Here is a 288,358-nt window from a genome sequence, read left to right as displayed (position 1 = left end):
ATGAAAACCCGCTAACAAATATTCAGGCTTCTACTACAGAGGGTAAGCTAGTGGGCCACCACATGCAACTTAATTGGGCTGGGCCCCTTTACCAGTTGCCCCACTTTGGAGCACACCACCACCTCTCTTGTGTCCTGGTGAGTGGTCCTTGAAACCACCCTTAAACCCTCTGGTCTGCAGGCAGCTGTGGTTTCTGCCCCCCTCCCCCCCCCCCCCCCGCAGAAACCACAGTCATGCCTGAATCAACAAGGTGAGCAGGAGCACTTGCTGCTGCTATTAAATTCCCAGCAGGCAATTAGATAAATAACAGCAATAATAACCTCTGACAATGATAATCGCTGTGTATGGCAAGATTGAAAATGACTGGCTTCCATTTTAACAAGACCCAAACTCCATTTTAAGAGGTAGCCAGCAGAATGTACATCACTCGGTGTGTGACCTGAACAATAAAACTGGAGGGAACTTATCAGTCATCCTAAGAGAGGTGTCACATTGGCATTTTGTCCTTTCTGGATTTTGGAATTTAGATACTAGTATAGCTATTATTATCCACCTTAAATGTCGCAGCAGGAAAATGCTTGACTAACAAGCAGAAGGTTGCCGGTTTGAATCCCCACTGGTACTATATCGGGAAGCAGTGATATAGGAAGATGCTGTAAGGCATCATCTCATACTGCACAGGAGGAGGCAATGGTAAACCCCTTCTGTATTCTACCAAAGACAACCACGGGGCTCTGTGGGTGCCAGAAGTCAACACCGACTCGATGACACACTTTACCTTTACAATTATTATTAGGATGAAACAGAGTCACTCATCTCAGCCCACATTCACTTGAGGATGTGAACTGTATAGGCTTCCCTGATTGGTTTTTCACAATCACTGCTTTACACCGTCTTTAAGGTCATGTAAGATAGTCATTGGTCCACATTCTAAAGGTGGACAGCCGGGCTTCCATCACTTCCATTTGGACAGTAGCAGCACATCTTACAGATGCCCAGAAGAGCAGCCATTTGATGATTTTATGCTGGTGCAGTGAAAAGCACTATGTATACCATGTAGGCATCAAATAAGAATGAGAAACTATCTTTAGACTACACTGCTAGTTGGGAGCAACCTCAAAACTCAGTGGGATTTACTTGAGTAAAGTAAGATTGAGCTGCTAGTCTTCCTATAGAAAAGCTCTGGTATGTGCTAAATAGCATTATAATTTTTTTTTTAATTTCCCTGCCTTGAAGTTTCTTAGCGGACATGTTTTCAATCCATGCCTTTCTTCCTAGCAACTGGTCTTTCTCATTGATTTAGCTTTCCATAAATAGATCTAATGCAGAAAAAAACCACCAGAAAAAGAAAAAAAGAACCACTCTGTATTCACTAAAAAGATGTATCTAGGGTGCTACTGTTAAATCCTCATGGTAAATATTTAACAAACTAGCAACTTTTTCTTGAAGCCGTGAAAAACATTAGCATCGTCTTGGCCTCCACATTTTAAATCATCTAAAGATCACAAAGCAGATTTCAAATTACCATCTTCAGAGGATGCTGAGCATGGTTGTAAAATATGTTTTATTGGTTTTCAAAATTGCCGTGGGAAAGAGGATGACTTTGGAAATCCATCAGGCTTGTTTTAGACAAAATGTCAACATTGATAGCATCTGGAACACAATGGATGGCTATCAAAGGACTTTACTGAAGCTGAATAATGTTGTGCAGTTGTTCCTTCCGAGGCAGATCTTTCTTTTAAACAAATCCTTTGATACAGGATTTGTTCATTTCCACATAATAGTCTGGGTGACACAATTTTGTATCTTAAAAAAAAAAAAAAGTGGTGTTTTTGCCACGGGTTCATCTTATATAGTTTTCTCATCATACATGCATTTGCGATATGATCAAAAAGGAGTTCACCTTCATCACCTTTGTTATTTATTAATAGTTCCATGGAACAAAGCAGGAATTCTCATAGTATTATTTGATGCATTAGTGTATTTGTTAGAAACTGTTTGTTTTCCTCGGGCATATTGTTACTTTTACTTTCTTGTTAGAATATACCCATGGCTTTTGTTCCTACAGCTTTGCAGGGCGGGGGGGGGGTCATGTCTGATTTTTCATATGTTTTATGCAAGCCTGGAGTGTCTGCCTTGGGAAATCTTGAAAAGAAAGACTGGCAAAACCCTATAGTTCTGCTTTCCCTGCCCCCGCCTTTATCTGCTTAGTTTCCACTAGGTCTGGTTTCATGGTAAACACTACTAAATAGGGCAATGTTTTTTATTCTGTTTTACACATGAGAAGGCACAAACTAGTCAAGGTGAGGGTTGTTTGTTTTCTCCTAAACAGCTGAGTATAGTAACTTTTTCAATATAATCTGCTGATTCTTCATTAATTATAATCAGTTAACATATAATCAGTTAACCACTGCTAACGTGGCAAAGAGGCACCTTTTAATGTGATGATCCTTTTTATTTAGCAGGGAGAGAGTAACAGCCCTATCCACCCCCAGCACAGTACCTCCAGTGACTGTTGCTGGTGTCTATCTTAGGTTTCTTTTAGATTGTGAGCCCTCTGGGGACAGGGATCCAGCTTGCTTGCTTGCTTGCTTGCTTGCTTGCTTGCTTATCTATCACCCTGAGTCATTTATGAAAGGACAGTATAGAAATTGAATAAATAAAATAAATAATAAATATGCAGTGGTGGTGCTGAATTCCCTGAATGCTATCATCGGCAGAATTGTGTTGTCCTATTCAGACATTAGTGGTCTGTTCAGGGTTCTCAATCACAGGAGAGCTCTCCCCACATTCAGTGCCTGCCCTCTACAGACAAACCCTGTACATGATGGATAAGACCCAAGATAAGACTGATGGATAAGACCCTAGAATCACTGCAATCTGTGTAATTGTGCTTGGTTCATATGTTATTGTGCAAGAACAAATACAAGGACACTTGAGAGTGGAACCTCTAGATATGTGTTGTGGACCTCTTTCATTATTATTATTATTATTATTATTATTCATTCGATTTCAATACTGCCCTTCCAAAAATGGCTCAGGGTGGTTTACAAAGAGAAATAAACAAATAAGATGGCTCCCTGTCCCCAAAGGGCTCACATTCTAAAAAGAAACATAAGACACACACCAGCAACAGTCACTGGAAGTTACTCTCCCCCTGCTAAATAAAGAGAATCACCACGGTAAAAGGTGCCTCTTTTTTATCACAATGAAGCTTTCTTCAAGAGCGGTCGCACAACTTTTCCCATCAGGGTGGTTGTGCGACAGCACACTCTTTATACCATTGTACATAAGAACATAAGAACAGCCCTGCTGGATCAGGCACAAGGCCCATCTAGTCCAGCATCCCATTTCTCACAGTGGCCCACCAGATGCCGCTGGGAGCAAACAGGCAGGAGTTGAGGGCGTGCCCCCTCTCCTGCTGTTACTAACCCGCAACTGGTACCCAGAGGCACCCCGCCCCCGAGGCTGGAGATGGCCTACAGCCCTCCGACTAGTAGTCGTCAATAGACCTCTCCTCCATGAAGTTATCCAAACCCCTCTTAAAGCCATCCAGGTTGTTGGCTGTCACCACATCTTGTGGCAGAGAATTCTACAAGTTGATTATGTGTTGTGTGAAAAAGTACTTCCATTTGCTGGTCCTAGATTTCCTGGCAATCAATTTCATGGGATGACCCCTGGTTCTAGTGTTATGGGAGAGGGAAAAGAATTTCTCTCTATCCACTTTATCCACACCATGCATGATTTTATAGACCTCTATCATGTCTCCCTGCAGCCATCTTTTTGCTAAACTAAATAGCCCCAGGTGTTGTAGCCTAGCCTCATAAGAAAGATGCTCTAGGCTCTTGATCATCTTGGTTGCCCTCTTCTGCACCTTTTCCAGTTCTACAATGTCCTTTTTTAGATGTGGTGACCAGAATTGTATGCAGTACTCCAAGTGTGGTCGCACCATAGTTTTGTATAAGGGCATTTTAATATTAGCAGTTTTCTTTTCAGCCCCCTTCCTAATGATCCCTAGCATGGAATTGGCCTTTTTAACAGCTGCCGCACATTGAGTCGACACTTTCAACAATCTGTCCACCATGACCCCAAGATCCCTCTCCTGGTCAGTCACCACCAACTCAGATCCCATCAGCATATACTTGAAGTTGGGGTTCTTCATCCCAATGTGCATCACTTTACACTTGCCAACATTGAACCGCATTTGCCACTTTGTTGCCCACGCATCCAGTTTGGAGAGATCCTTTTGGAGCTCTTCATAATTAGTTATGGATTTCACTACCCTTGTAATGCCTTTATACATCTTCTGGTGCAGAAGTACATCAAGCTCATTGATAGGGCTCCATAAATTAGATAAATAAGAGCAATAATAACCTCTGTGAGTTGTGAGAAAGGCAATCAGTGTAGCATAAATAACAATGAACGCTGGCAACCATTTCTGAACCATAACATTTTTCAGCTTAATAAAAAGCAATAACTTCGGACCTGAAATAATACAATACAAAGCACACTTATCGGCAGGCATCTCTGCTTGATGCATAAATATTATGGTGACAAGAATCATACATCAAAATTGGTAATAGGCTGGCCAGTTTAAAAAGCTTCCTGCTACCCATAAGCATGAAATTTGGCTATATTTTTAAAGCACCTTTAAAATGTGATATTCTTTCTGAGATCTGGAGTTCCCTTTTCCTCAGTAAATATTTCATGTAATAGTTCAAGCCTCTTAAGAGTAATTTTGTCATTGAGAACCTAGAGCAACTAGCCCAGAAGCAGTAGGGAAGGCAATTTACTTTGGGGTGGGCGGGGGAAGTAATCAAAATTGAAGAATTTGTGCTTCAAACTGACAGGAAGCTTTGCCACCCAATCAAAATAGCTGTTAATGCTTCAAAAATCCATCACTTTTCTTTCATTATTCTCATTGATATTGTCTTTGCAAGCTGCTAATATGCAAGAATCTCACTCATTTTACCATTCTGAAAAGAAATTACTTCAGGAAAAGTCATATTACGCTACATTTAAACTCCAAGGCATTTTGTTATAATTATTTCTTCTTTGAAGTAAACTGGCATGCTGAGGCTATTTGGACATCCAGCTCTTTTCTTCATTATATCATTGCTACTGTGCCAATTCAAGCAGTTATCAAAAAACAGATCAGAAACTCAGGGGATACAGGACCAGTCATTAGGGAAAGAGTGACATATACAGAAAATGCTGCTACAGGAAGTACTGATATGATTCTGTAGATAAAAGAAATCACTTGACTGTGTGTGCATAGGAGAGGCCTATTTTCCTTGTGGTGTTTGTTTGTTACAGAGACAAATGGTGAAACCAGGTCTATTTTGTTGCAGAAAAATGACTTCTCCCCTGTAAGCAACTGAACAGAAGCAACTTTAACTGAGAAACAAAAGTTTGATTTTCATTACTTACTCAACATTGGCTAGGAAAACAATAAACAGACAGACTGTCTTTTATGAAGAGAGAGGGAAAACATCTCAGTTTGAATTTAAGTCAGCAAGTGAAGAACAGACAAACTTTGACTCCACCCCCATGTCTGTAATAGGTAGATTCAAATATAGACAAGCATATCTTAAATCAAGAACAGAGACAATGTGTATAACAAATCCCAACATTCCCCTTCTCGTTGTCTTGTTGTTTAGATCATGAGTCCCCATGCCTCTCTCAAACCCCTGCTAACAGGGCAAAGATGCACCTTTTACCGTGGTGATTCTCTTTATTTAGCAGGGTGAGAGTAACTGGCCCTATCCACCTCCAGCACAGTACTTCCAGTGACTGTTGCTGGTGTCTATCTTATGTTTCGTTTCAGAATGTGAGCCCTTTGGGGACAGGGAGCCATCTTATTTATTTATTGTTTCTCTTTGTAAACCACCCTGACCTATTTTTGGAAGGGCGGTGTAGAAATCGAAATAATAATAATAATAAATTCTGAAATTGTCCTCTGGCTATAGGCTTTGTAAGAATGTCTGCCACCATCTCGTCTGTGGCACAGTTGGATCAAACCTTTGTCTTGTAAGTCTCTCACAAAGATATATTTATTAGTGTCAATATGTTTGCTCCTTTGTGTAGTTTTGTCACTTTGTGAGAGGATAATGCATCTCTGGTTATCCTCACACATTGTAACTGGTGTTGGTTTAGTTATCTCAAAGTCAAGTAGGCATCTTGTCATACAACTTCTTGACAAGCTTGTGTTGCTGATAAATATTCTGCCTCCGTTGAAGAGAGGGTGTCAAGGGACTGTTTCTTACTCATCCAAGAAATCACTTCTCCTCCATAAAAGAATATATTCCCACTGTTTGATTTTCTATCCTCTTTGTCCTCAGCCCAGTTGGCATCCATATAACCTACTAGTCTGGGTTCTTTACTGGCAGGTAGCAGCAACTCTAAATCTGCTGTGCCTTTTAGATATTATCCAATCCTTTTAACTGCAGTCCAGTCTCTCTTTGTTGATGAGTTCACTTTTCTGCAAAATAGCTCAACTGCTGCTGCAATGTCTGATCATGAAACATTTGATATATATAGCAACTTTCCAATTCCCATTCTGTATTTATTCTTATTTTCTAGTGGTTCACTGCATTCTCTTTCACCCAGAAAACCCACTTCCTTTGGGGTGTTTACTTTATTTGCTTCTGTCAAGCCAAGACATTCAATTAAGTCTGCAATGTTTTTTATTTAGTGTAAAACTCCCATCTTCCTGCCTTTTTCCTTGAATTCTTAGATAACAGGAGATTTCTCCCAGATCTTTAATTTCCAGTTCTTTACTTAAAATTTTCATTAAGTCATCATGATCTGTCTTATCTTGATGGCACACTATCAGGTCATCCACAAATATGAGAATGTATGTTCACCTTCCATCTCTGAGCTTTGTATATAGGCAGGGATCAACTTTTCCTTGCTTGAATCCTTCCCTTAGAAGCAGTTGGTTTAATTTTTTGTTCCAAGCTTTGGCAGCTTGTTTTAGTCCATATGTACTTTTTGAAAGCTTACAGACCAGTACTTCTTTTTCTGCCTCCTCAAAACCCAGTGGTTGTTTCATGTATATATCCTCTTTGATGTCAACATAAAGAAATGTTGTCATAACAACCAAGTGATGTACTTCTATTTTCCTTGATGCAGCAATTGTAAGTAGCAGTCTAATGGATGTAATGTTACCAAACAACTTCTCTTCGGGCTGCAAACAGCACCCCTCTATGTGATTTGAAGTTGCAGACTTGTAACCTCGGTCTTGGATACCTGAACTCACAGGATCATGAACTCTGCACATGCCCATATTTGGCAAACTATGCAATTTGGTCTCTTGGCACAAGCAAACATGGGGCAACACTTCCCAAGGTCAGAAGAACAAATGACTGTAGGGAGACCACCCACCATGGCCTCTCTTGCAAAAGGGAGGAAGCTAGCAAGCAGACCAGGTCAAAGAGACCTTTGCAAGAAAAATAGCTTGCTCCCTTTGCAATAGGATTAGCCTTGCTAATCACACCTACAAGAACCCAGATAAGCATAGCACACCCCAAGTCTCCTATCACAACATTAATGAGCTGGCAAGGACCCAGAGATAGGATCATTAACAGAAAAGAAAACCTATATTTCTCCCAGGAAGAGATGTCCCAGTCTGAGATAAAACTTTTGAGTTCACCCATTCAGTACTCCACGCACAACTCTCAACCAGCCGTTCCACCTTCTGTTTCTTAAAGATCATACCTACTTGATTGTTTCATACAAACATGAACTTCTTTATTACACACAAGTTTCAGCCCATGCAGTCAGGGTTTGACTTTTGTATTGCCCCAAGGCATGATTTTGCTTATTTGTACTTCTGATTCCAACACCTGGTCAGAAGGAGGAGGAAGGAAAACACAACAGACAACTTAGAAAAGGACCCTGGACCTATCCTGGAACCAAACACTATCCTGATATCCTAGCCCATGAGTGGTCATGCTGCGCCACTTGCTTCTTCTCTTTCTTGCATTTATTGATTTGATTTGATTTGATTTGATTTTTATACCACACTTCCAAAATGGTTCAGGGCTGTTTACAATTAAAACAAAACCATTAAAATCAGTTAACAATTAAAACAAAAATGATAAAACAGTATAAAAAAATAACAATTAAAACATCATAAAACAGTAATTAAACAACACAACAATTTAAAAAAACACCCTGAAAAACAGGTTACAACTTTAAAACCAATTACAATTATTTAAAAACCCTGGAAGGCCAGGCTATTTCTGTTTCGCTCCTGCAAAGAAGTCTACCTGTGCACTCCAACATGCAAGTGCACCCAACCCACCAATGGATAGGGGATGGTAATACTTACCATCTATCCCTTTAAATCTCCTCACTCCCTTCTCTCTCCTCTTTAAGTCTATATCTGGGCCCTCTCTCAAGTAAAACCGTAAGTTGATTAATTGACAATTCATACCTTAAGCTAAAATGCCTTTATGTGAGACTCTAGTTAATACGGTCAGTTAAGATTTTACTGCCTCCCCACCATGCCTAATCAATCTTTTTTCTTTTCCTGTACCTTAATTATCCCTATTAAAATCAGATGGTACCATATTTCTGTCTTCTCATCATTTCCAGACAAAAACCTTGCACACATTGACACTGTAATGAATTGTTCCATACAGTCATGCTGATTATGCTGAAGCCTGTTTGGAGTGTTTAGCCAGTATCCTGGAACAGTTCCATTAACAGTATATTTGACCACAGGTGCAAAGGCTTCTTCATAATCTTTTCCATATTTTTTGTGCATAACCTTTGACAACCAATCTTGCTTTATATAGCTGGATATCCTCTTCTGCATCACATTTGGTTGTAAATACCCATTTGCATCCTTTGGCTTTTCTACCCTCAGGTAGCTCTACAAGAGTCCACCAAGGCCACATCCCAGCAACTCTGTAGCACTTGCGTTGCCAGACTGTGGACAAGGCATCAGCACATCACAAGAGTGTCAGCCATTGGCCATGATGTTGAAGGGGCATCCTGAGTGTGTTCGTGCCTTTTTGAAATGGTCCACCTACCCTTGGCAGGGAAAGGGCATTTAAATCCCTTTAAATGCCATGCCATGCAAGCCTTTCTTCTGACAGAGATTGCACCACTTCCCTCCTAAGAGCCCCAAAACACAAGCATAATTTTGGGGGGGGATCTTGGGGAGCACTATTTTCCTGTTACTCAGGAAATGAGGAAATCTTTATTGTGGAATTTCCTCTTCAAAAGCCTCACAACCCCTGGGCATACAGGAACCCTGTTCTTCCTCCATCTGCCAGGGAATGCCTTGCTCTCCCCAGGAGCCTACAGGCAGCCACCCCATCTCCACTGGACTCCTCATCACTGGCTTCAAGCCCATTATATATGTTCACAAGGTCAGCCACCACCCCTCTTAACCCCTCCCCTGCCTTCCATTCTCACTCTCCTGTATTCTGCCTGTTAACCCTTAAAGAGGCCGCCTTACAGGACAGACAACAGCTTGTTCGGCCATTCTGGTGCAGTCAAGGGCAGCAGTTCTCCCAGCTTCCTTGCCCTCCCCTGCTTCCTAGCATGGATGCCGTAGGCTTCATGCATGGCTGGGCAACCCCCAGCCATTGATCTGCTTGCCACCTGGTCGAGTGAGTGCCCCACCCCGCTGGGCATTGGGGGAGAGTCCCAACAATGACTTCCTAGGAGGGGATATGTATATGAGGGAGGGCATATACTTCTGGGGTCTGGCCCGCTGTGACCAAGGATGCTCTAGTGAGAGTTCATCCTGACAAAGCAGTCCATGGAGACCATACCACACCCCTGCCCCCATGGTGGCTTGCCGCTAACAGACTAGCACTCTCATAAGAAAGCCAGTCTACCTTTGGTCTTCTGTCAGACTGCATGCTCTTGAGTTAGGCCAACCCAACAAAGCCCCCCCCCCCCAGTTAATAGAACCTTTGTACAGTGACTCCCCTCCCAGGAAGCCTTTCATGCACCCAAAAGAGATTTTGACGCTCCATGTGTGTGGGTGTAGCCAGGTGGTCAGACTGGGGAAACACTCTAAAGGGATTTCCCTTCTGTGTTGGCATCTCACAGGGATGTGCTTATACAGGTGAAACTCGGAAAATTAGAATATTGTGCAAAAGTCCATTAATTTCAGTAATGCAAATTAAAAGATGAAACTGATATATGAGACAGACGCATTACATGCAAAGCGAGATAAGTCAAGCCTTAATTTGTTATAATTGTGATGATCATGGCGTACAGCTCATGAAAACCCCAAATCCACAATCTCAGAAAATTAGAATATTACATGGAACCAAGAAGACAAGGATTGAAGAATAGAACAATATCGGACCTCTGAAAAGTATACAGTGTACTGTGCTTGATTGGCCAGCAAACTCGCCTGACCTGACCCCATAGAGAATCTATGGGGCATTGCCAAGAGAAGGATGAGAGACATGAGACCAAACAATGCAGAATTGCTGAAGGCCGCTAATGAAGCATCCTGGTCTTCCATAATACCTCATCAGTGCCACAGGCTGATAGCATCCATGCCACGCCGCATTGAGGCAGTAATTGCTGCAAAAGGGGCCCAAACCAAGTACTGAATACATATGCATGCTTATACTTTTCAGAGGTCCGATATTGTTCTATTCTTCAATCCTTGTCTTCTTGGTTCCATGTAATATTCTAATTTTCTGGGATTGTGGATTTGGGGTTTTCATGAGCTGTACGCCATGATCATCACAATTATAACAAATTAAGGCTTGACTTATCTCGCTTTGCATGTAATGCGTCTGTCTCATATATCAGTTTCACCTTTTAATTTGCATTACTGAAATTAATGGACTTTTGCACGATATTCTAATTTTCCGAGTTTCACCTGTACGCATACATCTTTGTCACTTCATTTTCAGAGAGCAAAGCACTCAGTGCCCATCTTGCCATCCTGTCCCCTTTTTCTCTTGATTGCCAGGAGCGGGGAGCAAGGGACAGAATTGGAAGAGGGCATACCCCTGCATGACTTTGCCATTTGACAGGCTGCCAAGCTTGGGATGGTATGTCATGCCATCCCTGTTGCCAGGCAACTGCTTTTTTGGATCAGAGGCAGGACAGGGTGGGGTGAGTGCTTGTATTGGTGGGCAGTGAGAAGTGCCACAGGCATGGAGCAGGCGCAATCCTGGGTGGGTATATGCTGTCATCTCTAGGATTACAGATCCAAAAGAAGCATGAAACCATGGTTATGGCACCATCTGCATTTGGATGTAACACTGTCAGCGAAAAACCTCAGGTTACAGTGGCAGATCTCACTATGAACCAGAGGTTCAAATTGGAGTTTCGTGAGGAAGCCATAGGTTGCTTTAGCTGTGAGGCCATGGTTGTATGCATCTGGATGTAGCAGAGTTCCAACCTCTGCCTTGTTTACCTCATTACATGCAAATGCAGCCTTTTCCACTCCATTTTCCACTGGAGTATAAGATATTGTTCTCTCATGTTTATATCCTTGTTCTTTTAAGTATTGCTCAATAACCTTCCCAGTATATTCCCCACCATTATCAGTGTGCAAAGTCTAAGGTTTTCTTCAAACTTGTTGCTTACTCTAGCCACATATTCTTTTGACAATCCTTCATTTTTCACTTTGAGTAGCTAAGTGTAAGTAAAGCGAGAAAAATAATTGATGAAAGTCAGGAAACAGATATTCCTTCCTGGTATCTTTACTGGAAAGCGCCCACAAATATCACAGTGAATCAGTGATATGCATTCCATGGCTTGCTTGTTTGCAGATTCCCATTCTCATGGTTTCCCTTCATTGGTCTTTTTTCTTTCAGAACATAAGATAGTCCAAGAGTATTCAGCAACATCTTCACTCTGAAGGGCCATCTTCTTTTCTTTGTTTCATTGAGCAGTGGGTTAGGCTGCTCATGAAAATAGCCTCGTCATCTTGTCCAGGCTTTGTGCCTACAAATTCTTTGTTATCTCACAACATATTGCTTCTCAACTGGGCCCATAACCCAATGTTGCAGAGAAATTACTTATCCTCTATAAGTAATTGAACAGGAAGCAACTTCAACTGAGAAATAAGAGTTGATATTTATTACTTACTCTGCATAGGCTAAGTAAATAATAAACAGGCTAACAAACTCTTGTGCAGAAAGAGGGAGAACCTCTCAGTTTGAATTTAAGTCAGCAAGTGAAGAACAGACAAACTGTGACTCCACCCACCCCAAGCCTGTATATAGCCACATTCAAATTTAGACAAACATGTCTTAGATCAAGAACAGAGACAATGAGGCTGTTCTCATGTGCAGTGGAAACTAGGCTGGGCTCCCATATCCCAGTTTCCACTGCATGTGAGAACCACTGAGAGCCATGCAGCTCCTGGTGGATTCTGTAAATCCTGCTTTTTTAGTATCTTAGTGAAGGATGATATGTTGCACTGCCATGCAATGTTTTGTATTAAGTACTACAATGCAGAAGTTAGTTTTAGAGGACATTCATCTATGGCAGGTATTGGTTTTGGTCTATGGATACGTTAGTTACAAAGGCAAATGGAGAGAATTAAGAGAAGACACATGTGAGACTCCAATGAGATGGATGGAGGTTGTAAAACAGCATGGCTTGATCCTTGGCAGAACTGTTAGTAATTTCCTGAGGGTTCCCATAGGAGGATCCAAGGACTACTATGGAAAATAGGGAATGTCCTTCATATTCAGATGCCCCAACAATTATCAGCTAATTATCAATTATCAGACCTGCACTTGTTCTAAATTATGCTTAATGAAAATGTGGAGGATGAATGCTCAAGGATGACCCAACAGTTTAAAAATTTGTTTAACTTAGATTTTCAATCAGATTTGGGGAAACCCAGCATTCCTAATCATATTTTCTCAATTATTTGGTTATACAAAGCAGCTTGTTGATTAAGTATTTGGCAAATACCTCAACACATTGCTACTGGCATGGATGTTTATCTAGCAGATGTTAAAAATGAAAGGCTGATGGTTTCTATGGTATAATTAAATCTCTCTTTAGTTGTCAAGTACACTTTTATTCTAATAAAAATAATAACTCCTCCCATAACTGCTGTTACAGATGTTGCATTTTCATTCAGGAATAAGCCATCTTGCCTAAAGAGCATTCAAAAATTTCATATCTTAAGAGACACTATTGCTATACTATGTCATGTATACTTTCAAGGAACATGCAGAATTGCAAGTCTGTGATCACTATTGCGGTATAAGAGGTATAATTATTTAGTACAATTTTGGAAACAGATATAAAGCAGACACAGAGATCATTCTCACATTCGAAAACTGTGTTCTACCTAGGTTTGGGAGCTGTTTTTCTCCCAATTTCTTGTTATGTGGAAGCAAAGTAAGAGGAAAACCTGGGCAGAAGTGATTGCATGGAAGCAAGGTAGGAGGAAAAGCTACGCAAATTTCCCTCCTACCTTGCTTCTACACAATCACTTCTACCCAGGTTTTCATCTTACCTTGCTTCCACACAACCAAAAATTGGGAGAAAAACAGCTCCCAAACCTGGGTAAAACACGGTCTTTGATTGTGTGAATGACTTCACAGTGCCATTTATTACTTCCGTCATAAAAGAGGAAAGGGAAAATTTCAGACTGGCATTTTAAGAACTGTGGTTAAGTTTTGCTTTGCCTATTCTTCTGCTGAACGAATAATCACATTAAAATACATTTTTCTTAGAAAACTTCATTCTGCATTTGTTTCCCTCACTTTATTTTTGTATATTTACTTGTTAATACAGGCATCATACTTTTGGATGCGATATCAACATTCAGTGAGTTCACATCTTTCCAAGGGATAAAATGAATATGATCTGTTTTCATTTTCAGTCAACAAGGGTGTCCATAGAACTAATTCTTGAATGGGGGCGGGAGCACAATCTTAACTGTAATTTCCAGCCACTACCCTGCTGCTCTGCAGTCTTTATACCATTGATACTCCCACTCCCTACGTCAATACAAGAGCCATAGGGGTCTGGGTTGCACCTGTGTGGTGGTTTACAGCATTATTTTTTTTTAAATGTAACAAATCTATTTAATGTGTACATTTAGCTACAGTCTAGATTTTAGTTAAACAGCTTTAATTTGTTCAGTTTCACTTTACTCATCTTTTCGGTCAGATTTAATGCTAGCAAGACTATTTTTAAAAGAAAAACTTAAATCCCTCTTTTTGTGGGGGGGACCCCCTAATATGGTATTTTAATTCTTCTTCCCTTCTTCCACCTTTGTACACAGTATGAAGACAGAAGGCAACAACAGAGACCATAGATTTTGATAACGGGCCACAATTTATTAAATGCAAATATTAATGTTTACGCTAACTGCACTGCTCCACCTCAGTGCAGCACAGTATTAGATTACAGGCAGGGAGTTAGACACTCATGTCCTTCCCCAGACCAACTTAGGTGATCGCAGCCTGGCTCGGAGCAGCAGATATGGATGCATAAGATCCTGCTCCTCTTTGCCAACCCCATTAGGATCAGGATAGTCCAGCAGCTTCATGCCCACACAAGCCATTCAGCCTTTAAGGTGGGCAAAGCTGCCAAAGAAGGCAAGAGTCCCAATTCTAGCCCTCATGCTGCAAAGCCATTAAGGGATGGTTGACTGCTCCCCTTACTGATAAAATACTCAAAAGTACTCATGGAAATAAACCATATTGCTCTTCTCTGACCACCCAGAACATGCAACTATGATCAACTAACTAAAGAAGGGCAGCAGAATGAGGCAGGTGAAAAGGTCTCCTGACAAGGCCAATCAGTAGGAAGTAAACACTTCCTATCTGACCCCAAAAGGTGACCAGAAGAAGCCTATTCTGCCCTCTGGCAGTGCGAGAGAGATGCTGAAGCAGAGGTGCTCTTACCCCTGGACTTCGGGGCTAATGTCCAGGGCCTCCACACCCCCTGGGGGTCCCCAAATCCTCTTTAGTCTGTCCCAGGTGGTGTGGTCACCCAGCCGAGCATGATGATACTTAATTTGCAGGGGAGGGGGAGGGGCTCCAAAGGCTCTTCCTTCCTTCCTTCTTTACATTTATATCCCTCTCTTATTCCAAGGAGCTCAGAACAGTATACATGCTTATTTTTATCCTCACAACAACCCTGTGAGGTAGGTTAGGCTGAGATATACATGACTGGCCCAGAGTTACCCAGTGAGTTTCATGGTTGAATGCAGATTCAAACTCGGGTCTTTCCAGTCCTAGTCCATCACTCTAACCACTAGGTCCAGGCTCCAAAATCACCTAGGTGCACCTCTGATGCTGAGACAAGCGCCAAGTGAAGCAGTGAGCAGGGAGGCATGCTAGAAACAACAGCCTGGCCATACCTCTCTTACTCCTGGATGGTCCTCAAACCCAAAGCCTTTTGTTTTTTAAAAAATATTGTTGGGAAAAGACATCAGCCCAGCATAAGGCTGGGGGAGTTGCTGAATTTCCCACTTCTTCCATTTCTCCATTCTAGCTAAAATAGGAATTATGTGACCTACCTTTGCCGAAACTTCCACCTCTGTTTTCACTCTCATGCCTTTTCCTGAACTCACCTGAATACAATAACCATCAGCACCACCACTCTTTCCCTTCTCCTAGTTCCAGCATATACCAGGGCCCAGGGTACCTTCTAAACTGGAGATAAAAATGTATGGGTGGCTGCAATGCTCTTCTTCTTCTTAGTCTCTGCTTGGGAGGGAGGGAGGCCAGCTCAGCAGTTTCTGCTAGGTCTTGCATCATGTCCTAGGCTGGCAGTATAAAAGAGCATGCTGCCCTGGGCAGTGAGCAGGGGCGCTCTTACTCCTTGGACTTCCAGACTGAAGTCCAGGGCCTCCACAGCCTCTGGGCCCCCCAAATCCTCTTTAGTCTGTCTCGGGTGGTGTGGTCATCTAGCTGAGCATGATGATGCTTAATTTGCAGGGGAGGCCTTTAGGTCCAGGCTCCAAAATTACCTAGATGCAACTCTGGCAGCAAGCTGGCTGCTGGTGGGGTTGCCACCAAAGGAGCAACACTAAAGGGGGTCATCCCTTTGGGAGCCCCTTCAGGAACCGCAAGGGCTCTACTCTACTGGCTGGGAGTAATTTTTAGTTGTTTTAATTATGTGCCGGAGGGAGGATGTGAACCTGGAGAGAGCTGGGAGTGCTTCAATTAGAGTGATTACAAGTAGGGGGAGGTATGATGTGGTATCTTGCTGAGTCGTTCGGCATCCCCTTCTTCTAGTTGTTTCCATAATGGAAGGGTTCCTGGCTGCTTTACCAGCTTGTCCTCGGGACTACTGGTGCTGCTGTTTAATGCTAGGTCAGTTCAAAATAAGATCTCTATTATCCATAATTTGTCCCCCAATAAGAATTTTTATTGAGAAGTAAACCAAAGGAGACAGAGACAAATCAGCATAAAGACAGTATAAAACCAATCATTTTTCTTAATAAAAAAACCTCATTTTTCTAATTAATAAAGTAAAGGGAAAAATACCTAGAACAGGACAAAGCAAAAGAAATTCAGACTCTTTGAAAGTTAGAAAATCTAATCAACTTCTTGTAAATAACATATCGAAACACTATAAATCAATCCAGAAAATGGGAACAAAGTTTGACCATAACGGATATTATAATTTATAAAGGGTTCCCAGACAGATATGAATGATTCAGTAGAGATATACCATGTACATAAGCTGAGACATTCGAAATTGAAGCATAATCCCACACTTTCAAAAACCAATCATTTAAGGAGGGGATTTCTAAAATACGACAATTAGAAGCATATATAATCCTAGCCGCCGTAATCATATATAAACACAATTGGTTAAATTTGGCCGGAATATAAGGATTTATCATACTTAAAATTATCCATAATTTAATTGTGGAGGAAAGGGTTGATCTGGTTTGTATTACAGAGACCTGGGTTGGGGAGCTGGGAGAGATTAGTCTTTCCCAGCCGTGTCCATCTGGATATTTAGTGCAGTATCAACATATGACTGAAGGGCCAGGAAGGGTATGTGCACTGTAAAATGAGGTGAGGTGGATGACTATTAGGGGGAGGGCCTTTTCATTGGTTGCCTCTCCCTCCATTTATGGAATAGCCTCCCCAGTGAGGTTAACCTGGCTTCATCACTTTGTTCGTTTGGATACCAGGTACAGACCTTTTTGTTCACTCAGGCCTTTTAAAATTTTAAATTTTGATCTGATTTTAACTGTTTTTAAAAAAATGTCTTTTAAGGTGTTTGATATCTCCCCCCCCCCCCGTTTTTGGTCTGTTATGACTTAATGTGTCATATGTTGTCTCATGTTTTACTATTGTGTTGTAAGCCACCCAGAGAACCATTTGTTATGGGGTGGCTAACATATGGATGATGTTGTTGTCCTCCTCCTCCTCCTCCTCCTCCTCCTCCTCCTCCTCCTCCTCCAGGCTTTCTCCCCTCATGCCCTCAAGCCTTTTATCACTGATCATGAGAAAGCGCTCAGTGTGTGGCTTGTCATACACAAATGTATGGGCACATTCAATTTGATTTGTCTTTCTTTCCTGATACTCACAGTGCAGTTAATAGCCTTTTTTATCCGATGAACGTGTGGTTTACTAAACTCTAGTGTATGCTGTAATAAATGACTTCCTGAATTCCATCATTGCTTCCTCTCTAATGAATATTACATTCAATAATGTTGTTGGAGTATAAGCTTGCATTCACATTTTACGTAAGACTGCCTAGATTGCTTGGATACATACAGTATTAGCTACATACACAGAACAAGTTGTTCCAGTAAGCGCTAATCATCCTACTTTCCTTACACTGCCTCTACATCTGGACTAAATTCGGTGCAAATTGAGGTCCACAAGTTAGATCTCTTGCACCTCAAACATTTATGCATACACCACCTTGGATCAGGGTGGGTGACATTATCACAAACTACAACATCGGAGTATCCCTATGGGTCCATTCAGCTGCAGCAAATTTGGTTCAAATCAGTTAGGCAGTTCACAAGTTAGCCCACTTGTGCCTCAAAACTTTACGCGTCTGCCATCTTGGATCAGGGTGGATGACATAATCAGAAACTACGTCGTTGAGGTGTCCCTATGTGTCACTCCCTACATGTGTACCTAATTTGGTTTAAATTGGTTAGACATTCCACAAATTAGCTTGCTTGCGCCTCAGATGTTCACTCAGCCACCATCTGGAATTGGAGTGGATGACATCATCACACACCACACTATTTGGGCATCCCTATGTGTCCCTACAGCTGTAGCAAATTTTGTTCAAATTGGTTAGGCAGTTCACAAATTAGCCCACTTGCACCTCAAAAGGTTATGCATCCGCCATCTTGGATCTGAGTGGATGACATAATCACAAACTATGCCGTTGAGGTGTCCCTATATGTCCCTACAACTGTACCTGATTTGGTTCATATTGGTCCAGGCATTGTGAAGTTAATGGGGGGACACACGGACGGACACAAGGACACATGGACACACACACAGAATGCCAGGTGATCTCATAAGCCTACTGGAAAGTAGGCTAAAAATGTAGATCAGTCATGGGGAAGATAGAATTTGCTCACCTCCTATGGCTTAGGCTTGTTTCACAAGTCAACAACACATTTAAGACAGTTGCTCACAGCTGATGAGAAAAGGTTATTAAATGAACAGAGTAAAGCTAACAAATTTATCAGTATGCTTCTTTTTTAAAAAGAAAGCAAACAATTTTTAATTGTTTTGTTGCAGTAAGTTTCAGCAGAAATAATACTTTCTTTCCCTAAAATGAAACTTTATGTGCTGAAATCAGTGAGAGTCAAAGTGATACAGTCACTTTCCCTATCTTTTGATCTGAACCTTGCTGGGATGTTCAGCTTTTCATATTATCACAGCAGGAAGACCTTGGAAGGGACACAGTCGCTTGAACTTCAAAGTAAAATAAGAAGAAACTGCTGAAGATATGTCACAACATTTATTCCTAGCTGCTATCTATTTGTTTATGTTTATATTTAAAGGAATTATTAAGGTTTTTTCCTCCCCCCCCGCCCCATGTTGACTACCAAAAAAGAAGGATGAAGTAGAGGCCATATGGAGGATTTATTAAGAAGCAAAGGCAGGTGTCCTTAATAAATCAGCTCACTCAGTCCTTAATTTTTTTTAAAAGGAAAAGATGGTATAGGAAACAATAAAACATCTGTGTTTATAGCAGCATAGTGCTAATTATCTAATCTCAGACAATTATCTGTCAGATATTTTGCAAAGTACTTTGCAAAATTGATGTTTACCTTCATGAACCCTTTAAGATAGGTCAGTAATACCCACCTTTGATAAATAAGAAACTGAAACTGAGTGATGACGGTTTTTCCAATGATCAACACTAAGTTTGTAGTACATGAATGAACCTAAAACTACCAGATCCAAGTAATCCTAGCTATCAAAACAAGTGGGTTTAGCTTACTTCTGTTAAACTGACATTTTAAATCAAGCTGGATTCTCAGTAAAACCTTACTACTGAAAAGCTATTCATTTTAAGTTCAAGTCATATATTAAGTCTAGAAGAGACACATATTCTCTTTCTTGGTAATACGTTCTTACGAATATGATTTCATCCCAAGTAGCACACATTGTATCCTATTTTCAGATTGTGCCCATTAAATTAATTTATACTTTACCGTGTACATTTTATAACTAAAGGATTGGCTTTGCCAAGTTTACGGAGAATATTTGGAGATACTCCAGATAACAAAAAAACCTGTACTAAAATAAAGGTTATATTTTGAAATGTCCAGTTTGCTGTCTGATATGGTTTAAATTAAAAGTTTGGAAGGACGGGACAGCAAAACCCCTTAGCCAGCATCAGCCAATATTTGAAAAGCAGGGTCAGTTTTTCAAAGCTGGTGCTCCTGCTTGCTCCTTCTTCTCTAAGGATGTACAGTATCACTGTAATAGATCAACAGGGCTGCTTTTCTCTGATGTATTGTTGCAATATATCATAAGAGCCGTGTCTGGCAGGAACATGAATTTCAGACATAGGCCTATTTTCTGTGTTTTATTTGAGGACAATCTGAAGAAAATCAATGTGAGTTTCAGAAGCTGACAAGAAGAGCTTCAGACACTCAGTGAGAGTTCCAAAATGGTTAACTACAGAAGGGCTCACAAAAGTTTGAGAAACTCTGAATATAAGTGGGACATTATAAAGCTGCTATACAAATAATGACTGGCTTTAGGATTGGGGTTGGGTTTGCTCTGTAGTTCTTTGCTTGAGTGTCAGAAAATTTAGGAGGAAAAAATAAAATACATCCATTCTTACCTAGAACGTTTGCCTTTAGAATAATGAAATCACCTTTTCTCATGAAAATGCATGCACACAGATCAGCAGAGTAGGGACTCAGCTGTGTCTTCCTTTTGGAAGTAGGAACAGGTTTTGAGGATTTGGGTCACAATAACATCAAGATACCTTTTTGATTGTAATGAAGCACAAAATCGAACATTCTAAAGTTATAGTAATTAGTTCCTGTAGGTTAGGTAGTGCTATAATATGTGAATAGTCTGTCCAAGACCTCCAGAACATGAACAAAACTGTAAAATAGCCAACGTTGTGGGTTATTTTACCAGTGCTAAAACTTTGGGTCAATTTACACGCTGTCATCATCATGTGGACAAAGCTGGAAACAGGTAATAGATTCTCCATGCCAGTTCCATGGCATAGCCAATAGGTCCGGGGTTCTCAAACTCCATTATGTTATAATGGCTTGTTAATTCTTCGTCGGTTAGAAATCACAGGATTTCATTTTTTAAATTTATTTTAAATATTTATACCCTGCCCCTCCACTACACTACTGCTCAGGGCAGCTCACAACAATAAAATAAGATGCAATATACAATAAAAGTTATCAAATTAAGTAAACAAGTGAAAGTCAGTTTAAAAAACACAATCAGTATTAAGTTTCAAAATAAGAGTTATTTTATCCAAAAAGCTAAAAATTAAGAATTATGAAATTTGGAGATTTCAACAGAATTTTGAAACAGGATTTGAAATTTGACAGACTGTCCGGGATTGCCACTCTCATTTTAGATGTATATTTTCTAATTAAGATGTGTGTTTTTAATGTAAAATTTCATCTCCAAATTTAAAGTCCCGTGCACTTCATTTGTTTACTTTTGAAATAATCAAATATGAAATCTCATTGGCTGTCAGTTGTAAAACAAAAGATCTATGAAATATAAAACACCATTTCATACTGACAAACAAATACTAAATGCTAAGAACAAAAGAACATAAGAACAGCACTGCTGGATCAGGCCCAAGGCCTATCTAGTCCAGCATCCTGTTTCACACTGTGGCCCACCAAATGCCTCTGGGAAGCCCACAGGCAAGAGGTATGTGCATTCCTTCTCTCCTGTGGTTGCTCCCCTGCAATTGGTATTGAGAGGCATAGTGCCTTTGAGGCTGGAGGTGGCCTATGGCCACCAGACTAGTAGCCATTGATAGACCTGTCCTCCATGAATTTGCCTGGTACAAATTAATGAGTGCTCCATCTAGTATAGTCAAATGGGAAATGCCATCGAATGAGCTTCATTGATTGATAGACTGATTAAATGCCATCAAGTCGGTGTCGACTCTTAGTGACCACATAGATAGATTCTCTCCAAGATGATTTGTCTTCAACTTGGCCTTTAAGGTCTCTCAGTGGTGCATTCATTGCTGTTGTAATCAAGTCCATCCACCTTGCTGCTGGTCATCCTCTTCTTCACTTTCCTTCAACTTTTCCCAGCATTATAGACTTCTCAAGGGAGCTGGGTCTTCACATAATGTGACTGAAGTATGATAGTTTGAGCCTGGTCATTTATGACTTGAGTGAAAATTCTGGATTGATTTGTTCTATGATCCATTTGTTTGTTTTCCTGGCTATCCATGGTATCATCAAAAGTCTTCTTCAGCACCAAAGTTCAAAAGCGTCAATGCTTTTTGTATCTTGCTTCTTCAAAGTCCAGCTTTCACATTTATAGAGTGTCATGGAGAAAACTGTTGTGCGAATGATTCTAATCTTTGTAGGTGTAGACACCTCACGGAATCTAAATATCCTTTCAAAGGCCTTCATTTAAACCCTACCAAGTGCTAGTCTGTGGTGTATTTCTTGACTGCTGGATCCTTTACTGTTGATGGTCGATCCTAAAAGGCAGAAGCTATCTACAACTTCAGTGTCTTCATTATCAATTCTGAGGCTGGTTGCTGTACCCGTTGTCACTAGTTTAGTCTTCTTTACATTTAATTGTATTCCCATTTTTTCACTGTGCTCCTTGACTTTCATTACTAGAGCTTGCAGATCATCTGCATTCTCAGCTTTCAGAGTGGTGTCATCAGTGTAGCACAGGTTATTGATGTTCCTTCCTCCAACTTTAAAATCATGCTCATCTTCTTCCAATCCAGCTTCTCTCATTATATGTTAAGCAAATAAATTGAATAGAGAAGGAGAAAGTATACAGCCTTGCCTTACATTTTTGTCGATCTGGAGCCAGTCTGTTTCACCATGTTCTGTCTGGACTGTGGCTTCCTGTCCTGTGTATAGGTTTCTCATGAGAACTATAATATTTTCAGGGACGCCCATTTTCCTTAAGATATTCCAGAACTTGATATGGTCAGTGCCAACAGAATGGAAGAGGTCAGTCTACATACCCATACCAAAGGCAGGAGACTTAACAGATTGCACAAACCATCGCACACTATCCTTAATTTCACATGCTAGCAAAATAATGCTCAGGATCATCCAACACAGATTAGAGCCCTACGTGGAAAGGGAAATGCTGGATGTTCAAGCTGGTTACAGAAAAGGCAGTGGAACAAGAGACTGATGCATGCTGGATAATTGAAAAAGCCAAAGAATACCAGAAAGAAGTCAATGAGGCTATTCTCACAAGAGCCTAGCCCGATTTTTGCTGCTCGTATAAACCACCAGGCTGACAGGCGAGCCCGGTGGCTTACAAATGGCTAACCCATTTGAGAAGCCCTCCCCTGAGCCCAGGTTAGTGGAGCGAGGGAGCGGAGAGTTAACAAATCATGTGCTACTGCAGCGTGTCTCAGCGCTGTGGCAAATCATGAAGAGACCACCAACCGGGAGGCTAAAAAGCAGCCTCCCCACTTGGAGGTCTTTACAGCATGCTCTGCACACTCACACAGGGCATGCTGGCACTTCCGGAGGCAGCATGGCCCCCAAACTCCCAAGCATGGCCCCCAAACTCCCATGATGGAGCTGCAGTCATGTGGGTGGCCGATCCAGCTGCCCAGGCAGGGCTTGCTGATCATCTGTGGGGAGAGCGGGCTTAGCCCGCTCTCCTCACAAACCCTTGCAAAGCAGGTCTCACTGATCATGAGACCCACCTCAATATGTGCTTTATTGACTACAGAAAAGCCTTCAATTGCATTGACTGAATGAGCTACTAAGTACGAATTATATTATATGTCAACAATCGAATACTATCTGTATTACCTGTCAAATAACAGGTAATAACTGAATAAAATACTATTGTACGTCAAACATGGATGTGAAGTATTCAGTGAATAAACAGCAAATGTTTGAGTATTCAGAGAAATGTTTGGGTCCAGATACCTGCTTCCATCAGAAGGAACTCACCTTGGTGGAAGCAGTTTGGAATGTTTAATAATTATATTTTTAAAGTAAGTGTGCTGTACCAACTGGAATGAGTATGGGGTTATACACAGATACATAAGATGATGTCTTCTGGGGTCTTCCTTAGCATGAGGAACTTCTCTTTGAAAATGTTCAAAATATACAGCTAATTTCATAAAGTTTTGCTTTCAGCTCTGTTTCAAATTCCTATCATTAAGGAGTAACTTTAAATATAATCTTACAGCATGAGGCATTGGCCACTTTCACACGTAACACAAAACTGGAGTGAAAGGGGCCACTGGTTGAAATTTGTGTACGTCCAAATGTGTTCAACTGCATTGAGGAAGGAAAGCGAAGCCACAGTTTATCTCCCCAGACTGTGAGTTGTACATTCAGTTTGTAGTGAGTTTTGCTGCCACACCAAACAGGCAGCCACCAAACAGGCAGCCGCCACACCATCCATGCCAAACAGGCAGCCACCTGATAATGGACCAGACCTCTTATAATCCCTCAATGCCAGCAATTGATATAGAGTTGCATTGCTGGAGGATGTGGATAGGAACATAGGAATCTGCCAGATACCAAGTCAGACCATTGGTCTATCTAGCTCAGTATTGTCTTCACAGACTGACAGGTCCCTCCCCATTCCTTGGATCTGGGGACTGTGTCTTCTGGATGGTCTCCCAAGGCTTATCCAGCCTGGGTTGGAAGGAACTAAGGTATTTGCCTCCACACATGATATAGGCGTGGCGGAACTTGCAGGGGTTGCAGGAGCAGCTAGCACCGCTGTTAAACTCCCAACAGACCATGTGGGGTTGGACCCACTGCTGGCCCTCACCCACCATCCCAGAGGAACCCGCCAACCTGGAAAGCAAGTGCCTACTAGCTGCCCTATCACCCTGGACAGGACAGGAAGGGGACATGATGAGAATCTAAAGCTCCCAAAAGGGTGAATTCCAAGGAAGGAAGGGGTCCAATACTGACCTCATCCTAACATTTCCATCATAATTGGTCCATGAAGTGGTCACAAAATCCATAAAAGTGTGATGGATAAGATCCAAGTACTTGACTAAAGAAGGACCCTTTGAAGGCTGGACCTGCAATACCACCGCCATGTAAATATTGAACCCAGTGAACTGATTATTCCATGTTGGTTCCACTGGGTTGTGCTTAGTTGCCTCTTGCTTCTTACTTTGCTAGCCCACTTTGGAATTCAGCTCTGGCTCCCTAAAGAGCAGGTTGAACAGGTCCATGTATTCACCCCTCCACATTTTTTCCTTTGCTGCTGGGAGAAGGTGATACCCCAAGGACTAGGTTATGGCCCATATGGAGTATACTGAGACAAAGTAGTCACTCCCCTGGGGTATGCACTGGCTGCTCCAGCACCTTCACAGACCCTAGAGGGCATCATATTACCCTGCCACACTGGATGGCACACACCAAAAGTTGAGCACCCTACACCAGTCAGCTCAGGAGCACCCATACCCAGCCAGGCCATAGCCTTAGGAGGGGGCCAGTCTTGGTGCTTCTGGCCCAAGAATTATGGCACAAGAGCCCACAGCCAAGGAGCCCCAACCGGGCCTACAACTCACTCCCGCACCCCCTGCCGCCACCACAGGACACAAAAAGGGGGAAGCCTTCAACTCCTCCCCACCCCAGCAGGGGCCTGTGTACCAAGTGGATGTGGCGGCCACTAAAGTGGCATGCAGCCATTCTACTCTCCCCCCACTCCGGGTCATATGGTTGCCCATTGTGTACTGCAGTGAACACCACCATGCCAGTCACACGTGGGCTGACAGCCTTTTCCCTGCTGAACAGGAAGGGAACCACCCATCCTGGGAGGAGGAAAAGCTATCCCTATAGCCAAGGGGACCACCGCTGCCTCCCCATAATGGGAGGAGAAGCCACTGCCACTGAACGCTGAAACACCGCTGCACGTCCTTGCCAGACCCAAAGTCAGGAGCTCAAAGACAGAGCCCACCCATATGTGAATGATCCCAATAGGACGTGGGCCTGCTGTAATGTCCTGGCAGGTCCCGCCCCCTAGAAGCAACCAATCCCCAGGTCCTCACACCTTGCAGCCTGCGGGCGAGGCAAAACACCACCCACCAGCATGAAGCTGTTGGGTGGCATTATCCTGTCTGGACATGATTTTTTAGTCAGAATGTAGGATATCAGTCAAACAGAGATGGCTGGAGACTGTCTTAGTGAGGAGCTTCAGGTCTTCTCCCTTGCTGTAAGTTTGTCTCCATCTGACCTCCATTTATATTTCATTTCTTATCTTGTTCAGCCAAAGGTTTTCTTTCTGCTTGAAGCACCTTCATCTATTCAAAACTTTCTGTTAGAATACAAAAAGGGGGCCCTAAGCCTCTGAACCTTTGACTCTTTCCTGGCCTGATTGCAAAGAATAAGCCCTACACTGTCAGTAGAGACTTTCTATAGAACAGACTCTTGAAAGAAGCAGGGTAAGAATAATCAGGATAAAATAACTCCTGGCTTAGTTTGCCAGTCTGAACATTTCAGGTGGAAAAACACTCAATCACTCCCTGTTATCATTAAAGGTCTGTTCTGAGTCATATGTCAATCTGGGCATAGCTGCAAAGCATTTGCCTGGGAGGCTGTACATTACTTGCTGAACAAGACTATTTTCACAGAATCGTGCAAATTCATATGAAACTTCCTGACAATGCCAAGTGGTTCCATTTTCTCCCACTTTGCAAGAAACAAATTATCATTTTATACACTGAAGCTTAAACTGTTATGCTTGTTTTTCTATAACAGAAAAAGGTGACAAGTTTTTTTTTCTTATTCAGTGCTTGTTTCAGCTTCTCAGATATCTGTCATGAATATGAATATTCCAAAACATGACTTTTCCATAGAACCTTATGGATGATCCTTTTGCAGACCACATCTCCATCACATTCTATAGATATCACAACAGCTTTTTGGTGCCTCTTGTTTTGACATTTGTATTTTGCAAGCCTATTTATTGTTTTGTATTTTGTTGGCAGCCATTTCTCTGCTCCGAGATGGACTCAGCACAAGAAATGGAAGGAACTGGCCTAATAGCTGCACATTACAATTTAGGGGAAGGGGTCAAGGCACTGTCTAAGGTTAGATTAAGTTAATTTAATCATGTTAATTTAATCATGTTAACTTAATCATGTTAACAAACACTTGTTTGTTTTTTTCAAATATAAATTGCAGGTACCAAATGGAACTTTCTCCCTGGGGCAAATTGCAGCCACGATGGTCCTGATCCATATCAGAATGGTAGCAAACCCTTAAGACTGCCCAGTTAGTACATGGCTTATAGTTTATCTTGTAACGACTGAAAGACACAAAGGCCACATTCACATGTAACACGGAACCACAGGTCCATTGGACCCGCTGTTCCACATCCCCTCTCCCCGCTCTCCTGTCTGAAGCCAGACATTCAGGAAAGCTACCTCTCTGCAGTCTGCAGAGAGGGGGGGAACTGGTTATGTGGGCTTGACAGAAGGACAGCCCACACAGCCAATCAGCCAGAGTTAAGGGATGAGCTTCCTTCCTCAACTCCAGTTCCAGGGCCAACAGCTTGTGGTTCCAAGTTTGGATGTACCACAGGCTGCTTGGAACCTCGGGTTATGGTGACGATACGAAACGTAATTCAGCCTGAGGGTTCAGATTGGAGACCCAATCCTGAACCCTCGGTTTCATCGCCACACCCAATTGTGGTTAACCGCATTTGGACGCAATGTCTGCCGAACCGCAGACATATTAAACTGTAGTTACGTGTTATGTGTGAATGCAGCCTTGATGTTGAATGTGTCTTTAGAAGATGTGCTTAAACCAGACATTTGTTTAGATAATTTACATTGGGATGCTCTTTGATTGGATTGGATTTTGATTTGATTTATTTTGAGCTGCTCATTTAGTACTGCTGCTCTTAATAATCTGGTTCTTTTATTGATGTATGCCTAATGATTGTCTTATTGACATTTTATTATTTTATTATGGTTGTTAGCCAACCTGGACATTCCAGTTGGAGCATTAAGGGTTTAGTGTTACTACTTCTACTACAACTACTACTTTAAGAAGCACCTTTTTAATGTGGTGATTATCTTTATTTAGCAGGGGGAGAGAAACTGGCCCTATTCAGCCTTCCAGTGACTATTTCTGGTGTCTATCTTATATTTCTTTTTAAATTGTGAGCCCTTTGGGGAAAGGGATCCATCTTATCTATCTCTCTATCTCTCTGTCTCTCTATGTAGACCACTTTGGAAACCTTTTTGTTGAAAAGTGGTATATTAATATTTGTTGTTGTTGTCATTGTTGTGGAATACAGATATTTTAATAAATAAATGTGAGTGACTAATAGCTTTTTCTCAAAGATGGCATATGCAGAAGTAACCTGACCAAGAGCTTAGAAAAAGCTGTGTGTGGGATTAACCATCTTGAAAGACTTGTAGAACAAGAGCATGAGAGAGGATATGAAATGCTATCAAGCACATGGGGAGGGGAATACTGAGCAAAGTGAAGGAATGATAATCAGTGGAAATTAAAACTATGGGGTCTGTGTCTTTGTTTGCTTCTATCAGAGAATAGAAGCAAAATCCCCTTAAAGCAGTAGTGCAAATAGTTATATAGTTACCAGAATGTTGTTAATGCTGAAAGTACTCCAGTACGGTCCTAAATGTAAAAATTACAAAACAGGAAAGGTTGGGAAAAGGGAATTTACGTTCTCAAATTTATTCAAAGTTCAGATCCAAAATTAAACACTTTACCAATTAGGCAGTAGTATGATCACCACATTTGTTAAATATGGTATGTTGATAGGTGGAGTGAATTCTAACGCCATAGTCCAGAGGATATGCAACCTTTGGCATTCCAGCTGTTTTTGCCTACAATTCCCATCATCCCCATTTACAGTTTATTTTGGCTGGGGAAGATGGTAGTTGTAGGCAACAGCTGGAGTACCAAAGGTTGTCTACCCCTGGTCTAGTCCTTGGTGTTTCACCTTAATTCATGTTAGCTAACTCTTCATTTATTTATCCAGGTACTAACATATCCAACGGCAATACTTTGGAACAGGCTGTTATGTTGCTTTCAGGCTGCCTGCTATCTCAGCAATCACAGTTTCAGTCAAGAAGGAATTTGCTATAGACAATACGCAGCGTAGGTGTCAGGACATTTGAATTCATTTGCTTTTTACAGCCATTTCATTTTTAGATCATTTCATTATATATTGAGATCTGTTTTAAAAGAACCTGTACCTAAATTCACAGAAAAGGAAAACAATAAGGATGGAGCCACATTATATAAATTACATTACATAAATTACAGAGGAGAAACGTTGAGTACAACAGATAGGGCTGATAAGAGTTCACATTTTTAATCAGGCCAAGAAGAAAATGAATGACATTATCTGATTTCATGTTTAAGTTATCTTTTAGTTATTTACAATAGCCTCATGTGCCACCCACTGCAGGCATGTGCAACATGTTCAACAAAAACTAATCTGCCTACTTTCCTTGCACTATCGTTTTAATTGATAATTACCATCTTCACAATTTAGTCCACTTTCACACACCCACCATCTTGAATTGGGGTGGATGATATCACCACAAATGATGCAGGTGAGGTGTCCCTATGTGTCACTACAAGTGTGCTTAATTTGGCCCAAATCATTTAGGTGGTTCCCAAGTTGTGCCTCAAACGTTCACACTTCTGCCATCTTGAACTGTCATCATAAACTACAGCATTGAGGTGTCCCATTGTAGAATCCAGAAGAAAGAGTTGTGTCATACAAGGACCAGGCAGCGCAGTAAAATTAAGAAAATTAATAGTTTAATTAAATGAGTATTATTTACATAAAGGCCAGTGCAGACTGCTTTCTATGCTCTTGCTGCTTGTTGCTTGTCTGCTCCACCTCCAGTCTAGGACTGGACTAAATACCTAAAGCACTAATCAAGAGCTGGCCTGGATCAAGGAATGGATTATCCAGAAACACCACAACTATGTGTCCCTACAACTGTATTAAATCTGGTTCAAATTGGTTCCCACTTCCACCTCAAATGTTAATATGCCTGCCATCCTGAAATGGGGTAGATGACATAATCACAAACTACACCATCGAGGTGTCCCCATGTGTCCCTACAACTGTACCAAATTTGGTTCAAATCAGTCATGGCTTTTCAAATTTGATAGGGACACACCCACACACACACCCCTGGGTGATCTTATAAGTTAACATTCCTTAAGGAAAGCAGGCTAAAAACAATATCTGCAGTGTTGTGGGTTGGTGTGCTACCACTTAGAATTGCACAATCGTACTTCCGCAATACTGGGAAATGATGTATGTAGCATCACAGAAGTGCAATTTTAAATATAGTGCATCAGCCCTGTTTCACAACACTGCAGGTGCTGTTTTAGATGCCCACAGTGGTGCAGGCCGTCCAGGACAACCTATGTTACCCTGCACCACATGTCAGCCAAGAACTATCATTATTAAAGTTGCTTTGAACATTCCATGATGGCATTGGGCAGCCGGGTAAAGGGTTAGGATGAAACAATCCATCTATAGTTTCTTCAGCTTAACAAATCCTCAGCTTGCTAGTTTTGTGTTTGTGACATATTAAAATCATTTCTTTGATGGTTAGGAACATAGGATTCCAAAATATATGTATTAAAAATAATTAGTTATGGATATCAGCACTGGGATCAGTTATCAACATAAGGATTCTGCATACGGATGAATTTTGTATAGCAATAGAGAGAGAAAGAAGATATCACATTTGCTCATGTGTTAGTTGCTCGCTGAAGCTATATTTGGAATTTAATCTCTTGAACCCAAGGTTCTCTGATGTGTTCTTACACTGGCTTGTAAGAAAATGCCTAAAGCATGAAAATTGGTATACAGAGTTTATTGAATAAGACTCTGTATACATTTGGATAAGATCCAAACATGCCCGAACTTTTGGATAACAAGTATGAGATAACAGCCTGGGATTTTAAGTGAAAGCCTCCCACTGGCACGAAACACCAGCTGGTCTAGCAGATTTTATTAGGATTTTGTTAGAATTTTATCTAGGCCAGATAAGACACAGTATTTGCTTCCTTTGCACTTTTCCTTTTGAACAATATTTCAAATTTATCAGAAAAACATAGGACATCAAAGTTTGGAGAGCTAATTCACACATTTTTGTCATTAATAAACTGGAGGCATTTGGCTGTTTACAGGTGTCAAGACCTGTAGCTATAAAATATACCAGCTTGATTACTTTGAAATATTCTTGCTCCAAAGTCTCTTTGACTAGATGCTGTAAATCACTTTAAGAGCTTGTGTTATAGCTACAGAAAACTTGGCTTTTATATTTTTACTGTGGATGGAGATGAGATACCATGGAAATATATGAGGTAAACCAAAATAGTTAGAGCTAGCATAGCTGTGCATATCAGCATCACCAAGTAGTCCACATACTAGTGGCAAAATAAATACTTCAATCACACTACACAAGAGCTTGGGTATATCTTTGTTTTGTTTATTATGTTCCTGTGAATTGAGACCAACATAACCCAGAGCAAGGTAACCAAAATGATCGAGGATTAGGGCTTCTCTGTAAGGAAAGCCTTACAATATTTTGTTGGTTTTTAGTTTAAGAACAAAGGCAACTTAGGCTGCAATCCTATGCACACTTACCTGGGAGTAAGCCCCACTGAATTCAGTGAACTTACTTCTGAGTAGACAGGCATAGGATTATGTTGTAATGGGGTGGAGAACATCTTAAAGATTTTTAAAATCATGGTATAAAGAAAGTAAGTAGAGATGCATTGTCTCCATTTCTTTTCATTTCTCTGCATCCAGCATACTAGGGTATGAAGGATAACTAAAGAAACTCATTGGCAGTAGCACATACAACTGTCAAAACCGTTTGTTATTTCAGACATACATTTAGACATAACAAATTGAAATAGCTTAGACCAGGGATTCTCAACGTTGGGTCCTCAGATGTTATTGGACTTCAACTCCCATAATCCCCAGCTCCAGTGGCCTTTGGTTGGGGATTATGGGAGTTGAAGTTCAATAACATCTGGGGACCCAACATTGAGAATCCCTGGCTTAGACATAGCAAGAAGCCGTAGCCTGCCCCTCCAGCTTGCATTCTCCCTCACCTTTTGTGCAGCAAGATGGTTGGGAGGGCTGACATGACCACCCAAAACTGTCTGTGTCAGGTCACATGGGACCTGAAATTTTACTAACATTTTGTTATGTATAAAGCAGCACCCTCCTTCTGGTTATTTCCTCCACAAGTTCACTTTTCCACAAGCGTTGGCCCCCACCTCACCCTCCTTTCTCAGAACAGACTTCAATCTCAGTATTACAACCAAATTCTCAATGCCCATATGTGGTGTTGTGGAGGGGTGTGCAATTCGATTAATCATGGAATGAATTCAGGTCTAATTGGGAGTGAATCGCAAATTTGACCCCAAATCAAATCACCCTCAAAATAGAGGGTCCACCAGGATTTAGGAGAATCACCCCCGATTCAACCCAAATTGATCTGGGCACTTAGAATGCCACTTTTAGGCCCATTTTGCTGGGATAACAGGCCTCAAAATGGCACTTTTTTCTGGGGAGAGCTGCACTACCAATCAGTGGGTAGATCAGCCCTCTGCACCAGACTTGGCATGTCAGCCCGCCTTGGAGGACAAGCCTTCCTGGATAGATTTGGGTGATTTGGGGCTGAATCATCAAGGCAGCTGGCCAAACCAGCTGCTTTCGACGAATCCATTCAATGGGCCTGTGATTTTGTTCACCCTCAGATCAAATCACAGATTTTGATTCATGTGCACCCCTACCATTGTGCTGTCTTACAATAAACTGATTTTATTTATTTTGGAAATTCCTGAAATCTGGGGTAGTCTGAGGTGACCTTTGCTGGCTGACATCCTGATGTATGTATGTATGTATGTATGTATGTATGTATGTATGTATGTATGTATGTATTTATATGCCACCCTTCCAAAAATGGCTCAGATTAGAACTGCAGCATGCTTCAAACAACAGTGTGTACTCAAGGGTTAGCCCCATACTAGTCCCCATGCTAATGAAGCACAAACACTCTTGCATAAGAGCTCAACTATTGTCAGCACTCTCCTGTGCTCTGGATCTGGAAGCACTTTGTTATAACGGAAACACGTCCCTGTTTTTGCTGTGGCAGAGTACTTCAAGAGCATGAGGAAGTGAGCTGGAAATTGTCACACTCTTACACAAGATCACTCATGCTTCAGAAACATAGGGGCTAGCAATGCATGCGTGCTTATGGAAGCGTACCTGCAGCGTTAGTCAGGATGTCAGCCTCTGCCCTGCCTAGACAAAATTTGAAGTTGCAGTCTTGGTACTAATTAATCTGGGCTCAGTCTACCCAACTGATAGCTTTGTGCTTCCCTGACTAGTAGAATTGACTACTAGCCAGGGAAGGGAGTCAAAGGGAATGGTTTTCCCTAACATTAGAATATGCTCCAGCTGCAACAAAAAAGAATTACTCCAGAAAACTTGAGTTGGTGTACCAGTCAGGAGCATGCAACTACATACACTTAAAGATAAGGGTCCAAGCAAGCAGGTCAGCCATGGCTGCTGACCGTGCTCCTGTTTTGCAAATCTTGGACATTATTCTCCGTAACAAAAAGCAGAAGGCTACAGAAGTCACCAATGACTCTGCTTTTGACAAAAATACATTGACATGGATTTTATCTGAGCTTCATTCATCTTTAGAGGATACTACAGCTCACTTCTAACTCAGATAAATATGTGTAACCCCAGTGCTGTTTTTGTTTCTAGAAAAGCAGCTTTGTGAAGAGCCGAGAGTGGGAAAGTGTGTGTGTTGGGAGGAGGTTTCACTTAATACTTTCCGTATCAAACATTTCCTCATTCTAAATAATCTGAGAGCAGCTTTCCCTACTAGGCTTCAATTACATATTCGCACACCTGAACCCCCATGAAGTAGAAAAGCTGCTGAAGGGAAAGGTGGAATGAGAAAGTAAATCCATTCCCTGGATTTCTAAAACCAACCAACCAAACGAAACTATTGGTGATTAGTACAAACAGTAGATTCCATAACAGCCCCCAAAATGCTGGGGTCGAAGGAAAAGGACTGGGGGTGGGATGGGTGTTGAATTAGTGGGAAGTAGATGTATGAATTGCTTCAGATATGCCAAGCTAATACAGTCACCCTTTGCCAACCGTGAGGGTTCCATTCTGGAAAATCCTTGCAGTTGTTGAAGTCGTGTTTGATGAGCTATTGAAATCAATGGCAGGGGAATGGTTAGGGGAATCGCGGTTGCAAAAAGACTGAAAAATACAGTTGCAAATGGCTGGGGGGGGAATTCCCCGAAACCACCATGAGTCAGTAAGAGGGATGAAGGGGAACCCCCAAAATCACCCCTGACCCCCCAAAATCACTCCCAAACCCATGAGCCCTGGAAATCACCCTTGAGCCCCAGAAATCACGAGCCCTACCCAAAGTACCAAGAAATCTCACCAAACTGCAAATACTTGGTCGCAGTTGGCGAGATCAGTTTCCCAGCCACTGCGATTGGGAAACCCACGATTGGCGAGGGATAACTGTACCCAAATCCTACATCAAAAATAAGTCCTGCAAGTGTTAGAGAAAAATAAAAGAACTTGGGGAGGGGGTGGAGGACACTACAAAGATGAGCCTGTATGAAAGACGGTGACTGAGCAAAACATTGTTATGGATAAAAAAGCACATCAGAACTCAAGTTATGTATGTAGAGCATCAAGAACAATCTGCAACACTTACACTATTTATCTCCTTCTAGCCTGACCCAACCCAAACCAACCCAAACCAATTTTGGTTAACACCCCAGCTCTTGCCATTCTGTCATTTTGATGGGAGTTTCATTTTCTCAGAAGCCCTATCAGATTCTTGAGCATTTTAGAATGAGTCTAAGAGGGAAGATTTTCTGCTGCTTCTCTCTGTCCCTGTCCATTTGTGGCTGGGGAGTGGACCGAAATCAAAACTCAAGATGAGGTCACAAAGCAGACTGAATCAGGCCCACCTGCAACATGGATAGCTGTTCCCAGCAGAACTGATTTTTGACCACTTGTGGTTGGCTCGGCTCAGAGGGATACTAAACAGGAAAAAAAAAATCGGTCGTGCTCATTATGTTTTACTGTTCAGTCCCAAAAGAATGCAGACCCATACTTCAAATATATTTTCTCTCTGTTGATCCCAAGTGAGTTTCCTTGGGATTGGAGCCTTGCTGTGACTTTTAACTTTCCTTTGTCTTTTTCTTAGAAATTGGCATTATTGCTGGACCTATTTTTCTTCTTCTTAATATATCAAAAACCTGTCTCTATGTTTCTGTTTGCTCTGACAGCACATGTGTTAAGGCTTTGGTTGTTTCTCATTTGGATAACTGCAGTGTTCTGCTTTTCTGATCTTCCTTTCTCCTACCTTGAACCTCCATTTTTGTTCAGAATTCTGCTACCCACACAGTCCATTAACATGATGCTTTGATCATGCCATTACTCTTTACTGTTCACTCAGCTGGTGCTCTGCTCTCTTATTTATTTATTTATTTATTTATTTATTTATTTATTTATTTAAAATACTTATACCCCACTCCTCCAGTATACTACTGCTCGAGGCGGCTCACAACAATAAAACAGATACAATATACAATAAAAGTAATAAAATAAACCAAATTGAGTAAACAAGTTCAAAGTCAGGTTAAAAACCACAATCAGTATTAAGTTCAAATTAAACGTTATTTTAAAAGCTAAACACTTAAAATTATAAAAAATTAAAAACTAAAGAACCTACCAAGATATAACCAAAGGTGGAGCATTAAAAAGCCTCCTATAAAAGATGCGTCTTTAGTTGTTTTTTTAAAAAACACTGAGGGAGGGAGCATAGTGAAACTCTTTAGGGAGGGTATTCCAAAGCCGAGGGGCCACAACCAAAAAGGCCCTGTCTCTAGTCCCCGCCAACTAGATCTCTGTTAGTGATGGGACCATGAGCAGGACCTGAGATGATGAACAGAGGGCCCTGGCAGATTCAGATGGGCAAATGCAGTCTGGAAGGTACCCCAGCCCCAAGCCATTTTGTATCCTGTTTAAATCTTCACTTCTTACTCCAAAAACCTTCCATGGTCTGACTATTGCAGCTCAGGGCCAAATTACACATGATGCTAATTACACATGATGCTCCTGAAGGCTCATTTGTTTCCTTTCCTTTCTTTTCTTTTCTTTAATACAATGCAGTCATGGAGGCTGCAAATTAGTACTGATTTGAATTACTGAAAATGATGCTCCCCCATCACATTTGTGATAGGACTTTTTAAGGCAGGGTTCAGGGTGGAACAAATGTCATTACTTTTTGACAAAGGGGCAAGCTTCCCAACGTTTTGGTGGCATGCTTACCAGGGGCAGCAGAGGAGTCCTTTTATTTTATGTCGGGTTTTTTAAAAAAACAATGTGATGTCATGCTTGTGCAAGCAGCAGCAACAGCAGTGCTAGAAGCACTACAGTCTTTGCGGCAGCCAGATCACCCAGAATGAATGATGAGATGCCACAAGATTGCATGATTCCTGATGCAGTTCAAGTAAAAACAAATGGCAACCCCCCCTGTGCCATCAATCTGGCTGCAGATCAGAAGAACGCATAACAAAGAGTTTTCTGTCAATGCTGTGTCATGAAATCATTCCATTCAGGTAATTTGTGTGAGAAAAATGGGACTATAGCTGCTTGCATGGGCATGAAGGGGGGCAGTCCCCTCATTCAGTCAGTCAGTATTGTGAGGATGGGCTGCTCTTGATGTTGAATCATGGGGTGTGGTTAGGGCATGTCCATTTACAAAGAGGTAGAGGGACATCAGCAGGACCTTGCCCTCTCCCCCGGAAAAGGTCATGTGGACAGCCATGTCTGCTTGCTGCACCCATCAGCTAATAGTGCGACTTGCTGCACCCATCAACTTTTCTTATTCTTGTAATTGTATTTCTTGTGTTATATTCTAGTATAATGTTAACTGCTTTGAGTAAAGTGTTTTAGAAAAGTGGTATACGAATAAGTCAGTCAGTCAGTAATACTTACCCTGCTAACTTGGCAAAAAGGCACCTTGTAATGTGGTGATTCGGGGGAAAGTAACTGGCCCTATCCACCCCCAGCACAGTACCTCCAGTGACTGTTGCTGGTGTCTATCTTACGTTTCTTTTTAGATTGTGAGCACTTTGGGGACAGGGATCTATCTTTTTTGTTATTTCTCCATGTAAACCACCCTGAGCCATTTTTGGAAGGGCGGTATAGAAGTTGAATTAATAACAATACATGATTGTGTTTAGGAATTGAATACTTGCCCACAATTAATTAAAGGTTACAGCCTTACAGATATCTACCCAAACAGCTAATCCCATTCATAATCCTCAAAGCTAACTGCAAGCTGCATGCACTTCAGTGGGACTTTCACCAATGAAACAGCTTCCAGATGCCATTCACTAAATAATTGATTTCCGGGACTGTCAGTACATAACCAGCAGCACTGTTCTGGTGATGTGACATTTGAGCATTTATATAATCTAGCAAAGATTTGTACATTTCTTCAGTTTTCTTGGCCCGAGATCAAAATAGTACAAGCAACCAGAAGAATTCTAACATTCTTCAAGACATAGTAAATTGGGAGTCCATTGGATTTAGAGGTGGCCCTCGTTATCCATGGACTCTGTATCTGCGGTTTCACGCATCCGTGATTGAGTTTTAGAGACCCAGTTTCATTATCCATGGGTAGAAAAATAGGAAATACCTATCCATGGTTTTGAGCGGCCAGAAATGACCCGGAAATTACTTCCTGTGTCATTTCCTGTCAGGATTGAGGGCCACCTATATATTGTACAATTACAATCCAAAATGTCTTTTTTAGTTGGAAAAGGTTTGCCAGACAGTCTTGAACATGCCTGACAAAATATAAATGAGATAATTCACTAAATAAAAAATATTTTAAAACAAAAGATAAGATTGCTTAATGTGTAACATTTCCTAAAATATATACAGTACAACCTAACTTAACTGAATACCCTAGACAATGCTCCGTCAAGGATATCCAGTACAAATATACCACATAGTTAAGCAGAAGTTCAAACAAGAGGAAATGTAATGCATTAGAAAATGCATATGAAACCTGGGGAAAAAATGTTGCATCAGTTCTGAAATACCGTACTATAATAGTGAGAAGGGAAAGAACTGGGAATTGATGAGCAGCAGGAGCATGAAATGTAGGGTGGGAGGATCTTGTTAGAATTGTTTTATGTGCTTTCTTGTTTGGTATAGTATTTTGTTTCTTTCACAATATTTCCTCCTTTTTTGTTAAGGTTTGTTTCTTTTTGTTTTTAGGACATCCTCTGATTTTTGTGTTGTTTTATGTTTGTCATCTTCTCTCCATTTTTAATTTATATAGCCTCTATCTTGTGTAATGGTTAACCTGTGTCTCTTTTGTGGACAAAACAAATCACCCCTGTGCTAGCTGGCCAGATTCAGGTCCAAAACAAATCACCCAGATTTTGGACCTGAAAAATTTGTAGATTGAGACCTCAATTTTGTGGTGTCTTGCTGTCTCCATTTTGTGTCAGGATTTTTTATTTTTTTAAAAAAATCCCACCTTCTAAGCTTCAGATTGTCTACTTACAGTTTGCAAGGACTGGCTGGCGATTCCGCCTGGTTCCAGATTGGCTCATTTCTATTCAAATCTTGTGTTGCCAGGGGTGACTGACCCCACATTGGCTAGGGGAAGGGTCAAAGAAAGGACAAGGGTGGGAGGAGTTTGAAAGAGGGATTTTCAAATGTACTTAAGGAGGCAGCCAGTCACCATTCTGCCTTTCTGCCTCATGGGAGAAAGAGAAAGGGAGGGGGAGAGAGAGGGAGGGAGGGAAGGAGGAGCTTTTCTTTACTTTGCCTTGCCTCCCTGCTGCCTGGTGTGGATTCTCTGCTTTTTGTTCCTGCTTTCCTGATTGAGGAAAAGAGAAGATAATTGTTTCTACCCCCTTCCTGCTGCTGAAAGAATCACTTCCTGCGCCTGCTGTCTGTGTGAATCAATTTGGGTACAAACTGTTTTGTACCTGAATCTACCTGTTTCAGGAGATTTGTGGACAAAACAAATCACACCTGTGCTAGCTGGCCAGATTCGGACCCAAAACAAATCGGAGGTGATTGGATTTGGGTACAAATCGAATTTAAAAAATTGATTCGTGCACATCCCTAGATAACACCAATTGTTGCCCACTGTCAATAGCTTCCCTTGCTCACTCTCTCTTGCTCCTTTGGTCTATGTACTTGCCATTCCAGTGATCTGTTCTGAGTGTGGGACCTCAGTGCTAATACAAACGGAACAGGGAACAATTCCCTCTTTCATCTTAATGGAGAGAGCTTCTTTGTACATTCTTTTGCATATGTATATATCAGCTGCTGCCATTGAAATCGATAGGAACCTACAAGGAGAATCTAAGTATGTATCAGGAGATCTTAAACACAGGAACCAATATTCTGTGCAGTGAAACTTTAACATTAGCAAGTCACCAGGGCTGCTGTGCATGTTTCCAATGGAAACAGCGCTACAGAAGTGCCCACCCACTGTTTTAAGGAGTTTTGCGATGTCTCTAGGGTTACCTTTTATCTGCACAGCAGCCTTGGTGGCTTGCTCATGCTTATGTGTGCCATATGGAAAGGGGAGAGGTTTCCTATACAGTACCCTTAAGAGATGTATAGAAGAAGGAAATTCAACAGATGGAGTTTGTTATGCAGGTGGAAGAAAAGTTGCATCTGCTGAAATTCCTTCTCGTGTTTATTTAGTTACAGAAGACCTGTCCATTTTTCCATATGCAGCTTGATTAATGCTGAGGTTTAACAGCATAGAATGTTGGCCAAAGATATTTATGTATTAATCAGAGAGAATGCACAGCTCAAAGTATATGCTTTTCTTTTTTGAAAACTAATCTTTAACAATGAAAAAACTATCCTATTGTTTTTGATAACTATTAGAAATCAATTCTTTTTGTGAATCTCTGTTATTTTATTGACAGAGATGTATAACCTGTTACCTAGCCTCTGGTTTATCTCATGTTGAAATCAATATACTGTGGAGTTAATCACAGGGTTTTTTCATTAATAAATAAACTTAAAGGCATCCGGGGAGGTCAGACTGCTGAAGCATTTAGTACAAGTGCTACTTTGTCTTTTTAAGGAGTTATGTTCGCTATAAAGAAAGCAATTGATTCACCATGATTTGTTTTTCTTATAGTCACATTTTATCTTTATCATACTTGAATTTTATTTTGCCCTCTCTGCATTTGCTGTAGTTCCTGTAGCTTTTGGTGAAGGCTTTATGGGAAAATTCAGGAATAGGTTTCTTCAGTCAGTGACTGTATAAAAAAATGCTGGCTTTTTAGCTACATAAATGCTCTTATCATTTGATTCAATATAGAAGTTATATCGCAACATATAAATGTGTGACATCCTAGAGAAGAACTAGGCAGATTAATCAAGGTTGCTTTCCTTTACCAAGACTATTGGGTGTAAAAAGTATTGGAAATGACTATGACTATGTCCTTGGACTATGCGGCTATTCTGACGATAACTAGAAAATGGTGTAAGGGAGCCCGGCCTGGTTTCTAGTGATCGTTGGAACCACCGGGCTTGCCTGTGAGCCCAGTGGTTCCATGGTGGCTAGCCATGGAGCGCTCACTCCGTTAACTGCATTTTTGCAGTTGTGAGACGCCATAGCAGGGCTTTGCATCACAATGACACTCAAGGAAACCACTGCCGGGAGGTTCCAACAAGCCTCCTGGCTGCAGGGGTCTCTCCAAGATGCCCTGTGCACTCGCTGCCGCAGCCCTGGACCAATAGGAATGCTAGACATTGCCTGCCCAACCCCTCCAGGTGACTTGGCATGTGGGATCGGGGCAATGTGGTGATCTGAGGCCACAGATTTGGGGGCAATAGATTTGTCTTGATCCTTCCAATCTGTTTTCCCCTGCCTCCCGGCCTTCCCTTTCCAGCTTGCAGGAGGAGGGAGACAATAAGCTGATCTAAGTAGCTCCCTTGTGCTGCTGTGAGCACTACTGGCGTGGGTAGGTATGGAGCAGCAGAACAAGAGGAATACTCTTGTTCAGCTGCCTTCCACAACCTTGGTTTAGGTCTGCTCAGGGTGAGCACTCTTCCAGCTTCCTTTTCTACCCCTTCCCGTGTGGCTGGCAGGAGGACACCACACCACAGGATCACTTGGTCGTGTGTGTGTGTGTGTGTGTGTGTGTGTGTGTGTGTGTGTGTGTGTGTGTACAGCACACAGAGACCCATGTAGCACACAGAGACACACATACATATATAACATTTTTCAGCGGGAAAATCCCTGATGATTTATTTCTTTCAGACAGTGGAAAATAACATTGCTATGTCCTGACTGCCTTGCCTTCCACACTTTAAACCCACTTTAAGGGCTCCTGCAGTGATCTTCCTGTGGTTGTAAGAGCCCTTCCTATGAACCTATACTTACATGATGGCTTTTGCTTTTGTAGAAATCTATGGCCATTCTCCCACACAGATCTGGCTATGTGAAAAAACTGCTTATGTGTCTTCCTAGCATGTTGACATACCAGACAAGTTGGTGATGGGCCTTCATTGGTGCTGCAGCAATCATACCATTAAGGAACAATGGACATAGTACATAGGAATTACACAGGAAGATAAGAAGCTGCCTTATTCTGAATCAGAGCATTGGTCCCACTAACTCAGTATTGTCTATAGTGACTGCCGATGGCTCTCCAAAGTTTCAAGCTGGAGTCTTTCCCAGCCCTACATGGAAACAAGCAGATGCTCTGCCACTGAGTTATGGCCCATCATAACTTGAATGTGGAAGGGGGTGCTAGAATGAGACTTTTCTGTAGGAAACATGGAAGACATCCATTACATTCTAGAAAAAGGTATTGGTCAGAGTCCCATCTGACCTTGAAGTAAAATCTTTTAGGACACTAGAGTAGGACCTGCTGTGTATTGGTACCCAGGATTGCGGATTTTCCCCTTGAAAGAGATCCTTCTGAGCAACCACTTAGAGGGATTAAGAGTTGTTGTTGTTTTAACTGAGGCAGGGATTGGAGATATAGTCTATTCTTTGTCAGGAAGGTGGCTTGGCTGGGGTTATCTTACACATTCCTGAGTTTATATCTGACATGTGATGGCCTGGCTCCTCTGAATCTGTGTCCTCCTGCTGTTGTGCCCTTTCATTGTCATATGCAGGGGTGATTTTGTTATTGTTGACTCTGTGAGGTGCTTTGGGCCTGCAATGCAATTCAAAACAGAGCATCATGCTTCAAATAACAGTGTTGTCTACACAGTAGTCCAGTGATGGTACTCAAGTGGCAGCCCCCAGAAGTGTGCTTTTGTTCATGATAATGTTTTGAGCTGCCAAATCTGTAAGGCACCAGATGGAGCAGCTGCTGTGGTGCCAAACCTCTTTCTAATTCATCCGGGACTGATAAATCAGGGGAGGAAAAGTGCAGGGTTTACCATAGCAAGACCTTTAGGAGTTTCTGAGCATTCTGGTTTGTGGCATTTTCTTTCTTAGCATGTCAGACCTTTCTGAAACTGAGCATTGAAGCCCACTGACAGGCAAGACTTCCCATGATATGTAACACAAAGGGAGGAAAGTGTGATCTGGGATGTTAAAAAATGTATTTGTTTGGTAGCATTGCTTTTCTTTTCTTGCGGTACAGTGCAGCAGGAATGGCAGACTTAAATGGCAAATGGCAACACAGATCTGTCTTTCTCTTGGGGGAAAAAAACACCTTCTAACAGGCACAACACCAGGGAAACTTCTTAACCTTGTGTTAAGGATGCATCTATCTCCCAGCCTTAAATGATGCATGAAATGGAAACAAAAAAATCCCTCAAGATGTCACTGTGCAAATTTTGACATGCTTGGTTATTTGCTGAAGTAATAAGCACAAACAGTTCTGAAAAACTCCAAATGATAAGGCTGGAGAAGTAAAACATAAACATTTTCCCATTATTTTTTAATTTTATTTGCTAGTCAGGGATCCCTAGGCAATCCTTGAAGTAAACCATTTTTGATTCAGAGCAAATGGCTTCAGTCGGCTGCAGGCTGCAAAAGAATCCTTTAGAAATGAGCATGGCTGTTAATTCATGTTCCTTTCAGGCATTTTTAAAGCAACAACAAACAAAAAAATTCTAGCATTCTGAGCACTTATTTCTAATCTTTATGTATATTAATATATAGTGCTCCTGGTCTATAGTGCTTTAACCAAATCAAATTTCAGCCCTCATTTAGTGGACCTATGAATGTTTTGTTGACATGTGGATACCCAAATGCCCAATGCAGAAGTGATAACATTAATGTAGTCTATATTATTCAGATCCAGATTACTCTGAACTGTAGGTGCGTAAACAAATACAGCCTACAGCAATTCACATTTGCTGCTTATTTATAATTATCTCTTTTATCGTAGGGTGTGTTTCTCCAAGGGAAACACATTGAAACCATGAAGAGCAAAATGAAATATAACATGAAGAGCCATAAAGGCATTTAGATGAACTGTGCTCTAGAGAAAATGGGTGCCACATAATCGATGTTTTTGCTTTAAAATTATAGAAGTGGAAAGTAGCACTCTAGTCCATCTTTGCTTTGATGCAGTAAGTAACCTCTGTGCATCAGTCTCCAAATAAGCCAGATTCAGGATACATCAAAGACATAGGCGGCAACTGCATGTAACATGAAACCAGAGGATGCCGAACCTGCACTTAATTCTTCTAAATGTGAATCACATTGCAGACATCCATCCAACCGCAGTCCAGCAACTTCTGGCAGGGGAGAGGCAGGGGAGCCCCTCCCTTTTCCCAGTCCGCTGAGGCTGCATCCCAGCAAGCTCCATAGCGCTCACATCGTTAGACTGTGGGCAAGGCATCAGGATGTCTGTAGGATGCTCTGAGGGCAAGTGGACCATTCTAAAAAGGCATGCCGTCTTGGTTTGTGGCTGTAGCAGCTTAGCCACAAAGCAAGAGGGCATGCTAAGTGAGATTGTGCCTTTTTGGAATGATCTGTTTAAAAATGGTCCAATTAAAATCCCTTTAAATGCCATGCCACACAAGCCCTTCTTTTAACAGTAATTGTACCACCACCCTCATAAGAGCCCCACAACAAAACAGTCTCACACAAGGATAATTTTGGGCACTGGGAGGATGCTGAGGGGCAGTATTTTCCTGTTACTCAGGGAAGGGAAGGGAAGGGAAGGGAAGGGAACATGATGATTTCCTAGGAGGGAATATTTATTTGAGGGACTGCACAGGATTCCAGGGTCTGGCCCGCTGTGACCAAGAATGTTCTTGCGATGGCTGACCCTGGCAAAGCAGTTCATGGATACCAAACCACACTCCTCCCTTATGGCGGCTTGCCGCCAGGGAACTAGCACTCTCATGAAACGGCCAGTCTACTGGGGAGTACCGTAGGCTCAAATACCTTTGGTCTTCCATCAGATTGTGTGCTCAGGAGTTGAGCTATTCCAAAAAAGGGGGCCCTGCTTGCATGCCCTCCCCGCCAATTCTCTCTGAGTAATTATAGAACTTTTAAGATGGGCATGTTCAGATGGGCTGGCAGAGGGCACACTTTGGAAGCTCCTTCACAGCACTCACCAAGGGAGAGAGCTGTTGCTGAAGTACCCATCCCCACTGCTTGCTTATATAGAGCAACCAGGACGAGTGGCATCTCCGTCTGGCCTGCAAGCATGTCTCCATGGCCTGACACTCCTGTAAGAGAGCATTCCATGGGAGAAGGGATGTTGTCACAAATTATTAGTGATTCTGCCCAACACCCCTATTCCCACAGTTCTTTTCTTGAGCTGCAAAGGGCTATCCTCATGGCCTTACACTCTCATGGCCTTACACTCTCATGCCTTAGTCACGTCACGGCTGGATTACTGTAATGCGCTCTACGTGGGGCTGCCCTTGAAGAATATCCAGAAACTACAGCTAGTGCAAAATGTGGCAACGAGGGTTTTATCCGGAGCTGCCAGTTGGGAACATATCACCCCCATTTTGAAAGAGCTGCACTGGATGCCAATTTGTTTCCGGGTCCAATTCAAGGTGCTGGTTTTGACCTTTAAAGCCCTAAACGGTTTGGGCCCAGGGTATTTGAGGGACTGCCTGCTCCCAAGGGTTGCTGCCCGCTTGACTAGGACATCTGAGGGGGCCCTGCTCCGGGTGCCGACAATGAGGGAGGCCCGGCTGTCGTGCACTCGGGACAGGGCCTTCTCTGTTGCTGCCCCTAGACTCTGGAATGCTCTCCTGGTGGCCATTCGTTCCTCGGACTCCATCACAGTTTTTAGAAAGCTTTTAAAGACTTGGCTTTTTACTCAGGCTTTTACATAATCGTCTTTTACTGCTGTTCTTGTGTGTTTTTAATCTGTTCTCTTGTTTTTAGCTTGATGTTTTTACTGCTTTTTGCTGTATGTTTTTAATTTTTGTAAACCACCTTGGGGTTTTCTTTTAACAAAAGGCGGTAAAAAAATGTAAAAATAAATAAAATAAATAAAAATGAGTGAGCGGTCCACTCAGGAACAGCATCAGTCATCATCACATAAGTAAAATCATTCATTTTACTGGAGGCAATGCTGATCCTGCTGCCCAGCCCTTCTCAAGAGTAAGCCTTGGCACTGCATGGGTTAACTCGAGGGGAAGGGGCTGGGATCCCCTTCCCCAACATCACTGAACAAAAAATAGAACTGAGTCATTCAAGAATTCCCAGGTGGGGCTGCCTTTAAAACCTGACCCCAGGTCTCACCACCTTGCCATATGTTGCTGGCCCAGCGCTCTAATGGGGTTGCCCTGCTTATGTTGCCACCTCAAGTGCATGTGGACATACATAGGCCCATATTTGTCATGGCCGCTATGAACTCCTGAGCCACACCAGGAAAGTCAGCCTCACAATAGATATTGAAGTCCCCCAGCACTAAGAGCTTGGGTTTCCAACACCAGCTCAGTTAGGGAGTCAATTGGGCAGCGGGGTGGATGGGCCCTGGCAAGAGGGATGGTATTCCTATGGACCACAGCCACCCCCCACCCACTTCCCCTAGCCTGCTCCACAACCGAGTTACCTGGTGGAAGACATTGGGTCCCAACTGGACCACTAGCCTCCCCCATCCAGGTCTCAGTTATCAAGCCAGTCCTCAGTTATACAGGTCCCTCAGCCATGATCAAGTCATGGATAATTTCAGTCTTATTCTGAACCAACCTGCCATTGCAAAGGAGCAAAGCTGGGTTCTATGGGTAGTTGGAAATGCTCCCCGAAACCAGGGAGCTGACAGGGCAGCCAGAAGTGGAAACAGTGACTAAATTACATATGACAACAAAAGGCCTGGCACAACCCAATAAAAGGAGAACTAACAAACATTAACCAAAACCCCAACACCACCTTAATATAAATCCCCCCCCCATACACACACCCACACACCAGACAACAGTCCCACACCAAAGGCCCAGCATCCCACTTCATCAGCAGCCTGCAGACAGTCCACTGGCTCCAGCCCTGGCATACCTTCTTACTATTTATGCTCCCAAGGGCTCCAGAAATCTCCCTTCTCAAGAGAGTTCTCTGGTCTTCAGGGACAGGTGGAACAAGTCAAGCACTTAGGTAGAAGGTATAGATTGAACAGGAAAGCAATCAGGCTGCAAACAAGCCAATTCTTCAGAAGGTCTGGGGCTGCAAAACAAACCTCCTTGTTTGAGTCAGGAATGCACAGGCAGGGTGAGATGGCTGTTGTAGGTCAGGGGAGGTCAGGAAGGTGACAGAATCTACCACCCTCTCTTACCTCCCCTTTCTTTCATGATTGCCATGAGTGGGGCGCAAGGGACAGAGTGGGAAGAGGGCATGCCCCCATGTGATTTCTCCATTTGATGCGGGAGGTCAGAGAGGGTGAGGAGCTTGGGATGGGATGTACCAGTGTCCCTGCTGCCAGGCAAATGCTTTATTGGATCAGAGGTGTTGTGTGTGGGGGGGGGCGTGCAGATTAAATGTTCAGAGAGGAGGCCAGTGAGAAGCACGGCAGGCATAGAGTGGGTGTGATGCCAGGTAAGTCTGGGCCACCCTCTCTATAATTACAGTTTCAGACACTGCATGAAACCGGTGGTGTCAGCATTTGTACATAATGCTGCTGCTAAGATTTTGTGATCAAAAGAGTAGTAGTAAATACAAAAAAGGAGAAGAGTTAAGTTCTAAATTAAATCAAAGAGAAGCCTTTTGAATTTTTACTTTAAAATCCATGTCCCCTATGGGTCTCAATGAACATCTAGATTTATTTTCATATTTATAAAGAAAAGAAAACATTGTACTTCTTTTAAGACTGTTGCCTTGAATGTCAGTCAGTGGATGATCCTATTCCTTTAAGGGTTTTAAGCCTTATCAACAGATTTGACACAACTGGTATAAATGTAGTTTCACACTAGGTCTTCAGTCTGTTGGAAACCTTTGAGGAGACAGGTCAGAAATAACCCAGAGGGAATATTATTTATACACGAGAGCATTTTAATTGATTTTTAAAAAATCTTATTAGAACCTAGATGACTGGGGAGGAGTTTGCTTGAAATAGATTACAAGACTTTTGAATTTGAAGTATTAATGCCTTTTATAGGGGTAAATTCCTTATGTTTGTTTAAATTACAGAATTTTAGCTAATCGCAATGATTGAATAATATTAATTGTAAGACATATTCATAGTACTTAAAATTCCACTTATTATATTTATTGATGAGGCATAAAGGACATTGTTGAATGTCCTATTAGATAATATTTTAAAGAGCCATTTGGCTATTTACTTATTATGTTAGAAACAGAATGTTATCAATATATGGGTATCTTGTAGAATGGACAGATGACCAATGATGGGAAACAACTGATGAATTCCCTCTGAACTCATCTTCCAACAGAAAAACAATAGCAAGACACCATTGTTGATACGTATGAAAGATTAATTGAACTTATTGGACTCTTGAAAAAGACACATTGAAACAATGTATAATACCGGAAAGCTGTTGTGGTCTCATGGTTTTTGATAGTTTGTATATATGTATGGTTATAAATGCTTGGTCATTACATCATACATATATATCTCCAGATCATCATCAAATATACAGTATTGATCTACTTTCAATATAATTTATATTCACATATTTATTGGGGGTTTTTTTTGTTATATTATTAGCATCTCTTTTGTTTTTATGTACTACATTTCAGATCCTTCACGTTGTTGTTTTGGTGTCTGCATTTGGACATAATGCTGCTGCCAAAAATCCCTCCGGTTGCATAGGTGAAACTCACTATCAAACAAAGGTTCATATTGGAATTTGGTGAGGCATAGCACAGGTTGCTTTTGCCATGAAACCACAGTTGCATGCATTCAGATGTTCACAGATTCAAACCACCACCGCATTTTAACTGTGGTTTCGTGTTATGTGTGAATGTGGCCATAGAGGAGTTTGATAGACATTCCCTCTCCTCAAGGTGTTCATGGATCTGTAAATGTTAAGCATAGTGGAGTGGGGTACAAACCAGGACTTCCATCTTATTTCATGCCTCTTCAGCATTCTGATCTGATGTGGCACAATTAGCCAACTAAACTCTGTGGTTCAAGGGTTCCATCCAAGTGGCATTACTAGCCAATCTGAGTATTTCAGCTGACTCCAAAGACCAATCATAATCTATCAAGGCCTATAAAAACTTGGCGTCAAAGTTTGTTCCTTACTTGGAACAATTTTTCTCTGGTTTGTGGACTCTGCTTAGCTCTGACCCCTTTTTCCTGATTGTCTGCCTTGACTCCTGCCTTGACTATGTACCTGCTTATGACCTCAGGATCTTTTATTTCCTGGCTTGTACCATGACTTCTGCTTGATATTGACAACCTGCCTCTGATCCCTCTAAACCTTATTTTCTGGACTTTGACTTGACCTTGACCAGATGGATCCTATCTTACTCTGATCCTTGTTTCCCTGCCCTGGAATCTACCCCTGCCTGATTTGGATCATGCCCCTTGCCCTGGACTGCTTGTACTACTGGCCAGTCCACCCCTGAATCTGGAACCCAATAATCCACAGCTTGATCCCTGCTGTGGCCTGACAATAACATCAAATCATCAGGACACTCACTAATCTAATGTTCCCAGAATTATTTTAGAATAGCTGCCATGATGGTCAAGCTGATTTAAAACTGATATACCCATGCTAATTAAGCAGCACATTTTGGGTAGAGCCAACTGTAAACAAACTGCATGACATAGTTATTACAGAGTTGGAGTAGGACTAAGGAGACACAGAGGCTCTACACACGATCCGTGTGTAGCTCCTAACCAGGCTCCACAGGGAGAGCGGGCTTAGCCCCGCAGAAGAGCAGGGAGCTCACCCTTGGTGGCCTGATCGGCCGCTCACCTGACTACCAACGCCATCACGGAGCTGGTAAGGGCGGCAGGGATCGGGAGCCACCTGGCCCCTGGAAATCCCAGAATGCCCCATATGAGTGCATGGGGCATTTTGGGGAGACCCCTGAGGCCAGGAGGCTCCAAACCTACCAGTCAGGGGTCTCCTCATGAGTTGCCATGGCACGGAGCCACACCGTGATGACTCTCAATTGCCAAAATGGGGTTAGCAGAGTGCTCACTCTACTAACCTCATTTAAGTGGGGGGAATTAAGCAGCCTAACTACCAGGAACAGCATACTAGAAAGCGGGCTGGGCTCCCTTAGTCCTCTTTCTAGCGGTCATGTGAATAGCTTCACAGTTTAAATCACTGTTCAGCCACCAAAACATATTGGCTGATGTTTTAGAGTGAGGGACCCAGCTTACATACCCTTGTTATTAGGGTAAACTTGGCAGTGGGCAACAGGGGGAATCATGCATTCCCTTCTGAGCTCGTTTGAGGGAAGGCAGAATAAAAATTCAATACAATAATACATCCACCACTGGTTTGCAATGAAAACATCTAGAAACTGAGACATGTTGCCCTTCTCCACACATACTTAACTGTACTCCATACTTAACCATTGACTTGTGGGATCTGGACTGCTTCCTCATGGGCATCTGGTCAGCACGTAAAATCTGATTTTTATACCCAGTTGCATTCTATATTCTAGCTGGGAGGCAAGAAATCAATGAATCAGGTTATATTTTACGCCTCCAACAAGATGCAAAAGGTCAAAGCCAGACATACCTGTAAACTTTCAAACAATCCTTATTATCTTTCAATCAAGCCTTTAATAGTTCTCAAATATCTGTACTCCAGTTGGAAAACTTTAAAACTATTGTGTAAATATTCTTCCCATCAGACAACAAAGTTGGCTGCATAGTACTTGAAATTACTCTAGAGAGATGCCATAAAAAGTTATTAAAATGCTGCGACACATCAAAACACATCATAAGTTGAAAATAATTCTCTATCCCTAAAAAGAGTTGTGAAACATAATTTAAAAAAAAAACAGATATAATTTGAAGTTCATTTTAATTATTTAGTATTGCTAAAGCACATTTATTCTAGTTTGAACAGGAGGTCTGGCATATTGCAACTATATTTCTACTTTAAAGAGCATACTCAGTGCAAACATAAGTTTAAAGAAATTCCCTAGGAAGTGATATCTGATCATTTCCATATGAGGAGAATATTATAGTAAAGCACACATGTACTTCCCAGTTTACAGCAGGGGGACATGACTGTATATGTGTATATACATATGAGGCAGTCTCAGTGCGATCTCTGCCATCCCCGATAGTACTTGAATCTCTGCCATCCCCGATGGCGGAGACAGTGGTGGAAGAGCTCCTCACACAGGCCCACCTTCCTCCCAGATGACCCAGATCAGACCAATTTCAGGTCTCTGTGCAGGCGCATGCACAGAGGCCCCAAATGGGCTGAAAACAGCCCAATCTGGGTCATTTGGAAGGAAAGTGGGCTCATTTGCTGGTGGCACCTGACCTTAACTGTCATGGTTTGGGAGGCAGGCGGGCCCACTAAGAGCTCTCCCTGCTGTGCTGCTGCTGCTGCACAGCGGTGGTCTTAAACTTTTTAAAAAACAAGCTTAACTCCTCCCCGCCCCCCGAATCCCTTGTAAAAAGGAACTCTTGCCTCTGGTGTGGCAAATCTTTGGCTGCCTATGGGCATGTGTCTATGCCCTTGCATGTGTGTATGGGGTGGGGGGGAGACAACATTGCACTTCCGGAATGGTATTCTTTATTTCATTAGAGTGAATGAACAGTTTGACTGCGCCAGTCATTTATCTGGTTGTAGGAAGATTGACTTCAATAATTCAAAAAAACCGTCATTTGAGGATGACATTTAAGATGCTTTAAATTTTCACTCATGCTCTAAAATGTTTGGAAATTGCAAGTTAAAGGTGCCCATCTTAGCTTCTACATTATATCAGCTCTAAAAACTTTGTATTATTCTTGCTTTATTTTATTTATTTATTATTTTTTACATTTATATCTTGTTCTTCCTCCAAGGAGCCCAGAGCAGTGTACTACATACTTAAGTTTCTCCTCACAACAACCCTGGGAAGTAGGGTAGGCTGAGAGAGAAGTGACTGGCCCAGAGCCACCCAGAAAGTATCATGGCTGAATGGGGATTTGAACTCAGGTCTCCCCGGGCCTAGTCCAGCACTCTAACCACTATACTACACTTTACCAATGAGGTTGCCTTCAGCCACACATTGCCTTGGTCTTTCAGCTCAACCTTGAGTCCAGCAAGGATGCATCCACCAAGCAGAAATTCAAAGGCTACAGTTTCCCATTCACTTATTAGAGATGCCCCTGATAGTTCTCTGTCTGATGCATCTCAACAAGGCAAAGTGCATCCCCCAAATGCCACATATGCAGTAACTGGCCAGAAATTCATCAGGTCCTCAGTTCATGCACAGTCACTTTCTACAAATGGACCAGGTAGATTTCTGTCTGATGTATAACTACAAGGCATATTTCTTCTCCCAAATGCTATGTACTATGATAAATGACCAGGCAGAAATTAAAGACAGTTTCATATATAATCCTTCAAGGAGACCTTTCCCCCCCATTCATACTGCTAACAATACAAGGGTTTTCTTGGCCCTCAGTCCAAATGAAGGAGAGAGGAAAGATTGCCAGTTTGCAATTCTTCTTCTGGTTGCGATATTTGTCCTCTACCTCATCTCTGCAAATGCTCATGCAAATTGGAGAGATGATTTCAATTTTATGACAAACAGAATGTCCCCACCCCACCCCCAAGTGGGCTTATAATGGTAAAATGTTCAAACAACTCCTCTTCTTGACAGTACTGGCCCTACTGTGCCATATAATCTAGGTAGACAGTCTCGGAGAAACACACACACACACACACACTGCCAACAACTGTCCAAAGCTCCTACTGCTGACCATCTGTTCAGCGAAGAAATCCTCATGTATAACAATATATGTGCATTCTGTTTATGAGCAGCTATGCTTTATATAGAGTTCAATAGTAGAGTACATATATTATATGCAGAAGCTCAGTGGTAGAGTGCATATATTATATGGTAGAGCACATATATTCTTGTAGCTCAATGGTAGAGCACATATATTCTATGCAGAAGGGCCCAGGTACAATCCCTGGCATCTCTCCATGCAGGACTGAGGAAAATCTCAGTCTGAAACCTTGGAGAATTGCTGCTGCCAGCCTGTGTAGACAGTACTGAGTTAGATGGACCAGTCAATAGACTGACACAGTATAACGTAACATATGATTAAGGGTTAAATCTATAATTTACATTTTAGCCTACTCTCGTTAAGGAAATTAATCAATCTTGTGAGATCACCCAGGCCTCTATCAACTTTGCAGTGCCTGGACTGATTTGAACCAAACTGGGTACAGTTGTAAAGACATGTAGGGACACTACTCCAGTCCTATCCATTGCACGCATTGTGAGGTTGTGCTCAGGAGACTTCAAATTGAACCCTTGGTTTGTAGCGAGTTTCACTGCTCCAGTCCAAAGGTTCACAGAGCCTCCCTTCCATCCAAATGCAGCACTGGAAGTTGCATTTGGACAGACTGGAGTTGAGGGAGGAAGCTCCCCCCCCCATTGGCTGTGTAGTCTGTCCTTCAAGCAAGAAGGAAGCCCATGCTGTGAGTTCTCCTTCCTCTTTGCGGTCTTGCTAAGTGCAGAGAGGATGCTCTCCCTATCATTTGAATGCGTACAGGAGAGTGGGTGGGTGGGTGGGAGGAGAGCAGAACCCCGGGTTCATTGGACCTGTGATTCCACAGGACATGAGAATGGGGCCATTGGGACACCTCAACAGCATAGTTTGTGGTGATGTAACCCACCCCAATTCAAGATGGAGGACCTGTGAATGTTTTATAGGTGAAGAATGGCTGTTCAGTCCCCCAAATAGCAAGGCAAAACCAGTTTGGTGAGAGAGCAGCAAAGCAAGAGGTTTTGAGAAGGTTCTTTAGTATTGAAGAACTACAAGGAATTGTTTAAAGAAAATGTTACAAACAAAAGTGAAAAAGCCTGCAGTTTTATTTCAGCTGTAGCTCATGGCTGAAGAGAGAGCAAAACAAACAGCCATCTCTGGAGAGACAAAATGGAGACTAACACTGGAAGAACAAAAAGGGAAGGAATCCAGCATTTTTATCCACGACCCTAAAACCCTGCCAGTGGTCACTGTGAGACATTGCAGCTGATAGCTGGTGCTGCCAGGGTCCTATCTCCAACATGTTTGAGGGGCAAGTGGGAACTAATTTCAACCAAATTTAGTACAGTTCTATTGACACATAGGAACACCTCAATGGCGTAGTTTGTGATGATGTCTCCCACCCCAATTCAAGATGGTAGATGCATTATCATTTGAGGTAGTAGTGGGCTAAATTGTGAAGATGGTAATTCACAATTATTAATTGTGAAGATGATTAAGATTACAGTGGGAGGAAAGTAGGCAGATTAGTTTTTACCAGAACTTCATGTTTAAAGATGGGCATATGACTTTTGACATTATTATATTATATTAATTTAAATTCAGTTTTTAAAATATTTGTAAATATCCTCTACTCTACAAGGAACTGCCATTTGGCTCCAGAGCTTTCTCTTGTTAGCAGCCATTTCCCCTGGCTCCTGGAGAGAGAGAGAGAGAGAGAGAGAGAGCACTCCATTGGCTCAGCTGGAATGAACTGCCATTTGTCTCGCCCTCTTCCTCCTCCTCCAGAAGCCTTCCCACCTGCTTTCTGTCCTCTATGAAGAATTAGTACCTGAAGGGGTGTTTGTTTGTTTTTTACTGTTTACTCCACATCTTTTGTTCATTTTCTATTGTGTCTTTTAGACTGTAAGCCTGCAGGCAGGGCCTGTGTTCTTTAATTCTTGTTCACCACCAAGAAAACCCGAGGTGTGTTCTAGGTGAGAATTTTCTAGCATAGATAATACTATTCTGTGTTTGAATTAAACATTAAAGTTACTCAAATTTCATAGGCATTCTATCTATATAATATACACACACACACACCTAGAAAAAGTTGACTCGTTTAAAAAAAAAACCTGAAGAAATAATACAAGAAATATGATTGTTCTTCTTCACTGTTTTCCGTTCAGTGAAGATATAGAATCAGGTGGGAAAACTCTCTTTAATGGACCAATTAGTCACTGAAATAAAATGTAAGCTTTTGAGTTTGTGTTTTTTTAGTATCCTTTTAAAACTGCTGATAGGTCCATTAGAAGATACTGGGCCGATTCACATGATCATCCAGGGGCGGTGCAGGGGAAGGCTGCACTTAACCTAACGCCCCAACCCAGACAAACAAATTTTCCTTTCTCAGTGCACCACCCACATGGACAGCCCTGCTCTGGGCAGTTCTGTGAAGCATGGAGCAGGGTGGAAGGATCTGGGGCTGAAACTGGTTGTTCTGGCCTCCAGGCACTCCTCGATGCTCTGTGTGGCAAGCATGTTGCATTGGGGATTCCCCCGTCAGACAGGCATTCTATACACCTGGCTTTGATGCCTTGGGCTGCAAGTAGACTGAGGAATCACATGATACCTAGCAGCTGGGATAAGGATCTGAAAGCATCCTTAACGTCACCCAAAGTTGGGTTTGTTAAGGGTGTTAGGTGGGCAGGGAGCAGAGCAATCCATGAGGATCCCGCCACTTCTCACAACCAGCCTAACTCTGCCTGGGGCAGCCCAGGCAGGGTTAGGCTGGTCGTGAAAACAGCTTTACTCTCTCATTGACTCTAATAGCTCTATTTCTCTTGAATAATTGCTGCTACCACCATTTATATTTCCATTATATGCTATTCTAATGTTTGAATTAAATATTAGTTACTCACATTTTTCCTATGGTAAAAAATTAAGTGCATAATAAAAATAAAAATAAAATAATTAATAAAATTATTAAATAAATTAAGTAATAAAAAATTAAGAAGTGCATATGATACTTTTATAGGAACATCACATACCTCACTATGAGGTGAGTCTCATGATCATGAGCTGGTGGGGGCTTGGGAGTTTGGGGGCCTCGCGGCCCCCGGTAGTTCCAGTATGCCTTGTGCAAGCACACAGGGCATGCTGGAGAGACCCCCGACCTGGGAGGCTGCTTTTTACTCGCGAATTGCTGCAGCGCAGCAACACATGATCCAAAAGCTGCAGTTAGCAGAGCCCTCACTCAGCTAACCTCGGCTAAGGGGAGGGGGAATTAGTGGAGTTTGCTGCCGGGAGCTGCACGCCTTCTGTGGCAGCACATGACCCACTAAAAGCGGTCTAGGCTCCCTTGGCCTGCTTTTCGTGGATCGTGAGAATCTCCTCTACACCTTTTTGAGTGCTTCTTGGAACATATCTTTGGGTTCTTTGTCAGGTCCCCTATTTCAGACACTTTTCCTTTTGTTAGTAAAGACCACAGTTACTGTTTACAGTACAGTAAAAATCTACATGTGACTCCTTACTTATTTGTAAAATAGTACCACCATAAAAACCTGAAAAACTACCAAAGATTAAAAGGAAAATGTTGGACAATCGTAGCATAATTTACCATTAGCCTTCTTTTACAAGGCCAATGGCAGATTTACAACATATCCTTAGCATATTTGACATCATAACAGCCATCAGCAGCAGACACCATGCATGCTAGATTTGGGATGAGAGAGGAATAATTGAGTTCTTCCCGTGTGCCATCCACACATGTAACAATGGGATGGAACACTTGCTGGACACCCCTGATATTTGGCATGACATCTGAAAAGATGTGTAGAGTTGTAGGCTGCTCACAAAACCAGGGTTCCTGGTGGTGTGGGGAGGTGCATTTGGCCTTATGCATATAAGCACCCCTTTTCAGACCTGCTGCCAAATGCGTGGAGGCCAGAGGCAGAGTCAGGAGGCACAGCCCCACTGCTCCCTATTCATGTTTGTTCTGCATGTAGAGGAACATGCATGGAAGGGACTATACCCAGCAGACTCTCCAGTGGAGTTTCATGGCTAATAAGGATTTGCACTTCAATCTTCCATGCCTGCTGATGAGTGAACTTACCAATTTGCAATTTGTCAGTACACATTATTTGTAAGCTTAGGAAAACATAGGATAAAACTTCCCTGTACGCCAGGCTTTCAAAGCCTACTTGGTTTTCAGCATATAACACCTCTGGAAGAGGAGGAGATGTATTTGCCAACTGCCATTGCCAGGCACCATTTCTTAAGATGGGTAACTTTTCATGATCAGTCAATGTAAGCTATGCTGCTGAAAGTGGGGAGGCAAAGGTGCATGCACTCCTGTGAAAGCCTCTAAAGTGATTTTGTCTCGGCTCCAATGTCAGCTGGGCACCATGCCTCACTGGACTTCCAATCACAATAAGCAATCTAAGGTCCAGTCTACAGTACAGAGCACGGTTGAATATCCAGCAGATTGTGATGCCCCACCAACACTGGAACCAGCACACTATACCAGCTTTCATGGGAGTGAGTGTACTCCACTAGCCTGAATCCAAGAAACTACACTGCACTGCACAATGAGCATACCGTCTGAAAATAGTTGCAATCAGTTGGTAGGTTAAGCAGAACACATCCTTTGTTCTGCTTAAACACTTCAAATCACAAAAAGGAATGCAATTATTAATGTTACACAGAAAATAATTTTGTAATGTATACATATTAACAATGTTTTATTCTTCCAAATCTTTGCTAGAATAAACTGCTATGCATAACAATGGTATATAAATGCTTCAACCTTGCAAACCATCTGCATTATTTTTCATCAAAAGCAGTTCTTCGTGCCATTGTAATGAAGCTGAATGTCAAGGCTGGTAAATTTCCATGATAATCTGAGATGGTTGTTTTAAAGTATATAGAAAGATAATAGTGGTTAACGTGAAACACACACACACCCTTATTGATGGAGGACAGGAATTTTGTATGGTGTATTGGGATGCCACAGAACATGAAAGGAAAGCAACACTTTCATTTTGCAGATCTGTTTGTCAAAAGCTGTTTCCTCAAAGGCTGGTCACAGAAACACTGTGGAACAAATCACCAGCCATTACAGAATGAAAATAACAAACCCAAGAGTGATGGCTTCTAGGAAAGAATGTTTATTGTCCTAGTACAAAGATGAGTTAATCTATCACAGAGAGACCAAAATGGCAGGTGTGCCCACAAACTACCAGCAATTTCCAGACTGAAACTAATACAAATGTCCATGATAACCTATTGCTGCAACACATAACTTATGTGTTAAAGAAGATGGTTTTGATCTTGACCATAACATGATTAGCCATCAAAATTTCTCCTTTGAGTCTATCAATTTTACAGTGAGATATTTATAAAAATGTGCCCAATTATCAGTGGTGCATTCCTGAGCAGAGAATCTACTACATATACAGACTTATTGACAAATGCATAGAAAGTGAATGGATGGAGAATAAATCTATTTTTCTCATGCACACATGAATTAAACATGGCAGAACATAGCAGGAAGTGCAGAACAGCAATCTTCATTCATGATCAAGGCATGCAAGGGGGATCAGGACTAAAACAAACTCACATACACACAAGTGTGTGTGTAGACTACAATATATTTATTGCAACAAAATATTCTAAAGACATAAACAAATAATCACAGAATACAATTAATGCCATTTACTGAGGAACTTAGCAAGAGTTGCTGATACATCATTTCACTAAAATAATGAGACTTGATGATAAATCATGTTACAGAAAAAGATGAACTTGCCAAAAAATATAGTTCATTCCAGACTTGCTTCAACTGTAGCAATATAAAGTATATCTTAGGCTTGTTTCCTCCGTGTTCAACTTTAAATGAAAACTTGTGCCTATTTAAGGGTGGGGCAGAGGACAAGGCTGGAGGAGCCAGTGTGGGTGGGGTGGTTGGTGGTTTTCACAATGGAGCGAAGTAAGAAGTGAGGTCCCTCAGTGATCAGTACTGGGACCAGTGCTCTCTAACTTGTTCATAAATGACCTAGAAGTTGGGGTAACTAGCAAAGTGGCTAAATTTGCAGATGACACTAAACTATTTAGAGTAGTGAAATCCACAAAAGATTGTGTGGAGCTCCAAAAAGATCTCTCCAACTGCAGGAGTTAGTGACAAAATGGCAAATGTGGTTCATTGTAAGCATGTTTAAAGTGATGCATATTGGGGCAAACAACCCCAACTTCACATATACACTGATGGGATCTGAGCTGTCAGTGACTGACCAGGAGAGTCATGGGACTCAGATCCCATCAGTGTATATTATGATATTCCTGAAACAAGGCAAAAGGGGCTTGCTCAAGACCTAAATGAAGTAGGTAGGACTCTCAGCCACCATAGAATGTAGGTGTAATCAGTCACATTGCCAGAAAATACTGAGAGGCTCTTTCTAGCTTGAGGAGTGAAGTGCTGTTATTATTGTTGGCAGAAGAGGCTGATGAAGCTATCTCCACGAAATGGCTAATATCCGGAAGAGCCATACGACACATGAAGTTTTGATATATGAACTTAGCATTTCTATTATGGCATGTGGGGGCATAGCCTGTGATTGATTACACCTACATTCTACTGTGGCTACACTGAGGCTACACTTGGCTGGACTTATTTTTGGAATCTGAAACCTTTCAACTTCTGAACGGACTGATTTGAGACCACATCATCCATGATTTCTTTGGGCAGCCGTGTTTCAGACATCATCTTCCTGTGCCAGCTGAGAGTCCTACCTACTTCATTTAGGTCTTGAGCAAGCCCCTTTTGCCTTGTTTCAGGAATATCATAATCTCCTCCATCTCAGTCACGGGTGGGCTCTTTCCTCTTTATTTTGCTTGGTTGTATTCCTGTGATTGCCCTTGCTCTTGTTTTGGTCTCAATGCAGGGGAGCAACAGCAGGAGACTGGTCTTGCCCTCACCTCTTGCCCGTGGGCTCCCCAGAGGCATGTGGTGGGCCACTGTGTGAAACAAGATGCTGGACTAGATGGGCTTGGACCTGATCCAGTGGGGCTATTCTTATGTTCTTATGAGCCAGGAGTAACAACAGGCAAGTCCATAGAGATCTGTGGCTAAGAACTCAGAAACAAATACAAGTTCCCCATTATCATTATTACAGCAAAAACCTATGCATTTCAACTCAGAAGTAAGTTCCATTTAGTTCAATGAGTCCTACTTGCAGACAAGTGTGCATTGTACTGGAGCCTTTGTCCTCTCTTACAGAAACAGCGCACAGGCACATAGACTCTTTTCATTCACACACATGGTGGACACACAGCCTCATTGATGCACACAAGCAGTTCATATCCATCACCACCACCCTGCAAGAAAGAAAGGGGAGTCATGATGGCATGAAAGAGACAGGGAACACTTGGATGGTCAGAAGCCAATACCCCACTTGCCCTTAGTAAGGAGCCTTCCCTCATGCTGAGGACCTTTTTTTTTAATTTCAGCAGGCCTTCCCCTAACAATATGTATCTTATTTCTTATCTTACTTACCATATTTTCCTATGTAATCCGCTTTGAGCGCTTTTGGTGATAAATAGTATATCAATTTTCATACCAGCAGTAGTATATACTTTAATGACTGTGGCTACTTTGTTTAAATGATCATCTTTTACTGCTGTGCTTTAAAAAAAATGATTTTATGTGCTGCTGATTTTATCATGTTTTTACAGTATTTTATAATGAAGCTGGGAAGTGGGTGGGTGGAATAGACGATCCTTGAAGTCCATCCAAGACTATCCTTGAAGTCCAGAGCAGCGCAGATCTCTGGAGGCCAAGACTCATTGTCCCAGCCTCCAGGAATCCCACAATGCACACCTTATGTCCATAGTATGTACAGCTGTACACTTTGTAACTGTACCCTGTATTTGAAGGTACAGGGTACATTCATTCACCTTTAAAATGAATTCATGTACATACATGCAAAAACATTCACATGTCTACAGACAGCTGCATGCACATATAGTACAGTATAATGTCTGAACTGGCTTTCTGTGTTCAAAGTACAGAAGCCTGCATGCAACCAACCAACCATCTTGTGCTTCATTATACTATGATCAGAACTCAAACATGTTGTTCCTGTGCCCAGCAGAAAGCCTGCCAAATCTTAAGCCCCCAGAAGAAGAATCTTTCCAGGGTGGTCATTCTTTATCCAAACTGACTGGTTGAGCCAGTTACTCTATCAGTTTCAAGTCCCTTGAAAGGTACATTGGAATGGTCTTCTGCCATGGTAAATCTGTTAGCAAAGAAACCCCAGCAAGGCTTTTAATAGAGAGAGATTCCTGCAAGAGGTCTTCTCTTAATGATTCATCATCATGTAAGAGTTCCCACAGTTCCTTTTTCCAACACAGGATTGATAAAGTCTCTGCCAAATGCCTGTTTGGTCTGGAATTCCATCTGTTGGTGATTACTGTGATCAATTAGTCAGGTATGTGATTAAACAACCACACAAGCTGTTCACTATTTACCAGAATAACAACTGTTCCAACGAGCAATAACAAAAAGCCTTTATAAAGACTTTATAAATCCCATACATGCTTACAACATTTCCAATAAGAGGAAGCAATAGTTAAGGACTTGCCCTAATACATGCTTACTTTTTATTTGTTTGGTAAGGCTTGACTTACCAAATGACAATATTAGTAAAAATATTAAAGCTTGATAGATAGATAGAGCAAATCTATGAAACATATATGGTATATTAACCAATTTAAAACCATTGTTTGTCAAATACTATAATACATGGTTGGCTTTATTTTTTGAAAATGTAAAAAGAAAAATCTTAAGACGGTATTAATTTTGGTAAACCTTTTGATGATGTCCAATAAGATTTCTTTAAAAAACATATTTCATATGAACAACAGTAAGAAAAACTTTCCTTATAATTCTGTTTACCATCATAGGTTGGTTTTTTTAAGAACTCGCAAGTTCAAGTAAGTGAATTATTAAACTGAATTTGTGAATACATAAAGTGTACCAAGCTGAAGAACAGGAACATGCCTTGGGCAACAAATAGGGTTGGGCTTTTCAAAAAACAAAAACAAAAAAACCCTTCATCCCTCTAGGATTTGATATGAAGTTTTGGAATTCTAAAACAATTAACTCAACAGCAATTTGTGTACTGTTTATCCTTATGACAAGTTTTGTAATCTTCAGTATTTTCGTTTTTCCCAGGTCAATGTGGAAAAGTTTGAAAAGCAAACTCCAGAGGGTTCAGGATGACAGGACAAGCATCAATGGAGGTTTTTTTTAAGCTGTTCCTTCTCTTTCATTTCTGAGTTTATATTAATGCTCCTGCCAATAGACTGCAGAAACTACATGGGATAGTAATGCACAAGAACTCCATGTATTGGGGTTCAGAGATCAAAAAGGTTTTGGTACTAACACATGATTAGACACATGACTAGTGTTTGCCCTCACACATGTCCAGCTTGATGTGCTTAAGGACTGCAGCTTGGGTGGGTGGTACTCATCAGTGCCCTTCCCCTTATTAATAAGTAGCTTATAAAGTTCCATTATGGAGAAAAAAATTCAAATTTTCCCCGGATATGAACTGCTTGTGTGCATCAATGAGGCAGTGTGTCTATGGGTGTGAATTTGGATACAGATTCTGAATCGAACCCGATATTGGATGCCTCCAGAGCCCATAGTATCCAAATCCAACATTGTCAATGTCTGATCCAAAATCTAAATCTTCTGAATGCGCACAAGCCTAATCTTTTGCCACTTCCAACTGGATATAGTGGCCAACACACAGACTGCCATTGTGCATTTTGTGCCAGCAAGAAAGCGGGGGAGGGCAATTTTTGCCAATTCCCCTTGCCTTGGCAGCTGTCTGTTGAAAATTTATCACTCAAGGTCACCCAACACTATTCCACAAAGTTGGACTGGATGTCAGCCTCTGTCACAGCCAGTGAATATGTGAGATACAGGAAGTGTCTATGACTTTTCAGGACCAATTTTGTGGGCTACTATATACCATAAGTTAGTGAATGCACAAAAAGCTATCCAAAGCTCATCAAAGCCTAATGTCTACAATACAGATATGATACATCATAACATCAGTGTTAACAGAATGCACCATTTATCTTCCTGTACCCATCTCATGTTGCATCAGCCACGTGCACAAAACCTTCCATGATAACCTCTTTATGAGTGTATGGAGACAGCCATGAGATACGGTATTGCTCTTGGAGGAGTTGTAGATTACTTCCTGTCAATGTATTAATATTATCTGCTTCCCTTCCACCAGATGTTCACCAATAATCTTTGACAAGGAGGAGAATAATTCTGTTTTATTGTCATCAACATGCTGGTTACCAAGGATACATATACATACACTGACTCTTCTGCAAACTCCTTTGCACTTTTAGTCCTCACTATTCCTTTCAGTTGTCTTTCTTCTATGAATCACATACAACATCAATGCAATTCAATGAGTCTGCTGCACTTGTTTTACAAATGAAATATAACTGGAAAGACCTACTCTGCAAATGCTTTAGCCATACATGACTTGAGCATATTGTTGATTATGGCCAGTGGTGTAGTGCTGCAGGGACAGGCAGGGATTCAGTCCCAGTACTTTTTTCCCTCCAGGGTCTCAGCAGGGACTCAAAGCCTTTGTCTTTCTACATGGAAATAATGTGCTGCTCTTGCAATTCCACCCATTTATTACCATTCTTCCTGTCTTAGGAACATAGGAAGCTACCTTTATGCTGAGTCAAATCCTTGGTCCATCTAGCTCAATATTGCCTACACTGACACACAGAGTTGTATACAAAACTGGTTTGCCTGGTTCAGTTTGAGTCCAAACAAGACTTGAACAGAACTGGGCATGTTCAGTTTTGCCCCCTACCCGAAACAGACTCCCCGGCTCGCCTCAAATTTGAGCTGGTCTGGGGATTCTATCTATCTATCTATCACTGCCTCCCAGAGGCACCATGGCTGTGGGGGAGTCTCCAGTGGTTCCAGAGGGTCACACTGATAGCCAGTGCACATGTGTGGCGGCCTCTAAAATGGCCGCTGCCAGTGCAGAGAGGCCCAGAACAAACCAAAAATGGCCTGAACTACACCATTTTGAGACTGGGGGAGGCGGAACCACTGAAGACCACCCATAGCTGTGGCAGTGCCCCCTGGAGACAGTGAGTTTACACACACACACACACACACACACACACACACACACACGAACACCCGGACCAGCCCCAACCCGACTGGGGAGGCATGTTTCAGCTCGACCTCTAGCTGAACCAGGTCAGGGCTGGCACAAGGGCAAGCCCTCAAGCTGGACCATCTCTTTGGCAAACTGGCTCATGGTTGAGCTGGTTCTCACAACCCTACTGGTAGTGGCTCTCCATGGTTTCAGGCAGGAGTCTTTCACAGCCCTTCTTGGAGATTCTGCCAGGGATTGAACCTGGTACTATCAGCATGTAAATCCTATGGTGGACTAGTGTCAGGACATCCTAAAATGAATAACAAGGAATGTCCACTGAAATGCACTGATTCATTCTAGTACATTCCCTAGGGTTGACATGATCCTTGACTTCTTGCAACAGAATCCTCCCCATTATTGTATCTACAATATCTAAGTGAATAATGTGGCCATTGGGATGGGTGTGGCCATGGGACATTGCTGTCATCCAAGTGGGTGTGCCTATGGGTGCTGACACAGAGAGTGCCATAACATTTGCCACTACATCACTGACTGGCTATTCCATAAAATTCGTACCTCATGGCTGACTCTGTGAAGAAGAAATTGACACAAGGAAGAGGTGGGAGGCTGAGCAGTAACCATCAGGTTGGATTGCACTGAACATTTACCTGAACATTTGGGGTGGGGGAAAGCAAATGATTTCCTGTAAATCTCCTAAACGTTCACCATGTGTGTACTTGTTTGTGACTCCTTGACTTACTTCAGCATCATGCCTTAATTCAACTTCCTAGTGTTCCCAGTCAGTTGGAGAAGCATGTAGTGAACAGGATGGTGTCAAAATGCTATAGCCAATCAGATCTGGTTATGTGATAATATCACTTAGGACAAGAAAGTTGAAGAAATTCAGTTTTGAACGCTATAATATGGACCCACCTTCTTGGGGGTAAGTAGGGCCATTTGTATGTAGAAGCACAAAGAAAATCAGTTCTGAAAAAATAGATTTGCTGCAACCACTTCTTGTTTCACCCAAACATCCAGATCTGGTAAGGAGCACCCATTAAAGTGGATATCAGTGGTACCTGGATATAATTGGGTGGAAAACATAATGGGGAAGATACTTTGAAAGGAATTGTCAACAATTTGAGAAAGCAGGGTTTCCATAACACAGGATGTGGGTTTTATTCAGTTATTAAAGTGTAACAGAAGGCAGCTTCAGATGTATGGAATCTGGGTAGCAGCGGTATCTCCCTCAATCATGGGAGTGTGTCTCCCACCTCTAAAAACCGCATGAATGCCTAATTCCTTTCTCAGGATGTATCAAGATTGGTTGCAACATATGAACCCATCAGTTTCAGCATATTCTAATCTACTTGCTTCAGAAAATCCAAGCCCCAAAACTCACTTGAACTCTAATGGTTAGGGCTATACCCTCATGCAAAATATTTTAGAAATCCTGCATGCAATCTAATACTTACAAGTTTTAGGACTTCCTTCCATCCATTCCCCATTCTTTAGAAATAGCAAAAGGAAAAAATCCAGAAGATTGGGGGGGATTTATCTAAGGACAACAAGAGATGTTGCACGAAAACGTTCCAGTAATTTGGATGGGTATTGATGTATGTACTAACCATATGAGACAGAATCCTATTAAACTTCTCAATCATCCCATTGGTTTCAAGATGATATGGAGTAAAGCACAGATGTGTTACCCCTGTTTCAATTTGTTTTATGTTGATGTAAGCCACCTAGAGACACATGTTTAGGACAATGTACAAATATAATAAAGAAAAATAACATTTTCTTCATCAGAGCTGATCTGAAATTTGTCCTTCAGTCAGTCAGAATTTCCTGTGTAAACCCAAAATATGAAAATAAATTGGGTAGTGTTGCGGCCACCCTGGCGACCACATTAGACCCAGAGTTACCAATCCAAAATTATGTGAAATCCAGGCCTGTGTCTGATTCCACTTTATTAAGAAATCAATTAATGCCTCTACTCAGATGAACTGACCAGTATATGACAGCCAGGTCTCATGACTCGCCTTTGGGACAGATAGTAATTACTCTGTGAATGTAGGGACAATCCAGCATTGTTTCTCAATGTTTGTGAAATGTGTAATCAAGAGACACAATGACCAGGCTCATTTTCCTGTCTCACACAAATCCAAATGCTATCACTGTAGAATGCCTTTACAGATGCATGTTAGGAAGATTTACACACACTAGCAATTTGATATGTTGTTGACCAGCTCATTCATGTTGGACCAGAACTCATAGTCCAGTGGGCCGGGCTGAGATCCGTATCTTTGTCAGCACCACTGAACTCCTTGCAACAGGAATTCAATGGAGTGAAATGATTAAACTCCTAAAATTGTCTGGAACTTACTCTCAGGTAATGTTTCTGGGGGAAGCTAGGTGCTGAGCTCACATTTCCTCTTACAGAAAGTTTACAATAGTCATTGGTCCTAATTGCTATTCAGTGAATTGCCTTGAAAAGACAGGAGGTAATCCTGTCTTTCTCTGAGGAGATATTTGCAATGTGGAATTAGAAGCGTTGTTTATATCTTCTTGCTATTTTTAGAATTACACCCTAGGTAGATGTACACGAAATAAAATGTTTTAATTGCTCTTTCACACATATCCTTGCTTTTTCTTTCCTAACACCTTTGCCTTTTACCATTCTTGAAGACCAGGCATCAGAAAGTCTGGGGACAAGAGAAGATGTCCATTTGCAAGCTCAGAGATGCAGATTTGCTTTGGGAATGTCAATAGAACAATATTCTTCCCAACAACAGTCAATAGGAGATGGAGCCCAGATCCTGTTTACCCTGGACTGACCTAATATCCTGAACTGATCAATAATTAGGAGACAAGATCTAGAGAGCAACAGCAATTGACACCTTTTGTGATCTAGGAAGGATGGTGATATTTTGAATAAACTCTATGGAGATCAAATGATGGAGCAACTATAAGAAGTGAGCTCACCGGACAGAGAGTCAACAAGCTTTACCTAACCAGCATATCTTTGCTCATGTGCGCATCCCAAGTGCCTGCTGTTTAGCTGCAGAGTTAACAGAGGCCTGAAACCTGCAGACAAGAGACTGCTCAGTGATTCTTGCCACGGGGCGAAGAATCAAGGGCTAACTCTGCCTGTGAAATCCAGCGTCAGCTTTTTCCATCTGAAGCCTCATTGTTCCCAAGCCTTGTATCCAAGCTGTGTACACTTGCTGCCCACATCAGACCCTGGTAAATATGCTGCTTCTACAGCCTTGGTTTCCACTGCCCTTCCCCTTTCCCCCTTCCTCCACCCTCTACTAACTCCTGATTCCCAACCATCCCAGTCCTGCGTCTTCCTTACTTCCCCCCTCCCTCTTTCCATCTATATCTGAATTGTGTTAGGTTTTAGGAAGATTTAATACCGACCTTACATGCATCCACACACATATGATAGTTAGGAACACTGGGTTGATGTTATTACTAGCTATAATTGAAATATTATTATTAGCAGTTCTGATTGTTCTGTTTTCTGCTCAGTTAGGTTGATGCTGTTGCTCTTTTATACTCAATAAAGCCCATTGAATTATTTGAGTATTTTGGTCTTTCTACTTCTGTGCCCAGACTGTACATCACTGTACACTGTATAAAGAAAGACTGTACAGCACTGTATAAAGAACTGGTCACTTTGTGACACTGGTGAAAAAAGTCTAATTTCATATGCTAGCTCCGAAGCATATCTAGTGTACAAATCAGGCTTGGCTCACAACAGTGGGTCTTCTGCAACAATAGAAGTCTCAATGGATGCTAAGATTACAGCTTCTAGATACCATATAGCAAAATCCATGATGGTCAAAATACATTTCTTCCCTTCCTTAGTAGCCCTACTAAGGGCTACTAAGGACCTACCATATCTATTCCCAGTCTTTGAAAAGGAATACACAATCTCCCAGGGTTTCCTTGTAGTCACCTTCTAACAACACAGACAAGATGCACAGAAGTCTTTCACATTTCCCCCACCTGTGCCAAGAAAAAGGTTCCTGGGGAGTATTTTGTTGATTCTTTTTAACCCTTGGTGAACTGAAAAAGATGTTTTGTTGGCAAGTAATAGTAAATTACCCCTGTATTGTACAGGAACAACCAACTGACCATGTCAGTCCCAACCAGTTCTATTGGGTGGGTTTTTTTTTCCTTTTTCCTTTTTCCTTTTTTTTTTTTTTTTTGGTGTGTCTTTTCGAAAAGGAATATTGGTAGAGTAATCCTGCTTCCCACACAAACCTCTTCTTACAGTATTATGACAGTTCTGGGGACACCCTTAGATGCAAGAGTTCCCAACCCCTGAAGGGTTTTGCCTTCTTGTTGTGTTTGTTGAAATGCCAGAGATATTTTCATACCAAAAACTCAGTTCTTCAGTTCCCTGGGGATTCATTCCTCTCCTGAAACATCTGGTTCTCCCATGGGCAAACTTGATCTTTTAGATAACATTACTGAAGAAGTGATCTCAAGCTCTTTTGATTTAGTTCTGAAACAAGAATGCAGAGTTAAGGAGTATCTAGTGGGTTTGTAGTACATTGCTTTTGGCTTCTAGTGATTACAAGAATCCTGGCAATGTGATAATTCAAATCACTCCAATTAAAGCTGCAGTCTAACTTGGAGTGGACTCCAGCTTGCTACTGTCCTGCCAATTCCTTGTAGGAGATATGCACCAAAGTCTTAGGAATCTGAAGATGCTCTCATTCAGTCTGATGTATAATCAGAGATTTCTATGACAAAAACACATATAGAGACCGCATTCGCATGTAATGTGAACCTGCAGTTAAACAGGGCAGAGGTTGGAATTCCATGATGTCCGAATGTGCGAAACGGTATTGTCGTGGCAAGAGTGACCAGAGCTTTGCCTCACCAAGCTCCACTTTGACTCTTTGGTTGTAATGAGTTTTGCCATGGTAAACTAAGGTTTCTCAGCAGCAGAGTTACATCCAAATGTGGACAGTGCCATAACTCTGATTTCGTTCACTGTCTGGAACTGTAATCACAGAGACGGCAATGCAGACCCACTCAGGATTGTGCCCACTCCATGCCTGCGGTGCTTCTTGCTAGCTGCTTCTCCAAGCACTAGTCCCACCTGCTGTCTCCGATCCGAGAAAGCAGTTGCCTGGAAACTGATATGCCTCCATGTCCCATCCCTAGCTTGTCAGCCTGTCAAATGACAAAGTCACACAGGGGCATATGCCCTCCTTCCACTTTGTCCCTTGCTCCCCTCACCCAAGGCAATCAGGAGATGAAGAGAACAGGATGGCAAAATGGACACGATACGTTTCACTCTGTGAAAGTGAAGTGAAAAAGCACGTGCCCTTTCGGTGGCAACAGAAGCAGGGCAACCCTGTTAGTGTGCTGGGATGGCAACATATAGCAGGGTGATGATTTAAAAGGCAACCCCAACCAGGAATTTTTGAATAGGTAAGGTCTACTTTTTTTGTACGGTGATGTTGGAGAAGAGGCCCCTAGCACCTTCCCCTTGAAGGTATGCATGCAGTCCCTAGGCTTGCTTATGAGAAGAGCCAGGCAGCAGGATCAGCACTGCCAACCCTGAGAGGGGAGATTCCTCTTCTGTGATGACAATGGATACTGTTCCTGAGAGGACCACTCACTTATGGGCATGTAAGGCCATGGAGATACCTCTTCACCTGTTGCAGCACACGACTGCTGGAAAGCACATTGGGCTTCCTTTGCCCACTTTCTAGCAGTCACGAGAATAGCCTCATAGTCTTAGAAGTAATCATTACTCATATCGATTTAAATTTCTGTAATACACCTGAAATCTGTGACTGGATATCTCTTGTCCTCTCTACATTGGGAATATTATAAATTACACCAGTCCTCTCAAAAGCAATGACAAGGGTTTCTACATTCCTGTTTATCCCCAAGTTACAAGGTTCAGCATTAGAAGTTTGGAATGCTGGTGCCTCCTTTGCATAATGTCCCTGGAATGCTAGAATCTCTCTTCCATGCCACCTGGCCTTTGTAGCTTCTGTTTCCTGCTGCTCCAAAAAGCACCGCTGGTTCTCCGCTTGCCACTGGAGATGGAATTCTACTGGTCTGTGTTACCATTCCATATTATTCATCACCAGTCCACTTTTCTTTGAGTTGCAGGGATTTCTCAGCCCTTCTTCAGAGTCTACCATCTCCTCCCCTTCTGATTCATATTCTGACTTATGAGCCTCCTCTCCATCACTCTCCCAGACAGGGAAGGTACTTGGATAGGTGATTTCCCTCTGCTGTTTGGCATAGCCCTGTTTTGTCAGGCATCCTTGTTTCTTTAGTCCCTAAATTCCTAATTCTAAAAATTAAAATAATAACAATTCACCCTGGTATATACTGTATCTTTTCCTTTATCTCCTGACCCCACAACTGCCTCACAAAAATTTGCTCTCCAAAACAAAGCTCCCCACAAGTCCCACCAAATATGTAATGTGACCCACTTTCTGTGGGATAAGCAGGGAGCCGGGTCTCACGATCTGTGAGACCCGGTTTGGAGAGGTGAGCAGGAAGAGTGGGCTAAGCCCGCTCTCCCCACTCACGAGCGGGGAGGGATTGCTGGCTCCGAGACGGAGCCGGCGTGGACTGGGGAGCTCGGGGGCCACACAGGGCATACTGGGGAGACCCCCGAGCCGGGAGGCTGCTTTTAAGCCTTCCGGCCAGGGGTCTACTCGTGAGTAGCTGTGGCACGGAGCTGCACCGCGGCTACTCATGAGCAGATAGACCGGGTTTGCGGAGCACTCGCTCCACAAAAATGGGCTAAGGGGCGGGCTACAGGAGCAGGTTAGCCGCTCCAGAACCACCGGGCTCGGCTACAAGCCCGGTGGTTCTGACGACCCACAAAAATCGGGCTAGGCTTTCCTAGCCCAATTTTTGTGATCGTCAGAATAGCCCCAGCGTCTTTTATTGTAGAAATACAAGGAAGATCACTTTGGAATAGTACATTTGCTGCCACCACACCTTGTTTCACCCAGAGACCCAGATAGGGCAAGAAGCACCTGTTATGAATGGTACCTGGACATGTCAGGTCATGGGAAAGCTATCTTGAGAGGGATTATCAACAAGGCAAGGTTTCCAAAACACAGGGAGGCAATTATCATGATTGCCCAAAAGTGGGCTAAGGGAGCCTAGCCCGCTTTCTGGAGACCAGGAGAACCACCGGGCTCACAGGTGAGCTCGGTTGCTCTCAAGCGGGTAACCCACTTATGGAGCCTTCCCCTAAGCCCAGATTAGCAGAGCCAACGCTCTGCTAACCTGGGCTCTACGATCATGTGTTGCCACAGCAAAACATGAGGAGACCCCCACCGGGAGGCTAAAAGCAGCTTCCCGGGCTCAGGGGTCTCTCTAGCATGCTCCATGCACTCAGGGGTTTCTCCAGCATGCCCCACCCAAGGCTGCAGCCTGCTCGTGTGTGGGGAGAGTGGGCTAAGCCCGCTCTCCCCGCTAACCCTCTTGAGGTGTGTCTCACTGATCATGTGACTCACCTCAAGATGTGGTTATTATTCAGTTACTAATGTGTTACAGTGAAAACTAAAGGAACACATACACATAAAATCATTCTAAACCAAAATGCTAAAATCTTACTCTCTCTCTCTCTCTCTCTCTCTCTCTCTCTGAATGATATCTCCAGTCTCTCATAGGAATACATGCAAGAAATAGTAGACCCCAGGGGCCCATCTCAGGCACATCTGGCACCTCTCTACAAGGTTTTCTTCCTCAGAGATGAGTTTCAGAAACCTATCAGAAGACTACAAAATGTGTTCTTGTTTGTTTGTTTGTTCTCTCTCTCTCGCACACTCACACACACACTCTCACACAGGGTTCAGTTGTAGGAGGGACTTCTTTCCTAACTAATAGCTATTTGAGCCACTCTGCCAGCCATAACTCTTTCATTACAGAAGCACTGGCTCATTCTGTGCAGGTGTGAACTCTTTTGCCCCCTATCAACAGAGTGCCTGAAAATAAAATGTCAAAAGGAGGGCACTTTTCTAACTCCTGAAAACTTTCCTTTTGGCAGAGCAATAAATGATGATGAACATCATGCTAAGAAAAAATATATGACATTCTCTACTGCACAAGGCAGGTTAAATCCTTGATCCCTTCTGTGTTTCATGTCCTATTACTCCTAGTAACTGGCAGCAACTAGTGTTCCCAAATAGCAAAGGTACTTCTCCTGCTTGTAAAGAACATACACAAAGGTGAAGATTTGATCATTATCCCATCTTGACAAAATAACTCTTGGCTATGTCATTGTTTTGGTCAAGTCACCATTTTCTTCGCTCCGACAAAATGCCCTTGCTTGCTTGCCCTAGATCACATTGTTCAATAATATGATACCTGTGAAAACACTTCATCTATTTCTACTTGGTACAGCAATCTAAGGATTTCTGTGATCAAAATGGAGGCATCCTTGATTTAGATTTGCATAGCTAAAACTAGGCAGTTTCTCTTGGGCTACCTGAGCCACCTCATCTTCCTTTCAGGATCAGCTTTGGGTGCTAAAGACTGTGCAATAACCAATCAGCAGTCCTTAGGGTCTTCCATGAAAGCAATGCTGGATCCAGGGTTGTGGGGGTGGGGGCAGCTCAAGAGTGTGGTAAGACAGTAGTCTCTCACACTTCCCAAGAGTTTTCTTCTTCCAGCTGGGCCTTTCTGGATACAGAATAAGAAGCAATCGTGTTTGGGGGGTGATGGGCCTGATGCCAGTTTTGAGGCCCTGGCTAATGTCCAACATACATAACAGCATGAGCCCTCCATGACCAGGCCAAAAGTTCATCTAGTTCAGCATCCTGGCCTACATGATGAGGAAAATTCAAAATATTCAAATTTTCAATATTCAAATATTCAAAAAAATTCAAAGTATTTCAATTGAAATTAAAAGGACAAGTTAAGCAATGCCTAGTTGGCCTTTTTAATTTCTGTTTGTTTTATCTGCTTGCTGAGTCCAAAAGTGGCTCAAGGCTATTTACATTAAAATAAAAACAGCTAAAATTAATTAACAGTTAAAATCAGAAATTATAAGAACAACATAAAACCATTAACAATTTAAAACAGTTAAAACAGGTGTTGTTTTTTAAACCCTGGAAAACCAGGCCAAATGTTTACACCTTTAAAAACAGTTTTAAAACCCTGAAAGGCCAGGCCAAACAGGTTTTAAGGGCTCTCCTGAAGGCCAATAATGAACTCAGATTACAGATTTCTGCCGAGAGTACACTCCACAGCCCAGGAACGGCTACAGAGAAGGCCCACTTCCGAGTAGCCACCAGACGTGCTGGTGGTAACTGAAGATGGACCTCCTCATATGACCTTAACGTGCGGAAGGGATTGTGCAGAATTAGAATACTTTGAGTAATTTCCCTCACCATGCTGGCCAGGATGCTGAAGGGCAGTGCCTAACTGCCCTTTTAATTTCAATGGGACTACTTTGAGAAATCCTCCTCCTCATGTCTGCTCCTGTTACTTACAGGGCTGGTTCTCATGATCAGGTGCTGCAAGATACACTGGCAAGAGTCAGGAAGTGGAGGCACACACACTTCCATGGAAGTCAATAAGGTGATTGTGATCCAACTCAAGTGTTGGTTGGATGCTGCAGCCTGCAGACATTCAGCACAATCAGCGATCTAAGATCTGATCTGCAGTGCTGCTGATCCTGGCTGAATGTCCAGTGGGGTGCGGTGCCCAACCAGCATTGGACTTGGCACACAATTTCTTTACTGATGTGTATGCCTCCAGCCCAACTTTCAGTGGCATAACTTACATCGCCTGATTGTGAGAATGAGTCCATAGTGTTCAACCAGATTACTTGCAGTTGTTTTCCGATTAAACTAGAAGCCCACAAACAAGATATGCTGATACCCTTTAGCAAACGGTGCTCAACAGCATACTGCATCTGAATGCAGAGGTTCTATATAGTTTTCAGGGCTAATAGCCATGTTATGGCTAGCTAATAGACCTACCTTCCATGAAATTGTCTAATCTTCTTTTAAAACTATCTAAGCCAGTAGCCATCACCACATAGAGTGGCAGTGGATTGCACTGATGAATTATATATTTTGTGAAGTAGTACTTTCTCCTGTCTGTTCCGAATCTACTGCCAAGTTCATTGTATGATACCCAACTTTTAGTATCCTGAGACAGGGAGAGCATCCAGCTTCTCAGAGGGACAAGTGGCATTCATCCACCCAAGACTGAGCAATAACACGTCTGTGATGCCATCAGATGTCTGGGGCTGCACCCACCCATGCTGACCTGACTGGCTCAGTGTGCACTACCTTACGTATACTATACTATACCTATAGTATACGATACAATGGGGCTGTTTTCATGATCAGGCGAAATCGGGCTAGGGGAGCCTAGCCCGATTTTGCCTGACCGTGGGAGCCACTGGGCTCACAGGCAAGCCCAGTGGCTTCCTGGCGGTTAACCCGCCAAACTAGCGTTCCCCTTAAACCAGGTTTGCGGAGCGAGCACTCCACAAACCTGGTTTTTAAAATTGTGAGTAGCTGCACCGTGGCTCAGCACTGTGGCTACTCACGAGTAGACCCCCGGCGGGAGGCTGAAATCAGCCTCCTGGCTCACACAGGGCATACTGGCACTTCCGCAGCCCCCGAACTCCCCAGCCCCTGCTGGCTCTGTTACAGAGCCGGCAGTTGTGTGGGCGGCTGATCCAGCTGCCTAGGGCTCCCGCACTGCTCGTTGGCTGGGAGAGCAGGCTTAGCAGTCTTAGATTTGGGCGCTGTGTCAAACTTTCCCGGTAGCGTAAGAAGTAACCCCAATGGGTGGTGGATTTTTCTTTTAATGCACCAAGTGTGTGTGTGTGTGTGTGTGCGCGCGCGCGCGTGCATGCCTGCTTTGAGAAATAGATAAAGCTTTTTAACAAATTCCCTCTCTTATGGGGCCAGGTATAATAGCCATGGAAGCTGTTCACATGAGCAGCCCTACCCAGGCTTGGGCAACCCTACCTGGGTATGGCTGCTTGTGTGAAGCACCAGGATAGAGGCCGACCCTGGCACTGCCTACCCAGGTAGCCCAGGGATTTTCCCTGGGCATTTACCTGGGTAAAAGGGTGTGAGGGGGCCCTTTTTCCTGAGTTTTGGGTTGTGTGCGTGCTTGGGCTGCAGGCAACCTGAGCAGACACAGAGCTGGGCACCAAGAGCACCCGGCTTGATGAGAAATCCCCCGGTGCACTGAGCTCTTCACGTGGTGCATTTAGGGAGATGTGGAGGCTGGGCTCATTTTGCTGGCCTCCAGAGCTCTGTGCTGCAAAGATCAGCATAGATCGTTCAGGCACGTGAGCCAAGCGCCACACAGAAAAGTAAAAATAATCTGGGGGGAAGGTAAGTCCGCCCCAGTAACAATCATGTGAATGAACTTATTATCTTCTTATGCCCATGTGAATCTGCCAGGGCCCTCCCTCAACTTATCATCTCAGGCCCTGCTCATGACCCCACAACTAACAGAGATCCGGTTGGCAGGGACTAAAGACAGGGCCTTTTTGGTTGTGGCCCTTCAGCTTTGGAATGCGCTCCCTGAAGAGCTTCGCCATGCTCCCTCCCTCAATGTTTTTTTTAAAAAACAACTAAAAACACATCTTTTTAAAGAGCTTTTAATGCTCCATCTTTGGTCATATCTGATAGGTTCTTTAGATTTTAGTTTTTATAATTCTCAATTTTTAACTTTTAAAATAACTTATTTTAGTGGTTTTAATGTGACTTTACCTTGTTTACATAATTTGGTTAATTGTATTACTTTTATTTTACATTGTATCTATTTTATTGTTGTGAGCCACCCTGAGCAGTACTGTGCTGGAGGGGAGGGATATACATTTTTCAAATAAATTAAATTAAATTAAATTAAATTAAATTAAATTAAATTAAATTAAATTAAATTAAATTAAATTAAGCTTCTATGTTTTAAACTCTGTGAGCAAGGCCATTCTTATGTTCTTATTGTATTTACTTGAATCCAAGACTAGGTTTTTCTCATGTTCTTTTATGTTAGAATTCAGAGGGTCATCTTAAATTCAGAGTCTTCTTTTCAGGAAAATACAGGTATATATAACCTGTTTTTAACCTCTGTTTTTTTAAGGGGGCCATTTTAGTTTCAGGGTCATCTTCTATTCAGGTAAACAGAGTATGTTAAGTTCACATTCTATAACCATACTGCAACAACTATTGTATAAAACATTCTGTACCACCATGTATATAAGATATAATCAGATGAATTTATAACAGGTTTGTATTCAAAAGTTCAATCACACTGTGATTATTTTTATCTCCTTAGTCCTGAAATCAGTCCTGTTACAAGCACTTGGGGATGCAGAGATAGATAGATAGATAGAAGTTTATTCGGTCATTGACCAGCAAAAGCAGAGATACAACAATGCCCAGGCTTTCCAAGTTTGGAAATGTTTGGACAGGAATTGGTGGTGAAGTGCTTGCATGGTTGCTGCAGTACAATCAGCAGCTCAACTGAGCATGGCGCTTTCCAGACCAGATGCTACAACGGGGTCAGGACGTATCTTGGAAGTGTGCTTCCACACTTCCTGTGTCATGAGACCTCAGTCCCTACGCAGACAGCAGGGTGCCGTTCACATTTCCAATGCCTTGTTGTGAATTTAGAGCAAAGGCGTCGTATATCTGGCATGAAAAAGTTGCTGCGTTTTTTGGTTGTTAGTTGCTGCGAGACTGCTCCCCCTGCTGTTTACGATCCGAATGCGACTTGCCTGAATGGAGGCATTTTGCTGCTGATGAGCAGCCTGTCTGGAAAGCGCCCAGCATGAGAGAGAACAGCCCAATTTGTTCTTTACCCTTTGTAAGAAGCCAAGACATCCTTTAATATTGTTGTTTTGAGCTACTTGCAAATGTTCAGACACAGTTACCTGCAATTAAGAAAACAGCCTTCAGAAGAAACCCTGGTTTTTCAGGGGTTAATTTAAAGCTACAGCCTCTACTTTATTATTTTAACATTTTTGTTACAAGAGCAACAGTGGAGTCAAACAAATACACATGCAAAATGTGTTCTATCATGGATCATAAACTTTTAAATTGAGAAACACATGGCACCACGAATAAGCTCGTCGAGAGTGTTGCGCCACCAATTTGCATTGCAAAGAATTACAGCTCTGCCCTAAAAAAATGGCTGAGTGGTATTAGTTTAAATTCTTCAACTAGCTTTGGCTAACAGTGGAGCCAAGGGAATTCATCCTAATTTGAGAGTGTAGTGTAGAAGATTAAAAAAAAAATCCAGTCAAATTTTGGCAGAGAAGGCAACCTGCGATTTTTGTGCCTGTATTGGCTACATCTTCTCAGCGAGCTCTGCAATAGCAATTAAAACTTCATTAATATTTAATCCATTTTGATAAATGACTCTGTAATATAGCTATAATAATGACACCAGGTTTGCCTTGAGCTCTAATTTATGATGTCTGCCTACTCGCTTCTTTACTTTGTTATGAACAGATTGGGAATTAAATTACGTTGTCCAAGTTCAATACACTGTGTGGCTGATGAGCTGTGGCCCCTCTTCACATACCCTGCATACTCCAAGAAGTGTTTCACAAGGGAAATTACATTCTGTCTCACCACTGCATCAATCTGAAAATGCAGTTGGTTCATCTTTGTAGTGTGTCTCTCTGAGTAAACAGAGTATATGTCACCGAGGGATGATGGCAGTTTGGTCCATCAGACCCATAAAGCAGCACCACTGAACTCTTCCATTTCCCCTTCACTAGAGAGCTTGTGCAAGAGTGTTGAGGTAAATATACTGCCAAGCAGATCAGGAAATATGATCTGCATACTTCAAAGGAAAAGGCAATGTGTTAAAGAGCCAAGCGTCTAGAAATGTGGGAGGAATTGGTCACCCTGCGATGAGTGCTCACAAGAGCCACTGTTGTCCCTTCTTAACATTTCTAGAAGTACCACTCTCTTGAAGTGTGATAATTCCCCGCAGCTGCCGGAACATTAATTACCAAGAGCTAAAACATTTGCCTTAGTCTTCTTGAAAGGATCTATTAATAGAGGTGACATCACAGCAGTCCTGCCGGGCCCGGCACAGCTTAAGATTCGTTTGGCTTATTCATCGTCAGACGTGAGGCTATTTGTCATTGTGTGAAGGCATGCATGCAGATTTTTGCTGAATTGAGTATGCAAGCTCTACCAAAATATGCTAAACAAAATAATATTGCTTGGGTATTGTGTACATGCTGCAACATGGTCGTGGCAACGGAATGTCAAGAGGAAAGGCCTGCATTGGTCCCAATGTCAAGAAGAGGTAGACCAAAGGAACACTCTGACTCACCCTTATGGTGGAAGAGTTGTCCGATAGGAAGCACTGTCGAAAGCCTCCATGTCAGCACCATATCCTTAATACATAGCCAAGCCATTCACTGCAAGGTGATCAGAGAGGAGAGCCAGTCTTGTGGTAGCCAGCATCAGAGCCATATCTAGGGTAGGGCAGGCAGGGCATGTGCCCTGGGCACCACTTGAAGGGGGGCACAATTTCTTAAAATAAAATAAAATTTTTTAAAAATGGCCACCAAAAACAAAATGGCCACTGCGCATGCTCAAATGGCCTCTGTGAGGCCCTAGGCCATGCCAGGCCTTGCAGAGGCCATTTGAGCATGTGCAGTGGCCATTTTGTTTTCAGTGGCCATTTTTTTTTAAAAAAAATTATTTTTAAAAATGGCCACTGCACATGCTCAAATGGTCCCTGTGAGGCCCCAGAGGCCTGCGGAGGGAGGGTTAACCTTTTCAGACCCCCCACACAGGCTATAGGAAGCGCCCCAAAGGGGCTACAGGTAAAAAATATTTTTGAAATTTAATATAATATGTCACTGTACACATATTCAGTTTGGCACTATGTACAGAGAATCAGGGTTGTGAATACTGAGCTGAAGCTTATGATCTTGGATTGTATTCATTTGTTCTTACTTTGTTTCTTGTGATAAGTGTGTGTGTGTGTGTATGTATGTATTTGTTTATTTCAGCCCAAGGCCAGCATAAATACAAGAAAAAGAAGGGAAACAACAACAACAACAAAAACTTGTGATAAGTGAGTTAAATGTGAGTTAAATGTGATAATATGGCTATTAATGGTGAGTTTATCTTTGAATCAGTGTGAAATTCTTAGTATTAAGGCCCACTGGTAGTTTCTTGCTCTCTTTCTCTCATCTGAACTGTCTTTCTGAAATACTAGAATATATTCCAAGCAGTGACAGAGTTTACTCTGCATATCCTTTAATTATTTTCAGAGTATCTTGGAAAAGCCAAATTCTCCATTTATTTTTAAAACTTATGTAATAGTGATGCTACAGTGCATAGTAGAGAATTAGATAGGCACATCTGTTTAGTTTTCCAAGTATACCTCCACATAGTATTTGGGTATTTCATGAGCCCCAGCATACAGAAATTTGTAGTTTTCCAGCATTTTTTGGTGCGGCTACGTCCACTGCTAAATAGTTTTTGAAGTTTTAAAATATTAGCGAGCTTGACTTGTATTTTTCAGCTGATATTATGGTAAAGTAATCTTAAAGATGGGTGTCAGATGTTTGGACAGGGGGCGCAATTTCAGTGCTTACCCTAGGCACTATTTCCCCTAGATACGCCTCTGGCCAGCATGACTTGTCCCCTTAGCTAAGCAGGGTGTGCCCTGGTTGCAAATTTATTTATTTATTTATTTATTTATTTATTTATTTATTTATTTATTTATTTATTTAGAACCTTTTATCCCACCCAAAACTTACGTCCCTGGGCGGTTTACTACAGAATAAAAACAAATTAAAACATTCGTTAAGACAAAAAGTGGACACACACACATTACAACAATTTAAATTTTTTAAAATAATATTTTAAAACAGCATTAAAACCATTAAAACAACATTAATTAAAAGCATGGATGAAGAGATGTGTTTTTAAAGACCTTTTAAAATCTGTCAGAGATGGGGAGGCTCTTATTTCACTAGGGAGAGCATTCCAAAGCCTTGGGGCAGCAGCAGAGAAGGCCCATCCCTGAGTGGCCACCAGATGAGCCGGTGGCAGCTGCAGACTGACCTCTCCAGCAGATCTCAGTAGGCGGTGGGGTTCATGCTGAAGAAGGCGTTCCCTTAAATACCCAGGGCCCAAACTGTTTAGGGCTTTATAGGTTATAACCAACACCTTGTTTTTTGCCCAGAAACATATCGGCAGCCAGTGTAGCTCCTTCAATACAGGAGTTATATGGTCTCTCCGAGATGACCCAGAGACCAACCTGGCTGCCACATTCTGGACCAGCTGTAGTTTCCAGACTACGTACAAGGGCAGCCCCACATAGAGCGCATTACAGTAATCCAGTCTGGAGGTTACCAGCAGATGTACCAGGTTTTGAGGTCGTTCACCTCAAGAAACGGATGCAGCTGGCGTATCAGTCTAAGCTGATAGAAGGCACTTCTGGCCACCGCCTCAACCTGGGAGACCAGGGAGAGGCTCGGATCCAGAAGCACCGCTAGGCTGCGTATCTGTTCCTTCTCAGGAAGTGAGACCCCATCCAGAACAGGCAGATCAAAATCATCTCTTGACTTCTGACCCCACACAATGAGTACCTCTGTCTTAGCCGGATTCAGTCTCAGTTTGTTATCCCTCATCCAGCCCATCACCGACTCCAGGCAGGCATTTAGGGAGATTATGCCCTCTCCCGATGATGCTGACATGGAGGAATAGAACTGGGTGTCATCAGCATACTGATAGCACCCTGTACCAAATCTCCTGATGATCTCTCCCAGAGGTTTCATGTAGATATTAAACAACATTGGAGATGACATGGAGCCCTGAGGCACACCATACAAGAGTTCAGATTTTGAAGAACAGCAGTCTCCAAGGGACACCATCTGAACCTGCCTGAAAGGTAGGAGCAGAACCACTGCAAAGCAGTGCCTCCAACTCCCAACCCCCTCAGACGCTCAAGAAGGATACTATGGTCAATAGTATTGAAAGCCGCCAAGCAGTCCAAAAGGACCAACCGAGTCACACTTCCTCTGTCAATTGACAATTGGAGATTATCTGACAGGCCGACCAAGGCAGTCTCCACCCGATAGCCAGCCCAAAAGCCAGTTTGAAATGGGTCAAGATAATCAGTTTCATCCAAGACTGTCTGGAGCTGGAAGGCCACCACCCTCTCAATTACCTTGCCCAGCCACGGAAGGTTGGAGACAGGCCTGTAGTTCACATCTGAGGGATCCAGGGTAGGCTTCTTCAGAAGTGGTCTAATAATTGCCTTCTTAAGATAAGGAGGAATCCTACCTTCCCTCAGAGATGTATTTATAATCTCTACCAGGCCTTCTACAACAACTCCCCTGCCAGATAATATAACCCATGTTGGACATGGGTCAAGAGAACAGGTGGTAGGCCGCACCATTCCAATCAGCTTGCCCACATCCTCAGGAGTCACAAACTGGAACTGATCCAATCTAATCACACAAGAGGAGTCGCTGGACACATCCACATCAGACACTGAAGTAATTGTGGAGATGGAGTCTAAGTCGGCCCGAATAAGAGAGATTTTTTCCACAAAGAATTCATTAAACACATCACAGCGGGTAATCAATGGTCCAAGGTTCTGATTTAAGGGAGGAGGGGCACTCACTAGCCCTCTCACAACCCTGAACAACTCCGTTGGATGTGAACTTGTGGATGAAATATGGACAGAAAAGAATCGTTTCTTTGCCGCACGTATCACCTGAGCATATGTCTTCAAATGAGCTCTATGTTGTAATCTGTCGGATTCAAGCCGAGTCTTTCTCCACTTGCGCTCTAGTCGTCTACCTTGCTGCTTCAGCACCCGTAGTTCTTCCATATACCAAAGGGACAATTTTGAAGCAGGTCAGAGAGGACGCTTAGGAGCAATCATGTCTACTGCCCCAATGAATTTGCTGTTCCAATTCTCCACCAGGGCATCAACAGAATCACCAGCAGAGCCAACACTAAATCCTTCCAAGGCTTCTTGAAATCCTATTGGATCAAATAACCTTCTTGGGCGGATCATCCTAATAGGTCCCTCGCCCCTGCGAAGGTGGGAAGTGATTGTGAGTCCAACCTTAACCAGATCCATCCATGACAAACAATGGGGAAATCACAGGATTCCCCACCCATGGAACACCACCCTGATCAGAGTGAAAGACCAAATCAAGCGTGTGACTAGCAATGTGTGTCGGTCCCGAGACCACTTGGGATAGGCCCATAGTCGTCATGGCTGCTATGAACTCCTGAGCCACCCAAATTGGTCCCAAAGTGAACATTGAAGTCCCCCAGCACCACAAATCTGGGGGACTCCAACACCAAGTCCGAGACCAAGTCCGTCAGCTCAGTTAGGGACTCCGTTGAGCAGTAGGGCGATCGGTACACCAACAGAAGTTCCAGTCTATCCCTGGTCCCCAAACTTAAGTACACACATTCCATATGGTCCGACACTCTAACAGGGATCCAAAAGAATGGGAGACTAGTGTGAGCACTATAAGATATTCCCCTAAGGGGATGGAGCTGCTCTGGGAAGAGCAGAAGGTTTCAAGTTCCCTCCCTGGCTTCTCCAAGATAGGGCTGAGAAAGAGTCCTGCCTGCAATATTGGAGAAGCCACTGCCAGTCTGTGAAGACAATGCTGAGCTAGCTAGTCCAATGGTCTGACCCAGTATATGGCAGCTTCCTATGTTCCTGTGTCATTCCATGTTCCTCTAAGAAAATACAGCAGTTTCTTCCTTCCCTCTGCACAGCTTTACTCCTATGTTCCAGAACATAGCCCGTTTGACTATCGTGCTAGATCCTCCTAGGGGAGGCACTGGGGGCTTTTCCTTGGAGTGAGCAGCCTTCCCACAACATTGCTGTGTGTCTTGGATGATAGCATTGGTCTGGCCATACTGACGACTGGGAACCAGCAGGGAAGGAGGTCATACTGGTGTTCAGGGACCTGCTTTACCTGTCTAGGGCAAGTAGAATTATGCCTACAGCCCTTTATTACTTTAGTCTCTTTAGAACCTCATTCAATAGTGTCACATGGTATAGGGCAACGTAAAAGTGGGGATTCTAGGGCACCCTCATTTCTTCAGAATTATGCCATTACATTGCCCTGTGAAGGATTTGGCTACATCAGAGCAGATAAATAAGGATTCCTTTGGTAAGCCTATCCAACAACTCTTGTGTCCTAATCAAATTGTTGCAAAATGTGTCACATTAGGGATTGCAAAATAATGGTCTTCAGCCCATTTTGTTCTTAACTGACAAAGAAGGCAATCTGTCCTGACCCAAACATGAAAAACCTTGAATAACACTCATTCTGCACAGAAATGGTTTTATATTCTGCACCTTCCAATCAATAACAGTGAGTGCTATGTCAAGACTATTTGGGTATGTGAGACCAACAGCAACAGACACCAAACCTCTTTGAAGTTCCTGTTTCTTACAACTCACTGGAAAAGTCCAGTGCATAAAATTTAAATTAGTTAGGAAAAAACAAATTAAATTTATCTCATGTCTCTAGTCCATCTGGACCTAAGACTGCTCAGGCACCTGAAGAACTGAAACAAGCCTAACCACTCACATAGGCTGCTGTTGCAGAACTGTTTTCTCTGTTCACTCACTGAATAAAACTGTTTTCTCAGTTCACTCACATGGTCTTTCTTATTCTGATGCCTTCTGGGCTTGACTCTTAAAGAGTCAATAGGCAACACAGGCATCATAACAAAGTCACCTTAAAATCTACCATGTGCTTTAGGAACACTTGAGTGAGGGCTGGAGTGTGTTTTTGCATTTTAACTATTCACAGATTGTGTCAGTCAATGAGGCACTTTCACACGATTGGTGTGAAGCGCCAGAGGGGGTTCTGCAGAGAGAGTAGCCCACTCTCTCCACAGACGAGCAGCGGCTCATAGCTGAGCGGCCAGATTGGCCGCCCACATGACTGCCGGCTCCGTCATGGAGCCAATGGAGGCAGCGGGGAGTTGGGACCGTGTGGCCCCTTGAAGTTCCAGGATGCCCCACATGAGCGCGCAGGGCATCCTGGAGAGACCTCTGAGCCTGGAGGCTGCTTGCAGTCCCGGTGAAGGTCTCCTCATGTGTCGCCATGGCGCGGAGCCACACCGTGGTGGCACACGATCAGAAAACCTGGGTTAGCAGAGAGCTCGCTCTGCTAAGCTGGGCTAAGGGGAGGGCTACTTTGGCAGGCAAGCCACCAGAGAACCGCTGGGCTTGCCCACAGGCCCGCTGTTTCTCGCGATGGGGTAAAACCAGGCTGGGCTTCTTTAGCCCAGTTTCCCCCCATCATGAGAATAGCCTCATAGTGTGAATAGAGAAAACAATAGGAGGGAGGATGGCACTGCTGTCCCTTCCCTATCACTTCCCTCCCTCCTCCACCAATTCCTCTCCTCAGCTGATTTTCTCTGAGCCTGGTCCTGACACCAGAAATTAACACCTAGGGGGAAGTAGCCTGAAGAAGGGTTCTGGGTAAGGGCCAAGAGTGACAGACAAAGGAAGGCTCAACACAGCACTCCCATCCGTTGCTTCTTTATAGGAAATTGAGCACACAAATCACTGCCGCCGCCACCACCAGGTCCACTACTTTATTGCAGTTGACCTACGTACAAAGATTCAGGTCTGCATGTTGTGCTCCAAAAATAAATTCTCTAAAATGCCAAGCAGAATGTTGTCTTAGTGAAAGAAAGGCAGTGTTGGTTTTCGCTACAGATGGAAAGACCTGTGAGATAGTGGCCAAACTACGATTCATTTCAGTAGCTTCAATAATACAATTCATTTCAATAGCTGTTGATATTCAGGACTTCTGCCTTTAAGCCAGGGGTTCCCCACCTTGGGAGCCAGCTGTTGTACTACAACTCCCATAATCCCTAACCACAGTGGCAATGAATAATGGGAGTTGTAGTACAACATCTGGGAACCCAAGGTGGGGAACCCCTGCTTATGCCTTACATTCAGTGTATACATCATGTAATATGAATGGTCTACTAAACCATAAGGCAGCTTACTGTACACAGTAATCTATTCCAGAGCTCTGTGTACACAGAAATTTCTCATGGGTGGGATGCCTCAATCACATTCGCAGAGGAAACATCTGTTCATCCGTTTGCACATGGGGAGCTACCTGGAAGTGAATGGGGAGACCCTTGTGGGCAAAAAAGTTTCATGTGTACATAGGACAACCCCACATCACAGTAGATGGCTAGATTGGGGTTCTTATATATTATGTGTAAATTGGTGTATTATGAGACTTAAAATCAGTGTCGCATCTATCTAACACAACATACTGTAAGCAAGAATTCTTGTGGGTATCCATCACTGTTCCATAATCATAACAACAGACCTTCAACTCCATATGGTTCTGACAGTCTGTTTGCAGAAGTCAGCATGTATTGTATACCATGGATGCCAGAGGGCTCTCACATGGGTTTTTATGAGGTGTTACCTTTTTATACCTGCCTGTGGATCCAGATGGTACTTGATTAGCTTTAATTTTGCTACCACATCAAGTTTATCATGTCAATGCTTGGTACAGTTGCTAAGCCAATAATTTTTCTTTCCTAAAATCTCTGCACTGGGCCCCTGACATTTCCACATCATGCTCAAGGTTCTAGGCTTACCTTCAAACAGTAGTGGATAGTGAGTGCTACCCCAGAGGAAACAGTGAGGGTGGGGAGATACCACATTAACCGGTGGCAAACTTACCTACTGGTGGTACCATACTGGTGGTACTGGTGGTCCCCTGCTAATTGAGCAAAGCGGCACATTTTAAAAGTAGTGATTCTCTTTATCTAGCAGGAAGAGAGCAACTGGCCCTATCCAACCCCAGCACAGCATCCCTCCAGTGGCTGTTGTTGGTGTCTTTCTTATGTTATTTAGACTGCGAGCCCTTTGGGGACAGGCAGCCATTTAATTAATTAATTAATTAATTAATTAATTTCTGTATGTAAACCACTTTGGGAACTTGGGTTGAAAAGTGGTATATAAATACCCGTCATATTCGTATTTGTACCTGGTACGCTACACGGGGCAGTGGCACCCAACTTGGCATCCTGTGGGGGATAGATGGTTTTATCCTGGTTAAATGTGGTTTAACCACAGCAGTTTGACCAGAATTGCCCTGAAATGCTGGGTTCTCACAATCAGCTATACAGGATTAAACAATCCTGGTTAACTCTTTAACGAAGATCACTGTGGTTGTATGAATGCAGTCATAGCGTATCTAAGCTGATCATTTAATTAATGCATGCATGCATGCATGTATGTATGTATGTATGTATGTATGTATGTATGTATGTATTTAAACCACTTTGGGAACTTTGGTTGAAAAGCACTATATAAATATTTGTCGTATTCATATTCGTATCAGTCCTGCATGAGACATGTATATATGTATGTATGTATATGTATGTGTGTGTGTGTGTGTGTGTGTGTGTGTGTGTGTGTGTGTGTGTGTATGAGATCTAGAGTGAAGCTTAGAGGAACTAGAGTGAGCCTTAGGGAGCAGGGCTTGCACTGTGTTTTGTTGGCTTGTTTGTTTTTGGTTTTTGGCTCTGTTGCAGCTTCTCTGTGGGTTTCATGCAGTTGTCTGCAGTAACCAGACTCAAGTTAAAATCTATGATGAATAATCAGATAAAAGGATCCCACTAGGTACCATGGCAATCCACTTTGGTCAGTGTTAGAAATGGGTGAACCTTCACCTCGGATTAACCCAGGCATGATCCAAATTCAAGTCTTCCCAAGGGCTACCACATTGCCCTTGGAAAGACTCCAAGCACATGGCTTTGCTCTGATGTGCTGTGGGACCTGGGACATGATGAGTAGCACAACAGAGGGACATGGGAGTGAAGAAAAAGCTTCCTCTGTCCTCATGCAGCAGTGGTGTTGCTACCTTTCTCCTGACACACTGCTTTGAAGTCAGTAGGGCAGTTCACATGGATGTTCTCCTACCCTTGTTTAGGAGCTGTGTACACTCCCAATATTTAAGTGGAAAACAAAATTGGAGGTGCCCTCCTTCCATGATGGTGTGGTAAGCAACAGCTCGGTCAGAGAGTTTTCCCTCCTACTTCATTCAACGGTAGGGTACAGCTGCTGGGTAGGAGGGAGCCCTCCAACCCATCTGCTGCTTACCACACAGTTGTGAAAGGAATTTCTGAGCTTGTTTTCCCCTCACAGATGATCAAATATAGGGAGTACACACAGTTCCCAAACTAGGGTAGGAGGCATCTCTTACCTTAGTAATGATTGTGTTAACTGTCCTAGTATGTCAATAGCCTTAATGTTCTTACAGTGTAGGTTCTTCTTGCCCTGATTATTCTTCCTATATTTTAAATGTTGGGATTTTTCCATAGACATTGTCTCAGTTATTTCTATGGGACATGCTGTGTGTGTGTGTGTGTGTGTGTGTGTGTGTGTGTGTGTGTGTGTGGTGGCTTGTGGGTGGAGTCACAGAGTTTGTTTCTCTGCTCTTCACTTGCTGACTTCAATTTAAACTGAGAGATTCTCCCTCTTTCTTCATAAGAGACTGTTAGCCTGTTTGTTGTTTTCTTAGCCAGTGGGGCCATTCACACGATGGAACGGGCAGGTGGGTGGTGGGGAAGGTAGGGTTCAACCTACCTTTCCCCAGAAGATCATTCCTGAGCCTCTCAGTCCACAAGCCATGCACCCACACGACCTATGCTGCTAGGAGCAGCAGGAGCAACAGAGGCCAGGACTAATTTTCCTAGCTTCTACATATCCCACAAGGCACCACACAATGAACGCAGTATCTTGGGGGATACCCCATCAGAGGGGCACTCTAGGAACCCATCTCTGTGTCTCCTTGACCCCAGCAGCCAGGTTAAGGGAGCCCTTGCTCTTTTAACTGCAGCTAAGAGCTGGGAGCGGGGTTAAGCTGGGTGGGAACACCAGTATCCACACAGTCTAGGCTGCCCTAGCCTGGGCTAGGCTGCTCATAGTATCTATGTTTAGTAAGTAATAAATATCAAACTCTTGTTTCTCAGTTAAAATTGACTTCCTTTACTTGTAAAGGATAAGTAATTTCTCTGCAACATTAAAATGTCATTGGAATTAACAGGAAGCTCTTCCATAAATGGTCAACAAAGAACTAAAGCCTGTTTCCTAATGCTATTTAGTGAAAATAGAACAAAAATGTAAGTGAATAAAAGATTCCCCAAGTGATTTTTCATATAGGCTATATTGGCTTAGAACTTTGTGTTAATTCATACAGACCAAATTTCACGGCAGTAATAGCAGTGTTTTAAGACTCTCTTTAAAGTTTCTTTTAAAAGGAAAATGATTGTACAATTCGTTCCTGTTCTTGCCTTTGCCACTGTGATTTACCCATTTCATTAACTCAAAACACTGTGCTATGTTGGTTGCTTAAGTTGCTGAGAGTATGAAGAGCCTCGCTAGGATTGTTTGACAAAATTACTCTCTTTATTTTGCTTGTCACCTTTTGGATGCAAATGAAATCATTTTAAGTAGCTATTTCTCTGGGACTTCAGGATACAACTAATTTGCTCAACAAAATGAACTAATGAAATTAATTTCATTTGGGCCAATCCTCTGTGTTATGAAGAAGATGTGGCTGCCACTAAAAGCAGCAACTCCATGACTCCTCCCCATGTCCAGATAGAAATGCCTAGTAGAAGACCTGTAACATCATCATCAATTAATTAATTAATTAATTTACATTTTATATACCACTCTTCCTCCAAGCAGCCCAGAGTGGTGTACTACATACTTAAGTTTCTCCTCACAACAACCCTGTGGAGTAAGTTAGGCTGAGAGAGAAGTGACTGGCCCAGAGTCACCCAGCTAGTAGGGATGTGCAAAACGTTTTGGGCATAGAACGATCTGTGCCCGAAACGACCAATTTTGGGTGATTCGGAGCTGAACTGAATCACCCATGATGAGACCCGATAATTTTCGGACCCGAAATGAATCACCCCTGTTTCGGGTCCGAATTTTTTGGGTGTTTCGGGTCTCCTTTTTGTGCCCTAGAAAAGTGCCAGCCTTGTCTTCTTCTTCCTCCTCCGTTTTCAGTTTGACGTCTCTTTGAATTTCCCGCCTTTTTGCCTCCATTGATTTCAATACAGAAAGTGCTTTCCTTTTACTTTAATTGAAAAGGTCCTGGGGCCAAAAGAGTGGGGTGGGGTGATAGTGCCTAATGGGTGGAGGTTACCACCCCAATTGCAGAGTGATTGGGCAGAGGGCTGATTTTTGGTGAATTTCTGAAGTTTATGCGTCTTTAAGGTTTCCCCCCATTAAGTATAATGGAGGGTGTATCGCTTCTCATCGGGGGGAAAGGGGTGGCCTAGAGTGGTGTGGGGTTGGTGGTAGTGCCGGGTAGGGGCAAGGAAGCTACCTGAATTTTTTCAAAGGATTTGGGCAGAGGGCTGATTTTTGGTGAATTGTTGAAGTTTACGCGTCTTTAAGGTCTTTCCTCATAAGTTATAATAGAATGGAGCTTTCAGCAGCCCCATAAGTGCACTTGGGGGGTGCTGGGGTGGCCCAGAGCAAGTGGTGGTGTGGGGCACATAGGGTGCCAACCACCCCCATGGGCTTCTAACCCATGGCGTAAAGGGTTCTGTTGTTTCTGAGGTATTCTGAGTGTGGATTCTATGATAGCAAATGAGATTTTCAATGACACACCCTGAATCCACTCTAATTTGCTATCACAGAATCTAAACCTTAAAGACATGAACTTCAACAATTAACCAAAAATCAGTCCTCTGCCCAAATCCTTTGAAAAAATTCAGGTAGCTTCCTTGCCCCTACCCGGCACTGCCACCAACGGCTACCCCTTTCCCCCCGACGTGAAGTGATACACCCCCCATTCTACCTAATGGAGGAAAACCTTAAAAATGCATAAACTTCAGAAATTCACCAAAAATCAGCCCTCTGCCCAATCACTCTGCAATTGGGGTGGTAGCCTCCACCCATTAGGCACTACCACCCCACCCCACTCTTCTGGCCCAGATCCCACTTTCTGCCCTCGATCTGCCCCAAAAACACTAAAACTTCCAAAAAAATCACCAAAAATCAGCCCTTTGCCCAATCCCCCTGAAATTTGGGTGGTAGCCTCCATTGAAACTGAACAGTTTCCATTGAAACTGAACATCTAGTAGTAAACTGAAACTCCATTGAAACTCCCTGTGAGCAAAATTCGGGCACAGAACAGAACAGGGGTGTTTCGGTTCGGGTCCGAAAATACCGAATTGCACACCCCTACCAGCTAGTATCATGGCTGAATGGGGGTTTGAACTCGGGTCTTCCCGCTCCTAGTCCAGCACTCTAAACCACTCCACCACGCTGGCTCCAACATGCAGGGTGTGAATAAACTCTAAGTGCAATGGTGTCATGTGCTGCATGTGACACAGATGAAACATAGAAGATATGGAATTCCTGCTCTCAGAGCCACACATCCTTCATAATGTTTAGCTTGGCCCTTAATGTGTCTCCACAAAACCAAAATGTTCTGTCCCAAGGTGACTTACTTCTGTGGATTACCTCATGGTGATATACAAATCTAGAAGATACTTCTTCATATCTTCAGGTGACAAACACATGACTAGAAGTCTTACTTTCTAATATTCATTTCAAGTATGATCTGAATATGCAGTAACACATTCATAAGATGGTTTTGCAAATGAACATCCACAATGAGATGATTGACTGAAGGATGACCATTATCTTATCTTCATGGAAGGTCACTTCTTCGTAGAAATTCTCCATGTCCATCTGTAATATCTCTTGAGGTCTTCCATGTGGATCCTCTTCATGATTATATACCATGCTAGTTCCTACTGAATAGCCCTCAAAGACTATGAGGCTATTCTCACAAGCAGCAGAAACTGGGCTAAGGGAGCCCAGCCCTGTTCCTGCTGCTCGTGTGTTGCAACAGGAGCCGTGCAGCTCCCGGCAGCCAGCCCTCTTAAATGCCCCGCCCCGTTAAACGACGTTAGCGGAGCACAGGCTCTGCTAACCCCATTTTTTTGGGTTGTGTGTTGATGCAGGATGGCTCTGTACCATGGTGACTCATGAGTAGAGCCCCAATGGGGTGGCTACAACAAGCCTCCCGGCATCAGGGCATTCTGGGACTTCCGGGGGCCACACTATGTGGTCATGCCAGGCCATGCAGAGGCCCATTGCACAGGTTCAGCCACTTCCAAAATGGCTGCCGCGCCGGGGGGAGACCAAAAACTGGCCGAAGAACAGTCTATTTTTGCCTGAGGCCGGTGGGGGATGGGGAACCCTGGAGGGAGTAAGTTTTGGTGGGGGGCGGGTTCGGTCCAGGGTCAGACCAAAAAGGGGGTGGTTTGGTTTGACCCCGAACAGTTGATCCGAACTGGTTCGATGGTGAACACGCTTGCACATGCCTACCCAGGGTGAGCTGCCTGCTCATGTGTGGGGAAAGAGGGTCAAGCCTGCTCTCCCCACAAACCCCCTGCAGGCTCTCTACACTGCTCATGTGGAGAGCCTCAAAGTCTAGTAGTAAATAAGTGTGGGCTCTGGTTGGATCTGTAAATCCATTCTTCTTGCAAAGGACAAATGTATTTAATAGTGTTTTATGTGCTCTCTGTTGATGCCCACTAGTGAATACATAATGAGGCTCTCCACATGAAGAGTGTGGAGATCCTGCAGGGGGTTTGCAGGGTTCATGAGCTTTTTTAAAATAAAAAAAAATTCCCCCAAACTTACTCCCTCAGGGGGGAGTTGTTTAGCCTGCTCTCCCCACAGACAAGCAGGGAGCCATCTCCAGGCAAGCAGCCCACACAATTACCAGCTTCATCATGGAGCCAGTAGGGGCAGTGGGGATTGGTGGCCACCTGGACCCCAGAAGTCCCAGGAGGCCCCGCACGACTGTGCGGAGAATCCTGGAGAGACCTCTGAGGCTGGAAGGCTTGTTTTAGCCTCCCGGCAGGGGTCACCTCATGAATCGCAGCAGCGTGGAGCCACACCATGGTGTCTCACAATTGGGCAAATGGGGTTAGTGGAGTGTGCACTCCACCAACCTCGTTTAAGGGGGGGGGAGGGCTTGCTGCTGGGAGCTGCACAGCTCCCGTTGCAGCACACAACTGGGAGAAACTAGGCTAGACTCCCTTAGCCCAATTTTTCCTAGTTGTGGGAATAGCCTCAACATTTCTAAAGACAGTACAGTCTTTGTTGGTGTCATCACCTTTGTTCTAAGCCAGAATTCCTAGGCAGCTAGATATCAGCTCAAATTTGTACCAAAATCCACTTTATTCTTGCCAAGAACACACATACATGAACAAACTATGGAATTCGGAAGTTTGTAAGCAGCGACTGTAATATCAAAGGAGAAGGAAGAACCCTACAGTATTTTCACTGAGGTTTCATAGTAAGTTCATCTGTTCAGTTTCAATGGTAGGAAATATGTGTTTGCCTTAGCTACCGTTTGGTCCCCCAGGCCTGATTTTCACATTTATTTTTAACACAGTAAGGTTGCCATGAAGTTTCTTTTTCATCACATTCAAGTAGTGGATATTTCTTCAGAGTCAGGCATAATCTGAAAACTACAGTTCTTCAGGCAAGGTAAATCTTAGGACCACTTCATATTGTGCACGGCATAATGCTAGAAATAAAGGCCTGTCTGTATATATGAGAAGCAGTGAACTCCTGCTACACTCAGAAATTAGCCTTGGCTCTCTTGCACATTCCCACCAAATATTTGTAGATGTGCATTTCCCCTGGAATGTGAATATTTTTCTGGTGTTTTCAATGCAAAAAACGGGTGGTGAATCTAGTATACCTGATTTTGATAATGTAGGTCTTTGTTTAAAATCAGCACATGTTTCCATGATAATGATTTGCTGCCACTGTCACATTTTTCGATTCAGTATGACTAAGGTTAGATGATATGGGTTGTTGCCCAGCAGGCAGCAACCACATAAAGTAGGGGTGGTCAGTCCCCAGCGAGCTGATGTTGAATATTCTCTATCATCCACAGACACTATGAGCTGGGTCTCATGATCAGTGAGACTCGGGTTTTATGAGTGTGCGGGGAGAGCACACTCTAAAAGCGGGGCGGGGGGAGCCCTGGGCATCCGGATTGGCCACCCACACGATTGCTGGCTCTGTGATTGGCCCCCAGAAGCCCCAGCATGCCCTGCTCCGCAAACCCGGGCTAAGGGGTGGGCTACAAAAGCAGGCTAGCCACTTGTAAGCCACTGGGATCACCTGTGAGCCTGGTGGTTTACACGATCAGCAAAAATCGGGCTAGGCTCTCCTAGCCTGATTTTTGCTGATCGTGAGAATAGCCCCTATGGCTATTGTGGCTGGGCATGATGGGAGTTGTGATGCAACAACAACTGGAAAGCCTCACGTTAGTTACCCCTGACAGAAAATATTCTGTGAAAATGGAGCTGGTGATAGCTTACTGCAAGCCGCATCCATAATTAAATTCTGGGAGGCTAAAAATCTGGAATCTGTCTAGGACACAGAAACTGCGCGTTCTAGCTCTGTTTTCAGTTCATGTTTCTGTAGATACTTTAAAAATTTGGCAGCTGCCCCTGAACTTTAGACTTCAGCTAAATCAACGGAACTAAGAAAATAATTACATGTGATAACTGAAACAGTAACCTGGAAGTGTGTTAAGTCAGTAGTACATTGAGCAGGGTAAAGACAGGGAGACACAACAGAGAAGACAAGCAGAAATTGAACTGTCAGCATGTTGAACAATGCTAACACTTAAATGAGCACAGCTATTGTGAGTGACTCCTGAAAGCTAGGCACTGTGACAACACAGCTAAGGTTGTTTAACTTACAAAAGCTAAGCAGGCGTATTTTCTTCATAAGTGGATGACTGAAAGCAGCAAACCCCTATATTATTCATTCCCACCCCACCCTCCGTGATCATACACTTTTAGACCTAGATCCCTGCATGCCACCCTCTGAAAACTGATGCAAGCTTAAGCAATAAATGATAATCTAATTGTTTCAGAAAGCTTTGGTGTGCAACAGCCATTTGTAACATAATAATTTTGCAAATGCTAGATGTGCATATGAAACATTCCTATACATGTCTTCCTTTTGTAGCTGTTAAAGAATTTCTTCTAATATACCATCATTTATTAATGAAGATGTTACAGAGGAATTTTTCATGTAAAAAGTAGCATGACTTATAACAATTTGTCCTTGTCTCTCCCTTCCTGCCACAAGTGATGATCAAATTTCAGTGGAAGCCCTTTCCAAAGAACTCTCTTTAAACAATGAATGCAAGTTACTGTTGTTTACATAAAGGGAATAAAACACACTCACATCCATGTACACACGTACACGTACACACACACACACACACACACACACACACACACACACTTACTAGTTACAGCAAATGGATATCTGACCTGAAACAGAAATCTGCATTTGTCTCAGAATGAGCTTGTGCTGTGAAATAAAATTTTGCTTTGGGATGGGTGAAAAGATGGATTTGGCTTTATGTTCATTTTCTAAGCCATCAGCATATTTGAGACTAGAAATTAATTTATTCGAAGTCATTTTGACCAATGGAAGTGAATGGTAGAGGCAAGGGAGTCTTCATCTGTGGCATAAGGTTCAGTTCATTTGCTTCAGTTATCTATTCTTCAGGTGCAATAGACCACATTTGTTTCATCACTGTTATGGTTGTGTTGTAAAATACCCAGAATTCCATGGTCTATGGTAGTCCTACTTACATGGATTTAAGTTTTAGCGCTTTGCCTGTGATGCATAATTGATTCATAATCAAGTTGATTCATAATTATGTTGATCATAATTATAATTGATTCATAATTATGTGTGCAGGGTCCTGATGTCTGGGGCCTATCGTCATGCCTTGGAGCAATTAGATAACTGCTTAGTCCTTTACTTCTTTGAGCCAGTGGCTTTGGACCACTTAATATGCGACAGAGCTCAATATCTGGAGTTGCAACATATCTGGAGTACAATTCTAATGTCCCTGAAACCCATGAGTAAATAACTGACTTCCAAATGTGGAAGCTAGTCCACGTCTAAATAATGACATCCTTGGCATTTTAAAAGACAACCACAACAGTGATGGGTTATTTGGAGGAGAAACAGATGCCATTAGTTCTCCCATTGCAGTACTTTCTTCAGTTTCTGGAACTCATTCAGCTTCCATTCCTTCTGTTTTTGAGGAGGACAACAGGAAAAGGAAACTAAAAGGAACACTTTACATGTTAAAGTTTTTAGAGGGGCCTGAGATTGGCTGCAACTCCCTGCTGAGTGTGTACACTTAGTGGGGAAACCCTGGTTTACCTTTGTGTAATATATAAACTGTCCAAAGTCCTGGCAGGCCTCTGTGCACTGTGCAAATATGTTCTAAAACATATTTTTAAATGTGCAAAGTTGCAATTTTGTCTGAGCCACTCACAATAGCAAATAGGATTCATATTTCATAAAGGAAAACAAGGGAGTCTTTGGGTGCCCACTACTCTTGGCCAAATAGGACCATGTTGACAACATTTCATTTCATAACTATAAATCTTCTTTATCTGTGAATTAAACATGTAAATTAAAGAAAGAAATCCAGGGAGTCTTTGATTGTCTATGTCAGTTTTTTTTTCCCCTTTTCCTTTAAAAAAAACCCTAGTTTAAATATGTAGCTTAGCATTCTTAGAGGCCTCAGTTTGCCCACACTGGTTGAAAATAGCCACAGCTTTATTAAATGTTTTGAATTAGTGAATTGTGCGTTGAAACTCCACCCCTTACAGTGTGGGCCTAACGAGGCTGGAGGTCAAACCTTATGTCCCTCCCCAAGCCTCCTATGGGTGACACACCCTGGCTTAAAGGTAGAAGCAGTGCAAGCCTTCTTCCTCTTCATCCTTGCCAACCCAGAAGGTCAGGGCAACTTCTAGGGCTTCATCCCTGCCCCCAAATATTAAGTAGGGGTAATGGCCAATCGTAGCTCCTGAGCTGTGAAGCCTCTAAGGATCGATGGACCACTCCAGTCTTTCAAAATGCCCAAGGGTGCTCACCAATACCAAACCCTTCTAAACATGCAACCAGCCTGCACTGCTCCTGCCAAGTTGTGACCAAACCACTAACTAACTAAGAGGGCAGACAGAATGGAGTAGACAAAAAATTCCTCAACCCAGCCAATCAGTTGGAGAGGTAAAAATTCCTACTTGGTCACCAAAAGAACGACCAGCAATGCCCATTCTGTGCCCCAGGGAGGGAAAGTGGGAAAGCCTGAGCAGCAGTAAACTGAGAGGGCGAGCGATGGCCCAATGGTCCACCAGCACTTACCAGCATCCTGCAGCTGCTCAAATGAGGGTGGGGTAAACAACCCACCCCCTGCATGAGGCCATGGGCTGACCCATTCTGGCTATGTCTTGTCTTCAGTGCAGTACAAGATCTGCAGGTGGTTGAAGGCGATTTACAGAATAAATGTATTCCATTATTGGTCTCCTTTAATCTTAATCAAAGGGACTGATGGTACAAGCTATAATCTGAAGCTTGTCTTTATCTCTTAAATTGTAAAGTGTTGACCACTCCTTGCCAGAGTCTATCATGCAAATAGCAATCTTACTGTGAAAGCTGCCAGGGCATTAATCAACCTGATTAGAATTCTGAAACCAATTGGACACAACTAAATGAAGAACAATGAAGAGCATTGGAGAGAGCAGTTCATGTAACTGCTTATTTTGAACACAAGTCCACACATCTACCATAATATTTGTTTCTTTTGCTTTCACTTTAATAGAAATCGTTATGACGTCTTCATGTAGAACACTTTGTTCAAGATTGCATTAATCTGACCAATTGCAAAAATGACATACTGAGAACTTAGTTAACCAAGAAAATTTCTAATATAAAATAATAATGCAGTTGGAAAATTAAATTAAGATATACATTGCCCTTATACCTCTTAGGTTGCATCCATGGAGTGAATCTTCCATGAGATATATCATTCCAAAATAATGAAAACTGTTTGTTCCCAAGATTTGCTGCACTTGTGGGAGAATGTGTTGGAAAGAGTGTACCAGTATGTATTCTACCAAAACTCATAATAAAAAATAACACTATTGCTGAATCTATGCAAGTCTGACCCTAGGTAGTACACGAATTGAATGGGAGATCACTTGGGAATTGTATGCAAACTATTCTTTGAAGGAAAAACAGGAGAAAAATGTAAATATACTCATAAATAACAATAATGGGTGATATATAGACCAAGGAAGCACCACTGCAGTGAGAACCTTCCAACTAACTGCACTGGTGAAGTGGTGAAGTGGTGAAGTGGTCATTTTTGATACCCTCCCCTTCCCTAGGACATCCTCTGTGCCTTTCAAATGGTTTACCTAAGAGTAGTTGAACTACTGCTTCCTAGCAGATAGGCAACTTTAGTTGGCTTCTCTCCTCCCCACATCTATCTATCTATCTATCTATCTAGAAGCTGCTTGGGTCTCCCATACCAAACTACATGAGATAGAAACTAGAGGAGAGCTGGTCTTGTGGTAGCAAGCATGACTTGTCCCCTTAGCTAAGCAGGGTCTGCTCTGGTTGCATATGAAAGGAAGACTAGAAGTGTGAGCACTGTAAGATATTCCCCTCAGATGGTGGAGCCACTCTGGGAAGAACGTTCCAAGTTCCCTCCCTGGCTTCTCCAAGATAGGGCTGAGAGAGATTCCTGCCTGCAACCTTGGAGAAGCCGCTGCCAGTCTGTGAAGACAATACTGAGCTAGATAGACCAATGGTCTGACTCAGTATATGGCAACTTCCTATGTTCCTAAACATGCCATTTTACAGGTGGGTTCCAGACCTCACCCAGACTACCAGAAAAATCTAAATCCCCAAAAAGAAATGCTTAATTTTCTAGAGAATGCAGAAAAACTCTCCTATTGGAGATGCATGGGGAATGTTACCTTCTGACAAACTTAAGCAGACTTCTACTGAATTACAAAACAACAATCAAGCTATGTTTCAAAAGTTCACTGCATATCAATCCATGTCAGATTTCCACAAAAAACGCTTAGGAAATAGATAAACACGAAAAAGCTTAAGTGCTGGAGCTAACAAGACAGTTTTTCTCCGCATATAGAAACACTTTTGGACATCGAGTCCAAAAACTCAATGACCAACAAGTGAAGTGAGAGTGCATGGTCATTTTGTGGAAAGTAGGAATGCTTATTTTATTTATTATTTATTAGAAGCATTTAATATACCGCCTACTCCAAAGACTCTTGGCGGTGTACAATGACATGTAAATAAAGTAACATTAAAAATTACGATCAAAAATTACATTAAAATTTAAAATTTACATTAAAAATTGCAAACTAAAATAGATAATGGAAAGGAAATGAAGTAAACTACAGGGCAAATGCCCGGTGGAAAAGTAAGGACTTCAATAAGAATTTAAAGACCAGTAAAGAGGGGGCTAGACAAATCTGAAGGGGAAAAGAATTCCAAAGAAGTGGGGCAGCAACCGAAAAAGCCCTTTCACAGGTCCTAGAACTCCGAACCTCTCAAAAATCAGGGACCAACAAAAGGGCCATCTGAAATGATCTTAACAGGACAGGATGTAACTGGATGGGAGAGGAGATTCTGTAGGTAAACAGGCACCAAGCCCTGCAAGGCTTTGAAGGTAAGAACCAGGACTTTAAATTGAATTCGGAAGTGAATGGGTAACCAGTGCAGCGACTGCAGGAGAGATGTTACCCTATCATATCTTTCGGCACCCATTAAGTAGGCGAGCCGCTGCATTCTGGACCCACAGCAGCTTCCCAATCGTCTTCAAAGGAAACCCTAGGTAAAGCACATTACAATAATCTAAGCGGGAGATGACAAGGGCATGAGTCACTGTCGTTAGTGCCTTATAAACTGCATGCCCATTTTACTAGTACTATATACACTTGGATGGTGGAACCTGGCATCACAGAAAATAGGCCACAGGCTTCTAAATTAGAAGCATGGGAGTTGCATGCATATTGGAATATCAGTAGCTGCTAATCAGGATGGATATATGCTGTCTCCTGGTTCAGAAGCAGTATACTCCTGGATGCCAGCTGCTGGTGAACAACAGCAGGAAAGTGGGTATGCCTTCATCTCCTGCTTGTGGGCTTTCCTGGAGGCATTTGGTTGTCCATTGTAGGAAAGGATACTGGACTTGATGGACTTTTTGTCTGATGTGGCAAGACTACTCTTATGTTCTAAAATTCAGTGTTCTTTCTAATTCTTCCCATAAATTTTGAGGATAATAAAAAATCTAAGAAGATGATTTTTTTTAAAAAAATCAAAACTATGAACCATTGATGAAATTCAAATTCAATCTAATATCTGATCTCACATAATCTAACAGCATTTAATTTTATCATTTTAATATATAGTATTGTATAGGACCTGAACAAGATGGAATAGAATTGGCCATTCAATTTTATTTCTCTTTGTAAACTGCCATGAGCCATTTTTGGAAGGGCGGTATAGAAATTGAATTATTATTATTATTATTATTATTATTATTATTATTAGTAGTAGTAGTAGTAGTAGTAATAATAATAATAATATTTCATTTCATTGATTATCTGAAGAATCTAAACATACCCAAACATACAAATACTGTCCCATAAAGATTAATTACATATGATTCAGCTTCGTGAGGTGTACGCACATCAACTTGTCCATGGAAATGATTTTCTTATGTAACTTTCAAAATTGAATGGCCAATTCTATTCCATCCTGTTCAGGTCCTATATCACTTCAAGTGACTCAGATGTTAATCTTTCCCTCTGACAGGCATGACAGGTGCTCCAAGAGTGATGGTCATATTTGCTAGCTGATGTTAAAAACAAATAGGCTATCATGGAACTAACTTTCTAATTGGTATCTCATTCCTGCCAGCTGACTCAGAGTAACCTTTGCAAGTGCAAGTTGTTAAGAGTGCAGGCAGCTCCATCTTGGGCTTAGTGCCTTAGAAAAGGATCAAAGTGACATTCAGCCCAGTCTACTGGCTGGTGAATGAGGATTAAAGCCAATTGATGTCTGCTGGTGGCCAGTGGAACAAAATTGTCTTGAGGCATTTAAGACACTAATTTCCAAAGTGTGCCGTAAAAAAAATTAAACCAGCACCATACATAAATTTATGTATTTATATCTGTGTGAACCGCTTTGGGAACTTTTGTTGAAAACAAGTATATAAATATTAATCGTATACGTATTCATATTCTTCCTTCAAGGAGCCCAGAGAGGGGTACATGATCATCACAGGGTTTGAATCGCACAAGTTCTTTTCAGATGTTCTTTGGGGGTTAAAGGAATAAGCAACGGTGGGTGCAGGGCATCAGAGTGGCATCTTCCTTCCACCTGCACATATCCATTAGAACATGTGGAGACAGCCATAATCCCTGAAGAGATGGAGCGAGTGCAGCCATGTGCATGGGGATTTTAAGAGTCCACTGAATATACAACGGTCAGAAGAGATGCTTGCTATTCTGATGTCATTCCACCCTATGAGCATCTGGAAAGGGCTACAGGGAGAGCACAGCACGTACACAGTTGTACTCACATAGGCTCTATGGCCTCATAATCCACCACTTGAGCCAATTGCCTCACTTTGCCTCATGGAAGCCATCTGATGACTGAAAAAAGTGAAACCAAACTGTATTGAGAACAAATGTCTAGTTTTGACTCATGTATTCTAATTTGAGGCCATTAGTTCCTTCCTTGGTTGCCTAGAAGACTACTCAAAGCCCTGTTCAGCATTATATTGTTAAAAACTCTAGGGTGGCCTAGCTTCAAAACTGCACAGAGTCAGAGCAATGACCTAAAAGCAACAGGCTCTGTACAAATTACAAAGCCCTGATCTAATGAGACCTCCAGTCAGCTTTTCATTTCTGTTCAGCCTGTCTCCTCGCTTGACAGTGAAACAGATGTATATGGCTTTCTTCATGTCTAGGGAAGTATTTTCCCATTAATTAATTTTTTCAAAGATATCTGGATCTTTTTTCATCGATTTCAAATTGTTCCACATAGAACTTGACCATTATGCCTCACTATGCTTATCTCTTCCAGACAGCTCATGAAGTGTGATCTATTCAGAGTACAAAAACAAGCCTGCCCCCTACAGGGAAGTGGATATCAAGTTAGTGGGTTTCTAAAATGTTGTAGACTTTGGCTGCAATGTTTTCTGCACTTACATGAGAGTAAATCCCATCGAGCACAGTAAGATTTAATTCCAAGAAAGCCTGAATAAAACTGTGCTACACATTTGTTTGTTTTTCCTTTCAGTTATCTGATGATGGGAAATATTACATTATTAAATACAAATATATTGTATTCAGCTATATTTCCAGTGCCCTGTGGATTACATATTGCTTTGATGCACGGAGTTGCTTTGCATGTATGAAGCAAGTGAAATCTTGGCTTTTTACCCAGGCTTTTATAGAAGTGCTGTTTTTGTTGTTGCTGCTCCGTATTTCATGGTACCATGCTATATATTTTTTTTAACTTTTAATTAAATTTGTATTTTTATATTCCAATTTATTATTTTTATTGTGCAACTCTTTTATAGTCCTATATATTTGTTAATGTTTTGTAAGCCAGCTTGAGATTGTTTTAATGAAAGGCGGTATAAAAATCTTACAATAAATAAATGACATAAGTGTTCAACATATTGTGCGCTTTTAAATAACAGACACTTTGGTATATGAAATCATTTGGTCTGATATAAGAGGCATAGTGAGCAGTGCCAAATAGTAAGTAGTATCTCATGGCTTTGGCCCAGTTCAGATGAAATATGGAACTGTGGGTCCAGTGGATCTGTGGTTCTGTGGCCCCTCTCCCCCTGCTCTTCCGTCTGCATTCAGACATACTGGAGAGCAGGCTCTCTGCAGTCAGTGATGCTGCAGAGAGGCGGGGAAGCTGGCTGTGTGGGCTTCCATCCTTCCTGAAGGACAGCCTACACAGCCAATAGCTGGAAGAGCGAGGGAGGAGTTTCCTCCCTCGACTCCAGTTTGAGGGGTCATTCTGGCCAGGCTTTTCTTAAGTGCCCTCAGGTCATCAGTGAAATCATAGGGAATTAGGAAATGCCACTCTGATAGCCACTGCCCCCCGAACATGTACAGAAGGTGCCAGAATATACCAAGTATCAAAGTACTGAGATTGAGATTGGGATTGGGATTGGGCGACCTGGCCATGCAAATGGCCAGTGTGTGGTGGTCTCCAAAATGGCCTCCACCAACGCAGAAAGCACTGAAAAGGCCCTGCCTCTGAAATGGGCAAATGGCCCCTTTTAGAATGGGGGGAGGTTGGCAGGGGAAAGGATACACACCGCCACACACACACACACACACACACACACACAGCAGCACACACCCCCGAGGTCACCAGAAGTGGTAAGTTCTTTAAAAAAAAATTCAAATAGAACCCCTGATCTGGCCCCAAGACCGTCCGGTGGGTTCAGCTTGGCCACGAGCTAGGCCAGCTTGATGGCAAACCAGCTCAAGGGTAAGCTAGTTCACAGATCCCTACTGCTTAATGGATCTCCCTTCTCCTCATTCCAGCACCAGGTAAAGCTGCAAGATAGGTAGCTATAGAACTGTTCTCTCTCCACTTTCCCATTTTCTTTATCTTGCTCCTGTTTCCTAGAATCCTTAACTCCATCCCATTCCTCATTGCTAATCTGTAAATTTTGTGCCATTCTCAAAACATTTGTCCCCTAAGGGAAGATCCTAGCCAGCAGATCTTCTGAGGTACTAACCATTGCTTGTCACTTGTAAATCTCTGTTTTCCAATAAAACCCAACCTTGCTTTCAAGAAATAAGTGTCTACTGTATTGTGCCCTTCTGAGTAGGGGTCTGCACGGAACTGGGCAGGGGAGGTTTGAAGGCAGGGGGTTTGACTTTAAGAGCGTGGAAGGGTGCACTTACCCCTCCTTCCGCTTTCCCTCTGTCGAAGCTCCATTAGCAAAGGCTACATTAGGGTGGCAGCATACATCCCTGCTGTCCCATCTCTCCTTGGCTGGAAATACCCGGAAGTATGCCGGGCACATGCACATGGGTGTGTGTGTGCGAGCGCCCGATGTGCACACACGCACGCACGCCCAGCTTGTGTACACGCACTGGATACTTCCTGGTACTTCTGGCCAAAGAGGAGATGGTGTGGCAGGGAGGTATGCTGCCATCCCAATGGAGCCTTTGATAACGGAGCACCGGTGGGGGGGGGGAGAGCAGAAGAAGGAGTAAGTACACCCTCCCCCACTCTTAAGGTCAACACCCTCCGCCTTTGAACAGGCGAAATATCCAATTGTTCAAACTGGTTCAGAGGCCCTTAAAATGGCTCTGAACTGGTTTGTGCACATCCCTACTTCTGAGTGTTCTAACATGGGTGTATCCTATCTATGGTCAGCTTTCCTGGCACCTCAGTGTATGATTTGGATGTATGCAGGTTTGACCTGTTAAGTTAAATTCCCCACATTAAGCCAAAGCATAGTCCTGAATAGGAATGTGCAGAATGTTTCACAGTCAAAATGTTTCAACTCAAAATGGGCTGTCTCAAGTTTTTCAAGCTCCAAACAAAACACCCTTTAAATAAAGGGCCTGTTTCAAACTCGGAACAAAATGACCTGATTTTGAGTTGAATGTTTTGATTTTTCAGGTGCCATTTTGGAGGCCTATTTTTACCTTGCTGATTGGTTTTCTGGCACTGGCTTCTGATTGGCTTGCAATCTCCTTGCTTCTTTGTTGGCTTGTTATCATATTAATCAAATGTGCTCCCATTGGCTGTACATGTGCTCTCATTGGCTGGGGGAGGGAAGAGAGAGGGGGGACCCAAGGGGGGAACCCAAACAAAGGGAGTTTCCAAATGTATACAGACTGGGAGGCAGAGAGAGCCCTTATAGTGTGCCTCCTTTGAAGAGGATACATCAAGATGGAAGGAAGGAAGGTTTGATTTTGTGGTTTTCTCAGCACTGCGTATAGTATGCTGCACTATTGCTGCTATAACTATCTGGCTTTGCTGGATCTCAGATTGACAAAGGCAGAACTTGGGTGCCTTCGTTCCTTGAGTTGTGGTTTGTCTCTCATATATTGGTGATTGCTGTGAATTACTCCATGAAACTAACTTGTGCTTCAAACTTGTGCCTTGAAACTAACTTGTGCTTCACTCACTGTTCTGGTCTACTCTGTAACCTGAATTGCAAGGTGTACTCAATCAAAATGTGGCTGCTCTAGTTGTGCTTATGGCTATGCTTGCTGCTAAGGAAGGATGCTGCTGTGGTAACTTTTGCAATGCTAGGGAGTCATAATTATGTGTGAGAGAGCAACTTGTGCCAATGATGTTACTGTGTTTGACATGTGTGTTCAATGTTGGGAGGGACAGATTGATTCCCTTTTACTATGTGCTTCTGCAGTGTTTTTCAAGGCAGCATTGGAGATAGCCTTGCAATTTGCTATGCAAAACTTTTGTGCACTCTGAGTGTAGCTTGTTCCTGGCCATAGGAAGCAATGGGGAACTCGAAACACCCCATTGTTCCTCATTGGTAGCTCCTAGGGACACCAAAGTGGGTTGTGTGCTAGGTCATGATGTGTGCTGCTTACCCACAAAGAAATGAGCAAGTGGGCAATTTTAAGCTATTTTTAACCTTTCCCTCAAGCCCCCATAGACCCTATGGAGTGTTTCGAGTTTCCCCATTGTTCTCAATGGCTGAAACACTCAAAACATTTTGAGTTTTGTTTCATCAAAACAGCTGGACCACTGTTTCAGCCATCCACATTTGTTTTGAGCTCAAAATGAAACACAAAATCCATGTTGTGCACATCCCTAGTCCTGAAGGGTGGAAACTACCACACTTCCAAGCAAACCTGGTGGTTGATTTCTTGGTGGAGAAGGTGTGTGCTTGAAATTTACCCACCATAACATTATGGGTGGGGAAATAGAACTAGAAATAGTTATGGGTGGGGAGTCCTTCATACGTTTATGCTCCCTGTTGTCCTACCACCTCTTCCCCTCTTCCCAGACATACATAGTGGTGATGCAAACATACACAGAGGCAAGGCCTCTCCCCCACTTCCTCCCTCAGGCTCCTGGAATGGTGTGCAAATATAATTTTATAGGACTCAGTCAAAACTCCTGTGGACTTAGGAGCTCTGGAGAACTAGGTTTCCCAGGATGTCTTCCACCTGAGGTGGCACTGTGGCAGTTCTAATCACCCCAACAGAAAGAAGGAAGGAGAAATACTTTGCTGCTGCTGCTGCTGCTTTCCCACCACAAGATATTTTTAGGAGAATGGAATGGGGCACAAAGGGAATCTAGGAGTTCACAGGGGAACTCAGCTGATCTAAGTTTCCCCTAGAAATAATAGCTGGCCACTGGAAGGCATCAACACAAAGCTTAGAATTCTAGAAGGTGGACGGTCCCCAGCCCTTTTGTGCTTGACTCCGCAAATGCTCAATCTGTAAGATGCAAAAAATAAATCCCTCTTTAGAATTAGGAACATAGGAAGCTGCCATGTACTGAGTCAGACCATTGGTCTATCTAGTCAGGATTGTCTGTACAGACTGGCAGTAGCTTCTCCAAGGTTTCGGGCAGCAATCTTTCCTAGCCCTATCTTGGAGTTGCCAGGGAGAAAACTTGGAACCTTCTGCTCTTCCCAGAGCAACTCCATCCCCTGAGGTGAATATCTTACAGTGCTCACACATCAAGTTTCCCATTCATATGCAACTAGGGTTGTCCTTGCTTAGCTAAGGGGACAAGCCATGCTTGCTACCACAAGACCAGCTCTCCTCTCCAGTTAATAATTTGTACAGTGTCACCCAGAACAGTTGCATATCATGCTTTCCCCAAGGATAGAGGGCAGGCTTCCCACTTCAGTTTATATGACATGTAAAGAGTATATTGGAAAACTGATGGTAGAAGAATGGGAATGTTATTCAGTGTTTATCTGCTGGGCTTGGTATTAATAAGCTCCGAAATGTTCAGATGGCTTTTTCAACAGCACTTCAGTCTGCAAAAAGAAAAGAAAAACTGAAATGAAAGTCACATCATAAAAATTGTATTCCTGGAGATTTTTTGGATCACTGAGGGGCAGGGAGTGGGGAGAACAAAGATTTCATTTGTGTTTTGAGATGTTTGCTGCTGGAACTAAAAAATGCAGGTGAGAATTTAAAAAAAAACATGAAAAGCTTAGAGAAAGCTCTTTGGTTTGAAAATGTTCTGCTTATTTCTAGGAACTGAAAATGTGTAGAAAATGGTCTGAAGGCAGCGTGTGGTGACAGTCTCTAAAGCTGCTCAGAGCAGCAACCAGCTATACCTGGATGGATGATTAACTAGGTGCCTTTTTTTATGTTGTCTTGGAGGAAACATGATCTCTCTCTCTCTCTCTCTCTCTCTCTCTCTCTCTCTCAAATATTCCCAGCAGAGATGAAGGAAGTTTCACTTCATACAATTACAAAATGAGTGAGTGTGAGAGAGAGACCAACCTACCAACCAATCAGGTCAAGGGGCTTGTGCTGCTAAGTGCTGGAATTCAACAGTGGGGTGAGGAAAGGTCATGATTATGCATTACTGGAGAAACCTGAGGGCATTGCTGGAGGAGTGGGAGAGTGGGGGAGTGGGGGAGTTGAGGTAGAGTGCTATGCTCCATCCTTATCTCTGCTTTTACCCTATCTTCTTGGTGATTTTTTGGTCATTTTCTTAGGATCTGGAACCTAACCTCCCCAATTTCCATTGACTTAAGGTTTCATTATCAGTGATTTCATCATCCGTAGTTGTAGGCCAGAATGTTTTTGCTATATTTGGTATGGCATATCTAATTGGAGGGATCAGATGCTTGCCGGGTTTTTGCCATGATGCCCTGAGCCCAGCTCATATTACCCTCTGCACTGCAGAGGGGAATGATAGTAAGACCAACCTAAACAGTGCTACCTGTATCACTAACAGAATTTTCTGGCAGGACATCTGATGGATTGAACCTGCTTCTTAAAGATACTCTCAATTTAGTACTAAAATGCCTCCCACTCAGATGTTTTGTTAGAGAATCCTACCATGCCATGAAAGACTGGCACTTAAAATCTTTAGGTCCATCCTAGCCATGGGTTAAATGAATCCATAGCCCCCTGTTAATAATTCAGCATATTAATAGTACTCCCTTTTAACTGAACTAATACACATTTTCCTCTATGCCTAAATCTATCGGGGTAGATTTGACTATAGTAAAGGGAAATGAAACTGAAACTTTGCTGCTTCTGTGGGGTTGGCGATGATATTTCAAAAGTAAAATTCAAATCACATTTCAGGGTCCTCCCAAGGAAAAACACCTGAGGATTTTCAAGGGAAGCTAAATGAGCTCAGATTCTCAAGGGGGTTCTGCACAGCCCAAAGGTAGAATTCTAGTCTTCTTTTTTAACCCAAACTTGACATTGTAATGGACATTTTTTTCTATCAGTGAGCCAAAAGCAGATGCCAGATGGTCTGCCCTCACATCCAGAGAACTTATTTTAATGATACGAGTCACTCTAATTCTTGTCACACATTCCTTATTCTGTATGATAGCATTACTTATAAATCATGCCAAGGTTTTCATAAGGAACCCAGGTTACAATACATCACACGAGTTGCTGTAGTAGGCGGCATAAATTGGCAAATGCCGTGGCAAACTTAATATAAATGAATCAGTGCAAGTGTCGGGCATGCTTGACATCTGTGATTCACAGAAGGGTGGAGATCTGCTCTGTATACTGACAAGATGTTTGGTGAGGGGAATAAAGGGGAGCTGTTTGTCTTATATAAATTTGTCATCTGCTTTGTCGATTTAATTTTAAAAATAATGACTCTACATGAAAATGCACTCCCTTAAGAGAAAACTAAAGTTCAGGTATCCCACCCTTTCTCATTTTTTTTCTGTATTCCCCTAATGTCAATGCCATCTATCTTTTATAGAAGTCTAATGTCTTTTGAATAGGCTGTTTAATCACTCATGGATTTGTCCTCTTGTTAAGACTGTACTCTGACCTTCATTTGTCAGCCTCTCTGAGCTCTGTTTAGTGCATATTTCCTCCTGCTCCTTTCTCCATTTCAGGACTTATATATTAGCAGCCCATTCTCTGCTTTTTTTGAGATTGCTTTGTTAATAACCACGTAACTATCTGCAGAAGAAGAAATCAATGTCTCTTTATATAGGCACTTCACCTGAGATTTTCTCCCCCTCTTATTTCTGTAATTCTTACCTGTGAATTCTCTTCTGACATTCATTGTCTCTTCCAACCTGCCTGCCTTTTCTCCCCTCCAGTAGTAAAATTCTCCCCCGGTTTGTTACTTAGGGGAATTATTAGGAAGTGCTTAAGAAAAATTCCACTGCCACTAACAGAGATTTGATGAGTGTTCCCCCTGGGTTATTTGGTCATGTAAGATTTGCAAATTGTCATGCTGTTGCTAAATAAATAGACCTAAATAATTATATGTTGGTAGTCTATTTGCATATATACCTCTTATATTAGCACTGTGTGTACAGGATACCTGTTAGAGTATACAATTAGCTTTTATTTATAGAATAGATTCTGACTGATGTTGATATTGTCTTATTCAGGAATGTAATGAGGTGATGGATGATGACAGAGAGTTACCTCCTGAATGCAAATCTCAGTAGAAGGAGCAATGGGATTTCTTCCAAACCTTACAGAAAGCTGCTGCTTTTGTAGTAAAGACTTCATTAGTAAAGGCTTCAATTGTTGCCAAGTGAATCTGAGCATTGCTAGGAAGTATTTGTGTTTTAATCAACATCTGCTGCTGTACTACCATTAATTCTCAAGATTTCCCTCAATGTTCTCTTACCTACTCTAAGAAAAGGAAAATATATTTTCTGTAGACACCCAATTAGAGCTGCCGATCATATTTCAGCGTAGCAACATGTCCTAAGGATATTCCCTCCAGGTGCCTGACTAGGCTTGAAACAACCAAATATGACAGGGGTGTTGGGATCCCCTGAGAATCTAGCCCAAGTCTTACGCTGTTTTGATCTAAGTTCCAGACTCGGTATATGTCAGGGATAGGACTTGGGGATTTCTCAGTGCTGCCCCAAAATATTTAGACATGATCAATACAACACAGAGCAATGTGCCACTATGTCCAGACGTGGTGTGTAAGAGTGTATGATGTTGCCCTCTAGTGGCTGGTCCGTAGAGGTGATAAAGAACTTGGGACAAGTAGCCAGTAAGTTGGCATTTTTACACAAACAATAAGGGCTTATGTTTCTGAATCTGACCAGTTAGTCCCAATTCCCCGAGAACTTGTATTATTTATCATTGCCTGAAGTGTTTGCTTCTGTTCATACAGTTACTACTGAGTCTCCCTTCTTTGATATACTGAGGTGTAAGTTAGATACTAGCTTGCAGGAATTTGCTGTTGTGGATAGCAGAGCATTTTGTAAATAAATACTTTTGTAATATAAATACTATTCAAGAAGGAAAACAAACATTATTCATTTTCAGTATTCATTCCCTCAGCCCTACTGTTTATGGTGATTTTCAGAAATCTCCCATCTCACTGGGATGTTTACCAGATCAACATGAGCAAAAGTGTGCATTAAACAAACAAACAAAAAGCCAAAAACAGCTATAGCTTTGGTTTTTGTATTGTTCTGGGAACTGTGTTCAAGTTAAGAATCATAAATCCCAATCCTCCCGTAATTCCTCCATAAAAGAATCCTCGAGGAAGTTAGTATACCACACTTTGAGTTTATTTATATATTTTATTTAAAGCATCTCCCCGCCATTCTTCAATCAGCAAGGCTCCCAGAGCAGTCTACATAAAAAGCAATAAATTATTATAAATAATAAAAGGCATGGGGTTTTGATGTTTTGTTGGTTTGTGTGTGTGTTTTGTGTTGCCTCAATGGCTTGTTGTTCTCCTTTTCCTGTTCACAGGGCAGTTTGTGAGTTCTATTGGTTGTGAGGTAAGATGTGGCACAGCAGGCAGAGGTGGTGGTGGTGGTGACATTTTACCTCATTGTCTTCTTTTTCTTATTGTACATTTTGTGGGTTGCTATCTGTTTGAAAAAGCATGTTCCAAAAATAATAGGGAATGAACAGAGGGTCCTGGGAATAAAAGGAAGCCTGTCAACCACTGAAGATTTTTAGTAGGTTATTCGCCTGCCTTTTTTTAGCTGTTCAATTGATTAAATAATATGTGCTTTATCCAAACCTCCACCTTTCTGAGACTCTGAAGAAAATGTGAAATGATAAACAAAATACTCAAAATACTACTATAAATATTTATATACCACTTTTCAACAAAAGTTCTCAAAGCTTTTCAACAAAAGTTCTCATATAAAAATACATAAATACATGCTTATCAGGAAATCAGCTTCTTCCTGAATCAGCTGTGTATGTGGTTTGCATGTATATGCGTATTTGTGGTTTAATGAACAAATGAAAGGAGAGATAGCAGATCCGCTAACAGAGGCTTATAGGTGACACATTATTCTTTCATGCCATTTGGCTGTCTTATATACCATGTTACCAGTCTAATTTACACAATACATACATACATACATACATACATACATGAGATGATTTCCTGTCCCAAAAGGGCTCACAATCTAAAAATATAAGTTAGTCTAAAGAAAAGTCATCATATATTTTTATTCATTCCTATTTCATAATATACAAAAGGCAAAATAATTTCAAAGAAGTATGTTCCTAACTTTCAGACATGCTGATTAAAATTGATCCCCTCCAATTAATTGGATAAAGCTTTAGTTGATTAATCTTCCAGTTAAAAAACTTAGTCCTACAACCCTAATAAAAATGTCTATGAAACAATAGATAACAGTGTTTAATTGAATGGCATTACTGGATCCCCAGTTAAGCTATTGATTGTTATTTGTGTGAGTGCATATCAGGAAATCAACTTCTTCCTGAATCAGAGCTTGCATCAGCTGTGTATGCGGTTTTGCGAACAAGTAGGAGGAGAGATAGCAGATCCTCAAAAAGAGGCTTAGGAGTGACACATTATTCTTTCCTGCCATTTGACTGTGTTATAGACCATGTTGCTGGTCTAATTTAGACAGACAGGGGATCCTTGAAGCTATGGCCACTTTTGGACGAACCCGAGCTTAACTCTTAAACCTGGGAATCGTCCCACAGATGACTGTATGGCAGCCTCCAGTTTCTGGGCAGAGGAGCCCATCCATCTTCCTAGTCTGCTGGGGCTGCATCCCAACAAGCTCCATAGTGCTTACATCACCAGACTGCATCAGTACGTCATTAGGGCTGAAACCATTGGCCACAATTTTCAAGGGGGCATGCTGAGCATGATTGTGCCTTTTCGGCACTGGTTGGCCACCCTCAGGAGGGAAAGGGCGTTTACACCCCTTCATCAAACCACTTGCACCACAGCCCTTGAAAGGGCCCGGTGGCCATGCAGTCTTGTGCAAGCAGAAGTACTGGCATTGGGGGATGCAGAGAGGCACTAATTTTATGTTACTCCAGGAAAGGATCATGACAACTTCCTAGGAGGGACTATGTATATGAGGGCAGGCAAAGGATCCTGGGGTTTTGTCCATTGTGACAAAGGATGCTCTTGGACTCGTAGACTCAAGCCAAGCAGTCCAGAAAACTGCCAACACACGTGTCAGCTTGCTAGCCAGGGATTAGCCCTCTCATGAGAGGTCCAGTCCATTGGCTTCACTGTAGAGATATAACTTACCCATACAATAAGGCTCTGTCCTGGAGGACTGTAAAATAGCCAATGTAACACCAATTTTTAAAAAGAGATCCAGGGGGGATCTGGGAAATTACGGGTGGGTTAGCTTAACGTCTGTTCCAGGAAAATTGATGGAAAGCATTAGAAGAACAGGCCTTTGCTGAAGGAGAACCAGCATGGCTTCTGCAAAGTCAAATCTTGCCACACTAACCTTTTGGAGTTCTCTGAGAATATCAACAAGTGTGTTGATAAAGGTGACCCAGCTGACACAGTTTTCCTGGATTTTGAAAAAGCTTTCAACAAAGTTAATCATTGAAGATTCTTTAGAATACTTAGCAGTCATGGGATAAGGGGACAGATTCATGTGTGGAATAAATGGACAGTTCGCTAAATGCAAAGATGTGCCGCCGCCACCACCCCAGGGATCTGTACTGGGACTGGTACTCATTAACTTGTTCATAAGTGATCTAGAAGTTGTGATAACAATGAGGTGGCCAAATTTGAAGATGACACCAAACTATTTAGGGTAGTGAAATCCAAAAGAGATTGCAAGGTTTTCAGGGTTTTAATTGTTTTGATAGTTTAATTGTTTTTTAAGTTGTTTTAAATTGGTATTTATATTTGTATCTCTGTTTTAATTGTTTTTAATGTTTTCTGTTTTAATTGTAAACCGCCCTGAGCCATTTCGGAAGGGCGGTATAAAAATCAAATAAATAAATAAATAAATAAGGAGCTCCAAAGGAATCTCTCCAAACTGGGAGAGTGGGCAACAAAATGGCAAAATGGCAAATGGCAAGTGTTAAATGATGCATGTTGGGGCAAAACCCAACAACTTCACATATACACCATATACACTGATGGGGACTGTGCTTTCAGTAACTGACCAGAAGAGAGGTCTTGAGGTCATGATGGACAGCTCATTTAAAGTGTCAACTCAATGTGCAGCAGCTGTGAAAAAGGCCAATTCCATGATTGGAAGCATTAGGAAGGAGACTGAAAATAAAACTACCAATATTATAATGCCCTTATACACACATATGGTGCAGCCACATTTGGAGTATTGTATATAGTTCGGGTCACCAAACCTCAGAAATTATAGAACTGAGGAAGGTGCAGAAGAGGGCAACCAAGATGTTTAGAAAAAAGACAACAGAGGGGAGTCATGATAGGGCCTATAAAAACATGCATGGTGTGGAGAAACTGGATAAAGAGAAACTTTTCTCCCTCTCACATAACACTAGAACCAGGGTTTATCCCATGAAACTGATTGCCAAGAAATTTAAGATTGACAAAAGAAAGTACTTTTTCACACAATGCATACTCAACCAATGGAATTCTCTGCCGCAAGGTGTGGTGACAGCCAACAGCTTGGATGGCTTTAATAGAGATTTAGACAAATTCATGGAGGACAGGTCTATCAATGGCTGCATCTGGGGGCTATAGGCCACCTCCAGCCTAAGAGGCAAGATGCCTCTAAATACCAGTTGCAGCAGAGCAACAGTAGGAGAGAGGCCATGCCCTCAGCTCTTGCCTGTGGGGCTTCCCAGAGGCAACTGGTGGGCCACTGTATGAAATAGGATGGGGGACTAGATAGGCCTTGGGCCTGATCCAGCAGGGCTTTTCTTATGTTCTTATGTGCTTCCAGTGTCCATTGGACTCCACACTCATGAGGTAGCCCACCAAACTATAGGGGGCCCCTCTAACATGGGAGCACTTTGATTCCTGATACCTGCCAGTCACTGGCACCAGGAAAGGTGTTGCTGGGATATCCTTCCCCGGGGCTTGCAGGGATCTAGCAACCAGGCTTGGAAGCAGCAGCCCTCCCACCTGCATGCATGCCTCCATGACCTGTCACTTTCATGAGAGAGTAGTTCTTGGGAGGGTCTCTGAGGTTTTATCAAGAAACATGGGTTTTTTTGCCAGGTTAATATAACCAATATCTAGTTGTAACCAAGATGGTTCTTCTCAGGAGGTATGGTTGATATTGCATGCATGTACCCCAGAGGAAGGGCCCGGGGGCCCCTTCCCTCCAAACTGGTACAAAACATAGAGCAGCACCACTCGAGAATTCAAGGGGCTATCTTTTCACCCAGACTTCTGGTATCACCCCCTTGGCATGTATGATCTTTCTTGGGGAACAACCAGGCTGCCCAGTACCTGAGAACTCCATGTGCTTGTGCAAAAATGTCTGCAGCCCTTACTTCATAGAGACCTCTCCCACTATGCCCATCTTGCCATCCCTTCCCTTTTTTGTGTGCACAAAATAGGAAAGGGGGGTGCATAAGACACAGTGGAAAGAGCCCCCTCCCATGTGGGATATGACATTCCCCATGCATTGGGATATGATAACGTGGTGTCCCTGTTACCAGGCAACATAGGGAGGCATTCAGGGATGGCAGGGGCTGAGGCAACTGATCAGAGAGGTGGCTAGAGAGAAGCATGGCAGGCATAGAGCTGATATGTTTCTGGGCTGGTCTGAGCCATCTGCTCTATGGTTTGGGGAGCAGCCAAAGCACGATACCCAGGTTACAATGGTGGCAGAATGATGCCATCTTCAAACATTTTAGATTTTGTTTCCGTTTTTGTTTTCTCTCTTTACTGTGTATAGTCTATGTATATTGATGTAAATAAACAACTAAGATTGTAAATAAACAACTAAACTAACTAAACTAACCTGAGGTTCAAGCAGTGAAATTCACTCTAAACCTAAAGTTCAAATTATGGTTTTGCAAGGGAAACCTGGGGTCACTCTTGGAACAAAACCATGGTTTCACACATTCAGATGACCACAAAACCGAACCTCAGGCTTGTTTGCCTCCAGTTTGGTTTATGTGGAAGGTGGCCTATGTATAGGCGCCATGCAGCTCATGGGGACAGAGTACATGAAATAAGTACACCTAGGATTCAAATAGATTCCTGTATGGAATGGTGAATAAGAGCTGCATACTTCTGCATGAGAGAGAGCTGCTTTTTAATGCATGTAAAAGAGAAATCAAGACCTCCTATACAAACACCTACATTACCCATACTACTCATGCCTTATTTCTTTTTGGATGTTTGGGACATTCAACTTTCATTCCACTATTGGTTCCACCATAGGATTCATAAGCACCGACCTGCTTGCAGCAATATATATTATACTGGCAGGTAATCACATTCCAGGGAAAGGTTATGCTAAAGCAAAATAATTGCTCAGTGTGACCTTCCCATGCATGTGGCTTGAGGGATCATTTTTCAAAGCTGTCTGCCCTTGAGTAATTGCAGCATACATTAGGCAGCAATCACTCCATATCATCCAAAGACTTGCCCGTTGATATATACATATAATTCCCCATGTCACCCCAACTGATGTATAATCAATTGCAACTTAACTATGTATGTAGAAGATAAGCTTGATAAGTCATTCTGAAGACAGAAATGTTCTGCAGTAATCACCATGGTTCTGTCCTTTCTCCTTCTTCCCTCATTAGACTTTCTAGGTTAAACTTGGAGTTACCCTTGTTATTGTTTGAATATCAATAGCTAGATGCAATTCACAAAACAAATCAGTTTCTAGATATGTTTCTTTGACTGTATTAATATGAGGTCTTTCCCCCAATATTTTTATTATGTGCAAATAAGAAATTTACTGAAGAACTGTTGATTCTGCAAGTTGAGATGATTCATCAGACTAGGAATGTGCTAACTGGCTCAACTTCAAGCCGGTTCTTCAGTGAACCTGGCCGGCTGGAGGGCTGATCCCCGGCTCGCCCTTGAGCTGAACCAGACCCGGTTGGGCTCAAACTCAAGCCGAACCCTCCCAGCTGGTCCAAGGGGTCTAACAGGATTTTTAAAACACTCACTGCCTCCAGGGGGTGCTGCTGTGGCTGTGGGGGAGTCTCTGGTGGTTCCCCTTCCTCCTGCCAGCCTATCCCCGGTCTCCAATCAGCCTTGTTCAGGTGGTTTTCTGGCTGTTTGGGGCTGTTTTCAGCCCATTCTGGGCCTTTTCGCGCTGGCAGTGGTCATTTGGGAGGCGGCTGCAGTTTTAGTGTGAACGTTAGTCACACTAACTTATAGTTACAGTTAATAAAATAGGCACAGTTATTCATATTGACACAGATGGGGATTATTGGAATCATAATTAACTTGTCTGTTTGATGTTAATTGTACTAAACTGTAACTATTTCCCCTGCAGTTGGGACCTTCCCCTGGAATCATGGTTTGTGGCTTGATGTCAGGATCTGCCAGAACTCAGCCTGGGATTCTGTGTACTGCTGCCACGTGTGGTAGTTTGCTGCACTGCAATACCTTTAGGGTCCTCTCAAGCCCTAATTTGGTCCCACCAGTTAGATGCTGGAAGTAAGCTTTGCCTAAGTATCAAAGTAGGGATTATACAAATTCTATTTCAGACTATCAGTGGCTACTAGCCTGGATAGCTGTAGATTTCCATCAGAAGGGTCATGCATTTTACATGTAAATGTAAAATAAATATGCCCCTGAATACTAAGGGCTAGGGAACACCAACAGTGAAGTGTAGTTGCTCCCTTTCCCCCACTTGCAGATTTCCCTCATGTACCTGCTTGGCCATGCACATTGTACCTACCCCTCCTAGTGCCCTGTTCAGGAGACTCATCACATGGGGAAATGTGTCATCATATATTAAAGAAGGATTTAAACCGCATGTGAGAGGCAGTTCTGATTACCCTCCTCCAAGCAGTTATGTGGTTGTTGGATGGTGCACTGATAGTACTAAAACATGTGCATGCCTTTTCAAGTGCTGGGAGGAGGCAGTGGGATATATCATCTGAACAAATCCTTCTGTGCCTGAAGTAATGAAGCTATTACAAGTGTGTGTGCATGTGTGCGCATGCACGTATGCATGTGCACACTCTAAGGGTTGTGGTCCCATGATTCTTTTCCAGTTCTCCTGCCAGACATACAGCCTGAGTGCTGCAAAATGTTCCCTTTAAGATTAACAGTTTTACAGATCATAGGCTGCTTTTATAAAAAATGACTGCCAATACACTTTTAATTGAAGGAATAAAGGATGATGGTCATTGTCTTTAACTTCCTATGCAATTTAAACATTGTTAATGTTTTTAATTACAGTTCCAGCAACCAGCTTTTTATTCCAATAAGTCTCCAGGACAGATCATTCAGTTAGATGAGTCTCCTGAAGTATATTAAAGAAAAAAGATAAAAGGAAGATCTAGCTATCAATCACCCTACCCAGCATCTACAGGCAGTAGTTTAATTGAACTGATACGTCATCTATTATTTAACCTCAATCATCAGTAGTTGATTAAGTCTGTCTGATCCATCAGCATGTAGATTAGGCACTTTATCAAAGCAAGCAGTCAACTGTATCAGATTGCTCACTATGGGAGAGTTGTTGGATTAGTCATTAGGGGGTAAAATGTGTGCTACACAGAGGTTACTAAAGCATGTAAGCTACTTAAGAGCTTCCAAAACTTAGATCTTGAGGAGACAGTATTTACACAGAATAAGTATCTTAGAAAGAAGGACCTGAGAAAAGTGTGTCTGGGCCATGGGTTGCCCTCAAACCATGTTCCCCATTGTTCCCCATGTTGTTCCCTATTGTCAGAGCCAGAGAAAGGCTCACGAAAATCATAACTGTTGGTAGAAGGGTATCACTCCACCTCTAGTCTGGTAGGGTGTATCCCCATCCTAAGATCCTTGCAATGAGTTGCCAAAATTGGAGCAGAGGGCTTTAAACAGGAGATTGAATGGAAAAGTTGGGGAAATGGGGAACCTAGGGAAGGGGAAAAAAAGAAAAGCTAGATCTTGAAGTTCAGCAGGCAGAAGGCACTGTATAAGTAGGAAGAAAGGGCAGACAGCCGGCTACTAATATTTCTATGAAGCGTGATGAACTGAAACTTTCTACCCATTACAAGAAACTGATGTTGCATATGTCTAATCCCTTGTTTGGTTGAAAAAGGCTTTGAGGCATGAAGTTTCTGGTTTAAACGCCAGACCCTCTGAACAATATTGTACCATGGTGCTATGAAGATCACTTTGCTACCCTAAGGGCATCATGTTTGGAGAGGTATGGCAGCCTCCTAAAGCTAGGAATGAAAAGGTGTAGGCTTGCCCATCAGATACACAGAACACTATCACACAGTACATGCAAGGGGTCAACTTACCATGCTAGAATCAAAACTGCCATTCAAAAAGCATTCCCAAAGGGCCAACAAACTATTTGTAAAAATTGGATTTGTTGTTTAGCAATGAGTACGGTATGTTAGTTTGCAGCATACACTCATTTCAAAGTATGCACCTTTGTTAGGTTGTAACCTGTGTCAGCCAGACCAAAGCCTCAGTATAGCTGTCCAAAGCCTTCTGAGCAAGTGTACTTAATTAATTGCACTGCTGGTTGTGTAACTTGGCATACCTACACTAATCCTAAACTATTTTAGATCTTTGTCATGACAATCCTGGGAGGGAGGGACGGAGGGAGAGAGAGAGAGAATATATATGTGTATGAGAGAGAGAGATTAGGACCATGCAGATAATTAAAGATTATAGATATCTTTATATTTGTATAAAGACAAACTTCAAATGACCTCTTTAATGCATAAAAATTAAAACAACTTACGGATTTTTCCACAAAATATATAATCTAAATCAAAACAACGTAAACATTTTGGTATAATACACCATCCTCAGTGCTCCATTTAGCTTTCCAGCTGAAGGCACTTAAATACAGAAGCTGAGAACCAAAAGCAGCAAACAAACAACAGATAACAAATGAGGGAGAACAGAGCAGAAATTTTTCCAGGAAGATATTAACTCTTTCAGTGACAAATGTATCTCATGGTGTTGCAGAATACCAGCCTTTGTCTCAGAGCAAGCCCATGTGAGGAGAAGAAAATGCTGAATCATCCCTCCTATGCTTTCCATACAAAGGTTTCTCCCAAAACTTTCCAATAATCTTGGTAGGATCTAGGCTGCCACCACTACACAATTATCGACAGAGTTTAAAACCTCCTCTGGGCTTGAGTGGAAATCCCAGGGAAACTCTCCTTTTTCCTACTGGAAAAGTATTCAAAAGCCTTCCATTAGTGATGTGCGGTTCGGTCCGGATCCGGATCGGTTCGTCCCGAACCGGTCCGGATCCGGCGGTTCGATCCCGGACCGAATCGGGCCCTTCTGGGACCGATCCGGACCGAATCCGAGTCGGTTCGGCTCCGAACCGGCTCAGGTTTCCCGAACCGGTTCGGGAGTTCAATTGAGTCTCTGGAGTGTCCCTTTAAAGTTTGAAGTGTGTCCTCCATTTTGTGGCTCATTCCTGAAACTTTTGCTCCTAGCATCCATTTTGTGATGCTATTTTCAGGCATTGTATTGGCTGCGCTATTGATCCTTTGATTGGCCAGAATGAGTCCTTTGGTCTGGTAGGCTGCTTGGCTGTTGCACTGTTGAGAGCTGGCACCCTGTTGGCCGTGGGGGAGTGCAAAGGTGGGGGCTCCCAAAGGAGGGAATTTCAAACCTATATAAACCCAAGCCTCTTCTCTGGAAACTTCTCTTGGCTGCAGTTGTGGGATCATCTCTGAGACCTTGCTTGCTCTTTTGCTGCTGGTGTCTGCTGTGAGTCCCTGCTGACTGTGTGTCACATTAGTGTGTGTCTGTCTCTCTGCTCTCTGTGTGTGTTGTTGTGTGCCACCTTGTCCATCTGCCCTCTGTCTGTCTCTGTCCAAACCTCTTTAATACTTTCCCCTCAACTTTTTCCAACTTTTCCTGTTGTGTGTTTTCTGTTCTCTTCACCCTTTCTCTCTCAACCCTTCTTCCAAAGTTTTGGCTTTCCCTCCTTCCCCCCCCCCCACCCCCCTCTTCTGCATTGCTTTCCTGTTTTTGTGCCTTGCCTGACTTTTGTTCCACTTTTTGAGTTGCATTCAATTATTGCTTCTGTGTAAATTTATATATTTGCTGATTTTGGTTTTTAATTAATAGCTATTGTTATTGCTGGCTGCCTGTCTGAGTTGTGTTTCTGAGGATTTAGTTTATATTATTGCTGCAATTTGATTCCTTGTGTTCTGATTTTGATTGTTAATTTGTTCCCCTCTGGCCCTGCTCCTAGCTTCCCCCCTCCCTCCCTCCCTCCCACCCAGATAAGATTGTTTCCCTCCTGTGCTGCTGCCTGTTGAGCCTTGCATTCTTTGGATTTCTTTGTGGAATTAGGTTCTGGTTTTGGTTTTGCTCCCTGTGTGTGTCACCCACTCCCCCAGTCCCTCCCCCTGGTAGTTGTAAACCCCCCCCCCCCCGCCCTGAGACTTTCTGGCTGCCCTTTGGTTTCCTTTTTTTTACTTTGTGTATAGATTGTTTGGATTCAAATTTGATTGTTCCCCTGTGGTCCTGCTCCTAGCTTCCCCCCTCCCTCCCCTCCAGAAACCCACTCCCCCCACTGCCACCTCCTCCTCCACTCCTGCCCTGCCTGCCCCCTCCCACCCAGACTGAGTGTTGTTCCCCATCCTCCCTGGTGCTGCTGCTGCTGCCTGTTGAGTCCTGTCTTAGTTACTTTGGTTTTTTGTGTGAAATCAATTAGCTTCTTTTGGTTCTGGTTTTGCTGTGTGTGTGTCCCATTCCTCCCTGCTGGTTGTTGTTGGTTCCTCTCCCCCCCCCCCCAGACTTTCTGCCCATTGTTCCCAGGTGTTGTTTTTTTTTTTTACCCCAGGCCCCCTGCCACAGACTAGCCCCCAACCACACACACCCTCTCTGCTCCCCCCACCCCACCTCTTTTCCTCCTTGCCCCCGACTCTCTCCACTCACCCCAGGCCCCCTGCCACACACTAGCCCCAACCACACACACCCTCTCTGCTCCCCCACCCCACCTCTTTTCCTCCTTGCCCCCGACTCTCTCCACTTACCCCAGGCCCCCTGCCACACACTAGCCCCCAACCACACACACCCTCTCTGCTCCCCCCACCCCACCTCTTTTCCTCCTTGCCCCCGACTCTCTCCACTCACCCCAGGCCCCCCTGCCACACACTAGCCCCAACTACACACACCCTCTCTGCTCCCCCACCCCACCTCTTTTCCTCCTTGCCCCCGACTCTCTCCACTTACCCCAGGCCCCCTGCCACACACTAGCCCCCAACCACACACACCCTCTCTGCTCCCCCCACCCCACCTCTTTTCCTCCTTGCCCCCGACTCTCTCCACTTACCCCAGGCCCCCTGCCACACACTAGCCCCAACCACACACACCCTCTCTGCTCCCCCCACCCCACCTCTTTTCCTCCTTGCCCCCGACTCTCTCCACTTACCCCAGGCCCCCTGCCACACACTAGCCCCAACCACACACACCCTCTCTGCTCCCCCCACCCCACCTCTTTTCCTCCTTGCCCCCGACTCTCTCCACTTACCCCAGGCCCCCTGCCACACACTAGCCCCAACCACACACACCCTCTCTTTGGACCGCTGCTACTGCTGTGTCCTCCCCCCACACCTGAATCCCCCCTCCCTGCTGCGCTGCGCTTCTCCTCTCTCTTCTTTCTCTCTATCATCTCTCTTTCTCCTCTCTCTCTCTTTCTTTTCTCTCTCTCTCCTCTCTTTCTCTTTGTCCCTGCCCCCCCTCTCTTTTCTCTCTCTCTTAGTCTTTTCTCTCTCTGCTCCCCTTCACTTTCCACCTCCTCTCCCACAGCTGCAGCCACACACAGTAGCCTACCCACCTGGCGGCTGCCATCGGTTTTTTTTTCTTTTTATAGTTTTTGGTTGATTTTGTCTCTGCTTGGGGGTGAGTTGAGCGACACAAACAGTGTTGTCTCCTCACTTCTGCCCCTCCATCGTTGTTGAACTACCCCGGTTGCCTGTGTGCCTCGTGCGGCCGCCCTGCTGTGTCTCAGCCCAGGGTGGCTGGCTGGCGGCGGCGAATCCGTGACCAGCAGTGAGCGGCAGGAGAAGGACCGGAAGAAGAGGGGTTAGTGCGTGTGCGATTGTGCACCTTTTGTTGCCCCTTTCTCTCCCTAGCTGGCGGTTTTAAATAGGGACACCCCTATTCTGAAATGCATTTGGGTGTGGGGAGGAGGGAGGGAACCTTGGAGAGGAGATGTACTGTTGTAAAACTTGTGTCTTCATGCCCATGCCCAGTAAAGAAATTGCTGCTGTGTGTTGCGTTGCATTGCATGCGTCTTGCAGGTGGTTTTTGAACAGGTGCCTTCCAGAGTGCTTCCTTGCCTCTGGGGCAGTCTGAGTGGGGTCCAGGGTTCTGATGCGATGCTGCCACTGCTGGGCCCATGCCATGCCAGAGTGCTTCCTTGCCTCTGGGGCAGTCTGAGTGGGGTCCAGGGTTCTGATGCGATGCTGCCACTGCTGGGCCCATGCCATGCCAGAGTGCTTCCTTGCCTCTGGGGCAGTCTGAGTGGGGTCCTGGCTGGTCTCTGATGCTGCCACTACATGCTGGGCCCATGCCATGCCAGAGTGCTTCCTTGCCTCTGGGGCAGTCTGAGTGGGGTCCTGGCTGGGCTCTGATGCTGCCACTACATGCTGGGCCCATGCCATGCCAGAGTGCTTCCTTGCCTCTGGGGCAGTCTGAGTGGGGTCCTGGCTGGGCTCTGATGCTGCCACTACATGCTGGGCCAATACACACGCATGATGATGATCATGATGTTCAATCCATGAGGCTGCCATCAAGTGTTTGCTGCTGCTTGCTTGCCATGGCATTGGGCAGGCAGAGTCACAGAGTGGGTGGGTTCAACCTCTGTGTTGGTGTGACTGGGTTCTGGTTTTGGTTGTGTGCAATTTAGAGTCACTAAATAGGCTGCATTGAGTTTGAACCACCCCCCAGAACCCACACTTTGTGTTCCAGTTCACTAAATAAGGGTTTCCTCCTTTGATCTGCAGGTTCCCAAGCGTTGACTGCATCCCTCCCCCACCCCCGGTAGGTGCTGTGCCCTCCCCCCATCCACTCCCCCCCCCAAAAAAGCTAAAAACTTGCCACCCACACCACAACTACTCCACCCAACTGCCCGTGCCACCCTCCCACACCGGGGTTCCACCCTTTAACCCCCTATTTTTCTAAAAAAAAACCCTCCCAGACCCATCTCCCCAATTGGCTTGGTGGTTGACTCCCAAATTCAAAAAGGACACCCTCCCCCTCACTTCGATTGGCTTCCCCCCCCATATCAAAAAGTCTTCCTTTCCCCCCCATTGGCTTCCTTTTTTCAAAACAAACTTCCCCCCCGCCGCCTCCAAATCAGCTGCCTTTTTTTTGGCCCCTAAGCCCCTCCAAATTATTTTTTTGACCCTGTCTGGCCTTCCTCCTAAAGTCTCCCTCCTTCTGACCTAGCAGCATGTCTGAGCGCCGTGTGGCGGGCAGGGCTCGCTCAAGGCTGGCAGGCAGAGGTGGGAGAGGCCAGGTGCGGGGTGCGCCTGCGGCACGGGGAGGGAGAGGACGCGGGGAGCCTGAGGACACCCCAGTTCTCCCCATTGGAGAATTCTTTGCTCCGGCCCCATCTTTGGTGCGCAGGATTCAGTTCCCCACGCCTGCTGCCGCCAATCGCGGCAGAGGCAGAGGCACTGTTAGGGCTGTGGCGGGTCCCTCCTCGCCGGCGGCACCAGGTGCTGCTGAGCTACCGCCAGTTGTTGAGGTGGAGGAGACTGTGGAGTTGGAAGAGCAGGTAGAGGGCGGTGAGGACCGTGCGGCTGGCAGCGATGCAGCCAGGTTCTCCCTCCCTCTGGGGCCCCTTCCCCCTATCCTTTCGCCGCTCAGTGGGGCCCCCCCTCGTGAAGCCCGACACTCTGGTGGGGAGCGGTCTGGCGAGGTGGTGGAGGAGAGGCCTGCCTCTCCGATGCCAGTTCAGCCGGGCCCTTCCTCCGCTGTGGAGGGCGGAAGGGGCGGGTTGGGTGGCAGCAGTGGGCAGGCAGCGGCGGCCGCCCCCCCCCTAGGACTGCAGCCACCCTGCGAGAAACGGCCTAGGACGGCGCCCAGGGCGCAGGAGGCCAAGGGCAGTGGTGCATGGGTGCATTTTGAGGTTCCTCAAGATGACCCATTCCACGCCCGCTGTGTCCACTGCAGGATGCTTGTCAGCCGTGGAAGGGACCCTGCGCACCTGGGTACGACGCCTATGTGGAGACACCTAGAGCGTCACCACCCAGGTCTCAGGGGACAGGCTGGCAGCGCTAGTGCGCCTTGTGCATCTGCCACTAGGGCGGGCAGCGGCAGTGTGCCAGCCAGCAGGCAGGCTACACTGCCCGTCCAGCGGTGGACGCAGTCCTCGGGCAGCCAGCGTATTGTTCGCGTGGACCATCATCACCTCACCCGCCTCATAGGGGAGATGATTTCCACCGATGACCAGCCGTTTCAGGTGGTCGAGAACAACGGCTTCCGCCGTATTCTCCAATACCTGGCTCCCGAATACGTCATCCCCTCAAGGACGACGTTCAGCCGGAACGTGGTCCCCTCCCTGTACCGCCGGTGCAGGGAGCTCGTGTCGGCCGAGCTGCGTGCAGCTCCGGCCGGGACAAGCGTGCATTTCACGACTGACCTCTGGACCAGTGTCAGTGGGATGCACGCTTCTTTCCTGGCCCTCACTGCCCACTGGTGGGGACCGGAGAGTGAGGGGACCTCCGCGGGCGATGCTTCCGGGTCCGGCGCGGCTCCCGATGCACTACGGCACAGGTGGGCCGTCCTGCACGTGGAGACGATGGACACGAGGCACACCGCGGAGGAGGTGGCGGCCGTACTCGACCGCCAGATAGAGGAGTGGATTGGCGGGTGTCCACACCTCTCCCGCGGCTTCATTGTCACCGACAATGGAGCCAACGTTACCGCCGCTGTCGAGACAGTCATGGACTGTGTGAACATACGGTGTATGGCACACACGCTCCATCTGACCGTCAGGGACGCCCTTGGCCTTAAGGAGCTGAGGGCGTCCCAGGAGAAGGGGGCCCGCCCCATCGCAGGTGCTGTTGCTGCCACGGCCACGCTTGTGGATAAGTCCCGCAAGCTGGCCGCCCACTTCCACCGCAGCGAGAAGTCCAGGAGACTGCTTCGCCAGAAGCAGGATGACCTTGGCCTTCCTCGCCATCTCATCCCTACGGATGTGGAGACGCGGTGGAACTCCACCTTCCTCCTGTTCCAGCGCCTGTTGGAGCAGGAGAGAGCCCTTGTCGCCCTGGCGAGGGACGAGTCCTTGGATGTCTGCGACTTCTCGAACGCAGAGTGGAAGCAGATGTCCGAGGCGGTGTCGGCACTCGAGCCCTTCCAGCTTGCCACGAAGGGCTTGTGTGGCGACACCACTCCCTTGAGCCAGGCGCTGCCCACAGCTGTTGGTCTCGAGAAGCTGATGGGTGGACTCCATATCTCTCTGACCACGCCAGAGGGTCGTGCTCTGGCTGGGAGGCTGAGGTCTGGGGTTGACAAGCGGCTCGTTGATGTGCTGGGAGACAGGGAGGAGTATGTCCTCGCTTGTCTCTGTCACCCAGCCCTCAAGGGCAATGCCGTGAGTGCCGACGACTTGCCCAGGTGGAAGGGCATCCTGGTCGAGAAGGTTAGGGAGGAGGAGGCCGCTAGGGCCCGCAGAGACCAGGGTGTTGGTAGTGGTGCGGGGGCAGCCCTCGCGGCCCAACCCGCACCCAGCAGCAGCATGGGCGGCCAGCCGGCGTCAGCTTCCCCTTCCCCTCCCTCTTCCCAGTCCAGCAGCGCGGCATCCCAGGCGGCGCCATCGCAGCAGCCATTTGCTACCGACTCGAGATCCGCCCAGTGGTTTCAGCGGTTCTGCTATGGCGCCATGCCTGGTATGCGGGAGGCTCGACCTGCCAGGCCCCCCTCCAGTGCTGAGCAATGCGTTGCGCAGTACTTGGAGGAGCCTGTGGAGGGAGACGGCGTGGACTGCGCACAGTTCTGGGCGAGCCGCCGCCAAGTCTGGCCGGACCTGGCGGTGGTGGCTGTGCGCCTCCTCTCCTGCCCCCCAACCAGTGTCCAGAGCGAGCGGGTGTTTTCACGTGCCGGGGACGTGGTGACACCCTCTCGCTCCCGCTTGGACCCTGGTCTGGTGGAGCAGCTGGTCTTCCTTAAGGTGAACCTCCCCTTGTTGGGCTACCCCAAGCTTGAGTTTGAGACGGGCGAGTGATTACCGTGGGTTGCCCCATGGTTGGTCACCTGCCTGGCTCGACCTCTGCTTATCCCTACCCTCCCCCCTTCCACCTCTAGCTGAGCTGACGTGACAGATGCTGAGCCGTGCCAGCCAGTCGCAGCGTGTAGTGTGCCCACACAGAGATGCAGTTGTAGTAGTAGTTGTAGTGCTGCGACTGGCCAGATGTTTACAATGCCCACGCCCACCTAAAAAGAAACCCAATGCTGACCAGCACAGGCCCTTTATCTATCCACCTGTCAGCATTTGGGGACCTGGCGTGGGCACGGCACACCCCCCCAAAGTAGCACAGCCCACGGAGTACTAGACTTAGCGGCAGCGGCGGGTATACGTTCAAAAATGCAGTGTAGATATGTAAATACTGTATGTAAATAAACATGTAAATAATTTTTTCTTTAAAAACCCCATGTCAAAATCAAGCCTCAAAATTATGCAAAAGAAAGAAAAAAAGGTGACAAAGGGAGAACAAAATGATGAATGCCAAATGAATTGATTTTATTGAAAATGTCACCAGAAATCATGTGTGGGGGGCTTGGTTTACATGGAGAAAATGATTGGGTGATTTTTTGAAATGAAACGAATGAATTATTATCATCTTATGTTCATCTTGATTGTGGTCACTGTTGATGTTGGCTGATGGCAAAAAACCCAAAACCATCAGAATAGCAATGAACTGGCTGCCAACACAACATATTGATTGATAACTGTGCAGGGGGGGAATTGGGTCTGTGTGTGTGTGTGTGTGTGGTGCAGGCTCAGTCTGTCTCTTCCTGTTGTGTGTCTGTCTGTCTGTCTGTGTGAATGGATGCCTAGCACTGTCTCTGTGTGTGGATGCTTTCTGTGTGTAGTGTGGTGTGTGTCTGTCTACATGTTTTTTTCCTCCCCCCTCCAACTCCCTCCATCCTTCCCCTCTCATCCTCTCCCCTTCCTCTTCACCACCTTCCATCCTCCCTCCCTTCCAGCCCACCACCGCCTCAACTGCCCCCAACCCCGGTCTGGCAGATGATGAGAGTCTGGTCTCTCCCACCGAAGCACACACGTGAGCACGTGTGTGCACAAATATGTGGCTGACCAACTCTGAGCCGGACCCTCCCCCCTTCAATCCCCTCTACATCCCTCTCCCCCTCCCCTTTCCTCCCCCCTGCCTCCCAGCCTCCCTCCCTGCCTCCCTCCCCCCTCCTAGCTAGCAGCGCACACATACACACACAAAACACCTGTGGTGGCAAACACCACCAGCACACATGCACTCACACTGGTGCCACCACCTCTGCCTTGGGCCTCTGTGTCCTTGAGCAGATATGTGGTGGTGGACCAGAGAAGCATTTCTTTCCAGCAAGGCAAAAGGCATGCACTCACTGCACACACACACACACACACACACACACGAAGAGGTGAAGACGAGAAGAGGCAACTTCTAGAACCAGCAGCAGCAGGTGAGTGTCGTGTAATTGTGTTGCTTCCCAAGGCCACTGCCCATGCTCAATGCTCAGTCTGCTGAAACTAAAGAACTAGCTACAGTCACCCTTCCTCACATGCAGCTCAGCTCAGCTCAGCTCAGCTGCACAGCACACTGACTAACTAGACACTACAGCTGGTGGTAGAAAAAACAGAAGTCTAGATTCTAGAAGATGTCCTGGTGGATTTTAAACTTTCAAATCTGTGCTAGGATTGCCTCGCCCGCCTCCTCCTCCTCCTCCTCCTCCTCCTGCCTGTAATTGTGCCCTCTCCCCTTGCAGTTGCGCCGTCGTGATGGGTTGGTGATGTGCGTGCGCCGTCTACTTGTTAGCTCTCTCCTCCTCATGTTGGCTGGGCTTGCCAGGCACTGGCTGGCAGCAGCTGTTGGCTGTGTGCTAGGCTCAGGCTGTGGCGCGCGTGACTGGACTGGGAATGTTATTGTAGCGGCAACACTGGTTGTGGTGGTAGCAGTAGTAGCTGTTGTTGTTGCTGGGCTGGTGGCTGCTGGCCTGTGCTGACTCTGCGCACTTGGTCTGGTCTGGTCTGGTCATTGGGATGCAGATGTAGGGTGTGTGTGCATCATCCATGGGGAGCATCAGAGCAGAGCAGAGCAGGTTGGCTGGCTTCTGTCTGTCGGGCCTAGTCAGTGGCAGGCACTGAGTGAGGCGGTGGTTCCTTTGGGCATCACGTCACCCATCATGCAGAGCGGCAGGTCTGCTGCTCTGCTGCTCCGCCTCCTGCTTCTTCTCTGTGTGTGCTGCTCTTGTGCTTAGTGTGCTGCTCCGCTGCTGCTGCTGTGCTGGCAGGCAGCACAGCAGTGGCCTTTTTGTTAGATCAGAGAGTGGGTGTTGTCTCTCTGAGTGTCCTCCTCTTACTTGCTTGGATAGGAGTGGTGGTAGTAGGTAGGCATTAAGATGGACTGACTAGGTGTTACGTGTTAGGGCGCCCAGAGAGAGGGGCCAAAAAGATGGGGTGGCAATTGTTGGGTTGCTCCTAGTATTATTGGTGAATTTCTGAAGAAAATTTTTTTTTCCATTGGCTAGAATGGGGGTTCGGGGCTGCCCCAGACCCGCCTCTGTGGGGTGGCAGCACCGCCAAAGTGGGTCCGGGGCCATGGCAAAAATGCCCTCAGCCCCTCCCAGCAATCCCCGTAGAGATAGGAGTGATGGTTCTGTTGTTTTTCTGAGGTGTTCTGAGTGAGTGTGGATTCTGTGATAGCAAATGAGAGTGGATTCATGGTGTCTCATTGGAAATCTCATAAGCTATCATAGAATCTACACTCAGAATACCTCAGAAAAACAACAGAACCATCACTCCTATCTCTACGGGGATTGCTGGGAGGGACTGAGGGCATTTTTGCCATGGCCCCGGACCCACTTTGGGGGTGCTGCCACCCCACAGAGGTGGGTCTGGGGCAGCCCCGAACCCCCATTCTAGCCAATGGGAAAAAAAATTTTCTTCAGAAATTCACCAATAATACTAGGAGCCACCAATTGCCTTGGGATTTTTGGGGTGGAGGACACCCATGGGTGGCTACCACCCACCCCAGCTTTTTTGCCCCTAAGGGCTCCACATTGTGAGTTATGGGCAAAAATTTATTTTTTGAAAAAAATTTGTAAAAAATCAGAGGAAGGTCCAATCGACTTGAAATTTGGGTGGCAGGTAGAACACAATGTCCCCTTCAAAACCAGCCACTTTTTGTGATCCGAACCGGTTCGGTTCGGATCCGAACCGGTTCGAAGCCGAACCGGACCGGGGGGGTGGTCTGGCAAAACCAAAACCGAACCACCCCGGTCCGGTCCGGACCCGGTTCGGACCCGAACCGAACCGGGAGAACCGGTTTTATGCACATCCCTACCTTCCATATGCAAACCTACACATGATGGGGAAACTAACAGCTGCCGAGCTACTGAGGCATGTGTGTACACCAGAGTGAGACCCCCTTCCAGCCACCTTTCTTCTGAGTCAAAGATGCACTCAGAGAGGCATTTAAAATACAAAGAACAAAAGTGGGGGAAACATTATTCAAAATACTACGGACAGCTTCCATCTGAGGCTCTCTCAGCTTTTAGTTACAGATAAACAAAAGCAATACTCTGGTTACAAGAATACTTCAGAAAGCACCCCAGATTATATTGGGGCAGCACACTTAAAAAATTGTGGTTAGCCAGTTGCAAAGAACCTAGATGTAAAAAAATACAAAAGCACCTTTAAAAAGCTTACAGTCTTTTGCAGTGGCTTAGCTGGATGGGCGCAGGCTTAGCTTAGTTATGTTACAGGTAAAGAATAGAAAGGTTTCAGGGATATGGAAAGCACACAAAAGTCTAATGCATAGTCTGAGTAAACAAACATTTCCTTAGACTAACTTCTAGAAGACCCAAAGCCCTGGCTTCCTTCTTGAACTCACCCAAACCATGGTTGAGGATTCAAGTTTCTTGCCCTCCTGGCTTTCCCCAGACCTGCAGAGAGATTTTCCTGCAGCTCATGGCCTAATCCATCTAATCCACAGAGTCAGGGCTGTGTACAAAATAAGTACAGCATTCGAAATTTATATTTAAAAAAAGATTTTTTAAAAACTTAAAGGGCAAATGTCTGGCGGAAAAGAAGTGTCTTCAATAAGGATTTAAAGGCTGAAAGGGAGGAGGCAGACTGAATCAGGGAGAAGAGTTCTGGAGTAGGGGGGCAGCAACAGATAAAGCCCTTCCACAGACCCTAGTACTATGGACCTTTCTGAGACCAGGGACCAAAAGAAGGGCAACCTGAGAAGATCTCACAGGGCAGGGCAGGACTGGGCAGGGGAGGCGGTACTGAAGGTAAACAGGCTCTAAGCCCTGAAGGCACATATTCTCCTCTCTGCCCTCTCAGCCAGCTTCAACAAAGGAACCCTTCTCTTCCTCCCAACTGCAGTCTAGGTCCCACCCACCTGGTGTGCTGGTTGGCTGATCCCTGGAGTTCACCAGCCTGTCAGTTGGGACAGGGTTCACTTCCAATCAACTCTTTAGAGGAGAGGAGGGGCTGATCAGAGGCTGATCACTGCACATGACTTCTTTCATCTCATCTTTAACATTAATATTACGTTTCAGTTGTTCTATGAACTTTGCTTCCTTGATGTTCCTTATGTCTTATCAAATTCTCTTCAATAGTCAATATTGATACTTTTGTTTTTGTCAAAACAAAGTATTGATACTTTAGTTTTCCATTGTGGTGTTTTTTCATATGTATCATCCATGGTTTTGTTCTACTTTTGTTTTGCTGCATATCAGCCAGATGTTCTTTATATCTTTTCATTAGTGGCCTTCCTGTTTCTCCAATATAGAATGCTGCACATTCCACACATGCAATTGTATATACTACCACCTTCACCTTACACCAATCCTCATCCTCTTCACAGATAGAACAATCCCTCCCTTTACATATATTACCATACAACCTGGATTTAACTAAACATTGTTTTAAAGTTATAGGTGCTGCACAACAAACATTAGCCTTAACTGCATGTCTACTCAAAGTTTCCTGCACCTGCCATGCAAGTCTATCTGTTATAAGAGTTATTTTTACAGCCAGCCATCCTTTCAAAAAGCTTTACACCACTGCTCCTACATAATGGAAGTTTATAACCATTAACTTGAATAAACTCTTCCGCCTTTCCCCTAGATGTCACAATGTGAAATCCAAATTTGTTGGGGCTACATTGAAACTAGGTGGTATAGGAAGCCCATGAAAAGGGAGATTTTAATGAATAGTAATTCAGCACATCCCAAAATTGTAAAGGAGCAGATAGTTAAGAATGTAATACAAAGGGTTATAAGTGTGTCATCTAGGGAAAAGGCTGAAGTGTTGATTCAAGTTTTAAACTTCTATGTAGGAATAGAGGTGTAAAGTTTGTTCATAGAACAATTGTTCAAATTGAAACCTAATATTAATGTTAAAGATGAGAAGAAAGAAGCCATGAGATACATTGGTCACTGAAAGAGTTAATATTAATATCTTCTCTGCAAAAGGTCTGCTGTCACCTCCCTTTCATGTTATTGTCTGTTTGCTGCTTTCATTCTCAGCTTCTGTATTTAAGTGCCTTCAAGCTGGCATGCGAAATGGAGCACTGAGGATGGTGTATTACACCAAAGTGTTTGCTCGGTTTTGTTTTAGCGTACATGTTTTGTGTAAAAATCTGTAAGTTAATTTAATATGTTTTATGCATTAAAGAGGTCATTTTGAAGTTTGTCTTTGGAGCAGTGCAATGCATATTTCATTGCTGGTATATCATCTTATTTGTATAAAGATTGAGGTTTGCTGTAAAAACCTAAATTGGTATTTATTGTAAGACTTTCTGAAAGCCCTGTATAGTCTATAAACAGTCAAACAGTCCTGCTGATTCTCTAGTAGTTGTTTTCATCTCTAATTACCCATTGAGGTTTCAGTTCAAGAAACTTGCATGAGGTTCTAGAATTTCCAAGTAAAGAGGACCTGTCCTCCAGATGTTCAAAATATCTTCTCTCAGAGTTCATGAGAGCATCCCAAGGAACATTAGCCAATGCTGAATCACCACCTACTAAGAGGCAAATGAAACACTTCCCTTCTTGAACTCTCCAACCATCTCCACCTATAAAAACAAGAATAAAAAGTACATGGCATTCAAACAAAGCTATTTCAGGGCTTCAAAGTTCAAAGACATCAATATTTTTGCAAAAACAACTGTCTTTGTTATGAAGATCACAGTCACAACTACCAATGCTGGCCAAGACTAAGAATTTATGAGAGATGAGGATCAGCAGAAGCTTCAACCCACAAGTCCTGAGGAGTGGAAAGTAAATACCTGACCTACATTTTGGAACATTTATTTCCTAGGAGTTTCCATCAAACCTCCTGGTTTATATTCCATGTTTTCAATTGAAAAACCAGATGTCACACAATTCACTGGTGATTATATCACACTGTGAAGATGCCTTGACCACTTCACTTTGTTATTTCCTTCTCACCTTAGCCTTCAAATAGGTGCTCTCCCATACAAAAACCCTTAACATTTTGAATCATATTGTAAATCTATGTTTTTTACTCCCATTTACTTTTTTTCTGAAACAAAGTCATATAAGCCAATATGTTTGCTCTCTGCCAGCCCTCTTTCCCTCCTACTGTCCTTTCTGATGAATCCATAATGTTGGATCATCACATTCATTTCCATGGCAACAGATGCTGATGCCATAAACAGGGGCCTAATTTCAGGATTAAACAGGAGAATAAAACCTGAGTAGTGAAATTCTTATTCAAAGTCAAATTTTAAAAGATAATTTCAAGGTATAGCATGTGGCTTCTTACATAAATGTTATTTTAGTTAAATGCCAAATAGTCCCTTTCTAGAACATTCATCTTTTGTTGCAAAGTTGTTTTGTTTTTGAAGATTCATTATTGAAGATTATTTAATTAGTGATGTGCGGTTCGGTCCGGATCCGGATCGGTTCGTCCCGAACCGGTCCGGATCCGGCGGTTCGATCCCGGACCGAATCGGGCCCTTCTGGGACCGATCCGGACCGAATCCGAGTCGGTTCGGCTCCGAACCGGCTCGGGTTTCCCGAACCGGTTCGGGAGTTCAATTGAGTCTCTGGAGTGTCCCTTTAAAGTTTGAAGTGTGTCCTCCATTTTGTGGCTCATTCCTGAAACTTTTGCTCCTAGCATCCATTTTGTGATGCTATTTTCAGGCATTGTATTGGCTGCGCTATTGATCCTTTGATTGGCCAGAATGAGTCCTTTGGTCTGGTAGGCTGCTTGGCTGTTGCACTGTTGAGAGCTGGCACCCTGTTGGCCGTGGGGGAGTGCAAAGGTGGGGGCTCCCAAAGGAGGGAATTTCAAACCTATATAAACCCAAGCCTCTTCTCTGGAAACTTCTCTTGGCTGCAGTTGTGGGATCATCTCTGAGACCTTGCTTGCTCTTTTGCTGCTGGTGTCTGCTGTGAGTCCCTGCTGACTGTGTGTCACATTAGTGTGTGTCTGTCTCTCTGCTCTCTGTGTGTGTTGTTGTGTGCCACCTTGTCCATCTGCCCTCTGTCTGTCTCTGTCCAAACCTCTTTAATACTTTCCCCTCAACTTTTTCCAACTTTTCCTGTTGTGTGTTTTCTGTTCTCTTCACCCTTTCTCTCTCAACCCTTCTTCCAAAGTTTTGGCTTTCCCTCCTTCCCCCCCCCTCCACCCCCCTCTTCTGCATTGCTTTCCTGTTTTTGTGCCTTGCCTGACTTTTGTTCCACTTTTTGAGTTGCATTCAATTATTGCTTCTGTGTAAATTTATATATTTGCTGATTTTGGTTTTTAATTAATAGCTATTGTTATTGCTGGCTGCCTGTCTGAGTTGTGTTTCTGAGGATTTAGTTTATATTATTGCTGCAATTTGATTCCTTGTGTTCTGATTTTGATTGTTAATTTGTTCCCCTCTGGCCCTGCTCCTAGCTTCCCCCCTCCCTCCCTCCCTCCCACCCAGATAAGATTGTTTCCCTCCTGTGCTGCTGCCTGTTGAGCCTTGCATTCTTTGGATTTCTTTGTGGAATTAGGTTCTGGTTTTGGTTTTGCTCCCTGTGTGTGTCACCCACTCCCCCAGTCCCTCCCCCTGGTAGTTGTAAACCCCCCCCCCCGCCCTGAGACTTTCTGGCTGCCCTTTGGTTTCCTTTTTTTTACTTTGTGTATAGATTGTTTGGATTCAAATTTGATTGTTCCCCTGTGGTCCTGCTCCTAGCTTCCCCCCTCCCTCCCCTCCAGAAACCCACTCCCCCCACTGCCACCTCCTCCTCCACTCCTGCCCTGCCTGCCCCCTCCCACCCAGACTGAGTGTTGTTCCCCATCCTCCCTGGTGCTGCTGCTGCTGCCTGTTGAGTCCTGTCTTAGTTACTTTGGTTTTTTGTGTGAAATCAATTAGCTTCTTTTGGTTCTGGTTTTGCTGTGTGTGTGTCCCATTCCTCCCTGCTGGTTGTTGTTGGTTCCTCTCCCCCCCCCCCAGACTTTCTGCCCATTGTTCCCAGGTGTTGTTTTTTTTTTTTTACCCCAGGCCCCCTGCCACAGACTAGCCCCCAACCACACACACCCTCTCTGCTCCCCCCACCCCACCTCTTTTCCTCCTTGCCCCCGACTCTCTCCACTCACCCCAGGCCCCCTGCCACACACTAGCCCCAACCACACACACCCTCTCTGCTCCCCCACCCCACCTCTTTTCCTCCTTGCCCCCGACTCTCTCCACTTACCCCAGGCCCCCTGCCACACACTAGCCCCCAACCACACACACCCTCTCTGCTCCCCCCACCCCACCTCTTTTCCTCCTTGCCCCCGACTCTCTCCACTCACCCCAGGCCCCCCTGCCACACACTAGCCCCAACTACACACACCCTCTCTGCTCCCCCACCCCACCTCTTTTCCTCCTTGCCCCCGACTCTCTCCACTTACCCCAGGCCCCCTGCCACACACTAGCCCCCAACCACACACACCCTCTCTGCTCCCCCCACCCCACCTCTTTTCCTCCTTGCCCCCGACTCTCTCCACTTACCCCAGGCCCCCTGCCACACACTAGCCCCAACCACACACACCCTCTCTGCTCCCCCCACCCCACCTCTTTTCCTCCTTGCCCCCGACTCTCTCCACTTACCCCAGGCCCCCTGCCACACACTAGCCCCAACCACACACACCCTCTCTGCTCCCCCCACCCCACCTCTTTTCCTCCTTGCCCCCGACTCTCTCCACTTACCCCAGGCCCCCTGCCACACACTAGCCCCAACCACACACACCCTCTCTGCTCCCCCCACCTCTTTGGACCGCTGCTACTGCTGTGTCCTCCCCCCACACCTGAATCCCCCCTCCCTGCTGCGCTGCGCTTCTCCTCTCTCCTCTTTCTCTCTATCATCTCTCTTTCTCCTCTCTCTCTCTTTCTTTTCTCTCTCTCTCCTCTCTTTCTCTTTGTCCCTGCCCCCCCTCTCTTTTCTCTCTCTCTTAGTCTTTTCTCTCTCTGCTCCCCTTCACTTTCCACCTCCTCTCCCACAGCTGCAGCCACACACAGTAGCCTACCCACCTGGCGGCTGCCATCGTTTTTTTTTTCTTTTTATAGTTTTTGGTTGATTTTGTCTCTGCTTGGGGGTGAGTTGAGCGACACAAACAGTGTTGTCTCCTCACTTCTGCCCCTCCATCGTTGTTGAACTACCCCGGTTGCCTGTGTGCCTCGTGCGGCCGCCCTGCTGTGTCTCAGCCCAGGGTGGCTGGCTGGCGGCGGCGAATCCGTGACCAGCAGTGAGCGGCAGGAGAAGGACCGGAAGAAGAGGGGTTAGTGCGTGTGCGATTGTGCACCTTTTGTTGCCCCTTTCTCTCCCTAGCTGGCGGTTTTAAATAGGGACACCCCTATTCTGAAATGCATTTGGGTGTGGGGAGGAGGGAGGGAACCTTGGAGAGGAGATGTACTGTTGTAAAACTTGTGTCTTCATGCCCATGCCCAGTAAAGAAATTGCTGCTGTGTGTTGCGTTGCATTGCATGCGTCTTGCAGGTGGTTTTTGAACAGGTGCCTTCCAGAGTGCTTCCTTGCCTCTGGGGCAGTCTGAGTGGGGTCCAGGGTTCTGATGCGATGCTGCCACTGCTGGGCCCATGCCATGCCAGAGTGCTTCCTTGCCTCTGGGGCAGTCTGAGTGGGGTCCAGGGTTCTGATGCGATGCTGCCACTGCTGGGCCCATGCCATGCCAGAGTGCTTCCTTGCCTCTGGGGCAGTCTGAGTGGGGTCCTGGCTGGGCTCTGATGCTGCCACTACATGCTGGGCCCATGCCATGCCAGAGTGCTTCCTTGCCTCTGGGGCAGTCTGAGTGGGGTCCTGGCTGGGCTCTGATGCTGCCACTACATGCTGGGCCCATGCCATGCCAGAGTGCTTCCTTGCCTCTGGGGCAGTCTGAGTGGGGTCCTGGCTGGGCTCTGATGCTGCCACTACATGCTGGGCCAATACACACGCATGATGATGATCATGATGTTCAATCCATGAGGCTGCCATCAAGTGTTTGCTGCTGCTTGCTTGCCATGGCATTGGGCAGGCAGAGTCACAGAGTGGGTGGGTTCAACCTCTGTGTTGGTGTGACTGGGTTCTGGTTTTGGTTGTGTGCAATTTAGAGTCACTAAATAGGCTGCATTGAGTTTGAACCACCCCCCAGAACCCACACTTTGTGTTCCAGTTCACTAAATAAGGGTTTCCTCCTTTGATCTGCAGGTTCCCAAGCGTTGACTGCATCCCTCCCCCACCCCCGGTAGGTGCTGTGCCCTCCCCCCATCCACTCCCCCCCAAAAAAAAGCTAAAAACTTGCCACCCACACCACAACTACTCCACCCAACTGCCCGTGCCACCCTCCCACACCGGGGTTCCACCCTTTAACCCCCTATTTTTCTAAAAAAAAAACCCTCCCAGACCCATCTCCCCAATTGGCTTGGTGGTTGACTCCCAAATTCAAAAAGGACACCCTCCCCCTCACTTCGATTGGCTTCCCCCCCCATATCAAAAAGTCTTCCTTTCCCCCCCATTGGCTTCCTTTTTTCAAAACAAACTTCCCCCCCGCCGCCTCCAAATCAGCTGCCTTTTTTTTGGCCCCTAAGCCCCTCCAAATTATTTTTTTGACCCTGTCTGGCCTTCCTCCTAAAGTCTCCCTCCTTCTGACCTAGCAGCATGTCTGAGCGCCGTGTGGCGGGCAGGGCTCGCTCAAGGCTGGCAGGCAGAGGTGGGAGAGGCCAGGTGCGGGGTGCGCCTGCGGCACGGGGAGGGAGAGGACGCGGGGAGCCTGAGGACACCCCAGTTCTCCCCATTGGAGAATTCTTTGCTCCGGCCCCATCTTTGGTGCGCAGGATTCAGTTCCCCACGCCTGCTGCCGCCAATCGCGGCAGAGGCAGAGGCACTGTTAGGGCTGTGGCGGGTCCCTCCTCGCCGGCGGCACCAGGTGCTGCTGAGCTACCGCCAGTTGTTGAGGTGGAGGAGACTGTGGAGTTGGAAGAGCAGGTAGAGGGCGGTGAGGACCGTGCGGCTGGCAGCGATGCAGCCAGGTTCTCCCTCCCTCTGGGGCCCCTTCCCCCTATCCTTTCGCCGCTCAGTGGGGCCCCCCCTCGTGAAGCCCGACACTCTGGTGGGGAGCGGTCTGGCGAGGTGGTGGAGGAGAGGCCTGCCTCTCCGATGCCAGTTCAGCCGGGCCCTTCCTCCGCTGTGGAGGGCGGAAGGGGCGGGTTGGGTGGCAGCAGTGGGCAGGCAGCGGCGGCCGCCCCCCCCCTAGGACTGCAGCCACCCTGCGAGAAACGGCCTAGGACGGCGCCCAGGGCGCAGGAGGCCAAGGGCAGTGGTGCATGGGTGCATTTTGAGGTTCCTCAAGATGACCCATTCCACGCCCGCTGTGTCCACTGCAGGATGCTTGTCAGCCGTGGAAGGGACCCTGCGCACCTGGGTACGACGCCTATGTGGAGACACCTAGAGCGTCACCACCCAGGTCTCAGGGGACAGGCTGGCAGCGCTAGTGCGCCTTGTGCATCTGCCACTAGGGCGGGCAGCGGCAGTGTGCCAGCCAGCAGGCAGGCTACACTGCCCGTCCAGCGGTGGACGCAGTCCTCGGGCAGCCAGCGTATTGTTCGCGTGGACCATCATCACCTCACCCGCCTCATAGGGGAGATGATTTCCACCGATGACCAGCCGTTTCAGGTGGTCGAGAACAACGGCTTCCGCCGTATTCTCCAATACCTGGCTCCCGAATACGTCATCCCCTCAAGGACGACGTTCAGCCGGAACGTGGTCCCCTCCCTGTACCGCCGGTGCAGGGAGCTCGTGTCGGCCGAGCTGCGTGCAGCTCCGGCCGGGACAAGCGTGCATTTCACGACTGACCTCTGGACCAGTGTCAGTGGGATGCACGCTTCTTTCCTGGCCCTCACTGCCCACTGGTGGGGACCGGAGAGTGAGGGGACCTCCGCGGGCGATGCTTCCGGGTCCGGCGCGGCTCCCGATGCACTACGGCACAGGTGGGCCGTCCTGCACGTGGAGACGATGGACACGAGGCACACCGCGGAGGAGGTGGCGGCCGTACTCGACCGCCAGATAGAGGAGTGGATTGGCGGGTGTCCACACCTCTCCCGCGGCTTCATTGTCACCGACAATGGAGCCAACGTTACCGCCGCTGTCGAGACAGTCATGGACTGTGTGAACATACGGTGTATGGCACACACGCTCCATCTGACCGTCAGGGACGCCCTTGGCCTTAAGGAGCTGAGGGCGTCCCAGGAGAAGGGGGCCCGCCCCATCGCAGGTGCTGTTGCTGCCACGGCCACGCTTGTGGATAAGTCCCGCAAGCTGGCCGCCCACTTCCACCGCAGCGAGAAGTCCAGGAGACTGCTTCGCCAGAAGCAGGATGACCTTGGCCTTCCTCGCCATCTCATCCCTACGGATGTGGAGACGCGGTGGAACTCCACCTTCCTCCTGTTCCAGCGCCTGTTGGAGCAGGAGAGAGCCCTTGTCGCCCTGGCGAGGGACGAGTCCTTGGATGTCTGCGACTTCTCGAACGCAGAGTGGAAGCAGATGTCCGAGGCGGTGTCGGCACTCGAGCCCTTCCAGCTTGCCACGAAGGGCTTGTGTGGCGACACCACTCCCTTGAGCCAGGCGCTGCCCACAGCTGTTGGTCTCGAGAAGCTGATGGGTGGACTCCATATCTCTCTGACCACGCCAGAGGGTCGTGCTCTGGCTGGGAGGCTGAGGTCTGGGGTTGACAAGCGGCTCGTTGATGTGCTGGGAGACAGGGAGGAGTATGTCCTCGCTTGTCTCTGTCACCCAGCCCTCAAGGGCAATGCCGTGAGTGCCGACGACTTGCCCAGGTGGAAGGGCATCCTGGTCGAGAAGGTTAGGGAGGAGGAGGCCGCTAGGGCCCGCAGAGACCAGGGTGTTGGTAGTGGTGCGGGGGCAGCCCTCGCGGCCCAACCCGCACCCAGCAGCAGCATGGGCGGCCAGCCGGCGTCAGCTTCCCCTTCCCCTCCCTCTTCCCAGTCCAGCAGCGCGGCATCCCAGGCGGCGCCATCGCAGCAGCCATTTGCTACCGACTCGAGATCCGCCCAGTGGTTTCAGCGGTTCTGCTATGGCGCCATGCCTGGTATGCGGGAGGCTCGACCTGCCAGGCCCCCCTCCAGTGCTGAGCAATGCGTTGCGCAGTACTTGGAGGAGCCTGTGGAGGGAGACGGCGTGGACTGCGCACAGTTCTGGGCGAGCCGCCGCCAAGTCTGGCCGGACCTGGCGGTGGTGGCTGTGCGCCTCCTCTCCTGCCCCCCAACCAGTGTCCAGAGCGAGCGGGTGTTTTCACGTGCCGGGGACGTGGTGACACCCTCTCGCTCCCGCTTGGACCCTGGTCTGGTGGAGCAGCTGGTCTTCCTTAAGGTGAACCTCCCCTTGTTGGGCTACCCCAAGCTTGAGTTTGAGACGGGCGAGTGATTACCGTGGGTTGCCCCATGGTTGGTCACCTGCCTGGCTCGACCTCTGCTTATCCCTACCCTCCCCCCTTCCACCTCTAGCTGAGCTGACGTGACAGATGCTGAGCCGTGCCAGCCAGTCGCAGCGTGTAGTGTGCCCACACAGAGATGCAGTTGTAGTAGTAGTTGTAGTGCTGCGACTGGCCAGATGTTTACAATGCCCACGCCCACCTAAAAAGAAACCCAATGCTGACCAGCACAGGCCCTTTATCTATCCACCTGTCAGCATTTGGGGACCTGGCGTGGGCACGGCACACCCCCCCAAAGTAGCACAGCCCACGGAGTACTAGACTTAGCGGCAGCGGCGGGTATACGTTCAAAAATGCAGTGTAGATATGTAAATACTGTATGTAAATAAACATGTAAATAATTTTTTCTTTAAAAACCCCATGTCAAAATCAAGCCTCAAAATTATGCAAAAGAAAGAAAAAAAGGTGACAAAGGGAGAACAAAATGATGAATGCCAAATGAATTGATTTTATTGAAAATGTCACCAGAAATCATGTGTGGGGGGCTTGGTTTACATGGAGAAAATGATTGGGTGATTTTTTGAAATGAAACGAATGAATTATTATCATCTTATGTTCATCTTGATTGTGGTCACTGTTGATGTTGGCTGATGGCAAAAAACCCAAAACCATCAGAATAGCAATGAACTGGCTGCCAACACAACATATTGATTGATAACTGTGCAGGGGGGGAATTGGGTCTGTGTGTGTGTGTGTGTGTGTGGTGCAGGCTCAGTCTGTCTCTTCCTGTTGTGTGTCTGTCTGTCTGTCTGTCTGTGTGAATGGATGCCTAGCACTGTCTCTGTGTGTGGATGCTTTCTGTGTGTAGTGTGGTGTGTGTCTGTCTACATGTTTTTTTCCTCCCCCCTCCAACTCCCTCCATCCTTCCCCTCTCATCCTCTCCCCTTCCTCTTCACCACCTTCCATCCTCCCTCCCTTCCAGCCCACCACCGCCTCAACTGCCCCCAACCCCGGTCTGGCAGATGATGAGAGTCTGGTCTCTCCCACCGAAGCACACACGTGAGCACGTGTGTGCACAAATATGTGGCTGACCAACTCTGAGCCGGACCCTCCCCCCTTCAATCCCCTCTACATCCCTCTCCCCCTCCCCTTTCCTCCCCCCTGCCTCCCAGCCTCCCTCCCTGCCTCCCTCCCCCCTCCTAGCTAGCAGCGCACACATACACACACAAAACACCTGTGGTGGCAAACACCACCAGCACACATGCACTCACACTGGTGCCACCACCTCTGCCTTGGGCCTCTGTGTCCTTGAGCAGATATGTGGTGGTGGACCAGAGAAGCATTTCTTTCCAGCAAGGCAAAAGGCATGCACTCACTGCACACACACACACACACACACACGAAGAGGTGAAGACGAGAAGAGGCAACTTCTAGAACCAGCAGCAGCAGGTGAGTGTCGTGTAATTGTGTTGCTTCCCAAGGCCACTGCCCATGCTCAATGCTCAGTCTGCTGAAACTAAAGAACTAGCTACAGTCACCCTTCCTCACATGCAGCTCAGCTCAGCTCAGCTCAGCTGCACAGCACACTGACTAACTAGACACTACAGCTGGTGGTAGAAAAAACAGAAGTCTAGATTCTAGAAGATGTCCTGGTGGATTTTAAACTTTCAAATCTGTGCTAGGATTGCCTCGCCCGCCTCCTCCTCCTCCTCCTCCTCCTCCTGCCTGTAATTGTGCCCTCTCCCCTTGCAGTTGCGCCGTCGTGATGGGTTGGTGATGTGCGTGCGCCGTCTACTTGTTAGCTCTCTCCTCCTCATGTTGGCTGGGCTTGCCAGGCACTGGCTGGCAGCAGCTGTTGGCTGTGTGCTAGGCTCAGGCTGTGGCGCGCGTGACTGGACTGGGAATGTTATTGTAGCGGCAACACTGGCTGTGGTGGTAGCAGTAGTAGCTGTTGTTGTTGCTGGGCTGGTGGCTGCTGGCCTGTGCTGACTCTGCGCACTTGGTCTGGTCTGGTCTGGTCATTGGGATGCAGATGTAGGGTGTGTGTGCATCATCCATGGGGAGCATCAGAGCAGAGCAGAGCAGGTTGGCTGGCTTCTGTCTGTCGGGCCTAGTCAGTGGCAGGCACTGAGTGAGGCGGTGGTTTCTTTGGGCATCACGTCACCCATCATGCGGAGCAGCAGGTCTGCTGCTCTGCTGCTCCGCCTCCTGCTTCTTCTCTGTGTGTGCTGCTCTTGTGCTTAGTGTGCTGCTCCGCTGCTGCTGCTGTGCTGGCAGGCAGCACAGCTGTGGCCTTTTTGTTAGATCAGAGAGTGGGTGTTGTCTCTCTGAGTGTCCTCCTCTTACTTGCTTGGATAGGAGTGGTGGTAGTAGGTAGGCATTAAGATGGACTGACTAGGTGTTACGTGTTAGGGCGCCCAGAGAGAGGCGCCAAAAAGATGGGGTGGCAATTGTTGGGTTGCTCCTAGTATTATTGGTGAATTTCTGAAGAAAAATTTTTTTTCCATTGGCTAGAATGGGGGTTCGGGGCTGCCCCAGACCCGCCTCTGTGGGGTGGCAGCACCCCCAAAGTGGGTCCGGGGCCATGGCAAAAATGCCCTCAGTCCCTCCCAGCAATCCCCGTAGAGATAGGAGTGATGGTTCTGTTGTTTTTCTGAGGTGTTCTGAGTGAGTGTGGATTCTGTGATAGCAAATGAGAGTGGATTCATGGTGTCTCATTGGAAATCTCATAAGCTATCATAGAATCTACACTCAGAATACCTCAGAAAAACAACAGAACCATCACTCCTATCTCTACGGGGATTGCTGGGAGGGACTGAGGGCATTTTTGCCATGGCCCCGGACCCACTTTGGGGGTGCTGCCACCCCACAGAGGTGGGTCTGGGGCAGACCCGAACCCCCATTCTAGCCAATGGAAAAAAAATTTTTCTTCAGAAATTCACCAATAATACTAGGAGCCACCAATTGCCTTGGGATTTTTGGGGTGGAGGACACCCATGGGTGGCTACCACCCACCCCAGCTTTTTTGCCCCTAAGGGCTCCACATTGTGAGTTATGGGCAAAAATTTATTTTTTGAAAAAAATTTGTAAAAAATCAGAGGAAGGTCCAATCGACTTGAAATTTGGGTGGCAGGTAGAACACAATGTCCCCTTCAAAACCAGCCACTTTTTGTGATCCGAACCGGTTCGGTTCGGATCCGAACCGGTTCGAAACCGAACCGGACCGGGGGGGTGGTCTGGCAAAACCAAAACCGAACCACCCCGGTCCGGTCCGGACCCGGTTCGGACCCGAACCGAACCGGGAGAACCGGTTTTATGCACATCCCTATATTTAATATGCCAGTATTTATCTTCCTTTGGATTATTTCTGATTAGGATAGCCATCTGCTTTTTCTTATCAGCAGATAAAGTAGTTTGAGAGCAAGTTATGCTTGATTATTCTCAGTGATATTTGCATATTTTAGATCTGGTCATGGTTCTAGTTTCATATAAGATTCCTAATGAGAATCCAACATTTATGAAGTCTGTCTGGAGATTTCCAGAATTTACCATATATCTATACTAGACATTTCTCATGATTGCACCATCAGATTTACTGATGATAAACTGATGGGACATTAAAATAACACTGGATTATTTTTAAAGTTCTTTGTGTTAATGTAGAAGTTGTAATCCAGGGTTGGAACCACAATTTTTCCAAAGTGAGATTTAGAAAAAAAAGTTAGGGTTCCTCCAAGAAGGAACTAAAATATGATGATGAATTTCAGGGTTAATCTAAAAGCGAAACTGAAATTATAAGAGAATTTCAGTGTTTCTTCCAAGGAGAAACATCAAAGAATTTTATCTGAGGAATTGTTCACATCCTTAGATAATCTTCTCTGCTGTGTTGCCAAAAACCATACTTTGGGGTCATGCAACACCCCTCTCTACAATCCAGCAAACACACCAAGCTAACAGGCTAAAAGCCCTCATTAAATTTTTCACCCTACACAGCCCCTGGCACATGTCGGTCAGCACAAGAGAGCAAAAAAAACCATGGACAAAAAAAAAAGTGTCTGAACAGACTCTAAACACACTGAAAAACAGTCAAACTGATATAAACTATGTAACAAAGATCACCTTTATGAAATTGCCAAAGTCACCTGGCCAAATGTGGATATACAAGACAGGCATGTCACCAAAACAATGGTAAACCAACACCTTGTCCAATTGTGGTCAAACCACATGAATTGCCAGCCCACAATGAAAACATCTTATAACACATACAAAAATAAATGAACAAGTTCAAAGTAAAAATGCAACATACAAAACCAATAAATATACAGAACAACAAATACAAAAATTGGAGAACTAATAAGTAATATGTAGGTATCCAGGCAAAATCCAAGATGTCTTCAGGATAAGGAATTGTAATGAGTACATGCAGTTCAAGTCATGAGTCCTTGAATCAGAAAAAAGCAAGCAACATGCTCTATGAAATGTTGTAAGTACATACAGTTCAAGTTGTAAGTCCTTGATTCAGAAAAAAGAAAGCAACATACTCTGTGATGACTGTTGGTGGATGACGAATCAAACAAGGGAGAGCACACTACAGCCACCCCAAGATAAGTAGCTGTCTCACAAAGCCCTTCATCAGGGGCTGTTTCCCATTAATACAGGCTGAAATAATAATATGAAATACATGAAACAGTATCTATTAAACAGTAAAACATTACTAATAAAAACCACCAAAAATGAATACAAAAACACTCACATGAAGGTAGAGTAACATTCAAACTTTCCCAAGCATATTAAAGCCTCAAGGTTCACCTTACTGATGAGAGCTCTTCACAGGTTATAAACAAAAAGAATAATTAACCCAAAAGGCTTTTCAGCTGTTCTAAAGAAACCACAAACTTAACTTAAAGGTATAGCCACTCCTAAATACAAAAAAGCTAACCCAGAACTATACCATATTGATCATAAAGCTTAAGTGTAGATACAACCTGTAAGTCATCCCTTCTAGGCTTGTGTGTTTTGATTCAGGTACAAAATGTTTTGTGCCCAAAAATGGCAATTTCAGAGGTTTTGTAACCAAAACAAAATCAAGAATTTTTTTAAAAAGATTTTTGTTTCCAAATCAAAATGACTGTGTTTTGGACAGAATGCTTTGTTCTTCGGAAAAGCATTGCAATTGAAATTGTTTTCTCTGACTCTCTCCACTCCAGCTGAGGCACTGAGTGAGTAGCAGAATATAAGATATGCAGAAAGCTGTTGAGCTTGAATGGTTTAGTTAAGTATGTGTTGTATTCAGTGTGATTGAAATGCAAACTGACCTTGCAAAGGGATTTGGAAGACAGCATTTTGAGACAGAAATACCCAAATATCTTTGGGAACTCAATGCAATTCCAAAGCTCTTGCTAAAAGCCATGGTATAAATTGTGTGGAGAAGCTTTTTGAGAAGCTGGTTAGGAAAGTTCTGAAATTACACAGGTGTTTCTTTCCAAGGGTTTAGAAAGAATCTCTTGACTTGTTCAGGGGTCTTTTGAAGAGCTATTTTGTTATTAATCTGATTTTTATGAGTTATAGTGGTGTCTAAGTTTTGTTGCCCAAGTTGAGCAGTCTAATGTAATTTAGGCCACAATGTAATTTGGTGGGACATGATGTCTAAGCCAGGGGTTCACAACTTTTCCCATTGCAGGGACAGGTCATCCACATGGGACTACAGGAGACAAAAGGAGGGGGGTGGGGAATATACCTGTCAATCTGTTGACATCCCCCGGAATCTTAGTTGCTTCTCTCTTTCTCGTAACCATGATCCATGGTTTTGCACTTTCTTAAATGCAGTGATGATAAATCTCAACAATTCTAAACAGTAGGCTGATTTGTTTGGGCTACGGCTCACTCCACTTCAGTTAAATGAACATTTGAAGCTGTTCCATAGTACCAAGGCAGCTTTATTTTATTTTTTTACATTTTATATCCCGCTCTTCCTACAAGGAGCCCAGAGCGGTGTATTACATACTTAGGTTTCTCCTCACAACAACCCTGTGAAATAAGTTAGGCTGAGAGAAGTGACTGGCCCAGAGTCACCCAGCTAGTATCAGGGCTGAATATGGATTTGAACTCGGGTCTCCCCGGTCCTAGTCCAGCACGCTAACCACTACATCACGCTGGCTCATTGGTCTATCTTGCTATCTCAAATGACCTGTGGTCACTGTTCCATGGGGAGGGACTGTTTTTATTGAAAGATTGCTTGAATCCACAAATGGGTTGTTGTATGTATGTATTTGTTTATTTCGGCCAAAGGCCAGCATAAATACAAGAAAAACAAAGAGAAACAACAACAACAACAACAACAACAACAACAGTAAAATACATAGTATACATAAAACATTATTACCTTCTGATAACGTATACATAACTAATTTCATTCAAATAAAACCGGTTAATCTGAAGTGCACAACCAGGCATCTCGTGCCTCAATCACTCTAAACCAAATCTTCCTTGCTATGAAAATTTTTTTGCTACCCTCCTGTAAGCGTACTTTGCAGTAAGCCGAAAAAAGACCTTGTCCCCATCAAAAGGGCACTTAGAGTTATAATGAGTGAGTAGTGGGGAGAGAAGCTTTCCCCTTAATTCAGTATAAAATCTGCACTTCAGCATCAGATGTTCCGTGGTCTCCACTTCACCATTCTGACAGGGGCATAATCTTTTATCACAGGGCACCTTCCCGAAGCGTCCTTCCAATACCGCCGTATGAAGGCAGTTAAGTCTAGCCACAAATGGGTTGCGCTGCTGTGCTAGTGCCACAGGGACAGGCTCACGCCCACTGCAAAATTCTCAAATAACTGTGCCAAAAATTTAAGTGTCGTTGTTGTTCATCATTCTCTTCACTCTTTCAACTTGTTTATGTGGGGCTTCAGGGGCAAAACAGTGGGTTGGGTGGCAGTGCCCCAAGGGTGGTGCACCCAGATTCCAAATAGGGCAAAGGGCTGATTTCTTAGGAATTTTTAAGGTTTATGCGTCTCTAAGATTTTTCCTCATAGGGAATAATGGAGGTTTCAGCAGCCCCATAACTCCACCTGGGGGGCACTGGAATGGCCCAAAGCGAGTGGTGGTGTAGTGCACAGAGGGTGCCAACCACCCCCCTGGATTGCTAACCCATTGGGGTACTGGGCTTTGTTGTTTCTGAGGTGTTGAGTTTAGATTCTCTGATAGCAAATGAGATTTTTAATGAAAAACCATGAATCCACTCTCATATGCTACTAGAGAATCTACTCTCAGAACACCTCTAGAACAACAAAACCCTGTACTTCATGAGTTGGCAAGCCATGTGGGTGGTTGGCACCCTATGTGCACTACACCGCCACTTGCTCTGGGCCACCCCAGTGCCCCTCAAGTGGAGTTATGGGACTGCAGAAACCTCCATTATACCCTGCGAGGAAAATCTGAAAGACACGTAACTTCATTAATTCTTTAAAAACCAGCCCTTTACCAACTTCCTCTGAAAAAATTGTGGTAGCTTCCTTGTATCAACAGGGCACTACCACCAACCACACTCCACTCTGGCACCCCTTCCCCCCACCCCGCGTGAAGATATACTTTTCCTGAAACCTTCATCATACCCTATGGGGAAAATCTGAAAAACACACAAACTTCAAAAATTCACCAAAAATCAGCAGTTTGCCCTATTCCTTTAAAATTTTTGTGGTAGCTTCCACTCATTGGGCACTATAACTCCCACCCACTCTTTTGACCACATGACCCATTTTTAAATCTGAATTATTCAGATTCAGATTAATTTGGATACAAAACAAAACTGGGGTGATTCGGAAGGCTTATTTTTGGACAAAATACAAAATGGGGTTGATTCGGATTTGGTACAAATCGAAACAGAGAAAATACAAAACACACAACCCCAATCCCTTCAGTTATTGCAACCTCATAGACAAAGTACATGAAACGTCCAAGTTTCATGTTAAGGTCCAAGTTACGGTCCAAGTTTCAAAAGACTGCATAAGGGAATGCCAGACAGATCCTTAGCTTCTATAGGCTCTTTCATAGAAAAGAACTCATACCCTGGGTGGGGGAGTCATGTGCTACAGACAACGCCTTAAGTGCTCAAAGGAGACGAGCATACACGACTATTCCCCACCCTCTTGTTAGCCTGATTGAGTGACTGGTACAGATAAGGGAGGTACACTCATCCATAAACAAAAACTTTGCATCTTTGCACCTGGGATGCCTGAGCTTTGAGGGAATAGGCAAGACATAGAAACCTTTCATCACAGACACAGACATTTGCATAGCTTGAACTTGCCTTTGTCCAGAGGACACATCTGTCCAAAGTAAGTCCACTCAAGCAATGGACACTTTTGTTATGATGCTTATCCTCCAGGGAGGGATAGCCTCATGATTGACTCAAACACTGCCCCAGGACATGATTTTGGGTATATATATCCTGACCAGGACACATAGAATCTAAATCCAAGCTACTACAGGTGAAACTCGGAAAATTAGAATATCATGCAAAAGTCCATTAATTTCAGTAATGCAAATTAAAAGGTGAAACTGATATATGAGACAGACGCATTACATGCAAAGCAAGATAAGTCAAGCCTTAATTTGTTATAATTGTGATGATCATGGCGTACAGCTCATGAAAACCCCAAATCCACAATCCCAGAAAATTAGAATATTACATGGAACCAAGAAGACAAGGATTGTAGAATAGAACAATATCGGACCTCTGAAAAGTATAAGCATGCATATGTATCGAGTACTTGGTTTGGGCCCCTTTTGCATCAATTACTGCCTCAATGTGGCGTGGCATGGATGCTATCAGCCTGTGGCACTGATGAGGTATTATGGAAGACCAGGATGCTTCATTAGTGGCCTTCAGCTCTTCTGCATTGTTTGGTCTCATGTCTCTCATCCTTCTCTTGGCAATGCCCCATAGAGTCTCTATGGGGTCAGGTCAGGCGGGTTTGCTGGCCAATCAAGCACACTACACTGTATACTTTTCAGAGGTCCGATATTGTTCTATTCTACAATCCTTGTCTTCTTGGTTCCATGTAATATTCTAATTTTCTGAGATTGTGGATTTGGGGTTTTCATGAGCTGTACGCCATGATCATCACAATTATAACAAATTAAGGCTTGACTTGTCTCGCTTTGCATGTAATGCGTCTGTCTCATATATCAGTTTCACCTTTTAATTTGCATTACTGAAATTAATGGACTTTTGCACGATATTCTAATTTTCCGAGTTTCACCTGTACATACTCTCACAAGGCGAGTTATGGCTGCTGCTCCTTGCCTCTCTCCTATCTCTCATCCCACCACGTACCCTACTCCCGATCAAACTTCTCCTTCTGCTTCGAGGAGGACCAGAATCAAACTTGGTGCAACCAACGTGCTAGGATAGGTAGCACTTCCACCTCCACCATCTCTTTCCCAGCTCCCTCGCCTTTCAGCCTCCCTTCTCACTTCTCCTTTCTAGGCACTTTTTGTAAAGATCTCGAATAAAGCTCAGTTACCTTTGGTAAAACGCTAGCCAACCTGTTGAAACTCCTAACCAATGCTTTCTGTTATTCCCTGATTTTAATTTAAATAAAGATTTGAAACTATAATCCAGCCTCTAGAAGCCTTTGTAGATTTCCCAACATACCTTACTTGCTTAAATTTGATACTGTGTCAGAATTGCACCCTAATTTAAGTTAGTTTCCCCGCACAAGCAAAAGCATAGCTAAAGCGTCTAACCAGCACTTCGGTGCAGTTTTGGTAACAGTGGAGGCAAAAATACAGTGGCTGACATCCTAATTAACAAAGTGTGTGCATTAGGAGGCTCTGTGGGGATGGGATGGGGGCCCATGTGCACCTCTCCCAGTCTGCCACATGTGCTATTGCACCACAGGACAAAGGTTCCCAGCTTACTCATGCTCTGGAAGTGCTCTGGAAGAGTTAAAACATGTCACTGATTCTCAACGACATGCTGCATCTCTTACAGAGTGATTCCAGACTGCAGGCAGAGCAAGGACCTTTCAGCCCCTGGTGCAACAGTGTGCATAGTAGAGGCTGCTGAAGGCAGCGCTGGGTGTGCAGCGCAAGAGGTACCTTTAAAATTAAATTAGACTGTGTTTACCAGCAGTACCACTGGCACCTTCAACCTGTTGTGATCAGCAATTATTCCACCCAGAATCCAGCTCCAGACAGTCTTGGAGGAAGCTGATTATCTAGACCCATTTCAAAATGACTTCCGGGCTGGCTATGGGGTGGTTACTGCCTTGGTTGGCCTGATGGATGATCTCCAACTGGGTATTGACAAAGGAAGTGTGACTCTGTTGGTCCTTTTGGACCTCTCGGCGGCTTTTGATACTATCGACCATAGTATCCTTCTGGAACGTCTGAGGGGGTTCGGAGGCACTGCTTTGCAGTGGTTCTGCTCCTACCTCTCGGGCAGGTTCCAGATGGTGTCCTTTGGAGACTGTTGTTCTTCAAAATCTGAACTTTTGTATGGTGTCCTTCAGGGTTCCGTATTGTCTCCAATTTTGTTTAACATCTACATGAAACCGCTGGGAGAGATCATCAGGAGATTTGGTGCAGGGTGCTATTAGTATGCTGATGACACCCAAATCTATTTCTCCATGTCAGCATCATCGGGAGAGGGCATAACCTCCCTAAATGCCTGGCTGGAGGCGGAAATGGGCTGGATGAGGGATAACAAACTGATGCTGAATCCAGATAAGACTGAGGTACTCATTGTGTGTGGTCAGAACTCAAGAGACAATTTTGATCTCCCTGTTCTGGATGGGGACACACTTCCCCAGAAGGAACAGGTACGCAGTCTAAGGGTGCTTCTGGACCCAAATCTCTCCTTGGTGTCCCAGGTTGAGGCAGTGGCCAGAAACGCCTTCTATCAGCTTTGACTGATACGCCAGCTGCATCGATTTCTTGAGAAAGATGTCCTCAAAACAGTGGTACATCTGCTGGTAACCTCCAGACTGGATTACTGCAATGCGCTCTATGTGGGGCTGCCCTTGTACGTAGTCCGGAAACTACATTTGGTCCAGAATGCGGCAGCCAGGCTGGTCTCTGGGTCATCTAGGAGAGACCATATTACTCCTGTATTGAAGGAGTTACACTGGCTGCTGATACGTTTCTGAGCAAAATACAAGGTGTTGGTCATAACCTATAAAGCCCTAAACTTCATGGGCCCTGGGTATTTAAGAGAACGTCTTCTTCGTCATGAACCCCATCACCCACTGAGATCATCAGGAGAGGTCCGTCTGCATTTGCCACCAGCTCGTCTCGTGTCTGCTCAGGGACGGGCCTTCTCCATTGCTGCCTCCAGGCTTTGGAATGTGCTCCCTAGTGAAATAAAAGCCTCTGCATCTCTGACAATTTTTAAAAAGTCTTTAAAGACTCATCTGTTCACCGAAGCTTTTAACTGATATTGCTTTAATGTTGTTTTTAGAATATTGTTTTAAAATTTTAAATTGTTTTAAATTTCTTGCTTTTATTTATTTATTTTGTTTCTAATTAATGTTTTACTTTTTAATCTTGTTGTAAATCGCCCAGAGATGTAAGTTTTGGGCGGTATAAAAATATGTTAAATAAATAAATAAAATAAAATCCCACACTGTGGGGTCGTAGTTCCAGCACTCACCAGGCCTCTGTGCATGCATGGAGGCCATTACCATGCAAATGACCTCTGCACATGCACAGAGGCCAGGTTAGAGCTGGAGCTGTGGCTCTTTCACATGGGATGCTGGGCAAATAGCTACTGCTCATGATAGCTTGCAGGTGCCAGTGGTAACGCTGGTAAGCACTTTCTAATTTAATTTAAAAAGTACCTCTTGCCACCTTCCCAGTGCCACCCTTACTGGCTGCCACTGAGTATGCATAAATGGAGATGGAGGAGTTGCACATTGGCCCCCAGCACATCCCCTCAGAGCCTCCTAGTGTGTGCTGTTTGTTAGAATGTCAGCCAATAGCTATAAAACTATACTAGTAAAATGGCTTGTAGTTTTCAAGCACATGAACTGGGGTGTGCACAAACCATTCAATGTTGAACCAGTTCACTGTGTTCAGTGAACTGTGCCAGTTCAGCGGTTTGATCACAAACTTAACCAGGGGTGGTTCATTCTGTGATTGAACTGGATCAAGCCTGGTTCAATGCAAACCAGTTTGACATTGAAAGATAATGGGGGAACGGAGATAAAGGTTGTTTAAGTCTCTTACCCAGCTCACCGCTGTTCACTAGGGATGTGCACAAAACTGGTTTGCCCAGTTCAGCTTGAATTCGAACTGGATTTGAACTGAGGTGGGGAGGTTCGGTTTTGGTTTTGCTTGAACCCCCTTTGGTTTGGTTCTAATTTGAACCTGTTTTGAACCATTTCAAACCAGCTTGGGCCTCCAAAACTGGGTTGGGTGGTAGGCACCCATGGGTGCCAACTATCACCCAAACCCCAAAGCAATCAGACACTCCTACGATATTTAATGATTTTTTGAATTTTTTATTATTGTCCATTATTCTCTATGTGGAGTATCTAGGGGGGGAAACTGGGGTGGGTGGTCGGCACCAAGAAGTGCCTACCATCCACCAAATGCCAAAGCAATCAGAAACTCCTGTGATTATTGCCGATTTTTTTCTTCTTTTCCTTTTTTTAATTTCTCCCATAAGGAATAATGGGGATTTGAGGCAGCTCCATCTCCCCTTTTGGGGGGTGCCAGGTTGTGGTGGCATGGCAGGTTGTTCCAGAACTCCCTCCAGGCACCCCCAAATTGATAGGATTCATTGTTGTTTATTCTGGATTTTTAAAAGAATTGTTTTCTGGCTCCATTGGAAACAGCATTCAGTGAGGCTTCCATTGAGAGAGGACACACTGTACCCTTTCACCTTAATTGGTTAATTGCTTTGAAGCTAACTCAGAATTCAGGGCATTTAACCTATTAAGCAATTAAGGTGAAAGGGCACTGTGTTATTTCCTATGGAGCCAATGCATTCCTATGGACCCAGAAATTAATTCTTTTAGAATTCCTAATTAAACGACAATGAATCCTATCAATTTGGGGGTGCCTGAGGGGAGTTCTGAAACAACCTGCCATACCCCCACAACCTGGCACCCCCCGCAAGGGGGGATGAGTTTGCCTCAAATCCCCATTATTCCCTATGGGAGAAATGCAAAAATTAAAAAAATCTTCCCAAAAGAATCAGCAATAATCACAGGAGTGTCCGATTGCTTTGGTGTTTGTAGGTGCAAACACCAAACCACCCACCCCAATTTTTTTGCCAGTAGGTACTCCACATAGGGAATAATGGGCAATAATGTAAAATAAAAAAATTATTAAAATCATAGTAGTATCCGATTGCTTTGGGGTTTGGGTGGTTGTTGGCATCCATGGGTGCCTACCACACAATGCAGTTTTGGAGGCCCAAACCAGTTCAAACCAGTTCAAAATGAACTGAGGCTAGTTCAGTTCGAATTCGAACCGGCAGGGCAAACACAATGCCTGGTTTGGTTAGAATTTGAACTGTCAAAATGAACTGGTTTGAATTCAAACCAGTTTGAATTCGAGCCGGTTTGCACATCCCTACTGCTCGCCGCCCCCATCCCCAGCCAAATTGCCAGCCAGTCAATCTTAAAACACAGGTTGACTGTGTGGCAGCATCATGGTTTTGGCCTCTGCACATGCACAGAGGCCAGATCTGCGCCACTGCAGTGCAGGTAGCCTGTGTTTTAAAACTGATGTTGCCAAAACCTAAGGGGTATAATCGTGGGTCAAATGGGCCGTGACCCAAAATTTGGCTTTAAAAAAGCCAAATCTGGCAACAGAGGCTGACGATTTGGCTAGGCATGGGGGCGCTGAATGGGGGAAAGCTGGGAAAGATACTTTAAAAACCTTTCTCACTGCTTCCTGTCCCTTTATTTGTAAAGGGGGATCCTCACCAGATTCCCTTTTACAAGTATTGCCACCTGAACCACCAAACTGGTTCAATTGAACAGACCAGAGCAGCTGGTCAGTTTGACTGAACCATTTCAGCGCAACAAATTTCATTTCAAATTGATTCGAATTTGAACTAAACTGCACTTTTCCGGTTCATGCACACCCCTAATATGAATGTCTTATGTTGCTGTGACTCTAGTCTTTTCCTAGCTCTGTGAGGTCTCATGACCCATTCTGTTCAATGGGAGCATTTCCCCACATTTCTCAGGGTATTAATGCAGTCTCCTGAGGGCTGGGTTTTATTTTTAGGTTTTTTGTAGTCTGGGTGAAATCTGGAACCCACAAGTGAAGATTTCATGTTTCTATCTTTCACAGTTTGGTCTGAGATTTTCGTGTCAGTCAGTGAGTGAATCAGGGAGGGCTTAGAGTTTGCAAGCATCTTAACTTCTTAACTCACTGTGACTCTAGTCCTTTCCTAGCTCTATGAGGTCTCATTCCCTATGCTTTCCAATGGCAGAGGTTTTCCATATTTTCTGGGGAAATAATGGATTTTCCCAGGATTTGGAGTTGGGGGGGGGCAGGGGTTGGTGGTTTTTGTGGTGGTTTGGGCAAGTTCTGGAGCCTACTTGCAAAAATGGCATGTTTATGTCTTTTGTAGTTTGATCTGGGAGTTTCGTGTCAGTCAGTCAGTCAGTCAGTGAAATCCAAGCAGTTTTATATTATAGATAATAGGGAATATGGCTGTAGTTCAGTGACAGAGCATCTGCTTTGATTGCAGAAGGTCCCAAATTCAGTCCCTGGCATCTCTAGGTAGGTGGGGAAAGACTCCTGCCTGAAACACACACCTCTTTCACACAGTAGTATTGATTGTGTAGAGGACATAACCTTTTCTTCTGCACTGTTTTCTTAAATGAAATCAAGTCTCTGAGGCTGCTATTATTTTTTAATTTTATTTTTCTTAATTTTATATCCTGCTCTTCATCCAAGGAGCCCAGAGTGGTGTACTACAGACCGCTCTGTAGTACAGAGCCCAGAGCGGTGTACTACAACAACCCTGTAAAGTAGTTTAGTCTGAGAGAGAAGTGACTGGCCTAGAGTCACCCAGCAAGTATCATGGCTGAATGGGGATTTGAACTCGAGTCTCCCCAGTCCTAGTCCAGCACTCTAACCACTACACCATGCTGGCTCTACCTGGGGAAATAAATGTAGTTAGGAACACATGAAGTTGCCTTATACTGAATCAGTCCATTGGTCCACCTAGCTCAGTTACACTGGTTTTCATACTGTGCATGCCCTATAATACTATGTATTGTCAACTACATTTACACACTACTTAGTAGCCATGGAGCAGCCTCACTTCTGCAAACAGCATGGGCATACTTTAGTCTTCATTGCAGCATGCCCCTCCCTTAGAGCTATGGATCTCTACACAGTATGGAAGCCAGACAGTACTGAGCTAGATGGATCAAAGGTCTGATTAGAGAGCCCTGGAGGTGTGCAGGGCCTGGGGCAAATCAGCAGTGCTGGGCCCCCTTCCAGTTAATTCTAATGGGGGTTAAAAGAGTGAGGCCTGGGGCAGTCACCCTGCTTGGCATGCCCTAAGCACAGACCTGAAGGCAGCCTCCTCTGTTCCTAACTACATTTCTTTCCTCATGTAGGGCTAACAGCAGTGCCAGCAGCAAGGTGAGCTCATCTATGAAACAGCACAGAGGAAAGGGTTAAGCCCCTCCACCATCACTACTACTCAAATCCTACCCCAAGACAGTTCCTTTAGAGTTAAAAAATAAATAAAAATCAAGAGATCCACTCCGGAGTCTTCTCTGTCATGTCTCCTTGCAAATTATAAGTGGATGAACTGTCTATGGGGGAAATGTGCATTTAGACACATTGAGATACACTTAACTCACTGGCTGACATCCTGACTAAATTACACAACAGAAATCCCATTGAAATTAATGGGACAAGTTCATCATGTCAAGCCAAGCCACAGTCTTCGTGTAACTAGCTGGAGATTGAATGGGTCATATGGCTGGCTTAATTCTCTCCTTGACAACACTGTTCCTCCCACACTTTTTATACATCACCCTTCAGCTCCTTTTAACAGATGTATTTATGTGACTTCACTATTATACTTCTGTGTCTTTCAGAGCAAAATTTAAGTAACTGGACAAAGGTTTACAGAAAATATTAAGCCTGATCTTTGATATTTCGAAGCCTTTAAGCTTTAAAGGAATGCAAATCTTGAGTGAGTGGCAAAAGGATACTTACAATATTTCAAAAGCATTTGGGGGGGAAAGCCTCTTGCAAAAAGACAAGGTTATAACCTGCCCTGTGACACAATATTAACATCCACTGCTCCATAAATCCACAGAAGCTCTCAGTGTCAACATACATATTCTGCAGCTTGCTCTGGTTTGATTTAGCACTCATCCTTAAAGTGTCCTTTTAAAAAGTCACATTCGGAAAAACACATAAGGGAAGATTCAGTTTCACCAAGGACTCAACATCCACACAGAGATATGTGATGTTAAGGGGAATGAAAGGTCTCTGAATGTCTTCCATATCCCCAGGCAGACTTTCCCAGCAAGAGGAGCTTTCAACATACTTTGACCAGAGGACCTCCAAGGTGCCAGCTCTAAAATTCTGTGAGTCTCCTTTGATGTTCACAATGGACCACTTCAAGCACAGGGATGTCACTATAATTGAGTGAATGGGTTTCAAGAACCTGCGGACCCCAGCTCCTAAGGGCCCCCCAGCAACATCCCTCCCTATATTCGTCATTATCTCCCTCACTCCAAGGGGCTGCTGGGGAGAGGAGTGAACACAGACCCCAACTCCTAGCTACACCCCTGTTGCAGCAGTAGTTGTTCTAATTATGTTAAATCTCCAATTAGATTTTAATCTAATTAATTTCAGGTCTCTAATTCCATAGTTTTGGATTTTTGTATTACATGCACAATCTGTAAATATTGAAACCATGAGATTCTGTTCTGATCCATCTCTTGAATAATATTCACATAAGATTTCATGCTCTTGACTTGAATCAAGCTTGTTAGTGTGATTAAATCATAAATATTTAGGGAAAACCAAGTTTCCTTCCAGCCAATGCATTAATCTTTATCAGAAAGACAGTCAAGAGAATACTAAAACCAAAACAAAAAACAAAAAACCCTTCTCACAACCCATTGTGTTGGCCATTAAAGGATCCTTGAAATTGCATATTTACACATTACTTCCAAAACCACTAGACTGAGGGTGTCCAGAACTGTTTTTCCCTGCTTTTCACAAATTATTAAAATGGTTATAATGGCATTAAATAGGATCTAACTGCCACTCGCTCTTTTATATACAGCAAGGCAAAATGTTTAGATGCTTTCTTTCATCAATTATTTCTCAATGGCAGATGTATCTTCATCCCCAATTGAGGATGATGCTGGGGTGTGTGGGGTATAATATCTGGAAATGGCAGCATGAAAACTTTGGTGTTTTCTCAGTAGAAATTTCTCAGAATTTCCATGCACATATTGTCCCCCTGAGAAATTCCAGAGAATTTTTTTTTGCTGGGGTAGGGGGACATCTTCACCCTGAATCTAGTTTTTCAAAAAATCCCCATAGAAATCTGTGAAATAAAACAAAAAGTAGAGAGAGAAAATGGCTGTTCAGAGAGCTCTGAAATTAGGAACACGTTTAATCCAGGATAGCAGCGGGGCCGGATTAAGGGCAACTGATGCCCTAAGCACAGCCCAACAATGGTGCCCCCCACCTCGGCCCCCTCCATTGCTTAACTGACAAGACGTTAAGACTCAAGCAGATTATTAACTTATACCTTAATATTTATTTAAATTTTAAAAAGTTTTCTTCTAGATTTTTTAAGGTAAAACAAAACAGTTCCACTGCCTATAATTTCTTATAAATAGCTGCAACAGAACGAATGATTGAGAAAAATATTTCATCTTCAAGGTCAGACATCATAACATACAACAGTATTTTACGAGAAGTTTTATCAATATTTTGTACTGCTCTTTACAGTAATCTTTCGCAAATCAACGACTTTTTACTTCAGATACATAGTTTAGTAGTTTTTCGAAATTTTAGTTGCTCACCACGCCAAAGAAAACATTTTTTTAATAATGCAGAGTAAAGTTTAACACGGCAGATAAAAACAATGACAACATATTGACTAAACTTGAGTGTGGCAGTGAAATGCAAGGTGGCAGAAGAAATGCAAGGTGACAATAAGGGAGGCGGAAAGAGAGTTTGAGGAACATTTAGCTAAAAGTATCAAGGGGAATAATAAAAACTTTTCAAAATACATCAGAAGCAGGAAACCTGCCAGGGAGGTTGTTGGATCATTAGACAATGAGGGAGTGAAAGGGATTATTAAGGAGGATATGGAGGTTGCAGAGAAGCTCAATGTCCATCTTCACGGCAGAGGATACAGAGCATATACCTGTTCCTGAAGTAGACTTTGGGGGGATGGAGGCTAAATAACTGAGTCAGATAGAAGTGACAAGAGATGATGTTCTAAACTGTCTGGAAAAACTGAAAACTAGCAAATCACCAGGGCCAGATGGCATCCATCCAAGAGTCATCAAAGAACTCAAATGTGAAATTGCCTACCTCCTTGCCAAAATATACAGGTATAACTTATCCCTGCAATCAGGCTTTGTAACAGAGGCCTGGAAAGTAGCAAATGTAACACCGATTTTCAAAAAGGGATCCAAGGGCATTCTGGGAAATTACAGGCTGGTTAGCTTAATGTCCATTCCAGGCAAATTGATGGAAAGCATACTCACAGAAAAAATTGTAAAGCACATAAAAGAACAGGCCCTGCTGGGGGAGAACAAGCATGGCTTCTGCAAAGGTAAATCTTGCTTCACAAACCTTTTGGAGTTCTTTGAGAGTGTGAACAAGTGTGTAGATCAAAGTGATCCAGTTGGCATAGTATACCTGGATTTCCAGAAAGCTTTCAACAACTTACTTGCTTTTTAAAGTGGAAATTAAATTTAAAATCACCTAAATAAATAAATAAATGCACAGGCAGGCAAGCAGGCAGATAGATGGTAAAAGATGGCCTTTCCCCCTTGCAATGATTGAGGGGAAAATACAGAATCCATTTTGTATTTCTGCCACCATTTTGTGCTCTGATATTCTGATAATTTATCTGATATTTTGCCCAATATCATAGTGGATAATTCCAACCTGCTCAATTCAGTTTATTATTATCTTTGAGCAAATATACAGATTTCAGCTCAGACCCAGATGAAACGAACCTTAAGGGTGAACATTGATACAAATATATATAAAAACATATAGAAGTTATTACATAATAGTAAAATAGATAAAATAAAATGAAACAACCTAAACAACTAAAATTAACCATTTCTAACACACCATGTGCAGATCTTAATCATAGCCATACAGAATCTGGATACCTGCTATTACCTGCTGCGAGACATCACTGTGATTATCAGAAAGAAGTAAATTTATGTAAAACTCATCAGAATGATTAGGATACCTAAAAATAAGGGTAGTAACATATCCAAAACATAAATCACTATATCCTATCAGAATTATTTCCAATATCTCTGATATCAATCCATTAATGGTTTTGGAAATCTGATATTGCACAGGTCTATAAGGTGACTAAAATGCCAGCTTCACTACTGGAACATTTGATGGGGCACAAATGTAAAATAGATATGGTGGGGCACAATGGAGATAACACAGCAACCGTTCACATTTTCAACTTGCAACCCCTGCATTACTCAGATCATGGAATGGGCATAGCAGATGATACTATTTGGAAGAGATTAAACAGTAGGTCAGGCTCTGCTCTGTTTTGTGAATTCTAATCATACATTATTTGAGCAAAGGTCTTGTGGAATTTATTGACTCATAGCTTAGTACATCTCAGCTTTAAAAGTAGCTCACTTCTTGCAAGGAGCTTTGCCTTAATGTAGCAGTTGGCTCTTGGAGACTTACTCAGTGCTGGCCTATGACAGGTTGCTTTATGAAGTGGAACACGAAAATGGCTTTCCCCTTTCTCTCTTTCTTCCCCCAGTCAACATCAAGCCTCCAGTCCCTGCCTTATTCCAAATTAGGGATGTGCGAAACGTTTCGGATACAAAACGTTTTGTACCCAAAACAGCCTGTTTCGGGTGTTTTGTAGACAAAACAAAACACCCATTTTCCAGATCCAAAAGTTTTGTATACAAAACAAAACGTCCCTGTTTCGGCTACAAAACGTTTTGTTGTTTCGGGCCTCCATTTTGTGGTGATCTCTGAGTCAGTCTCCATTTTGTGTTTGACATCTCTTTGAATTTCCCACACTTCCAGCCTTCTGATCGGTGACCTAAATCATGGGCTAACCTGCTGACAATTCCCTCCTTGTTCCCCATTGGCTCTTTTGCTTCTTGCCACTCTTTACTGACCCCACATTGGCCAGGGGAAGGATTGCTAACCCATGGGGTGCTGGGTTCTGTTGATTCTGTGGTGTTCTGAGTGTAGATTTTCTGGTAGCATATGAGAGTGGATTCTTGTTTTTCACTGAAAATCTCATATGCTACCAGAGAATCTACAATGAACACCTCAGAAACAACAAAACCCAGTACCACACGGGCTTGTAGGTATGGGGGTGGTTGGCATCCTATGTGCACTACACAACCCCTCACTCTGGGCAACCCCAGTGCCCCCCAAGTGGAATTATGGGGCTGCTGAAACTTAAACCTCCATTATTCCCTATGGGAGAAATCTTAGACACGTAAACTTCATCAAATCACAAAAGATCAGCCCTTTGCCCAGTTTCTTTGAAATAATTCTGGAAGTTTCCTTGCCCCCATTGGGCACTACCACCCACCACACTCCGCTCTGGGTCATCCCTTTCCCCTTGATTTGAAGCAATACATTTGCTGGAATCTCCATTATTCCCTATGGGAAAATTCTTAAAGATGTGTAAACTTAAAAAATTCACCAAAAAATCAGCCCTTTCCCTAATCCCTTTGAAATTTGGCTGCTAGTTTCCACCCTTTGGACACTACCACCACCACCCACTCTTTTTGCCCTGGGACCCTTTTTAAAAATCCAAATCAATTCAGATTCGGATTCGGAAAATTTGGCTACAAAACAAAACAGGGCTGATTCGGATTCAGAAAATTTGGGTACAAAACAAAATGGGGGTGTTTCGATTCGGATACAAATCGAAACCAGAAAATTCCAAAATGCACACCCCTATTCCAAATCTCTTCCCTTTCTTCCTTTTCTGTTAGGAAGGGGAAAGGAAATGGAGTGTGTTGTCATTTTGCCTTCCTTGTGCTGCAAGCCATCTACATGAGGGAAAGGGGTGCTTGGAGAGCTGCCAAAGGAGGGCCACAGTCTGCTTCCTGAAGTGCTAGCTGGGATTATTTTAATCAACTTGAGGAGAAGCTGAGGTCTAGTTTTATCCTGGAAGCTCTCCTTTTTGTAAAGTTTATCTTAATTGTCAACGGTTGCTCATTTCAAATAAATACTTTTTAACAAAACTGGCCAGATGAAAACCAAATTACCAGATAGCAGATAATGCTCTGGAGGGATAAAAGTGCAGGTCAGAGAGTAATTTTTTGCCCCCAAAGGTGAAACTGACAGATCAATTTGAGGCTGAGGGTTTAGTTGCGATTTAACTGTGCCTGAACAGCCACTGAAGTGTCAGTCACAGTTTCCAGCCAAGTACATATGCATACAACATTTTAGAGATAATGGACAACTGCTGTAAAGTTCAGAATATGTGTGCTGTAGGACCTGCAACGTATAATACACTATGTTTGAAGTCAGAGATGCAACAAATAGAAGTGTTTATCTGTAGGAGCTATGACTGCGCACAAGTTGATTGTAATACAAAGGTCTCCAAGAGATCATTTGCTGGATTCTTGTGTGTCTTCCATAATCCCTCCTGCCGTTCACCTTGAACGACTGGCTGACAAAGTGTCAGCAAAGACTAACTAGCTAATTCTCACAGAAAATAACTTCAAGCATGACTGGGACCAGCACTGAGGAACTCTAAACTTTCTCACACGCAGAGTTGTTTTGTAAGATGGAGGCACTGGTGAGGAAAAGACTGCTGCCAAGCCCTTGCCACATTCTGAACAAGTGGCATCCAATAGGGAAGCTTATTCTGAGCCTTGGAGAACATGTCAGTACTTTTCCAGACCGACAATTCCTTGAGTTGTCATGCGACAACCCCAAAATTCTCCCATAGCTTTCAATCTGCTGCTCAACCACAATGTGAAGCAGCTGCAGCTTCTCCTCTCCTGTCTGTCACCCAACCCGCTCCTTGGCCTGCCGTGCGGCACACCTCCAATCCTGCTCATTACAAGAGGCAGATGGAGAGGGGGGAGGTAGAAGACCCAAGCAAAACACACCAATTGAGTAGCACATATACAAGTAAAGAAGGACACTTCAGGTTACAATGTGGAAGCCTTAGGGGCTTCTTTTCAGCTTGAAAGGCCTATGAATGGCCTCATGAAATCATCTATTCAATCACTGGTAAATGAACTGTGGAGGTGGAAAGGCAGAGTGTACAAGGTTGCCATATATTTAACTTTACTGTCTTTAAGGCACTGCTTTTGGGGCCTTATTTCCTGAACTTGTGAGTGGCCTGAAGAGCTGTAAGTTAGGAGCCTAAGCTTTGAAGCTATGAAATAACAACAACAACAACAACAAATAAACATCTCTGTGAATGTGTCATGTGCATTTTCCTCACTAGGAGACACCAGCCCCCACAATCTGAAATCAGGAGAGAGAAAGGCTTCAAGGTAAGCAAGAGCCTTGTGTAAGTGTGCCTTGTATAAGTGATTACAGAGGAAGCTTACTTTTACTGAGAAACAAGAGTTTGTTATTACTAATTAAACATAGGCTAAGAAAACAATAAACTAACAGTCTCTTATGCAGTGTGTGAGAGAGAACCTGTCAGTTTGAAATTCAAGACACATTGACACATAATGGGGAACTGGAGGTGCAGGGGTCTGAGGTTTCCGTACTGTTATGTTTGAATGTATGCAACTCCAGCCCCATCCTTTTTGCTCCCCGAGGTTGTGCTCCAGAAGAAACTCCAGTTTCTATCTTTGGATTGTAGTGTGTTTTGTTGCTCAAAACTGAGGGTCAATGAAGCCGCCCTTGTATCTGAATGCAGCACTGAAGACTGCATTCAGCTGGACTGGAATTGAGGGAGGAAGCTCCTCCCTCTCTCCCTCCATGATTGGCTGTGAGGGCTGTCCTTCAAGCACGAAGGAACTCCCTCACAGACAGTTCCCCTCCTCTCTGCAGCCTCACGGACTGCAGGGAGGATGCTTTCCCTGCCATCTGAATTCAGACAGGAGGGTGGGGGTGGGGGTGGGGGTGGGAATGGGAATGTGACATGCAAATGCAGCCAGCAAGTAAGAAGGCTAAACTGAAACTCAGACTCCACCCCAAAGCCATGAACACAGATACATATACATAGACAAGAATGCCCTGGACCAGAACAGAGCCGTCTATGGAAAAATCCCAACATTCGCCTTCTTATTGGTTTATTCTTGAATTCCAAGTCCTAATGCTTCTTGCAAGTTCTCAAACTGATTTCTTGGCAACAGTTTTGTGAGAGTGTCTGCTATCATTTCTTCTGATTCACAGTACTTCACATGAACTAAGTCCTTTTCTTGTGAGTCTCTCACAAAAAGATACTTTGTGACAATATGTTTGGTTCTATGTGTGGGTTTCTCACTCTGTGTAAGGAGAATACAGCTTGGGTTATCCTCATACATTATGGTTGGCTTTGCTTCATTTATTTTAAAGTCTTCAAGAAGCTTATGCAACCCACTACTTCTTGACACACTTGTGCTACAGAAATGTATTCAGCCTCAGTGGAGGAAAGATCCACAATTGACTGTTTTCTACTCTTACAAATAATTACTCCTCCTCCATAGAAGAATGCATAGCCACTAATTGATTTTCTGTCCTTTTGGTCTTCAGTCCAATTTGCATCCATATAACCTATCAATTTCAGATCCTTGCAGGCCACCAACAGCAATTCCAAATCTGCTGTTCATTTTAAATATTATCCAGTCCTTTTCATGGCATTCCAGTCCTTTTTTGTTGGTGAGTCCACCCTACTACACAGTATACAACTGCTGCTGCAATAACTCGTCTTGGGATGTTAAAGTATAAGAGCTTTCCAATTCCTGTTTTGTATTTATCTCTTTTTCTTTTAGAAAACCCACTTCCATCAGAGTGTTTGTCTTATTTGCCTCTTTTAGACCAAGACACTCTACTAAGTCTGTTATCTTTTATTTTTGATTGAGAGTAAAGCTTCCGTCTTTTCGCCACTTCATTTGAATTCCTAAATAATAAAAGCTTTCTCCCAATTCCTTAATCGCCAGTTCCTTATTTAAATTTTCACTAGCTCGTCAAGATCTTTCTTATCTTGATGACAAACAATCAAATCATCCACAAATATCAGTCTATATGTCCACCTGCCATCTCTGAGCCTTGTATATAAGCAGAGGTTAGCTTTGCTTTGTTTGAATCCTTCTTTTACAAGTAATTTGTTCAATTTCACATTCCAAGCCTTTGCTGCTTGTTTCAGTCCATATATACTTCTCTGTAGTTTACACATCAGTGTTTCTTGACTTGGTTTTCATAGCCTGGCCATTGTTTCATGTATATATCTTCCTTAATATCACCTTAATAACACCATAAAGGAATGTTATTTTTACATCTAGATGATGCACATCTAATTTTCTCGAAGCAGCAATTGTTTGTAGCAATCTAATGGATATGTATTTTACAAGGGGTACAAATGTCTCTTCATAATTCTCTCCATATTTTTGAGCATACTATTTGTTGGAAGTGAAGGACTATGAGCTGACTCTTGAATCAATGACAGTGGAGGACAGACTAGTGAGTCAGAGGGCTAGAGGGTCAAGACAATGGTCATCCCTTCTCTACTGCTCTGACACTATCCCTTTGGAATGTAGATTGCTACTCTCAGGGACACTTCCTTCCTTCCAGACACTTCCTTCCTCTCTCCCTTCTCTTCCTGTTCCTTCTGTCTTGCAACATGCAAGCCCCTCTCCCTGCACCATGTGTGCAGAGATGCAGAAAATCCATCTACATCCAGCTAGCTAGATAGATTAGAGATCCTAACTCCTCACTTTCCTGTCTAGAATGGAGTCTTCTAATAAATACCATATATATTGATTTGAAACTATGAACTGGCTCCAAATAACTTTACTCTCACTCAGCATACACACATGCATACTTAATTCCACTGTGTTGTGCCTCTGTGCACTCTGCTATAATGAAAAAGGGATTCTCTTACCAGAGAGAATTCCCAACAGGTTATGGGAGCCCAGTATTTTGAGCTGCGTGTACTGCAACTAAAGAGTTAAGTCTGTTCCAGGAGATCCAGTGAGATCTAGCCGTGGACACTTTGAATTGCTAATCTACAGCAGATGCCTTTTTCGGAGCCAGTGAGAATGGCTACTTACCTAGAGGGAAAGCTCAGGCTGACTATCCTGAACCCAGACAATTACTTGGTATGGAAAACACTACTGAGGCTTGCACTGAGAGCAGAAGGACTCCAGAAGGTAACTGAAGATGAACCTCCCACAGATGGAACTACAGCTGCTGAGAAAACTGCTAAAGATAAATGGCTGCTCAAGGATGCGAAAGCCCAAGCTTTGATAGCTGATTCTGTGAGTAAAAACTATCTTACTACTATATGCGATCTTGAGACCTCAAAGGAAATGTTAAGCAAGCTAGATTCCTTGCATATGAAAAAGGGGTGGGCATACACCTATAACTTGAGAAAGAAAATGCAGAATCTCCAGTATAAAGACGGGGACTGTTTTGCCACGCATGCGGGACTGCTGGAAGATTTTTTTTTCAATTTAAAGCTGCAGGGGAGGAGTTTACAGAGAGTCAGAAGTTGGAAGCTCTGTTCCTAAGCATGCCCCTCAGGTATAGCAATATAATCGGCCAATTAGAAGTCCACACCACTCTAACCTTTGAGAGAGCAGTGGAAATGATATCTTCTGAGGCAAACAGAAGGAAAGTTTTGAATTCTCGATATGAAGGTGAATTGGCAAATAACTTTGCTCTTAAGGCAACAATTGGCCATACCAGAGGAGGAAACCCAAGGTGGGGAAGGAATGCTTCAAGAGGAAACCACATGGGCTCCCCACATTTGCATAAAAAAGGTCTGGCTTCATTGCCAAGGAAACTCAGTCCAGAGAGAGAGAGGTCACATGACCACAAGCAGGGAGACTGCTCCTGGAATGAGGCCAACTGGGACTAATGCCTTTAGATGTTTTCTGTGTAACCAATTTGGCCACAAGGTGGCGAACTGTCCCAAGAATCAGACAAGAAGAGTTGATTTTACTAAGAGAAATTTAAATAAGGACTTTAAGATTGCTGATTCAAATAAGAATTTCACTGTTTCCTTGTTTCAAGGAGATGGAAAATTCATATTAGACAGTGGTTCCACGATTCATATCTCAAATCGTTTGGATTTCTATACTGAACTGTTTGATATTCCTGAAGAGATTGTTCATTTGGGCAATAATACTACACTTAAAGCAAAGAAAAAAGGCGAAGGAATTTTGTATTGTAAGTTATTGGATGGATCAGTTAATGAGTTTTTTGTGAGAGATGTTTTGTATATCCCTGACTTCTCAAGCACCTTGCTTTCAATATCCAAGCTAGAGAAACAAGGCTGTGAACTGTATGTTAGAAATGGACAATGTTTTGTTACCCAGAATGGAGAAGTTTGCCTTGTAGGCTCTCAATGCAAAGGCCTGTACAGCGTGCAAGAGCAACCTGTATCAAAGACAGACAGAGAAAGACCAGCCTGGTCCAAACCTGAAGCATGCCAGCCCAATGAAGTGAACATTGCTCAGTCATGCTCGCATGAAAACTGCTTGCAACTCTGGCATAGATGCCTAGGACACAGGAGATATGAGTCAATCCAGAACATGAAGGAAAGGGGATTAGCTGATGGCATTGATTTTGTACCATGTGACATTGTGACTAACTGTGTTTGTTGTCTTGAGTCCAAAGCAGTTAACAAGCCATTTCCTAAGCAGAGTGAAAGGAAGACCAGAAGACCCCTGCAGCTGATTCACAGCGATATAGCTGGACCACTACCAGTGACCACAGGTAATTTCAAATATTTTCTCACATTCATAGATGATTTCTTACAATACACGCTTGTATTTCTACTAAAGGAGAAATCACAGATGCTCGAGAAACTCCAGGAATACATGGCCATGGCAAGCAACAAATTTGGGTGGAAGCCAAAGATCCTGCGCACAGACAATGGAGGAGAGTATATGTCCAGTGACACACAGCAGTTCCTGAGAGAACATGGAATCGTGCATCAAACCTAGTGGTGTGTCTGGACCAGTCCGGAGGCCATTGTAAAGGCCTCTGGACTGTCTGGAACGGTTCGGACCTGGCCGGTCCGGTCTGGGTGGAGGGGGTTCCTTTAAGGGCAGGGAGGGTTTACTTACCCCTCCCGCCACTTTGCCCCCTCCAGCGCCCGTATTTTGTGTAGAAATTGGGGCGGCAGGATATCTCCCCGCCGCCCCTTCTTCCTCCTGAATGAAAAAGGCTGCAACAAGTCTTCTGCGCATGCGCACGTGCCCTTCACGTCTACCCGCCGCGTCGGGGAGACGTGAAGGGCGCGTGCGCATGCACATGCACAGAAGACTTGTTGCAGCCTTTTTCATTCAGGAGGAAGAAGGGGCGGCGGGGAGGTATCCTGCCGCCCCAATTTCTACACAAAATACGGGCGCTGGAGGGGGCAAAGTGGCGGGAGGGGTAAGTAAACCATTCCCGCCCTTAAAGGAACCCCCTCCACAGTGCCAGACCGCAGCTGTGCGGTTCCGTGCACACCCTTAATCAAACCATGGTAGCTTCCAACCCATCACAGAATGAAGTGTCAGAGAACACAACTCTCCTGGACATGGTAAGATGCATGCTTGCTGACGCACACCTCCCACAGAAACTCTGGGGAGAAGGCATCATGACTGCTACATACATACAAAACAGAATGCACACAAAGCCTATAGGAACAACACCATATGAACTTTGGCATGGTCTTAAGCCACGCATTTGTGTGTCTTTGGAAGCATGGCTTACTCATACATCCCAAAGCAAAAAAGGACTAAGTTAGGGGCTGGGCCACAAAAGGGAATTTTGTAGGCTACTCAGCACAATCCAAAGGCTACAGAATTCTGGATCCCGACACCAACAAGATAACCATAAGCAGATCGGTGTGTTTTGATGAGAATGAAAGAGCTACGTCTTCAGAGGGGGCCTACACTGAAGCAAGCAACCAGACCAAACACCCCGACGACTGGATTATGCTTCCTGATCTCAGTGCAATTGAGGAGGAGGAGACAGCAGATCCAGATCCAACCACACTTGACACAGAGACCCCCAGTGATCCACCAGATGCACCTGAGATAATGGGAGAGACCACAGAGGGTGTGAGGCGATCAATGTGCTCAACCAGAGGTGTTCCAGCCCCGAGACTGTCCTACCTCGCAAGAATGGTGGAACAACCAGAACCCTCATCATGGGAGGAAATATCCCAGCTACCACAACCGGAAGCCCAGAAGTGCAAACAAGCTGCAATTAAAGAGCTTGAGGCTCTACAGAAAAACAAAACCTGGACTCTTACTAAGTTACTTCAAGGGACGAAAGTTATAGGCTGCAAATGGGTTTTCAAACTGAAACATGATGCTGATGGTGAGATTCAGTGCTACAAAGCCAGATTAGTAGCAAAAGGATATTCACAAAAATATGGAGAAGATTATGATGAAACATTTGCACCAGTGGTTAAACACACCACAGTAAGGACTCTGTTAAGTATTGCTGCTAGCAAAGGAATGAATGTTGAACACCTAGACGTGAAAAGTTTACTGCATTCTTGCATGGCGAACTAGAAGAGGACATTTACATGCAACAACCACCAGGTTTCTTGGAGAAAGGCAAAGAGGACCTTGTATGAAAACTGCAAAAGAACATTTATGGTTTAAAACAGGCTGCCAGAGCATGGAACACAAAACTAAATGATATGCCGCTTCAACCAAACTTCAAAAGAAGTGAAGCTGATCCCTGCCTGTACATAAAATGCAGAGATGACTAAAGGACTTACATTTTGGTGTTTGTTGATGATTTGATTCTTGCCTATGAAAATCCAGATGACAGCAAGGAAATAATGCATCATCTGAACAGAGATGTGGAAGTCAAGCGACTTGGCAACACTGCACACTACTTGGGCATTCACGTACAAAGAGAGAAAGATGGAAGTTTCCTCATCAACCAAGAACAGAAAATTAAAGACTTTATAAACCTGCTCATACTGGAAGATGTGAATCCTACACCAACTCCAATGGAAGTGAACTACATAAAGCAAGAAGATCAAACTGAGCCACTATCTGACAACCACAGATATCGTGAAGCATTGGGTAAGCTTCTATACATTAGTACATTCACTAGGCCAGATATTAGTACAGCAGTTGGCTTACTTTGCAGAAAGACTGCATCACCAACAGTCAAGGACTGGAATGCAATTAAGAGACTTGTTAAGTATCTAAAGGGTACTGCACACTTTAAGCTCAAGCTGCCAGCTAACAGTGAATCAAAACTAGAAGCATACATAGATGCAGACTGGGGTGGAGACGTAACAGAAGGGAAATCCAGCAGCAGTCACATAATTTTCTATGGAGGTGGAGCCATAAGCTGGTCAAGCACAAAGCAAGACATAACAGCATCATCAACCACTGAAGCAGAATATGTATCAGCTGCACAGGGCTGTCACAAGATACAATGGCTGTGTCAACTACTGAAAGATCTAGATATAGATGTGCCACAGCCCATACCAGTGTATGAAGACAACCAAAGCTGCATTCAACTCTCCAAACAAGAAGATGTAAAGAGGCGTACCAAGCATATTGATGTGAAGTATCATGTAGTGAGAAGTCTGCAAAAGGATGGACTAATCAAGCTGATCTACTGCCCCCAAAATGAAATGCTTGCAGATCTACTCACTAAGCCACTACCAAGACCCTGCTTTGAAAAGCTGAGACAGAAAATGAATCTTGTGAACTGAGTCATGAGACATCGAGAGGGGGTGTTGGAAGTGAAGGACTATACGCTGTCTCTTGTCTCAATGACAGTGGAGGACAGATTAGTGAGTCAGAAGGCTAGAGGATCAAGACATTGGTCATCCCTTCTCTACTGCTCTGACACTATCACTTTGGAATGTAGATTGCTACTCTCAGGGACTTCCTTCCTTCCTTCCTTCCTTCCTTCCTTCCTTCCTGCTTTGCACTTCCTTCCTCTCTTCCCTTTCTCTTCCTGTTCCTTCTGCCTTGCAACAGGCAAGCTCCTCTCCCCTGCACCTTGTGTGCAGAGATGCAGAATCCATCTGCATCCAGCTAGATGGATAGATTAGAGATCCTAACTCCTCACTTTCTTATCTGGAATGGAGTTCTCTAATAAATATCATTTATATTGATTTGAAACTATGAACTGGCTCCAAGTTACTTTACTTTCAGCATACATGCATGCCTTACTAAATTCCGCTGTGTCGTGCCTCTGTGCACTCTGCTATAATGAAAAAGGGTTTCTCCTACCAGAGAGAATTCCCAACACTCTTTAGCAACTAACTAGGGATGTGCATAGAACCGGTTCCTTCCATTCCCAGGAGGGTGGGCGGGGGGAGCTACTTTAATACTTGATCCTATCACAAAGATTGTTAAGCTGTACAGTGTTGCATATTTTGATAAGAGGCAAACGTAAAATGCCTATGTGATACCTGACTGTGACTTGGATGTTCCCATAAGTGAAAAGGCTGAACAGCAACCACAGGAACAAAATGAACAAGTAATCATAGATTATGATATAATGGAGACACTCAGTCGAGAAGGGGAGACTGAAACAGAACCAGAGAGTTCCAGTCAAGAAGGGGAGATTGTAATGGACTAAGAAGTGAGACACTCAAGAAGAATTAACAAAGGGATTCCACCTAAAAGATTGTCACTGGCAGCCAGAGAGGAGAAAATGCCATAACCTACTGATTGCGTTGCAGTGGTTCCAGTCCTTTCTTGGGGGGAGGCTCCAGAAGGTGGTGCTGGAGGACTACTGCTCGGCCCCGTGGCCGTTGGCCTGTGGGGTCCCGCAGGGATCGGTCTTGTCCCCCATGCTGTTTAACATCTACATGAAGCCACTGGGAGAGATCATCCAGGGATTTGGACGGAGTTGTCAGCAATATGCGGATGACACTCAGCTCTATCTCTCCTTGTCATCTGATCCTAGGGAGGCGGTGGATGTCCTGAATCAGGGGCTGGAGGCCGTGATGGGGTGGATGTGGGCTAACAAACTGAAATTGAATCCGGATAAGACGGAGGTACTGTTGGACAGTAGGAGAGCCAATCGGGATAAGGAGATTTTACCGGTTCTGGATGGGGTTGCACTCCCCTTGAAGGAGCAAGTACGCAGCTTGTGGGTACTACTGGACCCGGCTCTGCTTTTGGAAGCTCAGGTGGAGGCGGTGGCCAGGGGTGACTTTGCACGGCTTCGGCTAATGCGCCAGCTGCGTCCCTTTCTTGAGAAGGCAGATCTGGCCACGGTTACCCATGCCTTAGTCACGTCACGGCTGGATTACTGTAACGCGCTCTACATGGGGCTGCCCTTGAAGAATATCCAGAAACCACAGCTAGTGCAAAACGCGGCAGCGAGGGTTTTATCCAGAGCTGCCCGTTGGGAACACATCACCCCCATTTTGAAAGAGCTGCACTGGCTGCCGGTTCGTTTCTGGGTCCAATTCAAGGTGCTGGTTTTGACCTTTAAAGCCCTTAACGGTTTGGCCCGGGGTATTTGAGGGTCCGCCTGCTCCCAAGTGTTGCTGCCTGCTTGATGTGGACCTCTGAGGGGGCCCTGCTCCGGGTGCCGACAATGAGAGAGGCCCGGCTGTCGTGCACTCAGGACAGGGCCTTCTCTGTTGCTGCTCCTAGACTCTGGAATGCTCTCCCAGTGGCCATTTGTTCCTCGGACTCCATCACGCCTTTTAGAAAGCTTGTAAAGACTTGGCTTTTTACCCAGGCTTTTACATAATCGTTTTTACTGCGGCTTACGTGTGTTCTTATCTGTTGTATTGTTTTTATGCCTGTTTTTATATGTTTTTATACTTTTTAGCTTGATATTTTTATTGTCTTTTTATTGTATGTTTTAACTTTTGTAAACCGCCTTGGGGTTGTCTTTTAATGAAAGGCGGTAAATAAATAAATAAATAAATAAGAAAGACTGAGGAATTGAGGGAATTCTATCTTCTGACATAGAGACAGAAAAATGGGGGTGGGCAACCAAAGAGGAAATGGATTCACTTTACAAAAATAATACTTGGAATCTTCTAGAACAACCTGAAGGTAGAAAAGCTGTAGGTTGAAAATATGTTTCACAACCAAACATGATAAAAAAGGGGATACCCAAAAATATAAAGTGAGGTTAGTTGTAGGGATGTGCACGGAACTGGTTTGGTGCTCCTTTTCTAGAATGCCAAACTAGTTTGAAATGCCATGTTTGATCTCATTTGGAATCCAGGGAATTATTTTAAGGGGCAGGGATGGTGCCTCTTATCTGCCCATCCCTGTCCCAGTGCTTTCCCCCCACTAGTGCTCTCCCAAAAAGCATGGGGCTGCAGCATTCCTCCTTGCAGCCCATTCATTGTTGTAACGCAAATGGCCAATGCTTCGAACATATTCAAAATATTCAACACTGTGCAGTTTGACAATCTCTGTGATTGGATCAAGTATTGCACCCACACCCACAGGCATGGAGCAAGAAAAAAGGCACATTACAAGTTTTTTTTTAGAGAAATGACCACAACTTTATTAAATACGTAATCCCAACAGCAATGGTCTTTCCAACAGACAAACAAGTGGGTGGGTGCATGTTACAATCCTGACAAACAGAGAGAGCCAGCACAGAGTGAGGCTCGCTTATATAGCCCCAGCCAAAGACATTATCTGCTATCAGTCCAAACAAGGCTGTGCTGCTGCTAGAGTGCAGCACATCCCATCCCCTCAGGAACCGAGCACATCTCCTGAGCACAACTGCGAACACTGTTCACATTGTAATTTCAGCATATTGTTCCCTCACCCATTGGGCTTCAGTAAATAGTGCCTTCCCTGTGGCAAATATTATGAGTCTGATGATATGACCTATTGAAAAAAATGAAGCTCCTTAAGTTTTTCAGCTCTTTGGTTTTCTTGTAGCTCTTTTCCGAACCCTTTCACTGTTTCTGCTTCTTGTTTGAATATGAACTCTACTTACTGAGGTATTTGACAGGGCATTTATCAAAGTAGTGGGGGATCCTTATTATAATAGCAATTAGAGTAAGATCAGCCCTTGGTTCAAAAGAATGGCAATTAACTTGTTTTATCACTGTTTTGACATCTGTATTTTATTATATTCTAGGCTGCCATTTCCTTTAACTAATAGGGTATTTCTAGTTTCATGTACACAGTAAGTAACAGCAATTCAGAATTGTTCCACAGATTTGTACACACATGCCTTTCATTAGCATGATCATTTTCTTTGAGAGACAATGGAAATTTGGTCAGGCCATAAGAAATGATAATACAAGTATTAAAATGATTGCTGGCAAACAACTCTGAAAATTTCCATTTCAATGTAATTCTTCAGCAAAGACAATCAGGCAATTTTTCTGTCAATACTGGAAATTATTGTTGCCTTTACGTTGCTATCATGAAACAATTGACAAATCCCAAAATGAGAGTCATTGTTTTATATGCCATTTTGTACAGCCATTTGACAATTGTAACATTTACCTTAATATTTTGCTTTTTAAAAAGACCTTGATTACCAAGTCACTACTTATTGTCACATTTGAAACCTAATGTTGCAGCGGGGAAGTAACCTGCCCAGGGAGCAAGAGGCTGCCGGTTCAAATCCCCACTGGTATGTTTCCCAGACTATGTATTTAAGCAGACTATGGGAAACACCTATATTGGGCAGCAGCGATATAGGAAGATGCTGAAAGGCATCATCTCACACTACGCAGGAGATGGCAATGGTAAATCCCTCCTGTATTCTACCAAAGACAACCAAAGTGCTCTGTGGGCTCCAGGAGCTGACACCAACTTGACAGCACAACTTTACTTTATAAAGGTTTACTATTCAGTCTTCAAAATAGAAAAAAGAAAAAGGTACAAAGAGGCATCAGCTAGTGACTCAGCGGAAGATACCTGCCATAAATAGGGATGTGTGAACCGGTTCGAATCTGAACCGGGGTGGTTCGGAGGTTCGGATTCAAACCAAACCAGCCATCAGGTTCGAGCTGCAGGTTTGAATTCGAACCGAACCAGGGGGTGGTTCGATTAGAACCAGTTCAGACCAGTTCAGATACCCAAAACTTTGTAGGATGGTAGCTGGCACCCAGGGGTACCTGTCACCCAAACCCCAAAGCAATCGGACACTCGTATGATTTTTAAAGATTTTTTGGAATTTTTTTTAATTTTTTCCTCATAGGATATAATGGGACTCGAACCAGGCCATTATACCTTATTGTGGAGCACCCATGGGTGCCAACAACCACCCAAACCCTGAAGCAATAGGACAGTCCTATGATTTGTAATGAGTATTTGAAATATTTTTAATTATTTTTCTCATAGAGTAATGGGACCTGAACCAGTCCATATCCCCTATTGTGGAGCACCTAGGGGCACAAAAGCGGGGGGCATGGGGGTGGTGGTAGACAGACAGGGGTGCCTACCACCCAAAAAACCCCAAGGCATTTGCACACTCCTCTGATTATTGGTGAATTGTTATAGTATTTTTGAATTCCTCATAGAGAATAATTAGGACTGCAGCAAATGTATAGCTTCACGTCGGGGGGAAAGGGGTGTTGTAGAGTGGAGTGTGGTGGGTGGTAGTTCCTAGAGTGGGCAAGGAAGCTATCAGAATTATTTGAACGGAATTGGGCAAAGGGGTTATTTTTAAGTGATTTTTGAAGTTTACGCGTCTTCAGTGAGACACCATGAATCCACTCACTCTCATTTGCTATCATAGAATCCACACTCAGAACACCTCAGAAACAACAGAACCCTGTACGCCATGGGTTAGCAACCCATGGGGATGGTTGGCACCCTATGTGCCATACACCACCACTCGCTCTGGGCCACCCCAGGACCCCCCCAAGTGCACTTATGGGGCTGCTGAAAGCTCCATTATAGCTTATGAGGAAAAACCTTAAAGATGCGTAAACTTCAACAATTCACCAAAAATCAGCCCTCTGCCCAAATCCTTTGAAAAAATTCAGGTAGCTTCCTTGCCCCTACCTGGCACTACCACCAACCACACACTGCTCTAGGCCACCCCTTTGCCCCCGACGTGAAGCTATACATTTGCTGACACCTCCATGCTTCTTTATGGAGAAAAACCTTAAAGACGTGTAAACTTCAAAAATCACTTAAAAATCACCCCTTTGCCCAATTCCGTTCAAATAATTCTGATAACTTCCTTGCCCACTCTAGGAACTACCACCCACCACACACCACTCTACGACACCCCTTTCCCCCCGACGTGAAGCTATGCATTTGCTGCTATCCTAATTATTCTCTATGAGGAATTCAAAAATACTATAACAATTCACCAATAATCAGAGGAGTGTCCAATTGCCTTGGGGTTTTTTGGGTGGTAGGCACCCCTGTCTGTCTACCACCCACCCTGCTTTTGTGCCCCTAGGCACTCCACAATAGGGGATATGGACTGGTTCAGGTCCCATTATACTCTATGAGAAAAATAATTAAAAATATTTCAAATACTCATTACAAATCGTAGGACTGTCCTATTGCTTCAGGGTTTGGGTGGTTGTTGGCACCCATGGGTGCTCCACAATAAGGTATAATGGCCTGGTTCGAGTCCCATTAGATCCTATGAGGAAAAAATTAAAAATAATTTTCAAAAATTCTTTAAAAATCGTACGAGTGTCCGATTGCTTTGGAGTTTGGGTGACAGGTACCCCTGGGTGCCAGCTATCATCCTACCAAGTTTTGGGTGTCTGAACCAGTCCGAACGGGTCCAAACCGGTTCAAATCCGAACCGAACCAGGGGGTGGTTCGAACAAAACCAAAACCGAGCCACCCCCTCCTGGTTCGAACCCAGTTCTAATGTGAACCGAACCGGGTGAACCGGTTTTGTGCACATCCCTAGCCATAAATTTTGCTCATCATCTATGTAAAGCCAAGTATTCATTTCATAACTTGGCAAGCTCATTCTTCAATCCACTTTAGCTGTCTTAGTACAAATGGTTTGTATCCACTAAAGCAGCATCTAGCTCTGTCTCATCAAGACATCAGAGATATTCAACTCAGTCACTCTAGTCATTGAAAGATCACTAGCCAGACTAACAGGCAGATCATATGCAAGTCTGCTCAGAAGTGCCACTGCATTTACTGGGGTGTAGCCACCTAATGGCTCATCGGGGAAGCAACCTGCCTAGGGAGCAGGAGGCTGATGGTTCAAATCCCTGCAGGTGTGTTTCCCAGACAATGCGAAACACCTAAATCGGGCAGCAGCTATACAGGAAGGTGCTGAAAGGCATCATCTCATACTGCGCGGATGAAGGCAATACAGGAGGCAAGGCCTTCTGTATTCTACCCAAAAATCTCATGGTTCTGTGGTTGCCAGGAGTTGGCATTGACTTGATGGCACAACCAACAACCAACTCCCCCCATGTAAATGTGGATATGATTGCAAATGTGACGTGTTCTAGAGATGAATGTATAGCATTCTCCGATACTAAAGACAGCTCCCAAGGAATAGCACTTTAATCTGTTGCAGCAAAAATGAGTCTTGTGGCATTTTATTCTGCAGAGTAATAGGAAACAGGTCTTGTATTGCTGGCCTCACTTCCGGCCTCACTTTGTAACAATATCCTTCCTTTTATTGGTACACACATACACAAACCAAAGTAACACTTCATTTATAGGCTTCTACCCATGAAAGCTGATGCCACAAAAAACATGTTAATGTTTATTTATAGTACCACATTTTGGGTCATTTTCCAAAAACAAAATGGTATATCAATAATACTCAGTGTTAGAAATATAACTAGGTCTCAATTCCTACCTTTCGATTTTGAGATATACAGTTTTCAGGAAGGCCTATACAGCTGTTCGTTACTCAACTAAGGATACCATGATCTTGACTGGCTAGTATTCTAATACAGATTTTCTTCAAACACTTCGTATTTGTGGCTGCCCCTAGGTGAGAGCTTTTCCACATTAAACAGCTCTGCTTGAGATAAGTGTGTATGCTGCAATTCTAGGGTCCGTCCTGGTTTGCGTATGAATGGGAGACCACACTGTAAGATATTCCTCTCAAGGGATGGGACTGCTCTGAGAACAGGATCTGCAGGCTTGCATGCAGAAGGTTCCAAGTCCCCTCCCTTGTAGCATTTCCACGATAGGGCTGAGAGAGATTCCTGCCTGCAACTTAGAGAAGCCACTGCCAGTCTGGGTAGACAATACTGAGCTAGATGGACCAATGGTCTGACTCAGTATAAGACAGCTTCTTATGTGCCTATGTACCTAAGCACACTTACTTAGCACTGAATACAGTGGGACTTACCTCCGACTAAACATACATAGAAAATACCTGCCAACATATCCCTATTTTCCCATTCAGGTGAATGGCAAGTATGACAGATTTGCACTTAATGTTAAATTTTTAAAGCATTACCTAACTGTACTGGACAAACAAAACAAAACCCTCTTCTAATGGTATTGACAAATGTGTTCTGCATTGGCTTGTTGCTTTTATAATCATTCTAGGATTAGACAGAAGTACTTTTTTATAATAATAAAAAAAAGAATGCTGTTATTTGCATTGATGACATCATGTGATACCTTTGCATTTTTATATTGTTTTTGTTCTTCTCTCTGCCTACTAGTGAATAACAAAGGTCTTTACCAGAGTTCATGGTCTGATTTTTGTGACCATGTTATACTTTCTGAATTCAGAATAAAAAAGAGCCCCTTACTTTCCCCTTACACTAAGCCTTGTCAGATGTAACAGTCAATATCAGAAACCAATAATCTGTACACCAAGGCAACATTCCAATGCAGAATTGGATACTCTAAAACTATTGGTTTCAATAGGCTCTAGCAAGTATGTCTATGTTGGGTTGTGGCCAGGTGTGAACCACCTGACCACCGGTGGGGTTTTTGGTATGGTCTAACGAATATAGCATCTCCAGTGCTGGAAACTATAGGAACATAGGAAACAATCTTCTAATGCGTCAGACATTGGTCCATCTAGCTCAGTATTGTCTACAGGCTGGCAGTGGTATCTCCAAGGTTGCAGGCAGGAGTCTCTCTCAGCCCTATCTTGCAAACAGAAAGCTAGTGAGCTAGGCAAGACATTCAGGGAAACCCACTCACATTTCTTAAAAGAGTGTGTGGCAGCCAAAAGATGGTGGCAGGGAGTAAGCAAGTTGTTAGCTTGGCCTGATTTGGAAATACAGACTTGAGAAGAGTTAACCTCGGGTTTGAGCAATAGAGCATCTTTTCGAGGTCCCAGAAAGAAACCTTCAAGGAAACGGGACGGAATGGGTGCCCTTATACTAGGGAAATGGAACGTTCCCCTTCTGGTAATCAGGTTAGTAAACCTGTATGTCATTTATGCAATGCTTCTGCATAGAAATAGGGAGGGAAGACGGAACCAAGAGGTTCACGTAGATGAGACAGTGGGGCGCTTCTCACGATCAACAAAAATCGGGCTAGCAGAGGTGAGCCCAATTTTTGTTGACCGTAAGAACCACCAGGCTCACAGCCAAGCCCGGTGGTTCTCGAGTGGGTAACCCGCTCGAGAACCCCTGGTAAAAAGCAGGTTTGCGGAGCAAGCGCTCCAGCAAACCTGCTTTTTATGATTGTGAGTAGCCACGCTGCGCCTTTGTGCCATGCCCACTCATGACTAGACCCCCGGCCAGGAGGCGAAAAGCCACTTCCCGGCTCCGGGGGTCTCCCCAGTATGCCCTGCGTGCTCGCGCAGGGCAAACTGGGGCTTGCAGGGGCCACACGCCCCCTGCACCCCCCACCCCCCGCTGGCTCCATCTCGGAGCTGGCCATTGTGTAGATGGCCGATCTGGCCGCCCAGGGCTTCCTGCCCACTCATGAGCGGGGAGAGCGGGCTTAGCCCGCTCTTCCTGCTCACCCGTAGAAACTGGGTCTCAATGATCATGAGACCTAGTCCAGAAAATTTCTTCTGGAAAAGTTTGTATGGTTATGTGCAGAATGACAAGTGTATCTCTTCTAAACAGCAATGGGACAAATTGGATGTTGGACATAACCCCCTACCCCCTCCGATTACCTGTTGTGCCTTGTAATCCCACCCCACCCCCGAGTTACAGTACTGCGTGCATATAGTTTATAATCCTGTGGGTTACCAAATCCTTGTTTGTAAATCTTTGTAGATATATGATGTACAAACAACTACTTTGTATATAATTGTGCTTTGGTAACGTACTGTATGCTTTGGTAGTTTGTTGGTTCAATTAAAAAACAACAACCCTTGTCCTATATAAAAAAAAATCTTGTCCTATCTTGGAGTTGCCAGGGAAGGAACCTGGAACCTTCTGCATGCAAGCAAGCAGGTGCTCTTCCCAGAGCAGCCCCATCCCCTGAGGGGAATATCTTACATGCAGAGGCGTATCTAGGGAAAATAGCACCTAGGGAATGCACTGAAATTGCACCCCCTGTCCAAACATCTGACACCCATCTTTCAGATAACTTTACCATAATATCAGCTCAAAAATACAAGTCAAGCTCGTTTATCTTTTAATATTTCAAAAACTATTTAGCAGTGGATGTACCAGACCAAAAAATGCTGGAAAACTACAAATTTCACTATGCTGGGGCTCATGAAATACCCAAAGACTATGTGGAGGTGTACTTGGAAAACTAAATGGAAGTGCCTGTCTAATTCTCTACTATGCATTGTAGCATCACTATTACATAAGTTTTAAAAATAAATGGAGAATTTGACTTTTCCCAGATACTCTGAAAATTATTAAAGGATATGCAGAGTAAACTCTGTCACTGCTTGGAATATATTCTAGTATTTCAGCAAGACAGTTGAAATGAGAGAAAGAGAGCAAGAAACTCCCAGTGGCCTTAATTCTAAGGATTTCACACAGATTCAAAGACAAACTCACCATTAATAGCCATATTATTAAGACATCACATTTAACTCACTTATCACAAGAAGCAAAGTAAGAGCAAATGAATAAATCCTAGCTCATAAGCTTCAGCTCAGTATTCACAAGCCCTGATTCTCTGTACATAGTGCCAATCTGAATATGTGTACAGTGACTTATATTATATTAAATTTAATTTTTTTTAACCTGTAGCTTGGGGGGCTTCCTAAAGGCCATGGGGGGTGTCTGAAAAGGTTTTCCTCTCCCCCTGCTGGCCTCTAGGGCCTTGCAGGAACCATTTGAGCATGTGCGGTGGCCATTTTTTAAAATATTTTTTTAAATGGCCACTTAAAACAAAATGGCTGCTGCACATACTCAAATGGCCTCTGTGAGGTCTGGCATGGCCTAGGGCCTCACAGAGGCCATTTGAGCATGTGCGGTGGTCATTTTGTTTTCGGTGGCCATTAAAATTTATTTTTTAAAAAAATGGCGCTCCCCTTCAAGTGGTGCCCAGGGCACGTGCCCTGCCTGCCCTATCCTAGATACGCCCCTGCTTACATGCTCACCTGTAGTTTCTCATTCAAATGCAAACCAGGGCAGACCCTGCTTAGCAAAGGGGACAATTCATACTTGGTACCACAAGGCCAGCTCTTGTGACATCTAACTTTCAAGAGATGCTATCAGGGAAGGGTGGGGGGCAAAGACAGTTCACTAGTGGGCATTATATAGTAGGCCATTGGCTAACTAGACCCTGCCATTTCTATACTTCTCCCAGAGTCAGCCTACATGCTCCAGTTAAACACAGAATGAAGGACAAGGTTAGAAGAACACTTTAAAATCAGATTTTCAGCCAGCAGAGAATGTAAAATGTTTCCAAGTACTGAAGCCAACAAAGCTTCTGAAATATGAGATAACATTCAGAAGGTTTCCATATCTGGATCACAAGTGCATGTGGCTTCTGTTATCCTTTGTTTAGCATATCTGCAAGGTGACTTTTTGGGTCAGCTCAGTGACAAAATCAGAGAAGCCAGGCTACTAGATTCAGCATGACACAAGCTGTCAAAATCACATGAGCTCTTAAAGCAACTAAGGGAGAACAGATGGAAGACCTGGAAACCCGGAAAGTAACATCTATTCTTAGTGTTATTTACACAAGATTTTAAATTTGAGAAAGGTCCCCAAACAAATGTCCTCATTTGGAGAGATGAAGAGTGATGAAATAAGCACATCACTGAAATTCCTCCAACTTTTTTTTCTTTAAATACATTACTCTTTGGACAACTGTTATCACAACAACACTGTAGATATACTGCTGTATACAGTCTTTAGTGTTGGAGAAAAAGCTTATCCTTGGGAAACCATTTTGTCTTTGTCTTGAGTTTTAATTTAACAAACTATATTGTTAACCCCTGCTAACTTGGCAAAGAGGCACATTTTAACATGGTGATTCTCTTTTATTTAGCAGGGGGAGATAAACTGGCCCTATCCACCCCCAGCACAGTACCTCCAGTGACTGTTGCTGGTGTCTATTTTATGTTTCTTTTTAGATTGTGAGCACTTTGGGGACAGGGATCCATCTTATTTATTTATTATTTCTCTGTGTAAACTGCCCTGAGCCATTTTTTTGAAGGGTGGTATAGAAATCAAATAAATCATCACATCATCATCATCATGGGGGAGAAGACGTGTAATTACCTTTCTGTAGTTTCCATGCAAATGAAACCATTAATGGGGGAAAAGTTACCTCTACAAAAATTACCTCTACACAGTTTGCACCCCAGTTCTTTAGACTAGAGTTAATATATCTGTATCAGTCAATTATGGCTTTTTACACTGAAAAGCAGGTTTGGAGGTGAAAAGTATGAAATTATGGTGATCTTTCTACCCCACAGAAGAAAAAAATCTTTGTAGTTATATATGTACAGAACCCACTTCCAATGTTCTTCTTGTCTCACTGACACTCTTTTTGCTTCCCTAAATTTTTTTCAGATTATTCATATGAGCAAGAACCTCCAAGTTTATCTTGAAACTTTACTTTAGACAAAACTCAATGGCAGATTAGAACTCTGCAAAATCCCACCCCCTGGGATATTTTGCTAGAACTAACTAGTCCTATCAATATTCCTCAAAATCATTTTGAGGAAATTCCTGCACCCTAAGCAGGAAATTCCAAATTGACTTCCTGTCCAATCAAGTCAAGCACATTTCTCTCAACATGTGTCTTTCAATAAATGAGCAAGGATGAGTGAGCATGCTGAAGAGTAAACCATTCATTATAAAGATGAAATGTAACGACAGGAAGAAAAAAGTAGGTTTTGGGGAATAAACAGTACTCGTGAATATGTTGATAAATTAGTTGATCTGAACCACCTAAATGTACATGTTGTTGGTGATCCTCTTAATATTGCTCAGCATCAGATTTACTTTAGATCTAGTTTCATTTCTTCATAAGACATGTCAGCAATTAGACTTTGGTAGTCATAAGAGGAGAAGAGAACTGGTCTTGTGGTAGCAAGCATGACTTGTCTTCATAGCTAAGCAGGGTCTGCCCTGGTTGCATCTAATGGGAGACTTGATGTGTGAGCACTGCAAGATATTCCCCTCAGGGGATGAAGCTGCTCTGGGAAAAGCAGAAGGTTTCAAGTTCCTTCCCTGGCTTCTCCAAGATAGGGCTGAGAGAGATTCCTGCCTGCAACCTTAGAGAAGCCGCTGCCAGTCTGTGAAGACAATAATGAGCTAGATAGACCAATGGTCTGACTCAGTATATGGCAGTTTCCTATGTTAAGAGAAAGCCCAGCTATCTAATGTCTATCACCTTCCTTGGCTGAACTCTTCTGCTTTCTATGATTGCTTCCCACCATTTTGTTTTACACTTCTTGTAGTTCCTAGTTGTTGTAGCCACTGGCCACTTCCACTACTTGATGGAAGTCCTATTGAAATTAAATAGTCCTTTAAAGTTACTCCTGGATATTACTACTGAGAAATTTAGGCTGGATGTCAGCCACTGCTATGTGCATATGTCAAGAATAAAGGCATATTAATCCTCAGCTCTGAAGAGGAGTTCACTTTCATCAGAAAAATTCTCATCATGTTCCTTTAAAGAATTCATGCATTTAGTTGCTAATGCAGTTGTAGGAGAGATGCTTCCCTGCCGGAAGCTTAACATGCTCTCCCTTGCCAAACCAATTGCTATCCCTTTCAAAGAAGAAGACGAAGAACACACACACAACCCAAATCATCACTAACTGTTAATAACAGAGTCACTGTTACTAAGAATCACAAAAGACATCCCCAGCAGCTGGCCCTCATCACATTGTGGTTTATCATCACAGTAATTGCATCTCACTTATGGATTATCACTATGCATCATCCAAATGAGACGCCTCAATGATGTATTGATGAAGAACCAGAGGTTGTCCAGGAAGAAAAGGATTGAGAAAGGAGACAGCTCAATTTTTGTACGTGAAAGAGGAAAGATGACTCAGAATGAGAGAGGAGAGGATATTATTAACAACTTCATTTAGCCTGTGTGGTGCTGATGAATGAAATTTTCACAGTGATTTCTCTGTCACTAATATTGTCTCCCTCTCTGTGTCTACAAAAGGCCATTAGATTGCTTTCCTTTTTTAGAAGGCATTGTTTCTATCCAAAGTAAAAGAAAATGTACCATGCAAATGGCCCTGTTCAAACCAGCAATGCAAAAAATATGGTTTTCCAGAGAATTTGTGAATCAAGGTGATTGCTAATTAAGATAGTCACACAAGACTTTGTGTCTCCAGTTCCATGTTCCCACTGCCAGTTTCCTTATAAAAATCTATTTAGAAATATATAGGGTCATAAAGAATGGTAGGCAACCACTTACCACTCAGCAGAAACAATGACAATGTAACACCACCGCGTTAGTTGCAAGCCAGTAACGTCTAACAAAATGAGCATAGATCAAACAACTCCTGCCAAGCCTCTGTTTCCAGAGTTAAGTTTTGAAATTGCTTTTTCTTCAGCCTGTACACAGTGTCTTGCACTAATTGCCAAAAGGGGTCTGGAGAGCTCTTAGCATCATATGATTATATAGTCATATCGTTAACTTGTTCCTTCTAATCACCTTGTTCCTTCTAATCACCTTGTTCCTTCTAATCACCTCTTATTGCTCCTTTAGTGCTGATGAAGACTGAGGAGCCAGTAATCAACATGGACTAGTTAATAGATATTTTATTGTCTACTGTTACCCAAATAACTTTGTAAATCACTTTGAACACACATACATGTAAAAAGTGGAGTTCAAATTATATAAATAAATTCATATTTTTTAATCATTCCTTTACCACTTTTTCCAGGTCGCTCACTTAGGGGCACTGCTTTGGTATTCACCTATTGTATTTCTATAGAGTGGTTGACATCCAGACTAACAAAGCACTGGTGCTACTGGAGAAGCCCCAATGTAGCACCAGTGCTTCTGAAGAGTTCCAGACTAACTCTACACCAGTGCATGTGTCGGGGAGGTATGAATTTTGGTGACTTCCCCTGCCCTTTTCCCTAGAAGCACACTATCACCCAAAAATATGGACCTGAGGGCTGCAGAACCCTCAGGAACATGTTTTTGGTTAATAGAGAGCACTTCCGGCGGAAGGGGAGGTTGCTGAAATTTGTCTCTCCCTCTCTGCTGCATGAGTGGTGGAGCTGAGTTAGTTGAAGCTTCGGTGCTTCATTAGTCAGTCATGCTGATTCATGATGCCCTCAAGATATGCTTGAGTGAGTCTTATTCCTTCAGTCTTCATGTCAACAGTTCAATGTGTGATGTTGACAATCTTTCATGGCATTGGCATATTCACACATAACATGGAATTTCAGGTCCAATGGACCTGAAGTTCCACTCCCACCCTACCCCCGAATTCGGACATAACAGAGAGCAGGGAGCCTGCAGTCAGCAAGACCACAGAGAGGAGGGGGAACCAGCAGTGCAAGCTTCCTTCTTTCAAGGACAGACCGAATAGCCAATCACATTTGGAGAGAGGGAACAGCCTCCTCCCTCAGCACTGGTTTCAGATAACAAAGCCATCAGTTCCACATTCAGATGTAACAAAGGCTTTGTTAAACCTCAGATTGGAGTGGCGAAACTCACTACAACCTGAGGGTTCAAACTGGAGTTGGGAGAGCCGAAGAGTTTGGAGTTTTTGGAGTTTGGGGTCCAAATTGGAGGGTCCAAATTGGAGTTGGGAGAGTTTGGAGTTTTGGGACACTGGATCAGAGTTTTGACAGGATGTCCTGCATTCGGACATTCAAGTTGGCAACCTCTGGCCCCCTCCACACTGGTTTCGCATTATGTGCAAATGCAGCCTGTGCGTCTTTCCCAGAGGATGTCTCTCAGTCCCCTGGTTTGCTGCTATGGGAAACCAGAGTAGCTCTTTTACTAAAGCCCACTTAGATAGAGTTCAACAGCTGTTTTCAATCACAGCTTTCTTTCCATATAAACAACTTTCAACCTTTCCTTAAGCATAAACACTCATCTAATGAAGTTCACCCAGTGGAAATGATTGCCTTTGTTTTTTCGGCCTCACACATGCAACATTTATGGACTAGCCAAGAGGAGAAGCGAAACAGAAACTACACAAACATACAATGACATTCAATTGATAGAAATTGGGAGCTGGTTGTGATTTTATTTGTATTCATTTGAATTTACAGCGTCATAATTAGCTGCCTGCACACAGCTATTGAATTCACATTTGGTAGCAGTAACCTCCCTGGAAGGTTTATTAGTCTCATCATCCAAATACCCTGAACACTCTAAATAGTTCAGCAGAATTGGCATCATCTCCTTCATTTGGAATAATGCTCACAATTCAAAAGTGATTTAAACTGGCATGTGGTGCCTGTCAATGCAGCACCTAAGCTTAGCCACAGCAGTTGGTCTCAGTTTCATGAGCATTATATTCACCGGGACTAAGAAATAAATGCAATGCTAATCCATGTAAAATTAAACTGCCAGAAAGTATAAACAAGAGCCCAGAATGCACAAACCTGTGGTTTAGTTGGAATTTGAATATCACAATAGGCACTATATACCTAATAGAAAGAGTCAGTGTATTGTAGTGGTTAGATGGTCAAACTAGGACTGAAGAAGCCTGGATTAAAATGTCCACTCAATTCTCAGCGCTCCTGTAGTGGCTCCTGGCCTATGGAATGCACTCCCAGAAAATATCCGCAGTTTAGGCTCACTGTTGGCCTTCAAGAGAACCCTAAAAACTTATTTGTTTGGCCTGGCCTCCCAAGGTTCTTACATCATTTTAAAGTATTCTTATATTGTTTTAAGGAATGTGTTTTAAATGGAGTTCATGTTTATGTCTTTTTAAACTTGTTGTGCACCTCCCAGAGCCTTTGGATGGGGCGGTCAAATAAATAAATAAATAAATGAGAAGTTTTGGTCTTGGAAATGACTGACAGAGAGTTGAATTTCAAAAACAGGATCATGTTTATTTTAGGGTTGTAAAGTTGTGCCGTTGAGTTGGTGTCAACTCCTGGTGACCACAGAGCCCTGTGGTTGTCTTTGGTAGAATACAAGAGGGGTTTACCATTACCATCTCCCGTGCAGTATGAGATGATGCCTTTCAGCATCTTCCTATATCACTGCTGCCCCATATAGGTGTTTGCCATAGTCTGGGAAACATACCAGCGGGGATTTGAACCGGCAACCTCTTGCTCCTAGGCAAGTTACTTCCCCGCTGCGGGGTTTTAGGGAGTACAAAAAGGGAAATCTTTATTAGCAAGCCGCACAATAATAACTAGCAAAACTAACCAGGCTAATAATATCAATAGTACTAAGTTGAAACTCACAAAGAGGCATTTTGGCTTGCGATCTGAATTAAATCCACTCAAGGCTGACCAAAGAAATGGTCTTAGAGATCAACTTTTGGACTTTAGAGAGAGCAGGGAAAGAGAGGAGCAATAGGTTTCAGGGCACACATCAGTATACCTAGTTAATTGTGGTGGGGTGTGTATGTCCTTGTTGCTCAACTGATGCCAAGGGACCACTTTCCTCCAGGGCAGGTGGGAAAGCAAAAGACAGGAGCGGGCACCTAAGTGCCACTCAAGGGTCAGGGCCCTAGGAAAAGTCCAAAGGAGGTCTCATCTCAAGGAACAAGTATCTTGCTGCAGCCAAGTGTGCTGCACAGATCGGGCTTGGAAGCAGCGCCAGTCTGGAGGTGGAAAGCAGGACGGGCATGAGAATCCAGGCAGAGCAAAGTGGTATAGCTAGTGCCAAGATGCACAAAAATGCAAGTATATTGTCTGAACCAACCCATAGTAACCTCTTTAAAAAGCAAGGATGGGCCATGAAGGAACCTTAATGGATATGCATGGTGTAGCTGAAAAGCTGGGTTCTTCCTCCTATGCCTAGTGGCTCCATGTATTCATGGAGGTCTGTGCACAAGCTGCAGCTGCAGGGGTCAAGTCTCCTTTCCCACCTTGCCCAACAGATGAAGGGGTAACAATAGTGAGACATTTCAATCTGTGCTGTGCAGGTTGCAGAGGGTCCGGTGAGCACCAACACTATAGACCATAAAGATAAAGTGGCTTCTTCAAGGGCTCCGTCTCATCAAGACTTTAGTGCAGCTTCTGAACCTGAAGTGTATCCCTGTTAGTAGCCTTGAAATCTGTAGTCGGTGCCTGTGTGGAAATGGTGTTGGAATAGTCCAGCCAGTAGGCGGCACTAGCATTTGCTGGTGGTGATCTTAACTGGAGGCACAGTCCCTTCCTTCTTCCTGCCTGTACATTTGTTGAACTTGTTTCTTCCTTGTACACAATAAAGTAGTCTTAGCCTATAATGGCTGTCTTCCTCTGAGCTCTCATGACAGTGCCACCTGTATGGATCTCATTATCCTCCACTGAAATGATGGTGCATTCCTGCAACACATTCCTGCATTCCAGCACTCAGGGTTGGATTAGAAGGCCTCCAAGGTCCCCTCCAATTCTAAAACTCAAGAATATTATTAAAACAATTTTGCACAGTATATGACACATTTCATGCTGCTACTGGAAAGAGGAAACTCTGGATGGAGAGCTGCACAAGTTGCAGTGCTCTTACCCCCGGGTGGACATTCAGGGCCTCCACACCCCATGGAAACCCCCCAAATCCTCTTTAGTCTGCCCCAGGTGGCATGGTTGCCATGCTGCTGCATGTTGAGGCATTTCTGCTAATGCATGTTAGCAGAAAATTTGCTTAAATATACCTGTTTTATATTCTCACATGCTTGTAAGGTTGCTGTTTGTGCCCTCAAAAAGCTATGTGTTAAAAATTCTGCATGTGTCATGGTGTGGGTGTGGGTTGATGATGCTTAACTTGCAGTGGGTGCTGGGGAGGGGGCTCCAATGTCCTTTAGGCCCAGGTTCCAAAATTACTTCTGGTTGCAGGACCTGCTGTAAGTGAAGCTAATGAAAGGTGTACAGGAAGGAATACCCCATTAGCTTTTTCCGTGAGGCAATGGGGAGGCTAAACAGATTTTTTTAAAAAAGATATTAGTAGACATCATAGTTGTAATTCACTCTTGTACTGCAGATAATTTAGAGCTCACTAGTGCCTCTTTTCCTCCCTCCCTCCTTTCATAACTTAAAATCTATTTACACTTAGCAAAAAATATTTTCTTATAATGAGACTGTCTCATTTTGTTCACTAGACAAAACAATAATACAAAAGGTCAACACTCATGAGATATATCTTGATGAAGCAATCAAAACCCTAAAATAGCAACACACTTTCTGTTTATTTCCCTACTGAAATGAAATAATGAGACAAGAAAATGTATTCCTGAGAGTAATAAAGGCACTTTCACAAAGAGGGCAGTTCCCATTTCATCTAGCAGTAATGTTTCTTTCTTCATCTTCTTTATGCACTTCCAGATATATACTGTAAGTTAGCTGTTGGAGATGCAGCTCCTGATAGCATTGACTCTTAGCACCAGCAACCCCATTGACCACTAGGGGCATTAGGGGTAGGGACAACCATTAAGGGCATTCCCTCTCTGACCATGCTTCCTCTACTCTTATTCCTCTTTGTTAAACTGACAGTCTCTGGTTTCATTCTCTCACCCGTCTTCTCCTTTCCCCACTTCCAGCCAGGCATGTAGGCTTATCTCTCTCCTGGATGGATTTCCTTAATAAACTACTTTGTTTAGAACTTGCATTCAGTGTCTCCAGACAATATTAATTAGCAGCGCTCTCCTTACCTGTGCACTTCTGCTACAGGTGACACAGATAAATTTTCCCTCCAAGCTCTCTAACATTAGCTACAGAACAGAGGGCTTATTAGGGCTAGTTTTATGACTTTTGATAAAATTCTTTATGGACAGATGTAAACTCTCACTATATCCATATATAGATACTCTTGTGCATGAATTCCAGTGTAAGCATAAGTGCAGGCAGAATACTTAACTCCAAAAGGTGAACCTCAATGTGGATAGTCATCTCCCTCTCCCCACTCCCACCACAGTAAATAGGCCCATCAACTTACTGCATGTATTGATTAACATATTATTACATGTCCTGCAAAACTAGCTCAGATAAATTCAGTATTTTATATGAGGTGATATAGCTAAATAAAGTTAAGGATGAAACATCAAAACATAGGCTCTCCCGATGTTAAACTGATTGGTTCCCTAAGAACATAAGAATATAGGCACCCACTCTTATATGTATTCTTCACGTTGTTTGTGAAAGAACCCAATGTCAGCTTCAATAACTTGGAATTCAGTGAAATAAATGAGCTTCCATTTCTAAGAATCTATTACAGAAATAGGCACATAGTATTAGAGATGCTTGTGTACTGCCTATGCAGAAGGAAACACCTTTAATGGAAACATAAATGAGCTGCGGTGGGGTGGGAATGTTGTTCTGTTTTGTGATGTTCAAGAGAGATGATTCATCTATCAACTCTCTTTTTTTCATCCAAAGCTAGCTTTGCATTCTTGAAAGAATGTAGAGGACAAACCAAATGACTTTAATATCCTTAGCTCATGGTACTTTGTCCATTTAAAACTTGTTGAGATGGGGAACACTTTGAGATTATGGCTATTACTGCTGTTCTGTGATATGTTCACGTAAAACCCTTTTCAGAATGTGAGCAATGACATTCATGCTTGTGCCAGTAATTTTTCTTATGTCAGTGCGTTGACTGAAGAGTCATTATTGTATAAGGATGCATCAGTCAAAAAGAAATATAAAATTGCAACTTTCTATCACATATCCATATACTGGATGTGTTGAATATCCATGCTGAAAGAGGGGGGAGGTATAAACATCTAACACTCCCGTGTCAGATTGATAAGGCAAGTCCTTCAAAACAACGAAGAGTCCAAGACGTTACCAGGAATGACTTGGCCCAACCAGCGCTGTTGGGCCATCCGGAAAAGGAAACTGGGTCTAAAATGTATTCACTTTTTCCAGGTACACCTAAACTGAATGCGCTGTCTTTTTTCTCTCCACACAAGTGCACATCTTTTCTCTCCACACAAGTGCACATCTATCCTCAAGATGGTGAAACCAAACAAGAAGGGAAGCACCACACCAATAATGGAAAGGAAAAGCAGGAATGGTGCAAGAATTATTTATTGAAACAACGAAATCCTGACACATTTCGAGGTAAAATGCCTCTTCTTCAGGAGAAACTATTCATATAACACAATGCAAAGCTTCTCACTGACTTGTGACTGGGTCAAGATGCTGCCAAGCATATGCACTGCATGCAGCCATCTTCAAGTTGTTCCTTTAGGGTGGTACCATCTTATCCAAGATGAAGCAAGAACATTGCAAACCTGAAATTCAGTATGCATGGCCAGGAAGCATGATCTTGGAAGTGTCCATCTACCTTCAACACCACTGTGACAGTCGGTGACATCAGGGCCCAAAGGTCAAGATTTGTTCTCCTAAACTGCACTTCCAAATTCTTGCGTGAGGCAGAGCTTGTTATCTTGTCTGACTATTGGCTCAGGTTTGTGGTTTGTCTAAGCAGCAGGCAGAAACCAGAGCCTCCAAGCACTTTCCGTTTCCAATTGGCCAATTTACTTGCCTAGCATTCTCCAAAGACTTCAGTCCACCTAATTACTGGGAACAGACTTTGTGTTTGTTAGGTTGACTATGCACACCTTTTATAAGAAGTGGCAAAAGATCTGGCTGGACAAAGTGAATATTCCCAACACAGCACACAATAAAGTGGTGATTTGTACTTGAGAGGAAGAAGCTGGACAGGGAACAGTAGGGGAAGCAGATAAGCATCAGAAAGAGAAGCGTACTCAGTCTGAGCCCCCAACTAAGCCAGTTCTGGGATTCTGGGGACACTTCATGAACTATGAAAAACTATGAACTATGAAAAACAAGTGGGTTTGGGTAAAGCTCCTTGAGTACTATTGGATTAAATAGTTCTTTTGTATGTCAAAACTATGTCCTTGAAATTATGAAATGGTGGAGACTTAAGAGTTGCTTTTTATCTGCTAATTGGCAGAAGTTCAGGAGATGTGGAATACATTTATTCAACTAGATGAGAATAAGCATGAGTAAATAGCTATAAATTTACATTTGACACAGACAGTTTTTTAAAGTGTCAGACTGTAAAGTGTCAGACTCTTTTCATACATGGTGTTTAATTATACTGCAGTATCAGTACTAGATTTATTAGTGGGCTATGTTCATTTGGCATTTTTGGGGAACAAACACTGGGACGATGCACCTTTATCATGCTACCACAAAACTGCCAAAATCAGGGCAGTAAACTTAGGTGGAATTTAGATTGTGCATATAATAAAGCAAAAGCATTATTTTAGACAGAAATGTTTAAGTGTATCCACTCAACCCACATTCAGCAGTTTGATTTTGTGAACAGGCTCAGAATCATTAATACCATCGTACCCCTTCCATACAGATTTTACATGATACAACATTGTATCATAGCAAACTCTCCAACCAGTTCCCTGCTTTGGTTACTTTCATCCAGATTTAAGTGCCTGCCACCATTTGTGCCTCCCTTCAGACCAAATAATCTCCACCATACTTCCTACTAGTTACTCAACAATTACAAAACTGGGTTCAGTTCAGGTTCGCATTCATCAGTATATTTTAATTGTCTGGTTCAGTTTCAGTTCAGACACTAAGAAGCTCTTCCCACAATCAGTAAAAAGAGCTTTGGGTGGGTCTGCTGGGAGAGCGGGTTAAGATACCCCTCCCTGCAGATGATCACTGAGCCCAAATGATTACGGGATCAACTGCCCACACAATTACCGGCTCTGTCATGGAGCCGGTTGGGGTGGCGGGGATTGGGGGCTGCCCGACCCCCAGAAGTTCCAGAATGCCCTGTGCAAGTGCATGGGGCATTCTGGGTAGCCCCCCAATGCCGGGAGGCTTGTTGTAGCCTCTTGGTCAGGGATCTCCACGTGAGTCACCACATCATAGAGCCACGCCATGGCGACTCACGATAAAAAAGGGGTTAGTGGAGTGCTTGCTGCACTAACCTCATTTAAGGAGCAGGCTACTTTGGCTGACTAGCCACCATTTAACCACCAGGCTCACCCGTGATTCTCACGATGGAGGAAAACTGGGCTGGGGTCCCTTAGCCAAGTTGTCCTCCATTGTGTGAATAGCCTTGAAATGTTAAAAGTGGTTTGGTTTGACACTTTAAACCAGTTTTGAACTGGTTATATACATTGAGGCTGTTCACACGTGCATGCAGAATCAGGCTAAGGGAGCTCAGCCCAGTTTTGCACATGCATATGAACCACCGGGATTGGGCCGATCCTGGCGGCAACACAGTGGCAAACCTGCCTAAGTACCCTCCCTTGAAAATGAGGTTAAGAGAGTGAATGCTATCTTAAGCTCATTTTTCTGCTTTTGTGTCAGCCATGGGGAGGGGTGCACCACACACTCGCGAAGTGCATTATTGCACTTACATAATTATAATTAATTACACAATGCACCACACACTCGTGAAGTGCATTATTGGAATTCGGGGGGTGGGTGGGCGATGTGTGGTTGCATGTCCCAGCACCCCAATCCTAGGAGCTGCTGAGAGAGCCACTGCTCATCTAGGCGGGTGATCTACCTGCACAGGGAAGGGGAGACAATTGTCTGTGAGGAAGGTAGGTTTAACCCTCCTTTCCCGCAGCCCGCTCACGAGTCCTTCTCACTGCTCATGAGAAGAGGCTCATTGTGTGCTGCAGAATACAGAAGAACATGCATGCGCTGCAACCCTATAAAATGAATATAATTATTTCTTGTGAGGGAGAGAAAACACATTATTGCTTTATTTTTTGACCAACACAGGCCTGCCACTACCATACAGACCGACTAGACAGTTGGGTGCCAAGCTTTCAAGGGTCCCAAATGAGACAAAAGTGGGTTTCTTTCCTATTTCACATTCTAGGTAAATAAAAAATTTCAGATGGAACATTTTGTAGATCCATGTACATATTGCTGTTATCTGACACACTGCAGAAGGCATACTTTTGTCAAGCTTCCCTGCCTGGAGCGACTCTCTCTCACACAGAGACTGATGAGAACGCTTGGCTGAAATGATCTCATCTCAGTAACTCACCAGAAAAGATTTAGTCAGTGGAGAGCAACATGCTCTATTGTCCCATTGGTCGTTCTCTCACTGGGCTGGCTGGCTGGCTGGAGGTGGGGCTCTCGTGTGTGCGCTTGTCAGCCAGTGGTAGCTCAATGAGAAACCACCAATGCTGAATGTTTGCTGGATACGTGCACATGAGAGGGAGAGGGAGAGAGAAAGCGCCTGCCAGTAAGCCAGACAATAGAGCGTGTTGATCTCTTCCTGCTGAAAAATCTCCTTATGAGTTTTTTTTAAAAGAGTATCCATGGAACATTCAGAAGTAGCTTCTAAAATAAGAAATTGCCCATTCTGCTTCAAATATTGCGTCTGGAGTCACATGCACGTATTCCTTTAAGAACTCTTGAGTGAGGAATAATGAGAAAAATAAGCAACTAGTCTTGCAATCAGTTTTCTGAAATGATATAATCAGCCATGACAATCTTCCTGTAATGACTGAATTTAGGTTCCAAAATTGTTTATTAAAGAAGAGGACAAGAGAAAAGTATGCAAACAGCATGAAAGATAGGTCTGTCTTATTGTTTGATTGAAAGCCTTGTATCTAAAATGCACAATACAACAGCCTAGTCATTCCAATCAAATTAAATATTTGATAAAAATTTTCAAACTAATCATTAAATTTTTATATATGAATTATTTATCCTATACCAATGGTGCTGGTTTATTCAACCGTATAAACCATAAAAAGGAGAAAACATGAGAGTTAAAATCCAAAGAAAAATGCAGTATTTTATGCATGCAGAGACGACAAATAAAGGTGGTGGAGAAGGAGGAAGAAAGATGAAAGTGGATGACACGAGAATAGATAGTTACATATACAAGGAAAGCAATGTGATGAAAGACAATCATAACGACATAACAGAATGGACAAGCTGTCCTTAGTCACAAACAATATTCTATGATGTTTATATTCCACACACCATCACATACTGTATGTGCAAATATGAAATGTGTAAAGTGGTACAAAATTTGATATCTGGATGGCATCATCTAGGCTAAGCCAGTACAACTTTGTATCTTCTATTATTATATTGCGTTTTTTAATCTTTAATCTGATCTGTATTTTTTTTATTTTAGCTGATTTTTTAATTGTGTGATTTTTGTAATCTTGTTTTAACTTTTGTGTGAACCACCTTGAGATTTGTTTAATGAAAGGCAGTATAGAAATCTAACAAATAAATAAATAAATAAACAAACAAACAAACAAACAAACAAACTTGTGACCCATGAAGCTGATGCAAGCTTCTGCCAACAATGCACAGTGGCTCACTCAGGGTTTAATAAACTTCTTTGTTTCTTACCTGGGACTGCAGAAAGTTAGGGGAAGTACTAAGTCCCTAATGTACTGCTGAGATGGCTACATTGAGCTTGGTGAGTCCAGAGGTACATCTAGGTAATTTTGGAGCCTGGACCTAAAGGCCTTTGGATGCCCCCTCCCCTGCAAATTAAGCATCATCATGCTCCACCAGGCAACCACAACTACACCACCCAGGACAGACTAAAGAGGATTGGGGGTCCCCAGGGGCTGTGGAGGCCCTGGACTTTGGCCCGGAAGTCCAGGGGTAAGAGCACCTCTGGGTGAGTCACAACTTGTGCAGGCCTAGATCATGCTTTCCAGATGGCATAAGAATAAATCTGCTGGATCAAACTAAAAGTCCATCTAGTCCTCATCAGGTGAGGCATGGTGAGGTAGTTGCCTCAGGCAGCGTGTTGGCAGAGGTAGTGTGGGCACCCTGTGCTCACCTCCACTGGCCACTTCAGTGGGCTATTCCACACTCAAACTGGTTAGTGGTAACAGCACAGTTGCCACTCAGATTCCAATTCCAGCATTCAGTCTCCCCTGCAGGGGAACGGGAACAGCCCACACATTCTGCCACTCTGTTCTCCATCCTTGCCTTGAAAAGGGTGTAGATCTGGGTGGGAATTAGTGCACTTGGGGAAGATTAGAGGCTTGGGAGGGGAGATCAGTGTTATAGAGGAAGAGATCAGAGACTTGGGGAGGGGAGATTAGGGGTGGAGGGAACTGATGCAGTGGCTCACCACACCACCTCAGACACTGGGCAGACTTCAGCTAAGTGTGCATCCTGCTTCTTACAGTGGCCAATGGGTACCTCCTGGAGGCTCACAAGCAAGTCTGAAGTCAACAACATCCTTTCTGTGGTGAATCAATTTTTGCTATCTCCATAAGACGCATATACAGCAGTTGCCACACAATGGTATAATGTGAAAAGTATCTCTTAGATTGTTTAACTAAAGACACCACAAAATAAACTTTGGATGTTGTACACACAAACACACATTATTGTGCCAGAGATCCTTCCCATGCATCACCACCAGAGCTGAAGTCTCTGTTTTAGCATGCCTTAGTCAAGATGTGACTGGGATATGTGAGCTTTACTTCCCTCACCTTCTTTTCTTCATTTTCAGCTGCTGGAAGCTTTGATATTTTTAAAGAAGAAGAAGAAACCTGGATTAGCTACAGAGGGAAAGTTCTTCTCCAAAGCAAGTACAAGTCACACTGAGGTCATTCCCCTGACCAAATTGGGGTGGGGGGAGCTTGGGGGGAAGGCAGGCCCAGATGATCGGCACTTCTTCAGGGCCCTGCCAGACCAGCACAGCAGCAGACTCCCAAAGTGGGATCAAGAGAAGGAAGTCTTCCTGCATCCCACAATGCATTGTGCAGCAAGTGGAGAGGCAGCCCTTGCCAGTGCAGCAGGCCTTCCCTTCCTGGCCATGCTGCACTTGGGACTCTATGGCCATTGCTCTCAGCAGCCATTTTCAGAGCCCCAGTGCTGCAGACAACTGGAAAGTGAGTAGGCTGGACTCCCTTTCCTTCCTACCTCACATTTTGCCTGGTTAGCATATTTGGACTACCTGGATCTGCAGCAGCTGCACAGGGAGACCTCTTAGTTTCCTAGATGACATGGGTAAACTCTCTCCTATTCAAGCAGCTTGTGTCATCACTATGCTGAGAATATACGATACAAAACCACTCAGAAGTACATCAAAACTTGTCCCAAAACAGATCAGCTCTTGACCTTCATATTAGGTTGGGGGTTTTTTTTTAGACTGTCTAGAGTTGAATAAGAATAAGAACAGCAACAACAAACAACAACTGCTGCTGCTGCTGTTACTACTTCAGTGACTGTTACTGGAAGATAAAGAACCTATACAATTATGGAAACTCCTCAATATTTTATGGTAATTAGCAATCTTATGCCTTATTTTGGGCAACTATGCTATGTCTGCCACAGAGGGAATCATCATAGGATATAGATGCCTATATGGACAGAGTACAATTTTGTACAACCAAGTTAAAATCCAGCCACCAAAAATCAATCAGACTGAAAGTGACAGCAGTTTAGGGATGTGGGAACTGGCTCAGTTTGGAGATTTGCCCTTGAACTGAACCAGGGCCCCCAGCAACAAGACCTGACTCGCAAGCTGGCTCAAGGGGTATTCTTGTAAAGGGGAATCTGGCAAGGATTCCCATATACAAGTAAAGAGCTTTGCCAATACTAATTGGGGGGGGGGGGAGGATGTAGTACTTACCTTAAAAAACAAGCCAATGGTGGAGGCAGCAGGGATGAGATAGTGGCGGGTGGGAGGTGAGGAAAAATGCAGTATGTTCCCCGCTGTGCCATCCCTGCCTCCATCCACTTGATTTTAAAGGAACATACTACATACCACATTTTTTCTTGCCCCCTGGCAACTGTCATCCCATCCTCACTGCCATTGGCTTGCTTTTTAACCATACATATTTCCTCCCCCACCTCCCGCAATTATTCTCGACAAAGCCCTTCTACTTGTGATCCGGCTTGGGGGATTTGATGGCCAGCTAGCCATGCCCCCACATCTCATGTCAGATGCGGGAGTGTGGTCTCCCTCCCAAATGGGGCTGTGCGGCTCCATTTGGGAGGGAGATCGATCAGCCCCACTGCATTGGCAATGAGACCAGGAGCGGCTCTCCCGGCCTTTAAGGGAGCTGCACAGCCCCATTTGGTACTGAAATAATGCCCCCCCCCCGACATCAGACACAGGTGGCATGTCTGAGGCCGCGCTCACAGACCCTGATTGGTGGCGGCCTGGTTCTTTGAACCCATTTGCCCAATAGTGGCTCTGCCCCTGCCTGTGTACACTGTCATGAGTGAAAATTGCATGAATGTCTCTTATACTGCTGGAGCAAATGTTTGGAATTTTTTGCTTTCCATAGCTTTCAAATTCTTACGTGCATGGCAAGATCAACATGTGCATGTGGTTAAAAAGCACTTGTGTGATGCTATATGTCTTTTCACATATGAAAAAAAAATTACAACTTCCTCCCCACCTCTACACACAGTCATGTAGAAGACTAGAGGTCTGTGAAGATGCTCTGAGCTCCTGGTCATAGCTAGACAGTTATGAGACTGTCTTGACTGGCAAGTGCAGCTGTGATTAATCACTTACATGTTCTGTTCTTCCTCGCAGGAAGATGCCCTAAGTATGGATCAGATGGATGAAAAAATATCGGAAACTCATAGGTGCCCAAATCCAATGCTGCATGGAAGCAAGAGGTTTCATGTAGGCTTCAAGCCTATATTTCTTTCATTAAGCTTTCATTCTGATCTTTATTGTCATTTGAGCTTTGTTTCCCATTTGTAGTGGTTACTTTTGTTATTTAATGCAAATCAAGGTGATTTGGAAGGCAAGGAAGATTCATAAATAAATATTTGAATAGAGAATGGCTGGAATACACAACAATACTAGCTGCCTGCCAAGGAAGCAAACAAACCCCAAAATGTCAGTCACCAATGAAGTGTACTCTAGCGTACTAAGCAAATCCCTGTCCCATTACAAATATGCAAAAAGGCTAAGCCCTTGAATCAACATCTTACAATATCCTTCTCAATAGTCATTTTGTACATAAACATGGTGCCAAATTCTTGACACCATGTTAGGGTTTTTTTTTGTTCCAAAACTGAACAATATGACTGGATTAGCATGCCTTAGAATTATTAACAACAAACTAAATTACAGCTTGTATTCCTATTATCAGGAAAAATATATAATGAGAAGTGTCTTGAAAATATATTCAGAACTTTGTCACATCAACAACATTCTGGATACACATGCTGTAATGGAAAATTTCATTAGTGTCAAGAGCTCTGCAAAGCAATACAGTAATCAGTGTTTTTTTTAATATATATATATGAAATTTTTATTAAGAAAATAAGAAGAAAGAAATTGATTAGATTATCATCTCTTGAACTTCCCCAATACAGTGGTTGTATATGGTATATTGCATATTACCATTCATAAATCTTCTTCCACCCTTTACCCACCTTTATCCCCACAACCAAAATTACAAAGAAATATAAAATATGTATATAGAATATATAAATCAGTTATCCATATTAGTAAAAACCAAGTCATGGATGCAGATGGTGACCTTGCACTGCATTACAATTTATAAAGGGTTCCCAAATTAATGCAAATGATTCTTCTGAATTATTCTGCAAGTAGGCCGTTACCTTGGCCATTGAAACATATTCCCATAGTTTTAATAGTCAGTCATCCAGGGACGGGATTATCTGTGATCTCCAGTTGGCAGCATACAGAATCCTAGCAGCAGTAATCATTTATAAAGATAACTCTGTGTATTTAGTAGGTATATTAGGTCTGGTCACATTTAACAAAAGTAGCTCAAGTAAGTAAGGTAAATTTATATTTAAATTTTGCTGCATCTTAGAATTGACTTTTTTCCAAAACTGTTGTGCCTTACTTCAAGTCCACCACATGTGATAAAAAGTCCTTATGTGCTACTTACATTTCCAACAATCTTTTGAGTAGTTAATGTCTACCTTATTAATAGTCAAAGGAGTAATATACCAACGGAAATACATTTTATACCAATTTTCTCTTAAATTGCTATTTACTATAAATGTAATGTTCATCTTCCATTGGTATTCCCATTCTTGAATGTCAATTGTTCTATTAAGATTTCACATCCACTTAATCATACAATCCTTAATCTGCTCTGTTTCCATGTCATATTTCAGCAGCAACTTGTATATCAATCACAGTAGGTGATCCACATTTTTGGTTATCAATAGTTCAAATTCAGTAAGTTTCTGAGTTTTCAACCTTGTTTTTGTATTTCTTTCCTCACAGTCGAACTGATTTGTAAGTATTGAAACCATGGAGGTTCCTCAGACCATTCCAGCGTGAGAGTTTGGATTGCTTTTTAATCAGTGCCCATATAACAATCTAGCTGAAGCTCTGAGATATACACAAGTACAAATCATTGTGGAGAACATAAATATGGATTTTGATATCCTTGATAATATGGGCTGGAATATTATATCAACTCCCTATCTGGATTCACACCACCTTGCCTAAAAAAACTCCTGAATTCAGTTAGCCATGCAAGAAACCTTAACTATTTTTTAAAATGGTTTTTTTAGCATTTAAACATGCTGGTTGAGATATGCCCCAAAGCAGGGATTCTCAACCTTAGGTCCCCAGATGTTGTTGGACTTCAACTCTCATAATCCCCAAACAAAGGCCATTGGGGCTGGGCATTACGGAAGTTGAAGTCCAATAAAATCTGGAGACCCATGCTTGAGAATCCCTGCCCCAAAGCATAAATTGTAAAACAAACAAACAAACCAAAACCAACTTTCAAGCCTATAGGAATTCTATTATTCTTACCATGAACCAAAAAACAGTCTTGCCAAATCAGATCAAAGCTCCATCTAGCCAAAAGTGTTGCAGTAATTGAATGGGTGGGGGGATGTCCCTGGGCCCATGAGGCCCTCTCCCTGCTTTCCTCTTCCACCTCCCTTATTCATTGCAAGCTCCTGGCTCCTGTTTGGAGCGTGAGGAGTGTGTGCTATTATCTGCATAGGAGTGAGAGAAAGGGCATTCTGAAAAGGTTTGGGTGTTTTTTTCACCATTTCCGTATAGTTCTTCTTCACTTTTGTCCAGGGGTATAGCTATAATTGAGCAGATGGGTTCAAAGAACCCTGGCCTCTAGCTCTTGAGGGCCTTGCAGCTCCACCACTCCCTATTTTCTTCATTACCAGGGAGAGGGGCAAACACAGGCCTCTTCTTCTCTAGCTATGCCCCCGCTCTTGTCCCAGGGCCCACTTCAGCCATTATCTCCAGTAAACATCAGGAAAATTCATTTAGAAAGTGCACAAACAGGACAAGAGGGTGATGGTAATCTTCTATTTTTTTCCCCCAACATCTGTTGCTGAAAGGTATATGTTCCATGTTTAGATATCATGGTAATGAACACTGTTGGGCCTATCCTACATATATTTGTCAAACTTTTTATATAACAGTAAGATGTAGGGCTGGTTTGGGAAATACCTTTGTGGCCCACATAATTCAAAGAGGTTTGTGCTAGGGATGTGCAAACAGGTTTGATGTCGAATAGGCCACACAGAGGCCCATTGGGCATGCACGGTGGCCTCGAAAATGGCCACTGCAAAGGAAGGCAGGCCTGGAACAGGCTGAAGACCACCTGAACTGGGCAATTTGGACATAAATGGAGGCCCACGGGGGAGCAGAAACTTCTGGAGATCCCCCACAGCCAAATCTAAGCCCCTGGACTGGGTAACAGTAAGTAAAATTTAATTTTTAAAAAGTTTTTTAAAAAATTAAATTGCGAACCACCCAAACTGAATCAGGGCAGTGTTTGGGGGGAGGGTGCCAAAACTGAACATGCCCAGTCCAGCTCAAGTGTGGTTCAGATTCGAACTGAACCAGGCAGCCCATTTTTTGTGCACACCCCTAGTTTGTGCCAAGACCACACCCATATGGAGGTCTTTTGTGACACTCCCAATGGCTTCCCAATGCATTTGTTTATCAGTTGCCAGAAGCCTTGTAGGGAGGAGGAGGCTTTAACATCTGCTTCCCAGAGACAGGGCTGAAACAGTGAGGTAGATGACTGGAGCACAAGTGGAGGAAGACTTGCCTCAAATCCACCAGATTACAACATAGAGCACATTTGAAGATCTATGCTCTGGCAATACGAGTAGCAAAGAAGCTATTCTTTTCAGCCCGTATTGCGTCCGCAAGTTCACATCCAGCAGAGTTGTTCAGGGTTGTGAGAGGGTTAGTCAGTGCCCCTCCTCCCTCAAATCAGAATTTGGAACCATCTATTACCCGCTGTGATGTCTTTAATGAATTTTTTGTGGATGAAATCTCTCGTATTCAGGCCGATTTGGATTAGACTCCACAATTACTGCAGTGTCTGAATCGGAGGTGTCCAGAGACTCTTCTTATGTGGTTAGGCTGGATCAGTTTCAGTTTGTGACTCATGAGGATGTGGAAAAGCTGCTTGGAGTGATGCGGCCTATCACCTGTTCTCTTGACCCTTGCCCGATGTAGCTACTCGTATCTGGCAGGGAGGTTGTTGTAGAAGGCCTAGTAGAGATCATAAATGCTTCTCTGAGGGAGGGCAGGATGCCTCCTTGCCTTAAAGAGGCAATTAGTAGACCATTTCTGAAGAAGCCTGCCTTGGATTCCTCAGATTTAAGCAACTATAGCTCTGTCTCCAACCTTCCGTGGCTGGGCAAGGTAATTGAGAGGGTGGTGGCCTCCCAACTCCAGGCAGTCTTGGATTAAACTGATTATCTACACCCCTTTCAGACCGGCTTTTGGGTGGGCTAGCGGGTGGAGAGTGCCTTGGTCAGCCTGATGCATGATCTCCAATTGGCAATTGACAGAGGAAGTGTGACTCTGTTGGTCCTTTTGGGCTGCTCGGCGGCTTTCGATACTATCAACCATAGTATCCTTCTGGAACGTCTGAGGGGGTTGGGAGTTTGTGGCACTGCTTTGCAGTGGTTCCACTCTTACCTCTCAGGCAGGTTCCAGATGGTATCCCTTGGTGACTGCTGATCTTCAAAAACTGAACTTCGGTATGGTGTCCCTCAGGGCTCTGTATTGTCTCCAAAGTGGTTTAACATCTACATGAAACCACAGGGAGAGATCATGAGGAGATTTGGTGCAGGGTTTCAGTATGCTGATGACACCTAAATCTCTATTTCTCTATGTCAACATCATCAGGAGAAGGCATAACCTCCCTAAATGCCTGCCTGGAGGCAGTGATGAGCTGGATGAGAGGTAACAGGCTGAGGCTGAATCCAGATAAGACAGAGGTACTTATTGTGCGGGGTCAGAGCTCGGGAGATGATTTTGATCTGCCTGTTCTGGATGGGGTCACACTTCCTCCAGAAGGAACAGATATGCAGTCTGGGGGTTCTTCTGGACACAAAACTCTCCCTGGTGTCCCAGGTTGAGGCAGTGGCCAGAGGTGCCTTTTATCAGCTTCAGCTGTTATGCCAGCTGCGTCCATTTCTTGAGACAAATGACCTCAGAACAGTAGCACATCTGCTGGTCACCTCCAGACTTGACTACTTCAATGTGCTGTATGTGGGGTTGCATTTGTATGTAGTCCGGACACTGCTGTTAGTCCAGAATGTGGCAGCCAGGTTGGTCTCTGGGTCATCTCGGAGAGACTATATCACTCCTAACTTAAAACATCTACACTGACTGCTGATAAAACATCTACACTGACTGCTGGGAAAGTACAACATTTTGGTTGTAACCTATAAAGCCCTAAACAGCGTGGGCCCTGGGTATTTAAGAGAACATCTTCTTTGCTACTGTATGAACCACACCAGCCATTGAGATCATCTGGAGAGGTTCGTCTGCAGTTGCCACCGGCTCATCTGGTGGCTACTCAGGGACAGGCCTTCTCCATTGCTGCCCCGAGGCTTTGGAACATACTTCCTGATGAAATAAGAGCTTCCCCATATCTTACAACTTTTAAAAAGGCAGTCAAGACGCATTTGTTCACCCAGGCTTTTGATTAGATATTGTTTTAATTGTTTTGATTGTGTTTTAATAGTTTTAACTTTTTAAATTTTAATTGTTGAAATGTGTTAATCTTTTTATTGGTTGTTTTTATTGTCTTGTAAACTGACCAGAAAACTTGCGTTTGGGGTGGTATAACAATGTGTTAAATGAATGAATGAATGAATGAATGAATGTGTGTGTTTAAACAGGTATTTGGGTTGTGTGTAGAGCAGTGGTTTAGATTAAATGCCCCCGCATGTAATAAAGGAACATGCCAGGAGGATGTCAGGATGGGCAAGGCTCTTGTCACATCCCCCTTTTAATCACATGGGCCAGGAAAGTATCATGTGAACCAGCCCATATAGACAGCCCATACATTATGGTGTACATGTATAGAGATGTCTGTACACATGACATCTGTGTACAGATGTACACATGCATTCATTCATTTTAGAAGTGACCCTGGGTAGAGCCCCCTGAATTGCAGGGTTAGGGTACAGATAAGAAGTGCACTACTGTATGTGCATTGAACATACTATGTGAATAATTGAACATGCCTGCAGATCTGTATATGCATACACTGGCTGTCATTCATATCAGGAACAGGAGCAGCAGCCTTCAGGAACAGATTTCTACAACTGGAAAGGGCTTTGAGAGGGAGGGGAGAGAGGTGAAAATCACTCCCCCTCCCCCTCCACACCCAGAGTGCGGCACAAAGCAGCCTTCAGTGCAAGGATGCTGAATGCTGCTTGTGCATCTGCAGTCCTCCACAGTCCTCCTTGTGGGCTGCAGAGCATGCCAGCTATGTGCACAAATTGTATGTGCATTGAACATAACATGTGAATAGAGCTTAGAGATTGGTCAAATCTAAATTAGTGCCCATGACCACATCTTGTGGATTTTTATAAGTAAGGTTGCATAACATAATACTTCCTGTTTTCTCTTCTGAACCTACAGCTATCAGTTTCATGGGGTGACCCTGCAATATGGGGGGGGGGTTGCTCTGTTCTCTCTCTCCACACTGTTTATTGTTTTGTAAATCTCTGTCAAAAGTGGGATATCTGAACAGCCTTACAAACACAAATTCAATATGGCAGATACACCCTGAAAACAATATTTAAAAACAAACAAACAAAAAAGGTTGTACAGTGTTTAACAAAATTAAGAGATATTGGACTGCTTCAGGTAATTACAGCCCCAGTATGCAGGATGATGCTGGGGCCATGATGAGAATGCACCTGCCCCAACACCACTTAAGAAGATGCCAATAGGGAAGTGTCATTCAATGGCCAATTATGGAAATGCCAACCACCACATTTAGAGCACTTGCCTCTTTATACAAACTTGATGGTAACTGTGAACAGCGCTTGCTCTTCACATTGACCACATTCATGTGTAATGCAAAACCATGGGTCTAATGCCGCCGCCCCCTTCCCCTGCTCTCCCATCCAAATGGGACATAACGGAGAGCGGACTCTCTGTAGTCAGCAAGACTGCAGAGAGGAGGGGGAACTGGCTATGCGAGCTTCCTTTTTGACTGAAGGACAGCCTGCACAACCAATCACAGCCTGAGTTGAGGGAGGAGTTTCAACTCTGGTTGAAGGGAATGCAGCCTGTGGTTCCACATTCAGACGTACCACAGGATGTGTCCAACCTCAGGTGTGGCGATGTAACTCACTACAACCCGGGTGTTGGATTGGAGTTCCAAATCTGAAACCTTGTGTTGGTAGCCACGCCAAACTCCAATTGCTCACATTTGCACATAGTGCTCACAGAACTTCTGACCCCTTCAGCTGTGGTTCTGCATTAAGTGCTGTTGAGGCCAGTGAGGGACACATTAGGAGGGACTTCTGGGGTGATTTTAGATGGCTGTGCATTTAAAAAATAATGTCTAAATGAGTTTTCTGATGTTTTGCTATTGTGATGATGGAGCCCAGAATGGTTGTACTGCCTATTTTCACATGAGTTTTATCTTGGCAGACATCTCAAATACATTGATAGTTGTGGGGTGAGCATAAGGATTGTTGAGCAATAAATATGTAAACTTCAGCAGTGGCATGAGATGGTCACCAATACTCTTCAGATTAGTGTGGCAGTTTAATGCTGAATTGTGCAAGGTTTTTTTAAATGTTACTAGATTATATTTTACTAAATTTTAGCTCTTTTACCAAATGTATAACAGCCATTGCATGTCTGAAGATAGAGACCAAGTGCTGTGGTGATACAGATGTGTACAAGGAATGGGAAAAGAAAACCAAAAGGAAAAAGAATACTAGATTAGGTATGAATGGTCAGAATTTTCTTTATGTTAGAGCAGATAATCAACAAAGTTATATACTGAGCACAATAGAGAAATGTTATGGTGGGGAGAAAGACCTGTCTCAGAGTATGTGATCAATATGAAGCCATTTCATTTAATAGCCAAGATTTTACACAGTCATTTATTTCCAGATCCACTGAGTTTCCTGGGTAGCGTCTTTGTGGATAGTTAGCTCCCACCTCCATAGGTAAATGGAGAGATGCACAAGTCCAGGAAGGGGAAAAATATTAACTTGTCAGTGCACACTTGGCCAGTTCTATTCATCTCAGAGAGCTTTTGTGTCATCCTCTGAACTACAGACTACAATCAAGCAACAGTGTTGCATTCAACTTTGTTAAACTAAGGGGGTGCCATAAAATACAAGCTATATGTAACTTCACAAGTGAGTGAAGATGACAGAGCATGGAAGGATAGTTAGTTACTTTGGGGGGAAACAAAACCAAGCACATTGTAAAAGCATTCCTGTTCATGCCCACCTATAATCCCAACACCACTAAAAAGATCACTTTAAAAACATAAGTTCAAGTGTGTGATATGTATGCTGGAGCAGTGAGGGAAGGGCAAAGTGGTTCAAGTTAGCATATTGGATGTCTGGGCTCGTGTAGTTCTTACTGCAATGGATGATAGGTGGAGTTTTATTCCAGGCAGTTAAGTGGCAATCAAGAAGCATTGTGTATGAAGGCCGGCTTGATTCAGCCACTCTAGCTGCTAGCCAATACAACAGCTAATGAAGAGTGCTCTGCATGGCACAGATTGCATACAGCTGGGGCGGGGGGGGGGGACACCCAGGTTTTGAAGGAAATGCTATTCAGTCCAAAAGAAATAAAACACTTTTGGTTATACATAGCCAAGGTTTGAAAACACTTTGAGGTTGTTCCACACACGCACCATGAGTTGTTTCACGAAGTTGTTTAACACACGCACCAAAAATCAAGCTAAGGAAGCACAGCCTAGTTTTTGGTGCGCATGTGTACTGCCAGGATCCACACAGCGGTAATGCACTCGCGCAGCGCATCATGGAAGGTCTCCTGGCCCCCAAACCTCTTGGCTCCCTTCCTGCTCCTAGCAGAAGCAAGCAATCATCTGGGTGGCTGATCCAGCCACCCAGCAACATGGACGGGATCGTGTGCAGAGAAGATAAGCTTTTTGCAGCTTCCGCCCTTTGCCCCATCCGAGCCCATTATCCAATCATGAGGATGGGCTCTTTGTAATTTTCTTTGAAAGTCTAAATGGAAATAATGATTTGAATATACTATACACATTTCGTGAGAGTTAATCACAGGTAACTTTGGTTTATCGAAAGCCCACCAATATATCCAAAACACTATTGCTGTTTCTGAAACTGATAAGAAGAAAGCTTGAGTTCTGGGATTCACTGCTGTTATTGTCTATCCCCTAATGATTGTCAAGGAACTGTCTTTGTTCACATTTTGTTTTTATTCTATTGCAATGCAATGCAGAAGATTTGGGGAAATGCAGTCTTGCTTTTGCAGAGATGTGTAGAATCCTGTCTCAGTTAGGTGACGCTTGTGGGAACTGAAATCTTTGCAATGGCTGCATTTGCAGAACCGATGGTCCAATAGGCCCGCAGTTCTGCTCCCCACACCCCACCCCCGCTCTCCTGTCCGAATTCAGACAGGAGAGGAGGGGGAACTGGCTGTGCGGGTTTCCTTTTTGCATGAAGGACCACCCACACATCCATTCATGGCCAGATAGAGGGAGGAGGTCTCTCCCTCAATTCCGGTTACATCTAATGCAGCCTCCAGTTTTGCATTCACACATCACACTGGGGGACTGAAACCTGGGGCTGGAGCAGTTAAATTGACTACAACCCGAGGATTCAAATTGGAATTTGAAGAATGAAACCTTGGGTCACTCTCTGCGCAGAACTAGAGTTTCCTGCATTCAGATGTGCAGATTTGGCAGCCTCCGGCCCTTTAAACTACAGTTTCGCAATATGTGAGTATGGGGCAATTGACTCACAACACAGAGATGCAGCTGATTAATTTGTTAAATTGATACAAAATGAAAAGCAAGTTGACAATGCTTGCCATTCCACAACATTCCATTCCACAACATTCCCAAAGTCTGGACAATGAGGGAATTGTACTTGGCAGTCTTCAAAGAAAAATTGTGGGAAGACATATTTCCAACAGGCCCCAACAGGGATTTCTTCTAAATTTCAGAATACAGTGTGTTGTCAGAAGAACCAAGGCCAATCTAGTCCAGCATCCTGTTTCACACAGTGGCCCACCAGATGCCTCTGGGAAGCCCACAGGCAAGAGGTGAGGTCATGCCCTCTCTCTTGCTGTTGCTCCCCTGCAACTGGTATTTACAGGCAACTTGCCTCTGAGGCTGGAGATGACCTAGAGCCACCAGCAGAGTAGCCATTGATAGACCTGCCCTCCATGAATTACATTACATTAGCTACTTTCCAGTCCTCTGGTACAGAGCCTGATTGTAGAGACAAGTTACATATTTTTGCTAGGAGATCAGCAATTTCACTTTTTAGTTCCTTCAGAACTCTTGGGTGGCCCTGGCAATTTGTTCCTTCAGAACTCATCTGGCCCGCAAATTGTTAATTTTTAGTTTTTCAAGACATTTTAGAACATCCGCTCTCATCATTGCAAATTGGCCCAGTTCTTCAGCCTCTCCAAGCCTGAGAAGCTCATTTTTGGAGAAATATTGGGTGACTTCAAATACCCTCACATAGACTGGGCAAATTCACATGCAGGTATTGACAGAGAGGCCGAATTTCTAGACATGCTAAATGACTATGCCTTAGAACAGTTGGTTGCAGAATCAACCAGACAGAAGGCCCTGGACTTAATCCTGAGTGGTGCCCAGGACCTGGTGTGAGATGTCATAGTTGTAGAACCATTGCAGAACAGTGACCATAGTGTGATCCAATTCAGCTTATATTTGAGTGCAGCATTGCCAAGGAAGTCCAACACAGTTGCATTGGACTTCAGAAGAGGAAACCTCTAAAAAATGAAGGGACTGATAAAAAGGAAGCTGAAAGGGGTACTCAGGGGGGTCAAATCACTCAAGAAAGCATGGAACATATTCAAAACCACAATAATAGAAGCTCAACTGGAATGTATACCAAGAAGGAGGAGAGGTACCACCAAGTTCAGGAGGATGCCAGAATGGCTAAGAAGTAGGTTCAGGGAAGCTATAAGGGGCAGCGGTGGTGTGAGCTGAGCAGGCCTCCCCTCCCATGGTGGCAGCATGGTGATGTCACGGGCTTGTGACAATCTGTTTCAACTGTGCAGGTGCACTGGAGCACCTTGCACTTATCAAGAGCTGCTGGGCTGGGCTGGGCAGATAGGCCCAGTGGCTGCTCCTTTAGCCACTGCCGTGGGAGGGAGGCCTGCTCGGCTCACTCCGTGGCTGCCACCCCTTGGCCATGCACAAGGAGGCTGAAATTAGGGGGAAAACGGAGGTTCAGGGCAGCGGCGGAGTGGGCGTGGGTTGGCTGCAGGAGGCCCCATGGCCATTTGGAGGGCCCCCCGGACCTTGGAGGCCACGGACCAGGGCCCCAAGGTCTGGGGGTAAGAGCGCCTCTGGATGGGGATAGCATTATTGCCTCACCTTTCTTTGAAGAAGGCGTGAGGCTGCAAGGCCATTGGCTGGAGCAAGGAGGGGGCATAAGTTTGCTAAACATTTGCAGCATTCCATCCCCACACCTATGGCAGTCTTCACCCAGGCAGGCCCCTCATCACCCTCTCATCCCAGGCACAGAATGGCTTCTACTGGTTGTCCTTTCAGGGGCTGAGTAGGAATGTTTTGCTTCTCAACAGATTGGCCAAGATGGAAAGTTTTTTCACCTACTTAATTCTGCTTTCTATTTTTGTCGAGTTAGTTAATCATAGATCACAACTGGGCAGGCGCAGGGTGTTGGAATTTTACTGTATAACAAAGCAACCTCTCTCCTCTTGCCTAAGGCATACTTACCTCTGTATGTATGTGTCTATGTTGGGTCCTTGGGGTGGAGTCAGTCTTCAGTTCTGTTGAATGACTCTTTTATCAGTTCATTCATTTGGTTTTGCTCTCCCCTCTTAACCACCATATAGAAATCGAATGAATGAATGAATGAATGAAGTGACTGTTACCTTGTTAGCTATCGTTAAGAAATAATAAATAATTAAGATGATGTTTCTGCAACTATAGTTAAGCCTCTTGTTTAATTCCTTATCAATCGAGGAATCACTCTGCAACACAAGGCAGGCTGGGAGCAAGCATAAATGGTGATAGGTTGTTGAAAATCCTTCGATTGGTTTAAAAAGTGGGAGCAACTGGTCCTTAGAGGCTTTGCCGCTCCTATCAGTTTTGGGAACTCCACAAACCGCAAAGGCCATGTGGCTTGTGGGGGGCTAATGAAACCCATGAAAAGTGCCCTTACCTTTTTGAGGCAGACTGAGAGGAGTAGGAATTAGTGGCATCCTGATTTGATGCTCTGAGTCAGGGTGTGTCAAGGACTTGGGAAAGGATGCAGTGTCTGACTCCAAACCTGTTAGGCCAGTGTCTCTAGGAGTGGGGCAATGATGCCCCATTTTCTTCTGTACCAATGCCTGCTCTGTGTGTACAAAAATGATTGCACGTATGGAATGTTTCTCAGCTTCAGTCAAGTACTGTGTGCACAATGGAGGCCCACAATGGAGTGACCAACATCAGGAGTTCTACAAGAGCTACATTTTGGCCGGAAAAATAGACAAGGTATAAAGGATAAATAAACAAACAAATATAACAGAGATTGTGTCTGAGATACACATCACTGGTGTCTAAGTCTACTTCATATAAAGAGCAACGTGGAGATCATTTCCAATATAAAGGAAAAAAGATGAGATACACTCTGAATTGCTATACAACTGCTTTCAATATCAAGGATGTGACAACTGTCAGAGATGCTAAGTTTTAAAGGCACCACCACTGATTAAATTTTTTTTCAGCATAAAAACATTGATTTAGACATAGGGAGAGTGAACAGAATCCATTAGGAAGCAGAAAATATGGCATAACTATGAAAATCAATGCATTTGGCAAAACAGGGAACAGAAAGAGAGAAATGCAATCACATATCAAAGAGGCACTGAAGACTGAACTAGCATAAAATACAGCTTTTGCAGCAATAGGATACAACACTGTTTTCAATTCAGTGCTGGAAAATGGAGGGGCAGTATTCAATTTTATAGGGGCAGCAAAGAAAATAAAGGTATCCATAATACTGATGGTATGTCAAAGACTCTAGAAATATTAAATCTTTAGAAAAGTAAGAAAAAGAGAGAGTGAGAGCACACAGAAGAATATGGAATGTGCATAATACAGTTGTGATTCTTTCTATCCTCCCCCAGCTATTTAATGCCAGCCCATAAAGAACAGTTCTTTATTTTTCAGATAGCGAACTGAAGTATTCCTGTTAGTTTTCTTTGAGGATTTAAAATATTTCCTTGATAATGTGAGAAAGCTATAGATTTCTCTTTGACGATGTAAAATAATTGTACTAATATCTGACATGATTGACAATCAGATCTTGGTCTAACAGGTAGCCCTTAATGTGTGCCATTACAGTCTAGTGATCCAAAGAGAATGAGTAAGAGAGCTCATGAACTTTGTACTTTATGTATAAAAGTAGATATGTATATGGTTTATTTATTGAGCTTGAGTGTGGTGCTTCTGGCGAATATTTCAGTGATGTCATTTACTGGTGTAGTTCCACTAAAGGAATTTTGTGCCACTGTTCTGCATGCAGCAAGTTTTAGGTTCAGTCTCTGGTATCTTCATTTCCAGAAAGACCCCTGGCTGAAACCCCAGAGAACAGTATACTGAACTAGATGGACTAATGGTCTCATTCATTATAAGCAGTAAATTACTTCCAAGTAAATACACATGGGGCTGTGTTGTAAATCAATTATATTTACAACATATATTAAATGTTAATATATCCAGTTAATTCTGAAAACTGGAACAAAATGGAAAGTGTGTCAAATTTTGCTGATACAAATTATGAACTTTCTTTAAGCCCCAAGTGAGATGTACAGCAGCACTCACTGAAGAATTTCAGCCTAATATAGAACTCCACACGTGTTATGATGCATGCACAAAGCTCTTGCACATGGAGTGCCCCAGTTTTAATACAAGACTAGAACACTCTTGAATAAGCAGCCGTATGGACACTCTGGGTGGTGGTGATAGTAATATATGTGTTATATTAGTCAATGTGTATGTTCCTTTAAGAAAAACAGTTGTATCCAGTTTGAGTCATTCGCTCATACTGAGGCTCTACTGGAGTGAACAAGCCAGAGCTTTTTTGCAGTCACTAAATAAAGTTAATGGTAACTTAGAAGTGTATAGACATTTTATTTTCTCTGCCATCAAGGACAACATAGGAGGCACTATTCATATACCTTATGAATCGATGGGATATGACCACCTACTTGAATGAACAACAAAAAGATAAATCAAACATCTTTTTCTTCTTTATGAAGAACCATTCACATACCTTTCCTCAAAGAAACATATTGAAATACAAATTCTCATTGGTGTATTGTGCCATGTGGCCTATTTAGATAGCATGTCATCACAGATAGTTGTGAAATGAATTCTACCAAAGTATTCTTGAATAAATTGTCAAAAGAAGCAAAAATAGACCCCAAATTCTTTAAAGGGCCTAAAAAGACATAGTGCAAATGTCCTTCTCATGTTGCTTCTCATATTTTCTATACATTCCAGTACTAAAGGCAGAGGCATTCTAGGTTTTTATTCCATTTGAAGCATGGAACCCTCCTGCCACCAATAAAATGAAACCTTTATCTATATTCAACTATTCTGCTTCATCTCTCTTGCAGTGCTGTGCATAAACCAATGGGTGATTTTGTCATATGCACTTGTAATTCTTTTTATTGTGCTTCCCTTTCATTTTTTAGGCATGCTGACAGATAGAAAAGATATTGAAACCTCTATTGCTTCAAACTAAAACTAAAACTTCTCTTCTTTTGGATCTTCCAAATATCTTTCCCACCATATTTATATATTTTAAACCACCACGAGAGGGGTTTCAGTCTTGATCATTTGACTTGACAAGCAGTCACAAAATATACAATGGCCAACGTCCTAACCAATGGAGTGTTGTTACTCCATGAGATGTGACTGTGCTGAAGACAGTTCCAGACTAATGCAGCACCAGCACTTGTGGTGTGTATGAGATTTGACTACCTCCTGGAAATCCTCTGTGTCACATGAAAATGTGTCCCTGAAGGCTGCATGACCCTCTGGGACATGTTTTTTAGATGACACAGATGGCTTTTGGGGGGACTGAAGGCCATTGAAGTTTGAACCTCTCTCATGCAAGTGCTGATGCTGAGTTAGCTGATCCCATCTGCAACACCAGTGCAATTCAGAAGCACCAGCATTTCATTACTTAGGAGGTCAGCCTCTGGTATAAGGACAACCAGGGCATGCTGTCCTACCTGTGTTCACTGAGCCAAAGGAATCATTCAACTGGTAGGCAGGAGGGCAGATCCAGTTTAATAATAATAATAATAATAATAATAATAATTCGATTTCTATACCGCCCTTCCAAAAATGGCTCAGAGAAAGACAAAGAGAAATAACAAATAAGATGGAGTTTAGACTAGAATATACAGGAATTTCTGCCAGGTTGACAAGAGCAAAAAAGATGCACCTTCTGTTCTGTATACTCACCAGCCCTGTGAGTCTCTGTGTAGGTTGCTGGAAATATATGTGTCTGTACACATATTTCTGGGTACTTAAGTAGGCTTGTAATTAAGATTTCTCCCACCCATTTCAGACCTTAATATTGACCTGGTGTACATATGAATAAAAACAAGTTAGTAAAATCTTGACATGGTAGAATAAAGTGGTGTGTGTGTGAAGTCATTTTGAAATAATCTACATTTTTTAAACAGAAAAACATTCCATGCAAATGAAAAAGTTGGTACATGATTTTATTGTTACTCCCAACATGTTTCATAAGGTTCCTTTCTCAGGGACTGTCTGGATGACTTGGAAGCTCTGCTGGAATCTTCAAGCTCAAAGAAAGAGGCATTGGCTGACATCCAGACTAATGTTGCATGGAGAAGTGCAACCAATAACAATACAAACACTGAGCAGATGCTCAAAATTGCACAATCACTTGTGGTCTTGCTTCTCTTGCACAAGATTTGAGCTTGTGCAGCAAGGAAAACAGATGGCTTTGCATCATTTCCTGCAACATGGACTGAGGATGAGGTTTCACAGCAGGATGAGTGCCAGACATTACACAAGCAAACCTTTTTTGCACGGTTGCAACATCTTTCTTTCTTTCTTTCTTTCTTTCTTTCTTTCCATGTAGAACTTTGAAAACTTTTCTTGGAAAATGGCATATAAATATTGTGATTGTAATTGTAGGCTAAAATGCTAGCTTCAAACTTTGCAGAACTAAGCTAACACAACAATTTTGCACTAATGCAATATGTTTGCATTAGGGCATTGTTAGTCTGGATGTCAATCATTGTGCTTTCTCTTGAGAATATTGCTTTAATATTCCAGCAGAGCTTCAGAGCCATCCAGTCAGTTCCCAATAAAGGCAATATCCAAAACACATTGGAAATAACAATAAAAACATAGTAGCACTTTGAGAAAGCTTTTTCTCATTATTTGCTTTTCTGCTCTAATTGGGTTCCCCCCCCCCCACTGTTTGCAGTATTCTCAGGTCAATCATGTGTTTGGCAGCTAAGTTCTTGCAAATATTCATATCTAGCAGCATGCAAACCGTCCACTGCTGCACACATGGTTCTCTGGGTTGCGACCCTAATTAATGCATTCCCATGTTGCATCACTGTGAGTAGAAGTGTGGAGCACTGTGGGAATACATTGCTTTTTATCCCATCTTCCTGCCTAGGGGGTACTATAATTAGATTCAATGTAAGTGGATATATCTGGAAGGAAGTTATTAGCCTGAGGGGCAGTTTTGATATAGTCCTTTGCAGTTTCATCTCTGTGGAAACCAGCAGTGTGAGCAGAATATGACATCACTCCTTCCCACAGAATACTTTGTTAGAACTCCTGTGCATTGCCTCCTTTCAGATCCATGTTCCTAGTCAGCAGGCGTTCAGTCCCCAGATATCTCCTAAGCACCAGAGGGCTGAGATCATCACAACTGTAACTAAATTATGCATATGATAGCAACATCCATTCTGGTCAGCATCCGTATGCAAGTGCTGTCTTTCCACTCCTGCTTTCAGTGGGATCCACATTTTGGATTAACGTCTGAATGTGTAATTATTCTTAGCCCCACATCTAATTTATCTAGGAGGTTACTGACCATCCATTGTTCTCCTCCTCCAACTAGCTTGCACAACATTTTGCACATGCAGCTGCTAATAATTTGTTTCCTGAGAGAAAATAGATGGGCTGGAATCAGACAGAAGGAAGATTCATGATAACTGTCTGCCCCAGCAGTATTGCACACTGAAGGTCTCCTTTGTGCCTACATGGGATGGGTGGCTGGAAGAGGATTAGGCTGGTGCTGCTTGCACAGGCAGGAGGCCAAGAAGCCTTGGCTTCTGTTTGCATAGCAGCATCCAGATCATCCAGCATATCGGGCTGCTGGGGGTTGAGGCCCTGGAAGCAGATCGGAGGGAGAGCCTTCTCCCTCCGTTCTGCTCTTAGGCCACAAATTGGGTTCCAATATGTGTGTTGCCTGCCCCCTCTCCTCCCTCCCTCCCTCCGTCAATATTTTCTTTGCTTGATATTATCCATCTTACCTAACTGGCACATCGTTTCAGATATATCCCTTGACTCATTGTGTTTGCTCATTTCTCCTTGCTTATCATAACTTTTTCTAGGTATTTGGGCAACAGGTCAGGGTTAATAAGAATAAACTAAAAAGAGGGTAATCTCCTCACTTCCACCTTTCTCAGAGGGGATCCTTAAGGTTTATTGGTGCTGAGGAGGTTGGCTCACTTAGCTCATCCCAGAAGAGTGGCTTTTGAGGTCACTGGCCAATGCTAGCAGCCTTCTTGCACTACCTGGCTCCCCAGATTCATTCCCAACAGCAAGATTGGAATCATTCTGGCTGTTAGCTTCTTTGAAGTTCCTGGCCTCAAATATGACAATTTGTATTCACCTCTAGAAGCTATAATAAGTATAGGCCCCCTTCCCATGTAATGGCAACACGGGGCTGGCTTCATGGGCTTCCTCCAACCCTGGGAGGACAGCCTGCTCTGGCCAATAGTGTGACAGCCTGTGGGAGGGGTTTCCTCCCTTAACTCCAGTTTGGAGTTAATTCAGAATGCTGACATCATGCTGCAGGGAAAGGACCCTTGCTTGGGTGAGTGAAACTCACTACAAACCAAGGGATCATTCAGAGGTTTGGTGGTAAGAATGGAACCATGGTTAGGTCCAGGAACCGCAGTTCCAATCATTCGAATGACATGGTGGGCAAACCAGAGGCGAGTTCACCTCTGGATTGGTGTTATGTGTGAAGGCATTATGTGTGAAGTTGTGACCTTTTCGAACCTGTGTGTGTGTGTGTGTGTGTGTGTGTGTGTGTGTGTGTGTGATTTGTGTTTTCTCCTTTTACCTTTGCTGCATATTCATGCAACCAGAAACTGAACCTTCTGGATTACCACAGTTTTAATTACCTAATTAAAAATCAGTGGGTTGGATCCAGAGAACTGTGAACAGTGGCCTGCTCGCAGACCAGAACTTTCCTGTCACTTCTCCATCCTGCATCCCTCAGTACGCACCCCCAGCCACAAAAGCTGATCCTCCTGAGGTCTAGAGGACCTTCAGGAATAGCATGAAATATACCACAGGTGGCTGCCAATGGAGAGATGAATTTCACCCATTTATTTGAATTTCATCCAAATAACACAGAATATTCTGGTTTGGGAGAGTTTTGTGAGTGGAATATTGCAAGGTGGGTGAAATTTCACTCTTGTTGCACAAGTGGAAATTTCATCCACCTTGCAATATTCCACTCACAAAACTCTCCCAAACCAAAATATTCTGTATTATTTGGATAACTGTGTGACCTGCTTGTAGTATCTTCAAAGTCTGATTCAGAAGTGTTAGAAAGTGTCTCTGATGAAATTACAGAGAACATCCTACTTGGCAAAGTTCTGTTTACTTAGCTTCTTTAATGGCTGAGCTGGGTATAAATGAGCTATGCAAGTCAACCACTCTGTTTCAAGGACTCAAATCAATGGCCAGCCTTCCTAACCCTCCCTACTCAGTAATAATTACATGTGAGTACTTAAGAATTCACTTCTCATTACAGCACACGGCAGCATTTCAATATGCCATTTCAGTGATTGTGCTTTCCTCTCTCCTCCTTCTCTCTGTGCTCACCTCCTCTCTTCAGAGCTTTCATATTGCCTTCCCTGTGCAGACAGCCACATCTATTAGCCACCTCCATCAATACATTAAAACATTGTTCTAAGCAAAAATGTGCTGTTAAATATTACCTTGGTTAGTAATTTAATTGAACAGGATAGTGGCAGCACATTGACATTGTTAAGGTTTGTGACCTAATGATTTATGAGGCAAGTTACATTTGCAGACACATTGATTTCACTAGCTGGGCCATGAACAAGAGCAGAGAACAATTTGTGCATTTCTTTATTGTTTTAAAACATCTCACCCTGTGCCCACCTCCTATTATTTCAGTCACAGAATTACATCTTTGAAAGCTCCCTGACTCCCTAAGGAAGGTACAGGTCATCACGGTATTGATTTCAAATTATTTTTGTCCAGATTTGCATGCAATCCAGCATGTATCAACTTGCTTGGATTCCATCATGGGCCATGCTAGCTCAACAGAAGGACTCGCAGAAATACATCACTGTGGTGTGACAATAGGTTATAATAATATTAAACAGAATAATAAAATACACATTTTTAAACTGCTGAATGATGAAAACCAAGTTCAATGATCACTAGCAGTTCAGCAAAATATAAAATGGAAGCAATTCCTGTCCTCCTGATAGCCAGCTGTAAATGAAAGTTCATAGGTGGTTCCTGAGGTTGGCTGGATTGTTTCCACATACACAGCCCTACCTAAGTCTGAGTCATTGTTCTATACATCCCATTGGATGCAGAGCCTAGAACAGTGGCTCAGACCTATACTGAGAACCACTATTCTGGAACAGTTCTTTTACTGGATGAGAATGCACTTTGTAGTGCAAAACTATGGATTCCCTTGATGCAAGCAGATGGCTGCAGGGATGCTGCCGGGAGGTCTTCCCCCCCACAAATAGCTATACTCTCCATTCCCCTTATATGGTTCTTGCAGTTGCTTCTGACATGGCTCTGGGTTCCAAAGGAATTTGTGATGTGAAATGGCATAGTAGAGAGGGTGCTGCTGCTCTTCCAAGGAAGTTGTCATCTCTCTCCCCCCCACCCCCCGCTAACTTGGCAAAGAGGCACCTTTTAACGTGATGATTCTCTTTACTGAGCAGGGGGAGAGTAACTGGCCCTATCCACCCCCAGCACAGTACCTCCAGTGACTGTTGCTGGTGTCTATTTTATGTTTCTTTTTAGATTTTGAGCCCTTCGGGGACAGGGTTCCATCTTATTTTTTTGTTATTTCTCCATGTAAACCGCCCTGAGCCATTTTTGGAAGGGTGGTACAGAAATCAATCAATCAATATTCGACATACAGGCTTCTTGTCATTTCTCAGAGCTGCAGCCTCTTAAACCATTACTTGTAACTGAGGCTGTTCTCAGAAGCAGCCAAGAACTGTTGAGATCCGCACAGATCTCGGCAGTGCTGCGGTGCCAAATCCAGTGCCACAGCCAGGCTCTCAGCTGAGGTTAAGGGTGCAAACTAACCCCAGCTCCAGGATTGTGTTAGCATGAGAGTTGCTTGTGTCAGATTGTGTGTTAGCGCAAGCAGCTCACGCTGACACAGATATGGGCACTGGGGGAATTCATGGATTCATGGAGTTTGGGAGCTGCACAGAGAGCAATCCATGCTGATCCTGAAAGCGCTGGTTTTGTGGGCACACGGCTTGCATGCCATCCGGGCTGCAAAGTGTCATCTGGGGGAAAGTAGGTTGAACCCGGCCTCCTTCCGCCCCCCGCACCGCCGCCTGCCCAACCATGCATGCACACAGTCATGTGATCAGCCCCACTATAATTTTATTAATTAGCAAAATGCAAACCATTGTGGAGGGAAACTTCTACATCATAAGGACCCCTAGAGGGCGCAGTGCAGCTCTGCATTCCTCTTAAGAATACCTGTCAGTGGGAACCAGATCCCCAGTATATCATGATGGGAGGACAGCTTTTGTCTTTACTAAACCGAATGTCAAGGAAACTTATCCCTATAGGAAAATAAGCAACCAATACGATCAGGCTTAAATGGTCTTCCTACCCCTGGAAAGCTCAGCCTTCGAGAATCAGGCCTGCTTTTGTATACATAATCCTGCATCTTCAACAGTGAGGTGCTTCACACAAGCAGTGTGAAGTGCCCAAAGGAGGTCTGTGAGGAGCTCTGTCCATCCAGAGTTCAAATAATGCACTGCGTGAGTGCACGGTGCATTACTGGGAACCCCCTGCCCACCCGAGTGTGCCCGCCACAGCTGCAGACACGCAATCACATAGCCCGGTTATGGGGTGCACTCACACTCAAAACTTGGGTTAAGCAGCAGGCTACTTCAGAGGGCTCACTGCTGCACGGCCGCTGGGAGCCACACGGATCCTGGTGGCTCTCACATGCAGCAAAAACTAGGCTGGGCTTCCCTAGCCCGGTTTTTGCTGCTCGTGAGAATAGCTTCAGTGTCTCATCTGCTTCTTAGGCACCCTAGAATGTGACAGTATGTTGGGAACTTTATATTGAAACCATTATATTGAAACCTTGATATTGAAACAGTTTTAGTATGCAAAGGGTTTGACAATATGATGTCACCCATCTTCACCACAAACTTGAGAGGCGGGTCACAAATCTTTCTGTTTTAAAGACAATCAACGACACTGGAGCTATTCTCACAACCAGCAGGAACTGGGCTAAGGGAGCCCAACCTGATTTCTGCTGGGTATGAAAACCGCTGGGAGCCACGTAGCTCCTGGCGGTGGCTAGGCGGCAAGCCCGCTTACAGAGCCACACCTTTAAATGAGGTTAACAGAGAGAGAGAGCTTATGCAGCCTCCCTTCGCCTAACTCCTGGAGCACCTGAGTGAGCTGCGGCCAGGCGCAGGAGAGCTGTAGCGAAGCCACTGCTCATCTGGGCAGGCAATCTGCCCACCCAGGAAGAAGACACCAATCGTCTGCGGGGAGGTAAGCACTTTCAGATCTCCTCCACACAGAACAGGGTAGCCCTTCCCACTTGATTGTGGGAAGAGCTTAGTGGCTAACATGATGTTCCGCATTCTTCTCTGTAATGCTACACATCATGTTAGTCACTTATTTGTCCCAGGATAGCCAGTGCACAGAACAGAGACAAGCTTTGATTCTAGGCTTTGGATAACATTATCTCAGCTGTAAACCAGTATTAGTTTAGAAGGGTTTTCATTTTTGTCTGGTCAGTAAAGTTTGTTTATTTATTTATATTTGCATTTATATCCCACTCTTCCTCTAAGGAGCTCAGAGCGGTGTACATGGTTATCTTTATCCTCACAACAACCCTGTGAGACAGGTTAGGCTGAGAGATACATGATTGACCCAGAGTCACCCAGTGAGCTTCATGGTTGAATGGGGATTCAAACCCAGGTCTTCCCGGTCTTAGGTCAACACTCTTAACTACTACGCTATGCTGACTCTACCTTCTTCTTGTTGTTTTTGTTAGGAAAATGGACACAAACAATTATGTGTGTAGATTTACTACTGCCCTAATAATGTTATGTGGGGGTATGAGACTCTTCCCCAGATCTGGATACAGGCCAACATGTGGCATTTTTTCTGGTCTACAACATGGGACCATGCTATGTCAGCATAAGTCTTTCTTGCCTTCCTGTTCAACCAGTTTTAATGGAAGTTGGATACAGAGAAGATGCTGGGAATACTTGACGGCTAGGCTACAAACAAAGTAAAGAGTTTGTTTCAAATTCTCATTTCCAGTTTACAAATTACACTCATTTCTTTTATTCAGTTAGTCAAATTAGCTTTACACCAGACACAAGCTGGTGTAAACACAATGGCTGGAAATCAAAGCTCCCTGCTTGTCTTCATTCAATTCAAGTCACTATCAGGTATAGTAACTGTTTTTTTTTAAAACTCTATTTCTTTTAAAGTTAGCATGCTTTGTAGAGTTTTTTTAATAATGGGCTGGGGGGAAAGTCTTTCATAGAACTTTCTTTGATCAAGTGCCAAAATATAAACTACTAGAATAGGAGACGTTCTTGAACAGATGGATTAAATACAAATCCACGCAAGAGACATTGAACACTTTTTATATCCTAAGGGCCAAAATATCTCATCAAATTTACCTAAGCCATATTCGGTATGACTTTGAAGGGAATCAGAGCATCCAGATGCTCGTTTCTATCACTGTAGTTCGAAGCGAAATGGCAGAAGGCTTGGGAACTGCATATCCCTGAAAGCTTAGTCTTTTTGAGCTTCTGATTGACAGCTTGTAAATGGTTGGCTAACTTGTTTGCAAGCACATTGTCACTACAGTGTAAGCAATGAACTAGTCAAATACACTGAAAAATTAGACAGCTGGGCAATTTACATTATATGTTCACTGTAAATTTTATTTCCCCATCCTTTTTTGCTAGTGGAAAAAACCTGGATGCTGACCTGTTTAGAAATTACTTATGTTGTGGAGCAAGGACTTTTGCCGTCCTTTATTCATATTTCACATTTCTTGTTTGCCATTTTCACTTTCTGAGACACTGGGCAAGCAGAGAGCCGTCTTACAAGCCATTTTAGGCTGCGTGTAAGTGACATAGCAATATGTGTGTGGCAAGAGACAGAACATATGGCAGACCAGGGTGAACTTCTGCAAGTATCTGGAGCACTCATAGGTCCATGCATCATCCTGTCACCATTTTCTCACAGACTTACCCATAGGAGTTACACACATCATATGACTGGACAGAGATTTAGCCCCAACTTGGGTGGATCTGATAGCTGCTTTGACTGTTTAAAAGTATGTCTAACACAGCCAGGTATGAACATATTTCTGCTGCTAGTGATTAAATGATGCCAACATGACAAAGAAGAGAACATGTGTGTGGTGTGTTTATGTGTGTTACAGCACAACCAACCACATATATCCCATCTCATAAGCATAGATCGAACCCATTAATAAATGTATTCACAACCTCCGAAATTTCTAAATACACATTCTAAATGTTCATCATTGTTTTAATCTAAATTATCACTGTGCACGCTCCCAAGTTATTTGATGAGTTAATTTTATTTTTTAGTTAAAAATTAAGTTAATTTTAGGTTCAACTCAGGTAGAATCAGGAAGGCATCACTCCAAATGCACTGCGTGCACACTGCCTTCATACTGCCACCCAGAACAAAACTGATTCTGCACACAGATGAAAAAAATTAGGAAGAACACTGCATGCATAAACTTTAAACTAATGTTTGTATCCCAGAGTTGTGGTGCGGGGGAAGAGTTTGGCAATTGGACACAAGGGGAAATGCAATGCAACCCTGGTCTACACATGCAGCAGAAGGAGATGGTAAGAATCCTGAAGCAGTGGAGTGAATTGTACCATTTCAGACTACAGGTATAGTATGGGCACATATTTTGAAAATGAATAGTTTTTAGAGTTAGCTAGTCTCAGACCATTCCCTGTTGTGCTAGAAGGAAGATATTCATGTAGGTCGAATACTCAAAAATGTGATGCCTTGCTTACAGTCTGAAATGGCACATCCCATCACAAAACGTTATCACTTCACTGTACTGCATTGTAAATCAAGCCATAGCGGGCACACAGGGGCATAGTGAGGAGAGAGGAGGCCTATGCTCCCATATGGGCAGCACACACACACACCACTCACCTGGTTTTCCCATCCTCCTCCCATCAGCCAGGACTCAGGAGCCCGGCTGATGGAAGGAGGATAGGTGGAGGGCAAGCAGCTGATGGAGGTGGCTGGCGGCGTGCACCCCTGCTGGCTTGGCTCTGCCCATCCCATCAGCTGGGCTTCTGGCCTATGGAAGGAGGATAGGAGAAGCCAGCTGAATGGGAGTGTGCACACCCTCTTTCCATTGGCTAGGACTCAAGCCCAGCTGATGGGAGGTGGCTGGGCAGAGCCCGGCCAGAGGGGCTGTGTGCTGCCAGCCACCTCCTTCGGATGCTTGCCTTCCACTCATCTTCCTTCCATCAACTGGGCTCCCGGCTGATGGGAAGAGGGCATGCTCATGTTCCCCATGGGCTGTGTGCACACCCTCCTTCCATCAGCCTTCCTGTGGAGGGGGAACAACAACAACAAAAATTCACATACCGCTTTTCAACAAAAGTTTTCAAAGTGGTTTACATAGATAAATAATAAGTAAGTAAGTAAGATGGATCCCTGTCCCCAAAGGGCTCACAGTCTGAAAAGAAACCGTAAGATAGACACCAGCGACAGTCACTGGAGGTACTGTGCTGGGGGAGGATAGGGCCCATTAGTACTCTCCCTCTGCTAAATAAAGAGGATCACCATGTTAAAAAGGTGCTTCTTTGCCCGGCTGAAGGAGGCTGGCGGTGGTGGCTGCAGGTGGCTGCCACTGCCGGCTCTGGCAGGAGCCCCAGCCAGGGGAAGGGAGGAGGTTGACAGCTGCTCCTGGAGGCTTGTTGGCACCCGCAAGCAGGGCAAATGGGTTCTTGGAACTCATCTGTTCTATTATAGCTCCACTCCTGTAGGCACTTAATGGTGGTTTCTTCCCCTTCAAAAGCTCTTCCACCTAGACACCACACCAACATGTTTTTTGAACCGTAGGACATTTCAAAAAGCATTTTTCAGATTCTGGGGGCACATTCTAAGATAATACCTCAAGGGGAAAAATAAAATCCCATTGTGTACAGGAAATGTGAGCACACACATAGTATAATCTTCTTATCAGATTTTTTAAAAAATGCTTTTTAAAAAAGATTTTAGCAAAATTCAGTAACTGGAAAACTTTTGTGTGGAGAACATTTGCATTTTGAACAATGCTGCACATTTTATTGCTCTGTTCTTCTTGTTCCGGTACTTTGATATTAAAATAAATTAATATCATTGAAGCTGATGCATTAAGCAGAACTTTGCAAAGTTCACCCTTTTGTCTGCATATGATTGTGAGTTCAGAATCCTGACACAACCATTTGGAAAGGATGGAGGGATACATGGTTGGACCGAAATAGTCCAGATAGCTGTCATGGTGTTATATACCAAGTGATGTATCCACAAAATACATTTAATGTACTTTCTCTCTCTCTCTTTGAGAACACAGGACCTTTTAGCTCTACCTGCTGGTGTGTTGTTGCACATAATAGCACTGTCCCTTTTCAACAACATAATCTTACAGATTTGCTAAGCAACAAATTGAATTTTACACTATCCTGCCCCCCCGCCCCCCGCCCTTTGCACTCTGTTTTATTCTCCTCCCAAATGTAAACTGCACTTTGATGCAAGGGCTTTCAGTGGCAACAATGATTATTTCAGAAAGGTCATTCAAAACAGTTCTGAATAATATGTCTTTGCCCTTCGTTCACATTTCCGTTCTCTGGTTCCTGAATGCATCCAAATACAGATACAACCTTACATTCTTCTGAATGCAGAAACTCCAAAATACATTTATCTGAAAAAATGTGACTGTGTTTATCAGAGGTTCAAAAAGCCAAAACTGATGATGAACTAGTTAGTTATCATTGTATTTCTAACTTTCCTTTTGGGGCTAATTATATTGAGTGAATGGTTATCCTGCAACTTTAGACACACCTAAATACCATCAGCTTAACTGTATGGACTCCTGGGCATATCACTGAGACTGTGCTATTGCCTGTGGCTTCGATCAATGATCTCCAACTAGATAGGAATTGTACTATATTGATTTTTTAAAAGATCTACAACCTTCCCTTTATTGTTCATGAGGTACTAATGACATATCTTCAAGACCTGGCAAGTGCTTATAGAACCATTAAGGAATGTTTCTGCTCACTCCAAGCAGAGGAATCCCACAGGACTTCCTATGGTGGCTGTACATAATCTCCTGGATCCTTAGCTCAGAGTTGCTTTGAACAGCACAGCATTATCATTTTCGGAAAACTATGAATGCCCCAAACACTTAAATTGTAGAATTCGTCACATCTACCAAAATGACTTGGAGTCTACAGGCCAAGGGAAAGTCCCACATTTCCAATACAATAGGCTTGTTCTCACGACCGACAGCTGGGTAGGGGATGCATCCAGCCTGGCGCCCAAGCCCATTGTGTGTTCCCCAGAAACAGTTGTGTGTTGGCAGAAATCAAGATAGGAGGAGTGGGAGTGATTGTGTGCTAGTGTCCTGGCTCACTAGGCACCAAGACAGGGTCCAGGCTGTAGCACAACCAAGGAGGACTGTTGCATCAGCAGTGAGTGGCTGAGACTGAGACCAGGAGGTCTTCTCCCATCTCCAGATTCTACTCAGTCTCAGCACTGACAGCTGAGTCAGATTGTCTCTTCCTCATGAGGTGACCCCTCCTCTTGAGGAAAACCTTCCAAGGTCCATTGGCAAGCCATCAGAGAGCACTCCGCCATTGCTGCTGTAGCTCAGCCCAGGCTCTGCAACCGTGACCTTGAGGATCTGACACAGCTGCTGGTGGCCTCACACCCAGGAGTGGATCTGGGAGGCTGGGTGTACAGTCCTCCAGGTCTTGGGGTGGAAGATGGATCACTGGTTCTAGATCAGGGAATTGGTCTGTCATGGGTTCTGAATCAGCAGCTGGTTGTTGTGGGCTCTGGATCCATCAGTTGGCTGACTACAGGCTCTTCTTTAGAGGGCTCACACTCTGACAATTCACCACCAGAGGACTCTCCAGGGTTACGGTCAGAGGGGTCTCTAACAGCTAGCCATGATCGGGGTAGGATGGTGGCAGCCAACCCACACTGAGTACCCAGCCCTGTATTGAGGGCAGAGGAAAAACATGTCCCGCACCATCCCACCCACATCAGAGTTATCATACAATCACCTCCCCCTCCTCCTACCTTGAATTTTGCCAACACATGACCATTTATTGAGAGCACATGTGGGGCTTGGAGCCTGGCTGGACACTCTTTCTACCCAGCTGCTAGTTGTGAGAACAAGCCCAATGAGCAGCATGCACAGTGATGCTTGTGAAGGGCTTTCTGTGGTTGCTGTGCTCCCCAATGATGTCCTACCACTAATGAAAGAAGAACCATGCAAACACAGAGTTCCTTATTTAAATAGATATGGGCTTGTGCAAGTGATTCCACAATAACTGCAAAATGTTGCGCTAGTGCAAGAATTAGTATGAAAGAGAAGTGGATTAGTTTGCATAACAACTGTGCATTAAATTTTTATACCAGTGCAACAAAATTTATTAGGTATGTGCCAAAATGCAATTCCGCTTCTGAATCATGTCACAATCCATTTAAAATCAAGGGCTTACTCAGCCCCTTTAACATGGAGGAGAGCAGGCCCATCCCTGCTTTTCCTCCAGTCACTGCCATTGCAGTAATCCTGACCCTCCTCCCACCTACACCTGCATGACACCGGTACACAAATGCCGCCACACATGCACAGAGGCCATGTGTGTGCCAGCGTTGCATGCAGGCTGCTGGGGGAGAGCGCCACGGGTGTGCAGGCATAGCTGGGGGAAGCACAGGGATTACTGTAATGATCGAAGGAGGGGCAGGGATGGACCTACACTCCTCCACATTTAAGGGGCTTGGTAATTTGGATCGTGTTTCTAGCACATCCCTAAAATTTATGCTAGTGCAAGTCTGCTCTGGGGGCAAAAGAAAAAGGCCTTATGACTTCACCTTGTCTATGTTTGCATCCCTGTTTATGTCCTAATAACTTATGTGTTTACAGTCCAATAAAAACCAAACTTCCGACACATGGCAGGGGGTGCTAGGAAACCCTGGTGAGAATAGTTTTATTTTGATCCATCATCTTGATTCAAGATAGTGGCCACTCAAATTACAAACATCTTTTAGAATTCTGTTGGCTGTCTGATACAAACCAAAGTTACAACACATGGGGAATGGGCCGAGGGTATTGGCAGAATTCTTTCCCCCATCCACCATCTTGAAACAAGATGGTGGTCACTTATCTAATAAGCACCTTCTCTTTAGAACATTGTAAACAGCATTCCTATTCCAACAGTCATATATAATACTAATTCACAGAAATGGGAAAACAGCCTAGGGTAGCCTGGGGGAGGTATTTTCATTACAATCCCCATCTTGAAAAACAGATGGCAGTTACAGACACTAGCCCCATATGCATGTAATGCCAATCTGGAGTTGAATGGAGCAGAGGTTGGAATCAATGGACTGGGTCTCACAATCAGTGAGACCCGGTTTAGAACGCTGAGCGAGAAGAGCGGGCTAAGCCTGCTCTCCACGCTCACGAGCGGGGAGGGAGCCCTGGGTGTCCGGATCGGCTGCCCACACGATGGCCGGCTCTGAGATGGAGCCGGCGGGGGCTGGGGAGCTTGGGGGCCGTGCGGCCGCTAGAAGCCCCAGTATGCCCTGCGTGAGCGCACAGGGCATACTGGGGAGACCCCCAAGCCGGGAGGCTGCTTTTAAGCCTCCCAGACGGGGGTCTACTCACGAGACCGCACCATGGCTACTCACAAGCAAATAGCCCGGGTTTGCGGAGCGCTCGCTCCACAAACCCAGGCTAAGGGGTGGGCTACAGAAGCGGGTTAGCTGCTCCAGAACCACCGGGCTTGGCTGCGAGCCCAGTGGTTCTTACGATCACAAAAATCGGGCTAGGATTTAGCCCGATTTTTGTGATTGTAAGAATAGCCCCTATGTGTGTCTGAATCCGTGAATCCATGGTTTTGCAGCAAAAGTGACCAGCGGTTTCCCTTGCCAAACTCCAATTTCAACCTTCAGGTTATCATGAGTTTTGCTGCTCCAACCTGAGGTTTGAAAGCAGCAGCATTACATCTGAAAGTGGATGCCACCATAACCATGGTTTTGTGCTCTTTCTGGAACTGAAATCATAGAGAGGGCAGCTCAGACCCATCCAGGAATATTCCCGCTCCATGCCTGCAGCACTTCTTGCTGGCTGCCTCTCTGAGCACTTGCCTCCCCTAGGTGAGGACCCCAAAGTAGTGGTGTGCATGGAACTGCACCTCCACGGTCCAGCACTGGGGAGGGGGGCTCTTTAAGGGTAGGGTAGGGTGTACTTACCCCTCCCACCGCTTTTCCCCCTCCAGCACTCCCGTTTTTTAATGCATTTGGGGTGGCAGGGTACCTCCCTGCCGCCCCTTCCCCCATTCCTCGGCAAAAGGCATCAAAAGCCTGACTGCACTTTTTTTTTTTTTTTAAACAATTTCTATTCCGCTCTTCCAAAAATGGCTCAGGGTGGTTTACACAGAAAAATAATAAATAAATAAGCTGGATCCCTGTCCCCAAAGGGCTCACAATCTAAAAAGAAACATCAGATAGACACCAGCAACAGTCACTGTAAAGAGAATCACCACGTTAAAAGGTGCCCCTTTGCCAAGTTAGACTATAAAGCAGGCCAGAGAGGAGACTTAGGAGTGATTGTGTCTACCAGATTTAAATGCCCTTTCCCTAGTCAGGGTGGACAGCCCATTCTGAAAAGGCCACAATTGGTCTTGGCACATCTCCTTGAAGACCATGGCCAATGGCTGCCACCCTGCAGATGTTCTGATGCCTTGCCCACAATCTTGTGATAACAGTGCTGCTGAGCTTGCTGGGATGTGGCCTCAGCAGACCAGGGAGAGGGAGAGGCTCCCTTACCCTAAAACTGGAGCTTGCTGGGCTACAAATGGACAGATGTCTATAATGCGTTTCAAGGTAACAAAAATTAACCTCCGGTTTGTCTACCCACAGTTTTCCTGTTACATGCAAATGGGTTATTATGAGCACCTTTAAAAAAAAATTATAACAACATTTAAAAAACCAAACCAAGCCCAATTTCCAAAAATGTCCATCAAAGACTTTTATAGCTGCTTCCCTTGTAAATACAAAGCAAACTTATGTTTGTTTAACTAAGACTTTATTCCAGAAAAAATTCAATTTTCTCCCTCTCATTCCCCTCCCTTTTCTTTCTGACTCCACCCCACCACACACACTCTCTACAGGATCACCAGTGGGACAAACTTCTATTCAACAAAACATAAAGGGCTGCTAGTTCAAATACAACACATCCCTCCCATTAATAAGAAACAGAATTGAATTGATTAAAGTTTGGTGACAAAGTCTTGAAGTCTTTTAGGTGATCTCCTGTCACACACACTTCTCCTAATTCTTGGGGTCTCTGGCACAGGAGCTGTTAGTGATCTGTTTTCTGGTACAAAGGATTGTCCATCACTTCCATCAGCCTCATCCATTAGGTCCAAACTGGAGACAAGATCAAATTCCTTACAGTTCCTCTCTTGAAAGCAGACATCTTTCCCTATTTTCCCATAATATGCATGCTTGAAAGTGTTTCATTTCATTCCATCATCCAATATGACAGAATCTCCTCAGATGTTGATTATTTGTTTTGGTCCAGAATATCAGAAACATCCCTTTCTCACTTTACAAGGCAGCTTCAGGGAGGGTGTTCCAAAGCCAAGTGGCCACAACCAAAAAGGCCCTGTCTCCGGTCCCCACCAACCATATCTCTGTTAGGGGTGGGGCCATGAGTACAGCCTGATATGATGAGCAGAAGGTCATGGCAGGTTCATATAGGTGAATACAGCCTGACACGTACCCTGGCCCAAAGCCACATGGAGCTTTAAAGGTCAAGATCAGCATCTTGAATCTAGCCTGTAACGGACCGGTAACCAATGAAGCTGCCGCAGGATGGGTGTGATATTCATGAAGTGACTTGCACTCATGAGCATCTTTGCAGCAGCATTCCCGACCACCTGAATCATTCAGAGCCATCTTCAAGGGCAGACGCACTTAGAATACACTGCAGTAGTCCAATGTGCTCTATGTGGTTATATCTTCATGATTACATCTCCATTGTGTTTGTCCATACCTAGCCACCAGAAACTTTCTCTGATTCACCCTTTAGTCAAGCTCTTGCTCATGACACCTTTGTGGGCAATTTTGATCACTTTTGCTTGTAAGCAGGTTGGCAGCACCAAATGATCAGTCCTCAGCATCCACTAATTGAGAAGATATGCTATGGGCATGTATGGTTGAAGATGTTCAGGTATACTATAACCACTTTCCATTCAGAAGGTATTATCACTCCATGAGAGTCTGAAGCTATTTGTGTAATTACTACTCCTTCATCCTCATCTTTTGAGATCTCCTCTTGCCCTGTAGGTGGAAGTCAAGATAAACAATCTGCTGTTGTATTCCAAAGACCTGGAAGATAGTGCACCTGGAAATTAGAATCCATAAGTATGGTGATCCATTTGGCTACTGTTGGGGGTCACCTGGCTCTGAGCCCAAGTAATAAATAAAGCAGATAGAGGTTTATGATCTGACCATAACATGAATGTTCTGTCCCACAAGTAAGTCCTGAAGTGCCTCACCACCCAGATACATGCTAGAGCTTCTTTTTCAATGACAGAATACATCTTCTCTGAAGCTGTTTTGGTTCAGTTCGAATCTGGACTGGATTCAAACTGGCCTAGCTTGGTTTTGGCTCTGGCCGAAATGGACCAAAGTGGTTCAAACTGGCTCTGAGCTCTACTGGTAAAAGGGTAAGGAGCAACTTTTGAGGCAAATTGTTTAATAAATTTAGAGTAATACAGAGTCCTAAAAATGAGTGAAGTGCATCCTCGGTGCTTGGCTCTGGTGCTTCCTGAATAGCTTTCACCAAGTCTGATAAATCGCCAGGTTTTGTGATGTCAGCATGCTGTAGTCTTCAAAGCTCCTTTTTAAGTGATTGGCACAATGGTATGGGTACATTCCTCACTTTGTGTTGTACAAGTATTGCATTTGCCTTCATCTGAATTTTATGTTTGAAATGTATGGCAGTGCCAAGAGCATCAGAAAAAGCATCTGAGAAATCAGCAATCATATCAGCATATGAATGCTCCATCATCTGTAATACGGGGTCCATGCTATTTGGGTCTAACACTATCCATAGATATTTCTGATGTCTCCAGCCCAATATTTGTTGGAAGTGAAGGACTTTGCGCTGTCTCTTGTCTCAATGACAGTGGAGGACAGACTAGTGAGTCAGAGGGCTAGAGGGTCAAGACATTGGTCATCCCTTCTCTACTGCTCTGACACTATCTCTTGATATGTAGATTGCTATTCTCAGGGACTTCCTTCCTTCCTTCCTTCCTGCCACTTCCTCTTCCCTTCTCTTCCTGTTCCTTCTACCTTGCAACATGCAAGCTCCTCTCCCCTGCACCATGTGTGCAGAGATGCAGAATCCATCTGCATCCAGCTAGATAGATAGATTAGAGATCCTAACTCCTCACTTTCCTATCTAGAATGGAGTTCTCTAATAAATACAATTTATATTGATTTGAAACTATGAACTGGCTCCAAGTTACTTTACACTCAGCATACATGCATGCCTAACTAAATTCCGCTGTGTCGTGCCTCTGTGCACTCTGCTATAATGAAAAAGGGCTTCTCCTACCAGAGAGAATTCCCAACAATATTGGGAGTCCTTTTCGTGACACATACACTTTCCTTTCTGCAGTACATCCTTTGTATGCCAGGACAGCAGTGAAATATCAATTTATGGCGATAGAGGAACCTCTATATTCCCATGGGTGGGTATCTGAAGGCTGCAGGTGCAGATATGATATACAGAGGAGTTTCTTGTAAAGCATATTGGAAATGATAGTGTACAGAGAACCAGAATCAGCCTGCACCTATACTTCATGGCCATTAAGTTTAACTTGACAATGCAGGCTCTGAGTCTGTCACACTTAAATGCTGCCAGGAAGTGGTTCATCTGCCTCATCTGTATCACACAGTGAATCAGTAATGGTATGGACAGCAAACTTGCAAACCTTAGCAAAGTGTCTTTTCTTGCAGTTGTTGCAAGTGACCTTCCATGCAGGACAGTGAGCAAGATTAGCTTTGTGGGCAGAGTCTCCACATCAGTAGCAGCTGTAGCTCCTCCTTCCTTGTGCTGCCATTTGGGGGGGCAGTGCCATATGAGAAGATTGAGATTGGAAGGATTTAGACTGAACAGCCTTGATTTCAGGAATCTGGTTAGGGTGTGTGTACCAAAGAGAATGGTTTGGCACAGTGAAGAACATTTGCCACCCTCCTAGCCATCTATTTAACTTTATCCAAGGTATATTTCCTCTCCATAGCAGTTTCTCACACAGTTTGTTTTCATAACAATCTGATCCCTGATAATTTCATCAGTAAAGTTGGCAGATTCAGAGGTTACACTTAAGGCATACAATGCTGTGACTTACTGATCAACCAGGCAGTTGGGATCTAGAATAGAACTGTAATCACATTCAAGGTAGGGTTGAAATGATCATCTAAGGCTTGAAGATCAATTTCATAAGGGTTTGGCATCCCCTTCCAAGTTGGTAGGAAATGGCAAATGAGTATATAATATTTGGCATTCAGGGCTCAAGCAGTGAAGCAATATAACCTTCTGCTTTGCTGGAGTAAAACCAGGGGTCTGTGAGGAGATAATGGCCGAAATAGGACCTCCATTGTTTCCAGGGTGGATAAGAAAAATGGTAGTGGTGAAATCTGAGCCATGCTGCAGTGGGCCTCCAGTGAACAACAGAGTCCAGGACCGAGAAGGGGAAAGTACTTTCAGGGGTTGTGCAGGTCAGGGAGCTGGAGAAAGAAGCAGCAACAGCATTAGTAGAATGCAGCAGTTCAGGAATACAGACCCAGTGATGCAATGACATGAAGCTTCTTCCTCTGAATATTTTCTCCAACAGAATTGGGGGGGGGGGGGTTGGCAGAGTTGATAAAACTTGGCAATAGCATTTTCATTTTACACTTGGAGGGAAGAAAGAAGAAATCTTGATTACATGCAGAAACACAAGCTTTCCAAATCCCAGTTTTGATACACTAGAGTTTTGAAAGTGAAGAACCGTAGAGCTCTATAATCCATATTTCAGTGTTTAACTAACTGCCACTGGTTTTTGCCTGCGATGTAAGAACAGAGGCTTGTACTTCTGTGGGCATCTTTTATGAAATTTGGCAACACCTTCCATCCTTAGCAATCATTTGGTAGTGAGGCCAGTATCACCACCATGTTTATTTAAGTGATTTCTCAACACTCCTCATAAAACCTGATTAGCTTGAATTCCACAGGGAAGTATTTGCTTTGATTTCCTACCAAATGGTTCCAATGGATTGTTTTATGGCTGTTTTTAATTTTCTCTTGTGAGCTGCCTTGAATTCTTGTAGAGAAAGGCAGGAGATAAATTGTTTAAATTGATAAAATGAAATAATTGAAAACTATGCTGGAAAACCCTTAGTGCAGTATCAACCTATGAACAAGGATGTGCTTATACTTTCAAAAGTTAGCTTTTCAAGCCTTTTTTAAAAAAATAAATCCTATCTCAATGTGTTTATTGGCCCCTGTTGTACTGTAACCTATAAATATTCAATGCCATCTCCAGGAAATCTCTCTGATATACACCTCTGATAATTTTATTAGTAAATTTCATCCTTCGCTTTAAAAGCTACAGATATTTGTAAGTACATATTACTAGCAACATAGCACACATGATAACAAGATACAAAGATGTTGGAGGAAAAACGATGAAACTAAAGAATGATATATTCACCACATGTCAAAACAGGAATGGAAGATCTATTGAAGCAGAGCTGCAATCAAGCTATCAATAATTTCTTACTCTCAGACTTCTGAACTGTAATGTGATTTTACTTCCCTGTAAAACACAATTGTAGTGGGAAATATTTTTTTTAAATGTTACAACTATCGATATTGCTATCCTAATTATTTTGTCTGCATGGCATGAAAATAACTAAAGTATAGACTGAAGGCAAAAAAAGCCCCCCAAAACACAGTTACAAGCATTACTAGAAAGATCTGCAAAATGTCCTGTAAAGTTTCAGAGTATAGCTCTTCAGCCGTCTCTCTTGCTGTTACTCCCCCACAACTGGTATTTAGAGGCATCTTGCCTATAAGGCTAGAGGTAGCCTATAGCCCTCAAACTAGTAGCCAGTGATAGACCAGTCCTCCATGAATTTATCTAAATTCGTCTTAAAGCCATCCAGGTTGGTGACTGCCACCATATCTTGTGACAGAGAATTCCAGAGGTTTTGCATTTTGAGAAAAAGTCCTTCCTTTTGTCAGTCCTAAACGTCTTGGTGATTAGTTTCATGGGATGACCCCTGGTTCTGCAAGAGGGAGAAAAAATCCTCTATCAACTTTCTCCACACCATGCATGATTTTATAGACCTCTATCATGTCTCTCCTCAGTAGCCTTTTTTCTACACTAAAAAGCCCCAGGTGTTGTAGCCTTGCCTCCTCAGGAAGGTGTTCTAGTTGTAGTCTTGCCTCATAAGGAAGTGTTTTTTGGGGGGTTGGGGGATAGCAGTTGTTGGGGCCTGAGCTGAATTGGTATGGCAGTGCTGTGGAAGGAGCTTTTACTCCTCTTCTTTCTCTATTTTCCCAATTATAATGCCTTCTGATGCTGTTATTTTTAGGGGTGTGCACAAAACTGGTTTGCCCGGTTCAAATGGCCAGGAAGCATGTGTGGTGGCCTCCAAATTGACTATCACCACCAGGAAAATGGCTGGGATGTCCCAAAAATGGGCCGAAATGGCCCTTGCAGGACCAGGGGAGGGTGGCGGGGGAGAGGGAGACTAAGGCGATTCCCCCTGCTGCTGCTGGACCTGCAGTGCTGTGGTGGTGAGTATTTTTTTTTAAAAAAAGTTTAGAACCCCTGAACCAGCCCTGAGGTGGCTGGTGGGGTTTGGCTCAAGGTTGGGCCAAACCAGGCCTGGTCCAGTTCAAGGGCGAGCCCTCGCAGCGGCCCAGTTTGATGGCAAACCGACTCGACCTCAAGCCAGTTCACACATCCCTATTATTTGTCCCACAAGTGAAAACATGCTGGCGATTTATGCTCTGAAGCTTTTCCTCTGGGTCTGCTCAAACACTATTTGAAGCAGTCTAAATTCTACTTCTCATGTAGGAAAATCAACACTGATGGCTGGTGGTGCTAACCTGGACACCCCTGCATCAAAACAGGGAGCAACACATTCAGCAGCACATTGATTTGTGCAATGTGGTCACTTCATAAATACAGGTGGACCTTGTTATCCGTGGTCCCGTTATCCACAGTTTTGCATATCCATGGTAGAAAAATATAGACCTAAACTCATCTATAAATATATAGACCCAACCTTGTAAGCCCTTTGGGGACAGGGATCTATTTTATTTATTTATTATTTCTCTATGTAAACCATTTTGGAAACCTATGTTGAAAAGCACTATATAAATATTTGTTGTTCTTATCCACTGTATGGTGGTTTCACATATCCAATGTTTGGTTTACTGTTTCTTCCTGCACGTGCTTGTGGGTTGTGAAAGGAGTTTGGAGGAGGACAGAGGAGTGCTTTGGTCTATGTTTCTTCCATTGGTTGTGCTTCTAAAAGCCATTTTAAAGAGCATCTGGCAGTCTTGGGGAGCCATTGGGAGTTGTTAGGAACTATTGCTGTAGAGCTTTTGGTGGCTTTCTCTAGCTATTTCTGTGGAGACATGGCAAGCCTATGGGAGCTCTTGGGAACTTTTGGGAGCTATCCTTGAGCCATTCCTGTGGAACTTCTTGAAGAGGCCTCTTACAGCATTTTTTCAGCCCTGGTAAGTTGCTGATTATCACTTTAATACTTTTGATTTTGATTTTGATATTTTATTTTTAATTTAAAATTTAAAATTTAAAATTCAATTTTAATCTTGATAATTAACTACAATATAGTACTGTTCTGTATAACTGCAGTTAATTTACATTGCAATTAAAATTCAATTGACTTTAAGTATCAATTAAAAATGCATTTAGATATTGCATCCATTAAAAATTGATTTCAAATACCATACAGTATCCATTGAAAATTGATTCCAAGCAGTAAGATGCTGTACAAGTGCTATAGGTATAGAGTGTACCAACAAAGATTAGGATCGTTCAGACAATGGTTTTTCCTGTGACACTCTATGGATGCGAAAGCTGGACTTTGAAGAAGCAAGACAGAAAAAGTATTGACGCTTTTGAACTTTGGTGCTGGAGAAAACTTTTGAGGATACCATGGACAGCCAGGAAAACAAACAAATGGATCCTAGAACAAATCAATCCAAAAGTTTCACTCAAGGCACAAATGACCAGGCTCAAATTATCATACTTTGGACAAATTATGCAAAGACCCAGCTCCCTTGAGAAGTCCATAATGCTGGGAAAAGGTGAAGGAAAGAGAAGAAGACGACGACCAGCAGCAAGGTGGTTGGACTCAATTATGACAGCAATGAATGCACCACTGAGATACCTTAAAGAGGCGTATCTAGGGGAAATAGCGCCTAGGGCAAGCACTGATTTTGCGCCCCCTGTCCAAACATCTGACACCCATCTTTCAGATTACTTTACCATAATATCAGCTGAAAAATACAAGTTAAGGTCGTTAATCTTTTAATATTTCAAAAACTATATAGCAGTGGACTTAGCCAGACCAAAACATGCTGGAAAACTACAAATTTCAGTATGCTGGAGTTCATGAAATACCCAAATACTATGTGGAGGTGTACTTGGAAAACTAAACAGATGTGCCTGTCTAATTCTCTACTATGCATTGTAGCATCACTTTTACTTAAGTTAAAAATAAATGGAGAATTTGACTTTTCCCAGATACTCTGAAAATAATTAAAGGATATACAGAGTAAAATGTGTCACTGCTTGGAATATATTCTAGTATTTCGGAAAGACAGTTAAAATGAGAGAAAGAGAACAAGAAACTCCCAGTGGGCCTTAATACTAAGGATTTCACACTGATTCAAAGACAAGCTCACCATTAACAGCCATATTATTAAGACATCACATTTAATTCACTTATCACAAGAAGCAAAGTAAGAGCAAATGAATAAATCCTAGCTCATAAGCTTCAGCTCAGTATTCACAAGCCCTGGTTCTCTGTACATAGTGCCAAACTAAATATGTGTACAGTGACTTATATTATATTAATTTTTAATTTTTTTTAACCTGTAGGCCCTTTGGGGTGGCTTCCTAAAGGCCGTGGGTGTGGTTGTGTCAGCAAAGTTTCCCCCTCCCCCTGCCGGCCGCTTAATTCACCACCGCAGGCCGTCCCAGGCTGATTTTCGAGCCTGTTTGGGCCTGCAGAGATTGGTGTGGTAGCCATTTTGGCGGCTGTCATGCATGCTTAAATGGCCTCTGCGAGGCCTGGCAATGCCCAGGGCCTCGCAGGGACCGTCTGATCATGTGCAGTGGCCATATAAATTTTTTTTTAAAGGGCACCAAAACCAAAATGGCCACCGTGCATGCTCAAATGGCCTTTGTGAGGCCTGGCATAACCTAGGGCCTTGCAGAGGACATTTGAGTATGTGTGGTGGCCATTTTGTATTTGGCAGCCATTTTTTAATTTTTCATTTTAAAAAATGGTGCCCCCCTTCAAGTCGCACTCTGGGCATGTGCCCTGCATGCCCTACCATAGGTCCATCCCTGCTTTAAAGGCCAAATTGAAGACAGACCATCCTGGAGAGAATCTATCTATGTGGTCACTATAAGTCGACACCGACTTGATGGTACTTAATCAATCAATCGATCAATACAATATTATAAGTACTGTAGCCATTAAAATTTTTACAATATCCACTAAAATTTATTTTAATTATCAATTAATGTACTGTATTGTACTTTATAAATTTTGTGAGGGGGTTGTCTTGCAAAATTCCTGAACGGTACTGTACAGCATTTTACAATATTTTCCTTCCTCCACAGCCAAAATGAGCAAGTGGACAGCAGTAGGCTTGTCCATTTTGATTTGGGTACAAAACGTTTTGTGCCCGAAAATGGCAATTTCGGAGGTTTTGTAACCAAAACAAAATCAAGAATTTAAAAAAACAGAGATTTTTGTTTCCAAATCAAAATGACTGTGTTTTGGACAGAATCCTTTGTTCTTTGGGAAAGCATTGCAATTGAAATTGACTTTTCTGACTCTCTCCACTCCAGCTGAGGCACTGAGTGAGTAGCAGAATATAAGATATGCAAAAAGCTGTTGAGCTTGAATGGTTTAGTTAAGTGTGTGTTGTATTCAGTGTGATTGAAATGCAAACTGACCTTGCAAAGGGATTTGGAAGACAGCATTTTGAGTCAGAAATACCCTATTATCTTTGGGAACTCAATGCATTTCCAAAGCTCTTGCTAAAAGCCATGGTATAAATTGTGTGGAGAAGCTTTTTGAGAAGCTAGTTAGGAAGGTTCTGAAATTACACAGGTGTTTCTTTCCAAAGGTTTAGAAAGAATCTCTTGACTTGTTCAGGGGTCTTTTGAAGAGCTATTTTGTTTTTATTCTGATTTTTATGAGTTATAGTGGTGTCTAAGTTTTGTTGCTCAAGTTCAGCAGTCTAATGTAATTTAGACCACAATGTAATTTGGTGGGACATGATGTCTAAGCCAGGGGTTCACAACTTTTTCAGGGACAGGTCATCTACATGGGACTATGGGAGACAACAGGAGGGGGGTGGGGAATATCCCTGTCAATCTATTGACATCCCCAGGAATCTAAGTTGCTTCTCTCTTTCTTGTAACCATGATCCATGGTTTTGCACTTTCTTAAATGCAGTGATGATAAATCTCAACAATTCTGAACAGTAGGCTGATATGTTTGGGCTACAGCTCACTCCACTTCAGTTAAATGAACATTTGAAGCTGTTCCATAGTACCAAGGCAGTTTTATTTTATTTTTATTTATTTTATTACATTTTATATCCCGCTCTTCCTCCAAGGAACCCAGAGCAGTGTATTACATACTTAGTTTTCCCCTCACAACAACCCTGTGAAGTAGGTTAGGCTAAGAGAAGTGACTGGCCCAGAGTCACCCAACTAGTATCATGGCTAAATGTGGATTTGAACTCGGGTCTCCCCGGTCCTAGTCCAGCACTCTCCAGCTCCTGCTCCCCGCCACTGCAAAATTCTCAAATAACTGTGCCAAAAAATTAAGTGTCATTGTTGTTCATCATTCTCTTCACTCTTTCAACTTGTTTATGTGGGGCTTCAGGGGCAAAACAGTGGGTTGGGTGGCAGTGCCGCAAGGGTGGTGCACCCAGATTCCAAATAGGGCAAAGGGCTGATTTCTTAGGAATTTTTGAGGTTTACACTTCTTTAAGATTTTTCCCCATCGGGAATAATGGAGGTTTAGCAGCCCCATAACTCCACCTAGGGGGCACTGGGATGGCCCGAAGTGAGTGGTGGTGTAGTGCACAGAGGGTGCCAACCACCCCCCTGGATTTCTAACCCATCGGGGTACTGGGCTTTGTTGTTTCTGAGGTGTTGCGTTTAGATTCTCTGATATGAGATTTTTAATGAAAAACCATGAATCCACTCTCATGCTACTAGAGAATCTACTCTCAGAACACCTCTAGAACAACAAAACCCTGTACTTCATGAGTTGGCAACCCATGTGGGTGGTTGGCACCCTATGTGCACTACACCGCCACTTGCTCTGGGCCACCCCAGTGCCCCTCAAGTGGAGTTATGGGACTGCAGAAACCTCCATTATACCCTACAAGGAAAATCTGAAAGACGCGTAAGTTCATTAATTCTTTAAAAATCAGCCCTTTGCCAAATTCCTCTGAAAAAATTGTGGTAGCTTCCTTGTATCAACTTGACACTACCACCAACCACACTCCACTCTGGGCCACCCCTCCCCCCCGCGTGAAACTATACTTTCCCTGAAACCTCCATCATACCCTATGGGGAAAATCTGAAAGACATGCAAATTTCAGAAATTCACCAAAAATCAGCAGTTTCCCCAATTCCTTTGAAATTTTTGTGGTAGCTTCCACTCATTGGGCACTATAACCCCCATCCATTCTTTTGACCATGTGACCCATTTTTAATCTGAATTAATTCAGATTCAGATTCGGATTAATTCGGATACAAAACAAAACTGGGGTGATTCGGAAGGCTTAATCTCGGACAAAATACAAAATGGGGTTGATTTGGATTTGGTACAAATCAAAACAGAAAGAATACAAAACACGCAACCCTAGACAGCAGAGAGCTCTGCTGAGGGGAGTGGCAAAAGGTCACACAAAGTGTTGCCTTTGAATGAGAAGGTGAAGTTGCTGGACATATTGGCTCATCGGTACAGCATGTCATCCACTGCACACCATTACAGCATCAATGAGTCCACTGTCTGTTCCATAAAACAAGTGAAGCCTGTATCCATGTGAGTGTGGTGTCTGGCACATCTCAGAATCTTAAGGTGGCATTCCATCCATGCAATCCCCACATGGAACACATGGAAAAGGTCCTCAATTTGTGAATAAAGTACCAAGCTCAGAGGAACTTGCCAATGAGTGGACCAGTCATTCATGAGAAAGCTCTGCAACACTATAGGCAGTTTGCAGTGGAAAACAGTCAAAGAGCAGAAACATCTGAAGGCGCTGATCATGGTTTCCAGGTGAGCAAGGTCTGGTTTAAAAGATTCAAGCTCTGCTACAGCCTCCACAATGTCAAGCTGGCAGGGGAAGTAGTATCGGCAGACCATGAGGCAGCACAGAGGTTTCCAGCAGTGGCTGATTGAGTCCGGAGGGTATAGGCCCGAGTAGGTCTTCGGTGCTGATGAGACAGGCCTGTTCTAGAAGTGGATGCCATCCCACTCCTTCATCAGCATAGAAGAAAGAAGAGCTCCAGATTTCAAGGCAGCCAAGGACCACTTTACTCATGAGTTGCAGAGATATCTGCCATCCAAGAACCTGGCCTTAGAGTCCTCCTAGTGCTTGACAATGCCCTTGGCTATCCTGAGACACTGCAGTTCACACATCCGATCCTGGAGGTCACCTTCTTGCCACCCAATACCACCTCCTTGATTCAACCGATGGACCAAGGTCTGATCGTGACTTTCAAGCCATACTATACTTGCCGCACCTTCAGGAGGATGCTGGCTCTCATGGAAGCAGATCCCACTCTGTCAGTCAGTGATTGCTGGAGAACTACAGCATCATGGACTGCATTGAGAACATCACAGCATCCCTTGCAGAGATCAAATCCCACACATGGAACACAGTGCAGAAGAAGTTGTGGCCTGGGGCAGTCACCTCTTTATCTGCTGCAGCTGTTCCCTCAGTGACTGATGAAGTGGAGCGGATCCAAACTTCTGCACACCATTGATGGAGAAAGCCAGGAAGACATTGAGCCATATGAGGTGGAGGAACTCCTCTAATCCCATCAGGAGTTGTTAACAGATGGAGTCATCCAGTCGGCTGCTGAGAGTGACAAACAAGAGGAGAAAGAGGAAGAGATGCTGCCCAAGCCCTTCACCCCAAGGGGGCTGTCTGAGATTCTGCAGCTGGAACTGTGTTGACTGACAAAGTCTTTGAACTTGATCCCTTGGTGGAGCAAAGCATCAAGTTCAAAAGGCAGCTGGAGGCTGCCCTTGAAACCCTATCAGGACACCTACCAGGTTCTGCAAAGCAAGGGGAAGCAAAGGGCCATCACCAACCGTTTTGAAAAGGTGTTACACCCACCACCACAGCTGTGGAGAAAGCGACACCTCCACTTTCCATGGCTTCAAGGAGGAAGAGGATGATGACAATGACAATGCCGGTGGCAGGCCTGCCTCTGCAGTTCCTGCTTCTGCTACCTGATCTGTGTTCCAAGCAGAAGACTGGAGATGGAGTGCTGCAAACTCCAGGTGGAGTGAAGGAACTCCACTGCTTTTAAAATTTGTTTTTTGTTGCTGCAGGCCAAAAACTGGAGAGAGACAGAGTGCTGCTAACTCCAGCAGTGGAGCAGTAGAGTGAAGAAACTCCCCTGTGTGTGTTGACTTGAACTGGATTTAATTCTGTGCTGCCACTTTGGCCAACTTACCAACCAATCAGGCCAGGGGATTGGTACTGTTAAGTGTTGGACTTCATTTGTTGGGTGAAGGATGAAGAAACTTCCCTGTATATGCTTACTTGAACTGGGTCAATTCTGTGCTTCCGCTTTGTCCAGCCTACCAACCAATCAGGCCAGGGGGTTGGTGCTGTTAAGTGTTGGAATTTGTTAATGGAACTGGCCCTAAGGTGTTTGGTCAGCACCCCAATGTTCAGGCTTTGTGGGGGAATTAACGCTTTAAGGGGGTCAGCTCCACCAGTTTTAATTTGTGCAAACATTTGGACTCAAGAAATGACTGGATTGAGACAAGGTATAGTTTCAAAATGAAAAGAAGAATTTATTTTGAAGGATGGGTATACAGGAAGAGAATTGTGTGATTAAAGCAATTTAAAATACGTTCCTAGATAAGTCTACTACTATGAGGCATTTTAGCTTAAAGTCTAATAAAAATACATTTCCAAGTAAACCAACTGCAATGAGGCATTTTAGCTTAAAGTTCCAATTGTGTAAGTTCCCAGGCAGGCAAGAGAAAGAGGCTTAAGAGATGATGATAGCTTAGATTTAAGAGATAGATGGTGGGGGGGTGGCTCAAGAATGGGGCAAGCATTCACCTTCACCTGATCTGGATGACGGGACTTCTGGGCTGCAGAATCGTGGTCCTTCAGCGTGGTGGGGATGGGGAAGCAGGAGAGTTGTGGAGATTATTATTAGTCTTTTCAGGGTGCAAGAGAGCACAGGATAGAGTCCCAAGTATAGCATACAAGGGGGCATGAAGGTCACTTGCTGGAGTCCCAGGTGGCAAGACCAAAGGAGCACTTGTTGCAATGGTGTCCCAAGTAAAGGGCACGAGGGAACACATTGGGTCATGGAACTGGTGATACTTCCAGCTGTTGTATTTTGCTGATTAGAGGGGCCAGGGTGGGCCTGGACTGAATGCATTGTGTCTGATCATTCTTCCTGGGTGTAACAATGTGGAGATTGCCTTCTGTAAGCAAGGCTGGTTGTGATGAAAACCAGAGTATGCAGGTGTGCCAGAGAGTATCCGTGCTGGGATGGACTCTCTAGTAGTCCTATCAATAATTTCAGTGGGTACACCTCTAAGGCTACATCACAGACTCGTCTTCTTTGTGATGGGGAGACTGTTGCCTCACTGCCTTATCTATTTTTTCTTTCCTGCTTGGCATAGTCGGCTCATTAGCATGTTGTTATCTCCTGTGAAAGGAGGGAAGGGAGCAAGGTGGTTTACTCTAAATTTAGGGTGGCTTTGGATGCCAGTTAACTCGCTATAGTTAACTCTGAAGTCTACTTAGTTAGGGCTCCCCATGGGGAGAGGCGGAGCATCTGGTCTCTATTCCAATTTGCTTTGTTTGCAGCCAAATCTAAGCCCAGTGCCAACTGAGTGACCTGTCCCCATGTGTACCATAAACTGAGAGCTCACATTGCAGTGCAGCTCCTGAGCATATCCAGAGTGCAATCTCCAAGCCTGGAGAGGTAACTGCAAACAGGGAGGCTCTGGGGAGCTGGGTAGAATAAGTGTAGCTGGTAACAATTTCAACTGTTGGGTAGGGGTGAAGAAACTCCCCCGTGTATGTTTACTTGAACTAGGTCAATTCTGTGCTGCCTCTTTGGCCAACCTACCAACTATTCAGGCCAGGGGTTTTTGCTAGGTGTTGGACTTCAGCTGTGAGGTGGGGAAACTTCAGGATTGCTCATTACTGCAGGAGCTGGGGGCCACTGCAGGAGCACTCAGAGCAAACTGGGAGGACTCTTCACTAGTTGCTGGGGAGCATCAGCAGTAGAAGGGCCACTGCTACCCTCTGCTTGTGAGCTTCCTAGATGCCATTTAGTTGTCCTGGGTAGGAAACAGATTGGTGGACAAGGTGACCTTCAGAATGAGCCATCAGAGCTCTTCTTTTGTACTTTTCATAGCTGTGAAGAACAGAGAGTATCTCATGCCTGCATGACAAGCAGCACTTGCTGAAATCTTTCTTCGGTATAATCTGTTAGAGGAAGGACAGCTCTTTTGTCATTTGCTCATTGTCACTCTACATGCAGGACTTTGGACAGGGATTTGAGAGCAGGATTTGGAAGGCGAAAGATGAAGAAAACCCTTTGCCAGGGAGAGATTACAGAGGCAGGCCATATGGTAGAAGAGTGTTTCGGGGGAAACTGGCATTGGAAGAAGAGGAATCATTAACGGCTTTTACCAGAAGGCAGGAAGCTTGGCTCCAAGTGCTCGCCTGATTCTCCTACTTGGTCATTGTAGCTGGTTTCTATGCTCCCCATCAAATCTAGAGAGGATTTTGTAACATGAAACTGCAATGATTACCACAATCCCAGATTCTCACAAACTGACAAAGTATGTTCTTCTTTTACCTATATTCCTTCTTTTTATACTAAAGACATTGGGCAGCATCCAGAATTTTGATGGTCGGTGACTGTAATAAAGGAATTGAATTGATGGAGCAGTCTGAGATTAACAGTGGCCAATATCCTGCTCATGCAGCCAAAAGAAGCATGTGTGCCACAGCTACATTCCTGCTTCTGCAATGCAGGCACTTTTTGCTGGTCTCCCCTTCTCTTGGAAGTGCTCTGTACAATCTGCAGATATGGCCCTGAGGGTCACACAGCCTTCAGAGATGTCTTTTTGTGTTGCACAGAGAACCTCTTGGGAAACGAAAGAGTGCAAGTACTTAGCTATCATTGAAAAGTAGAGGGACAAATAACCCTCAGTTGCCAGTGTCTGGAGGCCACCTGGGGGCCCCTCACTCCCCCCAGGGCAACTGATGGTGAATGAAGCACTCATCAGCCGTGAGAGGCAGGCAGCACATATGTGCCTGATACTGGCCATGATCCTAGCACTGGCAAACAGGGGCATGGCTGGCATCTGGCATGCCACTCATTGGCCTCACCGAACCAGCAAGTGCTTTGCTCCCCACCTGGGTACTTCCTTTCTCTTCCTCACTGGCAAGGGAAAGAAAAGCCAAACGTGACTTATGTGTGTGTGTGTGTGTGTGTGTGTGTCATTTTCAAAGTTGGAGATCCCAGGGTGCCTTCAACCTTGCTATTCCCCTAGGAGAGTGACAAAAATACTCCCACAGGCAAGCACTCATGCTGTAGAAGGGGAAACATGGCCACGTTGTGCCTGTGCAGCAATTCTCTGCAAGATCGCTGGCAGCTCTTTATTGGAGCAGAAAGAGAGTTGTGCTCATACAAGCGTTTCTTGTGTGAATGGAAGGAGACTTTGTGCATGTACAACTCACCTCCTACTCATAGAAGCAACATCTGTCAATGGTGTGCCACTCTATCAAAGGTCTGGGGCAGGGGCTTGACACTGACACAATTATGCATTTCAAAATATGAATATGATGAATATTGATATACCGCTTAACCAAACTTCCCAAAATGGTTCACATAGATATAAATAAAATGGCTCCCTGTCCCCAAAGGGCTCACAATCTAAAAAAACCCATAAGATATCATCAGCAACAGCCACTGAAGAAGAAACATCAGCAACAGCCACTTAAGGGATGCTGTGCGGGCTATGTATAGGGCCATCTATCCATCCAAATAGATGATTATCCAAAATCATCTTATTTTGGATATTCTATACAGATTTTGCATATTTTGCACATTCTATACAGATCAGTCTACAATATGCTTTTCTATATGATATCTTCATTCTCTATAAATTAAAATACTTTACCATGTCATAAAATGCTCATTTTTATGGCTGGAGATGATGCTTCTTGCTGGCTAGAGATGATGCTTCTTGCATAAATATGTGTAATTGTTATAATGCCTTGCAAGCTGTTGTCACCTCATTGAAGAGCTGGACAAATTGGTTTGGCTGATTTCACACTAAGATCCTTAGCAGAAGCTGGACATGTGCCAGAGGAATAAACCAACCAACAGATGTTAATTGTATATTAGGTCACACTGCATGACTCCATATTGAAAATTATTTGAATTGTTACAGTCACTCCAAAGTAATAGGCTGTTCTTCCTGCTGAATATGCTGCACCTTAAGCATGCTCCTTGGACAAAAAGAAGTCTGGGGTGGGCGGTGTGGGGAGGGGGAGATAAAGTCATGTGGGATTTAAATCCAGGAAATTAGTTGAGAATTAGCAGTAGTTATCTACACTAGCCTGTTTACGTCCCAAAGAGGAGTAAACACAGTTCCTTTAAGAGTACAGACAACATTAAAGAAGTGCAGTATTTTCCTTCATGACACCACTGCTTCACCTACATAACTTCTTCAGAGTTCAAAACTAAAAGGATACCTATCTTTTCCTTTTAGAATCCAGTCAGTCTAGGATTGCTAACTTTTTTCCTGGCTGGCCATCTTGTCCTGTAGAAATGTAGAATGTGAAGCTTTCTAGGATAAAGGATGAAGTGAAGACTGGCTGACATACTGCACAAGGCTCTGTCTGCCTTGCAATAGAACATTTGGGCAGTTGCACAAGACTGCAGAATTGTGTAAATGCAGTTGCAAGCCAGGGAGAATAAAGGCCCTCTATCTCATAACTGTGTTTGCACAATTCTCTGGCTGTTGGGATACTGTGTTACCTGGTAACATGGCCCTGTGTGGTCTGGCGGGGTACATGACATCCCTCCTTTGGGGCTTCTGCCTTCCCCCAAAGGGAGTAGGTCTGAGATGGTCCCAGGGTGGTTGGATCCCAGTGGGGTTGAGCAGGTGAGGCAGGGAGAACTGCAGGGAACAGCTCCAGTGCAGCAGCCATGTTGGGCATGGCTGGAAGCAGGAAATGAGACCAGGGAGGGAGTGGCACTTGGAGTAGGCTCTGTACTAGGGCATTTAAAGCCAAGGCAGCTGTTGAGGCTGCTCTTGAGTGTGGGAGCTGGTTCCACTGGAGAGGGAACCGGAGGAATGCGGCAAGCCGGAAGAGGTGATGAATTAACCTCCTCCCCTGGCTTACTCTGAGGCTGACTTTGGCTGTTTTGAGGCTGATCTGAGAGTCTGGAGTTAAAAAGAGCTATGAACACACCTCCTCCTCCCTTGGAGCATGGCAGTGGCCTTGGGCAAGAGCACTCTTGCACGATTGTGCTAACCTCTGTTCCAAGGCAGATGGAGCATTGTGTGGCATGCCAGCTTGGTTCATCTGCTAAATATCTCTCTTTGTCATGTCAAAGGTACTGGAACCCTGGCATTAAAAAGTTGCCACCCAAGGTCTCCCTAGTTCCCAAAGGCATTTAGGACTGATTTAGATGCCCCTTACACAGGAGGCTAGTGTAAGGGGCATCTTACTTTCTGTGACCTTAGATCCAATGTGTTAAGGCATTGCAGCAAAGCCACTGTCCATGCAAATGTCATTTGGATCAGCTACAGTTCAGGGCACTTTTCAACTCACTTCATGATTTTTTGCAGAGGAGTGCTGCATATTGTGTCCCTTTATGGAGCAAGTAGATGTCTAATTCACTACAAGTATGCATCCATTCAAGCAAGCAACATCCATTCAAAAATTAGTTTTTAAAAATTACATTTCAGATCTGGACTATGAACTGAAGAAGTATGACCCTGCTGAAGCTAAGGAGGTCTAGATCTGGTCAGTTCCCAGATAGGAGACTGAGCAGGTACCTTTTATACATCACTTTGAGCTGCATTTTAAAAACACAGGATAGATATGAAATAATGAGTTTTAATGGTTTTAATCCATTTAAAGAGTGCCATCAAGTCAATTTTGACTCCTGGCACCCACAGAGCCCTGTGGTTGTCTTTGGTAGAATACAGGAGGGGTTTACCATTGCCATCTTCCTCACAGTATGAGATGATGCCTTTCAGCATCTTCCTATATTGCTGCTGGACGATATAGTACCAGCAGGGATTTGAACCGGCAACCTTCAGCTTGTTAGTCAAGCAGTTCCCCACTACGCCACTTAAGGTGACAAACCACCCATTTACTCACCAGTAATCGTACCATCAGTAAATGATTTGAGGTCTTTTTCTCTAGGTATGAAAGCAGTGTTCTAGACCTTACTTCTTCTTGATGTTATTCAGGTGTGAGCACCAGCACAGCAGCTCCTGCCCCTTTACAACAAAATATTCCATGTTATCCAGGTTATATACATAGATGTTTTCCTGCAAATGACTTACAAGGAGAATGCAACTGAACTGGGTTTTAGAAGGCAAATGGATGTCTACTGGTGAATGAACTCATTTTGTTTGTGTCTTCATGAACACATGCAGACACATTCTCATGTTTTTCTGTTGGCAGAACTCCCGTGTAACTTTGTCTCCAGCAGAAATTCAGCTAATAATATTTTTGTAACCCCTACATCTCTGTGATAAAGAAAAACATTTTTAATGACAATGGCCCCATACATGTAGAAAGCTAGTGTGGTTAGAACAGGGCTGCACAACTCTGGCCCTTCAGCAGATATTCACCTACAGCTCCAATCATCCCTGACTATTTGCTGGTCAATGACCGAATAAACTTATAACTAACTCATCCCTGACTATTGGCCACTGTGGCTGGAGATTATGGGAGTTGTAATATACCAATAGCTGGAGGGCTGAAGTTGTGCAGCCCTGGTTTAGAGTGTGGGACAAGGAATGGGGAGATTCATGTTCAAATCTCCAAATAGCTAAGAACGAAGCTCGCTGAGTGACCTTGGGCCAGCTCATTACCTCTAAGCCTAGCCAACTTCACAGAAGATTGGTTTGGACAATACAGCCCAGAAGGACCCCATTGTGTGAGGACTGAAGCAGCATGCCACCAGCACCTCTGCACCATTGTGTGTATCTTCAATACTGCAGTATTTCAGCCGTGTGGTTAGGGTTCAGTTTCACGTCCCCTATGGGGATGGCTGGGCAGGGAAAGTGGTGTGCTGTCTCCTCTCCTCATGCAATGAGCTGCTATTCAGTCTATATCAGCCAAATCAGCCTAGGGTGGCTGTAAGAATAAAATGGCAGGGGAGAACCCTGAGCTGCTTATTGGAAGAGTGGGATAGAAATATAATAATAAATCAAAATCACCAAACCTGCGGTTGCATTTATGTTTTCAGTGCACTGTTAGCTGCCCTCTGTCTTTGAAAAGGAAGGAAGGAAGGAATTCCAAGTCAGAAAAAATGAGCATTTTGACTGTAGAGTAGATTTCCTCTAATTATAATACCACTGACTTGGATTGCAGAAGAAATTAGCAGGTAGATATGCTGCTGGGTTTGACACTTCAAGCTGGATATGGCAGTCACTAATAGTTAAACATTACAGCATATGGGCAAGAAATCCAAATAAAGCTAAGGAGCAAAAGAGCACAAATGGGAAGGGCCAGAATACAATAGCAAACAGAATGGAGTTGGGACCTGGTTTGCAATCCAATTAACAGCAATCCAATTTACTGGAAAGGTGACATTTCCTTTTCTTTTCCCTCTGATTCTGACCTCATTAAATACTAATGCAACAGCATTTGTGGGAGGTGATTATAGTGAGACGGAAACATAATACTATGCTAATATCGAGGGATAGCCACTCAAAGTACTCTATGGCCAGAGGCAGAATTTGAAGAACTCCTCACTTTCTTGCTGTGATTTTATTAGCTATGAAACTAAGTAGCAATAGTTGAGTAGCTTTACTTCCCCCAAAACAGATGTTAAAAGCTCATTGGAGGCAGGGGATTTAATGTAATTCCACACATTACTGGTGTAAAATCAGTCCACTTGGCAGGGTAGCATAGGCCTCAATCCTAAAACCCTGTTCCTGAGGGGATTTTAGAGGTCTGAGGTCTGGTTTGCACTCCATCGTCAGCCATTTTGTCCTTACCAAATATCTTCCTGCTATGTAATTGAGTAGAGAGAGAGAGATATCATATGATGTCTCAGCACACAGATACACTTTGAGGTGACTTCCACAGTTGTGGCAGCTCCAAAATGTCTGGCTGCAGTTTCAGAATTACAGCAATTTGGGGGTACCACCATTTCCCAAGGCACTTTTGCCAATCAAAAGCAGGCATGTGTATGATTTACATAATCGTTTTTACTGCTGCTTCTGTGTGTTTTTATTTGTTGTATTGTTTTTATGCCTGTTTTTATATGCTTTTATATTGTTAGCTTGATGTTTTTATTGCCTTTTTATTGTATGTTTTAACTTTTGTAAACCGCCTTGGGGTTGTCTTTTAATGAAAGGCGGTATATAAATGTAACAATAAATTTAAAAAATAAATAAATGTGTATGCCTGAGGACAACCAATGGCCACAAGTCATTCTGCCTATATGAACCTCTGAACTTCCAGGTTCAGAGAAGAATGCTTCTGAATACCAGTTGCTAGGAATGTGCACATCCCTGCCAGTTGTTGGGGGGTCGACAGTGGGAGATCATTGTTGCCCCCAAGTTCTGCCTCTGAACTTCTCAGAGGCATCTGGTTTGCCGAGGTGAGAAATAGGATACTGGCCTCGATGGACCTTTGATCTGATTCAGTAGGGCTTTTCTTATGTTCTTACAACAACTATGTAACAAAAGCAACTGTGGTGAAAATGATTGTATGACTCATTTGTCTGGACCTCAATAAACAAACATTATGGAGGAGGCATGCTTGGTCCAAGGTTTCCTCCACACATCTCCCAACTGATAGCTAATAAAAGAAACATGTGACAAGACATCATCACATTCCGTAGGGCTGTTAACACAACCCTAAATAGGGTCAGAGGAGCACCCAGCCCAAATAGGAGAGCTGTGCATGCTCCCAACTGGCAGTCATGTGTTTGCAAAGATCAAGGTAGGAGGAGGGGAGCGTGATTGTGAAGGAGCTGGGAACAAGGTAGGACAGGCACAGCCAACCCACATTTGGTCCCCAGCATTTTATCTAGGGTGTATGAGAAGCTCTCCTACTAAGCTCCCACACAAGCACTCTACCCTCCTCCTACCTTCATCTCCTCCTACCCTCCTCGTACCTTGATCATGACCTTCAACTGGGGACATGCACAGCTCTCCTGTCCTGGCTGGGTGCTCCTACAACCCTTTTTATGGTCATGTGAACAGCCCCAGGGTTTCCCCGCCCTCTGCAAGCCACAAATATGAAGTGGAACAAGAGTGTTGAAATGCTACACACCCTGGTGTAATGGCATATGTTTCTTTTAGCAGACATTACCAGGAGATAAATGGGGGGAGCGGGGCGATGGAGTTGCAGATTAGCAGCAGCCATACAGATTTCCTATAACATCTTTGTGGGCTCATTTTGTTGTGAATGTTTTCCTTGTGGAAAAGCCCTTCAGTCAACAGCCTATGGCTTGCTTTATGGCTAGCAGGGGTGTAGCTATAATTGAGCAGATAGGTTCAAATAACCTGCCCCCCCAACTCCTGAGGGCCCCCCAGATCCACCCCTCCCTATTTTCTTCGTTATCTCCCTCATTCTGAGGGGCCACCGGGGTGAGGAGTAAACACAAGCCCCCTCTCCTCTTGCTTCACCCCTGATGACTAGGCCATTGATACAACAACCTAGTTCAACATTTTTGAAGGGGAAACACATTTGTTGCGGCTGCATTTTGGCTAGACTTTATCTGTGCCAGATCACCTTGATGCATGTGTTTCTCTAGCTTGTGAACATCGGGGATGATGGGAGGACTAAGAGAGCTAATGCTAGAAGCAAGGCAAGATGATGGGAATGTAGTGAATTCAATCACCCTTCCACTGGGTTGGGTTGGTGAGCAGGAACAGCCTGACTATAGGAACATAGGAAGCTGCCTTGTACCAAGTCAGATCACTGGTCCATCTATCTCAGTATTGTCCAGACTGAGTAGCAGTGGCTCTACAAGGTTTCAGGTAAGAGTCCTTCCCAGACCTACCTGGAGATGTCAGGGATTGAATCTGGACCCTTCTGCATACAAAGCAGATGCTCTACCAAAGAGCTACAGCTCCATCCTGGACCAAATCCAGCATGCAACCCAGTGAGAAGGAGGTAGTCAAGAGTGCGGTTGAGGGTTAGCTAACTAATACAGTTGTTGCAAAGAGGTATATGAATCAAAGGGCCTACTGGTAAGTTTCCATGGTGCCAAACATTGTCTAAAAAGGAACAGTAGGACATTTTTATATTTGACTAAGGGCATAATTGGCCTTCAGCACTGATACTTCATCTTCAGCACTGATGCTTCAGGAGAACAATATAGAGTAGAGTATGCTATATCTTAGGTCATATCATATACATACAATTAAACCACTCCCTAATTCTTCTTCCCAGAGTCTGTCTTGGGTTGAATGGACTATTTTGCAGCTATGACACTTTCGAATACTGGCCAGGATCACAGAATGAATTCATATATCCATTAGGCCTGTGCATCAAATATATCGGATACTGGAACAATATCAGCAATTTTGGATATAATCTAAAATAATTCTAGTCCAATATAGGGAAGCCTGTATAGGATCAAAATTATAGGAATAGCTATCGTAAGATTGACTAAAGTATTGTTTAAATGTCAGAAATATTGGGAGACAAAATGAGGTCATTCACACAATCAGAAACTATGTTCAAACTGGGTTTGACAGCTGTGTGCACTCCCAATCTTTGATTGTGTGGAAGCAAGGTTAGAGGAAAACCTGGGTAGAAGTGATTGTGTGGAACAAGGTAGGAGAAAAAGCGACCCAGGTTTTCCTCTAACCTTGCTTCCACACAATCAAAAATTGGGAGTACACACAGCTCCCAAACCCGGGTAGAACACATTTTTCAATTGTGTGAATGACCTCATTGGCATTGGAAATACAAAATGGCACAGCCTGCTTTTAGCAATTTGAGCATCCCCACCCCCAACCCCACCTTGCGGTTAGAAAAATGGCTGCCATCTTATGCCATTTATCTGCCTGCCTGCCCATGGATTGATTGATTGATTGATTGATTGATTGATTGATTTAGCCATCCAAATTAATTTCCTTACCACTTGTTAAAAAAGCAAGTGGTAGATTCTCGGATACTACATCACTTCCCCTGTGATTCTTCATTTTTCTAGCAATCCTTGGATGTGAGTACAATTTTGGCTTACTTTAAAGAAATCACCAAAAATCAATGCATTGACCAATTTACTTAAAATTAAAAACACAGAGTTCTGCCATCCTGAACTACATGTGCACCAAATTTCAGAGCTCTCTGCCTAGCCATTCCTGATTGCTGATTTCCACCCCCACCCCCCATTTCCCCACATATGTCTATAGGGATTTTTATTGGTTTTTTTAAAAATTGGGTTTCTGACCTAAAATCTGTTTCTAATGATATTAGGAAGGGTTCAAAAACCTGATAAAGCTACTGATCAGACTGGAGCAGATCTAATATTTTTGGCTGTGCATAGATCTAGTATCCATGCACCAGAACAGCCAAATAGGTGCAGCATGCTTGTTCTCTTTTACTGGATACATGTAGCATTACCACCAAGACCTTTCAGTGTCCTTGGGGACTGCCACTTCTTTATGCAATTCAATATTCAGAACAACTATAACGTTTGATGTGAATGTAGATTACTGTAACAGCATATTCTGTGTTCTTTAATGTGTAGGGTGTACATAATCTTATGGTTATGCATTATTCACTGTAAACAAAATAGCAACAGTCCTTGAGCTTGGGTGTTATAGATTCATATGATGAAGTAGGAAGACCGAACATCTATTGATATGTTTATTTTGTTGTTGTTGAGATTCATAGGAATTTTGTGATAATATGTGGAGGAGAGTGCAACCCAATGAATAAAGAAATAGAATTCACGGATGGGTATTTGCATCCAAAGTGTGCTTTCCAATATAACATTTTTGGCAATTCTGTATACAGTGTTATGCTCATATGAGTCACCTTGATTTCAAGGGAATGTGCATGTGTATCTGTTCTGCCCAGGATAATATTTGCAGCCTCTTAATTTGTTGCAAATACTCTGTTTGCATCTCATGGTAAATACAGTGTGATTATATTATTGTATACCTAATTGTTCCATCTTCTGTTTCATTAGCCACCATAAGCTCCATTGGTGGAGAAACAGCATAAACATTTCATAAATGTATGCATGCATGCATACATACATAACTTAAATACATGGGTAGTTCAGGGCTTGTAGTCTGTAAATCTGTGCTTCAGACTGATAATTTAGCCAATAAACCGCTTCATTGTAAGTTTAAACTACACCATCTGTGTGCCATTCTTGCAGAGAAGCATTCACAATGTCTGCCACAAAAAATGCAAAACAATTTCTATGGAGTTCAAGCATTTTCCAGAATACTGCAAGATCTTCTGGGTGGTTCTGATTTTTAATAGCTAAGCTTAAAAAAGAATACTGTCTCTATTAAAAGAATATGTTTAATAGCTAAGATTAAGAAAGAGTACCTTTGATTCAGAACAGTATTTTATTCTATCTATCTATCTATCTATCTATCTATCTATCTATCTATCTATCTATCTATCTATCAGATTTGTTCACCACCCCAAACTTTCATCTCTGAGTGGTTAACAATAACATAAAAACAAGTTAAAACATACGCAAAAACTGGAAACAATTTAGATAATTCAAAATCAAACACAGATTAAAACCTAAAAATTTAAAAAGCTGAAAAAGCTTGGGTGAAGAGGTGGGTTTTCAAATGCTTTTTAAAGATTGTCAGAGATGGGGAAGATCGTATTTCAGTAGAAAGCGCATTCCACAATCTCAGGGCAGCAACCAAGAAGGCCCGCCCCCGTGTGGCCACCAGTCAAGCTGGCGGCAACTGGAAACAGACCTCTCCAGACAACCTCAATCAGCAGTGGGGCTCATAATGGAGAAGACATTCTCTTAAATACCCAGGGTCCAAGCCATTTTGAGCACGATCCAGCAAAAACTAGGCACATTTACGTTCAATTGATTGGGACATTTAAATCCATAAATAAAATGTGGGCAAAGCATTTAGAAACACTTTGATGAATCACGAAGAAACATAGCAAATCTCAGTTGGACATGGTTTTCAACATTCTAGTCATAAGTACTTGAACATCAAGGTTAATAAAAAGAATGTTGACCGAGCCATAGCTATGGCTGTGTGCTAATACCAATTAAAATGTCTTGTTTGCCAATTGCCCATTGAAATGTTCACATCCCTTAACCGAGGAAAAGAACTCCTTTGCTAATAGCTTCTCTGTCTTCTCTGTGGAGTGTTGCTAAATGGATTTCAAAGAGAAAAAGCTATCAGCCATATACTAATGTCCAATTGAAATTTAATCTTTGCTTGACTTTGAGTCAGGTGCTCAGGAAAGATGATTTTAAATTAATCAAAAAGATCACTTAAAATATTCATGAGTTTCAAAAAAAGTATCTGTGAGAGTTTCTCCGTTATCCCCTACCTCCAAGCCTGTTCAGCCATGCTTTCGTTTTAAGAGAATCTTTTCCAGTGTTTGAATGGATTAAGTGTAGGTTTTGTATTATTAAAAATTTTGAGCACAGTTTTGAGCGCGGGTGGGGGAGAAAAACAGCTGCCAAAGTACAGAAGTTCAAATGTATGCAGATTGCTCCTAACAATCTGCAATTTTCAGAAACGTGGGATTTAATTCCGTGGCTGAAGAAAGCTTTCCATATTAATAATAAGATGAAAATGTCTTTTGTAGGTGATACTTAACATTTGCCTCTGGCTGGGAATTTCCAGTAATGCAATATAGAAAATGCATCATTTCTGGAAATTCAAAAAATAACTGTCCTGGGGAAACAAAACAAGCTCAAATATATATCCCTGTACAGTAAACACCTCTATTATTCAAATGTTAATTAGTCTGTTGTTGCCTAAGCAAGTGGAAAACATTGTCACTTGCCTTTATTGCATACCCTCCTGCTGCTGAATGGTAAATGTGCCCCATGTTCTGGTGCTGTCAGTTTGAAAATGCTTGCTTCTCCTCTCCCAAGACTTTGCTCCTTGCTTAGTTAATACTGAGTTGTACAGTTCAGAGAAAACTTTATTCAGATAGTATGTTCAGATGGCTTTACAGGTGAAACTCGGAAAATTAGAATATTGTGCAAAAGTCCATTAATTTCAGTAATGTAAATTAAAAGGTGAAACTGATATATGAGACAGACGCATTACATGCAAAGCAAGATAAGTCAAGCCTTAATTTGTTATAATTGTGATGATCATGGCGTACAGCTCATGAAAACCCCAAAGCCACAATCTCAGAAAATTAGAATATTACATGGAACCAATAAGACAAGGATTGAAGAATAGAACAATATCGGACCTCTGAAAAGTATACAGTGTACTGTGCTTGATTGGCCAGCAAACCCGCCTGACCTGACCCCATAGAGAATCTATGGGGCATTGCCAAGAGAAGGATGAGAGACATGAGACCAAACAATGCAGAAGAGCCGAAGGCCACTAATGAAGCATCCTGGTCTTCCATAACACCTCATCAGTGCCACAGGCTGATAGCATCCATGCCACGCCGCATTGAGGCAGTAATTGCTGCAAAAGGGGCCCAAACCAAGTACTCAATACATATGCATGCTTATACTTTTCAGAGGTCCGATATTGTTCTATTCTTCAATCCTTGTCTTCTTGGTTCCATGTAATATTCTAATTTTCTGAGATTGTGGATTTGGGGTTTTCATGAGCTGTACGCCATGATCATCACAATTATAACAAATTAAGGCTTGACTTATCTCGCTTTGCATGTAATGCGTCTGTCTCATATATCAGTTTCACCTTTTAATTTGCATTACTGAAATTAATGGACTTTTGCACAATATTCTAATTTTCCGAGTTTCACCTGTAAATGCATACATGTTTTTGACTGAATGACTGTAGTTGCATCCATTTTAAAACTAGACCTGGGTACAGGCCCCTCAAATGCATGGTATGGACATGAACTGTACTGCTGCATGTGCATTGAACATAATGTGTCAATAACTGTACCTTGTGCCCCTTCAGGCCCCAGGTAAGGCAAAGCTGCCCACCCCCAGTAGGGGGCTGGGGCCCATATATAACATATAATTGTTTTATGCCAGCTCAAGGTCACCTATTGCATGTCCTCCTTTTGCACACATACATCTCAGGCTGGACAACAAGGTCAGTTCCAGGTTTGGGGAAAACCTTAGCAAATTCCTCAGGACCAGTGTGGGTCCTGAGATAGGTTGCTCCGCCGCCACCACAACTACCAGAATGCTGTGAAGCTAGAGATAGCCTCCCGGATCAGCAGGTTGCTCTTCTGGGGTTCCTGAACCCTCAGTAGCTGCCAAAGGTTGCTGTCCCTTGTTGCTAACCCCTCTGGAGGACAAAACCAATTTGATAGACCATCAAGTATATCTACAAGACCTGGTAATGTCAAAAGGGCAACCTAGTTCCACAACAGTTGACCAAGATCCAAAGATCTGTTGGGGGCACCTTTGGACATCAGACACTCATGTTGCTTGTAAGCATCAGTAAGCCATGTTTTGGGGCCACGTAAAAAGCACCCCACTATCAGATGCATTAACAGCACAAGACTAAGGGATCATAGTCTCCATGAACTTTTCACCTCAGCACTGGCACAAGGTGGTCATTAAGTGCCAGGCAGAATTTGGCCACATGCCTACAGATTCAAGTGTCAAGTCCTACTGGCTCAACTTTACAAATGTTACTAAAGATCTGGATAATTAAACTGATAAAGAATTGTGGCAAAGAAACTGAGCTACAAATAAGGAAGCCCCTATTTCAGATCTTCCTTCTGATTAATTCTAGATCTCTCCTTCAGCCCAATCCTCTCCACCAGCAATCAGGACTTTCATAGTTCACTATGCCAACCAGCTGTTCAGCAGGGAAATCCTCATGCACAGCAGTATACATGGAACCTGCTATTGGATGCAAAAATGTGTGAGTCAGGAAGTTAATAATAGCATTTGTATAGAACTTTTGAATATTTAAGGCATTTCACAGGTATGATCTTGTGACTTTTATAAAAACTCCAAAGGGCAGATCAGAATTATGATCTCCATGTTGTAGATGAGAGACCAAGGCTGAGAATGACTTGCCAAAGGCTACCTAATAAGTTCACAAGCAGAGGCAATATTTAACACAAGGATTTCATAAAAAATATAAGAACAGCCCTTCTGGATCTGGCCAAAGACCTATCTAGCCCAGCATCCTGTTTCACACAGTGGCCCATGTCTCTGAGAAGCCCACAGCCTCTTGCCTGATGAACATGAAGATCATAATTCTGATCTGCCCTTTGGAGTTTTTATAAAAGCGAGGGCAAATCCTCTCTCCTTTCTTGCTAGAGTTGCTTGCAGGTCTTGAAGAGAGAGGAAGCAACAAGCTTGTATTTCTCTTCTAAAGAAGATATCAAGGAAAGCAATGCGGCAAGGAAATAAAATAAATAAATAAATCACCAAGAAAACAAGAGGAGTAGGAGAAGCTAGGGCTGCTAGGGCTGGAAATCTAGGATTTGATTTCTAGCTGGCTGGAAGTGTTTGTGTCTTTGACAGAGGAGAAGCCTGAGTGGGGGATTCATTCCAGGTGAGGGCCTCAGCTTGTGGGAGGGGTCACATTCCTGAGCAGAGTCAGTTTGGCTGCTGGTCTTGAATATAAAGCTCAGACCAGAGGAACTTTGCTCTCAGGAGTTTGCAAACAGATAACGAAGGACTTTTGCAGAAGTTTAGCTGGAGATTGGCGGGAAATTCTGTGGGGAGGCACACAAGTAGTGCCCCTTCATCACAGGGGAGACACCCAGTGCAAGAGTAAGGTGAATACTACCCAACGTTTGTCTTGGAGGACAAAACTGAAAATGGTTAATTAGCTGACAACTGTACCCAGTACATAGCTTCAAGCCCAATATACTCTAAATAGCCAATAAAACTAATTATGAAGATAGAATTCCAGCAGGGGAGGAGCTGCTTTCCAGTGTACTGAACAGAGTGTCGCAAGTATGACTGTCTGCCTGAGGGTCAGAAGTTGTGGGTGTACACTCGGTGCAAAGAGCTCTTGGCTCTCAGGGAAGAGGTTTGTTCCCTTGAAGCCAAGGTGGCTGACCTGGAGAAGCTCAGGGAGGCAGAAAGGTGTGTGGATGAGACCCTCAGGGATGTGTTACAGGCATCCCACTCCCTGGCTGATGGTGCTTCTACAGATGTGCAGACAGGTTCGAGGTTCATGGTTTTGGTTTGAGGGTCTGAAGTTTCGACCCCTGGACCAAACACCATCCGGCTCAATAGCCCCCAGAACTAGAACCACCCCAATGGTTGGGGGGGGGGGGTTCCATGAATTTAACATACTTAAAAAATATATTACCTTGAAAATGATTGTCAAGGTGGCGGGAGGTGCATGGAAGTTCCCCCTCCCCCCATCGGCCTTCAAAGTGCACCCCCTCAGGGCTTTTAGGCCCATTTTTCAGCTAAAAACAGCACGGCGACCAAAATGGCGGCTGCTGCACATGCACAAAAGGCATGACCCACGGCTTCGCAGAGGCCATTTGTGCATGTGTGGTGGCTATTTTTTTTTATGGCCGCCAAAACAATCCTTTTGCACATGCGCGGCAGCCACCATTTTGGCCACCACGCCATTTTTAGCAAGGCCCGAATGGGCCAAAAAGTGGGCCTAAAAGGCCCAAGGGGTGCACTTTGAAGGCCAGTGGGGGGAGGGGGAACCTCCATGCACCCCCCCCGCCTCGATGATCATTTTCAAGGTAATACAAAAATTTAAAGTCTTTGAAATTCACGAAACCCCCATCCCCACCCCCAGACTGGACTAGACCGGGGGGGGGGGGGTTGAGGGGTGCCAAACCAAACTGGCCCAGTTCTGTTCGAGGCTGGTCCAGCCTTGAACCGAACTGGGCCAGATGGTTCTACGCACATCCCTGGGCACTTCTGCTGTCGTGGAGAATGAGGATTTCAGGGAAGGAGGACATCGGTCTGAGGAAAGGGGATACCATCGTCCATGGTATCCTTCTGGACCGCCTGAGGATTGGATGGCACTCTTTACAGTGGTTCCGCTCCTACCTCTCTGGTAGATTCCAGATGGTGTCGCTTGGAGACTGTTGCTCTGCAAAACAAGAACTGAGGCTCCATACTGTCTCCAATGCTCTTTTACATCTACATGAAACCAACGGGAGAGATCATCAGGAAGTTTGGTGCTTGGTGTTATCAATATGCTGATAACACCCCAATTTACTTCTCCATGCCAACCTCATCAAAAAACAGCATATCTTTCCTAAATGCTTGCTTAGAGGTGGTAATGGGCTGGATGAGAGATAACAAACAAGTTGAATCCAAATAAGATGGAAGTACTGACTGTTGGGGGTCGGGTCCCAAGAGATGGTTTAGATAAGCCTGTTCTGGATGGGTTAAACTCCCCCTGAAAGATCAGGTATGTAGTTTGGGAGTGCCCCTGGACCCCAAGCTCTCCCTGGTTTCTCAGGTTCAGGCAGCGGCAAGGACAATGACTACGACAATTATTTATATACTGCTCTTCAACCAAAGTTGAGGAGCACTTTTTATCAACTTCGGCTGATATGGCAGCTACGTCCATTTCTAGAGGTGAATGACCTTAAAACAGTGGTACATATGCTGGCAACCTCCAGAATTGACTACTGAAATGCGCTCTATGTGGGGCTGCCTTTGTACATAGTCCAGAAGCTGAAGTTAGTACAGAATGTGGCAGCCAGATTGGTCTCTGGGACAACACAAAGGGACCCTATAACACTGGTTTTGAAAGAACTGCACAGGCTGACAATATGTTTTAGGGTGAAACACAAAGTGCTGGTTATTATCTATAAAGCCCTTAATGGCTTGGGACCAGGTTATTTAAGAAAGCGCCTCATTTGACATGAACCCTTTTGCCTTTTACGGTCTTCTGGAGAGGTCCTGTTACAGTTGCCACCAGCTCATCTGGTGGCGACTCAGTACCGAGATTTCTCTATGGCTGCTCAAGGGCTTTCAATATGCTCCCTGCTGAAATAAGAGCATCTCCTTCTCTGTTTGTTTTCAGGAAGACCTTCAAGACTTTCCTGTTCTTACAAGCTTTTAATTAGAATTTTAATAATTTTAATAATTTATTTTATATTGTTTTTATCATGTTTTATTTATTTTAACCTGTGATTTTAATGCTGGGATTTGTACACCGCCTAGAGATTTACATATCAGGTGGTATAAAAATATGATAAATAAATAAACACTCCCTTAGCAGGGACCCCTTCCCCGGGTGTTGCGCCCATATCCTCATACACAGAGGATATACCTCCAGGGGGTGGGGGCCTCTGAGTAGCGGGTGATTCATTCATTAGGGGCATAGAGAGATGGGTCTGTGATCCAAGTGTAGACTGCACAGTTACTTGCCTGCCTAGTGCGAAGGTTACAGATGTCATGCTGTGTCTAGATAGGCTGTTAGGCAGTGCTGGAGAGGAGTCAGCTGTTATAGTGCACGTGGGCACCAATGATGTTAGAAAATGCAGTTGGGAGTTCCTGGAAGCCAAATTTAGGCTGCTAGGTAGAATACTGAAGTCCAGGACCCCAGGTTAGCATTTTCTGAAGTGTTACCTGTTCCATGCACAGGGAAAGTGAAATAGGCGGAGCTGAGGGGTCTCAATGCATGGATGAGATGGTGGTGCCAGGAGGAGGGGTTTAGATTCATTAGGCACTAGGATATATTTTGGGGAAAGTGAAGCCTGTACAAAAGGGACAGGTTCCACTCGAACCAAGATGGAACCAGACTGCTGGCGCTTAAAATCAAGAAGGTCACAGGGCAGCTTTTAAAATGATGCCTGCAGGAACTGGGTAGTATCTACTATGGCGAGCAAAATCCCCTAAGGCAGGCTTCCCCAAACTGCGGCCCTCCAGATGTTGCTGAACTACAACTTACAGCATACCCAGCCACATAAAATTGTGTCTAGGGGTGCTGGGATTTGTAGTTCAGCCACATCTGGAGGGCCGCAGTTTGGGGAAGCCTGCCCTAAGGTGTGAGGGTGAACATGTTTAAGATAAACCAGAAGGGGACAGAGTAGAGCCAGGAGTTGAGCAGAAGGAAATACATGACAGTTTGCCAAATGGGTCAAATGGTGGTAAGGGGGACAGCACACACTAACACCAGGTGAGAGATTCAGTTTATAGGTGTCTATATGCCAATGCCAGAAGCCTCCGAGCCAAGATGGGTGAGCTGTAGTACTTGTTTACTAATGAAAACATAGCTATAGTGGGTTTAATAGAAACCTAGCGGAACGGTGAGAACCAGTGGGGCACGATTATTCCTGGATATAAACTCCATAGAAGGGACAGGGAAGGGAGGAAAGGCACTGTATATCAAAGAACGGATAGATTCCAATAAGCAAGAAAACCTAGGTGGACCAGAGTCCTCCACAGAATCATTATGGGTAACATTACCAGGACTGAAAGGAAATGTGTTACTAGGGACGTGCTATCGCCCTCCAGATCAAAGTGCTGAGAGTTGGAGACCTGGAGTTGGAGAAGAAAATCAAAGAGAGACAGGGCAGTAATAATGGGTGACTTCAACTACCCACATATAAACTGGGTTAATTCACATTTAGGTAGTGAAAGAGAGGCCAAATTTCTAGATGTACTAAATGACTGAGCTTTAGAACAGTTAGTCACTGAACCAAACAGAGAGATGGCAAGCTTGGATTTAATCCGGAATGGTGCCTAGGACCTGCTGTGAGATGTCAGAGTTGCAGAACCATTGGGTAGCAGTGACCATAGATTGTGCCGTCAAGTCAGTGTTGACTCCAGGCAACCAGAGAGCCATGTGGTTTTCTTGGTAGAATACAGGAGTGGTTTACCATTGCCTTCTTCTGCACAGTATGAGATGATGCCTTTCAGCACCTTCCTATATCACTGCTGCCCAATATACGAGTTTCCCATAAGGCTCTCTGGTCTTTCCTCTGGTCTGGGAAACACACCAGTGGGGATTCGAACCAACAGCCTCCTGCTCTCTAGGCAGTGTGATCCAATTCAGTATATATGCAAGTGGGAAAATGGCAAGGATGTCCAACACAGATGTGTTGGCCTTCAGAAGAGGAAACTTTTCAAAAATGAGGGGACTGGTAAAAAGGAAGTTGAAAGGGAAAGTCGGGAAGGGTTTTTTGCCCCAATATTTCCTGCTTCAATAGGTCAGTCTTTTTGCCACTATGCTATACCAGCATAATTATCAAGACTTTTAAAACTGTCTTTCCATAGACAAGCTATTCTCCACCCTGTTCCAGAGATCTGTGCATTCAGTAGAGGACTGCATGTTTGCTGCTGTACATTAGTTTGATACAAGCAATGAAAGTCCTGATCAGGGCAGAAGGGGGTTCCCAAGCTCTCTTTGGCACTGAACATTTCTGCTGTGCATCGTACTCAAGGTGATGGATTCCCTACCCACCTGACAGCACCACCCTTTTGTACATCATGCAGACAGCACCCCAGAGAGTAACCTATCCTTGCAGGTTGCACCCTACTGGTGTTCCTCCTTGAAAGGTTCTTACAAAAAGAAAGAAGCCAAAAGTGCCATTAAGAAGTGTGACACACCAGCATCTGAAGTTGCAACATTAGATATGCTGTTTGTGCCCTGTTAGGCTTCAAAACTTTATTTTGTAAAAAGTTTCGTTTGACAGGTGTTTAGATGTATAAATCATGCTCATAAATTATGTCTCCAACAGCTTTGGTGTTTGACAACAAACAGAGAATAAGGATGTCACCATTTATCTTGAAGAGTGGTGAAAAATGACACAATTGAAGACCTTGCCTGTCCTTGTAGGATACTGATGGGGAAAAGAAAGTTAAGGGTAACTGCCCTGCATGAAGCAGACAGGAGAAAAACCTCGACTCTTTCTTGACCACAGAGATCCAGCTGAGGCCCCCACCCAAATCATTTGAACACATTGCCCACAAGTTGCTTTATGTCTCATAGTTTAAAGATGCACTTGAACTTTCTATTAATTTATATCCATTAACTGGGATTTGTCACTTACATCTCATCAGCACAGGCCACTGTTGCTATACAAGTCCATTAGAAATTAAGTGCAAGCCAGAGGGAAATGTGTGAATCTTCAGTTTCAAAAATACAGTCCAGCCCCTTCTTGCTTGCTTTCATTTCATATTATGCAACATTTAGATTATTATTTATTCGATTTCTATACTGCCCTTCCAAAAATGGCTCAGGGCAGTTTACACAGAGAAATAACAAATAAATAAGGTGGAACCCTGTCCCCAAAGGGCTCACAATCTAGGAAGAAACATAAGATAGACACCAGCAACAGTCACTGGAGATACTGTGCTGGGGGTGGATAGGGCTAGTTACTCTCCCTGCTCAATAAAGAGAATCACCACGTAAAAAGGTGCCTCTTTGCCAAATTAGCAGGGGACAGGGATTCAGAATGCAGCTACAGAATTCACTGCAGAATCATTTTTCAAAATCCAAATGCTATTTGCCTTTTTAAAAAATGGCGTGTGTGTGTGTGTAGCAATGAGATGGATAGAGAATTATTTATTAGTTCGCCAACCCTGCCTGCCTTTATTTTTATATATATCATATCATATCGTATCAAATCATATAATATCATATCAATGCACTGCCCCAAACCTCTGTCTCTGGGTGGTTTACAGCAACATAAAAAAAATGTGGATGAATGGTTACTAAAGATATGGGCGTATACTTCGATGGCAAAGGTCACCACTTACTTACAGAACAACTCAGATGAAACATTTGTGGCAACCTGGGAACCTTTTATAAATTTTTATATAGCACAAGGTCTACATCCTTATCTAAGATTTGGTTTTCTTTAAGATTGAGGGCCGAGGGCAGTGTATTAGTAGGTGAGTAATCATTGTATTACCCATATTCCTATCTTCGCCTTTTGTGATATTCATTGAGAAGGAAAAGATTATCAGAGGGGGAATGTGAAATTTTGGATTGTTATATGAAATATGACATATGTAGCTCTTGGAGCTCAAGAGTGAATGTCTTTTTTTCTTTTTTTCTTGTTCTATTTTTAAATACAAAACTTTAATTAAAAAAAATTAAAGTGGAAATTAAAACCTTAGAACAATTTAAAATCACAAGGCTAGTTAAAAAGCTTGGGTGCATAAATTTGTCTTTAAAGACTTTTAAAAAGTCATCAGAGATGTGGAAGCTCTTATTTTAGCAGGGAGTGCATTCCAGAGTCTTGGGGCAGCAACAGAGAAGGCCTGTCTCTGTGTAGCCACCAGACAAGCTGGTGGCATCTGCAGATGAAACACAACACAAAATAAGGTGTATTGCTGATCCAAAGAAGAATGTAGATGCCAAAAAAAAGAGAGAGACCAGAACAAGAAACTAATGTAATAAAAAGCTGCCAAAAATTTAGAATGTACCTGAAAATTGGTATATCAATATAATTTCCAAGTTCTACATAGAACAACTACACACATTTAAAATCATACTATAATATGGATTATCAAAATTATGTATACAGCTAAAATGAATCTGGGGCTAAACTAGGTGAAAGTGCTATGACTGGAAAGCAGTGTCCACTTTTCACAGTTTTTCAGTGAACGCTAAAAACTGGGAAAGGGCTACATGGGGGGGAGAGCACATCCCCATTTTTACAATTGGGGCAGTGCTTCTGTACCAAATAAACCACTGATCTCTCATAATGAAGTGTCTGCCTGGATGTAATCAAAATGAGCATTCAGGTATATATCCCCTTTAAAAGTTGTCAGAGATGGGGAGTCCATGAACTCCAGTTGGTCCAGAATGCGGCAGCCAGTTTGGTCTCTGGGTAATCTCACGAGAGACCATATTACTCCTGTATTGAAAGAGCTACACTGGCTGCCAGTATGTTTCCAGGCAAAATACACGGTACTGGTTATAAACTATAAAGTCCTAAAGAGCTTAGGCCCTGGATATTTAAGAGAACGACTTCTTCCCCACTGCCCATTGAGATCATCAGGAGAGGTTTATCTACCTGTACAGTTGCCACCAGCTCATCTGGTGGCTACTCAAGGACAGGCCTTCTCTGTTGCCCCAAGTCTTTGGAATGCAGTCCTGCTGAAACAGCCTCCCCATCTCTGACAACTTTTAAAAAGGCAGTTAAGAAACATTTATTCACTGAGGCATTTAATTAGACTCACAGTTTAAATAGTTTTTAACACTGTGTTAAATTTTAAATTATTGTAAAGTCTTAACCTTTTTATTTTGTTTTAATTTGTATTGTTTTATGGTAAACTGCCCAGAGACGTAGGTTTGGGTGGTATACAAATAAGTTAAATAAATAAATAAATAAATAAATAAATAAATAAATAAATAAATCATCTGTTTAGTGCAGTTCAAAAAACGCTGTGGATCTAGGGCAGCTGAGTACAATCCCTCAAATGGCCAGCATAGTAAAAGCTCTCAAGTGCCTTACACAGAAATCTGCCCTATACTGAAACAAGCCATTGGTACATCTAGTTCAGAACTGTATGTTGACTGGCAGCAGTAATTCCCTGTTTCAGGCAAGAGTCCTAGCCCTACCTGGAGATGCCAAAGAATTGAACCTGGGGCCTTCTGTGTGCAAAGCAGATGCTCTTCCACCAATCGACAACCTTTCCCCTGAATTCCACCTTTCATTGTCTGAGTGTGACAGAGAAAGGACTCACCTCATCATTGCCATTTACTTCTCCAGGCTGTGTTTTGAGACTCAGCAGGCTTGCATGGAGTATTGTGCCACTGGGATCTTACACAGACATTCCCTGAGGAGGGGAGAGTGGCCTTCCCTCAGGTTTCACCTTCTTTTCCCACTGGTGATTGCACTTCTTCTACCACATGCTTGCCCTTCCTAGGAGGCTCTTTTTAACTTTGCTTTGGCATGTGCCAAAGTGCCAGCACAAGTGTCGCCAGTGCCATATAACATCTGCTCCAAATGTGTTTCCTCCTTCTGACTGTGCCACCCAGCCACCAGAAAACCACAAGCACTACAGCACCCATTGAACAGGTCAAATTCTCTGTTCCAGTGTACACTGGCATCCAAATAATATCACTGGAGAATGAGAAAATCCTACCATCCATATTTCACGGAAGTCACATATTTGCATTGCCAGAGTACAGTTATATGCTGCACGTTCACAGATCACGAGCAGAGACTGTGCAAATTCTACTGGAAAGAAGGTAGGCTATAAATAGAATAAATAAAGAGAAAGCAAGCAGAATGGACAGTGAAAAAGAATTGCAGCCTCCTGTGCCCAAACTCTGTAATTGTACAATCGCTTTCATAATAGCTACCAAAAAGGAGGAGGACTGTATATTATAGCTGGTAATTGGGTATTTTTGAAAACTTATGAGAGACAGGAGTGGCTGCAGGGAGATCAGCTCACAATGCTGGTTGAGCAGACTTGTAGGGAATGCATAGCACTGCTGTCAGCTGCTCAATGGCTGTCAGTCTGATTGATCTATCAATGGCTATTCATCATGATGGCTCTAAGTGGAACGTTCATGTTCAGAGGCCATGTGCTGCTGACTACAAGCTGCTGGGGAGCAGCAGCAAGCTCACACCTTCAGGCCTGGCTCGCAGGCTTCCCAGAGGCATTGGCTAGCCCACTTTGGGAAGCAGGATAGTAGCCAAGTCACGAGATGGAGTTTGGCTGGATGCAGCTTCTTCTGCCCTTATCTGGCAACGTTCAGTGGTAGTGAGGGCAGAATTGGGGTACACCAAGACATGATGTTGCCTGAGGTGAAGAACAATATGATGACACCCTACAATCTGTGAATGGTGCTCAGCATTTTCTGCTCATGCTGCAAGGCAGTATCACCAAACACTCTCAGATTATGCCACCAAGCCACGCAGAGGTGACAGGGGTCTTCCTACCTCATATCAGGGGGTTAGAGATGAAAGAAATGATGCAGGCTAGTGAGGCAAAAAGCAGAACATGGACATAAACAGGGCAAGGAAAGGCAGGATGGTACCAGTGGTGGCAAGAGCTGGGCCCAGCTCTTGCCACCACCTGTATCCCTCCCTGCACCCCCATACCCATCCTCCCCATACCCATGTTCACCTCACTCTCTCTCATGGAAGGGCCACCCCTGGTCAGTATAGCCCATTTCAGACTTTCAGATTGAATCCAGGGACATGCGGACAATGGAACAGGAGGGGATGAGTGTCCCTTGACTGTCAGGGTCTGGCGGAGCCAACAAGGGCATGCCTTTGCCCAGCTTATCCACTTTGTTCCTGACCCTGAATGTGAGGTGCACCCCTCTCTGAGCTTTCCCCCCTGCCTCATGCTAAGCAAAGCAGCGGGGGGGGGGGGGGGCAGGAGCCAGCCAGTGTTCCAATGAAAGGATTTGGGAAGGATTTCTAGTGGCCACTCTCCCTGGATCCATGTTGGATGCAGGGGGCATGGTCACTGCCTGGAAGGGGCCATTCAGCCCCATTGCCAAGTTCCCACACACTAGCCAGCTGACTGAGGAAGGGAAACTTTGTCATGGAGCTGAATGGCCCTGTCCCAATACAGACCACGTCCCTGCAGACAAGAATACAGGGTGTGTGGCTTAGGCACACACATGCTAATATTTGTTTTTTTAAATGTATTATTTACATTTATATCCCGCTCTTCCTCCAAGGAGCCCAGAGCGATGTACTACATACTTAAGTTTCTCATCACAACAACCCTGTGAAGTAAGTTAGGCTGTGAGAGAAGTCACCCAGCAAGTATCATGGCAGAATGGGGATTTGAACTCGGTTCTCCCCGGTCCTAGTCTGGCACTCTAACCACTACACCACACTGGCTGGTGTACACTACACTCTAACCACTACATCATGAGTGCAGAAATCAATGGAGCTGCCAGCAGGACCTTGTCCCATGGCTGCTGGTGACCTACATGCCTGTCTCAGTACATGGAGGGAGGATGACAGCATGCCAGCTAGCTACACCCCTCTTCCAATGCACCTTCTAGCCATGCTCCTTTCACTCTAAGCAGACAAGCACTGAACTTGGAGATAACAGAGATAACAGGGACATGGATAGAGAGGTGAGTCAGTGTGGAGATTTGGCTAGCTGGCATACTCCCATCCCCCACCCCACACACTACATTTGAATGTGTGCATGAATAGGGTTTATATGTATATGAACCCCTGAATGGGGTTTATATATCTTGAATATTCAAACTGTATTGTTATTTGTGCTAGGGATGTGCACGGAACTGGCTGGTCCAGTTCTGTTTGAGTCTGAACTGGACCCAAAATGGACAGGGCCAGTTCAGTCTAGCACCCCCTTGAACCCTCCCGGTTCAGTTCAGTGTGTGGGGGTGGGGGATGGGGAGGTTTGTGAACCAAAAGGTTTTTTAAAAAAATTAATTCTTTTTAACCCACCCCCTCCGGCGGCTTCTCTGAGGCAGGGGGGTTTCCACAAAGGTTCCCCCTCCCCCTACCAGCCTCCCTTATGCACTCATCGCCCAGTTTGGGCAGTCTTCTGCCCTTTCTGGGCCTTTCCCCCAATGTGGTGGCCATTTTGTGGCCTGGGTCATGACGCGGCTATATAATGGCCATTTGCACACGTGCGAACTAAGCTGGTTTCAGAAAAGGCTGAGGAAACAGGGGACATCACTGCTGATGCACGCTGGATAATCGAGAAAGCCAAAGAATACCCAAGAAGTCAATATGTGCTTTATTGACTACAGAAAAGCCTTTGATTGCATCAGCCATGTCAAGTTGTGGAATATCCTTAGGAAAATGGGCATCCAAGAACATCTCATTGTTCTCATGAGTAACCTATACACAGGACAGACAGAACATGATTAAATAGACTGGTTCCAGATCGGCAAAGGAGTTAGAAAAGGCTGTATACTTTCTCCTTATTTATTCAATTTATATGCTGAACACATAGTGAGAGAAGCTGGATTGGAAGAAGATGAGTGTGGTTTTAAAGTTGGAGAAAGAAACATCAATAACCTGCGCTACGCTGATGACACCACTCTGATAGCTGAGAATCTGGATGATCTGCAAGCTCTAGTAATGAAAGTGAAGGAGCACAGTGATAAAATGGGACTATGACTAAATGTAAAGAAGACTAAACTAATGACAACAGGTACAGCAACCAGCCTCAGAATTTATAATGGACACTGAAGTGGTGGATATTGTCTGCCTTTTAGGATCGACCATCAACAGTAAAGGATCCAGTAGTCAAGAAATACTCCACAGACTAGCACTTGGTAGGGTTGCAATGAAGGCCTTGGAAAGGATATTTAGATGCCGTGTCTATACCTACAAAGATTAGAATCATTCGGACAATGGTTTTTCCCATGACACTATGGATGAGAAAGCCGGACTTTGAAGAAGCAGGACACAAAAAGTATTGATGCTTTTGAACTTTGGTTCTGGAGAAGACTTTTGAGGATACCATGGACACCGCCAGGAAAACAAACAAATGAATCCTAGAACAAATCAATCCACAATTTTCACTTGAGGCACAAATGACCAGGCTCAAACTATCATACTTCAGGCCCATTATGCGAAAACCAAGCTTCCTTGAGAAGTCCATAATGCTGGGGAAAGTTGAAGGAAAGAGAAGAAGAGGACGACCGGCAGCAAGGTGGATGGACTCGATTACAACCGCAATGGATGCACCACTGAGAGACCTTAAAGGCCAAGTTGGGGACAGATCATCCTGGAGAGAATCTATCTATGTGGTTGCTAAGAGTCAGCACCGATGACACTTAATCAATCAACCAATCAACCATGAGATTAAGTTATTCAGCTCTGTTCTAAATCCCACTAGGTTCTTTGTTGCCACCAGTGTGACAGAGATCTACACCTCTAATAGTTAATCTAGCCTTGTCAATTGTGTTATTTTTTGTTCTTAAACTTAGTTAGCGACCTCCCCCCGCTCTCTCCACTACAAACTTCCAAATATCTTCAGAGGTTATATCACTATAATGTTACAAATGTTTACCTTACAGCCCATCCAAGGTAGGATCAGCAAGAAATTAAAACAAACTTTTCTTTAACTGCTACTCAAAACTACTGATTTCTCTCTCTCTCTCATGAGCTAAATGGTTCATTCATACCACTTAAATTATTTAATTATTTTATTTATTGTATTTCGATACCTCCTGATATAGAAATCTCCAGGCAGTGTACAAATTAAAACATAATATTAAAAAATATAGCACAGTTAAAGATTCACAGCACAGATAAAAACAGTCTCAGTCGGCAAAAATATATTAAAATTTCAATTAAAAGCTTGGGGAAACAGGTTCATCTTGAGGTTCTTCCTTTGCCTGGGCACTGCGATGTAGGCCAAATGGTGCAAGGGGGTCTGGTCCAGGAGTCACAATGCCGCTGCTTCTTCCTCTAGCTGCTTTAGCACCAAGAGATCCAACAGGTGTCTTGGTCGACCGTTAACTAGTTCAGCTGCCCCTGGCAAGGCCTTGCCATAGCAGTGAGTGGGACTTTTTTTTGCAAAAGCTGGAGCCTGCCTTTGCTGCCAGTGCCGTTCTCGCAGCTTCTGCACCGGGTTCTCCGCCGGAGCAACGCGACTTCCACCAGCACCATGTAAATGGTGTTGCTGCCCACAGGGGTAGTGGAGGAGGGCGGCTTGCAGGCAGAGACCACCCCACAAAACAATCCAGCTGCCGAGGGGTGGCTGCTGTCAGGGCAGCAGCAGGATCCTGCTGATGCCAAGCCAGGTGGAGGGGAGCAGATCCTGCCGCCACTGGGAGAGGCCAAACATTTGAAAAGACTTGGCTTGGGATCCATGTCTGGGGTTTGTGGGGATGGGGGTGCAGCAAGCCCTATTCCTGGGGATAGGGTTGGGGCAATCACTGCAATCACTGTTAGCAATATTATTTCATCCTTTTTGGCTTCGCTGATGTGGTGTAACAACATAGAGAGATGTCATTCAAACAACCAAAATCTGTGTTCTACCTGGTTTGGGGAGCTGTGTGTGTGTTCCCAGTTTTCAGTTGTGTGGAAGCAAGGTAGGAGGAAAACCTAGGTAGCTGGGCTGGGAGGGGAAAAGTGGAGCATTAAGCCCAGGAGGGGGGTGGTGCGGGATGGGGGGCCCTCAGCCAGGGGAAGTGGTGCCCGGGAAGGGAGGGTGGGGGCACCAGTAAGGAGGAAGAAACAGGGTCTCCCTACGTGGTCAGCAAGAGGAGCAGAGGCCTGGTCTACCTCCATAGCCAGCCATGGCGGGTAGACCAGGTAGAAAACCTAGTGGAGAGATGTTGTTTGCATGAGAATGGGGTCAGTTGGTCCACTAAGACTTCCCTTTTTCCTGGGACCATTAATTTCTGGGCTGGCCTCATCAAAACTGCAAGAGCACTGGACACAATTACCACCATCCCCAGGCTCTAAGCACAATCCTCCTTTCTATATGAGCATCCGGCTTGCCTGAAATGGAAGCCAGCCCACAAAGCACAAGCTTTGGTTCATGTAGCAGTTCATGCTAGACGGAGATGGAGACTAAATTCCAAGGGGGGAGGGGGAATGGTCTAGCAACACCAATGGGCATAGTGCACTGGCCCCTTGTTCAGACAACCATTGCCTTTCCCTCACCTGTAAGATCCTTTCCAGCAGCCCTGCTGGACCTCTACCTCACTGGAAGACAGTGTGACTAAGAAGACCTATCTTGAACTGGCATTTCTGCATTTCTTGATCTATTCTTCCAGAGCAAATGTCATTCTGAAGGGATCAAAGAGATCCTATGCATTCTATTACATGTAAAAAAGGGAATTGTCTCCCTCCTACAAAAGCCAGGCCAGGAGCTGAATTCTTGTTGCTTCAGTGTGGTTTGTATTATTGTGTTGATCACATATGCTCTCTGAGTGCAAAATCATTCAAATGAAAATGAAAGACAGCCTGGTGTTGCTCATTCATTAATTTTCACAGCAGTTGGTGCCCTGCTGGCATTTGAAATTAGCGTTAAGGAAAAGTTCAAGAGATTTAGCTTAGTTTGAAATCATGTTTACCTCCATGATTTTCAAGAAACGTTTCAGATAGATTAAATTGCATTAGGAAAGCTAATTGCTGAGCAAAAGAGGGGAATATTAAATGGTAAGCAGCAGAACTCATTTCAAAGCTACATCATTTTACCAGCTGGATAAGCCTACAGACGGCATGAAAGATTACACAAGAGCTAATAAAGTGCCATGGCAGTACCTGGATATCACCATACAATACTTGAATCCCAAAAGCCAAAATCCACTCAAGTGTTAAATGACAAACTGAAAAGAAGGTATTTTTTGCTGGTATTCATTACACAGCTCCAAGCCCCCCCTCTCTCTCTACAGAGAGAGCTCACAGCTAAATAAATACTCCCCTATTTTGGACTTTCTAATCTTTCAGGTTCCTGATAAAATTTGCAAGTCCTTCAAAATGTGAAGAGGTCTGAAGGCAAGGCTGAAATATTTCTCAAGACTGTCCTTATCTGTAATTTATTTTCAAATCACATTGCTATCATTTGTATCAGCAGTTCCACCAATACACTTAATTCTAAGTGCTCATTTATAGTGTCACTACAAACAGGTACAGATTATGTTGGGGAATATTGACATGAATTTGGCTGCCTCACAGAGCTCTTTTTAGAATATGAAACCACTTTTGGTAGCGGTGTACAACAGCATTTCTCAAATGTTGGTGGGGAGAGCAAGTGGTGCACAATCCTTCCCTCATCTCCTTGTTTCCTCTTATAACTCCCTGCCCTCTGCTCTGCTTTTCCCTCAGCCCAGGTTCCAGCTACATATTTGTGTTGGAAACATGAATCTTGAATACATTCTCAGGGAAACTAAGGCCCCAGTTTGAGTACTGGTTCTATTGAACCAGCCACTGGACTGGCTTGAATTCAAACTGGAGTTGAACTGGCTCGAAGTGGTTCAGCCATAGGGATAATGGGAATTTGAACTGGCCCATGCTTCCCTTTGGGTAATGCCTAGGGACACCAAAATGGGTTGGATGGTACATCATGATGGGTGCTACCTACCACCCAATCCACAAAGCAACTGGGCAATGAGGTTATTTTAGTGAATTTTTAAATTATTTTGAAGTCATTAGCAGGTCAACCCTTGCTCTATTGACCCTGAAATAGGGTCAGTCCACACGGTTGAGTTGGGAACTTGGGGGTGATGCCAAAAAAAGGCAGGCGGGTAATGAAGGTAATAAATCTAAATAAAGAAGTAATCCAAGGCACGCGGGAGTCAGAGGGCAGCAGCAAGGCAGACGCGGGTCAGGTAGGGGTCAGGCAGCAGGGGCAAGGCATGTGGGGGTCAAGTGGTGGTAGCAAGGCAGGTGGGGGTCCGAAGGTGCCAGTGGCAGCAAGATAGGCAAGGGTCTGAAGTAGGCATCAAGGCAGGCAGGGGTCCGAAGCAGGTGGCAGCAGGGCAAGCGGGGTTGGAAGGAGGAGGCAGCAAGGCAGGCAGGCAAAGGAGGCAGCATCAAGGTAGGCAGGGGTCTGAAGAAGGCGGTGTCAGCAAGGCAGGCATGGGTCCAATTAGGTGGCGACAGGCGGGAGTCCAAGGAGGCAGCAGCAGGTTGGAGTCCAAAGGAGGCAGGCAGACAGGGGACCAAGGGTGGCAAGGTGGGCAGGGTCAGCAGGCAAGGGTCAACTGAGCAGATCAGGGAGGGCAGAGGGAGTCCACAGACTCCACAACAGAGGCACAGAAAGAGTAGCAGCAATCACAGTCTGCTCAGGATCACCATCCATTGCCATCACATATGAAGAAAATCCCTTCTCAGTGTTGGCCGTGCTGTTCCTGCTGCCCAGCCCTTCTTGTGAGTAAACCTAGGGCATGCACAGGTCCCCCAAGTGGGCTGGGCCCCCCTTCCCTAAGTTATTTGTAAAAAAACCACCACAAAACACAGAAATTGACTGTTTGAGAATCCCTTATTGGGGCTGCCTGTTAAAACTGACCAAGGGAAAATGCCTCTGCCTTCAAGTGTTCCTTTCCTGGTGCTGTAAAGGGGTGCCCTGCTTGTGTTGTCCCCTGAAGTGTTTGTGCTTGTGAACATACATTATTGTCGATTTATTCTCAGGGAGCAAAGCACTTAATGCCTGTCCTGACATCCTGTCCCCTTTCCCTCCTGCTTGCCAGAAGTGGGGAACAAGGGGCAGAGTGGGAAGAGGGAATGCCCCTTTGTGACTTTGCTGCTTGACTGGCTGACAAGCTTGGGATGAGATGTGGCGGTGTCCCTGTTGCCGGGCAACTGCATTGCTGCATCAGACAGGAGGGACGGGGCTGGTGCTCAGAGTGCCGACTAACAAAAAATGCCGCAGTCATGGAGTGGGTACGATCCCGGGTGGGTCTGTGCTGCCATCTCTATGATTGTGGTTTTAAAACCCTCACAGAATTGCAGTTATGGCGACATCTGCATTCAGATATAATGCTTTGGCAGCCTCTGGTCTTGGCAGCAAACCTTACTGCAAACCAAAGGTTCAAATGGGAGTCTGACGAGGAAAACCACAGGTCGCTTTCACTACGAAACTACAGTTGCATACATTTGGACGTAACCGAGTTCCAACCTCTGCTCCATTTAACTCTAGTTTCACGTTACAGCTGAATTCAGCCAAATAGTCATTGCTGTGATAGGCCTTCAACAGAAGCAAGGCAGCCCTATTATACTGATGGATAGATCTCTCTATTCATCCGTATAATACCTCTCAACTTTGCGCTTTTGCTTTAATTTCTGTTCTGCACTCTTCCACTCAAAGTGCCTGGAATTTGTTTTTCCATTACTGTAAAACGTATGTATTTATATATATTTAAATACACATTTTAACAAGTATTTTCACACTTTTCCTGCTCAAACAGCTGGTCAATGATACATTTCAAGGTACTCATGTAAATGTAATTTTCACAAAGGTATGAAACACACTAATTCTGTAGACTTTTCAGTATCTAAAACAAATGCAGTCTGCTGGGGAGCAGAAGAAGTCTAGAACCATGTGCTGCATCATGAATTTTGGCAAAAGAATAACTCAGTAATATCCCTAATCACAGTGTTCATCATCTAGTGCAGGGGTTCCCAACCAGTGGTACTCCAGATGTTACTGAACTACAACTCCTGTCATCCTCAACCACAATACATTTTATCTGGGGGTGATGGGAATTGTAGTTTACCAACATAGTAGTTTACCACATAGTAGTTTACCAATTGTAGTTTACTATCACTTGGGAACCCTTGCTCTAGTGGAAAGGACAGAGCAGGCAAACAAGTCTGAGCTCTCCACCTGAGCTCTCCAGATTGTGCAGCTGGGGACAGAGCTATCTTGGAGGCTGAACATCCCTGTGTTAGGATCAAGAGCTCTGCTTAAAAAAAAAAAAGTATGAGAAATTCATAAATAACTCTTGGATAAGATGGTGTGCACATCTATGTCTCAAGAGTAACAGCAGCTCTGCTAATAATATAAGCAGTGCAATATTAACTACTAACTTTATTATTTATTTATTTATTTATTTATTTTCTATACCAAATAATATTTCTATATTATTAACCATATAGCATAATGCAACCCAGAAGGACTTCAGAGAATTAAAGAAAACCTGATGGACTAAAGTAATAAAAACATTTTGCCACACAGATCATGCACAGCCTAACAAAAAGAAAGGGGGGAAATAATCCAAAGGAAAGCTGTTACATTATCATTGTGTTCAATGGTTTAGTGGACACATTGTTGGGAATAAATTGGGGGGGGGGAATTAACATAATTGCTTAAAAAATTTTAAGAAGGTGAGCAGTATATGTAAAGGGATACAGAAAAATAGAAAATGGTGTATATGATTTATTTTATTCCACTGAAAGAGAAAATGCCCAGCAAGGGGGAACCTAAGAATTGTCAAAACACTCATAACACAATGTCTCGAGATATTAAAATCAAGCAGACAAGTTATAAAATTTGCACTGAAGTTAAAATGCAAAGAATTCATTCAGGCATTGCATATGTAATTAGTAGGACCACCTACTGGTGCCATTCTGGGTACATTTAAATGGTATATATACAGAGGGATATGAACGTTCGTGAAAGACTGATATTGCCTATTTCAAGCTGAGGTCTCATCAGAATGCATCATGTATGCAAATGTTATATTGTATTTATATTGTATTGTGCTTGGGGTTTACAACGATGAAAGCTCTTCACCAACAAACAGCACATAGGCCAGGAGCAGGGGGAGAGAGAGAGAGAGAGAGAGAGAGATGCACCGAAGAGAGACAGAGGAAAGAAGGTAGAGGAAAAGAAAGACAAGTAAGATGCTAAAGATAGGTAGAAGTGGGGCAGAGCAAGGAGGGAAGTGTGGGGAAAGAAAGAGATTGGAAAGAAAAAGAAAGTGCATCCACAGAAGAGTGGTACAATGAAAAAGAGTTTGCCCTAGGTTAGACAGTGGTGGAGAGGATTATGTGCAGTAGAATTTTCCAGCAAAATGTTGGATGTAGGCCTTTTGTCCTAGCTAAATGAATGCTCATAAAAGAAGTAAGATATTAACATCTCATCTTTTCCAATCAAACTTGTTTGGCATACAGTATTTTCTCTTCATAATGTTTATTATTAGTTATGATTTTGGGTACTCTGGCCATTAAAGGTTTGTCCTTTTTGTGTGTAAAGGCACAGAGTGTGTATGAGAGAGAGAGGTGGGGGGAGGGGAGAGAGATTGAGTCTTGGCTTGTTTTAAAAAATAAAAAATAAAGAAGAGAAAGGGTAGATAGAGGTGTGGTCTTCTGAAGGCAGCAGTGAGCACCAGCAAATGTGATTCCAAAAGGGCATGGGCGCCTCTTCCATAAGGCAAACTAAGGTGACTGCCTCAGGCACAAGAATACAAATTGTTGTATTCTATCTAGTAATCTTTTATGTTTTGTTGTTGAGAAGTTTGTCCCAGTGGGGATCCTGTAGAGTGTGTGTGGGGTGGAGTCAGAAAGGAAAAGGGAGAGAAAAGAGGAGAAAATGAAGTTGTTTCTGAATAAACTCTTATCTACACAAGATTACTTTGTGTCTTAGTTGATATAAAGGCGATGCAATATGCATATTAAGATAATTCTCTATTTCTCCTTCAAGACCTTTGTTTATTGCATTAAAAAAACCCAAATATCAGTCCGTTGTAAAAACAAATGTTTCGACGTCTATACATCAGCCTCAGTGTTCTTCCTCCTCCTTCTGTGGATGACAAACTTACATCATTCTCGTATAATTACACGCTATTGAACAGCAACCTTGTTCAATATAGAGCCCCAGTGGCCTGCCACTCCCATGAGGGAGTGATTAGTGGGAGAAGAGGATGTCAGGCCTTGTGACTGAATTTGCTTGTCAATTCTCTCTCCTTACCTCTGATGGTTCTTCTCATGAGCTGAAAGGGGGTGTCCCCATGGCCTTTCACTCTCAGTATTGAGCAGCGTGCAGCATTTGAGCAGCGTGCAGCATTTACAGTAAGCCCATTGAAAATCCTCAGGTTCAGTCCGGTGTAGTGCCTTAAGCAGATCTGCGGGCATGAGGATTTGCAGGGGAGGGGAGTCCCAGTTTCCAGCTGCACCAGGACAGCTGGGTTTTCCTTCGGGGGCAAAGGCAGGATGGGCTGGCAGGGGGCATGTTTTCGCAGCAGCTTGGTGGCAGCCACCAAGACAAAGGAAGTGGTATCCAGGGTACCCCTCCCCATGGCTTCCTTCCACACAGCAACCTGGCTCTATTTAGAGCCCCAATGGCCTGGCACTCTTGTGAGGGAGCTGTCCATGGGAGAAGAGGATGTTTTCTCATCACAAATTATTAGAGATTTTGCTCAGCAATTACTTCCCCTCCCCTCTGATGGTTTTTTCTCATGAGTTGTGTGGTGGTGTCCCCATGGTCTGGCACTCTCTTGAGTGAGCGCAGTCTACCCTGGGACAGCATCCATCCTCATCACACAGGAGAAATTGCTCCTTTCACTGGAGTAATGCTGATCCTTCTGCCCGGCCCTGCTCATGAGTAAGCTTAGGAAGCAAACATCCCCCCCCCCCGGGGAAGGAGCTGGGCCCGCCTTCCTCAACCTTTGTGTGAAAAAATAGCACCTGGGAGCTCCCTGCTTGTAGCTGTCTCTGAAACTTGGACAAGAGTGCCCCCTCCCAAACCATTTGCTCCACACCTGGAGAGGGGATGCCCTGCTCATGTTGGCTATCCCTGTCATGAGGGGGCAATTTGTCAGGGTGTGCCCCTGTGCGTGGATTGTGGAGACACCGGGTTCCTTTATGTTCCTCTACACCCATTCAAAATTCCCAGGTCCAGCACAGCACTGCACTGTATGCATATCTCCCAGCATGGGGATTAGCAGGAGAGGGATATCCTGACCTCTAGCAGGTCCAGGACAGTGTGGTTTCCATTTAGGGCCATGGGCAAGGATGAACATCTCAATGTGGGTGCGCCGGTCGGCAGGGTGCATGGTTTGAAAGCTACTTGGGGGCAGTTGGCAAGACCATGAGAGCGGTTGCCTGAGTACCCATCCCCGTGGCTTGCCGGGATAGAGCGTCCATGCTCAATATCAACTCGCCAAGGTTTGCCACTCTTGTGAGAGAGTGGTCCATGAGAGTAGGGTCATGCTACAAGAGCATTTCAAAGTACTCTCTTGTTTTTCCTCCCAGACAGCCCTTCTCATGAGCAATCCTAGGGAGCTATAACACCCAAGGGAAAGCAGCTGGGCTCCCCTTCCCCAACCTTTCTGTTTAAAAAAAAAAATAGAACTTGGCTGCTCGAGAATCCCTTCCTGCTGCTGCCTTTTGTAGGTGACCTGGAGGTTGCTTTTGGCCCAAAACCGCAGTTTCGCATGTGTGGATGTACTGCAGTTCCACACCCTGCCCCGTTTGGCATTATGTATGGAACCAGCCACTGTCTCTGTAAAGAAATTTCAGTTTTGCATACACTCAGTGAGGTACTTCGGACATACAATATCTCAGAGTGCTGTACATCCCAAAACAGACTGGGTGAAAAATATTCGGGAAGCACCAGAGCCACACAAGGATGCACTTTGCTCATTTTTAGGACTCTGTGAATAAATTTGTTAGAGAATTTGCCTCAAAATTTGCTTCATTGCCTCTTCTTTTTAAAAAGAGTGTAGCATTTAACTGAGATGCATCCTGCAAGGCTAGTTTTCAATCTATCAAAATGGCCATTGCTGAAAGCCCTGCTCTCACTTCTTTTGACACCAATAGAAACACTATTCACATGGATGCTTCTGAATATGGTAGTGTGTTGTCTTGATCCAGCCAAAAGGGGACAGGGAAGAGTTACAATTTCCATTGCTTCCAGAATGCATACTGCATCAGAGAAGATTTATTCTGTCAGTGAAAAAGATGCTCTAGCATGTGTCCGGGTGGTGAGGACTTACTTGTGGGGCAGAAAATTCACTTTACAGTCAGACCATAAACCCCTCTCTGCTATATTTACTACTTGGGAATAGAGTCAAGTAGCCACAAAAATAGCCAAATGAATCACCAGACATATGAATCATCAGGTGGAATATCTTCCAGGTTTTTGGAATACAACTGCAGATTGTATATCTCGACCCACTTTCAGGCCAAGAAGAGATCCCTGAAGAGGATGAAGGAGTAATAATTGTGCAAATAGGTTCATCTACTCATTGAGTGATCATGTCTTCTGAATGGAAAGTGGCCCTCAGTGTTGATCAAATGAGGAAATGCTTACCTCATTTTCCATTAAAGTGTCTATTAGATTGACAAACCTTTCGTTGCCAGAAAGCCACTTGTTGAGGTAGCACCTCTCCAGACATATATTCACAATAGGACTAAGGGATCATAGACCCATCCAAGAAAACCTCATGCTTTGGCAAAAACTGGTCATTAAACACGAGCTGAGATTGGCATGTCTGCTGATTGAGGTGTCAACAAACTGAAACAGGACACACCTACTCCTCTTCTAACAGAGGTGAGCCAAAAGCCAATTGCTCTGGGAGGAGGCTTGGCATAAAGGTATCCCTGCCCAGCTTGTGGGCGAGGAGAGCTGGTCTTGCAGTTGCAAGCATGACTTGTCCCCTTAGCTAAGCAGGGTCCACCCTGGTTGTATATGAGAGGAAGACTAGAAGTGTGAGCACTGTAAGATATTCCCCTCAGAGGATGGTTCCCAACCTTGCATCCCAGATGATAACCCATCATCCACAGCCTAGATCCATATCTGGAGATTGAAAAGTTGGGAATTCCTGGTAGAAAGTAATAATGGACAACCTAAGGGGAAAACATCGAACAATTCATGGAACAATTCAAGCAGGAGACCAGTCCCACTTTTTAGTACACACACACACACACACACACACACACACACACACACACACGAACTGGTATGTATGATAGTGCCTCTTCATGGAGCTGAGAACAGGCTATAGTGCATTCCAAAAGAAGCAAAGAGTTGGCCTGGTCCTATGCTGTTGTCATAGAGTCTCCTGCTTCTGTCTAGGTGTGCCACAGTCTTCTCCCCCTACCCCTACTACTTTGGAGAACCCATGCTGTCAATTTGTCATCTGTGCTCTAATGCAGTGGTAGAAAGACTTCAGGCTTGCATAATCTACCTTAATTTTCACTAGAGCCTCCAGATCCACCAGCAAACTCAAACAGCCCCGCTGGATCAGGCAGGCCCAGGGTCTGATCCAGTCAGAGATCCTGTTTAGCACAGTGGTTCCCCAGATGCCTCTGGGAAGCCCACAGGCAAGAAATAATGATGTGCCCTCTCTCCTGCTGTGGCTCCCCTTGCAACTAGTATCCAGAGGCATCTTCCTTATAAGGCTGGAGGTGGCCTATAACCCTCAGACTAGTAGCCCTTAATAGACCTGTCCTCCATGAATTTGGTGACTGTCACCACATCCCATGACAGAAAATTCCATAGATTAATTATGGATTGTGTGAAAAAGTGATTCCTTTTTGTCAGTCCTATATTTCCTGGCAATCAGTTTCATGTGATGACCCCTGGTTCTAGTGTTATGAGAGAGGGAGAAAAAATTCTTTCTATCAACTCTGTCCACATGATGCATATTTTTATAGTCCTCTGTCATGTCTCCACTTAGTCATTCTTTCTATGCTAAAAAGCCCTTCCACACACACACAAATCCACCTTTTTGCTTTCCCCTCAGGATTTCTTCATTTTAGCAGTCTAATTTCGGAGAAGGGGAGTCTTTGTTGTAGCTATAGTTCAACATTTGAGACCCAGAAACTCTTGTCAATCTATTGCAAATCAATCAGAAATCTGCCAGTAGATCCTGATCTATAACCTCTGCCCACCACTAGTTTAAAACCTTTGCAGTGAGCACTGATGGCAGGTTGGCATACAGGTGAAACTCGAAAAATTAGAATATCGTGCAAAAGTTCATTAATTTCAGTAATGCAAATTAAAAGGTGAAACTGATATATGAGATAGACGCATTACATGCAAAGCGAGATAAGTCAAGCCTTAATTTGTTATAATTGTGATGATCATGGCGTACAGCTCATGAGAACCCCAAATCCACAATCCCAGAAAATTAGAATATTGTGAAAAGGTTCAACAGTCTAGGCTCCAGGTGTCCCACTCCAATCAGCTAATCAATCCATAACACCTGCAAAGGGTTCCTGAGCCTTTAAATGGTCTCTCAGTCTGGTTCATTAGGAATCACAATCATGGGAAAGACTGCTGACTTGACAGTTGTGCAGAAAACCATCATTGACACCCTCCATAAGGAGGGAAAGCCTCAAAAGGTAATTGCAAAAGAAGTTGGATGTTCCCAAAGTGCTGTATCAAAGCACATTAATAGAAAGTTATGTGGAAGGGGAAAGTGTGGAAGAAAAAGGTGCACAAGCAGCAGGGATGACCGCAGCCTGGAGAGGATTGTCAGGAAAAGGCCATTCAAAAGTGTTGGGGACTTTCACAAGGAGTGGACTGAAGCTGGAGTTAGTGCATCAAGAGCCACCACACACAGACGGATCCTGGACATGGGCTTCAAATGTCATATTCCTCTTGTCAAGCCGCTCCTGAACAACAAACAACGTCAGAAGCGTCTTACCTGGGCTCAAGAAAAAAAGAACTGGTCTGTTGCTCAGTGGTCCAAAGTCCTCTTTTCTGATGAGAGCAACTTTTGCATCTCATTTGGAAACCAAGGACCCAGAGTCTGGAGGAAGAATGGAGAGGCACACAATGCAAGATGCTTGAAGTCCAGTGTGAAGTTTCCACAGTCTGTGTTGATTTGGGGAGCCATGTCATCTGCTGGTGTTGGTCCACTGTGCTTCATTAAGTCCAGGGTCAACGCAGCCATATATCAGGAGATTTTGGAGCACTTCATGCTTCCTTCCACAGACGAACTGTATGGGGATGCTGACTTCATTTTCCAGCAGGACTTGGCACCTGCCCACACTGCCAAAAGTACCAAAACCTGGTTCAATGACCATGGGATTACTGTGCTTGATTGGCCAGCAAACTCGCCTGACCTCAACCCCATAGAGAATCTATGGGGCATTGCCAAGAGAAGGATGAGAGACATGAGACCAAACAATGCAGAATTGCTGAAGGCCGCTATTGAAGCATCCTGGTCTTCCATAACACCTCAGCAGTGCCACAGGTTGATAGCATCCATGCCACGCCGCATTGAGGCAGTAATTGCTGCAAAAGGGGCCCAAACCAAGTACTCAATACATATGCATGCTTATACTTTTCAGAGGTCCGATATTGTTCTATTTACAATCCTTGTTTTATTGATTTCATGTAATATTCTAATTTTCTGAGATTGTGGATTTGGGGTTTTCATGAGCTGTACGCCATGATCATCACAATTATAACAAATTAAGGCTTGACTTATCTCGCTTTGCATGTAATGTGTCTATCTCATATATCAGTTTCACCTTTTAATTTGCATTACTGAAATTAATGAACTTTTGCACGATATTCTAATTTTTCAAGTTTCACCTGTACTACCCTTCTGTTTCCAGTCTCAAAATGGCTGTTGCAGATTTGAATTCACTCTTTGCTTGTGCAGAGAAATCCAAGATTCTGTAGACATGATCTCAAAACAAAGTCAAAAATCTACCTGCCATTTCTTTAGCTTTAGACAATGGGCAGTATTGAGCTGGTATTAGACCTTGGTGTTGGCTGCTGTTTCTCTGTTGTTTGGCCATGGTTTCATGGTGGGTTCTTTTACAGTTTCAAACTGCAGCTTTCTCTAACATAAATAAAAGAAAGTTCCTTCCTTGTGAGATCTCACACAGAAGCATTTGACACTGCTGTTCAGCAGGGCTCTTCATACTTTCTTGCTGGGGTCCTGCTGGCACTTATAATTGTTCAAGTTTTTGTGGGCAAAAGGGCAATGAGCCCATATCATGCCATATACGTTGTTCAAAAAGGGAACGTGACGGTAAAACCCAGTGAGGTGACAAGAGGTCAGCAGTTTAAAAAGACAAAAATCCATGCTTACCTCTTCTTTAAAAATGAAACTTTTAAAACTAGTCTATATATGGATGAGCAGGAAAAGAACGGAAATTACATCATAACCCCAACATAATGTGTGTCTATTTACCTCCACAAAACACTTTGGCTCAATCCAAAATTGCTGATCACCCTATTCAGACATAGATGTCTATACTTGGAAAGTACATACCCATTGTCAAATAAATAAATAACGTGCCCACTGTCAGCCCGCTTGCTGTCCACCAGTCGAGGTGGGGTCACAGTTTAAAGCCAGAGCTCCTGGTGTTCTTTGGCCCATGGAAGGGCCAGCTCTGTGACAGCTATCAACATAAAAAAACACTGGTTGTACTGCTCTCATGAATTACCAGCAAAATTCAGGTAGCTGCAGAGAATTATTTCAAAATATTTCACCAGGGTGGGGCCCGGGTGGACTGGACCTGCAAAACCACTCCCATATGGTGAAGCAGAAAGCCAACTGTCCCAATTGCACTCAGTGAGCTTATGCTTACTCTTTTCCTGCTCCCTAGACTGATCCCCTTACTTGTATACTTGCACAGGCTCCCTAAATAGGAGCTGAAATACTTCCACATATTCCCCCTTCCAAAAGCATTCTTAGTAGCAGGAAGGTGATCACCCAAAGGTAAGGAGACTCTCCCATATAGGAAATTCTCTGAGGAAGGGGCACCAAGTAGTGTGGCAGAACTTCTGCCCTGTGTGTTGCATATTCGGAATCCTCAGGCAAATACCATGCTTGGAATCAAGAGACTGAAATAGAACTGCTAATATCATTATGCCCTTGTACAAATCTAAGATGCAGCCACCTCTGGAGTAGTGTGCACAGCACTGGTCACAGTATCTCAAAAGGGACATCATAGAACTGGGAAAAGATGCAGAAGAGGGCAACCAGGAGCCTAGAGTGCCCTCCTTATGAGGCAAGGCAAAACAACACCAACAACACTCATGGCCATTTAGTCTAGAAAGATGATGATTCAGGGGAGACATGATAGAGGTCATAAAACTATTTATAGTGTGAAGAGAGAAAAATACCTCTCTGCTCACAATAGAACAAGAGCTACCCATGGGGAACAATGGGGTGTTCCAAGTTTCTCCATTGTTCCCTATGGCCAAAACACTTTAACCATTTCAAGTTTGTTTCATCGAAACAACTGAGTCAACCGCTGTTCCAACAAAATGTTTTGACCATCTGCATTTTATCTCGAGCTTGAAACAAAATGCAAAATCATACTAGAGATTAGGTGGTTTATGCCTGGAGATGGGGCATCCACACTGGCAGTGTTTCCTCTATCAGGGTTTCCCAGATGTTGTTGACTACAACTCCCATAACCCCCAAGCAAAGGATATTGCAGCTAGGGATGTGCAAAAAATTTCGGGCACAGATCAATCGGTACCTGAAATGAGCAATTTCGGGTGATTCGGGGCTGAACCGAATCACCTCCGATGTCCCCCAATATTTTTCAGGGCCGAGCCAAAACACCCAAATTTCGGGGCTGAAAAATTCAGGTGATTCAGTTCATGGCCGATTTTGGGGGACTTTTTGAAGTTTTAGTGACTTTGGGGCAGTTCAGGGGCATAGAATGGGATCTGGGCAAAAAGAGTGGGGTGCGGTGGTAGTGCCTAATGGGTGCAGACTACCATCCCAATTTCAGGGGGATTGGGCAAAGGGGTGATTTTTGGGGAATTTCTGAAGTTTTTGTGTCTTTGGGGCAGTTTGGGGCAGATTGGGGCAGAAAGTGGGGCCCGGGGCCGAAGAGTGGGGTGGGGTGGTAGTGCCTAATGGGTGCAGGCTACCACCCCAATTTAAGGGGGATTGGACAAAGGGGTGATTTTTTGGGAATGTTTGAAGTTTTTGTGTCTTTGGGGCAGTTTGGGGGCAGAAAGTGTTATCTGCCCCAAAAGGGTGGGGTGGAGTGGTAGTGCCTAATGGGTGGCAGCTAACATCCCAATTTCAGGGGGATTGGGCAGAGGGCTGATTTTTTTGGAATTTTTGAAGTTTTGGTGTCTTTGGGGCAGATTGGGGGCAGAAAGTGGATCTGCCCCAAAAGAGTGGGGTGGGCTGGTAGATAGTGCCTAATGGGTGGAGGCTACCACCCGTCCCCAATTTCAGAGTGATTGGCCAGAGGGCTGGATTTTGTTGATTTTCTGAGGTTTTTCTTCATAAAGTTCTTTGTGGTAGATTGATTCATTCATCATATTCATAGTAAATGCGAGTGTGAAAAAGTGAAAGTGGGGTCATGAGAATTCTTTAATAGAAAAAAATATCATTTGCTATCATTGAATGAGAATTCACACCTCAGAAAATAAGGGAATAACATCCCTTCAGCAAAACTTCTGAGGTGTGAATTCTCATTCAATGATAGCAAATGAGATTTTTTTCAATTAAAGAACTCTCATGACCCCACTTTCACTTTTTTCACACTCGCATTTACTATGAATATGATGAATGAATCAATCTACCACAAAGAACTTTATGAAGAAAAACCTCAGAAAATCAACAAAATCCAGCCCTCTGGCCAATCACTCTGAAACTGGGGACGGGTGGTAGCCTCCACCCATTAGGCACTATCTACCAGCCCACCCCACTCTTTTGGGGCAGATCCACTTTCTGCCCCCAATCTGCCCCAAAGACACCCAAACTTCAAAAATTCCAAAAAAATCAGCCCTCTGCCCAATCCCCCTTAAATTGGGGTGGTAGCCTCCACCCATTAGGCACTACCACCCCACCCAACTCTTCTGCCCCAGGCCCCACTTTCTGCCCCAATCTGCCCCAAAGACATGAAAACTTCAGAAATTCCCCAAAAATCACCCCTTTGCCCAATCCCCCTTAAATTGGGGTGGTAGCCTGCACCCATTAGGCACTACCACCCCACCCCACTCTTTTTGCCCAGATCCCATGCTATGCCCCCGAACTGCCCCAAAGTCACTAAAACTTCAAATATTCACCAAAAATCAGCCCTTTGCCCAATCCCCCTGAAATTGGGGTGGTAGCTTCCACCCATTGGACACTACCACCCCACCCCAAAATTTTGCCCCTGGGCCCTTTCCCCCCGAATATATTCAGATTCGGATTCGGGTTAAATCCAAATCCGAACTGAATCAAGGGTGATTCGGGTGGCCCATATTCGGGCACAAAACAGAACAGGGGTGATTCGGTTCGGGTCCCAAACCGAATCACCAAAAATCCGAATTGCACACCCCTAATTGCAGCTGGGGATGTTGGGAGCTGTAGTCAACAACATCTGGGAATACCTGTTAGAGGGAACACTTCACACTGGTAATACTCTGGTTTTGGAACACCTTCCTGAATTCACTTGGCATTTGCTCTTCTGTCTTGTTGATGCCTAGTAAAAACAGTGGCTTCCATCCAGACTACTGTTGCACTACCAAGGCTGTTGAGCTAGCACAAGGACATTGCACAAAAAAGGGAAAGCATATTCCAGACTAGTTTTTGAGCTAGTGGAAAATGTTGACATGTTGCACAATGAGTTGCACAACAGGTTGCACAATGTGAAGCCTTGTATGTGTCCCAGAAGATGTGGTTGCCTAACAGCATGGAGCATTGCCACAACTTCTTAAGTGCATATAATTTCTCTCATTGCGCTAGCGCCACACTTGTCAATGTCAGCCAGTATTGTTTAGGCAAGTGTTAGGGGAGGGACAAAGATGAAGTTTCTGGTTGTCTTGCTGCTGTTAAGACAGATCGATCTGTTGTAAGCAGATTGCATATACAAGAAAGCAGCTGCTTCAGAACTTCCCCACTGAATCAGAGTATGTCAAAAGCAATGCAATTAGGTGGCTGTGCTCAGTCTTAATAACAGCATTTTGCTTATGATCACAAAAGATGTGGCAGTTTAAAAATATTAAAAACACTTATTTAAAAGTTAGTTCTATCTTTGCATGTGGCATTTTAAAAGAAGTGTCTTTACTGCACAGTGTCAGAAAACAGCCTTGGGTTATCAAGAATAAATTAAATGAAGTAAAATTTGATGTGCTTTTCTAATTACAGAATCTTACACATAACTAAACCCTACTCATCTTATCTTTTTAAAAAAATCCCAAGCTGTACAAATACTCTGAGGCAGCTGACAAAGGTAAATGAACAAATCTGTTGAAAATATTGTTTTAATAAGATACTGCAATTTTTGAATCTTTACCTAGGGAAATGAAATTATGTATAAGCTTATACACAAGAAAAAGAAAAGAGATTCATTTGACTGAATACATTTACATGGGTCATTTCAAGCAGATTTCCTATAATGTACCACTCTCAAGTCCCCCTAAGCTTCAGTGGTAGTGTTATGTAGATGTTTTCCCAATCCCATAAAAATAAATGGGACTTCACTTTGGCTGGGTCATATCCCAAAACTGCACGTACAAATGTCATTACACGAATGTGAAAAAATGAAAAGAAAATCTGTTACTTTTGTGAATAGCAACCTGGAAGGAAGGAAGGAAGGGAAGGAAGGAAGGAAAGGTCCTAATATCAAGTTTTGTTTTATAGTATTTAGCTTTTTAAAATCACCATGTCAACTCCCCCACCCTTGCCATGCAATTTCATGCTGTTTTCTCTGGCTTGTCTGCATGTCCTGTTTTATTTATTGTTTAATTATTATGAAATAGTAATAACAAAAAAATGACAAATGATAATATAGATTTTCACTCATAATGTACCCGTGTTCCATTTTGCTAAAGTGCTGCAAAAGATCTATTCCTATTAGCTATAAATGTGCTGACTGAAATAGCTAAAAAAACCAAGTTCCCAGGCAAAAAATTAAGAAAAACCTTCTGCAGATACAACATCTTTGCTTCTGTACAAGTGGTTTATTTTTGTATGTAAGCTTAAAGATGTTTGCACCATGAAAAATCGTGATGGTGTCACAACCGTATCATGGTGTCAAGGAAACACCTTTAATAATAAACAGTTTAACTCTATAAGACTTTAACTCTGTATAAGTGCCCTGAGCACTATAAATGAAAAGGGGCAGAGAACAGAAATTACGAAAGATAGTTTCTGCAATAAGACTGAATGGGGTTACATATGGCCAGACCCAGTACTTGAATCTGTACATAATGATATAGGCTTAATGGCCCGCATACAGCAGAGCATTAGGAGGGCAGAGCCAGGACAGACTCTGGGTGGGTCCACACCCACACTACTGCAGGCTTGCAGTCAAGC

General features: G+C 43.8%; 1 long non-coding RNA gene across 1 annotated transcript; it reads right to left on the bottom strand.

Moving 5' to 3' along the window:
• Positions 1 to 130,740: 130,740 nt before the first annotated feature.
• Positions 130,741 to 143,747, bottom strand: LOC128339774 (uncharacterized). Its single transcript, XR_008313207.1, has 3 exons — positions 143,655 to 143,747; positions 143,443 to 143,560; positions 130,741 to 131,054 (listed from the first exon to the last, which is right to left on the bottom strand). It is a non-coding gene; the product is annotated as an uncharacterized LOC128339774 (long non-coding RNA).
• Between the last annotated feature and the right edge of the window lie 144,611 nt (positions 143,748 to 288,358).

Source organism: Hemicordylus capensis, chromosome 1, assembly GCF_027244095.1.
Source record: "Hemicordylus capensis ecotype Gifberg chromosome 1, rHemCap1.1.pri, whole genome shotgun sequence".
In the NCBI taxonomy this organism is placed as follows: Eukaryota; Metazoa; Chordata; class Lepidosauria; order Squamata; family Cordylidae; genus Hemicordylus; species Hemicordylus capensis.
This window is presented reverse-complemented; position numbering and strand designations above follow the sequence as displayed.